Source organism: Sturnus vulgaris, chromosome 3 (genome assembly GCF_052056855.1).
Source record: "Sturnus vulgaris isolate bStuVul1 chromosome 3, bStuVul1.hap1, whole genome shotgun sequence".
In the NCBI taxonomy this organism is placed as follows: domain Eukaryota; kingdom Metazoa; phylum Chordata; class Aves; order Passeriformes; family Sturnidae; genus Sturnus; species Sturnus vulgaris.
This window is the reverse complement of record NC_142245.1, coordinates 66,002,254-66,290,611: the sequence shown is the minus strand read 5'-3', so window position 1 is coordinate 66,290,611 and position 288,358 is coordinate 66,002,254. Positions and strand designations below refer to the sequence as shown.

Sequence of the window (288,358 nt, the reverse complement as noted above, 5' to 3'; positions counted from 1 at the left end):
GGGGAAGAAAAAATCCGTTATTTCTCCACCTGTTTTGGCATTTTTTTCTTTGTTCAGTATTGCTGCCCCGAAAAAGCTTTGCAAAATGCATCACATCTTACACTAGAGAGAGCTGCAGCACTGTTGTCAGGATCATCTCTGTCAATTTTGAAGAGACGAGAGTCTAAATGTGACAAAAAGAGCTTTCATTCTGATAATACTAGACTGCTTGACAAACTCTTTAATGGAGTACGTGCCTCTTTGAATCAACTATACTGTAGTGGTCACAAAAAAGCTATTAGAAAATATCAGAAGCAGCCTGGCCTTCAGTAACAGACCCAGTGGTGCTCAGGCTAATGATAAGTAAGGAAAAATAATTTCATGGATTTGAAGCAAAAAGTAGAAGCTATACAATCAAATTCCTACAATGCTGAAATTCATACACAGAACTTCATCTTCTACTTTCTTCAGGGAACTCAGGCCAATCATCCATTATTAATTACTGCATACTCACACTCCTTCAATCCTTTTCTCAACTCCTAGATGCCCTGTCTATATTGGTAGAAAGTGTTGAGATTGTTTCTTACACCTGATGTATGCAAAATCACTTTTCCTCACTTAATTCCAAGCCTGACACAGATGCCATCACCCACACTCCTGGTAGTTGCCTGCTGCACCCACCAAGAATAGTGCACCACCTTCTCATTCCCTCCTTATCTGACATGGGAATGGGAAGTGGCACTCCAAGATGAGAATCCTGAAGGTAATCAGAACTCGGCAACCACTTAAAAGTTAACAGTATAATGGGAAAATTTGGGTGGCAAAAAGGCTATAGAAATTTTAGGTTATTTCTTCTGCAGCAAGCCTTTTGGTGGTATAGAACATTAACCAAATTCCGTGGACAGATGTTATTTTGATCCAGCTGAACCTCTCAAGGTTAACTCCCCCTGTTCTTCGCCAAGTTCTCTCCAGTTTAGGGATGGAATTATCTGAGTCTGTTGACTGAATTCTTCTATCAGTGATCAGCCAGGCTTGCTTTTATCAGTTATTAAAACTATTTGATCAAAGGGGCTAATTTTGCTGGAGGTTGATATGGGAATATTTAGACAAAACATCATTGATTGATCAGCTCCAGCAAGAGGCTGGTAAGAGGAAAATGAATGTCTTAAAGACACCACTACTCATGCAGAGATTCTCTCTCCTTGCTGTATTCCTTCTAACACTTCCTGGCAGCTTTTCAAATAATCATACTTGGAGTATTTTTTCATGCTGAAGCCCTGAATGATGTAAATGCATCTCACAACACTAGGAGGAATGTTTTACCTCATTCCTGCTTTCATAGGTACAGGAAGGTGTGCAAGGTCAAATAGCAATAAAGCACAGAGGTCATCTTTTTACCTCACATAATCAGCAGCTGTGCACAAGCTCCTCAGCTCCTGAATACCACAGGCTAAATATATTTTTGTGTATACATTGTCATTACAACATTTTTATGGAAACTCACTGGAATGAAACACAGGCCTATTTAACAACTGAGATGTATCCAAATTCAAGCTGCCAAAAGACTCAATGATCATAAGCCACGCCACAACAGGGCAGAGGAGGGAAACACAGGCTGCCAGCTCTTGGTTTTGCAGAGTACTGCTCCAAACTGTTACGATCAGAAATGACCAGAAGGGACAGTGCCACTGCTAACCTAGTTTCCCACAACAGGCTAAAAAGACATTTCAACCCCAGAACCTGCAATCCACATTTACCAAACCTCAATGCTACTAAAATTTTCCCAATAAGGAATAACGATATAGCATCTTGCAGTGAAAAAATTACTGAATCCGCCATTAATGATCACGCCTTCAAACAGTTCGTTCCAATTTTATAACAGTTAAGCATAAAATTCAACAGTTTCGGATGAAATTGTTACAAGAGAACTCAAAATTTAAACTCTGCCTCTTCTAGAAGATGGCTGGGGCCGATAAGGACTGAGAGCCAACTGGCACATAGGGAAGTCAACCTGCAGTAAAACTTAGGAACTACTATCTTCCCCTAAAACTTTTTTCCAGGACTTTTTTTCCTCTTTTTTCTTTTTCTTCTCTCTACAGCTTCTGTTTAAAAGACATAATGTAAGATCAGCTGCTGCTTTGAGGAGTCGTTGCCTTGGAAAGACTTTAGTGACCCAGCGAGAGACACCAAGCACTGCACGCAGGCCAGTGGGGATGGCCACAGCTTTCTTTTGGGAGTTGATCTACACACATCCACGTGTTTGCACGTGTCCTTTGCTGCTTAACAAATACTGAGGATTCCCTGCTGCTTCAAACACTGGAACGGCAAGAATTAAACGTGCTCATTCCATGGCGCCCCGATAGTTTGTTACAGAGTACGGAAATCTTGGCAGTTTCCCTGCAGAGTCAGGCCATGGTGGCAGTCCTGGCTGGGAGGTGCAGCTGGCTGCAGCCCCCGCCCCGGCACTCACCCGAGACCCTGGCGTGGAGGTTCTGCTTGAGGCTGAGCTGTGCCGGGTCCGCGCTCTCCTGCAGCGCTGCCAGCGCAGCCCGCCGCAGCGCGCTGTCGAAAACCGGGAGCACCTCGCTGGGGAAGGCGTTGAAATACTCCCCGATCTCCATGTTGGTCTCAAAGAGCGTCAAGGCGTCGACGACGACGGGGTAGTGCGCCTGGTCGTCCGCTTCCCTCAGGATGGCCAGGATTTCGTCCCTGTGGTGCTCCAGCACGTAGGACTCGAACACCTGCCCGATGAGGCTCACCTGGTCCGCGCTCAGCTTCATGGTGTCCCTGCGGGGACAAGGCGCGGGGAGGCGGTCACACAGCGGCGCTTCCCAGTACGGCCACGCGCCGGGCGGGAAACTTTGTCTTTCTCTGGGAAAAGCCCATCACAGAGCCAGGCGGGGCGGGGCGCGGCTCAGGAGCTCGGGCAGGGAAACCTAGCCAGGGCGGCACCTCCGCCCCGCCGCTGCCAGCACCGGGACCGCGTCAGGCAGCAGGGCCGGGCTGGGCCGAGTCCCCGGCCCCTCAGTGACGGCTCCCGCCAAGCCGGCCCGGCCCGCCCGGGCCGCCCTCCCGCCGGGGTGGGCGGGGAGTGGGCGGGGCGCTCCTCCCCGGTAGTGGGAGAAGCGAACGCGGGCGGCTCTCCCTTCCCTCGCTGTGCAGGCGATGAAGGCAGGCGGCTGCTGCAGCGCCTTGCCCGGCCCCCCACTCCCGCTCCGGCCGCCTCCAGCACGGCAAGTTTTGAAGGCGGCCAGGCGAGCGCGTCCCATTCCGCCTCAGCGCCGGGCAGCGTGGGATGAGCTGCGCTCCCTGCGCTCCGCCCGCCCGGCGAGCCGAGCCCCGGCCCCGCTCCCTCTCGGTACCTGCGGCGAGGCCGCCCGGCTCCCGCCGCTTCCCGCCGCGCCGAGGCAGCGGCCGCAGCTCCCTCACCCGGCGGGAGGAGCAGCTCCGTCCCCGCCCCTCCGCGCCGCTCCACGCCCGGGCCCGGCGGGCCCTCAGCGGGGCGGGGCGGGGCGGGAATGCCGAGGCGCTCCCGCGGGAGAGCCGGCCCTCCCGGGAGTAGCCCAGGGGCCGCAAGCCCGGCACGGGGGACGCTCCAGCTGCTCGGGCTCTCCGTGCAGTGGCGCCGCTCTCTGCTCCGGCACAGCATGGAGGATTGGCAGGCGGAGGAAAGGGGCTGTGGGCAGGGGGAGCCCCGAGGCAGCTGAAGCTGCTTCCCACAAGTTCTCTCTCTACCCTCACGGGTTACACCTCGAAGTCTAAATTTGGATTCTATAGAGAGAGCTGCACGACAAACCAGCCACTTCACCCTTCTTAATGAGGGTATTACAGAGTCTGAGGAGTTTGGGGATTTTATTCTTGATGTAGCCAAAACCCAGTGTTTGCTGCAGGCTCTAAAGCTTTCGCTTTTGTCTAGAATTTACAGTATGGTATTTTGAATAGTTTCTTATCTGTATTTTTTCCCTGTGTATAACAACCCAGTGACATGCTCTACAATTATTTGAAAAAAGGAGAAAATAAACAGAAAAAAGTGTGCGTAGGGGGCGGGGGGGACAGGGAGAGAGTAACAGAGAAAAGCTAGAAATATATTGCCTTTCTGAGGGTCCCAGCAATTGTCTTCTGTTTTATTTGTGTATTTTCTTGGTACCTCTGGAAAGGTATTTGAATCTTTTTCATACATCCATTCAAGTCTTGCAATATGACAAAGCACTGCTTAATGTCTTCCTAACTTCAAAGTGTTCACGATCTTAAAACTTTTCTCCATTGAGCTTCTCCCTCCCAGGACCTCCCATTGTTAGCCTGTATTAATGATGAATTCTTGACAGACAATCAAAACAAAAATCACTGTCCATGTAAGATCTTAACCAAAACGTGTACTACAATAACACCAGTAGTTCTATAATCAAAACGTATCAAAAGAAATGTACACAGTTCGTATTTTAATACAGATTTTTACAGTTGGTGGAAGGGTCAATCAACACTTTTCAAACAAAAATAATATCCTTTAGATGCCTTATTATCAAGTTATGATGTATGGCTTTAATACACAAAATAACTACTGCCTTAATAAAACTAAGATAAGTCATTTTAATGCATAGCATGCTGGGTTTTTTTCATCCCAGTTCTATTTAAATGGGATTTTAATGAATAAGAAAGCTGCAGTGGTTACTTCACCTCTTGACTATATTATCTTACTATCTGTGGGTTCTCTGAAGAATGTCTGGCCAGCAAAGAAGGGAATGGTCTTGGAATGTTTGGGGGAAAGGTTGTGTGGAACTTCACAGGTGCTTTAAATTACAAATCTGATTTCTCTGAATTGCTACTCCTCATGCTATCAGAAGAAAATTTCTGCATAGGAATGCAGTAGATGGAAATTCAGTTACCTCTCCTGCATAGTTTGCCAACACAAACTTCAGGGTACTTGTAGATGTTGCCTAAATCCTCACCCGAAGGAAACAGTGCTTCTAGCAAAAGATTGCTTCATGGGGATTATAAAGAGGAAGTGTTTTAACCCTTAGATACGTCTCTAGAAGAAAAATACATTTTGTTTTATAAAATTTTAACCAATTTAACAGATACGGCTGCAAAGGCACTGCTGAGATCTGCACTTAAAATATAAATTGATCACTATGCAAATTCAAAACAAGCCTTTTCTCTGGCATATGCTTTTAGTGTCAACTTTAATCAGTTTATAGTGCTGGTTTTGCAAGGTACAAAACCAGGCTACTATTTTCTAATGATGGGACACAGTTGTAGCTACATATTTGTTAGCAGAGTTACCTGGCTTCTGGTATGGCAGAGCTGTCATCTCTGAAAATTCCTGGAGGTGCCTATGTGTGCTTCCTCAGTCTGTGTTTGTAGCCTAAACATCCAGTGCAGCAGAATGAAAAACAGAGCAGCTGCCTGCAACTGGGGCACCTGATTTTTCAACTACAGAGCAAATAGCAGATGTTGATATGTAAAAGCTGTGATCAGGTAGTGGTTCCTACAAGAAAAAACTCAAATTATTTATCAACTTACTGTTATCTAATAGTAACCAGTAACTGTTACGTGCTTAGCTGAGTAATGAAGAAATGTTTACTCAACAAGAAATTATCAAAAAATGTATTAGGTCCTTTTGAAAATCCATGAGATAGACTTTTGAAATCATGGTGCAAAATGGGACAGGAAAAAGTAATTGTTTCAAACGAGTGGATGGAGACAGTGCTGGCAGATACCAGCCTGAAAAGCTCTCTTGTCCTGGGCTTGGAACACTTGCCTGGTCTGGCTCTGCTTTCCACTTGGAATAACGGCTCTTTTACATAAACCAGTATTACTATTTTTGCTTTCAGGTCTCTCCTGATTGTCATGTGTGGTAGTGAAGACAAAGACTGAAAGCTGCTCTATTTTTCAGTTTTACAGAATACAGAATGTGCCCTCAGTCTGGGTTTGTTCCAGGATAGTACAAGAACTCCCATTAATACTGTGGTCAGGGTGGTGGTACAGTATGCAATTTGCACACTGCCAGCAAGGCTGCACAAGAGCTGAGAAGGGCTCACAGATCCCACAGGTTAGGGAAAGGTTTAGACCAGGCAGCATGGATGGCCATGTGGCTGTAAAACTTGGGCTCCAGACTATACCCTAAATTGTGTCTCTTTGCAGCTGAGGCTGCCTATGAACTCATGAATCCATGCACCTTTAGCATTTTCCAGAATACTAGATACTGCAAAGATCAGGAACACAACGGCATAGTCATCATGCAAGTTCCTTAATCCCAAAAGCCAGATACTGTCTTCTTTTGCAAATACAATTTGCAGAGTTCCTAATGCTATTTGGTAGAAAATAGATTTTTTTTCCTAGTTTCCTCTGAATTTTTGTGCATTTTATTTTTGGTTGGTTTTGGGACTTTTTTTGGCTGTTTTTTGGTTTGAGGAGACTGATAAGGCAGTGGGTACAACTGCTGACTGTGGCAGGCATGGTAACTGAGTGCTTCTTAACATTCAGATGCCTACTAGTAAAAAACCAATGGGTACACCTTTCACTGAATAGGTAAATGTAGGGATCATTATCTTCCTATTCCTGATCAGTTATTCATTCCATATGTGAAAAATGCACAAATCAAGTTGAGGACGGGAGAAGGCAGCTGATCCCTTGCAAAGCACGCAAGAAAAAATACGCAACACTCACTTCAGAACATTGTAACAAAATGATCTAGTGAATTTTATTTTGGGTAACAGCCAAGAAATCTGACATTTTGCCCAATATGGCTTTCTTCTAAAATTAAAAAGTTGCATATTCCTACAGTTGAGTCCACCAGCTACAGAAAATCTGATGTATACATTTTTAATCCATGGCAGCATCACCAGAATACAGCTTTCAGTGGTGTTTTCAAGGTGAATTATACGATAGAAGTTTTTAAATGTGCATTTAGAAGATTTTTATATTGTTTATATGAAAACATACAAATTTTTCATTTATACATATAGTACATATAAAACTCATTGTAATTAGCAAGTATCTTAATCTGGGTATTTACCTTTGTGCATATAGCAAAAAAAGAATGCAGTTAGGGCTTTAGATGAAATATTAAAGTTCAAGACCTTTGTATATGCTAACTAGAACCTTATTCAAATAACTCAGACATATTTTTTCCTGCTTTTAAAAGATAAGAGATTCAGCTTAAAAATACATTCATAAAACAAAGACAATATTCTCCCTGAGACTACCAGTGTGAGTTAATTTGTGGTAATCTTTGAATGAAAAATATAAAAAAGACAGTAAGCTCTGGTTTTCTCTATGCTGCAACAAATTTCTTGAGCAACACTGACATCATAAAAGGTATAGACTGGGGAATCATGCTCACTAGCTGAAAAATAGTTTCATATATCAGTTCAAGAAGAAAAAAATTTAATACAGACAAGGGAAGGTAACTAAGTTTTAATGAAAGATCTGTATCTGCAGCATGTATTAAGGGGGGAAAAGCTGTGTAGTTGGTTTTTGTTTGTGGCTTAGTTTTCTTTTTAAGATAAGAATTTTATCCAAAGCAAGACTATATGCTCAAAATGTAGATTCTTGATTTACACAGAGATACCTAGAACAGTTTTCTAAATATTTCAAGCATTTGTTTTTTTAATATTCATAAAAGAAATATAGAACCTGTGGGAACAGTTTCTGCTTAATTTCAATGATAGAATTTTTGATTATAACTAGATGGTGAAGTCTCATAAGCAATAGGTGAGGAGTCAACCCCCCTCCCCAAAGAACAGCCCTGGTTTGTGGCTTTTTTCATCTTCTACCAGAATCCATCTGCTCTGAAAGCCAGCAGATACACTAGTTTTACACAGCATTCTTGATTTTAAATGTTAGCCAGAGAAGGTTTTTAAACTGCTACAAAGTAACAGAACAGGGATGCATTAAACATATCCCACCCAAATTGGACAGAGTTAGAGATATATATTTTTCCTTTTACAATTCAAGTTGTATTTATAGTAACCATGCAATTATGTTATTTGGGGGTAAAGCCTTACCTGAAATCAAAGAAAACACATTTATAGGAAAAAGGGGGAAAGCATTATGTTTGTTCTACCAAAATTTATTATGTAGTAATTACAAAGTTTAAAGATTCTTCAATTTAAAATAAAAATAATAGTTATAATTACACATATTGTATAGTACCATGTCAGGTGATTCCAACAAATAACATGAAATACAGTGCAGTTTCAAATCAGAAAGACAAATACTTTCTCATTCACAGTGTTTGACAAATTACAGGAAAGCTTGTTCACATGAGGGTTTATTTAAGGTCATGCTCTTATAAACAGTCCACATCACGCTGTGCCACAAAAACAAATCATCTCTCAGAACGTAAAGTATCGGGCAAACCACTCCTGGCGTTGTGGGTCTGGTGAAGCCACTGGTGAGGCATCAGTCTGAGGAGGGCTAAATTCACAGAAAAAAGAAAAAAACAAAACAATTATACTACAACTATGTGAAAAGTACAACTGTTAGGAGAAGAAAAATAAATCACAGAGAATATTCAGTAAGGAACACAGTCTGTTTTTCCATGGATTATCAGTGTGCCTTAGGATGTGATTTAATGTCTCCCTATAGAATCTGTGATCATCCACTCCATTGGAGAGCATCAGCAGCACAAATCAGTTCATAAGCCACGTTACAGGGTGGGCAAATAATATTTTAGAAAACACAGTTTTAAATTTCATAAATAGCTGTAGTTTTCAGGAAGAATAAAAAGAATTTTCTCTTGGAAAAGCATGACTGTAGAAGGTCCTCTTTTAGCATCCTTTTCCTGTGGTATAGTTAATTGTGAAAAATATGATGTGAACATCATATTTGTAGACATGTGCTCACAAAGACTGGCTCGCAACTGAACAGAAATACACACTTTTCTAATAATTACTAACCATCACAAATACCACTTGCAATTGTTCATGCACACACTGAAAATACACCAAGATACTAGAAAAAACAAACTGCTGTGTTGCAAACAGCATTTGGCTCCTCTTTGAACACTTAACATTCTCACAAAGTGAGCAGGAAAGAATAATTTAATTACACAAATTCCTTTATCAATTAAAATTGGTAATAAAATAATCTCTGCTATAGGATAATACAGACCACAAAACATTTTGGAGTGAAAACTCCAGCATCACAGTCCATGGGGTCATGCACATGCATGTTTATAGATACCTGAGCATATTCATGCACATAACATGCAGAGGAAAAAACATTGCAACAGTACTTTTGTTTAAGGTTTACTTGAAAAATATTGTTTTCCCTTATCTATTTTAGATTCTATGATTTGTTTACCATTATAATTAGCAGTTGCTAGGCATGTGAACTTTTGCATTAAACCAAAGGAAAGAGCAAACAACTAGCTGTGGAACCAGTAATTACATTTTCCTTTAAGCTGGCAACTTAAAGGTAGGAGATCAGCACCTACTAGATACCAAGTACAGCACTTCAGTGCATTTAATATGTGGACATATCAAGATAAAAGATGTCCTGCCTCTAAAATGCCATTTTTAAGTTATTCAATTCAGTAGATTATTTTGTGAAATAATTACTTGAGACTTTAATGCTGATTTTGATTACTGGAAGCTCAGCATTAAGCACCCAAGCCTGCACATTTCCTGTTGCTTTCTTAAGGTTACTCCTACGAAACAGTTTCATATAGGTGAGGAAAGAGGAAACATAAAACATTCACCTAGCACGGAAAATAATTTTCTTACATAAAAATCTTTATCACATAATACTAAATAAAAACCTCCGTGCTAGTATCAATTCCTAAATTAAAATCAGTAAATAACACAAACATCTAAAACAATTGTTCATATATGTAAACAATTGGAAGCACATGAATTCTGTTAAGGCATTTATAAAGGTTTTTAAAGTTCGAGGCTTAGGAAAAAGTGAGATAATACTTCACATTTCAACAAGGTCTACAATAAAAAGGAATACTATAAAGAGGTTAAAATTATAATGTAAAAATTAAAAATGCCATAAGAGTACTTGTACCTCTGAAAGGCTGATAAAGCAAGTGGGAATCAGCTCAATAAGAATGCAGAATTTTCCAAAGTTAAGCAAAAAAAAAAAAAGAAAAAAGAAAAAAAAGGATTGGTGAGGCAGTGCTCACCTCAAAAACGTCTTGGGCTCTTTGGGTGGCATTGGCTGTGGTAGTGGTTTGCTGCTGTTGAACTCAATATCGTGGATGGGTGAGTTAGGAATGGGGTCCAGGCGGTTTGGATGTCCATTGCCCACCACTCCGCCAGATTCCAGAGCACTTAGATTGGGGACACTCACAAACCTGTTTGTTGATTTATCGTTCTTCTTCTTTTGCTGCATTAAAAATAACAAACGTAAGGAAGGCTTCTTGCACCAGGACAGATGAGGACATTGGCTAATTTAGAAGTTTTATTGATGATTGGTTTGGAGGTTTTTTTGAAGGAGAAGAATTGGGACAGATTAGGCTCTTCTTACAGTTGTTGTTTTCTGTTTGCTTTGACCTGAACTCCACAAATTTTCACAGAAAAATCGAATTTCTAATCAAAATGATTAAGTTACTATGATTTAGTGTAATAATCAATGAGTATATCACGTGAGTGTATGATCTTTCAATATAACGTTTTGGTTATATTGAAACATTGGCTCTATTTAAACATGTATTGGTCTATTTAAACATTGGAGATTGACAATCTTGTGGAAAATTTCCTTTCAGTCTGTTAAATCTTTCATGTTTACTTAAATATTTTCTTCATATCTGTGAAACAGCTTTGCTATCAAATGCAATTACAGCAAATTTAAATGATAAAAAATTTGGTCCCTCCAACACATTTCACTCCATCACTGAGGCACATATTAGTAACTGGACCATGAAACCTAGAAAAGCACCTACACTTCTTTCACAGCAATTTATATACCCTCTCAGTCAGCAAAACATTATAGCAATACAGCTAAAGATAAAAATATTACTGTACAGGAGTCCAGTTTCTTGCACAAAGAAAAGGCCTGGCTTTGATGTTAATCCAGCTGCCACTTCTAGACACCAGATGGCACAATTGAACAAGTTTTGTTTTGTTTTTGTTGGTTTTTTTTTTTTTTTTTTTTTAGAATACCCTCTGTAGTTCTTTTGATAGCATTGCAAGGGATTAAAAATATTTAGGAAATCTATTTTTATATAGCTATTTTACAGAACAGATCATACAAGGGAGCCAGTGATCCTCTCTGTTTTTATAGATATTTTAATGCAGAAGGATGTTTCAAATAATTCTATCACTTTTCTTTCAAATGGCTGTCTGACAGGACATGGTCTGTTTTTCTGACTTCTATCACATTTTTCATGTCCACAATAAAATACTAAAATTGAAAGTGCCTTATTTCCAAAAACAGGAGTTTCGACATACCCAGAGCAATAAAAAAAAACCCCTTCCTCAAAAATACAATGACATTATTTGAATATATAATAAATAATTCCTATTACTTATATGCAACCCTAACAAAGTAGCTAGGAGAAAAACCCCTTCAGGGCTTATTAACTATATATATTTGAACTAAATATAGTGAAAGACAAGTGTAATCTCACGTTGTTTCTATATAATCTTTTCCAGCAGAATTCCACCTGAAACAGGAGAGCTGCTCTATTCGAAGGTGGGCATGAGTTCAGCTGGAGACAGAGGGTCCTATTGTTTGTTTGTACTTTCTTCTCTTAGGCTCTCTGCTAGCTTTGATTCCAGTGCCTGACCTCTCCAGGGTTATGCATATGCCTCTCCAGGCATATGCAAATGATACTAATTGCAGACACATACTCTTGGGTGTGTTTGTCAATACACAGCTAAAATACCCCAGCAATTTAACAGAAAGCTGTAATAGAAAAAAGTGGGGTCTAAACTTCACAGTGAATGATCATCAGCTACAAAGGATTAAACTAAGATTGCTCCATACATGTCTGCTGTAGTAGTGAAGAAACAAGAAATAAGAAGAAATAGTTTGATGAAAGTAACCAACTGTATGTAAAATACACTTGCAAGACAATACATGCTGTTACTAAAACAGTGTGGTAAACAAACTGTAGTTAAATCTATGTGCTCCACAGGTGGCTCATTTCTGGAAAATTTATGTTATCCACATAAGTGCTTAGAAAAATACTATGATTTATATAATAGTAGCTATAAAAAAATCTTTGCTTCTGAAGCAGTCAAATCTGGAGACAAAACTGTATGTATTGTTCCCATGAAATTCATGCAAAGTATTAAGAAACTTTAGATATAAGAATGTAATACTACACTAAACAGATCAATTGCAGAAATTAGAGAAGCTCTAACACATACTGCAATTATTTTGCATTAATATGCAAAGCCTGTAGTAACTCATAACTTCTGGGGTTTTTTTACAAAAAAAGAAATGAGAATGAGATTTTCAGTTTCTTTGTAATTCATTCTCTGATATCACAGTATGTGTTTTGACAAAACAAAGTAACATAGTCCACAACTCATGAAATGAAAGATCAGAATGTTCTGGCATACAAGACACTTTTAAAGTCTAAACATTTTAAGTGATAGACGCACATTATAAAATATGTGAATTATCACTATGGAAATATGATGCTGAAGTACTTTTCCCAAACACTTCAGATTTCACACAAAACATAACATTATATACTAAATGGTTACATTTTACATCTTTGTAAATGGGTGATTCAGACAGACTTCCAACATTTTCAAACAACCATTAAAATTATATCTGGAAGTCCTGCTATTGTCTCTAATGGGCCCAAACTAATTTCTTTTATGCAGTTAGCATAAAAAATAGGCATCCAGAAAAGCTTAGGAGATCTGCTGGGCTCATGAAAATCATAGGAAAATATTGCCATTTTGCAGCAGAGTTTGTGCAGAAGATCGAAATACACTGATCTAATGTGAAACTGCAGTAAGGCTGGCTAAAAAAGCACAGCCTGATTTCAAATAATGGAACTAGACCTCCTTTTAAATAACCTGAGCCTGAACCTTGACCACGGAAGCTCTTGAGCATCTGAGCTGCTCAGGCTGTGCCCCTTAGGTTTTTAGCCTCTGCTTCAGAACCTTCCCAACTTCTTCTGTCTCTACAAATCTCTTCCCCCTCCATGCAAGTGAAATAACCTGTGGGTTATCACAAGGAGGAAGGAAATGTCAGAGAACTCACCCCTGAAGTGGTGAAAAGGAATAGTATTTATGTACTCTACAACAGTCTATTCACATTCCTCAAGAAGGAATGCTGCTGGCTTTTGAAGTCACAGGAAGGCTACTATGCCAGTGTGTACAGTAGCCTTCCCTGGCTGCTACTCAGCAGGATGGAGAGAACTGGCTAATGTCGCTACTGACGTTCTTTCATTTGTATAGGTGGTGACAATAACTGAGAAGGCTCGAGACTGACTTCAGTCTCTTGCAGCCTCCACTGTCCACACTGGTTTGCCACCACTTCTCTAATATTAGTCTTGTCTTTCCCCCTTCAGACTCATATAACACCCTTCACACATGCTTCCCCCTTCCCCTTTTACCCTAATTCCCCTTTTACTGTCTCCTCTCCCTCTCTTTCTAACGCTCTTCCACCCTCAGTGCTTCCCAAAAAGTGCAAAGTGGCCTTGCACTTTCCATAATACCCAAGAAAAATTACAAAACTAAAACCAGTTAGGGATGTCACTGCTCTCTGTTGCATGATACAGTTCTACCCTTTATTGCCTTTCTGTCACTTTTCCATTTTAAATTTGCAGTTTTGTGATAAAGAACTGTGTTTTATGTCACACACGTCAAGCAAAGCAGGGCAACAGCATCAGTGGATCTCTCAACAACACAGAAGAAACAAACCTACACAAAAATAAGTAGACAAATGGAAAACTATGTTCCTTGTTTTGAACATGTCTGTTAAGAGTGATTTATGTATAGATGCAGGCACACATATATCTCTTCTTTTTACTATATCTTTAGATTTCTTTTTCTTTACTTTAGCAATGAAGTCCATGGAACATACCTTCACCAATGGATTAATAACACCAACATTAGGGCTTGCATTAAACATTTTGTTGTAGTTAGTCTCCCTGTTTACTAGTTCCAGCTGATAGAACTTTTTGTCCTCCTAAAAAGAATAACAGATAGAAACTCCTTTTTATGCATTTTCAATCAGTTAGTGGCCAAATCTGCCTGTAAAATGTTCTCAAATAAATTTATGCTTACATTTAAAAATAAACTGGTAATTCTAAAAATTGCATTTCATTTTTATATATTGTTATATGGAATAATTAAATAATTTCTATTTATGCAGGTCCATGGTCCTGAGAGTGAGCACAGCCTAATGGATTATGCCTAATGCAAAAGACTCAGTATAGTTAAATTCTGATCTTCAATCAATTTTGATTTCCTCATTCCTTCTTGCTTCTTAATTGGGATCTAATTAGTCTAACGCAAGTCAGAGTGTTGTGCTCTGAATTTGGGAAGCTCAGTGGGTCAGGATGTTGGTCTTAGGAACTCCACAGAAGAAACTATTTCTTATATGGCTTGTCCCAGGATTGGAGGCAGGAGACATCTGATAAAGAACATACCAAAATACTTCCTGTAATAATGTATTATGCTTGATTTTGGAAAACACTCTGTATCTAATTAGTTTTACTATTATGAGTCATTGAAACCAGAGGAATAACGTGTCAAAGAATATGATTAACATGCTAGCAGGATTGGTTCTTTAAATATATTTCAAACACTTTGAATCAGATTAACTTTTGTACTTGTCAAGACATTGCACCAAGACAGCATAGAAGTCTTACAATCAATTTCTTTATGAGTTGGTCCCGCTCTGCAATTAGGTCTTTCAGTTCTGAGATAAGCTGCAAGTCTTCTGGTCTTGATTCTCTGTTTTTGTATTTTTCTTCCATTTCTTCTAAACTTTATAGAAAAGAAGAATATCCCCTTTAGCCTGTTTCAGTGTTAAATGATGAGTGAATAGTCACATTTTTGATAAGTACAAAAGAGAGTTCAGGGAATAAAAACAGAGAATGATTTTCTTACCACCTTGAAGGAAATTAATTTCTATGTTCTCCTTCCACTTTAGATAGTTAAAAACCAAAACAAACAAATAAACCCCAATAACCTTAACTTTTGCTCCAGCAACCAATAATCGAGGGAACATTCTAAAAACTTAACATCCTTCTCGTGCATGCACTACTGCATTTTTTAAAAGGGCCACTTTTAAGTCAGGCTAAAAATAAGGCATTCAAAATCACAGCATCTTGCTCAGTTCACGTGGAACACACTGGAACAGAAGACACCCAAGAACACTGAAGACTAATAGGTAACTAACTCCTCTCCACAAAAGCTACTTAGTACCATCAGAGATGAAATAAAGGAACGAGCTGCAAAACAAAAGGAATAACACTTGGATATTAGGATATCTAATGTAACAACTGATAAACATTTAAAAAAAAAACTAAGAGGAAATCTGAAATGCTTGGTGGGAAAGCATTAAAGGAGAGAAGTGAAATAAGCCAACTGAGAGAGGAATTGTACAAATAACTACATAAATATCCCTTTTTCTTAAAGAACAAGTTTTGAAGATATGACAGTTTCAAATTATTGCGTCTCCTTTAAACTAATAACATGCTCATGATGCTAAACATAGTTTCAAAAGAAAGTACTAAAATATGTCTCTCACATATTCAGCCCCCATGTAGATTAGTGAACCAAGTATCAGTATCAGAACAGATTCAGGAAATTTAACAAACTTAGTGAAAAAAGAAAAGAAATCCCAATCAAATGCTGAGAAAAATCTATGAATTATATTGAATCTAAATCAGGTCAAGCTTGATTCCACAAGAATTAAATGAACTGTAGGCACCTGGAAGTAGACACAGTTTTTCACTTTAGATAAGTATTTTCCATTCAAAAGCAACTATGAGATTTTTACTTTGATTTGCAGCTGAAAAAGCAGTTAATATTATTTTGATAATTTAATAACCTTCAAATAACCTGTACATATTCTGAGGAGATTATGTAATGTATTTACATAAAACAATATGAATAAGAACAACATGATTGTTTTTACTTGCAGAGAAGGCATTTGACTCAGCAGAACAAAAATAGCCTCAGCTGGCTTAATTTTTGTGCATACTTTTTATGCTGGGTTAAGCTATTGTACATAGACCCCCAGAGTACAGTAGATAGTTACACACAGCTGTCATTTTATTTTCAGATACTTCAGAGAACTGGACATTTTTTTTCTGTTTCAGATAGATAATTTGTAATGTAAAGACTTTAGCTGTAGAGCCTAATTAAGGACACCCATTCTCAATTATTCCAAGACACACTCTCCATTTCACAAACATTCATGAGGCCACGCTTTAGGTGAGGCTGAACCTGTGAACAGTTACTTGAGAAGCAGCTGCATAAAACTTCTCTGGGTTGGTGGGGTGTATGTGTGCATTTCTGGGTTTGTTTTTTCTTTTTTTTCTTTTTTTTTTCTTTTTTTTTTTGTTTTGTTTTGTTTTGTTTGGTTGGTTTGGTTTTCAAAATTTATTTGCCTTTCTACATAGTTTCCTCTTTGGACAGCTTCTTGCTTCACTGTAAACAGAAAAATAATACTGAAAGCCAGGTCAGGACACCCTGGATGATGCTTGCTGATTTTAGGCCAGTGGCTGCTTCCTCAAAGCTCTAAATTGAGCAAGAGTGAGGAGTAGAAAGCCAGCTAAATTCAGAATATTCCCTGACACTGAGAAGCAAACAACTTAATGAGGGAAACACTTAAGGTAAACAGTTCCAAAACAGTTCAGGTGGCTGCTCATAGGCCTGTTTCTCATACAAGATAAATGCAGCAAAATGGAAGTAGTTTACACCTAATTTACTGAACGGCAAGGTACCACATTTATCAGGGCATAAGAGCATGCATGTTGACAGCTACAAGGAGGTGAAAACTAGAATTTTATAACCATTTTATTTGAAGGCAATTTCTGAGGGCTCATTATCCAGAAAAAGCTAGATGCATTTTGGCTTTACTGTCCATTTGGAACTGATACTTACTTAGAAAAGCTTTCTATCAAAAACTTAGAACCAATTTCTTATCTCTGCCATATATCTTTCGTGCTGCAAATACAAATCCCTTAGTGACAACTTTGTGGCAGGAAGCCTTCAACATGCTATGAAACCTGAGCCAGAAGCTGTGACCAAATGGGTGACACCACAGAGACAGCGAATGAAGGATGTGGAAGACAGGAAAACACTGGTTGGTGACACACTATTACATCACTTCTGCCACCATTAGGTGGTCTAATCCCTGGTGGCATTTTTATTCAGACTAAATCTTAAGCCTTTTGTTACTGTTATGTTCATACAACCAATTTCAGACACTACAATCAATTTCAGACACTACAATCAATTTCAGACACTAATTTTCCTTATGCTACCAAACCTGAAATGTTTGCATCACTCATGCTACAATCTCACTTCTTAGTAGTAAATACTGTACTGTTTAAAAACTTTCTGAAGAAATTCTTGTATTCTCAAAAGAGATGTTTTCTCCACTTTTCCAGGAACTGCACAGATTTAATCTTTCCTACCTGAAATTTTTTGGTCTCAAACCCTTAACAATTTACCTCACTACATTCCCCTAAAGATTATAGAATAGTGTTGCCTAAAGAATGCAAGATTTGCCCCCATTCTTTATTGAGGTATCTGTACATCTGCATCTCTGCAGTATCTTCAGGAACTTACGGACACCAGAATAAACTATTCACTCAAATGCAGCTACATACAATTTTTTTTAACGCAACAAAACTTACGAAATTTGTAAGGCTGAATTAATTTCCTTGAGCAGCTCTTGGGTCTTATTAAAATCTGCCAGCATGCTTTGTTTCTCTCTGATGTGATCTGCTGTCAAGACATCCAGCTCTTTCTCATGTTTCTTGCTTAAATCTTGCTCATGCATCCTGTTTAATTTAGTTTTTGTTAAAAAAAGAGTTATTCTAAAATCAGACTTTTTTGTTCATCATGATTTTCTGCCATGCTTCTAATGGCTTTTACATAATATCAGACAACACAGAAGGAATTACTGATTCATCAAAGCCTACTACTTACTGTTCTCCAATCTTCTAGCTTATTTCATGGAAAATGCATCTCCTTTAATGCTTTTTGAAATAAACAAACATAATGAATTTGAAAAAATCCCACCAAAAACAACACTTGAGTGAACTGCTACTAAGATATGCCAAAATGTGTCGCTGAAATACCACTTAACTGCACAGCATAGTCACTAACTTTACCAGTAAAGAGCATAGCTTTACTAAAGAAGACTAAATGATAAGTAACATGATTTGATTAAGAGGATAATTTTAAATCTGCAAATGGTAATTTTTTTAAAGTAAAACAGTAAGTAAAACAATACAGATTTGAATTTAGAGTGGAAAACTTCGTACCTGATCTGTTGATTAGATTCACTGTGTATTCTTAGAATTTCTTTCCCTTTAAACTCTAATTCCTTTGTCAATGCACTTATATTTTCATGAAGATGCAGAATCTCTTTGTCCAGTTCAGCTATATGATGGTCTCGGTGTCTCAGTTCATCTTGTAGATCTGATATTCGGCATAAAAATTCTTTTTCCTACGATATAAATAGCAGCAGCAAAAAAAAATTTAAATATACTTGTTTCTCAGAGGTGATGCCTACAATACTTGCTTTTGGAGGACAACAGCTGAGCAGAATTTTCCATCCAACAGACAATTTTTTTCAGTTTTTGAAGTTGACTCAAATCATAATCAAAGGAAAGGGCTTTTTATTGTGTAAAAGTACAAAGAAGGAAGAAATCAAAGTTATGTAATAAATGATTTCTACTTGCAAGAAAACTTAAAACCCATGATTATCACCACCTGTTAAAACTGGTGCAGCTCATCACATTTTCTTTTTGCCCACACATACAAGAGAAAAAAAAACAGGTATTCCTAAGATCCAGGGAATGGACATTTCACTTTCTTTGTCTTGTCTGCATACGATCCAGAGAAACATATTTTTCCCTTAGAGCCCCGTTCAATGGGAGAAAATTGCTCAGGATGTTATGCCCTGCACAAACGAAAACTGATTCAGAACTCTCCTATCTTGCAAATATATACAAAGATCATAAATATCTTACAGCAGAATATGTGGCTGTAGATATGTGTTAAACAGTTTATGTTATATTTATATTGTGTCCAACCAATCAAGAATTTTTTTTTATTTTTTGCATAAGAAATTCCAGTGAAGTTAGTACCTGGGAAACTCAGCTGAAGCCTGTTCCAATGGCTTTGATAATAAGCCTCCTTGTTTTAGAAATGTCTGTAATGAAAACCTTTTCAGAGTTTTCTATTTCCATCAATTCCACTTCTTACAGTTTCACAATAATTAATGACCATATAGTTTGCACAGAGAAAATCAGCAGATATTCCAAAGTAGTTTTGTGTATAATTGTGTTTTGTGCCTTCATGCCTCCAGGAAATACAAATATTTCCTTGTGCACAGATTTCACTGGGCATCTTTAAGAGCAGACAATTAAAAATAACTATGAATCTCCCTATATAAAGACAATGTTAAAGTTTTAAGAAAAAGTAGAGGAAAAATTTACATCCACACATATAAATATTTCAAAAAGTAGCAAATATAATCATTCTGATCAGACCACTCTCCATCTCATTCAACCCTGATCTTGTGAACTGATGAGTGTTCTAACACAGGAAACCTCAGTAACTGCTTTGCCCTCAGTATAATCAAAGCTCACTTAGCAGATCATTATACTGAGGCAAAAAGTACACCCTGTTTGGCTAGATCCAACACCAGTTCTTGTAATTTAAACTTTTCTTTCTGGCATCTCATTTAGGTGTCAGATTCTGGGCTTAAACAACACATGACTGAAACTATATCCTCCTAAATCGTGCATGACAGCACTATGTTTTTGCCTCTGGTGCCCACACTGTTAAACCAGCAAGGAATAGCTAAAAAAGGGCTCATCTTCAACTGTCTCTGTTTTTGTGTATGGGCTATGTCCAACAAATCCTGTTTCCTCTGTTAATATATTTCTAAACCAGCTCCTCTTCCTTGGTGCTGGAGTATTAGTAAATCAATCTTGAAAAGCCTACTATATAGGCAAATAAAGAGGTAATTTTCCAGTCCTCTAATTTACAGGAGTATGGCTTTCAATAGAGCTTAAACTTTGAATTTTTAGCTTCTAGGAGAAAAACTGATTGTGTATAAAATGAAAAATGAAAGACAAAAGGTGAATTAATCAGTTTGCTACAGAAAGCAAAGGTAGTTCATACTGGTTTTGGGGATTTGGTTTTCGTAGGGGTTTTTTTGTGTACTTTTTTCTTCAGTTTGAAGCAATCATTTGATTATAAGCAACCACTTCTTTTGCCATATCTCTTAGGCTTCAAAGAGACACAGCTTTTTCCTTCCTGCTAGCAGCTGAGTACAATTTTGCAAGAATATCACTTGCCTCCCATGGCACTGCTCCCAGATGGCTGCACAGCTCTGAGAGGAAACTACATGGATATGGGAGCCTTTTCTAGGCTTTGAACAAGGTTTGTAGAAAGCAGAAAAAGCTAAGCAAGGAAGTTTATAAAACTGGTAAGAACACATTAGTTGCTGGTGCTGGATGATTTTGAAGGATTACATGTTTGTTGTTTGTTCACACCAGTTCTTGCCTCCAGCAAAGGGAAAAATGAATATCGATCATGCCATATATTACAGGCAGTTGCCAGCCATGCCTCCTACCTGTCGCCTGCTGAGTTCTATGCTTCTTTCAAGCTCCATTTTGGCAGCTACCAGTTCTTGTTGATGGTTGTGCCTCAGCTGGTCAATTGCTGCTGCATGTTGGTGGTTGAGCTCTGAGCGCAAGGAAGCTGGTTACCACGAACAAAGAGAAAAGTTTATTTTGGATGTGTTTATGTTAACAGTAACAGTCCAGCTTCATCTAGTATTGCTGCTGACCTAAAGTACACTTTACATCAGCTAAGTAACTGTCCTGTATTTTATTCCTATTGCTTTTTGAAAATATCAGTTCTCCATCAGGAATTTTGGTCACTTACTCCTTCCAAAAGAGCCTTAACAGTGAGATATTTTGAAAGTGAAGAGTCTAGGCTTACCTGTTAAAGCTTATAGTGATTTTAAGAGGAACACTTAGGTCAACACTGAAAGACTCAGAGAGATACTAAAGTGTTATAATACAATAAGGCACACACACAATAACACGCATATACATATATATATATATATATATATATATACATGAGTAGAAATAATGGTTTTGGACCCATTTGCAAATTTGAAAATAGTATACCTAACATAGCTTTTCCTTCATCCTCCAGCTCAAATCGAAGAGTTTGAAGTTCCTGTTCCATCTCCAATTTAAAACCTTCCATGGCTTGTTTATGTGTTTCTTTCAGTGCATGAAGTTCTTCTGAGTGCTTCTGTTGTAAACGTTCTTCTAATTCCTATGAAATCAAAATTGAAATAATTTGTTCTACACCAACTTGGAGAATTTATAAAACATTACACAATAAACAACTGGAAACAAAAAGTAGGCACTGACATACTCTAAGAAGAAAACACACCAGTATTACTCATATTTTCTTATCCTCCCAACATACTTTTTCTTTTCAGTGGTTGATAGTTACCAAGATTACCTGTGCACAAAACCATTAGGCTCATAGCTGGAAAAGAGAAAAAAATCAATCCCTGGATATATCTACAAAAGCAAGCAATGTAATAAGGTGCAGATTCATAGATGGGTTTAGTGTGCACACATCTGGGGACTCTGGTTTCCTAAGGACACCCATGTTTACTCCCTATGGAATTGTATGAAGCATAATGTTCCTGCTACCCATCTTCTGTGCACACCGTGGGAAAACTGGCTGCAAAGGCACACTGGAACTGAACTTAAAAAACCTTAAGATACTCCCTCATTACATACCATGCACTACCAAAATTCCAATTTTAAAGCTGGTTTTGTCAAGATTTTAAAAAAGTGTCTTGAGTGGGTATGAAAATTATCTCACAACTCACACCATTTTTAACATAAGGAAAATATAAAATACATTTAAAAATCTATTGACAGAAAAAACACGCAAAATTAACTACCATGGAAAATTCCTAGTCAAAATCGAAACAAGAATATAATATTAGGGATAACAATGTCAATCTACCATAAAGAAATGCATGTATTGACAATAATTTTACATATATATACACACACAACTATATATGTGCATATAAAGCAAGACACGAAACAATGCCAGTATTAGAAAATATTTTCAATATGTCGTGTTCAGATTTAACTGGATAGCAGTATTACTGTAATACATCAGCTGAAAAGGAAATTTAGTAGTTGCGCAGATTCTTTCTTTACTAAATTCCAACTGTGCACGCAAAATGCTAAAATGGCAACATTCTCTACAGAATCTGGAATAACCGTATGAACATGCCTTTTGTTCTTGCTCTTTTGTTTCTTCCATGTTTTGAAAGGCAAGGATATGGGCTTCCTGAAGTGACTTATGCCTTTGCTGATGCTCTTCTTCTAGCTCCTGGATCTCCTGAGTCAGCCTCTGTCGCTCCTGACTGAACTGAGCTTGTAGCTGTTGCAAAGAGCTCTGTGACTGGGAAAGCTGCATCTCCAGATTCTGCTTCAGTAAGGAGATCTAACCCACAATAGAACAGCAAATATTCATTAGTCATTAATACTAACATCAGCTGTAAAGAAGACATTCAGAAGAAGAAAACATTTGAAATTTTAGAGCCAGAGCATTAGCTAAAAGACAGACAAGCAATGTCATCCATCTACTGAATCTGTTGTTAATATTATATGATATATAATCAAAGATACAAAAATCACATTTTAGTGGTTTTGTAAGAATTATCACATTCGTTAGTTCATACTGCAGCACTGCCTGTAACACAATTTTAATGGCCAAATTATCAAATATTATTTAGATTTTATATGAAAGACCAATAAAAATGACACTATCAAAGTCTGAAATCAAACACTAGATTGTTAAACTATTCTTCAGGGGAACACCCATTCTGCAAGGATAATCTTGCACTTGGAATAGGGGAGGACAGCCTGTGACATCTACATTGGATTTTATATTTTTTTGTATGCTATGGTCCTACCTTACTAGTGGTCTTCTCATTTAGAAAGAAATGGTACCACTCAACATCACAAATGAAAAGTAACACTTGATGGATTTCCCATCACACAATTTTTTGTTAGTTCAGTAAGACTATGAGAGTGATTTTTATGCTTGTTTCCAAGGTCTAAACAATCTGAGTCACAAATAACTAATTTTCTTAGAAATACCTGATTTTACAAACTATGCATTTCATCCAAAAGTATAATAGTACACTATATTTCTTTTTAGTCCTGTTTTATTTTTATAATAATATTATACTTTGTACTCCACATCAGATAGCATCTTTTCAGACTGAAAGTATTAAACCTGTATTCCCTTTATAGCCAAACATGAGAGATACCCTCCAGTTCTGGATACATTTTGCTACAATGACTCCAAGGAAGGAAAATAAAATTGCCAAGTGACAAAGCATGTGAATCAGTAAGGATACTTTCCAAGCCTCAGAGCATTGCTTAATATGGAATTATAAATGAAAGTATGATAGTGTCATTTGATTCAGCATATCTTAAAATTAATTATGTCAAGTTCATAACGACATTGCACATCAAGTTATGGAGTTAGAGAACATCAAATCCACCAGTTAGCAAAAACTTAATAGCAGCATAACAAGTACTTCTAGCATGAACACTGCTGCCAAACACGTGGGTTGTTTTTTTTCAGAAGGACATAGCTTAAGCAGAGTTGAAATAAAAAGCTACAGAAACAAAAATTAGCAGTAAAACAACAGAAACGAAAATAGATCTAATTAAAATGAAATAAGCATAGCTCGTTGTATTTCAAATTCACCAGGTCTTTGTGTCTGGGAATATACACTCTACCTTTAACATACACTATATAAATAGTATTGTACTTCAGATACCTTTGAAAGAGATTAGCTACAATTAAAGGAGTGTAGAAAAGGCTTACACTACATTCTGCAAAACCTTCTACTAAATACATTAAATGTAAATTTCACATTAAAATTGCACAGTGTCAGACCAAAGTTTTGTCTGATCTCTGGTTCTGCCTCCAGAAAGTGCCAACCAGATTTACCCTAGAAAAAAAAGGCCAGGCATAAGTCCAGAGAACTTGACTCTGCAGTCTACCTGGAGCTAGCAATCTTTCATAAACCAGAAGAGGTCTTTTGGAGCAGATTTATAGAAGAAATAATAACAACCATTATCTGAGCCCATAAAAACTTTTAGTATCCACAATATCCTGTGTCAAATGCAATGCAGACATGTCAATTTGACATGATAGTCTTCAATGCTTGTAATGGAAGAGAGTCAAAAGAAGTTCCCTTTTCATTTGCTGTATTCTACTCATGCTTCTATAGCTCTCCATCATTTCCCTCCTCACACCCTTTGCCATACTGAATTGGTTTGGCATAGCAAGCTGCTCCTTGTATGAAAGTTATTTCATATCCATGATCACATTTCTTCCACTTTTACCCCTTTTCTACTATTTAAGATTAGGGAGCTAAAACAGCACAAGTTATCTGAAATGAGAGTAAACTCTGTTTTTATGTAGTGATTTATATGGTTTTACATGTTATGTTCTCTGTTTCTCTCCTATATTCCTAAAGTTTTATTTGCTTTTGAGACTCCCACTGAGCACTGTGGTGATGTTTTCATAGAATTATGTATCACAGTCCCCAAACCTACTTTCTAGTTGTAACAGATCAAGATAAGGTTCATTATTTTACAGAAGGAGTTACAATTCTTTCCTTGCGTATAATTTTGCATTTATCTACATTGGATTTCATTAGCCATTTTATTGTCAAGTCCCTTGGCTTTTGACAGCTATTCTATTCTGAATAAGCTTTTATAAGCTGCAAAGCTTCCTACTTCACTCACGTCTCAACAATCTGTAAAAGAAAATATTTTGAGCATTAGTGTAACTCTACTGATAAGCTACCTTCACTGTGGTAACAATTTATTTAAATTTTTTTTTTTCTCTTCATCCCTAGAAACTCACTCCACTGAAGTGGTGAGTTTGCACCATGCACTTGCCAGCATGGCCAGCTCTGAATTTTCATATATGTATCATTTTCTTGTACTGCAATGTGCTATTGTCTTCCATATCCAGGAAAAAAATAAGCTATTTTACCCAAACTTCCCTTTGGTCTACTCACATCCCCATCTACTCTGATTCTTCCTGTGTTCACTACTGGGCCCTTTTCTCCTTCCCACTTTTCTGTAACCTCGTATCTACCTGGTCCTTCTCTTCATCTGTAAGCCCACTCTTACTTGTCCCTTAGACCATGTTTCTGTCACTCAGGTTTCTCACCACTGTCCTCTTGGCCAGCAGGAGGTACAATTCTAGGGGAAGTCCTGCCCAATCCTGCAGAACCTCAGGCAATTTACTGATCACACTCTAGCAAGCCTTTCATGATAATAGTCAAATGGAGTCAACCACGGTAACTTAGGCAATTTTTTATTAAAATAACATGAAAAAATGTATTTTTGGCTTGAAGTTTAATCTACCTCTCACTTAAGTTCCTGCTCCAAATTCTGACAATTATCAGTATATAATTTATAAATATGTTGAGCATGGGCCAAGGACAACAACGATTTTGTTTTCATTTCTGTCTTGGAAATGCAGAAAACATTTTAACTGAGATGACCAAGAGAAGTCTGACATCTGGGCAGGAAGCCATCTTCGAAGAGATCAGGAATAAGCAAGAGCAGTTCATCTTTCCACCAGATTAAAGTGACTGCAAAACAACAGCCTGAAATGAGTCAATGTCTGGATATGTCTATTTGCATCAATAGACTACAGAGAAAATAAAGGACAATGAGGATTAAATGATTCTAGCAAGCAAGTCAGATTAGTCTACTCTTCTAATAATTTGTTTTGATGTTGGAAAGTACAAAAAAAAGTTAAAAAATCAGTCTTTTTAGAGGAGCATGTGATTTTAAATATTATTTTGATTATCCAGTGCACAGACTGATATCTTTAAGAGCATGTTTTGAGAATATTAGTGCATCTTTTTGTATGTCTTTGGACTACCTTTTCTGTGCATCTCTGTATTGAGAATTCAAAAGAAAACAGCTCTAAACACTATTCTCTGAACTTCCAGTAGTTTTATCCCAAGTTTTAAGCACATCAAAAACATCAGTGAGAATAAAAAAAAAAAATGAAAGAACAGTTTGGCTACAATTATGAGTTACACTGCAAAACTGCAAATTATAATAGAGCATCAATCCCATGCTTTGTAGAAAGCTCTGCAATACACATCTTCACTGCCCACAAGCTTGCTTGCATTAACAATGACATAAAAATGCTGCTCATGTTATGACCACGTACACAGTGTCTGATGCCAGTGATACAAACACAGTCACACAGATGAGGGGATGCACTACACAAGCTTTTGATAGCAGCACATGTTCTCGTCTCAAATAGTACCATGTCTCCCATTTCACGGGCTTAAGCTGTAAAGCAGCACTGCAGGATATGCAGGTTGATTGGTGCAAGCATGCCCTGTTCACAAGCTGTAAGTGCAAATCACTTACATTGCTGATAGATTTATGCAAAGCTTCACCGAGACAGTGCCGCTATGAGGGAAAGATCACAGGAATAAAGGGAAACATTCAGAAATCAACTAAGTAAAAGAAAAAGGGATAAGGAAGGAAGGGTAAACATAGAACATTAATTATAATTTGATCAGAGAAAAATAAGTTGAAAGCCATCTGGAAAAAATATGAATATGTTGCTTTGACTTAGTCTGTAAGCTAGTGAACACAGAACAGAATGACATGGTTTACCATGTTATGTTTCTGACATACAGGATAGCATTATCTCTTAACATAATGTTACTATATAGACATATATTTCACAGCTGAACACTTTTGAAATTATCTGCTTGTTTTCTCTTCTCCTTTATGGCAAAATAATTTTGGGAAGAAATCATTAAGTATGTGAACAGATGCTATATAAGGACACAATCAACAATCAGCTGTGTATCTTAGATATCACAAGCATATTAAATACATCATATTATAAATCATCTGCTAAAGGGCCGAAAATGAGTTTAGTCTTTAATGAAGACGTTTCTATTAAAATACTTCTTTTCTCTTTCTTAAAATTCAGAACCAAATGGGTACATAGAAGACTATTCCTGAAAGTCTCCAGCAACAAAATAACTTAATGTACCACTTATACTAGTGGTGATTACTAATGAAAAGCAAAAAATCCCAACATATTGCCAAGTAAATGCTCTATTAAATATTATTGATCACAGAAATAATATACATAATTCACATGTATATAAACATCCCTGTGTGCTTACAGATATGAATCATGTAGATAAGCACACACACATGCCCAGAACAGAGTCATCAGAAATCAAGTGAGAGCAATTTCAAATCCAGCATGACCACTTTCCCCTTTTGTCACAAGCTGGTCAAGAAGTTGGCTTTCTCCAGGAAAGAGCAGGTATTTTGACACCAGCCTGAAAGCCTATAGGTGGGAAATATTAGATAACACTTTGCCAAAATACAAAAAACAAATCGTTATTCGGTCTCAAGAATCATAAAAAAGGTATAACATACATTATTGTGAAATATCCAGAATGAGCTTATTAAAATTTTAAGAGTTATAAGCATTAATTTTCTATGCTGGAGTGGAACACTAGAAGGCATCATACTCCAGCAGACAGAGCAAAAGACCAGCATCTAACAGCTCTGATTCCAACACAGGATTTTGACAACCAGTTCTTCTGTGCTTCCCATCTGTTTGGTTTGTTTAGGGGGGAAGCTGTTACAAGCAGGAATGATCTCCTGCTAAATCAATGTTCACTTTTTAGAACACTTGGGATTTTATATTGATTGACGTATCTATGCAGCACTGTGGTACAATGAAGAAACACTTAGATTTTACACCTGAAGCAGAAAAGTTTTCACTGCACTTCACTGAAGAGAAGTTCCAAATAAAAATAGAAATATATGCTAGTCAATTGGAATGGGAGCTCATTACAGCAAAACGTGCAGCAATTTAAGCAGATTCAGCTCCATATTCAAAAGTATGCAGAACACATTCAGAATGCAGAACTCCAAAATAACAATGGTTTAAGTATTTTTAAGAAATTTCATAAAAATTCCAGACATCCTTATGAGTACTTCCATAGCAAAGTCCATCCATGTTCTGGAGAAAAAAAAAAAAGAACCAAAAAGAATGCAGGCATAATTATTAATGTCTGTATATCTATGATTGGGGAAAGTGATAATTAAAAAACAAGGGAGAAGGTGGGTTTAACTATCACTATTTCTACAGGTTGGCATTCAAGATTTCATTTGTGATATTACTCTGGTATAAGAAACCTTTGCACAATTCTCTCTGAAACCTATAGGGTGTGCAAGTGAATTAATTTACTTCTTGAAAGTACAGAAACTTCTGAAAACACTGATTTCACTTGATTTTGCTGTCTCATTTTTCAGTAGTATTATCTTCTCCACTCTCAGCCTATGCAAAGTTAACCCTCAGATGCAACCAAGAGAGCTTCATTATGATCCAGAGGAAGAGCAGAGATGCAGCACAGAATGGAATCTGCATCTTTATATGCAGCATCTTTCGAATCCACTGATCATTGTAGGCTACTCAGCAGGAGCGAAACACTTTGCAAGCAATACATGGAACAAGATTGGAATTCCCAGCTCTCTTTCAACACCTCTCCTAGAAGAGCTGAGTTTTCAGTTTAATTGGGCAAATGTGTGTTGCAGTAAAGAACAGATTTAGTGCTTTGAAATGACTCAAGGTTTATGCTTGCTTATTGTAATGAACAGTTGTTTGTGTTCCCATCACAGCTGTAACAAGGGCCATTCTTGGTGATGAAATGGTGTCATTTTCCTCATGAAGGACATTTACTGCACCAGTGACATCTTCACATTTTCATGCAGTTACCTTGTTTCCTGCAGGACATTAATTTATTGAATGCATGGAAGGTCTCCTGTTTTATGGTTTATCTGAATTAAAGATTACTTTCAAACAGATTAGAGAGACTTGACACTTAATTTCAGCATCAGTCTTCACTTTTCACCCAAAGATCAGTTATGTAACACTTTCCCCTCACTGTCACTTCAATGTCACATTGTGTCACAATCTGACTTAGCTATATGGTTTACTGAACTTTCAAAACACTGCCGGAAAACAGGAATTCTTGTGTAAAACCTGAAACCTTAACTGGGAGAGCTCCTACTTTATCTATTTCATCAAAGCAGATCTAGATTGCTGCATACTCTTTGCTTCATTTTAAGAATGACCTCCCAGAGTTGCTGAAGAACAAATCCTATGTGCACCCATCAGACTTTAGTGAAGGAAATGAGTTTCTGAAGTGCCCGGCACAAAAGCCAGAGGGGACCTTTGGCATAAGCCCATTTTATCCAGCTAATAATGGCAACAGTAACAACCCTAAAACTCTCCCTTGAGCTAGGTCTTTGAAGAGAAGGACGGATTTATCAGCAGAAGTGCAGTCTCTGGCTGTGCAGTGCTTACACAGCAGATGACTCCGCAGAGATTTGGAAAGCAGCTGTTTGCTACTACAACGTTTTGCACTTGGCTCGAGGCTTGTGACGTGCTAGGAACTGGAGAGCTGCATCAAACTTTGCCCTCCGTGACTGGCAAGAAAAAGCAGCATTTCGAGTCCTTTCCCTATCTCAAAACTCAACAGTTTTCTGATGAGGAAAATGAAGTGTATATATAAATGTATATTATTATATGTAATAATCTCTGGGATCTAATTGGTCCTGATTTCCTCCTGGTTTTGGACCAACCCCAAAGGGAAGGTGCTATCTCCAGGATGCCAGAGAGTAGGAAACTTACCATGTTGCTTTAAAAAGATAGAGTTTTTCTCTTTTCCGGTTCTAGGAATCTGTCAAACTTCTAGGCAAAAATCATAGAATGGCATGGGTTGGCTTAGGTATTTTGCAGATTTGTATCTGTTTGGATTTTAGAATATACTTTTTTAATCCAACAAACTGCAGGTTCAACGGTCAGGGGAAAAACAAGTGCATTTGAATGTCCTGGTAAAGGTTTTGGAAAATGACTAGAGCTTCATTCATTTATTTGTCATAATGCTGTCAGGATTATAAAGATTATATACACACCTTAACTAATTTTTTCTGGAGTACAGAAGTATCACTGCCTTTAATCTAAAATTTTAATCATCTGCTGAATCTCAAACAAATTTTGCCCCACCTGGTAAGTTCTCTTTCATTCCTTCCAAGGTCCACTTTCTTCGTTGTTTTTGAACCAAAGCAAAAGCTACTTGAGCAAGTACAGAGCAAAGAGGATAAGGAAAGTGTTTTAAAACTAGATGCTTGCTGAAGCCTTTATCTTACATTTAAGGGAAAAACATATATAAATATAGGATTAAAATTTTGGATTCGAGATAGTAGTACTGTTGGATTTGGCTTAGATTTCTATTTACCAGTTTTGGAAGTGTGAACTTCCAAATCTCATATTAAACTTTTTACTCATGCACAATACTAAGAATCTAATGTTCTTTTCATCCATTGACAAATAGAGTTAAAAGTCTTTCCATCTCCTCCAGATTTACTGCCAAGCAAAAACTCATAACATTAAATTTCAATTAGAAGCTTAGGATCAGGTAGGTTTCTTTGAATATGAAAATATCAACCTCAAACATTAGCCTAGATATATTTTTAAACTGAATTAAACTCGGCACCATGGGAGAAAAAAAAATTAAGGAACCAAAAGAGAGATGAACAAGTCCAGCAAGACATTTATTATCAAACAGAGAACAAATTCACACGTGTTAGTATTTCTACTATGTCCTGCTGAAAATACTTTCAAAACACTGAATTGTTCTGTTGCTTTTATTTGCTTGTTTTGCTGAGTAGCTCTTAAATGCAAATGGTCTTTAACTAATTTCCTCTGTTATATTCAGAATACTTTAACAAAGAGTAAAATAATGATGAAGGCAAGGTCTGGGGTGGGCTCATCAAAACCAAAGGCTTGTAACAAACAGCTGAATGTTAGGCATTTGTTTTCATGTCCAGGCTTCTGACAACACTACAATGACCAATGTAGAACAAATGCACCAACTCATCATCAGGATCACATCTCTTCAGAGAATAGGGAGCCCAGAACAAGAGAGACTCCTTATTGAGAAGCAGAAAGTCATGAAGCCAGAGGAAGCACGCTCAGTAGTTGGCCCTCTGAGGGCTGCAGTGAGTCCAGACTATCCACATGCTCATGTGAAGCAGTTTAAAGCATGTGGCCTGTTTAAAGCACAGGTTTGCCACTTGGAATACAGGAGCACCAACTCTTCCAAACCAGTGGTGAGCGGCAGGATGCACACAGACAATCTAGGATCTAGGCAGAAACTCCCAAATCTCCCCTAATTCTGTGAGGCCTGCATGAGTTACAACACAGTCCCACTAAGACCACAGTTTTGACAGCTGTATTAACCTGTCAAAGTTTTCAACAGTCAAAGAAAGCATGCTCCTTTGGAAAGACAAGTATCTACAGATTGAGGAAGAGGCATAACATTACCCTAAACTGCATTCCAGGATGCACTCTGTTCTATTCTCCTTCCTTGGTACGATTTTTCTCTTTATTCTTTTGGATTTCCACGTTTTAGATTTTTCAGCGTTTTTTAAACCTTGCCCAACATCTCTTACCATCCACTAGATGTCATAGTAGCCTTACTAGTACTACTGAACACAAGAATTGCCAAAGCAAATTAGGAGGGAGTTATTTGAAATTTACCTCCACTCTGTTTCTGACAGACGAGCCTTTAGTCAGGGTGCTCAGGACAATATCAAGTGACAAGGAGCCGAGTAAAACGATTCTGTGCTGAAAGTTTATCTCCCTTCTTTCTGGAAACTGATACAAGGTATGTGCAGGTTACTTCCTGTAGAAATTTCCAGCATCCATTTGACAGCAAATCTGCTAATGCAAGGATTACCCAGACTATGGAACAGGCCAGTAATCCTTGTGCTGGGGAAAGAAAGTAGCATTTCCTGATTTTGCTAATGTGGATGCACATCAGTTCGGCGATAAGCACCTCTACACGGACAAGTAAAGATGGAGCAGTAACTGCCTCTGGATGAAGCCTGATCAAAAGCCATTTACAGACGTGCACAGGAGCTCAGGAACTTTTCTCAGGACTTCATCAACAGCAGAATACTCAGGATTTTTAGACCAGTATGTTGAGACTGACTCTGTCATTTCCTGAAAATTACAACTTGAATAGTAACTACATCAGATGGAAATATTTACATTTGATACGAGTCAAAGTTTCTTCTATTTACTTTGACAGTTTAAAAAGGAGCACACCATCACAGAAACAAACTCTGAAGAGGAAATCTCAACATATTTTTCAAATAAGGAGTCTTTGCAGTACGAAAAACAAGTAACAGCTACTGAAATGTATGCAGTATACTTTCGTCCATTCTTGCTGTGCTACTCTGGTATTTCCATTAATAGAAGACATATCTTTGGTGTGAAAAGTTGATAAAGAAAGAAGAATGTCACACATGCTTGGGCATGTATGAAGCTACTTAAGAATGAGAAAGCTACATATAGGAAAAAATAATGACAGAAACATTTACTTTACTGAAACATGTTACTGAAAAGTAAGGAAGATGAGAGAACCAGTATTTGCTCAAATATAGAAAAGCCCATCCACACTGAGAACTCTTGGTTCAGTTTACTAAAAAAACATATCACAAGAAGAAACAGGTAAGAAGAATACAAATCTTAACCTCTGTGTTTCAGTGCCCGGAACTGATGGTGGTCAAGACAGACAGGCAAAAGAGAGAACATGCTCACGCTTAAAAAAAAAAAAAAAAAAAAAAGAAAATTCCAGCTATTTTGGTCCTGGCTGAAGCTTTCTCAGCAGTAAAATGTTTTTAAGAAAAGCGTTAAAACCCCATCATAGAGCTAAGTGGAATGGAAAGGAGCTAGCATATCTGAATTCACTGCATATTTCATACTGAAACTCTCGAACGGATTGACGTAGAAGTACTTGGTGCAATTTACAGGGAAAAAAGGGAAAATGCACTTTCTTTGTCTTCTAGAATAATTTCTCATATTAGAGATAAAAACCACACACTTGGTCTCAAGACACTGATCTGGTTAAATCATGAATCATATTTAAGTGTAGATGGTGCTTTGCAACCAGCAAGAATGTGTTTAAGAGCTTAATCAGCTGAGTAGCATTTTATCTCAAGAAAATTATTTTATTCACAACAAAGCTATAGTGCTAGAATAACAATAATCCTAAACGCATTCTGTGAGGGGCTGCTTAGCATTACTGGTATGAAAGCACAACCATTGCCTAGCTTTATGCAAGAGCTAGATTCCACCTATCAAATGTGCAACAAATAGAAGCAGCAGAAATTTGTAGATCAGAATAACATAACTTTAAAAACGCAAATCAGCTTAGTACACTTTGCGGGCATAATTTTTTTGCTTGAAACTGTTTGTTTTGTTTTTTAATTAACATTTATATCTGTGTCTGTTCATTCGGTTTTCCAGCACCAGTCAGCAGCATTCCCGGGTGGGCATACTCTATGTTGTATTTTTCTACAGTGTAGGTAACTATATTTAAACTTGTTTTTTCAGCCCTTCAGCCCTGTATGATTACATAACCATTCCTATACTTCAAGTTAGGCAACACACTTCTTTGTAGCTTGTTTTTAAATCAAATCAGAGATGCATCTCTATTGTGAGCATTTAATTTAATGAATTCAACCATTATGAACAGAAATTTTACAACTAAGTGGTGAACCTCTAGACACCTTCTCAATAAAGAAGACACATAAGCCACATTTGTTGTAAATTTACAAATTATTTTTCAGAGACCCTGCTCTTGTATTGTTTTGATAAATAATACTACTGGTATAGACCAGACCACTATTTTAGGTGTAACAATCTGAAGTGTAGAAAGAGAAGCTGGATTCCCTCTCTTCCTAATTTTATACAGATTTCATACCTTTCAAATGGGTTTTAAATACATCTTCCCACAAATTAAAACCAGGGTGTAACAAATCCACAATTTCACAGCCCTACTGCAATATCTCAGGCACTTCCAATTCAGGGTAGAATGTCTAAGGCATTCCAGGACCTGCTCATTTCAGTACCTTATCAGTTCTGGAGGAGGAGACAGAGGAGCATCCTTATGGAGTTTGTGGCTGACACCGAGCTGGGAAGAATAAAAGGTGGAGGGCAACCCAGTCAAATGGTCACCATACACTGCAACACAGAGCTGCCATCCAGAGGGAGCTATCTAGGTTATAACTGTGGGCTGGCAGGAACCACACAAAATTCATCAAAGACAAATGCAAAGTCCTTGACACAGGAAGGACCAAACCCTCACACTGGTCCATACTGGGTCACAGATCTGCTTTGCACAACCTCGTTGACAGCAGGCTGAACATGAAGCAGCAGCATGGTGTGGCAGCACAGAGTGCCAGCAGCACACTAGGCTGTAGCAGCAACCAGTAGTTTGAGGCGAGGGATCAGTGCCTTCAACTTGGCCCTTACTGCACATCACCTGGAGGGCTTATTCTGTCTCCTCCTCCAGCTCATTCAGCTGTGGTACAAGACACATGTTGATAAACTTGATCATATTCAGTGGAGAGCTACCACCAAGAAGGCTGGGACTGGAACAGATATCCTTCTGAGATAACTCTGCTCAGGCTAAAGAAGAAATAGCTTTGTGGGACTTAAGACTTTTCCAGTACCAGTATGAGGGGGTCACAGAGAAAGTGGACCCAGTCTTGTTACAATGGTGTACAGCAGAACAATGAGAAGCTGCAATCAAACTGAAACAGAGAAGGTTCTGTCTAAATATAAAGAAAAAACTTTCTATGAGGATAATTAAGCAATAAATGAGATTATTCAGAGACACTGTGGAATCTTCATCCTTAGAGGTTATTCAAGAGCTGACTGGATAGAGCCCTAAGCAACCTGGTTCTAATTCAGTGCTGACTGATTTGAGCAGCCTCCTGCGGCCTCTTCCAGCCTAAGCAAGTCTGATTCTGTGATCCAGGTCACTACAAGTCTCAGAAACCACCTTTTGTGTACTGCAGTCAGGAGGAACTTACTACAAATGCATTTCTCCAAGAGTTAAGTTACCCATCTTTTACACTATGGTTTGGAATTCTCTCTCTTGCAGCTGTAATAGATAAAATACAGACTCTTACAGAGTGAAAGCTTAATTCCCTACTACTAACACTAACTTTTCAACCTTTATAAAATACCTATCCAATTCAAACAGTGGTATGGAAAAGTCACATCTGGATTGAAAAAAAGTAGTCCTCACATGCTATTAATCTCTTTGCATACAGTTCTTTGATGCAGTAAAAGAAATGAAGAAAAAAGAAAAATACAACCATTTTTCATATGGAGACCATTTACTATGCCTGAAAATTCTCTAGTAAATTCTCCTTACTACAGTTAGCTTTCTGATGCCAAACTTTCTTGCACAGTCAGGAAAAAAAAGTGAATTTGCAACATAGTAATTTTCCATTCTGAAACTGTTGGTTAGATTTAACATGGTATTTTTGAAAGGCAGAGATAAAAGTATGTTAAAACTATGGAAAGTTTAATATATCCCTTTTAAGACAAAATGCTATTTACAGGAAGAAGAAAGTAAATGAAACTCGGGCAATGTGAAACTTAAAATCAAATGAGTCTAATGCTTATTATGTTCATGTTGTAAAAAGTAACAGACCAAAAACTTTGAAAACCTCCAGCTTTTATGAGTCTAAACCACAAGACTTCACAAGCTTAAATTCCCTCGTCAGCAAAATGTATTGTGACGTGCTCCTGTGAAAGGCTGTATAATCAAATGCATGTTCAGTTATTAGACTTCACAAATTAGCCAGCAAATTAAAAGCCATCCCACAATAGCACCCTGGAATCATAATCATTTAATGAGTCACAAAATCTATTACTCTTACTTTAAAGTGTGTCTGTTCATTATCAGCTATTTCTTCAAAATGGAGTCAATAAAACCAATTCTATAGCATTTATGGTTTGGAAAAAGTACAAAGCAAGTATTTTCTTTGAGTTATCTAACAAAACTGAGATTATAAATACGAGTTACCATTAAAAAACCTCAGTATTTACACAAAATTATCCCAAAATAATGTCCAAAATCACTTAAGACACAGCAGTAATAAATGTGTCATAGAAACCAAGAGACATTTTGACTTCTCAGAGACTTGTAGAGTGTTATTCTTGTACACATAGGGGATTATTATTTTTGTAAAGATAGGGAATACCTCTAAGTCCAAACAATTAGCACTGGTAGACATGTAACAGCACAACAAGTGAGCACACAAAATCAAAACAATCTGGTAGCGAAGAAGTGAGAATGCCAATAACCTCTCCCTCCTCCCCTCAAAACTGTAAAAAGTTCTATTCACATTGAATGTAAAGAACAACATTCATATAATTAAAGCCACATATTATTTAAAATATTTGATCGTGATTAGGTTAAAAAAGCCTTATGCCAACAAACTTCAATTCAAAGCCAGATATTACAATTGATTTTATTTACTTAGTTGGTAATAAGCCACCAGCAATTAAATTGTAATGGCTTTCCAACTCTCAAAGACACCATAGTTACCTGGTCTAAAAGATCTTCAACTTTTTTTTGCCATCCATCCCTTGCTGCATTTTTTTCACGTTCTTTCAGCTGCAACAGCTGAGTCATGGCTGCCTTCTTGTCCTCTTCATGCTGCAGCCTCAGCTCTTCACGAAGCTTATTACACTCCTGTCTAAAAACAAAGGTCAAATAACTAAAATGCAGTAGGACACTGTGCAAGAAGTAGGAAAGAATTACAACCTCAGAAATAACTGGAAAACCTTAAATAACAGAAACCTTTGCTTTGCATTTCATTTGACAGTACATTTGCATATAATATATATTACACTTCTCATTAAAGAATTAAAAAAAATACTTGCCGAAGATTTTCTGTCCATTTTATTTCCAAGTCACGTGCCATTCTGTCAACTTTGAACTTTTCCTCCTCTCTCATGGCAGCAATCATTGCCTCATGCTGTTGTCTCTCCTGATCTAGTTCCCCCTGCAAATACAAACTTTACAATAGAGACTGATCAGCAGCAAAAGTGTATTTCAAACATGGAGTGTATTTACAATAAAAATATAAATTACAATTGGCTCATAAATATGAACTACAACTTCTTCAGTGTGAAATTCCTAGTTAAGCATAATTAATGCTTATACATCTCCTGGTATTTCTTACTTGTGAAACAGAAGTCTGTTTCCAGTAAGTCATTCTGCAATCTTTTCAAATATCATTACATTGAATCACGAAATAATTTATGTTGTAAAGAACCTCAAAAGGTCAACAAGTCCTATTCACTGAAGGACGTACTTCAGAATTATAGCAGGTGGTTTAGGTGTCAAGAATTTGTCAAGAATGCTTTTTTTAAGCATCAAATATCCAGTATTTGAATTTCAAAGCCTGAGCCATCTGTATGAGATACAAAGTTCAAAGTTAATTTCTGTTTCTTGATGGGACAAGCCTGCTAGAAACAAGGCTTCACAGTCTGAACATAGAGAACATCACTTAAAATTCTCATCAATTTCTGCTGAAATTTTACCATACTAGAATAGTATTAGGTACCACCTAGAAATCCTACTTACATGAATGTTGTTCAGCAGTGCTTGCTTCATTCACGAGAAGCAAACACAACCCCCTAAACTGAATTAATACTTTTTAAAATGAAACCTTTTCTGCAGCATTTTGATAATTTTTAAAATCTTTTAAGATAAATGTTATTACCAGTAATCTATTATAGATGAATATTTAAATGTTTTAGTAGATGAAGAGAGCAATACTACTTCATAAGAACATTTAGAAACTTCATAAAAAATACAGAGGAAGTTATAAACTAAAATATTGTGCACTTCTAATGACTGTAGCTGAAAGAAATAAAAAATATACCAATAACCTGTTTCAGGCTGTTTTTGTTAAGAAAATGTGAAAACATGTTCAGTGAAAAAAATTTTTTATAATATTTGCTGCTCTATGTCAAATACTTCTGAGATCTTGTAAATGTCCATTCTTTACTGAGGAAACAAAAAGGAAATGTTTATCCAGTATTGCAGTCAATAAGCTATTGACAGACTAACTGACAGTTCTATTTGCATCTAAGCCAATTAAAATGACAATATATTTGTGCCCAGGCAAATTAATTTCTTGATGGTATAAAGTGGTCACATTTTCTAGGTGACAGTCTGCTATCTTTAAAGATATCCTAGCATATATCTAAAAATTATTCTCAAGTCTTTACTGAAATTCCAAATTCGAGCCTGAAATGAAGACTGTGTCCATTATCCAAGGAAAACATGACATATATGGATTCAAAAAACTCATTGAAAAGATTTCTGTGAATTCTAGAGCTAGTAAGCTCTGGACCTTGCTTTGCATCATGACATGAACTGTCTAGAATTGCAAGTGCTAACTCACATTAAAGCTCTGAACATATTTTGTATGGACATATTTTGGCAGCCACAGCTTCCATTAACCACACAAAGATATGCCTGCAGCACTACCTGTTAAACAGTAAAAATATTCTGAAAACAAAAAAATACCCACCCCAAAACAACCAACCAATAAAATAAAAATTTTAAAAAACCAAAGCACAACCTATCCTAGTTTCCATTATTAAAATTTTATGCTCAAAATAGAAATCTCTCCTTTAATGAAGCCATATGAGGCTACTTCTATCATGTGTACCCCATAACAATTTTAGCCATTTTAAAAATAAGACCAAAATCACCGTGACTGTGCTTTGCACGATTTATTCTCCAACAGCATGGTTACCTCAACACTATACAGTGAATCTGTGGTCTCTCGCAGTCTTGCTCTAGTTAATTCTAATTCTTTCTGGAGTATTTCCTGAGCTTCTTGGAGACTGGAGATGTGTCCTTCTGCAGTCCCGAGGCCTTGCTCACTTTTTCGTACTAGGTCTTGCAGACGACACACCTGTGACATTACAAAAAACCCTGTAATTTCCATAATTATTACTAATGGCAGCCAAGCCATCCTCGTGTTTTTCAGTGTTTCCTAATTCTGACCTAGGCAAATTTTTAGTTGCACTGCCTGTTCTCCTTTAATATCACTCAATGCTTCTATATTTAAAAACAAATTCCTGTAATATTACAAAAGCAAAGACTCAATTAAAGGATTTTTACAAGCAAAAAAATATACCAAATGTGTGTTTGATGCACATTGTAAGGAAAGGGGCTACATAAAAGATGTGAAATTGCCTGTAAATTTACTGTGAGAAAAAGCATGTTTTAAGCAAGTTAACAAGAAACATTTCAAAATACATAAACGTTAATTTAACATATAAATTAACTTGTGCTAGGGTGGAAGTTTCTCTGTTTTTAGATTGCTACCTGTCCAGCCTGTTTAAAACTCAACCTAGCAACTGTAGAGTATAATGTAATAATTTCCTTAACTGCTATGTAACAATACTCTTTTTTTCTGCCTGCTTGTGCTTCAGCGTAACAACCCATCTGTAAAATGATGATACTAAACTCCTTTGCTCCAAATAAAAATATGAGAGACTGAACACTGTTCACCAGCTACAGGAAAGAAAAAGCTTTTTAAGTATGGAAAAACAGAAAAATTGGAGGCAAGGAAGAACAAAGAACAGCAGCTAATTGGAAGTGTGTTTTTTGCCAAAGCAATGGTCTGTGCTATTGCCTTTGAATGTTGAGATAAATCCATTCACAGTGGGACAAGTGTCAGAGGAAAAGACAAGCCTTTGGTTTACAGACATGAACAGGTAAGAATTATAACCACTCTTCCTGTTTGTTAGAATAATTACACACAAATACAGTTTATAATACACACAGAGACACCAATCCTCTATCCCAGAACTCTCTCCCTCTGTCGACAACCTGTGAAGTGTTTAAAAAGAGGAACTCCTCCTTTCCTCACAGAAAAGAATCCAAAATTTCTTTGGCATGAGAGATCTCAGTGAAAAACTCATATAAACTTGAGCACTTGTCTCTGTGCTCCTCTGAGTTATATTCAAACAACCAGTTTGAATTCCCTACAAAGCACTGCTACCTGAAAAAGAATCCCTACAAGAAAAACTGTCCCCAAACTGTATTGGTATCCTGGTAGAACACTCCTGTCTTTGTCTCTGATGGTAGCAAACCACTTGCATCATATGATTAGAAGTCCTGTAGATCTAAAGGATATGGGAACAGGCAGGAATGCCACTCATAGGGCTTAAGATACACCCTGCTGTGGACAAAGCAGCGATGAAGGCTGTTTAAAATGATCTTTAATAACATCATCAGAAATCCTTTGCATGGAGACAACAAATCCTTAGATGACTGTGGCAAGTGATACAAACATGTCAACATTCTAAAAGGCCTTGGCTGGTCTACAGTGAAAGGAAACAAATCTACAGAGTTAACAGCCAAGTCTCATCCTGAGACACATGTGAGAAAGCCACTATCTTGACTTAACCCGAACAACCAAAAAAACCTCTGGCAAGTATTTAAGATTATACTGCTTTAAAATAGCTTAGTACTAGAAGCAAGCCTAATGAGGCTTCAATCTTCCCTCATCCTTTAGCTAAGATAACTGCCACCAGAAAGTCTGTCAAAAAGAAAAGAAGATGGCATGGGTTCAAAAGGAGCTTTCTCAGCAGGGAAAACAGAACTAAGCTAGCATCCATACAAAGTAATGAATACAAGCCTACTGTTAAATGTCTTCTGTAACTTAAAGCAAACAAAAAAAATAAAGAAGCAACAGTAGCAATGTAAGAGCTAAGCTAATGATGTGTCAGAGGCATCACAGGGATGCTTTTTATAGGTCAGTGAAGGCATTGAGAAACTGCTGTTAGTTGCAAATACAGGTCTAAGGCCAAGCTGTGGTTGCAACTGAAGCACTTCTTTCATGTGTTAAAGATAAACATAGCAATGAAATAAAACAAATCTGTGTACTATAGGAGTGCATTTACAGTTTAACCCAAATTTATGACCTGCATATTTTCTCTTATTCTTTCACTATGCAAAATATATGGCATTATAGTTATCCTGGCAAACGATTGTATATAAACTCGAACACTGGACAGCAGCTGGACCTAGCTCCCTATTTTAGTCTTCTGTTCCTTAGCTTTGCTTCTGGTTAACTCAGTACGCTGATGAATTTTCCAAGGCTGAATTTGATAGCAGCTGGATATCAGAAACTCATTCTTAAAACATTCGAAGTTATTTCCTTCAAAGAAGGAGAAAGTTTATTGCTCATGAACCCAAGAGAAATTGATAAAGAACAGCTAAATTTAAGCCTACAGTGTTAGATGACAATAGAATGACAACAGTGTCCTACTTAGATCTAATCCAATAAAAATGAAAGCATACAACAGAAAAATTAAAGCTAAAAAGAAATAACTAAAATTCCTGCAATTTTGAACTGAAAAATAAAGGGGTGTATGATTGTGTTAAGATACATAACTGTCACAAATACATCATTTTCATCAATTTGAATGCAGGTGAGCACACTCTTAAAAGAGCAGTTCCAGGTTAAACTTGCACCTTCTCTAAGCTGTGAAACAAAGACACTGGCAACCCTCAGGATGAAGAACTCTCCTGTTTAAACTGCTACTCACAACTGACTGATCAGCAGAGCTGCTGAACTCTAAAGGTGGGAGGTCCAGCTACTCTGGTAGTGTACAATCTCTGGCATATCCATCTATCTGGTAGTCCTACTCTGAAAATATATGTTAATAACCATTTTCAGAATATATATCTTAATACATAATAATAAAATCCATTATAATGTTATTTATATAGTCATGCATCAATATATTATTAATACACTAATACATATTAACAAAAAATCTACACTTTAATAAGTTTATCTATACTTCTGGAAGGGCAAACTTCCCCACTTAGTATATTATAAACAGGCAGGTTTTTTCTTAAGCTAGTTTAGCATTTGTGCAATTTTCAAGTCACCAGAATGAGATACCTGCTCTCTCCAGATGTTGTACAGGGTAGAAAGCAGTAATGAAAAATGTTGCTTATGAAAGTGAATTAAATTCATGTTTAAGTCTCTCTTAAAGCACACACTGAAATCATGCATAGGGCTTGCTGAAAAAAAAAAACTGGTGAAATATTTTCTTGAAATAAGGCAAAAGTTCCAGAGAAAAATGCTTTGATGTTTTTGATACCAGCAGAATGTACTTCTAGTTTCAAAACACTGTATAATGAAAAGGTGGTGATTTCCAACTAAAAAAATTAAAACTGTCTTGAGATATGATACATTTAACATCGATTGCATATATCAAGACATAGTGAATAATTTAGGCCTTACTAAAAGTACTTCATATCATGTTTTGATGAAAATACATGAAGACGATTTGCAAGTCAGGAAACTGACCAGAATTTATGATATGTTTGCCATAACTAAATATGGGTTTACTTGCAGTTATATTTCCCTCTCTCCTGACATATTTTGTGCAGAGGTCTGTGTACCTAATGAGAAGATAAAAAGAATTAAAAATAAAGAGCTGTTTACATCTCTCTGGCTTTGTTAATTTTGTAAAGGACAATAAAATCATTGCTCAAAGTCAACTAACTTGCCATGTTTTAAGAATATTCCACTCTAAACAGAAGTAAGGCATTAAACATTCAACAGCATAGTCCTAGACCTGTCCTGGAGTCTGAGACACTATTGATGAAATGTAGTAGCTGAAATACGCAAGTTAGTCCTTGCCTCCTGATTGGCAGAAGTCAGCTTCGTTGTCAGCTCTTCCTTCATATTTTCCAGCTGCTGTCGGAGCTGATTCTTATCATCCTCCAAATGCAGTTTCTCCTTCTCAAACTGCTGCTCCAACTCCTTCAGAAACAGGAAGGATGGAAGAAATATTAAATACTTGCCGTACAGTAATTGCAAAGTACTGGTCTACCACATGGGAATCATTCTAACTGGCATAAATACTTGTGATCTCAACCCTTTCCTTAAACTGTTAAAGCATGAATATTTATTTCCTTTTACAACAGACCCTAATTTTTCACTTTATTTTGTTATTTAACATCCTTGATTAATCACGAAATAAAGACAAACAGGACCTTCCTCTCAACTGCTTCTTAATTATCAAAAGCTTTAAAACTGTATCTACAGTTTTTCAGTCTAAGTTGAAAGAACAATTTTTCATTTTTTTATAAAATTACACCGATAAATCTGCATGTCATTCAGCCTTTATCCGTTTATTTCCTACAAATAATCCCCATAGGAAAGAGTAAATCTTAAAATCCAGATTCAACTGAAGTTTTTCAGAATGTTACAATGAATGAAAAAAAATGCCTCACACCATATATCTATAAAATTTATGTAGAACCAAAAGAGATCAAGAATTAGTTTTCAAGTTTAACTATATGGAAAGAATCAAGTAACACCCCTGTTTTCATTCAATCTTTATGGTGTAATAGCCAAATTCTCAAAATAACTGATGGATGAATTATATTTCTCTTACATGAGCCTATGTTTTGTGTGTATACATATACACATAAATGTTAGAAACTATATTTTTAAAGGAAAATTATAAATTTATACTTCAGCTTTATTAATATTCAGAATACATTTTCAGAAGAACAATTTCTTTCACAAAATACTTTAAAGGAAACATGTTAAAATTGAGAATTTTATTACATATTTCAGTGACTTATACTATATAACCCATAATACTGCAAAGGTTTAGTGAAGAAAATTAAGGTTGCCAAGCAAGGTCCTCCAGATTCATACCATACAAGGCTTTAAGGTTTTCTATGGAGCTAGAGGCTCTTTTATTAACTCCTTCCTAGAGGCTCAGTTGAAATGCAAGGCTTAGCATCGATTCAGTGCCTCTATACAGACCTGGGCTCAGGTTTCTGAAAAATCAGTATTATCTCAGAAACAGCCATGAAAACACATAGACCAGAGCCAGCCTGAAACAAAAAGCACAACTGGAAGTATTGGCAAAATTGGGGAAATAGGGAGAAATAACTAAGGTACTAAAGAGGAAAAACAGTTACTAAAAGATAAAAAAGTCTAAGGACACACAGCGTTTCCTGCTGCAAGACAGCAATGTAGGGTCACCCACCCAACTCCAAGAAGCAACAAAGCCCAAGCTTTCCTCTTCCAAACCCAAAGATGCCTCAAGTGTTTTTCAGGGCATGGTAAGCACATTAAGCAGCTTGTTAGTTCTAACACTGCTCTAGGGTATGTGGTAGGCAATACATAATTTCTGTGTACACTGTTTACACAACTTCTTCATTCATAGTAGAAGTTGGACAGAGAGACAAAACAGAGGGTTACACTGTCACGGACACGTTACCAAACAACATAACAAGTGCCCGCCTTCTTCACTGAGTCCACGAGTCAACACATGGCATAAATGCACCTTGCTCAGTGAAACTTGATCAATTTGTCTTGTTCATGCTGAAATCTGCTGTCTGCAAAATTCCACTGGTGTATTTAGACCCTATTCTGATAACAGAGTAATTATTTCTCTGATGATACTTGTCAGTACAGCTGTGCGGTGCTGCAAAATTATTAGCAACTCTATTTTCATGATCCTCCTGATGCCATTTTTACAGCTCATTTTATAGATGGAAATACTGAAGCAAAAATAAATAATTTTTGAGTCCTACTCTAATTCTAATGAATTCTCTTCTGTTCCCCAGATGCATTTCCCAAGCTTCCATTCCCAATGAATCCTCATGTCCTCTATCCCAAGGCTCCTGGTACCACGCTTCTTCATCATACAAAATTCGACTCTGCTCTGCATTTAAGCTTGACTGTTTTCTTCCTTGGATTACATGATCACCATAACATGTGCTTAGTGAGATAGGTTTGACAGAGGAGACAGTGAAATCTGATTAGATTTACAGTCAGTGAAATCTGATTCAGATTGACTGAGATCTTGATCCTAACATCCCTTCATAGCTAGTTGTTCCTTGCTAAAATCATTTCACATTTCTCACACTTAGAAAGGTGTTCCCTATTTAAACTAGTTTACTGATTTAAGAAAAAAAGTTTGCGATCTCTTTTTTTTTTTATTCTCCACATTATTTTAGTAGCAAACGAAACAAAAGAGAAAGAACCCCACATCTTACTGAAATAAAAGAAAAATATACCCAGAAGCCCTAAGACACACTGTCTTAATAACAGGCATGTTTAAAGTTTTGAAGAAAGTAAACCTGAAAGATAGATGCATATCTATCTCTGAGAACTGGTTCAATTACTAGGTGACAAAAAATATGTTGGATTTACTAAAAATTGAACTCAGAAGCAACATACCAGCAGAAAAATTCACAAAAACAAACCAAATCTGTCTGAGATGCACATCACTAACTATGACCATGTTCCTTGGTTGTAGTTAGTGATGTGCTCCAACAGGTATGTTTCCTGTGAATATACGAAAAGAAATATAACAAAGCCTTGAATTAGACATTTAATCCTCTCCCATGTAAGGCAAAATTTGTGCATAACACACATACTATCAGGGAAGGAAATAATAATTAAAAAATGGGCCTCACATCCTGAGAAAGAAAAAGCCAGATTTGTGAAACAGAAAAAGCCTTTCAGTTTCAGGATTCCAGTCAAAGGTAAATGTATAGTTGCTGGAGAGTGAGTTGCTGTACAGTACATAATTTTATGATGCAAGCTCAGAACAGTTGTTGTCGTCTTCTGAGCACACATATAGCCAAGTCCTAATAAAATATCTTTCTGTACTTCTAGACTGTCAATGAAATGACAAATAAATTTCAAATAAATGTTATAATAATATGAACATTCATCTCCTTCAGAAGAACTGATCTTGATATACCAACCCTTCTAAACACGGGTCACAAATCCCAGGAAAACAAAACTATTACACTTGAAAATACATTTGTATAAATGGGGAATTACTCTTATGTATGCAGACAAATGACAGTACAAGTGCTTTTTTTTTTTTCCCCAAGATATTTGTTGTTTTTCTAAAGGTTAGGCAGTTTCTTTAGAAGCCTGCAGGTAATCCCAAATTAAACTTGCCATAAAACAAAACCATGCAGTACAAGATGTAAACTGTAACAGTTGCTTTTTGCTTGATTACTAAGAAAATAAGAACATACCATCTGCAGTTTCTTCTTATCCTTATTAGCATTACTGTGTGCAGCCTCAATTGCAGTATGGTGTTTCCACGCCAATTCTTCTAAGGTCTTGGAATGAGCCTCCTTTAACTGTGCAGCCTCTCCTTCTAATCTTGCTTGTAATTTTACCAGCTCCTTCTCATAATATTCACGTTGCGTTTCCCGTGCTTCATTTACTTTCTATAAAGTATAGGAAAAGAAATCTATTCAATGGTAAAAAAAATATGAACAGTAGGAATAAAAAAAAAATACAAAAAATTACTGATGACAAAAATCTGCAAAAAGTTAACTTCCATATAAAACAAATTGCACAAATGCTAAGCACCAACTACATGATTCAGTAACCAAAGAGGTAATTTTAAAAGATCCATGCAAAACAATACATACTTACTAAAAATCTAAATTTTCCTCTCTTTAATCTGAGAAAACAACAATCAGGTATCAAGACTATAGAGAAATTTCGATTTAGTATTTTCAAACATGTTCAATGCATTTTCAGCAAATGGCTTTTTAAACTGTTCTTTAATCATTACACATTTGTCCTTCCTCAAACAATTTAGATATTAGGCATATACACACAAGGTCATAAATCAAATTATACTATTAAAAGATTGTCCAAAGCAGTCTGAACATTTCATCTGACTTCTCTCTAATCTCACTTTACACTTGACAGTAGTCATTCTTTTTTTGCTACAAGAAATATACTTCAAACATACTGTTCCTAGTCTGGTCATATCAAACAAAAATTAGAGTATAATTTTTTTTCTGAGAATCCTCGTTTTTCTTTGTTTTATTTAACTAAAGCAAATAAGCTGTTTAACCTTCTCCAATGCCAGAATTTGCTGCCTTTGACGCTCATCCAGACTCTGCGTTTTGCTTTGTAATAAATTTCTTTCCTCTTCCAGCTGGGACAATTTTTCCTTTAATCTAGACTTTTCTGATTCCAAGTCTCTGATTGTAACTTCTTGAGTCATTTGAGTAGCTTGAAGCATTCCAATGTGACCTAAAAACAAAACAGATCTTTAGAACCTCATAGCATTGTTTTCATGCAATTGAAGTGCACATTCATATTCCAGTGATAGTATAAATCTAATGGAAGCTTGCATATGGATCTCCCTTGCAAGCTCTATCTTCACTGCAATACCTATCTTCCTCTCCACTTCTCACTTGTTTAGTTTTATTGTAAAATGCCCAACAACAGTAGAGCACGTTGTGCTGGGGCTCCTTTTGTTTCAATTTTCCTTGTTCAAAGCTTCATGTTGATTCCCAGAGGAAAGCAGAAGTAGGCAATTCTAACAACACTGAAGAACTGATCCCACCTAAACCTGCATATTTCTATCATAGAATAGATAGACAACAGAAAGCAAACCACTGATATCTAAAGACAAACATGTCCTTGTTTTATCAAACTCATAATTTAGCATACGAGATACATAGCTTTATCTGCTGTAAAATGTATAGAATCACACTTTATTTTGCTAAAGGGATATGACTAAAAGATATAAAAAACTCTCTCTACAGTAAAGTATGACGTAAATCCTTGCAGGTTGGAAACCTCCTTTTAATTTATTTCTATATTTAAAAAACCAACAAACCAAAGAAGTAAAGTTTCAAATTACACAATGTAAGTATCTGTCCTTCACATAACCAGCTGACAAAGGTTTATGACTTCAGAAATTTGTGTGTTCCTCTTGATGTATATATTATTTTAGATAACTGACTAAAGCAGAGACATTTCTGCTATTTTGGGAGAGGCTTTGGATGCTTCTAGTTTGATCCAACTGAAAGATGAGAGATACCATTTACTCAGAATAATTTTCTGCTGTTTTTTGTAGTCTCAATTTCTAGGAAAGATTGTTGTTTCCCTTCTCATTTTATTACACCCTTCAAAAATGACAGATTTAATGAAAGTTCAGTTTTATAACAGAGCATTGCTTTTAAATTTAAATCACTAAGGAATAGCTATGAAAGTGGAGTATGTGCTGTTTCTCACATGACAAAATCACTGAGCTTCATGATTCATTTCCATTTATTGTTAAAAGCAAGATGTGCCAAAAAGGTAACTGTTTTAGCCTTTGTTGCCTGGGGACACAGATGTGAAGGGAAAAGCCATGAGATATATAACGAAATTTGGAAATTAAAAATGCCTCAAGCTTAATAGCAATTTCATTTAAAATGCACACCTCTAATTGTACTAAGCCCTTAAGAATTCTAAAACTTATTTCCACAGTTTTGTTTGTAAAACTGAAGAGGAAGACTTAGGACAATGGGTATGCTTAGGTTCTGTAACATTTTTTAAAAATCCTTATTTCAAAAGTTCAGCCATTTAAGAAAGGTATTTTCAAACCCCAAATTTTATAATCTAACAAGAATAATAAGAATACAATGATTTTTAGTTTGTCATACAAATATGTCATATACACACACACACTGATCTAGAACTTTTGTTCTAGCAATACCAACACACAAGACAGGTTTCCCACTTCTCATGCTCTACAAAAAAAGTATGAAATGCAGCACTTTCCTTACAAGTTGGGAATCTCAGGATAAACAGAAGAAGAATATTTTAAATGCCCCAAAGAGACTCAATAGTGTTCAAAAATAGCAATACGATGGGTAAACATTCTTTATGGTAATTAAGTATGAGAATTCAGTTTCTTTGAGGAAGAGCTTCTGACAGTGTGAGCTGACAAATCAAGGAGATGGCAGTGGGCCAGTGTCAGAAACCATTTCCAAACAGGCTGGCAACCAACTACACCACATGGCAATGGCTTGGTGGCACCACTGGAAACAGGGATCCTGGTTCTTGATGCACAGCAATAACTCTGTAAAACAAAGATGCACTGCTGACAGCACCACTGAGCTTGGCAACAGCACGGACTCACTGGGACTGCTGGTAAAGCTGAAAACCACAGTGCCAGAGGATGCCAGGCCTGGCCTCAATCACAGGCTAGCTGACTCCATGCCATCAGTAATAAAGAAAATCTGCCTGGGTGTTTATTTCCACTACATTTAGGGTGGCCTGGTGAAAACCCCCATGCTTCTGCCTAAGGAATGAAACAGCAGAGGCTTTAGAGTGTATGAGAACAGGGCTTTCATACATTCATGAATTTTTCTATGGCTGCTTAACAAAACACCTTTTGGAGGGTCAGATTCCCATTTTACATACTCTCAGCAGCAAGCCTATTCCCTTTAGCTGTTTGATCTAATAGGACCTTGCAGTCTTGGGCTCCTGCTGGTCACTATATTGTTCCAACATATGGCCTAGACTACTCATGGGCTTGTGCTAATTTGTGTAGAAAACAATCAAGAGTTGCTATAATTGGTCTAGTTCAACAAGACCAAAGATAGGCATGGGGCCCCTTTTCAAGCCCAAGACCCTACCTATTGTATAGTTCTCTAAGTTCAAGTACTGAGGCCCATGCCTACTACTGAGCACACTAGGGAGACAATGCCAAAGAGGGAAAAGAAACCTGCATGTGTACAGCCAGGTCTTAAGCTATTCTTTGAGCCTTTCCACATGCCACCAACTAAAAAGGAGCAAAGAAAGCAGCTATAGAGAAAACTTTAAATGATTTATTATTCAATAAGCTGTAAATCTTCCGACAGTAGGTATAAAGCAAAGTACCACAGCATTAGCAAAAAGAAAAGAACTGAAGAAAGGTGGAAGAAAAGGAAGCATGGCTCAGTTACTATGCAGAGAACAGATACAGAGCAGAATTGTTCTGTGTAAGTGCAGTTCCAAGGCCTGGAAGATACATACATACCATACAAAGTACAGCATTTGGACAAATGAGTACACAAAAAAGGAAATTTAAGTACAATGCGTGCAATAGCAAAAAAAGTTTTAAAACCCTCCAAACTTGTTGGAAAATTCTACTGAAAGCATTAAACGGTCTTCAGGCATTCTAAACCTGCATGAGGCTGACAGGAAAAGGAAAGGCTAGAATAAAAGGATGAAGTTCGTTTTCAGATTAAGTTACTGACATACATACTGGCTTTGAGAACAAGATCAGTGGCCTGCTGCTGTAAGCGCTCTCTAGCAGCTGCAAGCTCGCTTTCCACTTCTTTGTGTTTGCTTAACAATGACATCTCCTCCTCCTTCACATCATCTAGCTGTTTTTGAAGAACCTAGAGGAAACACAGAATATCTGTTACCATCATATACAATCATGTCAATTTAAATGAGCATTAGGTTAAAAGGTACAGAAGAGACCTTTCAGCAAACAAGTTTTATTCATACAAAAGTTGAAATAGTGCAATATTATTGCCATATTCATTGTGTATTATATGTAATGCTTCAAAAATACTTTTTGAAGAACAAGATAGTGGGGTACATGGCCTGACAGTAATGCATAACAGAAATATGACAATATTCAAAAAGATGTATGAAAAAATAAAAACTATAAAATGGTCCACAGAGTTTGGGGGTCAACTTTAGAAACGTGGTTTCTGGTATCTGAGAGTTTTTCACATTAAAGAATACATTATGTGTTCACAGCAGTTTAGTGTCCTTCATTGCAACTCTGAGTGTTTACTACTGACTCAAACTAAGCTACCTGTGGAGATATATAAAATGAGAGCTGGGCAATTCCTTATATCAAACACTCCCGGGGGTCACTATTGGGACCAGCAGTTTTTAGCATGTTTCTCAGCCACACGGGCAGTGGTATCGGGTGCACCCTCAGCACGTTTGTGATGACACCAAGCTGTGTGGTACAGTGGACTCGCTGGAGGGAAGGGATGCCATCCAGAGGGACCTTGGCTGGTGGGACTGTGCAAACCTCATAGAGTTCAACAAGGCCAAGAGCAAGGTCTTGCACCTGGCTCAGGACAATCCCAAGCACAAATACAGGCTGGGTGGAGACTAGTCCTGGGGAGAAGGACTCTGGGACAAAAAGCTCCATACGACTTAGCAATATGCACTCACAGGCCAGAAAGCCAATCATGTCAGGATGCATCAAAAGCAGCATGGCCAGCAGATCACAGGAAGTGATTCTGTCCCTCTACTCAGCTCTTTTTAGACTCCATCTGCACTACTGTGTGTGTGGGGGCCCCAACACAAAAAAGACAAGGAGCTATCAGAAAAAGTCCAGAGGAGGCCATTAAATCAATGACAGGGCTGGATCCCTTCTTCTATCAAGACAGGATGAAAGAATGTTCAGCCTGGAGAAGAAAAAGAGAGAGCTGGAAAACAACTTTTGACAAAGACATGTAGTGATAAGACAGAGGGCAGCTGCCTTAAGTTGAAGGAGCATAGGTTAAGATTAGATATTATGAAGAAATTCTTTCCTGTGAGGGTGGTGAGGCACTGGAACAGATTGCCCACAAAGGTTGTGGACTCCCCATCCCTGTAGGTGTCCAAGGCTGGATGAGACTCTAAGCAAGCTGGTCGAGTGAAAGATACATCAGCCCATGGCAGAGGGTTTGGAGCTAGATGATCTTTACTGTCCCTTCCAACCCAAACTATTCTACAGTTCTATGATTCTAAACTTTTATTACGCCTTAAATCAGATGTACTGATTCACAACAGTATATCTTGGATAGCGTAATGTATTCTAGCCATGCAGGAAGGAAAAGAAAGTATTGTTCTGGTTCAAAAGGAAATATAGATTTCTTATAATTCAAGTTACTGACTTTACTAGTAAAGAGTCATTTCAGAAACAAAAGCAGAAGAGAGAACTGAGGAAAACACTGTACAGGATGTGTAATGAAACAGACATCAGATGTGGTGATATTATGCATTTGACCACCTCATCCACAATGATCAGAGCAGGAGTTGACTTTAAAATCTACTGCAGATACTGTACTAGACTCTTCCTCTTCTTTGGGAACAGAATTCCTTTACTGCAGGAATGATCAATATACAACTGGTTTCACCTTCATCGCAGCTTTCCATAAATCCACGTCTGAAGCCCCTTGCAGAAGAGGCAAGAAGAGACGTGTGAAGAACTGACTGCAGGCCCCCTTTACTATCCCCCTGCATCAATGCAGGGGAAGAGATTAGAGAATTGAGAATAAAGTTAAGCCCAGGAAGGATGAAGGGGTTGGGAGAAAGTGCTCTTTTAAGATTCGGTTTTACTTCTCATTATCCTCCTTTGATTTGATTGGTAATAAATTAAATTCCCTTTTTCCAAGTCAAGTCTGTTTAGCCCATGATGGTAACTGATGAGTGATCCCTCCCTCTTCTTATCTCAACTCAGAAGCCTTTCATTATAGTCTCGCTTCTCTGTTCAACTGAGGAGAAGGGTGATAGAGCACTTGGCATGCAGCCAGGGTCAACCCAACACGCTAAATAACTCTGTTATTTAGTGTGTTATAATAACTCTGTTTGAGTTTAACCCGGTAAGCAGCTAAGTATGACACTACCACCTGCTCACTCCTGACAAAGTGGGACAGGGAAGGGAGGGTAAAAGCAGGAAAACTCGTGGACTGAGATGAAGACTGTTTGACAGATAAAACAAAAGCCACACACAAACAAGCAAAGTAAAACAAGGAATTCATTCACCACTTCCCATGGGCAGGCAGATGCTCAGCCACCCCCAGGAAAGCAGCACCCCATCAGGCATAACAGTGACTTGGGAAGGCAAACACCATCACTCCTTCCTCCTTCCCCCAGGTTTATATGCTGAGTATTATGTCATATGATATAGAATATCCCTGTGGTCAGCTGGGGTCAGCTGTCCTGGCTGTGATTCATTCCAGCTCCTTGTACACTCCCATCCTCCTCAATGGAAGAGTGGGGTGAAAAGCCAAAAAGACCTCGACTCTGTGTAAGCACAGCTCAGCAATAACTAAACCATTTCTGAATGACCAACACTGTTTCCAACACAAATCCAAAACATGGCACCCCACAAGCTGCTATGGAGAAAATTAATTCTACCCGAATTAACTCCACTGAGTCAAACCTAGTAACATATTGAAAGAGTGTGTAGTACTTCAGTTGCTGCTGGTGAATATATTGTTAATTAAACAATTAAGTTTAAAGTAGAAATATATGAAAAAAATTTGGAGAAGATGACAAGTAAGTATGAGGGATAGAAAATAAATTTTCGCAATCCAATTACCTCCTCAACGTAACAGCCACATGGAAAAACTGCTTCTATAGGAAAAGAAAATTCACAGTCTTGGGAACAGCATATCATCAGTCTCACCTGCACATTGTTTTCTGCAGTACCAAGAGCCACCTGAAGTTTTTGGCATTTTTCCCGTAGACTGGCAGCTTCATCCTGGACCATTTGCAATTCAGTTTTAAGCTTCCCCAGATTCTTCCGTAACATACTTTCCTGGTTCTGAAATTCTTTTCTTAGCTCCACTTCTTTCTCTTTGCAAGCATGTAGACTTTCTGCTGTAAAAAGCTGAGATCTTTTCAAAGAGTCAAGTTCATGTTCATAGAAGGACTGTGCTTTGCTGAGTTTGCCTTCATAGTCCTCAATAAGCTTTTTTCTTTCCAGCCTTAACTCTTCAACTTTATTGTTCAAGTCCTCCAGCTCCAGTCTATGCAATTCCTCCATCTTTTCTTGCCCCTTACTTAAAGTAGCATTCTGACTCTGATGAGTCTTCAGAAGTTCTTGAATTTCAAGCCTGTGGGCAGCTTTTAAGTCTTCCAGAGCTGTACGCTTGTCCTTCTCATACTGTACTTGCAACTGCATGAAACTTCGTAGCCTTTCCTCGAATTTCTTTCTGATCTCTTCTACTTCCCTTGACATGGTCACTACACGTTGGACATGCTGAGCTTCTGCACAAAGCTGCATATCTTCAACTCTATCTTTGTATGCTTCAAATTCTGTCAAGGCCTGATGTTTCATCTTTTTGTGATCTTCCAGTGACTCTTCCAAAACCTGAATCTTTCTCTTGAGATCCATTTCTTCTGCCATTTTACTTTTATACTGCAAGATCTTCTCTCTGGTCTCTGCAAGAATTTGTTGGATTTCTTCTTCATGAGCATCCTTAAGGGCTTGGATAGCTGCTTCATGTTCATCATTTTTAGTGTTCAAAGCATATATTACCTGCAAACATGAAATAATTTTATATTAACAGAAAAGGCATCCTGGTTATCTGTTAAATCCCAAGAAAAACATCTTTATACCCATGTTGTTGCTGTAAATACACTGGGGGGAAAAGCACATTTAAAAATCCTGGATTTATTTAAAATAGTTCAAAGCATAAAAAAAAATTGACAAGGTCTTCTATTGGAAAATAACAGAGTATATATCACAACAAGAAATTAACCTGGGGAAAAAAATGATATATCTCAGATCTCTCCTTTCCAAATGTTAAGAGTTCTTAAATATTTCATTTCAGAAACATCTAAAATGCAAACACTAGTTATTTTGGATTATAATCTTGATGGTTGCCCAGATACAATTTCACTTTTGACAGCTTTTCTAGTAAACATTCTGTGTATCCTAAGGTCTAAGGTCCCTCACAAGATAAATTCACCGACTTCCCAGCTAGTAAGTCAGCAGAACAGAAAAGTTCAGGGCAGGGCAGGCAGCAATCTGGGGAGCCCAGGGAGCTAAGCAATTCAAGAAGGCTGTGAAAGCAGCAAAACCACCAGCATTCAATGAAAGTTTTAAGATAACCAGATATATCCTAAGGGATGTTTCAACTGCACCACAACATAGTAGATCATCATCTTGGTTTTTAACTAGGAAGTACAGATAAGTATGTGTGTCTGTATCTGTATAAATCAGATAATAAACTATTCAATAGGTGAGGTTAATGCAATCTTTTGCTTCAAGAACTCCAGCAATTCCCCCATACTTCCTAGATATAAAGGCAGCAGAGCTATAGAACACATCTGAACAAAAAAAATTCTGAGTAGCATAACTTCTGTGTCTTAAAAATTAACAAGATGCTACCAAAAAAAAAAAAAAAAAAGAAGCAGCACAGGATTTTCTTTTTTCACTGAGGACAGAACCTAGACCAGGCCTCCATCAGCACTGAACCAGGCAACAGAGAAGGGTTGCACTGACTTGCTCTCAAGGCTGGCAAATATGAAGAAGGCACAGAATTGCTCACCTGACACCAAGCAAAAGCCTCTATGCACTAGAGAAAGTGTCTACAGACAAGTGCTCAGATGAGCTACAAAGCTCAAAAGAGTTCTCACAAGTGAAAGAGCAGATTCAAGACTTTGGCCATGGTGTTCTTTTGTTTGTTTGTTTGAACAAAGGTCCAGACACTTTATTCTAAATTTTATGCCGGAAATAACATACCCCATTCTATTACCTTAGCACAAAATGCCAACAGGACAGGCTTTAGATTACAATTGAAAAGAAAAAAAGAAAAAGAAAAAAGTTCTGAAACAGCATCAGATGTAAAAAAACCCAATGCTCCCCAGACTCACTTATCTTTATGCAAGGATATAAATTCCTTTATAATAAGGAATTAACTTCAAAATATCACAAAACACCACTTTAACTTATTCTAACTCAATTTTTAAAAAATAAGTATGTGCTATTTAATGAAAGAGGGGGAAAAACATAAGCTTTCCATAGTTTTGGCAACTTGTTTTTAGTACTTCTTACATATCTGTAGGTATCAAGGACGCTTTTGGCTTTCTTCCTGCCCAGATAAAAAAAAATAAAATTAAATTTCCTATTTTGAAGGAGTTTCATGGTACAGAGACTCACAAAACTCTACCAAAACATTGCAGAAATTGACAACTCAATCACATGCAATTTCATTAGCAAAATCACAACTATCACTTAAATGCCCTTCACTCAAGGTTTCAACCGTTTATATTCTTATTGTCTTTGGTGGTGCCAACAGTAACTTCTGATCACAAAGTTTTCACCTCCCTCCTGTTACAAAGAGTCTCAGCTATTGGATCCCAAAGGTTTGTTTTCCTGTTGGTTTAATGGCATGTAGTATTCAACTTCTTCATTAATATCAAAAATTACTTGAAAACAGAGGGTCTGGGATTTTTCTAAATGTTATGTGTGCTATCTTGCATGAATAGGCCTTAGTTTTGGTTAGAGCTGGACAATGTAATTTAAAACATACTATAAAAAAATAAATCTCACACTTAGGATCAGGTCATTATAATGAGCAATTGCAGAAGACCAGGTCAAAACCCACACTCAAAACAGCCTTTGACTCTTGTCCTTGTGCACAGAAGTGCCATAATGTTCTTAACTTCAGGCAGTGTTCCAGTCTCAAGTTATGCACTACTATGATCTGCAGAAAGTATAAATCAAAAAGCATTTTCAAGGGTATTATGATTTAGCAGTGGAAACCTCACTGAAAACTCCCAAGTGAAAAATAAATCCATGTGCAATGCCACATTCAGAAGATATCTTTAAATTCTCATCATTTACTTGCTCCCTGCTAAAAGCACTGAACAGCAACAAATTCAGTTCAAATTCAAGCACGACTTGTTCCCTAAATGGAGAGCATTCATATCTTACGGGAAATGTAAAAATAAAATGCATGCAACTGAATGTTGCATCATAATATATGCCTTATAGCAGCCTGAATTCCGGCGTCACCAAATTACTATAAACCTCAGTATTTTTAATGGAATGGAATAGTTGTATCAGATTTTATCTTTGAGAATTTGATGCACTGTATTAATACATGAACACAGGGAAAAAAATTGTGCGAACTGAAGCAAAAGAAACTTAATAGCACTTCAATGAAATGCAAGCAGAAATTGAAGTACCTTGGAGCAAATGAATACATTTAAAGTTCTTGCTAAAATAAATAACTCCTTCTCAAGTAGGTTTCTGAAAATTAACAAACAGTAAGGTTGCAAATGTTGGAGGTAGATAAAATAAATTTTGCACTCTCTATTTTTAAATGAGAATGTGAACTCCTGCTAAACATGCTTGTAAATGCGTTTTAAAATGCTTTAAAAAACATCAGCAGCTTTTTTAGTATAACTGCATAATACTAAGAACCATAAATTGCTTATTTGAGTAATTCATATTTTTCCAGCTCTACTCTAACTGTACATACCAATTATTATCACATGACAGTAAAAAAAAAAATCATGCTTTACTGTACAGTCAGCATATCATTTTAGAGGGCCGGACAGAACTATACTCTCTATAGGGATACCGAGATTGCCAGCTAATACTTTTTACACAAACCAGTAACATAATTATTAAGAAGAATCTACTGAAACACTGTATGCGTTGGTCTGAAGAACTACAACAGAGTAAGTAAGTACCAATAACAGCAATAATCTTGGTTATGCCAGTAATTAATTATCTGATTGTTTAATTATGTTCTATGTGGTAAGGTGAAGCAAGTCAGTCTCTGTGCTAACTTTGGTGTTTTGAGCTACGTGGAATACAAACACTTCCTGTTCCACACTGTTTGTGGCTCAAAGATGAACATTTGGCTGACGAATATTTTTTACCCCAAACCAGATGTTATGTTTTGGAAAGCTAACCAACGCTTGCATGGTCAGCTGTACCTTGGTCATCTGCTCCCCTGTCAGCAATTTAGTCACGATAGAATGCTTTTCTAATTACAAATGTGTAATTCACCTTAATACTAGAATTGAGTGCAAATTATTTTGCAGCATAGAAAACCATAATCTATGATTTTATAAAAATATCCCCAAAAAAATGTTTATGGTTCATTTTCTCTAATTTTACACATAAACAAGAGCTGATACCTGTGAGAGAAAAATATCACTACACATCTTACACAAACATCAATCTTATGACTTTGGTAAACCTCGTTCTCAGACTTGATGTGTGGGTCCCTGGGTCAGAGCACCATGTTCAGCCTTGTTCAGGTGAACTCTTATGTTCCCAGTGCTCCCAGGATGCTGCTGCTGCTGCCAGAGGCATCCCTAGATTTTGTCAGTGCTACCTGTCTCCTGCTACCACACAAGTACAGTGCCAACAAAAACGCTTGTGCATAACCTGCTAACGTTTTAGATGTGGACCAGTGAGCCTGACCTACCCTTGCTCTCTGTGGGTAGGTAAGAATTACTTCACATAGGAAGTAGTAACATATACTGAGAAACAGTAAAAAGTGCAGCAGACTGCAAACAGAAAAGTTCAGTCTACAAAATCAGTAAGAAGCACTAAAAAATTGCAAGCATTATCATTAATTAATTTTATGTAGAAATGTTTCCTCTATGATAGTCCAAATCAATTATATGATTTTTGGTACAATGGGTATTGACTACAATCACAGAGTACAGTCTTACAAACATGTTACTACACACAAAAGTAGACTGACAGTTATAATATGTATAGAAAAAAAAATCTTCTTTCTTCTTTTTTTTAAATTCCAGTTTTAAAAAACATCCATTTAGCTAGAAAGATCTTTTGCTTCCTTATGGAAAATCTCATAAATAAAAGATGCTTTGTCAGTCAAGATCTTTGTATTGCTGACAAATGCAGAAACAAGCCTAGAACTTTAGGCCAGGATTTCTTAGACATCACAGAAAAGGTGGAAGGAAGACACTTGTTCTTCAGCTCCGTGGTTCATTACAAGTCTTTTTAAATACCTGGCATTAGAGGCACAGTACAATGAGCACGGAAGGGACAAATATGGTCTACAGCTGTAAAAGGAGTGTCCCCTGCCAATAGCAACTCTCCCCAAAAGCTGGTCTAACTAGACCAGTCCTTCTTGAGATGAAATCCACAGAGGACAAGAACTTGAAATTTTTTTCGTAAAAAACCACTTTCACATGAAATTAATTATTAAAATATCCTTTATGCTATTCAACATTCTTCATATGTTAGCTCAATTTATGCCTAAGTAAAATTCAGTATTTTATTCCTTTACAAACTCTGAACAAAAATACTGGATTCTTTTTACTACAGCAACTAGCTTTCCAAAGCAATCTCTAATGATTTTTGTTTACAATTAATTATTTAGAGAATGTCACTATGATGCTCAACATAATTTCTAAGTATCGAGCATTAACAGATATTCACTACTAGCTAGGGCTCTACCTTTGGATAAGAAGAAATTTTTCATTTTCTCACTTATTGATAAACACTCATACTTAATTTTCTGTAAAAGAGGGTAAGTCCAAGGTCATGCACTGCTTACCAACATCTACACTGAGAAGAAAACACAGGGAAAAAAATAATTTTTTCTTTTCAGGTTTCCTGATGTTTATTACTATATACAGTAGATATAATACCTCACAGGGGCCCATACACCTAGAGGAGCTTTCTTCATGCTCCTAAATACTTGCTCCTCAAGTAACCTGATGTGCTGATAATCCATTTCTACTTTCAGAACTGCCAAGTACAGATCAGTATCACATTTAACAACTTGACTAACAACCCCTCCTGTGTTTTGTTTATTTGTATATGTCCCACACTGAAATATTAACTCTTGAATTCCCTGAAAATCCTACTGGTTTAAAAGATCTGCTTGCATTTACAGCTCAGCATGTTTATAAATTATTACAGTGCCTGTACCTTAATATTTAATTATTAGAAAAAGTCATGCCACAGTCCAATTAATCGTGGGGCAGGAGATGTCCTCACTCAAAGAAGAGGTGCAGAGCATTTCTCGACACAGGGACAGAGTGGTCAGCATGGCCGAATACGTCATTCATTTACTGCGGCCCCTCTCCTTTCCCTAGAGTCGTATGAGACAGCAAATGAGAGGCTTTCTTGGAGCTCATCAGGACCACAGCCTTTCTTGGAAATATGCACTTTGTCCAAACTCAGGAATAGGGATAGCCTTTATCAATCAGGTAGCACAAATCAAAAGCATGGCAGCAGGTAAAGCTACAGCTGCAGAGCACTCTGTAATCAAATTCAACAAGAGGAGCCCATTACCTGCACCTCTTTTGATAGCCCAGCACACTGAGCAGCAACATGAGAATGAAATTCACAAGTTCAGAAGCCAGGCAGTCAAGAGTGGTTTAAACCTAAGGCCTGAGGGCCAGGACACAACAATTTGTGATCCTACAAGTGATTTTAGTAATCAGTAGTGAAGAACTGAGAAGGAGCTCACCCATAATTAGAGGTCAAGTGGGCAATCAGGACCTGCTGCTCCTTCTGCTCTAGCAGCTGGGTGCTTCCGAGACTGGGTCTCATCAGTGAAATACAACCATAGGGGGACAAAAGGGGATTTGACAGAGGCATCAGCACATATGTGAGAGTGACAGAAAGAGATTTGAGAGCAAACCCATTCCATTAAGCAGAGTAAATATAATACCAGATAGAGGAATAGATGACATCCTGGTATGGTTAGATGAAAATTCCTTTTTTTACTTATTTGGTTATTTTGGATATGCTGCAGAAAAGGGAAAAGTGGGGAATTTTCCTCATCACAACAAATTATAATGGAACAAAGGAATTTAATTACTGTACCCTGTTTTCTGAGGAAGAAAAAGAGCAGATATCTCTTACAAATATGTATCAAAATAAAATAAAAAATAGGAGGGAAAAGGAAGAAAAATACAGTTCTCTTTAAAAAGGTTTTTAAAAGAATCATGACCTGGCTATGGTGTGACAGACAGATATAATGCTGCATCACCCAAATCAGGAGGAATTTCTCACTGAGAGGGTTGTCAAGAATGGAAATGGGCTGCTCAGGAAAGTGGCAGAGTCACCATCCCCAGAGGTGCTCAAGAAACAACTGGGCACAGCTCTTAGTGCTGTGGTCTAGTTGATATGATGGTGTTTGGTCATAGGCTGGACTCAATCTTGGATGCCTTTCCCCACAGTAATGACTTTATGCCTTTATGAAATATGATACAACCTTCTGAAAATCTTCAGCTGAGGCAAAAATTCAGGTGCAAAACAAGCAATTGTGATGTCAAACAAACTGGAAATACCAACTAAACGGGAAGGGCTATATCAAGATAATATCGCAGGTCTGTGAGAGATGGGTTGGGTACGCAGTTCAGTAACACCAAACATCTCCACTCAGTGGCCAAGATGGCCATTAAAGAATGCTGCAGATGGACAGGCAAGTGGTCAGATAGAATTCAACTAATTTTCAGGAGTAGAATACCTTAGAATTGTATGCACAAGTCAGAACATTGGTAATTTTTTCCAGGAGGAAAGAAGTAGACTTGAAGATCTTGACAGAAAGACAAGAAGCAGCTGGCTAGAAGCGAAGTGCAACTCTTTACTAAAAACGAAATTAGGGGAGACATCACCATTAGTGCTTTGTAAGACCTGGCACTTAATCCCCCACTTGGCTACTACAAGACATCTATTTCTGAAACGCTCAGCTGTTCTACACTGGCATTGCTGTCTCTAATGGAGTTACGTAAGTTTACAGGGCTCAGTTCTGTACATTTATGTTGCACTGCTCTCAAACATAGCCATTTCTAAGCAACACATTTATTACCTGTCTGACTGAGACATTTAGTTTTGCTAGCTGCACCTAAGTTTGCTTTCTGTGCCAAACTGTAAAACCAGCTTGCAGAATAAGCTAAAACAGAGTTCAATGTAAGTTTTAATCTCATTACGACATCAAAAATATTTTCATCATGGCAGGTTCCAATATAACACAAGAATACATTGAAGAAAGACTGTTATGAAAGAGGGAAAATTGTTTAGAAACAGCTTCAAAAGTTAGTCAGAATGGGAAAAAATTCTAGCAGAAAACAGATTAAATGTTTTGTAATGGCTCCTAGAAAATCAACCCTTATTTTTAAACTTGACTAGCACTTGCAAATCAAGTTGAGAGGTACTAAACCTCACACTTGCTTAACTGATAAGGAGAGCTCTACTATACAAATATTATCAAAATAAAACAGTTATTTACAATGCTTCCAAGACTACTTCAGCACTATGACTTAAAAATTATTTGTTCATCCTGAATCATCAGCATTGTTTCAGACCTACATTACAGAGATGTCATTAATGCTTTAATCACCTGTTAGCTACAATAAGTTCATCCTTTCCCTTTCCAATTTCTGTATTTAGTATCATCAAATTACATCCTAATAGGCAGTCAAGCCACAGTTAATGAAGCTGGAATTTTTTCCCAATGTTATTCGGAAATTTCTCTCACACTATTCATTTCTAGAAGGAAAACACACTTTCTAGTTCACCAATTATTCCTTTTCTTAACAAAAAGCAAAGTAATATTACTCCTTGAAAAAGCATCCACAGAAGAAAAACAGCCTTTTGGTGCAAAATATGAGAGATGGCACTGAGGAAGTGAGTTGTCTTCAGTAGGATCAAATGCCTTAAAAGATGACATGCACTGACATTAAAGCAATCAGAGTCTAAAAGGATGAACAGAAGTTGAAATTTTCTGCAAAGTATATTTCAATAACAATTCCATCACATTCAGAGAATCTCAATTTGGAGAGAAAAAAACCAATCATATAAAAGGGCTAAGATTAGTCAGCTGATTCCATTTATTGTCTGAAAGCAAAGCTTAAGTTTTTCCATTTTGTTCTAAAATCAATCGTTTTTTGAAAAGGCCACTATAAGTAATGTCTAATTCAGTCTTAAGCTATTATATTGATCTAAATTACAATTTAAGTCTCCCTTTTTTACTAAACTGAGCTAAATTATCCTCCATACAATCACAATCTATACTTTCATCTACTTTATTTTCATCAGAAAGAAACATTTAAGTCATCTGTACTATATAGAGTAAGTCATAACACTCAAAATAATCCAAATTCTAAAAAATTACTGTCCTATTTCCTTCTAAATCTATTTCCTTGCTTCATCATTCAAGCTAACTTTCATTACAGTTCAAGACTAAAAACTTGCTCTTAAATTTTAATCTATTTCACCTTCTAATCTAACCCCCTATTAATTTTTATGATCTGAAGTGTCATGTTTTTAAACAATTATTTTTCACTAGATGTTTATGATGAAAACATGTCTGATCATTGCCTAGTTTTAGATTTTTCAATATATGGCTTAGAAACACATAGCTTTTTAATAACTAAGGGTATGCAAGCTGAGTTGTCCTGCTTTTTAGGAAAATATAATTTTTGTACAAATACCCACTAATATTGGGAACTGACTTCAAATATTTAGAATGAAAGGGATTTGTTTTTTCTTTTATTTGGCAAGGGGGGAAGAAATTAAAGCAGGGTTGATAGATACAGAACAACAGAACAACTGCAGAAATGTAAAGTAAAATGACGCATCTCCATTTCGTAATCTGCTCTAGAGGAGATCCAAAGCAATATTTTTGAGAGCCATCACCTGAAAATGTCACAAGTACTTTTGGATAATTGTAAATGAAGTTGACACTAAAGGAAGATGATCTCTCTTGCTCTTAGTTTGCTTGTAAACCTGAAAGGAAGGCCTAGTCAGCATTATTATCACCCACACACGCTATTCATTCCTACTGAAGAGTCCTCAAGTGTTGAGCTGATGAAAGGATTTTTTTGTATTCAGTTTTCCCAAAAAAACATCAGTACAATATAAGCCAGAGAAAAGGTCTTCCCAGTTTCATCTTCCCCACCAAAACAAAGTTCATTCTTCCACTCTCTCGGTCTGCAAGTCTTTTCCTCTCAATGCCTGATATATTTTGAGTTTAATTTCCTCAATAATTTCTGTAGACTCTATGTAATTCGAGTATCTAGTGGATCCTCACAGCAGATGAGACCATGCAGATAATATACCACTCAGCCCCTAATGGATCAAAAAAGAAATCTTCGCTACTGTTCTGAAAAGCAGACTGGAAAACAAACACATTGCTTGCTCATAATTGATTTTCTACTTTTCAGACTTGTTCAAGGAAGGAAAGGCATGGAGCCTTCCAAGCAAGTCCACAGTTATGCAGGAAAGAAATGTTAGTGAAAAACATATACTGCAAGACTCCCAACACAGTACTTTTATCTACAGCATCTTTCCATTTTCTAGAAGGCATTAACTACAAATCACTTCTGGAAGTTTTAATGCTATATTTTCAGAATAAATAAAGGAAATTCCAACCAGAATAATGGAATTTTTAATAACTGCAAAAGAATTTGAGTTACTTTCCCAGAAAGAAACTACCTTGAAGTAATTTCTCTTCCCTTCCTCTGGGAAAAAAAAAAGTCTCAATTTTTAAACAAAAAAATAAAATCCATGTTCATGCTAAGACTTATCACTAATTCCACTGTTTTTTAAAAAAATTAGATTATAGAAGCAAAATCATAAAGTAAGCAGAAGGTGGCAGAGTTACCAGTTTAGAGTCCAGGTTTATTTTCAAAGCCAAGCTCAAGATGAATCTAGGGCAAGTCTGTAGTGGCCTACTGGGATACTTTCCAGTAACCTACAGGTACTAATCATGCAATGAAAAAAAATAGTAGCTCCTAGCTACATCTCAGTATTTACACAATAATGACTATTAGTCTTGACATTTGACACTTACAGCTTACAGGTTCGACACAGTAGCTACTGTAGAAACACTATGTATCACAGAAAGGCTGAGGTCAAAACACCCATCTGGAGGTTACCTAGTCTAACCCAGACCCTGAGCAAAGCTAGGACAGACTATTCTGGGCCTCGCTCAGGTGGGTTTTCAATGTCTTCAAGGAAGACAAGGACTCAACATCCCTGGGTAGCCTGTGCCAGAATTTAACCATCTTCACAGTATTTAAAAAAAAAAAAAAAAAAAAAAAGTGTTTTCTTCTGTTTTTGTTTGTGCCTATTACCTTCTGTTTTCATGAGACACCACTAAGAATATGCCTGCTCAGTCCTCTTTACTCCTCACCATCTGGTGTACACACACATTGATAAGATCCCCCTGAGCCTTCCCTTCTCCAGGCTAAACAGTCGCAGCTCTCAGCCTCTCCCAGTATGACAGATGGTCCAGTCCCCTCAACACAGCGGCCTTTTGCTGGACTTGCTCCAGTACATCCATGACTCTCACACGGGGAGCCTTAGAACCAGACCCGGCACTCCAGGTGTGTTTCACCAGCACAGAGCAGAGGGGAGGGACTTCCCTTGCACTGCTGTGACACTCATTCCAGCACACTCCAGAGTGCCATTGACCTTCTTTGCCAAAGGCATGCTGCTGGCCCAGGTTCAGCTCGTGTCTGTCAGGACCCCGGGGCCTTTAGTGCCCAGCTCTTTCCAGCCAGTCGATTCCAACCACGTCCTTGCTGTGCTGCCCCAGATAGGCCTTTGCATGAGTTTTGTGTGGTGCATTCCTCCAGCCTGTCCAGCTCTGAATACCCATCTGTTTTATCAGCCCCTTGTCACACTTCTGTATTGGCTACGAACTTGCTGAGTGTGTGTTCTGTCTCATCACCCAAGTCACGACAAAGATGTTAAACAGATTGACCTCTAGGGCACACTGTTAGTGACCAGCTTTCATCTGAGCTTCACGCAACTGACCACAACACAAAGACCAGAGGTTCAGCCACCTTTCAATCTACTTTAATGTCTACTTGTCTAGCACACGATTGGAGAAAACTCACAGGCACATGACAAAGAACAGCGGAGATGTAACCAAACTTAAATTTCCTTAAAAAACAGTCTTACCCAAAACAAACAAACAAAAGCTAAATACATTTTTTCTCATAGTATCTAGTCTATCTACTTAAAGTTTGTGCAGTTCCTTCCACCACAAGTTTTCTAAACCATTCAATAAAGTGGAAAAAAAATGTATACATAAGCAGGAAAACTGTAGTGTCTCCATCAGAGACCTACAAGAAAACTGATGCTCTGATGAAACCATACAATTATACTGCTTTGTCCTAAAGCAGCTCTTTTTTCTATTCGTCCCATTAAATACAGTAAAAGTAGAATTCTCAACACTCACTTCAACAAGTATACATTATTATTATGGCTATCCTGTTGAATCCAAACTTCATCAGTGAGATAATCTTCTGGAGAGCCACCCTAGTGAATGTTTTTAAAGACTCGTCTCATGCATTTGCAATGAAGGCTTCTACTATTGCTTCTCTTTGGCAGCAAGAACACAAGGAGCTTATTTTAAGAGTACTTACCATGTAAATGATTTGCCAGATTTGCCTCTTTTACAATACTTACTTTATTCCACATGAAATGGGAGACATTAACTCCTATTCTTCAAGCAATTAATCATACAGAATTCTGTAGGTAAGATTGTTCAGAATTCTTCACTTTCAAAAAAAATTCCCCACACTTGATGGGTCAGTCAAATAAGAATCTTCATCAAGACCTCAAGTTTTGGCTGTGATTAGCTATAGTAAGAAGAAAATCTGTGATAGCAAATATGATAAAGATGATTAAAGGGAAACCAAGAAGTCTTCTTTCTTCAGCATCTATTAATTCCTTTTTTTTTAATTCAACAAATGAGAAAACACTGGCAATCTTAAATCAAGGAATACATATTAACCAAACAAGTAGATTTCTGAGAAAGAAAAAAAAATCACCAAGCACTTGTGTGCAACTTCACATTAAATAATTAGCTCAAGGCCTACGGTGGGTACAGGTCTGTACCACGCACCTGTCAGTTTATATATATTCAGTCTCTCATACAAACATGCTTAGCTCTGACTACTACTGCAAAAACATTCCATTTTTTACACAAAAAGGGAAATAGAAAAAAAGCTAAGTTGGTGGCATACTGCAAGAGAGATAATTAGTTAAGAGAAAAATTTAAGAATTATCTACGCAACTCATATACAAAGAACACACTGAGATATCATTCCAAGCCCATTTTAAGACTATTCTATGTACAATGCAGCTGTCAATACACCAGCTGTAATTCCATACAAAAAGCTGTAACTCACATCTTAACTTGTTAAGAGACAGCATGGAACAATTTGGTTTTCAGACTTATACATTTATCAGTCAACAGCAAATTTACTTAAGTTTTCCGATACTTTTTTGAAGTTAAATTTCAAACAAGCTAGCAAATACCATTTAAACTTTGGTTTGTTGGTGGGTTTTTAACATAACTTTTACACACCAAGCACAAGAGTCTTCAGCTACTGATCCACCACTGCTCCCATTACAGTCAGGAAAGGTTCTAATAAAGATGAAAGTTTTTGATATTTAGCTCTGTTCTGTTTCCAGCAGATCCTGTTCCTAATTTTAATCCTTAAAAGAATTTCCATTGCTTTCTACCTATATTTTAAAGGTTAAAGAGACTGCAAACAATATAATTTCCAAAGCAAAATCTCTTCCATGAAAGTATAAGGTTTTTTATGGTAAGCTCATTAAAAATTAACAAGCTTGATGCATAAAAACAGAGCTATGTACATTTCGGAAATATCTCATTTTACAGATAAAAAGTTAAACATGTGCTTGTACTTGTTGGTTTTCTAGTTTTCATTAAGTTCTCAGTATACTGCCTATATTTTGGGCAGTCTTCAATCACAGAACCAGACATAAAATACACTAGAACTCAGCGCAGAGTATCCAACTAATTCACTACGTATCCCAATTCATTATTCATTCAACTGGAAACAACTATTTCCTCCTGTTACAGGCTCACTTGGGAAGGATGTACTTGCAACCACAAATCAATACGCTTGTGCTGGGATAGGTGAGGCAGTACCAACACCAAATCAAAACCCGTTTTCAGTTCTGGCAACATCTATCAATCAGGTTATGCAAAAAAAACCCCAAAAAACAAAACATTACAAATCTGTAGCAGAGTAGCTTCAGGCAATTTATCGAGACAGTTAAATCTTGAGAAACATACTGAAGAAAAAAAATAAAAATAAAAAAGATTTAGTGACAGATGTACAAATTCCCCAATCTGCCTCCCTTTGAGAAAGAATCCCATTTACCCTCTAATCATATAGCTGACACATCTGCTATATGACTAGACCTTAAACTGCTGCAAGGAATATAGGATAGGCCAAGGGGCTATTCTCAAGCTGTGTTTGTCTCAGAGCTGCATTTCTTCTCAGATTTATTTCTTGAATATTTGCATATCTGATTTTAGCCTTTCAGGTATATAGATCCCTAGAGAACCTCATTCTACAAAATTATTCAACATGCAAACAAATGAATTTTCTGTCAGAGAAGAGTAACATTAAGTTCAGAACTTCCCAAAGTAAATAGTAGTAGTGCCTAAGTGGAAGAAAAGGGTGAAAATGGTACTCATCCTACAAACTTGGATCACTGTTTTTTATTAATCACCAAAGTAAGGGGTTTTAGTAGTATGATGTTTCAAGAAGCATTTTCCTCTTATTTTAAGGACTTGTGAACCTAAGATATGCTGGACAACATCCAGAAATAAAAAAATATATCTTTAGTACATTTTATGACAAGACAACTGTATTTCCAGCTTCTTAAGACACTTAAAGCTAAAATTGCAGTTATTTCAGAACAGAGTAAGACCAAATAATTAATCTTTTTTTGTTGTTGTATATTCTGTAAGTCAGCTTTTGAAAATCAAACATAGACCCCACTTTCAGAGTCCTGACAAAATTAAGAAAATGCTGCTGTTCATTCAAATATTCTCAAACATTTCCTAATTTACTAACTGACAGAACTCTGAAAACCACCAGTGCCTATTTTTAATTTTCACTTTGTCCTTATTTTTTTATTCTCCCAAGTTTCTGGGAAGACACTACAAAACAGCATGGCACACTATTTCTATTTCATAGAAATAATTCACTGCACTGATCTCCACAGTGTTCAGCCGAATCAATGTTATAGCTCGCCACACCAACTACATAAAACATTTGGGAAATTGTAGTTATATAAACTGGGTCTCTAACGGGGTCTTGCCAACAGGGAAATGTACTGGTTTGCATAAACCAAGTCAAACTTGGTTGCTGCTGACACCAGTGCCGGTGAGGATAAGACGTGGAGGCAGCCCCACACTCAGTACCATGGAGAGCTGTGGCTGCTGCCCGCCCCTGCAGCCAGGGGGACACAGGTCAAGAGAAAAATTCAACACAGACCCAACAAAGCCCACGGGCAAAGCATCCAACAAGGCTCCTCTTCCGAAGAGGAGAGCCTCACAAGTCTCCCAAGAAAAGCACCTATAGCCTCACACTTCACCAAATATATATAGATTGTATTCTGTGATACAATTAGTTCTTATAGGTAAACTTAAGGCTACACTCAATTGTTCGACAAAGCAACTGGGTTTTTATGCTTCCAAGACCATAGGATTTTCTTCATTTCTTTCTTTTCTTATAAGAATTCCTTTTCTATACATGAGAACAGATGAAGCTCAAGATTAGTAGTGAATGTAGAGTTGAATACAGCTTGTGAGTCAAGACTTTAATTAAGGGAGCACCTTTATCAAAATTTCATATAGGCCTATACAGAAGCTAGAGTTTACGATCAGTATGTAATTCTCCTAGAGTGAGAAGCTATGTTACTTCTGTCTACAACTTTGCCAAGCTAAGAGTTTTTTGAAAGCAGGAAATTTCATTTCCCTCAAGACCACAGAGTATAGATGCATAAGGAAAAAAAACCAAACCAAACCAAAAAACAAAACAGAGAGACAAAAAAACAGACAAAAAAAGAACCACAACAAAACCCCAACCTAAAACATTTTAAAATTTCCATTAGAGGAAAACAGTCTATTACACAAACAGCTTTGTCAAGAACAAAACCAAACAAAACAAAAAACTCCAGCAACAAACAACAGCCTCACCCTCCCAACAATCTGGTATTTGAAATCTAGTTTATTCTAGAGTATCAACTGACAGCTATGGAAAAGAACCAAACCAAACCTGCTTTGGGCTCTTCACTTGTTCAGAATGTACCTCCTAAAGCAGTGTCTGCCCAAAGTGATAAGAATTACAAACTCATGCATTAGATATTTGGAGACAAGACAGAATATACCTAATAAATCAAATTGCCATATATACCTTTTCAATGCACAGTGTGGACCATTCACAAGGTGTGAAGCAGAGTATGGAAATAAAGGAAGACAAGAATCACAGGAATAGAAAGAATGGCCACCAGGTAAGATGAAGAATATGTAAACTGAGCTTTGTGCCGAAGTCCAGACTCAGCATAAAGCAAATGGACATATGCTCTTAAAAGAAAAAAATGAGAAGGGGGGGTTGGGGAAAGGACTGGTTGAATTATATGACATATAACTCTAAGTTAACACTATAATGTTAGACAATATATGGAAAGCTAGTGAACAACACAGACAAAATAATGGACCCAAAACTTCAAATAAATTTCTACCACTCTGTGACACAACACAAAGTATTTTCTTCAATAAATGAGCTATAAAGACAGGTTGATGTTGAGAAGAAAGACATATAGGTTTTCAAGGTGTTTTGTTTTCTTTTTATATAAACATATAACTGATTACTTATTACAACAAGCAACAATGAACTATATTTTAAGTGTAAAACCTAAACTTACAATCACACAAAGCAGTTAAATAAAAAAACAAGCCCTTTTCCTTAATCTTTATTAAAGAAATAATTTCCCATTATCTTAATTTGTCAAATTTTAAAAGGACAAAGACAATCACAGACGATTACTACAATGCATTTTAGTACAACCTATCCAAATACATCAGCATCCATACTGCAAAATACTAGATCTGAGAAGGCAGTGTCAGACACCCTTTACTAAAAGTTACAGCTTTCAGTCACACTGTGAGCAAAAACACTGTTCAAATAAAAATCTTTGGATTAGAGCACACCTGTTTTCTGAACTCATTACAGTTCAGGTTTCTAGAAATTGTATTTTAGGAAATTTGCTGAAAAGATTAGTTTAATCGCATAAAAATTAAACTAGAAAACCAGTACTTCTCATATTCATCTCATGCTACTTCTTGTAGCTAAAAGGTCGTCTTTCATTTAATGGCAGCATCTTGAAGGACTTCATGAACTTTTTAACATGAGCTATTTTTAAAAGCTGTCATTTTGATCCTAGTCAAGTGACAACCTCAGCAAAAGATTCTTCTTCCTCCTAGCCTTCTAGATTCAGTTAGAAGAGCCTGACTGAGGAAACAGAACCAGGTAATATGCATTAAGTAGGACAAGATGGGGAATAGCTTTAGACTGTTTTGTTTCTTCTGGTTATTTTTGGAACGCAATGCCTTTGGTTACTGGTATGACATCAGTCATTAGAAGAATACCCAGATGCCTGGCTTACTACTGCCAAACTTTTATCAGCCAAGAGACATATACATCTGATTTCATAACGTTATGTGGAGATTTGCTGGGTTTATTTACTAGTAAGCCTGCAAACAGTTAGAAAAATTTACTGACTATTTTAAGATCATATTCTCCTCCTCAGTAGAGTTCAAAGGAGAATGAAGCTTCAATGGAGAACTGGAAGGGTAGAAAATAGTATTATCACTGAAAAAATTACTGGTTTTATTAAAGCCAAAGCCTGAGTTAAGAGAATGAGATATTGAAATAATTTAAATGCTTAGAAGCTTCTCAAGGCTAGAAGTTGCGGTACCAAAAGAATGGCTTATGACAATTAACACTTCTATGCATGCATTAGATGCAGTACACCTCCAACTGTACTTCTATACATTAAAAAATCAAGTATGTGTAAGCAAGAGGTTGCATGACAATACAGAAATATCCAAAGCAAAGCAATATTGTTGCCAAATACAATTTTACTGTGTTTGAAGAAAGCAGAGAATCTCAATGTTTAATATTAATTTGCAATCTGACTTCTTCTAAAGAAGTGCTAAGTCTGTCAATTTGAAAGAAATTCTTTGCACATTGATAATACTGCAACACCTACAACACCAAAAAAACACCAGACTGTCTTCTGCTGACACATTTTTGTAAGACTTGTCAAATCAAAACTCCTTACAGGACTGAGTACTTCAGAGTGTTGTTCCTATACTAATTTACAAGTGTATGAAATAATTAATCTATAAATACCTTGTACAGTTACAGAGTTCAACTACTCGTTTCCCTTTTCAAATATACATAAAAGACTCTCCAGCTTACAACTTTTACATCTGAAGGAAAGCATTTCAGTATTGCATTAACTCTGAACTGGCACTTCCACCTAAAAAGAAAATTGCAACAGCCTTCTTTCATAATGCAGTACTTCACTGAAAACAATAACAGCAACAAAACCCCAAATTAATATATATTCAAAATATTTCTTAATTTTTTTCGTAACGTTTATATTGTCCTATATAAAAGCAGCTGAAGGTTGCCAGATTTTAAACTTCATAGGTGTTGCAGTATTAGGTTTCATTTATGTCCCAAATGTTCTTTCTGCTTCAGTTTTTAAATGTTGACATGTTGTTAACATTGAAGTTTGTAGTAAAATCCATGCCATTCCAGTTTTTCTGTAAATATCCTTACAGTGTTGATGTATTGGATTTAACAGCTGAAGTCCAGACCAGAGCCATAACATCTAGTAGTCCTCCAGCTCCTTGTAACTCTGTATTATTTAATTTTAGCAGTGAATAATAAGCAAGAGGTTGCATATAGAATCTTAAAGAGTCATTAGGTTTGAAATGATCCTAAAGATCATCAATTCCAACTGTAAACCTCATACTTGCAAGTCTACCACTAAACTATGTCCCCAGCTGCCATGTCATATTATTTATCCTTTCCCCCAATTTATTTATTTATCTCTTCATTTTATTATTCTTTTGGATGTTCATAAAATGAGGAGAAAAAAAAAACCCATACCAAAATAATGCACAAGTGTATTAAAGAGGCATTTTAGACTAGTAACATATGTGAATGTGTGATCAGACAGTTTTCAACATCACACTTTCAACTACACACACATACAGGAAATATCTTTAAAACTGTAAGTTATCAGCAGCCCCTGAAGAACTTTGAGTTACCAGTCAACCATTAAAACTATGTGGGTGGAGAGCAAAGGAATTCATTTGAGTATATTTCTTTTTTATATTAAAAATATTTCATTCTTGTCCTCCTTCTTTCTTCTTGATGTCTTGTGATAAAAGACTGTAAAGTCATTGACCTAATTCACACATCTCAACACTGAGCTCTAAAATATACCCATATCAGGTCAACATAGAACCCCTGCAGTTGCAAACCCTATAGGTTTGCAATGATAATGAAGGGAAGAACCATTTGAGAGATATGTGGTCCTTATTAACTAAGCCACCAATTCTGTAATTTTTGTCCTACAAAGCGTGGAAGGTAAGAAAGGCTTCTTCAGGTCTAAATTAGAAGTCACAGCTGCTTTAAAGCAATTCACAGTGCATCAACTAGGAAGTATTCACATAAAGACAATAACTCATGATTTTACTGAAGTTCTGAAGAAGATATTGAGAGCCTGAAAGCTCTACTTACTTCTTCTGTACTATACCAGATGTTATTAAAGACATGACATTTTTAGCCAGATCCATCCTTCTCTTTATACTATCATGAGTACAGAAAACTTCTCTTCTGTGAATATCCCTTGCTAAGACCATAATTACTGCAGAATAAGAACACAGTTGGAACACCGCATGGAAAGAGTCTGACAGGGAAGATGGAGAGGCTATACTAGCATGATTTTAAAAAGAAAAATCTTAAGGTAGACACAATATTTCTGGAGCAAGTTTCTCATTTCCTACCTGAGAAATCTCTCCCTTCTTAGAGGACTTACTTCAGCTATCTTTGGAATAATTAACACAAAACAAAGTTAAATATCTCCAGAGAAATGTAAATTAATGAATATCTAATATTACATTTTTAGATCTTTTAGTCCTTGCTACTATTTTTAATGTAGTAACATAATATTTATTCACACATTACCAGTAGGAATAATGTAGAAAATACTGACATTTAAATATGTACTTAAATCACACCCGCCTCAAAATTTCAGCTCTTTTCATGCAATCCTAGAACTGTTACAAATACTGGCCTACTGCCAGTGTTAACACACATTGGAGAGATGACATAAGGCTGCTTAAAAAGCTAAATCCCAAGTTTTTAGAAAACTGTTAATGGCATCAACTACAACATGATGACAGCTAACATCAAAACAGTTCCACAGGGATTTTTAGATTCTCATGTTTTCCCTGGTTTTAAGGGCTCTTCTTTTTAAGTTTTCTTATAATTTTATGCACAAGGAACCTTCTGCAAGAGGTTTAGTTGTTTTGTTTCCCGAGGCAGAATACTTCCAAATAAAAACTGACCAAGTTTCACTGGAAACATTTTGTTAAGAATCATTTATATAAGTTAAACCTTACAGCTCCTACTTCCATAAAACTGCATTCTGTGATTGTTGAGGGAGACCTTTAACCATCCCAGAAAAAGAGTCCATACAATAAACAACATAAGCATCTGAATTAAAGATCATTAAATTTGCTCTTCAGTTTTTGAAATAAATTTACTATCTACATCCCCTAGAAACTGACTGGATTAACAACAACATTAATGCCTATTGTCTAAGTACTTCGCTCTAACACAGGAAGACAGAAGGAAAATCAAACATTTTGTTTCCCAAATATAGGCAAGAAGCTGTTGGAAGAATTGAGAACCGAAGTCGGGTCTCAGGAGTCTTGGATTCTAGTTTCTTGTTTACTCAAGAATGATGTACCTTGGTTAACTTTGTTACCATCCTCTTTGAACTGTGTTTTCTGGAACCTTTCCAGAACTGAACCATCAACCTCTAAGTATGTACCAAGGGAAAACATAAGTGTTTTATACAGTTTATTTTCATTAAATAGACAAAAATGCTAACTGTAGGGTAGAGATCATCTTCACGGCACTTACAGACTCTTCTTCCAGAATCATAAAATAATTTGGGTTGGAAAGGACCAGAAAGGTCACCAATTCCACCCTCGCTCTCATGGCAGGGACACCTTCCACTAAACCACTTTTTTTCAAAATCCCATCCAGCCTGGCCTGGAACATTTTCAGGGATGGGGCATCCACAGCTTCTCTAGGCAATCTGTTCTAGTGTCTGATCACCCCTTCAGTAAAGAATTTCTTCCCAGTATTTAATATAAATCCATCCTCTTGCAGTTTAAAGCCAATCTCCCTTGCCTTATCATTACAGGACATTATCAAAAGTCCTTCTCCAGCTCTCTTGCAGGCTCCCTTTAGGTACTGGAATGTGCTCTAAGCTGGCCCCAGTGGCTTCTCTTCTCCAGGCTGAACAACCCCAGCTCTGTCAGCCTGTCTTTATAGGAGTGATATGTGCCAGCCCTCTGAGCATTTTTGTGGCCTCCTCTGGATTTTTTCCACAGCCCTCTGATCATCTTCTGAGCCCTTCTCTGGACTTGCTCCAGCAGGTCCATGTCTTTTGTGTGCTGAGGACCCCAGAGCTGGGCACAGCACCCAGGTGAGGTCTCAAGAGAATAAAGTAGAGGGGGGGAGAATCAGTTCTCTTGACCTCTTGCAGCCCTGCACACTGGATTGGTTTTCTGGGCTGCAAGACCACATTGCCAGGTTATATTTTCTCATCAATCAAGAATGCCAGGTGTTTCTTTCTCATCAGAGCTGCTCCAGTTAATGTAAAATTTCTGCAACAAATATCACACAACCAAACCAATACTAAAGATTCTCTTTTTATAGTCCCAGCACAAATCATGCAGCTATTCTGTAGAAGTCAAAGATTTATGTTGATGTCACAAAACTTGCGCAACAGACTTCACAGAAACTCCTAGGATATGGATTTCTCAATCACAAATGCTCAAGCTACAAACTACATCACAAAGACAGAAGGAAAGAAGAAACAAAACAAAAAAAAAGCAACACCCCAACAAATCCAAGAGAAACGAGCCAGCTGAACTCTTGTGGGAAACGTGAATACTAATGCCATTCTCTCCTATTCATGCAAGCATGGCAGCACCTTGCTTTTTGTTTCTAATCCAGTTGTCTTATGCAAACTAATTAAATATATATGTATATTTTCATTTGCAGCAGGCATAATTCAACACTGCATTAGCACTCCTGCATGCAGTAGTACAAATACATATATGCAATCTCATAATCGCAGTTTACTTCTTGTTGGCTTTAATCTTTGTGTCAGATGCTACTTTATCCCAAACTGGTACACAGATCTTCCGAAATGCCAGAAAATAAGGAGCTTATACTGAAGAGGAAGACCTAAAACTGCTTCAGTTACAATCTACTGCAGTCTTTGAAACGACATGAAGTATCATCTTGGTCCTTTTAGACCTGCATTTCTAACCACTTGTTTCACCTTCCCCTGTGAATTAAGCATATTAAAGTTAAATCTGTTCCACCCGAAAGTAAAAATTTAGTTAAGCACTTCAGAAGTGTTTTGCTTAGTGAAATGGATTCATACCTTATTTTGCCTCACTCCAAATTACCGATTATATCTGGTTATTAAGCAAATTTCACCTTTTACTTTGTGTTCCTGTATTGTTTTGACTAAAACATCAGATTCCCTTTACGTAATGCGAAAACATAACTCAGGAATCCTAATTATGGAATTTTACATTTAATTCATGCGTGACCCTCATCTTCTGTGGGGAAAGCATTTTCTTCTGCTCCTTCTCACAGTTCATAATACAAACTGCACAAGGAGAGGCAAAAGTAACCTATGGAGTCACATTGCTTTTGTCAGAAGAAAAAGGCTGTCTGGATAACTTAACTGTGTGTACTCCTTGGACATTGAATACTTAGATTTTCCTTTATCACACTATATTGGTGGGTTTGTTTTAACCTGGTAAAGTGCCTTCTGCTCTAAATCCACAGGGGGAATTATTATATCTTCAAGACACTCTTAGGGAAAAGTTAGAACAAAAATTAAATAAATGGGTAAAACAGTTAAAAGACATGCAAGAAGTACCTTATATAGAAGACATTAAACAACTTGAGAAGCACAATTAAGAAGCGGTACTCCTAAAAAATTCCTGGATTGCTGAAGAGGAATTTTATGCATACACGCTGGTAAACATTTCACAAAGCTAGAACAACAGAATTTGGTCAAAAGACCTAAACAGACATATCCTAAAATCTTTTTTGCAACACCTTAATTCAAGGATTCTTCTGCAAAGTGAAGTTAATTCTTCTCTGCCAGTTAAATCTCACTTAGGGAAATTAAGTCCATTATGTTTATATTTTTCCCCTTTAACTTGAGTCCTTTCCCAAGCATTAATTTCTGTAGCCAGCTATCAAATCAGTCTTCAGTTTCTAGAGGAGATTAGAAAGTTTAGATCATACTTCATCCAGAAGTTTCTATAATTCTTTCAAGTCTCCCTTCCTGAAAGGTCAAGTAGGTGAACAGAAATGTAGGACCTGAGCCCTCTAGCTACAAAACCGTCAAAATGTGCACTGTGCACCTCTACCTTAATGAAATACATTTTACACAGTACCTGTAATCTTAATCCTAATCTTTAAAGTCTTAATTTCATTTTTGCAATAGGTGCAATAGAAGTATTTTTATATACACCTTAGTTTACATTTAAAAGTACTATAATTCATTCCAGACCTTCATTCAATAGAAAGATCAGTTGATTTCCCAAGCTTTCTCTCTAAAATTTGAAAACAGAACACAACATTCAAACTAAAACAGTGCCAGAGTCTGCAAGTCACCGGGAAATATACAAGACTCTAGCCCTGCAAAAGCCTAATTCACTTCTAAACTCCCTGCATGAGCACATAGTTTGCAATTATTTGAAATACACAGCAGAAAACAACTCATAGGTTTTATTTACACTAATCTGAAATCAGGACAGACTTGCATACAATATATAGAATCTTAAATGAACTCTACCGTGGATCATAAGAAAAATGAAAAAGAAGTATTTACTGTCAGTCTCTTTGCACTTTCTAACACAGCAGTTCAAAATATTTCAGCACCATGCATTTAAATCCACAATTAACTCACATCCACCTCAAGATATCTGATGCATAACAAGTGAGAGTGCACAGGGCACATGCCCAGTGATGTGGAATTCATGGGTAACACACAAATGACTTCACATCAGAAGTGGAATGCTGTCTCAGAAATGAACTATAAACTGCTGGGTAATTTCCTAGAGAAAGTAAGGGAAATATATTGAAGGCGCACACACACAGATATAAATTCTTCTTTGAAAGTATTACTTTACATATGCACCTAGGCCTTAAGGTAAACCTAAAGCACATTTAGGGGCTCCAGGTCCTTTTTACACTTTTTAGGGAGCACAAAGCTGTAGTAATATCTTTAATGTTTTACTCATTATTTGTATGCACATGGAACAAGACCAAGGAGATCCTTTAGCTTATTTTAATTCAACTTTTCTTTTTATTCAATTAGAGTTCCACTGATATTACCATCAAAAGAAATTGGACTTTCAATTTAAGGACAAGATACCCCTCAGTTATCAGCTTTCCAACACATTAAGGTGCACAGTGTGCCATGACAAATACTATTTTAAACTGGTCAATGGTGCATCAACTGTAAATAAATGTGAACTGTCTCCATTGTGAGGCTGCCAGCAGTCTTCATTCTCTTCACTCTTAGTCCAATGAAATGTCACCTTCATCCGTTTTAGTATACATGTAAAGAACACTGGCAGTTCCCACAGTACTTTAAAATTACCTTTAAGCGTTCTAGCTATTAAATTCCTGACAAATATTACTTCTTCTGCTTTCTCTTTAATAAAGAGAATCTGCCTCTCATTTCCTAAAAAATGCCATTTGCTTACAGCTTGAGCATCACACAAGAGAGATTACAGCACCAAAGCATTGTTTTAAGTTATTCCAACTAAATCACAGCTACAGTCACATCTGAAACACTGCCTTAGCAATAGGCTTTGAAAACACCTCCTAGCTTGACTACAGCCTCTCACAAAGAAACGATGTCTTCTCTAGGCTGGGGATGACATAATGAAAACTGTTCAATCAGCAAGAGCAGACCAGAAATTTTCTCACACTTCACCCTCACTATCTAACGCATTTAAGCTATTACCAGACACCTTAAATAACAACACTTCAGCAAAGGGAAGGCAAGCATCACTTGAATTTCTCCATTTAAACAGACTCGCAGAAGGGCTTATTACAGCGCTGGAAGAGCAGCTACAATTTCCACAGAATAAATAACCAGTACCAGCCCAGCAGTCGGGGATCCGCACACCGGGATACCTGGCTGTGCCAGGCGGGGTTCGGACGCCGCTAGCGGGGGCCGGCACTGCGGCAGCTCCCGTGGCGGCTCCCGGACCGCCGGAGCTCTCCCTGCGGGACCGCGGCGTGACCGCTCCCGCCCGCCGCCACCGGGCCATGCTCCCGGGGACCGAGGGCGCTCCAGCTCGGCCTCCGGGCTACAAATCCGGCCGCATCCCACCCATCAGCAGATGGCTGATTTGCCATCAGCCCCGACAGTCCGTCGCTCTCCAGGCCCATCGCTGTCCCCACGAGGGAAAGGAGCAAAGGAAAACAGAGCGGAGGAGGAAGACACCCGAGATGGCTGCGGACCCGGCGCGCCTCCCTCACCTTCGTCAGCTGGGCGATCTTCTTGCTCATTTTGAAGTGCAGGTCCGGGCTGTGCTCGGCGCCCAGCCCCGCCTGTGCCGAGCCCGAGCCGAGTTTTCCCGCTCCGGGCGCGGAGCCGCCGCCGTAGCTGTGCTGCGGCTGCTGCCAGCCCATGCCCGGGGTCGCCATCTTCACCGCCCGGCTGCCGCCGCTGCCGCCGCTCGGGCTCCGCCGCCGCCTGCTTCACCGGGGACCGAGCCCGGCGCCCCGGCCGCGATCCGCTGCGCCAGGCGGCTCCTCCCGCCCCGGGCGCTTCCCTCGGCCGCCGCCCCCACCGGGCTGCGGCGTCAAAGCTCTCGGGGACGCTGCGAGAAGGGGCGCCAGCCTCTCCTCCCCTTCCCTCCCCTGGCCGCCCGTCCGTCCCCGGGCGGGGGGGTTCGCTCGGTGGGCCGCGGTGGCCGCGCTCTTCCCGGGGCCGCCGCCGCGCTGTTTACGCCGCGCGCCCCGCGTCACTCGCCCGCCCCGCCCGCGCGCTCCCCGCCCGCGGCCGCGCGCGCCGCCCACCGAGCGGGCCGCGCGCCGTGTCCCCCCCCCCCGGCCGCCCCCCGTGCCAGGAGCCGGGAGCCGGGAGCCGGGAGCCGGGAGCCGGGATCGGCCCTCCAGCGGGACGGGGCGGAGAGAGCCCCTTGGCCCCGGGGGCCTGGGCACGGCGCGGGGAGGGTCGGGGTTCAGTCAGCGCTGCCCCTCTGCGTTCGCCGAACGCCCAAGGCTTCTCGTGGGAAAGGAGCCCTGAGCGTGTGGCGGGGGATGCCCAGGGCACGGCGCTACGGTGTGGGGTTAGCAAGTGGACCGAGCTGGTCCCCGGGTTCCTAGCGGTGTGAGCGTAGGACGTGCCAGCAGCAGGAGGTGGCACAGGCAAGGAGCCGCTGGAATTTGGAGCAGGTAGCAGGTTAGCAGGTAGCGTGTAGCAGGTAGCTCGGGTTTTGAGGGAAGTGGGGGACTGGCCTCTTCTCCCAGGCAGTTAGCGACAGTATGAGAGTCTTAAGCTGCTCCAGGGGAGGTTTAGGATGGGCATTAGGAGGAATTCCTTCAGAAAAAGGGTGATAGATGTTGGAATGGACTGTGCAGGGAGGCGGAGGAGTCACCGCCCCTGGAGGTGTTAAAGAAAAGACTGGATGTGGCACTGAGAGCCATGGTCGGGTTGACAAGGCGATGTTCGCCCGTAGGCTGGACCTGGTGATCTCCAAGGTCTGTTCCAACTAATCATTCAGTGATGAAACGCTCACAAATGCTGGGGTGACCCGGCCAGGGAGTGGAGAGGCATCCAGCTGAGCCGGCCGGTCTCTCCTGGGTCACAGCGCTGCTCCCGCAACACACAGCTGCTGATGGGCATGGAACAAAGGTCCCCGCCAGAGGGGTTTACAGCTGGATTTAGCACGACCTTTAGGTTGGGCTTGGCTGCTCTCTTTTTCAGTTCCCATCCTGTGCATCTCCTGGGAACTGCCACCCTCTTTAAGAATTTAACATCTCCTTGCTAGGCTCTGGCCTTGTGAGAATATATGTATTAATGTGGTTTGACACATCTGATTCCCAGGTTAACAGGCTTTACAGTGTCCTTGGTACTCTCTGTTGAGTAGTTTATCTTTTTACGGCTTTTTTTCCTACTCTAAAAATTTCCTCTTTGCCTGCATTCTCTGTAGACAGGCAAAGGTATCAAAGAGGCAAGCCACAAAAATACACAGCTAAGTCTGTGGTTCTCACCAACGTTATGGAGAAAAGTATCTCTTAGAATTTGCAAATCATAGATGGAATAGTAACGTATAAGAAGAGCTCCATATTACAGAGCAATGTGCCTCACTTTACTAGTAGAGATTCGTGCTTATGTTCCATGATAAATAACCAACTAAGCCTGAACTGCCAGTGCGAACCTGAGGTCATGGGGTAAATAAGGTTCTTTGATGCATAAACTAGTCACTGTCCAGAAGGCACAATTAGATGTTGCTACTTCTGTGCAGGTTGATTGTGAGAGTGCAAGAGAAATACCTGCATTGAGTTCTTCAATTTCCATGCATCAACACACTAGGAAGATGTTCAAAAAGGTCAGAGGTTCTAGGAAAAGTCTCTTATAATGAAAGAAGTAATTAACCCAAACTATTTTGGATAACAAGGATAATAAGAAATTATTTAATCACAGTCTGAAGTAGCTGTGTTGTCTTAACTCAGAATTTGCATTGTCCAGGAAATTCTAACACCTATTTTTTTTTTCCTTCTGAAGTGTCCCATTCTGGCAACAGAGAACAAAGGACAGATGGTGCCTACCCAGGCAGTGATTCATACAGATGAAATACAAGAGGAATAAAGAATATTAGGAGCATCTGTTTCAAATCTGTGTCCATAGATTACATCCATGAATAGCACATACTGTTAATTCAGTTTTATCAAATTAAAAAATAATTCAGTGGCAGGAGAGACTGATTTTTCATGTCTAGGAAGGTCAAACTACTAATTAAAGCAGTAGACTGTTTGTGGAGGCCTGGTTACAGATAGTGGTTATGTCTGGCTGCATGTATGACATTGGGCAAACTTCTAAAATCTCATGTAAAAAGAAAGGCTCTTTAATGTACCTAATAATGCCTCAATATGAAGGAATGGCTGGCTCAATTTATTAGTGCTCCTAGAAATCTCAAGAGTTACAGAATATTTTAATTTTAATCTACACATTTAAAATATTTTGGATAGATTTATTTTTAAAATAAATTAAAGCCGTTTGGATTTACTAACATTTCCCCTGAGACAAAAAGACTGGATTTTTTTCAGTATCTTTTAAGCAACCACTTTTCCTGTGGTTCATATTGGCCCTAAATCATTGTTTTGAAGCATTTGGAAGTGACTTATATGGCCATGCTTAAATATATTTGACAAAACAGTCAAATTCATTCGATTTTTGTCTCCTCCTTCTACTGAGATGCCAAATACTAAGTTTTGTCTAGGTGATTTTAAATTTTTTTAAAAAGTGATTAAATATTCTTTGTCAGTATTTCATGTGCCATTTAGTAGTTAACTTATTCAGATTTTTTTCAAGCTCCTCTTTATACATTTTGTGCCTTTAGAGCTCCGATGGTGGTGACTGCTAAGCTCTTTTCCTTTCAGCTCTGCACGTGTAGGATAGAGCCTGTTTTGTTTAAGGTTGCTGATGAGAAGGAAGGCAATGCAGCAGAGCAGTCAGGATCCTAGTGGGTTTTTTCCTTGGTGGGATTTAATGTCTCATCAGTGCAGTGGGATCTGTAGCAATGAAGGTGTCCCCCAGGGCTTGGGCTGAGGCCATGCAGAGGCAGATGAGGAGATGGTGCTCAGGGTTTGCTGAAGGGCGTGCAGAGCATTGGAACAAGGCAGGGCTCCTGACACAGATCACTGCTCCCAGGGCTGCACAGTGAAACCTTTGGTGTCCCTGTCACCATGGGCTTACATAAGTGAGATACAGTTTGTATCTCTCCCGTGTCTTCATGGGATTATGGACACTGTGTAGGAGTGCTCTTGGTGTAGGTATGCAGAACATTTTTTATGTATTTGAAAATATGGTCAGTGAATATATGCTTTAAGATTGCAGGGGTTTTTTTACATTTGCTATGGATATATAGTGGCATGTGGGAAGGACTTTGTACTTTTGCTTTCTCTGATGGAAAATCACCAACACTGCCTGTGGGGAAATATACCTGTGCCTTTTTTTGTATCCTACTGCCTATCTGCATATTTGCAGTTCAAATATTCTGGTGTGTGTGTAATGTTTTCTAAAATTATGAAATGCCATCACTGAGGTTTGAAAAACCAGGGAAAAATTTCATTTACACTCAATCTTCTGGGATATTGTGGATTACAGATTTCTGTGTGCACTAACCCTCCTTTATTTACCTCATCACAGCTGTGACTAAGATAAATGTGTGCAATCACAGTATGCCTTATTTTCAAGCCATAGGCATAAAACTCCTTCTCTGATTCTTTATAGACAGAAAGTGTTACAAGGGCTAAGCTTGCTTTGTGCTAATGTCTTTTGACAACTCTGAAGATGTCAGGAAGTCGGCAGCTTTTTCTGAAAGGACAGTTAACGAGAAATTTGACCCACTGGTCTTTGCAGGTTTGTGCTATTTAATTTGTAAGCCTGCAGCTACAACTCCGAACAGAATTTTCAAAATTTTTTTGCATATGTGTATTAACTAAATACTTAAAAATACTAAATATAGAAACTAGTCACTTAAAATACGGAGATTCTTAAAAAACCCTCTTTATTTCTACCAGAATTCTAACTAATAATTTATCATATACATACCTTCAGTTTTTATGCAAGTTTAATTATTTTCATAAATTAAGAATTCACCATTTAAAACAATAGTATAAGATATTCAAAATAACAACACAGCTTAAACATATCTGTCATTCGTGCTTTAATTTTCTGGTCCAAACAAACCTGGTGGAATATAATAACTGAATAAGCCCATGGTGTCCTACTTTAACATAAAGACCTCATTGCTAAGGCTGAGGTTAATCTAGGATGCTGAGGTTTCTGTGTAAGAAATCATGCAAAACCATTTTGTTTTGAAAGTGTACAAGTAACAAAGGCTTCTTCTGTTAGCTGTAGATAATTATATACAGGGGCATATTTCCACATCTATAAAGGATGAGAGTGCCCAAAATTGTCTCGCTATGATTACACATACAATCATGAAGAATATGTGAGGGGAGGAGAAGAATCAAACAAAAAAAAATTAAATATCCTAATGTCTTTGAACTAATCTCATGACCTTTTAATTTGTGAGTTAGCAAGATTGATTTATGGAAGGTGAACAATCAGATCAACATTTCAGGATACTCCATCTGAGTAGTTCAGTCATTACCTTCTTGCCTCTGTGTATGCAAGTAAGAATTCAGTCAATATGACTCAGTAGCACAGGGTGACAGACACAGGTTTATGACTCTACCTGGTAGATCTTTGGTTTTTGCATCTTTTTTGGTTTTATAATTTTATGGCTCTACACTGCTTTGGCCTTCAAAGCTTGGAAGACTCGACCTCTGCAAATCTTGAATATGTATATTAAACCTGGCATAATTTTAATTTTTCGAATAAGAAAGCAGAGAATGGTGAACACATATTTGAGACAGATAAAGTTGTTGTCTTTATTATGTCTTTTTGCCCATCTAGGAAACTGTTAGTGTGAGGAAAATAAATTAGGTCACCAAATCCTAAAAGGAATGATGCCATCTCATGCATGTGTCCTAACTGGAACTACTGTCAAGATATGATGAAGGAGAGAATATTTTTGCCTGCAACTTGCGAACAAGCATATTTGAAAGACTGGGGGGTTTTGCTGATTCTTTGGAAAAGAATTTCCAGATACTGTAAAGATGTGCAGTGGCACACAGAAAGATTCCCATGAGCAACTATCTCCAGATATTTCTCTCTTTCTTTAAATCCACTTATACCTTGTCTTGCACAATATTTTTATCCTCACATGGAGGATATATCACGTGCAGTTGGAGGCATATGGGTTTTTATTAGAAAAATTAACAATAATCTACTCTTTTACATCAATTTGTTTTAATCAGTAATAATCAGTAAAGACATTTATATTATTTTAATTTCAAGCTCAAAAAGAGTAGTTAAGGATGGAAAAGCTGAAGAAGATTAATAAGAAAAGTGTAAGGGTCTTTTTTCTGATATAGCTCTCTTTAAGTACTTCACTTGTCTGTTTATTAAGCTTGTACCTACATTTTTTTCAGCAAAGAAGTTTTATTTTAAAGAAAATAAAAATTACAGAGAAAGCACAGATCTGTTTTACAGACAAAGCAAAAAAAGAAACCCCAAAGCAGCAGAAGAAGTGGGAACAAAACTAATGCTTTGGGAAAAACACCTCACTGCTTACACCTGACTGTCCTTTACAGAGAGAAGTCACACAGAGGAAGTGTTGGTTGAATCCCTCAATGCTTTTCTGAAAGTTGCTGAGATACAGCTGGGGAAAAATGCTTCAAGAGCATGCCTAGTGTAAAATGGTTTTTCTCTTGTTTCAAAAAAGATCTCATACATTTGTGTTCTCTTGAGCTGCACAGATGGGGAAGACTGGATGAATCCTCAGTTAAGTATGAATCTTACTACTACTACTACTGTTTCTGTTAGTTCTCATAACATTTTCTTTGTCAAGTACTATTTCAGTCTGTTCCCTTTCTATTTTATCAGGGCAGGAAAGCTTTTGACAACATCAAGAAAGCATCCACATACATAAAAACAACTCTATTTCTTTTCCCATCAAATTAGAGAACTAAACCTATCAGTGCTCACCACTGCACAGAAAATTAATAAGACAACTGGTCATTATAAAGCCATAAAATTAATTTAAATGGTAATAGTACCTGTACAGAATGTTTTGTGCCATTCATCTGCACCAAGATGCAGCATGTGGAACCTCTCAGTAACAGGCTTTTAGAAATGAGTCACTTCATTTCCAGCTTAGAGACAGTATTTTGGATAGCAAAATATGCTTCTTGAAGTAAACCTTCTGACTCTAAATAATGTTTCATTTTGCTTTTTTGCGAGGTTTCTGGGTTTGTTTTTTTAATACATGGTGCACATTTGGTTTAAGTTGTCAATAAAGTCCTTCAACAGGATATGACAGTCCTTGTAGTCTCTCGTTTAACCTGCAAAGATTTAACATATAAGCTACTGCTTCAATCTTCTTCTAAACAAATGTTCTCATTTTATGTTGCTCTTTTTCAACTTATGAATGTTTTTTCCAGGTATTAAAAATTAGACCTAAAACTGGGAAGCTGGAAGCTCAGCCAAAGACAAGTACATCAGAAGAATGGTAGATGGACAAGAGGAAAGGAACAGAAGGGTCTTGTCTCAGTTTAGGCCCTCTGGGGCAGGGTTGGCCTTTATGATAAGGAATAAGAGGCCAAAGAACGTGATTTTCAAATCAGGCCTGCCCAGCAAGACTCTCACAGTGAATTTAGCAGACTTTTAAAGAATTGTCATCCTTTCCTGCACAACTTGTGTAAATCAACCTGGTTGATTTCACTCCCTACAATACGTCAAACAAAATTCTGACTTTCATGTTTCAATTCAATTTTTCTAGATTAATACTACAAATAAATTTAGGGATGCAGAGAAAGCTTCATTTAATTTCTCCGTTAAAACTCAAGTTGTAGGCACATTTCTGCACATGAAAATGCAAATTTATCAACATATGTTAAATCTAGCATACTTTCTATTATGTGGAATTATCTACTGCAGAGGAGATGTCCAGTCTTGCATTCCATATTGGAATATAAATCTAATCTGCCTAAGACAGTTTTATTCAAGTGGGTTAGAAAGCATTTTTGGTTTTGCTCATGGACAAAATAGCAGATAGAACAAAATTTTATGTATTAAGTAAGTTGAATTTGAAAGTCTTAATCATAGACTGTTAGTCTTTTACATTCTTATGCTCCTCTGATAATAACTCATTAAGGAGACTGTTCAGATTAGAAAATGAATACATTTCACTTAATTCAATTAATACAGTCATATTAATCTTCGTTACAATGAAAGCATTCCTATTGAAAGGAGCAGTGACCTTTAGTAGACTATTGGAGTTTCTCCCAGGGATGCATTAAGTAATCTTGCTAACTTCTGCAATGTTCCTCTAAAGACTTAATTAAATGGAAGGGAGTGCCATGAGTGAGGCTGTCTTGTTTCTGATGCAAGTGCTATGGTGAGCTCAGAAAGGAGGCAAATACAAAGAAATCTGTGTGGCCTTTTAGTACCAACTGATAAAGATTACTTTGGTATATTAATGTGACTTGCTCAGCTCAATCTTGACATTCCTTTAATATGGTGGATTTGTTGTATAGAAATGTAATGCACTTATTCTCTTTTTAGAGGAAAAGCAACTTTATAGGTTAAAATATAAAAATCATTCTGACCAATAAAAATATTATTCAGATTAAAAATATGTGATAAAAAATTCTAAACAACAGTGATTGAGAATAAGACACTGATCTTCCTGGGAAAATCTGGCTGGCTGATGATGTTTGGTTGGTTTTGGCATCATTATTGCCAGTTGGTGTTTATTACATCTATTGTGCATTTTGAAGAAAAAATCTTCAGTAGGAAAAAGCAGCTAGAGAGACTATCCCCAGTTTCTGAATTATGCTGCTCTCAGCACCTTGATCTAATATCTTATATCTGTCCATGGTGCTGGACACGACCCAGAAATGGGCATTCCCAGCCTAGAGAGCCGGTTGTATCCTGGGCTGCATCCTAAGCAGTGTGGTCAGCAAACATAAGTAGAGGATGAAGCACCTCTCCTATGAGGAAAGGCTGAGAGAATTGGGTTTCTTCAGCCTGGAGAAGAGATGGCATAGGGGTGGCCTAACTGTGGCCTTCCACTACCTAGAGGGAGCCTAAAATAAAAATGAGAGGGACTTTATGCAAGAGCATGTAGAGACAGACAAGAGGGAATGGCTTCAAACTGACAGTAGGTTTGGATTAGATGTCAGGAAGAAATTCTTTACTGTGTGGGTGGTGTGGCACTTGAAACTGGCTGTCCTGAGAAACTCTGGATGCCCTGCATCTGACAGTGTTCAAGACCAGTGATCTGAGCAGCCTGCTTTAGTGGCAAGTGTCCCTGGCCATGGCAGGAGGGCTGGAACTAGGTGATCTTTAACGTCTTTTTCAACCCAGGCCATTCTATGTTTATAGGAGCACAGGTACAGAGTGAAGCAGGGCAAGGATTTAGTTCACTATTTTTTATGCTGGCATTCATATTGTCCTATACATGTACTCATTCAGATTTCAGGATGCCTATAAAATTCATGTGGTCTTGCAACAGGCATATTGGATGAAATGTAAAATTTTTTTATTCATTACATTATCAGTGGAAAGTTGGATAGGACAGCTGAAAGCCACAGAGTGGCATAGTTTAACTACAGTGCATGTAAAGGCACCAAAAGCACCAGGACTCTTCAGGTTTTTGTTTTCCCTCAATACCAATGGGATCACTTGGAAGCAGCCATAGAAATGCTCCAGTAGGGAAGTTCAAACAGATGGTAGTGGAGCTCTGATCCTGCCCTCAGGGTTATTCTGCAGAGCAACACAGACAACATTTGTCATCTGTATTTCTCACGATGCTATTGGAAATGGAGATGGGTTGCTTGAAGGGTTTTACTTTGAATGTGGCTAATTAATCTCCAACATTGGTTCAGGATTTTCTGTTCCACATACTTATCTCTGGTCTATTCCTTGACATATATGAATTCAAATTGCTGTATCTTGCCAATGTATTTTGGGGGATTTGAGCATACAGACTTGGAGACTAGAGAGGATTTTGGTTATGCTTCAAGAGGGAAGAAAGATAAACTGGCACATTCCCAGAAAATTGACAGTTGTACTAAAACTGTGTTGAAGTCCCAAAAGCTGTGCACAAGTGTGAATGTTTAAGTAAAAAGGCTTTTGTCAAGGTTTTGTTACTGTCAAATAAGCAAAGGCTTCTTTTGAAATTAAATCTATTGAAAATGGCAATATTCTAAGATTTATTTGCATATGCAGGTTGCTGACTGAAAGTCCCATTTTACAGAAGTGTTCCATAGAAATTGTGGTTAAGGAAGGATAAAGAAGAGTACTTATAGATTATTACTGGTCTCCAATTGGGCTGTCAAAATCAAGAAGCATAGTTCTTGATTGTAGTGTAGTCTAATGAAACTGATACAGTAACTAAAACTATTAGGGGTAGGGGAAACAGAACAGTTTTCTGTCCCAAATCAGAAAAACTGCAATTATTCTAGGTTCCTGTGCCTATGCTTATTGTCTGGTGACTGTTCCATTGTTATTCACAGTGGTGGTGATTTGAGACCTGCTTGCCAGACATCCAGATTTGAAATGAAGTGTGAAGAATTTTCATGTATCTGGATTAAAGTGCAGCAGGCTTGAAAATGTCCTATTATGCTCTACCTCAAATCAGCAGCAACACAGCTTGCATTCAGCAGAATGTAGGGTTCCCTGTTCTTGACAGGGAGCCAAACTCCCTCAATAATACTTAAAATTTTGGAAGGGATCAGGATTAGCGTTGCATATGCTTGGTTGTGTAAGAGATTTACTTTGGGAAAGGGCTTCCCTTGAAGGCTAAAATACATTCTACCCCAAATCAGCATAAACTTGTGTTTCAGTATATCATGCATATTCATTCCATAAAGTGTGTCATATCCTGTTTGGTGCATAATCAAGCTAGTTTATAAGCACCAAAATGTCAGTATTTTTTATTATTATGGGAAAAGGTTGTAAATTTATTGAAAAATATTCTTAGGAATAAAAGGTACAGATAATTTCCATGAGAGAATAGTACTTAAAAACAAATAAGAACTATGTTCTTTCTCACAAAGCATATAAAATGCTCATGAGCATCTTTTGAAATTTATAAACACTAGGGCAAAATTGTAAAAATTATATATCACTGATAGTATTATTTTTATATAATTATTCATTTTTACTTTACATTTTAGTTACAAGTCCCCCTAATTATGATAACGAAATCTAGTTTACTTGCTTGTAAACATATCCTGTTAGATATTAAGAAAATAATTCTGAAATAATTATTACAACTCTTTGTATGCTGAGCTAGTTACAACAGTTTATCAATTTTCACATAAATCCATGTTTTGAACTTTAAAAGTTTCAGGATTTTTAGGACTAGAACTACATAAAGCTAAATAAAAATGTACAATGCTTAGAAAGGAAAGTCATAAAACAAAGCATTTGAATATCAAGAGTTACTCCACAAAGAATTTTTTAGCATCAAAGAATATGACAGAGCACTGTGGTGTCTCTGAGGTAGAAAACCTGAAGGGCAAGAAAAGGAATTCACTTCAAGTCTTCATCCACTTAGATTGAGTTTGGTGATTAGAGCCTCAATCCAGCAGGAACATTCTTGGCTTTGAAAATTCAATCCTGGTATTTAAGATCAGCTTTCACTTGATCAGTCTTGCCACACACTACCAGCCAAATACAGAAACACATTCCCATGAGGAATTTTTTGCTATCTAGTTTTTTGAGCCTACCATTACTTTTAGAGAATTTTGGAAAGGAAATCAGTCAGAAAAGTAAAAAAGAATTACATCTTTTAGTAGCCCACTTCCTAGCTGATTTTTAGTCAAAGTTTGTCAACACTTCACAGGATAAAAGTATTTTGATTTTGTTTTAATCAGGAGTATCATTTCTCCACAGTTAAGTTGTCCATAGCATTCTCAAACATCATTCAGATATGACATTCATAGATCTTAATATTAATCCAAAGTTATTTGGTTTTGGATTGTTTTCTTGCCAAGCTTATCAGAACCAGTTAATTACTTGAGACTGAAAATCCAAAAAACATAATAAACTTTTTAGGAATAATAACACTTTAATCTTTTGAAATCTAAAAATCTGTGAGCCTTTGAAACGCATTCAAAACAAACTGAAGAAAATATGGTAATTCTAATATTTATGAAAAGTCCAATCTATCTTTAAAACACCCTCATTTCTTCTAAAGTACTTTAGGAAGTGTACCTGCATGACTTCTAGTGCCAGGTTTCTGCATAGTTGCTTGAGGACAAACTTTCATTTTCTAAAACCAGAGCACTGTTCTAAAGATCTCCTGTAATTAATAACCCCATGTCTATGGAGAGCTCTGTCTTCCCATGCACTGTGCAGCTGGTTTCTGCACTGTTTGCCACAGAGGCTTTTTGATGCTGGACTACACTTAACTACTTAATGACTACCTACTATTTTGGGAAATTTCCCAGGGAAAAAGGTCATATGCTAGTTCCACACTATTATATTCTAAATCATATCAGCCTTCATAAAGATATCTTAAATCTTGAACGCTTGGTTTATTTCAGGATAAAATAATTTGCCTTTCTGAACCTTTTTTTTCTAAGCCAGAGCTTCTGCTGCAGCACAAATGGGTCCAGCATAATTGCAAGCAGCTCTCAATTTGGAGTGCACCCAAGCCAGAGTGCAAGGCCAACTAGGTATTGAGAAGCAAGTGACTGATTCTACCCCATGTAGCTGTCATACAGTGTGTTCTCTGGAGAGATGTCAAATTTGCCAGAGCAGGAATTGTTAATAATAGAAATAGGCTCAGATCATGTCCTGCAGATACAGTGGAAAAAGCCTTGATGCTAAAAGATAAATCTCTGTAATATACTAGTGTTACAGAGCACCTTCAGGGTCACATGTAACCCATATATCTAAGGGGGAGAGATACTAACTTGTGCTTGCCTAGGTGGAAAGCTGCTCTAGTGAAACAGTGATTTCTATTATTGCTCATAACCACGCTATTTAAATTCACAGATAAATGCAGGCTTCCAGTTTAAATTATAACCTACTTGACATGCACAAGAATATGATACTTGTGCTCTAAAATAAAATTCTCAAAGTAAAAAGACTGTGGCACAATTCTTACTCTATTTTTGAGGAACTGGAACATCTAAGTCTAGTAAAAGATGTAAGTGATATTTAGGGGAAGAATATAGAGACTTTGTTGTCATCTGATAGATATGCAAAGTTTGAAAACTACTGGAAAATCTATACACAACTGTTTGTTCATTAAAAGGGTATTTTAATTCTTCATGCAAGAAATTAATATTTATTTGATAATAATACATAATTCAGCTGCTCCACTCTCATCTAACATCACTCAGGGATAAAAGTGTCTGATCCAGAAATACTGCCCACCGCTCAAACTCACTTTTCATCACAAACTAGTTCTTTCAGAATTATCAGTCAACCTTACACGATTATCATGCTCTTATCTTTGTGTTTGGCTTGTAAATTGCCTTCCATTTATTTTCCTTTTCAGTCATGAAGAATTAAGGAAACTATACTACTGCCTATATTTGATTCTAGTCCTCAATACTTTAGCTAGTCCATAAATATTTAGTTAAATTGATTATATATTTCTTGGGGTTTTTTTGTAAATATTTTGGTGTCAACAGCTGAGAGAGTCCAGGTTAGTGTGCAGGTTAATGTCCTCTGTGTTGGAAAAATAAAAATTTGTTTGAATAGGGATACATCATGGTATTTACTTCCATGCTAGACTTCCCCTTGGAGAAAGAAAAACATAATTCCCAATTGCACCTTAGAGCACTTGCTTAGCATTGCCAGATAGCAGTATTTAGGAAAAAAAAAATCAATGAACAGACACTAAAAAGAATATTAAGATGCTTATTTTCAATTGCTTTTCTTATAAAAATATGAGGAACTTTCTAAATATTACGCCGTCAGAAAGCTACCAATACCTTCAATTATAAACTCTATTAAATGCATTTTTTGTATTAATAAGGTTTATAGGTGATTATACCTTTGTACCTGTGTATAAATAAAAACTCAATTCTATGCATTTATCTTAGAATTTCTATACTGTGCTATGTATCCCACTTCTGTCTTCATCATTATCAGGTACCCATGCTAAGGAAACAAATGCCATGCCAAACACCAAATAATTTTTAAGTCATTTCATAATGAATTACTTGAAATATTTCATGGAATCTGCCATTGAAAACATGTTCTTCTCTCACACCATTTTTATAAAAATAAAAGATAGAGGAGAAAGCCATTATGCAAAAAAAGATTCCTGTTTTACTCAAGAGAAATTAGTTCTGCAGCTCCAAGTATTTCCATATTTGAGAAACTAAGTATGAAAAATGAAATGGGTTTGACATGGCTGAAGAGAAAAATACTAACCTCTGTTTGAATTCCTGCAGCTTCTGCATTTTATTCCTCCTCGGTGAGCGCAGTTCTGAAGTTGACTTCACCAGATACTAGTCCCGGACTAGAGGAATAAGCCAAACATAATTTCATCCTAGGAAAGGATCAAAATAAACTACCAGCATTGTGTTTGATAGAGAGATGATACAGAATACTACTGAAAAACCTCTTTAACTGACATCCAGCACTTCAAAGAATCAGTCATTCTAATAGTATAGATCTAATTTAGAATATAGATGACATGGTTATTTTTTGGTTTGGCATGATATAAGAGCATCTAGTGAGACTGAACATCCTTCTTTTTCAAAGGCAGTTTCAGATCTCCAGTTCAACCTGCATCACCTAGAGAAAACTGTTTTTACAATGCTTTACAAGTTCTTACTGATACCAGTTTCGTGTTATGATCCCGAGGCAAGTGTACAGAAGAACATAATTCTGTATGAGTACTGTATACTGAGTAATTACATAATACTAATGTAATCAAGATTTGACATTCTAACAAGTGAAAAATCCATCTTAATAATTTGTCCACCAAGTATTGCTGCCTCACTATTATATAATGAAGCAAAGATTTCTCTCTTTTCCTGGATCCTTTCCAATTAGTTGTGATATTTTCTGTATCTCCCAAACCCTTCAGGTAGGAAGAGTGCCTCAGTACAGCAGTGCCTTTGGACTGCAGAATGTTACTTTTCAGTCTTTCATACATTTATAAAAAAATAAAAACTAAACCAAACCACAGTGGTAATGAACCTGTCATCTCTGATATCCTTCTAAGATATTTCTTTAATTAATTTTTCCTTTCATTTTTCTCCTCTGCAGTATTTCTACTTTGGTGCCTCTGTCCCCACTTGAAAACTAACATATTTTCACAAAAAAATACAAATTTAAACTTAAAATTCATGGATCTGCTTTAAAGAAATGCACAGAAGGTTATATTTCAAATCATTGGGGAAATTATACTTGTAATGTTTTCTGGTAAAATGACTGCTAAAAGCAGGATTACATATCATAGAAATAATTTATATATGTCTATGTTAATCCATTTTAGCATGACTTACTCCTCCATAGTTCTAAGGCAATAGATGTGTCTAAGAAGGAAAGGAATTTCATGCATTATTATATGCAAAACTTATTTCATGCATTTTGCTTCTCCATGCCAGTTGCAAGGAAAAGACAGGGTTGCACACGGAAGGCCAGGTGTTAGAGCAAACCATTTTTTACTGATGACAATTCCATTCTCTAATAGCTCTTACAATGTCTTATGGAATCTTAATATTAGACATGAAGTCAATAGACCACGTCAGCTAAAAATCTCTTTATTAAGCCAAAAGACAATTTACTTGAAATATTTTTCAGCTAAGTAGTTACAACAAAAAGTATTCATACTCAGACAGGTTTGTAATTCAAAGCATTGCTAGAGTAATTCAGGTTAGGTGAGACCTTAGGGGGCCTCTGGACCAACCTTCTGCCTCAAACAGGCTCAGCTGTGAGGCCAGGTTGTGTCTGGTTAGGGCTGGAAAAGCTCCAGTGATGGAGGCAGCACAGCTTCCCCTGGCAGCCTGCTGCTTCTCTGCCCGACTGTCCTCATGGAGAAAGGTTTTCCTTACATGCGGATTGAACCTCCCTTGTTTCCATCTATGCCACTGTCATAAATCCTTCTGCCGTGCACTGCTACAAGGCTCCATCTTCTTGATAACCCCCTTGTAGGTATCAGCACATTGCTGTTGGATCCCCCCCTAAGCCCTCTCTTCTCCAGGTTGAACACACTCCAACAATGCATTTGCAAATCCATTCTGACTAGCTTCAAAAGAAAGCATTATGAACAGGCACTAGCTTGCATTATTTATGGTTTTGGCTTTAGTTTTATTTAAGGGTTATCTGACATGTCTCTCCCTCTGGTTCCTTGTTTTTTCTAGGACTGGCTGAACTCTACTTTTGGCATGTGGCTATTGCTGGTTAAACCAGCATTATATCCTTCTGCAGCATTTATCCTGCAACCTTTATCACATCTCATACTAGCTGGCTCATCATCCTATGTGATAAGCATTCCCTCTTCCTAGTAAAGGACAATGTCCAAAACAAAAGATGATAGTCTTAAAATAATAAAATTAATAAAATAATAATTTAACAAAACACAGCTATTGTCTGTGACTTTGCTTCTCTTAATTTAAGAACTGAGTCAATTCCATCACCAGGGTTTGACAAACAAGAGGAAAAGGAGAGCAAAAATCAAAAGATGGATTGCTTTTATTTGCATCAAGTCTTATGCAAAGCTTTTTCCTTTAATTCTGTCTGTGTGGGAGGTGGAAAGATGATGGGAAGAGTTCTTTCTCAGACAGATATCCTGCATGTATAACACAGAAAAATGTTATGCAAACAAAAGAATTGCTTCCTTCCCAGATGTGCAGGGTGATACCAAAGTGGAGCTTGACCAGGACAGCAGAAAAGCTTTCATATAAAGCCATCATATGAGGTGCAAGATGCTACTTCCTGTAGAGCTGTTGCTTCTTAGCCCTATATAATATTTGCTAGATAGCCCACAATCCACAGGATTAAATTAGGGCTCTAAAATAAGGTTACCAAAATAAAAGATTTCTCATCAAAAAAATACTGTCATAAACAATCCTTCACAACTTAAGTACCGTGAGAGTCACCTGCTCTCTCTCAGCAACAGAAAAGTGCAGGAAAAAAACTAATAGTGTTTTTCTAACATATTGAACACTGTATTGTTGCACTACAAAATCAGTTACAGCTTGATGTAAACTTTCTCCCTTAGTTTTGTAAGGTTTTGGCAGAGGAAATTGATAATAGAAATACCAATATAAAGTAGCTGGTAACTTTGGTTGAGACACCCTGTCAGCCTCATGTGCCTAATTCCCATACAAGCAAGAATTAATTCATTCAGGGATGTGAACAACTATTGTTGATTAACGAAGTGTCCACTGTAAATACTTGCAGTGAAGAACCCGTCAAGTTTTTTTCAAGGTAGTAAAATATTTTTAAAAAGTAATTTTGTCATTTGGCTGTCTCTTCCTGCTATAAAACTTCTTGTTTACCACTTTCAAATTTCAGTCTTTCTTATGACTTGTCAGAGAATTTTTACTGCTGCTCTGTGGTGAATATATAGAATGAAACTAGGTCACTTCAGTAACCTGGGGCTGTCTTTGCTCTGTCTCAGTGAACACTGTTGGTCCATGGTGAATGAATTATTTCTTTCCTTGACTGACAAGAGAAGAAATTATTTTAGGAAATTTTATGCCCATTTTAGACTGATTATATATTAATATGTAGACCACTGAGGCTTTGAAGACCGGAGTAGAATACAGTGGGCATTGCTCAGTAAAGACTACCTGGGAGAGCCCCAGAAAGGTCAATCTTTACTCTACATTTGCATAATTTTTATGTGAGCAAAAGTAGACAGATCTCGAACCCAGGTTATCACAGAGGTGGAGACAGCACTTGGGTTCATCTCTCCTGACAATGAGCAGCGATATGACAGCCATTAGGAAGGCAAGAGGAAGCAAATGGAATAAATTTTTATCTACAATGAGCTCTTTGCCCATGACACCCATGAATAATAATTTATATTCTGCATAGAAGAAATGATGGCACTCTGGGTCACAGAACTGACTTAATCTAGAAAACAATTATATTGTGTTCCCACAGGACTTCAGCATTGGACTGTAGCTGAAGTCAGCAGTTTAGGAAACAGCCTAATGTGAAAGGTGTATCGGTGACAGTGACTGCTATGAGCAAAGGTAGTCTTTTGCTATTCCTGACACTGGTTTCCTTCATGAAGTCCCACACTGGGGCTTCAGTCCTTATTTTCAAAGTGCTTACATTCATAAGATGAATATGAAAGGTCTCAGCCAGACTTAAAATAAAATGTTCAGAGGGACTTTTTTTAGCACTTAGGCAAAACGTTAGTGCTCCCTCCAGTCTCCCATGGGAGATCTGTGCTGGAGCAGGCTCCTGGCAGAGACCTGCAGACCTGTGGAGAGAGGAGCCCACTCTGGAGCAGGTTTCCTGGTAGGACTTGTGACCCCAAAGGGGACCCACACTGGAGCAGGTGTCCTTGAAGGACTGCACCCCATGGAAGTGTGACCCACATTACAGCAGATTGAGGAGGACTGTGCCTGTGGGATGGGCTCACACTGGAGTAATTCATGGAGAACTGTCTTCTATGGGAGGGACCCCACAGTGGAGCAAGGAGAGGACTCCTCTCCCTGAGCAGTGAGAGTAACAAGGTGTGATGAACTGACCATGATCCCCATTCCCTGTCTCCCTGTGCCAATGGGAGGGCGGTAGAGCTGGGAAGGAAGGAGGGGTGGGGGGCAGGTGGTGTTTCTACGGTCCTGTTTTACTTCTCATTATCCTGCTCTGATTTTATTAGTAATACATTCAGTTCTTATCTCTACTTCAAGTCTGTTTTGCCTATGACAGTATTCAGTTAGTGATCTCTCTCTGTCCTTATCTGAACTCATGAACCCTTTGTTATACCTTCTCTCCCCTAGTCAGCTGTGGAGGGGATGAGATAGGGTGGCTTTGGTGGGTACCTGGCATCCAGACAGCATCATCCCACTACAATGGGCATCCTGCAAACACCGTGTGCTATGGATAACCCTTCCCAAATGTGACAGCTGTAAGGGCTGAAATGAGGCCCCTGTCTGGTCACAACTTGCTTACTCCAGTGGAGTTGTCACCAGTCCTTTCCAGCACCTTTTGTTTCTAAACAGTAACCACCAGGTCCATCTGAAATCAGAAAGAAATGGCCAGAGAGTGAAAAGAAGAGAATGGAAATTTTTATAAATTCAGGACTGTATCTCTCGCTGAGCTGAGACATCCCACACAGTTTTAGCACAAACAATTGAAGGCTTCCAAAATTTTTTCTTTGATTGCTCATTGCTGTAGTACACTACAATTTAGTTTGTTCAGTCATTACTAAAGCCATCCACCCACTTGCAGCTATTCTTATAGAAAATAGCATCCTTTCCCACTGATGCACATAATTTGTATCTTCTGATAATTGTACTTCTGATGTATGGAGAGAAGACAATAATAGACAAGGGATTCAACTTGATTTCTGACATACTGCTGAAAAAAAAGGCAATGGCTTTAGTTAATGTGTGCATACATTTTGCCTGAATTATAAAAAAGCAAATGGAAAGCTTCAATTGCATTATTCAGTAGTGTCAGTAGTGTTCTGAGTTCGTGAGTGACTGAAATGCCATTGAATGGACATGGATATGCAGTCACAGGCATAATGATTTTGCCTGTAAGTAACTTGCATCTTCTAAAAACTAAAATATCATGTCAGACTGTATAGATGCAGTTAAGAAGCCCAAACTGCAAAATAAAATGTGCTGTGAAATAATCTTAACAAATGTATTTTCTTGTTAAAGGGAACATTAGTTTCTGTTTGGTAATACTATAAGATTTCAAAAATTATGTGTTACTTACGCAGTTTAATCTGTTTATCAAAATAATGAAGCACAAATTAAAAAGAAAAAAAGACTTGTACAAGAATTTGGAATTCAGATGCTTAGAGAGAGAATGGGGAAACAAACATAGAGCTATAAATCACAGGAGCTGGGAGGCTTGGAAGAATTTTCTGTGAACTTCAGGAAATACCAGTGACTTTCACAAAGCAAATTAAAAATCTGAGGAGCTGAGATAAAGACCTTCAAAATGAAGCTCTAGAATTATGGAATTATGTATTTTAATATCTACCAATATCAACATAGAGTTCTTCTGTGTTCCATATTCAGCTGACACGGCTGATGATACAGGGAGCTGTGCCTCCCACCTCTCCACACAGCTGCCTGACCACCAGCTTGTGCCTTACTTGGATGCTGCTTCTGGCAGAATGAGGAGGTGTGCCTGACACTGTGCTCACGTGTCAGCTGCATTGGAGTGACTCCAATTCCTGCAAGCAGCAGGTAGCTCCAGCCAGCCTGACTTCGTGTGTTTAAGTTTGAAGTGTACAGACCTCCTCCTCAGACCTGCCTTTGGCAACAGGGAAAAAAAGTTTCTCTAGAAAATCCTTTGCATCTGTACGTAGAAGGATATGTGTTTACACAGATATCAAGAAAAACGTATCCTGTTGTCAGTACATATGATCGCATACCCTTTCATTTATGCACATTCCATTAAGTAACATCATACACATCTTTTCTGTATCTGATATTGTCTTGTGATACTATGAGGGACTTTTCCTATGGAGTCCTCATGGAAGTCACATAGGTGGAAAGTACCAAATATGTTAAAATTCTATGTAAAAAAAGAAGAAGGAAAGAAAAAATTTTGGTCACCTATTTGCATAAGTTAGTTTCTCTGCCTACCTTTACTATTTTACCTAAAGGGTGTTGTATGGCTAACCCAAAATGAATATGTGGTACTTAGGCTGTGTTAATGTTATTTAAACGTATTCTTGTGAAATGAAATTGAGTGTAATATAGCTAAGTAGTAAGAAATACACTGGATTATTAACACAATGAAGTTAATATAAGTATATAGGATTAAGTAATCAGTATAAAATGCCTCAGGTATGCTTACAGTCATAACAAATGCATAGTTGCATTATTATACAAATGCCATGTGGCCATATCCTCTAAAACTGCATTTTAACGTAGAAGCCAAAATGGACTTTTTGATGCTGTTTAGGCAATGGATATTAAAAAATATTCAAACTATATTGCTTGCACATGACAGTAGGGTACTACTTCTATATGTAGCTTTTTGATTGACTCTAATCACAGAGTTCTTGCTGTGGAGGCCATTTAAATGTACTTATTTCAAAGACATAGGGCAAAATTAGAAAAGTGCCAGAAATTCTACAACTTAACACTGAATTTGCACTTTGTTATGAAAAAAATATAACACCATCTCTAACAGAACTGAAAAGCCATCTTGGAAAATATATCTTTTTTAACCTGGATCAGTTCTTTGGTAAGACTCGCTGAAGAGCAGCACAGAAGCTGTGTCAGCCCCAGGTTGGGGGCTCAGAGGTGACAGGGATGCTGCTTTGGTAGCACTGCCCATCTCTTCTGCCTTAAGGTGTTCATTTACCCACAGCTTGGGTGTGCAACTCCTTCGTGACCGGGGTCAGGCTAAGTTGGTGCTGGTCCAGTCCTACAGCATCTCCCTCCTGCCCTCAGCTGTGGGCTCTCACCTTTCTTTCCTTTAGCACAGGAATTTTACTCATCCCTTTTGCGAGCTAGTTGGGGTAGTAAAAGGAGCAGAGAACTGTACATTTCTCTTACTGATTTAATTTTCTGTGAAGAGCGCCTTCCAAACTGACATATCAAAAGGTCGATATGAACACTATGGGTGGCAGCATGAGAGCAACACAAAGCTGTGGGTAGGATTGCAGCATCTGATCTGAGTTGTCTTAAATTGTCTTGGAAGTCGAACTGTTTCGTGGAAGTCAAGGCTTACAAAGATCAAGCTGCTGCAGTCTTGTGTTCGTTTTCCTGGCTGCATGTTCCTGCATTTTCTTCCTGGAGGCATTGGCATACATGGAAATTGCATTGGTCCAGGGATCAGCTAAAAACTAGCTACTCTTTTTTGCTAAGTAAGGTTAATTTGCAAAAGGTCCAGCTCCTGAGCCAGCTTCTTTTCTGGTCCCATACACATCCAACTAGGCTTGTTTAAACTACCATGGAATTACATTTCAGGGTGATGTGGTTTATTCACTGAAAGATGATCTCTGTTGCATGAAAGAGCCTAGAAGTGAAAGCAGCCAGAGACAAGAGCTCTGCAATGTGTGAATTGCTCTATCCATCCTGCTGGGTGCTTTCTCTTCCCAGAGGCGATGCCTGTGGGCCCCCGATAGTGTCCACTGAGCCTGAAGGATAACCCAGGAGAAGCTGTTCCCTGGTTTCCTGCTGAAACACGTGGAAGAGCACAAGTCAGCGTTCACAGCAGCACCTCCCAGCCCGTCCCTGCCTTTCCAGGCTCTCACCCCAGTCTCTGGCACATCCGTGCTGTCATCCACCCAGCAACGTGACAGGAAAAGGGGAGGTTTTGTTGTCCTGGGAGGGAAAGTGTTCTGTGACCTGTGTACCTTCTTACAGACTGCAGGCACGGCTGTGTTTCTGACTCACTGTCCCTAGGCAAAAAAATTAGACGCACTCTTGAGCATACAAGTGCTGACAGCTACAAATAAGGCAGATTTTTCTAAAAAATCTGTCATGTGAGCAATGTGGCTTCCAGGTACCGTGAGGCTTCCTTTTAAAAAGTGCCAATGGATATGCATAAACATGCTTATGCTAAACATACATAAATAAATTGCATATACAGTGAGTTAACGGTAAATAAGCACAAAACAGAAAGGAAAGAAAAGGAAAGGGAAATGTGTATTGCTGGTACAAAATAATGGTGTGAAGTGAATCTGATATCTTTGTGTGTTTCTAAGGGATCTAAGCATTTTGCTGGAAAAGCATATAAGATATACTGAATTTTAAGGGAAAATATTTTCTTTGTATTTACTGCTTCATGCATACTAAACCAGTTTCCCCTCAGGTGGTTTTATTTGTAAATTCATAGTTATAATTTCCATAGAGTTACTCTGAAAAAAAGTACAAGACACAGTAAGAATAATTAAATTAAAACACAGTAATTTTTACAGGAAATACAGTGAAATAATACCTGCAATTGCCTTATAAGCTACCCAGTCTCACAGACTGTATTTAGAATATAAATAACACTGAAATTACAAATGTGGGAGTATCAGACTTTATCTTTTTTCAAAACATATTCCCCGGGGAAGGCATGTGCTGCTCTTCTGCTGCTCTTCACAGCCAGGGATGCCTGTACTTAAACCCATTAATTGGTGCTGTAATGAGACTCTGATGAAGAGCCTGGGGGCTTCAGAAGGAAGCACTTGTTTTGTTTTCAGGGAAATTTTCTCAGAAGTCTGTGTCGACCCAGAAAAAAAAGGTAATTGCATATTTGCATTTTTACATCTGCAAATATGTAAGTAGGAACCTGTTTTGTCTACCCATACTGTGTTATGCGTGACAGCTGTGACATAGGTGTGTATGTATCCTGTGTGTGCCATGATCTCTTTCACCAATTCTAGGCTGGCAGTTGAGAAATGCCCGGTGACTGAGGTGACTGAGGGCCAAAGACGAAAAGGGATAGAGGACTGACCCAGTAAGAACAAGACTGTAGTTTTTAACAGGTATTTAACACGCTTGTTATTATTTTTGAGGCATACTTTTTTTTCTTTGTTGTTAATTCCAGTTAGGGTGCCCACTGCTTAGGTTTGTGCTAATAGCTTAGGCTCTTCGTCAAGGCACTACAAACACAGACAAACATTCTCTTTTCCAACTGCTGCTGCTGGAGCAGCATTCCCTGGCACAGGGACAGTGCAGTGCAGAGCAGAGGCTTTGGATCTCCCTGCAAGATTTGCCAGAGGGCAGCTGTCAGAGCCCAAAGAGGTAACAGCTGCACAGGGCAGGGTGGAAAATTTTGAAAGAGCGAGTACTGATAAGGAAAGAAGACAACAATTTTTATTTGCCTAGGGCAGCAAAAAACCTTGCATCAGCTCTACTCAGTTTTGTTACAGATTTTATTCTGGTTTTGTTCAGTTTTCCTAGGCAATGTTGTGATGTGCATTTGCATTGCATCTGCTCACTTTATTCAGTTTATTGAAAGTATTCTAAGCAGAATATATTTTAGAGTTGCTTTTCAGAATGTAAATTACATCAACCTCATGAATAGCCTCTGGAAGAGTTCTGCACCCAAAAGGCCACATAAACTGGTGCTTAGCAGTTTGCAGGCAATATTTAGAGAAATGAAAAAGGTCACTGGTGTTAAAACATGTACTAGGAAAGAGAATGAAACAGATTTTTAAAAAGTTGCCATTGTGTACTGAGGGAAAGGTACATATCTGAAGATTGTCATCATTCAGTGGGAAGGTTTGACAAAAGCTGTGCTTTTCCTTCCTTACAAGAACCTTGTGTTTACTGAGTAAGTTCAAGATTGTGACTTTCAGAATTATTATAGGATGTAAAACAAGATGGTGCAAGTTCAGTGTAGAGACATTAGTGTTATGATCCTCAGGAAACTGCAGTCTCACAGTACTGTCCAGTAAGTAAAAAGAGTTGTCACTTTTGTTGTTCTATCAATTTGTTCAACTCCATGCAGAGTCCTCCACGCAGATGGAAATAATATCACGTTTCCCCAAGTGAAACTTAAAGATGTTCAAGATGCAGATTGGGCTTTTCCTTGAGTGTGCTGTATCAAGCGGCAATGACAGAAGTCTACATTACCTGCAAAGATGCTAATGAAACTTCAAGCATTCTTAGTTGTCATTATCCACTCACCATGAGTCTTTCCTACAGCAGTCCCACAAGTCTAATGTGAGGAGTGAGATCTCCTTGCCTTTCCTTGGAAAGCTCATAAGGATGCAACAATGCTAGCTCTTCATAATCAAATATAAAGACTTTTCCTGTTTTTTTTTTCTTGTCTAGGCTCAATGAGAGCTGCTTGTTCCCTATGGGAGGATTTGCTGGGTCCTGAGTGTTACCCCAGTACTAGCCATGCCCCCATGGGTGGGTTTGTTTGTAGTAGGCAGAGCTGGGGGGCTTCACAGGGTTCAATTACAGCCCCTGAGATGGATAGTGAAGAATCAGGGCCAGGGACAATCCAGGAACTCCCATCAGGAACTAAAGCAGAATGGGCTGGGGGCAGGACCTGAGACAATGCTGTGATCAAGGGTTTGAAGTTCGTACAAGGAACAGGGACAGAGACTGGAAACAAGGTGCAACATATAACCACAGGGCCATCCAGGACGAAATAGGTCCAAGGACATCCAGGTGGCAGGGCCAGAGGCAGAGGTGGGAGATTGGCACTGCTTCTTCACAGTCCAGGCAAGAATTGCCATGGGCAGGAGTGGAGGAAGGTCCCAGGTGTAGCTGCTCAGGTCCATTTTAGCCTATGGGTTCCCACGGTACCCTGATATTTATTTCCAAAGGAAACCTTCTTGAATTGTTCTTCCCATCACTCCCAATAGACACTAAAAAGATGTGGCTTACTCTTGCATCCTCTTCCTGTGAAAGAAGCAGCACTGACATGGTCAGACAGAGCTCCCAAGTCTCAGTTCCTGCTGAACTCTGTCCTCAGGAATCACTCTGAGGCAAGATACCAAGAAAAGGTGGATTAAAACAGAAAGATTTTTTGGGAAGCAGCAACTCCAAAGCCCTGTTGAGTTTCTACCATCATGGTTTCTTTACATTTGGGAAGCAAAACATAAGCTGTTGCACCAATTGTCAGAGTGTCACTGGGTTTCAGATATAGTATGAAATCCTCACTGCACTAACTTCAGCAGCAATTCTGGGATTGACTTCAATTTTTTTTCCACCTGTTATCTTCTTATACTTAACTGGATGCATTTGGTGCTGAGGAAGCTACAAAGAAATCATGCATAAGTGCTGAGAATCAGCCCATAGGCCTGTTTCTCAGCTGATGGGTTTAAAGCTCTGTTATATGATTTCTGAAATCAAACTGGATTTTCAATGCACAAATTGCATTTTGATAATGCTTTGCATCATGGGTAAGGCACATTAAGGCTCCTGTGATCTCCTGGCCGTCAAGAAAGAAAAGGAAATAAACCAAAAGGAAGTTTAAATAGAAATAGCCACTGTGTTAGGGGAAAATGATAGAAGTGTACATAAGAGGGAAAAGGAGCAGAGGTAAAAGGGAATGGAAAAGACAATAAAGAAACGTGATCTATTATCCTACAACAATTAATTTGGCTAATAGTTACCTATAACTAGTACCTAATGGTTTAGGAGAGAGTGGATATATGTCTCAAATATGTATAGGCCTGTCTGAATATGACAAGAACTATATTCAACAGTGTGGACAAATAGAAGTTGTAGGCTTGCCTTTCAGTGATGCATGAACCCAGGGCTCCCCCTGTATGAGAGGATAATAAAAATGAGTCTTAAGTTCTCCTCATGTGGGTTAAAATATGAGGCCTGATTTGATTAATATTTACAGCTACATTGTCTCACTGCTGTTTTGTTTCAGTGATGGACTGAATGTTGCATCTCTACTACTGTAAGCTGTCTCAGAAAAGTACAGAAACACAAAGGCAGATGTTGAACTGATGAGACAAGCATGTCCTCATAGCCCAAGGCCATGAAACAATTTCATATACACACTCAAATATACTCTAGGAAAGCACCAGTTGGGCTGTATCCTGGAGTGAAACTTTTCCATGTTCTTCAAGACCACCTTTTCACCAATGTACCCACTTAGCTGCTACGTTTAGGCACATTCAGATTATCGTCCTGCTCTGCTCCAAGGGTCCTGCCAGTGGCAAATGTAGCACCTCCCCAACACAGTGATTTCCATACCAGCCCATCCCTCACTGTGATCCATGCACTGTGTCACACCATCTGTTTCCCCTGTGAAACCAGATGTGGATTGTCTCCCAGTGAACAGATGTTGAGGCCAGTCTTCTGGCAAAAATTTTGCTGGCTCCATTTTGATTATTATTTATCTTAATAACAATGTCCTCAGTAGGTGTCCCCCAACCGTTTTGAGTTAAATAATCATGCAAGGACACATAAGTATCCTGTTCTACCAGACTTTCTTCCTCCTGCTGCTGACTGCAGAGCTTCAGGGACTGCTAGAGGGCCTGACAGAAGGCAGGCAGAATCTACAGCCCCTGCTCTCTGTCATTTTTTTCTGTGACTTTATGCAAGTGATTGGCACCTTCACTGGGAGAGCTGTCACCTCTCATCATCCTCTGGCATTTGGATGTTTCTAAACAATTCTGCATATTTCTGTGAGCTGTGTCACCTTCTAATTTAGTAAATGTGCTCTTCTCTTAAAATAGTTTTGTTTATTTTTAATATGCTAGAAAATGTTTTTTCCTTCTTTGTATATGCATCAAAGATTACCAGGGTGAGACTACAGATATATCTGGGGGTTTGCTGCCATCTGCAGTTGAAACTTAATATTAATCCCAGTTTTCATGAGTGAATCTTCCCTGTCTTCAAAGACCTTCAAATCTCAGCAAGCAACAAAACATACAGTGGTGATCTATCATTCTGTTTTGACTACTGAGTTCCTGCTCCAGCAGAAGGAAGGAGAAGTTAAATTTATTTAACTCCTCCTGGCTGTAAAGTTCACTGACCATCTGGATAGATAATAAACTCTTGTACTCATCCTTTCAGCTGTCCTTTTGGTCAATTTGTTCAGTTTCTAGTCTATACACTCTGAATACACAATCCCACTTTTTGAACTTTGAGTGGGAACTTTTCAGAAACTTTACAGCCTTAACAGAGAACTTGACTGGTTTGGCAGGGAGAGTTAACCATCTGCATTTCTGAACTGGACTATCCTTGTTTCATCTCTAAAAAAAAGACAGCTGCTGATGTAAGATATCTCTTCCCCCACGACTGTATTGGATTTTCTCATTGAGATATATGGTGGACCCTAGTATAGAAGAGAAAGACATTAAAGCTTGCTGTGTAAAATCAACTAAGAAAAGTAACTTTAATAAAATTTACCTCTACAATACTAGGCACCAAAATATCCAGAAAAATTTACATGCATCATAGGATGCTTGAGATAATTAAAAACACCTGAACAAACACCCCCCAAAACTCAAACAAACCAACCACAAAGCAACAAAAAACCTACCAAAAAATCCTAAAATGACTTAATATTTCTAAATATTTAATGATTTGTTAAATAATGTATATAAAATAGTAGGAGAGTAATTCATGCAGTTCTTCACACGTCCTGCAAGTAATTACAAAAACATGCAAATAATTACATTAAAGAACAGGAATGGCACAAGAAGAGTGAGTAAATGTATTAAATTGTTGGTCATGAAAGGTTTTGTATTTTTTTAAATTAATCTACTCAAGCAACTTTACTGAGGTCTCAGTGTAAGAAATTATTTTTGACTGTCTGCATAAGAAAGCTAAGTAATAATTTCTATGATATTTAAAAGTCCTTAAGTCCTTCCTGCACTTCAATAAGAGAACTGCATCCCATTTCACAGGTATTGGTTTTAACTTCTCTATTAAAGCACATTTACCAGCTAAAAATCTCTGTACTCATGAGGATGTAGTATGACAATATCTTCTGATTTTCCTATCTCCACAAATCATAGCAAAATTAAGAGGTATTATGCCTGATCCTCAAGGACCATAAATCACTCTATCTCCTTGAAGCCAATGGAGCAGCACCAATCTGCAGAAAGAGAAGATTTACCCCTAGATTTTAAGTGTTTCATAAACACTTCATTGAAACGGAGAGATGTAAATGATGATTCAAATGATAGTTTGCCTTCTGCATATTATAGTTTACGTTCTTTTGCCCAATTTGCAGTACTTAAAGTATCAACAAATATAATAAAGTACAATATAACAGTGATCAGCATGAAGTACATCAAATTACTATAGTTAAATCATGAACTGCCAGCTTGTTTTTGCAGTCACACAAAAGCAATGTCTTAATCTCTTCTGACAAATGGAGATTGTTACTTATGCAGATGGTGTGTATATGAAACATGAGTGCTTAAATTTTGCCAGCATCTTTTCCAAAAGAATGCTTAACAGAGCAATCCTAAAGTTCACATAATAAAAAAATTATTTCTTTGCTGAGATCTAGGTCAGAAATCGTAACCACTGTCAATCAAGTTGTAATAAATTGTCTGTATGGTTGAGATTTATAGTAAGGCCTTTCAGGGAATCTGGGAGAGTTTCTGTTCACCAGGGAAATGGACTTCATCTTGTTTATATTTATTTTCTCCACTTCCTGCTCATGGGAAGACTTCACAATCCTCAGATGTGCAGAGGTGCTCAGGTTTCTTATTCCGTGTCTGGGAATCATGGGATCAAGTCTGGGCTATCCTATTATCTACTGCTCAACTTGAACCATGTTACTCATCTACTTTTTAGTGTTTAACTTTAGGTGTCAATTTTTTAACTAGAAAGTCAGTGATACCCAGGTGACAAATGTATTACCAGCTTGATAATTCTGTTGATAAAATATTTTAAGATCTTTTGCTTAGTGTACCTTAAAAGCTCTTACTATATATTATGTAATTTTTCTATTGATGAAGACATTCAGAATTCATAGATATAAATTAATCTGTAAAACTAGGCTAATAAATTAAAGTTCTTATTGTAATGCATTCAGATTATATATTGAAAAAGGGGTAGATCAAAATATTTTGCCAGATTGCGTTAGTGAAGAGTATAACCTAAACAAATAGTGAAAGTAACTTTAGCTTTTCTGTTTCTTAAATTATTGGTGCACTTCAGAGTGCCCTGCAACAATCTAGCAATGAAAGAAAAATGGGAGACAATACCTTGCATTCTGTATTACACTTCTTGGTGAATAAAACTGGTGTAGTTTCATCTAGTTCAGTACTACAAAGTTTAAGTTACAAACTTTCTGAGAGACTGTAAAGGTTTAGTTTACTGCCATAAGCTCAGTATGTGCATTTTAGAACTTCAGGTTCCCTTAGATTTAAGCTTTAGGTTTAGACCATGTGTTCTTTTGAATGGAAAAAAAATCCTATCTTAAAGAGAGATCTATGACTCTAATTTTACATAAATCAAACAAAATTGTCCTTTACTTCTTTTATGATCAGGTGCAGTTGACGATGTACATGACAAGGGAGAGAAAGGGAATAAAATATTACCAGCTCCTTTGAGAAAGAGGTGAGGTTGCTCCCATTCCTCCAACACTTAACCAAGATAAAGAAGGGAGGAGAGGAAGGAAATAAAAAGTCCTAAAGTGTCATCTAAATTGCGAGATTAGAAGGGGAAAGTAGCATGAGCTCTTAAAATTGTCTGGGTGGTCTGGAGAGAAAACATAAATTTGAGTAAGCAGTTAGAAGTAGGAGTTAGGAAAAGTATTAGAGAATGGTGGAGCTAAAAGGCAGCTGTGAAATTCTGTAACATAAGTAGTGGTGAGACCTTTATATTGAGAGTCAAGGCACTTGGTTTAATGTCCTTGGAAATATAAATAGACTTTGTCATGGAGTTAGAGAGCAAGGGGAGTTCACAAAGCCAAAATGTACCAATTTGGTTTTACAGTCCTAGGTTTTCAGGGGCTAGGAAGAAGAAAATGGATAGAAATTCACTAGAAACTTCATGTGTCCACATGAAGACTGAAGACTCTAGGTGTAGCCCAGGCCTCTCGGGAACTGGCAGCTCTCTGGAACAGCAGTTCTGACTGTCTGATGGGATAACTGGCAGCATTTCTTGGGCAGGTAGCTCTGCAGCATGTGCTCGCTTAGTCTGACACCCCGGGAGGCAGTGCACCTTCTGTACATGTACTGCAGGCAATAGAATACTCTGCAGTGCATGGTCAACATGTCCACCTGCTTTTGGAAGCATTAGTCCTGCTATGAATTTGATGGGTGTAACTGTGCAGAGATACATCAACAAGAATTACAGGCATGCTGTTGTGAAGTGGTGGGTACTGTTGGTGCCTGCAGGCCTGCACTGAGCACCCACGTGGTGAAAGCAGGACACTGGGTCCCTCTCTCTGGGTACACTCTGCATAGGCAGGGAGAGCATCCTCAGCATTCCTGACCACTGCCCTGGAACCAGCACAGGATGTTTTGTTCTTTGTCCTGCTCCAGCTGTGATGATCAAGTATAGGGATGCATGGCAGGTTCCCCCATACAGCAGCAGGCTCATGATCACGACATTGCATCGTCCTCTTCCCTGGTCCCCTGTCCTCTGCTGTGTTTCTGGGTGAAGAAAATTTGCTGGTGTGTTGTATGGTGGTGGGTTTGATACAGATTTAGTTCCCTTTTGGGAGTTATGTGTTATGAATAAACAAATAACCTTGATGGGACTCCCTGCTTTTGCTGATAGAGCTAGATGCTGAGGGTAAATGGGGCAGAGCAGCTGAGGGAAAAGCTTTAGAAAGCCAAATAGCTGGCAATTACTGAGATGACTGAGGAATAGAAAGCAGTAAGTAAAGACGAGTAGATGAAATTAGTTCTTGCTGAAGAGGTAATAATCTTTTCTGAGGGTACAGTGTTTTATCTGTGGGTTTTTTTGCTTGGTTTGGTGATAATTCACACACTGTTTGAGAGCTGGATGCTGATGTAAAGGTGGAGCCTTTGTAGCTGAGGCATGTAGAAGTATTTTATATTTGGTAATTGTTGCGAGACCTGATGAACAAAAAGAAAGGGAAGAGCTGAACTAGGTAAAAGTAATTAAACCTAAAGTTTAATTAACTAATGTGGCCTATTAAGTGGACTGACAATTGGACAAAAGTTGCTGTAGCTGGCGTGCTTTGAAGGAACAGTAAATAAAGAGAAGGAAGGGTGGTGCACTGGTACTGGGCAGCAGAAACAGGCTGGCAATTGGTGTTTGCATGGCAGCAGAACAGAGGGAGCAATTTGCCTTAGTTTTTAGTTAAGTAATGCTATAAAGTACAGTTAGAACACAGTTAAATGAGGCTAAAAATCAAAATTTTCTATGAGAATGTTTGAAAATAAATGTTAATATGATTTAAAAATCTTAGAATCTGTTCTAAAATAATAGGAAAATAGTACATATGCTACTAATCAGAGAAATGCGATCCATATTGCTACAGGCCTGTTTAACTGCCAAAATATAAAAGCCTTTATAACCAGCTTTGAAATAAGAATATGTGGGAACTTGAACATAAATAGAAAAGGACATGAAATGTGATGTATGTGTTTACTAACAGTACATTGTGTCAGGCTGACATGCTGTTTTTATTAGTCGTCTGTATCACTTGATACAATTCTAGGATGTAAATAATTACCTGAGAAGACACAAATTAGTAGAAAAATGTGGAACTGGTGGAAGACAGACCACGCCTACAAGGTCACAGTGGTAGGAGGGGAGGTGAAGGAAAAACACTGCAAAAAGGGAAAGTCTAATTAGATATTATTAAGCGTTTTTTTGGTTTTGTTTGGGGTTTTTTTGTTTGTTAGTTTTTGGGTTTTTTTCCTCCAAAGTGAGCAGTGTCAAACACTGGTTCAAGTTGTCTGGAGATAAAATTCCACCCTTGAAGAAGGTCAGAATTCTGCTGGAGATGAGCCTGAGTCGTCAGATCTAATGTCCATGCTGATCCTGCTCTGAGTGAGAGATGGGATCAAATGATGTCCAGAGATCCCTTTTAAATTCAATTATTCTATAATTCTTTGAAATATTCTTTTCCAAGGTAAAATTTATGCATGAAAGGGTGCTATCAGTGTATTATTGCTAGCATGGATTTTTTGGACTCTTCAAAGTGTTTTCATTTATTCTAGCAGTAGAATTCTGAGAAAATTTGGGAAATGCTGCCTAGTGTAGGAAGATTAGTGTATAGATCAGAAACAATTTAGACTGTAGTTATAGCAGTGAAACTATTTTGTGCATTGCTACATAAAAAGATGGGAACAATAAGAATATTTAAGGGATGGAACAGATTAAATGAGGATGTATTAGCTTATTTTCACCCAACTAGTGTGCCAGTGCTGATGCAGTCATGGGAACGGTAGATATGGTTCTAAGATGACAGACAGGCACTTCCAGTGGCCATTATCAGGAAATAAGAGTTCAAACCTAAATAAATTAATCAGGCATTGAGGGATTGGAGAGCTTTTCTTGAAAGGACTTGACTTAGTTTAGGAAGATTAGACTGAAAACCAAAATGTTTAACAATTTGAAATACATCAAAGTACATCAGAGCTTCGTGATGGAAGAAAGCCTGTTTTAAGATACAGGATAAGATATTGGGCTCAAATCTGCTAGGTATAAGATTAGTAAACATTGAATAAAGTTACAAACCACCACATTCAACATTCAACTTCTGAAATAGCTTTCCAGAAGAAGCAATAGGGCCTTGACTGATGCTTCATCTGCTGTTAAAATAAATTATTTGATATGGCTGTGAGGACAGCAAAGGACAAGAGCTGATGACTTTGAAGCATAAGACTGGAAAGGACATAGTCTTTCTAAAAATATAAACAGAGCAGTTTGATGAAAAGCTACAGTAAATCACTCTGATTCTTAAATGCTATTAGTATTAAAGGGTTGTTATTTCTCCAAAGGATCTAGGACATCTTGAGCCACTGAAAATGCAAGAGATATTTATTATCAAGGAGACTTAGACTCAAGAGCTGCCTGCCCCAGCATCCATACAGCTGTCATGTCCCTCCACTGCGAGGAGCTGCATGGTAAATGGTTCTGTTCTGCCTTGGCCCAGGGGTAAGGTCCCTTCAGCTGAAGAATTGCTCTGCTTGCTGGTGTTGACAGAAGGCCGATTGTGCACAGGAATCCCTTTGTCTGAAGGACAGACTGAATCTGAACCAGACCTGTTTTAATAGTTGGCTCAGCCTTGTCCATTTAAAGCCATTACAAGGGTCCTGTCCTGCCAGGGAGATAGTGAGACCTGCTGAGTGCATCTAAGGAAAGCAAAGCCGTTTCTGAATACAACAAAAAAATAATCTGCATTTTGATTGTTTTCATTTAGTCTAAGGTCTGGGCACTTGTCAGAGATTATTCTAAATATATAGTGCATTGAAAGTTTCCTAAATTTCACTGCTCTGCAGTGCTCATATTCTTATAAACATCTCTTGTTTGCAAGGATTGACTTGATATTTCCTGAAGGAAAATTTCACTTTTCTGTCTGACCACACAACATTTTTTTTTTAAATATAAAATAAACTGAATTACCACCACGACTGACTGAAATATGTAACTGTACTGTTTTCAAAGCAGCAGAAATCAAAAATCCTGCTTTTTGAAATGATTTCACTAGAAGTCCTTAAATAAGAATTTGCAATGGCTCTGCTTAAGAGCTTGTAGACACTGTTATGAAATACTGTAATTTATTTCATATAAATATGTGTTATTTGTATGTGGTAGTACTGAAGCCACCTTTAAACAGACAAGCATAAAATACAAGTATGTACAAAGTGTAAACCTGATATGTTTGCTGTGTTGTCTGAATGAAACAGTGCAAGACGAGATTTTGGTGAGGGGTGCAGTGATGTTTTCAAGAGGATTATATTGTATTTCTTTTTATTTCAGAATAAATTATAAATGTCACAGTTCTTCACAGCTGAAAACACTGAATTAATTAGTGTGTCACCTGAGAGCTTTCGCCCTTTCTGGGAAGGAATGAAGTGATTTGAAAGAGCACTGGAAAAGGCCCTCATCCTACTTGACCTTTCCAGAGATGTGGCAGACAGATCGATAGGGAAGTGACTGCAGTGAGCTGGCACCTTGCAGAGAGGGTGTACTTCAGAAGTGCCAAAACAGGTTATAAAAACATGGAGGTTGACTGTTCTGTTTTGTGAAGAGGCTTCTCTTTCTTTTGGTTAAGGCTGAGGTAGCATCCAACCATTTTGTCTGTACCCTGGCTTTATTTTATTTTGATTGTTTGCATCTTCATCAAAATCAAACCTTTCCTCCTTCTAAAAGATTGGTGGTGGGAATTTGTGATAGCTAGCTGGGAGGCTGAATGACCCGAGAAACTGGAAAATGTCTCTCTGAGGTAGCAGTTCTAAAGATAAATTGGACTTTCTATTATTGTTTTCCTCATATATATATAATTTTTTTGGCTCAAAATCAAAGCTAAATGTAGAAAGTCCAAATGTGCCTCTCTGGTGTTGGTAAGAACTGGTGATAACTACAAGCACATACACACACTGCTGCAAGGCTCATGCTCCCCATGGGGTATTGATGCAGAGGTTTGATCCTGTGATCCTTGGCCAGCTGTTTCCTTGAGGGGAAATCATTATGGTTCAAAGTGTGCATGCTAGATTTTTGGACTGAGGGTGCATTCCACCACATCACTCTTCTCTCCCAGATATTTGTCTTTCAGTGTTGAAGCCCACTTGTGAGGAGTGATGCAAAATAGCAAATATCATGTGAGTTGAGAGTGTGCCACCAGAGATGCTGCTTCTGAATCCTCTTTGATGATCTTTCATGTAGTGAGGGTTTTAAAATATTTAGTTACCAGTATGAGGGAATCTGCCCTGCCTTCTTCACTTGTTTCCTAACAAGCACATTTATATATTTAATGTTTGGCTTTAATCTTCTTCTTGTATCAGTAGGTTCAGAACAACTAACTGACCAGGGGGTAAGAGAAGCATCAAGAGATGTAAAGCAAAACTAAGTGATTATATTGATGATAGTAGACAAATCAGGTGTATTTCTCCTAATCACTCCAAAAGGAGACAAGAATATCAGAAATGAGTTAATAAGGAACCTTTAAAATACCAGCACCTTTCTAAAATTCAGTCTTCCAGCAGCTCAGAACTGTGTGTCTGCTACACTGCTCTGTATTGATGTGTGTATGACTGGCAGAGAAATGAGTGAACAGGAATCATAAATTGTGCCCATACAAGCAGTAGCAAAATAGCTGACAGAAGGTTCTTGGCCAGGCACAAGAAGTAGGGCACAGTGATTGAGGATGATTAAGATTAGATTTATAGATAATACAGTATTCAAATATTGCTGATGTATCTCAATAACAGCTCTGTTGTCTCTTACATGGATTTTAATATAATCCATTCGTGGTCCTTCCTGTTGAGTCATGAGCTTCAGTGAGATACCCTCACTTCCTCAGCTTTTCAGAGAAGTGTAAGTGTGGTTCAGTCCACTTAGTCAGAGATTTGTTCAACAGTCTGTGACTAAAGAGCTATAATATAAAAAGGTTGAGCTAGAAATTTATAGATTTACAGGTTTTGGCTGTAATCTTTTGCTGTAGATGTGGCTGGTCTGAAACAGCTAATATCATAGAGAATAGGCTCTGGCATTATATATCTTTATGTGTAGGAGTAGCCATGATCTCTTGTAGAAAACAGGAGACAAGCTGAATCTGATTGAAATAACAAACTCAGCTGCTGTGTAGTGTGTGGTGTGTGTAGTGATGAGGTCACTCCCTTGGCAAGGTGATGCTGTAAGCTCTGGACTTTGCTTTGAGGATTTTCTGTATTGAAATTAAACAATTAATGGAGAAGGTGAAGAGAATGAATCCTTTTCACCAGTAGACTGGAACTGTAACTTACAGTCAATGTAGAGTTGCAGCCTTTTATGCTCTTCTTCTGGCTCATTTAATCTTGATTTCCACTTATTTTACGCTGAGTGACTTGACCAGGAATAATGGACTGAGTCTTTACTTACAGACATCCTTCTACACTGATGATTAGGGCATTTGTGTGAAACAAGGATTTATAATTTATTCATATTGTGCATCTAACTCTGACAAATTGTCTAAAGGGGTAAAACGAAGGATGAGGCTGAAATTACTGGATTTTTAGGCCATGATTATATTGGTCAGTTTAAAAGTTCAGTATTCTGTGATTCAATGTAGGACAGAAAGCTGGATACAGGAGGCCTACAGAAAGACCCATGAGTTATTTGTATAAGCCAGCATACTGTGAATCTCACTGGTTATGGCAAATCCCACGTCTGGTGTGGCACTGGCAGAAGTTTTCAGTCTTATCTATTGAGAAATGATGATTAATGGGTACTGCCTTTCCAGGCATGAAACACTCCAAGATAAACAGTTCTCATACTCAGAATAATATGGGTACCAAGGGAGAAGGTTTCCCTGCATGTTCCATCTGTGTACCCTCCCTGAGCATTCCATGTACAAAGCTGTGACACTGTGTTGCTGTGATTTTTCATCCGTCCTGTCTTCTAAATAATCACTCTAACTTTGAAACCTGCTGAAGGAGGTTTTATGGGTGCTGCTGCTGCCTTGGAACTTGTCCAACTTATTCAGTGTTGTGCTTTGTTTTGTGCTCTTGCCCTCTTCTGGATGTGGGGAGGGCAGTGCTGAATGCCTTTAATCTTGAATTCCTCCTTTAAAAAATAAAAAGAAAGACGAAAACATTTCTTAGAATTTGTGCCTTTCTTATCAGTCTTTCTCTTAGAATAGAACATGTCTATTTCCGGAGACACTGTTTGTTTTCTTTTGCATTGAAACAGAATCTTTCAGTTTTAATTTTCAACTTGTTCCTGCTGTTCTGTCACTGACAGAGATAATCTTCAGTGATCTGTGGAAATTCTGCAGAAACCAGAGAGGCTATTAATGCCTCTAAAGTCCAAGTTATTGCCTGAAAGGGATCTTGGCAGAGAAGAGCACTTGGTCTTCAGTGTGAAGACTATTAACTTACTGCATAGAAATTGCAAAAGTACCTGAAAATTCTTGTTTTAGAGACTCTTTCCCTACCTAATCAGGCAAAATGAGAAATAAATGTAGAACAGCTCTTGAAGTTCTGTTTAAAAGATAGAGTGAAGAAGCCATGATACTTTCTGACCTGCTGGAGAGGAAAATATTTTATTTTCATTTTTCTGTTAGAACTTGACACATGGTCCAGTAAAATGTTGATAACTCCTCCAGGGTGAAATGTAACCTACCTAAAAGTCTAACACTGCTGCATGGGTACTGTGCAGGTCAATCACTGTGCCTCACATGGATTAATTTTTAACAGGATCTTCTGTGTGTGGTGTTCCAGCTTAGTTTGCTAACTCACCTGGTTTCAATTTTTCTCCAGGAGTAAAAAAAACCCTCTTGGTAAACTATCAGACTGTTGTTGGTATGCTAATAAGACTGGCTGAAATAATCCAACATGTCCAACATGCTGTTGCATTGGTGACCTTCTGGCAAAAAAAGAGAAGGGAATATTCAACTTTGACCTAGGCTCCTAGGTCATTGCATGGTGCTTAAGAAAGGGATTGTTGGGCACCAGTGGGAGAAGCAAGGTATCTAGAAATGAAAAAAAAAAAAAAAAATTTGGTTCCTAACTAAGGCAAATAGGTACCTAATTCCTCATGTAACTCACAGTTGTACACTGTCTTGGAAAGAAGGCTGGCTTGTCTCTCTCAGAGTGTGACAGAAGAAAACTGGATTCTTTGCAATGAATTGGTCCATGGTCAAGCCTTTACTCAGTGGTATAGGAAACCTGCCAGAGGAATTTTCTAAATACTATCTAAATACTATGAAATCTCACACCAGATGACTGCTCTGTCTTCAGGATTTATGGATTTGTGTAAATAAAGTGACCCTCTTTCTTCCCTTCCTGCTCCCGTTTTTGTTTTTTTTTTTTAAGTTACATGTTTTGGGTTTGGTTTTTTTTGCCTTGTCAGACATGTCAGAAATGCTGGACAATAGAAACAAATATATGGCTCAGTCCATATAAATTAGAAAATGAGACTGAAGTTTGTATCTCCACTGAAGAGAGAAACTCTGATCTCAGACTTTTAGATTACATGCGAGGAAACACGACTGGCTTGGAGAGAAAATACTGCAATACTAGAAAGCCCACACTGACTTATGATGGCTGTGCTGGGTTCCCGTGTGATAAAGTTGATTTTCTTCATGGTAGCTGGCATGCTGCTGTGTTTTGGATTTGTGCTGGAAACAGTGTTGATAATTCAGGGATGTTTTAATTTCTGCTGAGCAGTGTTTGCACAGTGTCAGGGCCTTTTCTGCCTCTCAGCAGAATAGGTTGGAGGTGCACAAGGAGCTGGGAGGGGACACAGCCAGGACATCTGGCCCTGACAAATTCGAGGGATTTTTCCCTACCATATGGCATCATATCCAGCATATAAAGCTGAGGAAAGAAAGAGGAAGAGGGGTTGTTCAGAGTGATGGCATTTGTTTTCCCAAATCACTGTTAGTGTGGTGGAACCGTCCTTTCCTGGGGATAGCTGAACAGCTGCCAGCCCATGGGGAGTGGTGAATGAATTCCTTGTCTGGCTTTGATTGTGTGTGAGGCTTTTGCTTTAACAATTAAACTGCCTTTATCCCAACACGTGAGTTTTCTCACTTTTCCTCTGCCAACTCTGTCCCCCACCCACTAAGGGTGAGTGGCTGTGTGTGGCTGAGTTGCTGCTGGCTGTGGTTAAACCATGGCAATGTTTCCTGCACTGGTCTAAATTGCAGTCCCTCATAGTCTTGCTGTTGTTTAGTGGTTGGGAGTGTTTTAGGTGCTGCCTGTTATTTCCAGCTTGAGTCTGCCTTGTCTGTTCTATCACACAGGTTCCTGAAGTGGCACTTCCCATGGAGCAGGCAATGACTGTGAGAAAACAGAGGTCTTGAGAGATGCCTGAAACAACATTTCATAGTCCTTGAAATGCTTTCCTTAATTTGCTAAATTTTGCCATAGACAACTTACTGGAGACATATATTTGGCCATGGGACTTACAGAAACAGAGGGATATCTGGCCACATGCTTGTTTACAAATGGTTAACAAACCCATCAAAATGTTTAAATTCAATGCACAGCTTTTTTTCTGGTTTATGTATCTGAAGTGAATATCTGGTACTAAGACAGCTTCAGCAATCCAATAGGCAAGTGTGGATTGAGTGTTCTTAATTTTTCTCTGAGAATAATCTGATTTTAAAAAACTGTTCTACAAATCAAGGTACTAATAAAACTAGAAGAGTCTCCAGCTACATTTCTGGATCTTGGATCTTCTGTGTTCATGAACTGGACTTTAGCAGCCTGCAGTGCCAGTTGTATTAAATATTTGATAACAAAGTAGACAGTGCTTGCTGTGCAAAAACAGTTCTCCCAGACAGATGGGTTACTAGGCTAAAGTGCAAGTACGATTATTCTGACAATGGATTCAAATTATTTCCTCTAAGAATGGTGCATCTGTCCAAACCTGTGAAACATAGACTTTTAAAATTTGTTTTGTTTGTTTATTTTTGGTTTTGGTTTTTGGGGTTATTTTGCAAATATTCATGGTCAAAATAAACCGCGTGTAACTGTAGTATTACCTTAATCTATCTTGGTTTGCTAATTTTTGCACGATTCCACTAGAAATCACAGAAAGTTCTTTGGCTTCATTTTAGCAGCAGAAAAGAAAAATATTTAAGCCCTCTAGATATTTAACCTCCTTTAGGGGCTAGAAAGAAGGATAAGCTCTTGGGCAAAGCACTAGGCAGAGAATTTTTCACTTGGCTGTAGCATTCCTGAGTTACTGTGGGCAAATGAAATACTTTTTTTTTTTTTCTTTTTTTTTTTTCCGTTGGGATTTCTGTAATATTGTTACCTTTCTATCTTCCCCTAGTAGGCTGTAAGTGGTGTGAGACAGAGACCATCTCTTATAGGGTCTATATAAGATACACCAATGCCAGCTTCTGAGCAGGGAACAAACTAGCTTGTTTCTGATGCTGTTCTTTTTCTAGCATGTTTATAACTGCTCAGGATTTGAAATTCTTTTAGGTAAAATCTTTTGAACATATGAATGTGTTATAGCCTGCTGGAAGTTTGTTCCCTTTTTAGTGAAGAGTTGCTTTACTCAACCCTGAGGAATGTAAGTGTGTAAACTGCGAAAAAAACTTGTGGGTTTTTTTCCCCTTTTTTCTTTTCTATAAGGTATGGCCTTTGCCTCTAGGAAAAGTTGTATTTACTAACTCAACTCTTTTCAGTTATCTGCACCATGACATTTGTATGGAAATTGGTATTCTATTCCATTTTTTAATCCTTTTTCATCTCTCTACTTTAGAAAGACATTTTCCAGCCTACGCATGTAATTCAGAGTAAAGGAAAGAGAAGTTTCTATGACATTCTCAAACTTTTTAGTAGTAAACCTTTTGAGAATGTAAACTTAAAAATATAAATGATTAATGAATTGAAAATGATGGCATACTACGGAACTCTCTATCTCTTGAAGTGCAGTGTATAGAATCTTCCTTCTTGTTTTGTGTGAAACTGAAACTTTTTTGTCAGCCAAACTTTGGGGGCTCACAAACAATCTCTTAGAAGTTTGATAGCCTTGGAGAAAACCTGATTTCTTGGGAAACAGAAGAATCAGGAAAGACTTTGCTTATAATTGAAATCCCTCTCTACCACAGAAGACTTTGCACAAAGTTTTTGTTACACTTTAAGGTCAAAGTATTGGGTACCTAGATTTTATTTATTTTTCTGCTATATTTCTCCTAGTTTTCCTCCTTCCAAAAATCCAGATAGACCCTTGTTCCAAACTATTCACATGAGAATTACTGACATGGCAATGGCAGAGCTACCTTTAGATCTCTTAAGAGAAGAGCAACTGTGATGTCTGTGAATTGTTGCCCAATCTACAGCAGCCTTAAATTTTCCTTCAGTCCTTCTGTTAGAAGGGTCTGACCTCAACTATGCCTTTCCATATCTTGCTCTGTTACTAAAGCCTGTCTACACCGATTTCACTGGGAGTTTCTTTAGAAACACAAAGAATCTTTAAGAGTATCAGCAGTAGTAATTTGCTTCTACCCATTCACATTTGGGGCCCTTCTGGGGTTTCCATAGGCTTAAGGGAAAATACTGTTACCCTGCTCTGATTCAGATTAGCAGCGTGAAACCTTCACTCCACTTACACACTGCACACATTGCATTTTACAGCCATTGTCTTGATTACTGAGCTGCAATTGATTTACTGGAGAGCAAATTGAAAAATTATCTCTAGGCTTCTCTGTAAAATTACCTCTGATAGCAGGAGCATTAGACAGTGCCTTAGTACTAACAGGAGGCTGTCAGCCTGTCACCTTCCCTGCCAGCTAACATTGCTGGAAGAAAATTTAAGCCCAGCCTTAGAAGCTACAGCCACTGACAGATTGCCTCCTAACAATGGCAAACTATAGGATGGCAGACTGGGAGGGAGGGAGACACTCACCTTGCTATATTTGAGCAATTGAGGTGCTTGGTTGGCCCTTTAAATAATGGTGATGAAAGAGCTCTCATGCCAAAGTGGGTAGGAAAGAGCAATGCCCTTTTTATTTCAGCATCTGTGGGTTGCACACATATCTCCTGTAGTGAACTGCTACTCATGTGCCTTTTTTGTCCCGCTCATCAGGAGTAAGAGACACACCACAAAACTCAGACAGCAGCTTTAGAGTAGTCTTTCACACAGTATTCAGTGGAGATGGAGACCTCATTGTTGCAGGTGTTGTAGAAGCTCAAAGTACAAATAACTTTGGACATGCGAATTTTTGTTTCCTTTTTTCAATATGTTCGTGGAAGATAGAAGGTTGAGAAAAGATTTTTGACCCACAGGGAGTACTCAATTGTGATGACCAAGTCTGCACACATTTATGAATAAGGATGTAGTAGAACTAACAAATTGAGACAAAGTAAAATAAGTTAAACCAGACCAATACAGACTTCACCTAGGAAGATACCATCTGGAATTTCAGAAGGGATTTTGTTTCTGAGAAGTATGAAAGCTGAACTGGAAAGAATTAGATAACAAATATGATAGAGAAATGTTATTGAGATAGTTGTTGCAGACAAGACCAGTGGAGCCTTAGGTTTGTGTTGAGGGCCAGAGGGAAAGGAGTATAAAATCAAGACACTGACTTCATGCTGGTGGTGCACTTTGTGGTTTGATTTGGAAAACCGATATATTTTCAAGGAGAAAAATGAAGGAGCTATTGTGTGTCAGAGGGCCAGGAGAGTTCTGCCTTCTAAGAGCTATTCTGAAGTTGCTGTTGAGCAACAGGAGGAGAAAAGCAATGTTTGCTTCTTCCTTAGTGTTGATGAATACAAGCTATTTTTGTACAAGGCTGTTTTTTTTCCTCTAGGAGAGAGGCTGTCATTGGTGTAAGTGAAAATGTTGATTCTCTTTTGCAGAAAATTTTATATACTAGTGGGGATGCAAGTGAACACATGCATTACTCTCATCTCCTGGGGCTTTCTGAGGGCTGTGATTTTAAGGTCTCCAAGTGGAGTCACACTTATTAAAGTTTTTACAAGGTGTCTTTAGCCTCACAAGTCCATGCACAGCTAGGATGTCTTTAGATCTCACCTTTTACCTGTATATGTGGGTGTATGCACACAACTGTCCACTCTTGGTATGGCCCTCACAGCTTGTGATAAAGCCACAAGCACCCACAAAGCTGACCTTCCTAACTGTAAGATGACGGTGGTTTTGTCATTCTGCTTGGTATAACTGGGAGCTGCAGGTGTGAAAGGGGAATGTCTGCTTTTCTGCCCTTCCCTTCCACTTCCCACCCAAACAGAGCTCAGCAGCCTGCTAATGGGAGGCTGGCTTTAGCAATGTATAGTGACCTGTGGCCCATTTATGAACTCTCCCCTGCCCAGGAAGGAGAGGCTGTCTCCCTTGTGTTTTCCTTGAATTCCTTCCACAATTTCTGCTTTCTTTTCTTGCCAGATGCTTTGACACCATGACTTATTTTTACACTTACATCGACTTTCTGCTGAGAGCCTAATGAGTGCAAAAGGGCACTTATGACTTCCAAACATTGCAAGGTATAATAGTGCTGTGGGGGAGACAATCTAAAAATGAGCAGAAACAGCAAAACACTGAAGGGCAAACAGGATGCTGCAAAGCCATCTAGAAATAACTACATATCCTGGAATGACTTTGTCCCACCCTGAAGGTCTTCCCCACCCCTTCCCTGTAGTTTGCAAAGCTCTGCCTAGGTGTTTCAAATGTGCCTAAAGTTAGGCTTTACAAAGCATTGGTGCACTGCTAACATCATGTAAAATCATCTCCAAGCTTGTTGCTGTATAGTAGAACATTTTTAATGCTTGACAACCTTTTGAGAAACAGTCAGCTTTCTCTGGACTCCAGCTTATTGTTGTAGGTTACAGTCTGTATTTTCCCCTTCCTGTGGAAAGAGAACACAAAAGGGAAAGTTTTATTGGCATTTATCCTTCTTTTCAGCTTAATGATCTGCTTTATGCACTCCTTTCAGAGCACACAGAATCCCTCAAGAGGCATTGGCAGTTCTTATGGAAAAGTGAGTTTAACAGACTGAGGCTGCTATTGGGATGTTTATATTCTGCTCAGGTCTCCCATGTCACCAGCCACAGCGCTCCTTCTCTTGCTGTTATATAGCTAGGCTAGAAAGTTGTGTATTTAACCTAGTTACCACTCAGAGTTTATTAATCTGGTCTTTCTTGTCAAGGTTCTTGATTTCTTGATGAAACCTGGTTAAACGTGAAACTAGAAGAGTTATTTGGCATTGAGTTGAAGGGTTGGAGCCAGGCACTATCTAGGCAGGAAGGTGGAAGTTGCTTTGCCATTCCTCTTGATTAAGATATGGCTTCATTCCTTTATGGTTTAGGGTCTGTGTTGTTTTTCAAATCTCCATCTACATTAAGAACTCCACCCTCCCTCACAAAGTCACAAATGTGCATTTGAAATCCTCCTAAAAGTCCAGTCTGGGAGAGGATCCTGTGGACAAAATAGCCTATCTCTCAATTTCATAGAAAATACCCAGTGCCAGTCAGTGTGGCTGGGAAGATCCTGAGCCTCTCTTTGCAGTTACAAGACTTGCAAGGCAGTGGTCCTTCGGGACATTTTGGGGCATGCAAGAGAAAGTGCCTTTCTCCACTTGTTTCAAACATGAGTCATACTGAATAAATACACCCTGAAATTAAGGAAACATACGGATGTAACAATGTCAAACTTTATTTGTTTCTAAAGGCTATCACGAAGTAAATGTGGACTAATAAAGCAGACCTGGTGACCTTAAAGACCTAAACAATATCACCAGAGCAGAATTGGTTCGGTCCTTATGAGTGTGGGGTCAACTTTGCGTTTTTGCTCTGTTTTTGACATGCTGAGTGCAGCTGCAGGTACTCATAAGCTGCTTCATCAAGGCTTTTCCTCTGAGCTAAGACTTTTTACCACTGGCCTCCAAATGGTCCTGTAACCACAGTGTTATGGATAGCATAGGATGCTCAGCAGGCCTTAATATGTTTGGGAAGTGAGACAAGATCCCTCATGCTCTGATAGCTCATCAGCTGCTTGTACGATGTAGATTTTAACCTTCCCAGATTCCCAGGCTGAAGAGAAGTTGATATCACCCCAATATTAGCTGCTGATACTTGGAGGGCTGAGGACAGAGGGTGGCAGCACAGCCCTGTCAGAGCTCACCCACGCACGCTGTAGAGGCTGTGGCAGTGCTGAGTGGGTGTAAAACATTTCACACACAATTGCCTCTAATTAAATGTACTTCTTTTTTTTTTTTGTTTTGCTTCACAACAGGGCAAAAGTAACTTCTGTTTGCTTAGTGTGTTTTGGTATGTTTAAAGCTGTGTGTTATTGTTTGATTTAAGCTTATGTGGTGAAGTTTAGAGCCACAAGTTGTGTGTATAGTGCATGTGTGCAGGGAAATCATTGCCTCAGAGATAATCCACTGATCTTTAACTTATTAAGTGCTCTAACTGATGCTCTTGCTGATTGTCCTGACAGCAACTAACAGGCCATTTCTTAGCGTAAGGCAGAGAAGCAAGAAACTGTGATACTGAGGATATAACCAGATCTAGTTTGGGGGCAAAGTGAAGAATTTTGGTACAAATCATAACAGTGAGGAACGAACAACATTTGTAGAGGGAGGCATGCTTCCAAGAGCCCTAAAATGCTTCCTTCTGCATTTTGTCTCGTCGGAAAAACTGAGATAACAAAGTGCTTAATGTCCTACTGGACCAGGTTGGAATCTTACAGTGCTGAGTGCAGGGTTAAACCAACCCCAAACCCACAGCTCCTAAACCTCCTAAAACTAGATCTATGTACCTCATTGAAAAGCTGGTACAATCTTCGTTCCTCTCTCACTTTCCCAGTTAAGTGCAATGAAGATGCTGAGCTCTTGATGAAAATATAGACCATGCTATAAGAATATGCATATGTTGAAAACATTATTCCTGAATCCTCTTCGTTCTTTGATGAAAACTGAAGTAGGATCATTCAGCGTTCTCAGTACTAATAAAAGGTTTCCTGAATGAGTGTCAAAAATTCTCTTTTCTTAAGAGGAGTTAGGAGAGCATTGAAAGGAAACCTTGCCCATTTCCTTCATTAACAGGAATAGTCTTTGTTTTGCATACTTTGAATGAGAGGTCAACTTTGAAACAGCAGAACAAAGTTTCTGGGGCACACTGGTCAAAGCTCAAACACGAAGTTTTGTATTGTTGAAAATTGGTGGTGTGATTGTATTGTTTTTAGTGCTTATATTGTGCTTATTTATATTGTTATGAATTGAAGTGATTTGGACCTGTGTAATACATTAATGTTGTAGCTTGAAATCCCTGTAAATCTGAGATAACAGACCTAACTACCAAATGATGGTTACTGGAACTCGATGAAAGCAGAATAGAATTTATTTATGGCTTGTGCTGTAATAAGAGCTTTGAAAATGAAGAAGCATACAGACAAACACCGGGCTACTTTTACAAATACCTTTGTCCTCATTCATTTTGTTTAGCACTTCAACATTTCACTTAGATACTATGTCTTGCTTTTACATCTGTTGGTTTACTTAATCTTGTCTTGCTGGGCTCTTCTGGCTAATCAGGAAATGCATTACAATCTGTTTATTTGTGCAGATGAAATAGTTTTATGTCTGCTAATTTCAGGAGAGGCAATTTCAATTCTGAATTGTCTCCAGAAGTCTTGAGTTGCCTACTGGGAAACAGAACCAATGTTTATACCTATTTTCTACTGGTCATCATTTTAGATCAGAGTAATGTAAAAGACTATTCCTCAGCTGAAGATATACTGTGCCTTTTTTCAGCCGACAGATCATCTGAGTTTAAAACACCAGAGAAGAACATCTTCCACCTCAACTCTTTTTGGATGTCAGCTCTCTATATCTATTTAAAAAGACATTAAAAATCCTTGAAAGGACAAAGATCAGATCTGAGCAGGCTAATTTATATATAAAAGAGAAAATGGTATTAGACAAGTCAAGACCTGATTGATAGAAGTCACTGAAGGTATTTTCATTGGAACTTTTTTGTGAAAAGAATCTGACATATTACTGAGAGATCATTTCTACTTATGCCTTTAAACAGCAATTTGATAATCTCATGCAGCTGTGCTAACATTCTTGCCAGAACCCTATGCAGTTTTTTTGCTGACCTCCCATCTCTTAAAAGGTACACTCTGATCCTCACAAATCAGACAAGACGTTGAAAGGAATATTTGCAATGAGTCATTTTCTGCAAATAAAGTATTGTCCATATTGTCTTCCCTATGAGCCATTGTTTTAGGAAAGCTTTGTCTGCCAGAAGCTGGAGGAGGGGTGTATGAGAGGTTTCTCCAAAACATACATAAGTTGTAAATTGTATATGATGACTCATATTCCATTGCCCTTCCATTCCTGCAGGGAAGGGTCAAAGAAAGTCGGAAAGCTCCTGATTTTGGGCGGGTTTGCTTTTTAACTGTTTGGTAGCAGTAACATTGTCCTGACTTGAAAGGTGGATCCTTCATCCGGGGAAATACATTTTTGGGATGGAAAGGGATGTGAGGGACACAGCCACAGGCTGTGATGTGATGGTGGGGGCCAGGCAGGTAGGTGAATGTATCAAGCAGCTGTCTGTGTTTCTCTGCTGCAAATAAGATTAGTTCTTAGGTAGGTTCACTTGGCGCTGGGAGCCAGTGCAGCTCCCTAGAATTTAGAGAAGTCATTTGAGCCAAGTTCAGGAAGACTCAATAATTGTGCCCTTAGGTTCTGAAGAGCAAGAAATGTTTTGAAATAATTATTCCCAGCGGAAGCTGTAATGAGGTTAGGTTAGACACGATGAATAATTCTAATTCCTTACTGTGTAATGACACAATTTAAAATAGCATTTCAGACGTGGGCCTCCTAGGTAACTGGGTTAGATCAGTAATCTCCTACTCTGATAGAAACTCTTCTACTCATTCCTCAGTGTCGTCTCTTTTTGTGACTGACTGAACAAAGGCTTTCTGGGTTCCAGTATAGCAATCTGATTATCTTATTTATTCATAATATTGAAATCATATTAATTGATCAATAATATACTCCAGACAGCTTGTTGTTAGGATTATTTACATACCATGTGTGTTAAAGGGGGCAGAGGAAGAAGTAGTGGCTCCACCCTGAGAGGTGACTAAATGCTAGACAAAACAATTCCAGGCTTTTTGTAGCCTGGAATATATTACCTATATATTCTCCTTGTGACTGTACATATAGACAAGATGCTTGTTTGAGGGCAAGGTAGAGTACAGTTTTCAATATAAATATTTTTGATGGGGAGAGAAACAACATCCTTGAAAGTGATTCAGGGGAGAAGATCCTTTTGAGCAGCTGTTAGGCAGAATAACTGCTGCACCCTACCACATTGTCACCCTGCTGGCTGAAAATTTTTTTTCTTACCAATGAAGTCTCCTTCCTCCAAGTAGTCTCTGAAGGGAAATCGATAAAATAGAATTCTCTTGCAAGAGAAAAGATGTGTATAAAACTTACGACAGAGAAAATAACAGTTTATCCACAGCAGAGATGAAGTCTATTTTCTTAACTACTATAATATATGTGTAAGGCTCCCAACATGATTGAGTCTTCCTCATACAAACTGTTTTTATCTGTCTTCTGCCCTGTCAAGCACCATTATGCTGCTGCTGGTCATAGCCACTCAGCCCAGGCCATGAGAGACTTTAGGTTCCAGCTTCCTCTCTCAGCTGTACCTACTCAGGCATCAGTTCCTCACTGCTCTGCAAGGACTGACTGTACTTGGGATTAGGAAGCCTAAAACCATGAAGAAAAGTTCAAGTGGCAACGGTTCATCCTTCTCCAAAGGAAAACAATTAGGAAGTAGTGAAGACACCTGGAGCACAGGTGTCTCAGTAAATTACCTGGATGCAGCTGTCTCAGTAAATTACACAGGCATGAGGGCCTGACCATGTTTGTTAAGCACTTAGGAGATCAGCCATGTCCCTTAAATGTGAATCCAGCTTCAACAGAAGCAGAGCTTCTTTCTTTATTTCTAAAAGAGATTGTGGAACTATCTCTGCTAAACTCGAAGGCAGTGCAAGGGCTGTAAAGTGAGCTGCTTTTGTGTGGAGGAAAAAAATGACTTTCACGTTGCCTCTGTTGCCCCATGTATTCAGGCAAGTATCTGTTGATGAACTCCCTCCTCTTTTCCTACTCTTTATTTCTGTCTGTCAAGTTTGTTTGTATAGACAAAATTCATCTGTGTCCTGTATTACACCACAGCTGTGTAATAGCAGGGAGGCCTGTCCAGCTGAGGAGGTTCAGTGATGTGAGCTCTGCTGTTCCACCTCGGAGACAAACCCAATGCCTTGGATTCTGTGGTTTGCTGCCCAAGGTCACACATCAGTTCTATGGCAGTGTGAAGAGTGGCACATCTTCTGCTTGGGAAGGCACCCTGTTCCTGGGCAGGCTCCCCAGAAGGCTCATCCAGATTTGTACCTGCTTGTCCTCGCTGTGCCAATCACCTCGTGGTTAGTGCAGATGCCTGGCTTAGCCTCCTTAGCAGGGTCAGAGATGCTTCAGATCCCCTTATTCCTCTGTTTGCCTTGGTTTCCTCAGCTTCACACGGGAGATAGCAGCACTGAGACAGCCAAATATTTGCTTGTATGAGTACATATCTTAATTAGCAGAGTCCTTTGAAAAACTGGCTGTGGCAAGTGCTCTAACAGCGAAGAGGAATCCTTCATGCTATAAAAAGCCTGGAATTGTTTCCTCTGGTGTTTAGTCACCTCTCAGGATGAAGATGCTAGTTGTTCCTCCTCCCCCTTTAACACACACAGTATGTAAATAACACTAACAACAAGCTGTCTGGAGTATTTTATTGCTTAATTAATATGGTTTCAATATTATGAATAAATAAGATCACATTCAGATTGTGAGTATAGAAAAGTTAAGGGCATACGATCCAAGAAGGAGTTTCAAATCCCTTCGCATCTGTTCCTCTATTTTGTTGGATTAATTTTATGTTCTAAATTAAATTATTCTTATGAATTTGTTTCCTCTGATGTTCTGCCCTCCTCCCCCCATCTTTTCATCATCTGTCTGCTCAACACCTTTCCTGCTCTCTCGCACAGGGAAATAAAAGCCACTTGACAGCCCAGCTGGCTGAGCAGGTCTGTGCTGTTCTTCTCCATCCCTTGTGGGGCTGCTGAATGTGATGGGTTTGGAAAGCTCTGGACTTATTAGTCTCTGTTTTCAGATGAATGCAGGCTTTCCAACTGGCATTCATTGTTACTTAGATCCAGGTTTTAATTGAAAACTTGGGAATTCTAAATCCATTGAACTGTAGTAGACTTACTTTTTAGTAAAGGTCCTTTTCTTCCTCTCTTACCTGCCCTTAAATAAAACTAAAAAAAAAAAAAAAAAAAAAAAAAGCCAAACAACTCCCAGGGCCTTGCTTATTTCTGTTTAGCGAAGGAGAAAAAATTGTTAAGTATTCATCTTCTTTATAGGGTTCTTACAAGGATTTTTTTTAAACTTTTGGCTACAGAAATGCTGATGTGACTATAGTTTCCAAGTTGTCAAATAAGGTAAAAAAAAAAAGTCCAAAAGACAGGAGAGCAAACAAAAAATCCACCTCATAGGCATATGAAATGCTTACTTGGTAATTAAGGCTTCATTTTCATTTTGTTAAATTATAAACTGCCAATGGAGGGAGTTTCCTCAGGCTAGGAGAAGGACTTGGCACATTTTGGGCATTCACACAAGAGAAAAAATAACTGAGTTGCAGGTATAGATGCTAAGGAGCTACTTGTTCTCTTTGGCTAAGGAAGAGTTTTTTGCTCAAAGGTTTTTTCTTACAGACCTGACCTTGCACAGCACAAACTGCTGAGTTCCCTCTCTGATGCCTCCAAAATGCTGCAGCTCCTGCTGGGGTGCAGCTGCCTCCCCAGCCCTCCCTGATGTCCCTCTTGCTGAGAGAAGCCAGCAATGCTGCCGTGAGTTACTGATGTCTGATTGTGGGGCTCCTGTTTTTCCTAAAATGAGCAGCACCATATTCCCAATTGATTTATCACCACCACTACCACATTTGATGGGATCAAAAGCTGTCATAAATCCCCTCTCTTTTTTTCTTAATGTTGTATTTTTATGGTGTACAATTGTTAGTGGAACTGGAGCTCTTTATCTCTGGTAAAGAATTGTCTGAAATCAACTCGAAAGGTTAGAGAGCCCTTGGAGAGGTACAAACCAACACAGCCAGACTAAGTCACCATTTAGAAATGGATTATGGTTAGGAATCTAATGTTTTTCCAGAAGTCTTGTCAGGCCATGATGATTTACCTGCTGCCCTGTCTCTTTGTGCATAGTGGAAGATGAAGACTGGTATGTCTTGGTACCCTTTTGATTATATCTTTGCACCAATTTATTTATGGTTATTCTTGCACTCTTTTGTTGCAGACTCCTGTTTGCACCCAGCTGCTCGTGGAGCATGTGAATGGTGTGTGCCTTTTCCTCTTTCCCTCACAGGGAATGCAAAGAAAGGATGCAGGTGGTGTCCTAAGTCAGCTCCCACATGTTGAGAGACGTGTTCTGTGCTTGTTGCTTCATGGTGTTATCTCTGAGTCGACTCCTGAAACCTTTTCCCATTTAAGGCATATTAGCCATAGTCTAATTTCTTTTTTAAAAAATTGCTTGCTTTTACTACTGACACTTGTTTCTTCTCTAGAAGTAAAAGAAGCAGCAACTTAATGCAAAGTAAATCACACCTGATTTATGCTTGTATAAATAGTGTGTATCTCTTCACGTACAGGTAAACAGAATTATAAAGACATTTGTGAATAAAATTTTGAGAAATGAGAGAGTTCACTAGTAACTCATTTACCGTGACAGGAGATGAATAGAGGTAATTTAGTCTCATAAAAGTAAAATTGGCTCATGTCTTACATGCGGATGGGAAAAAGATTATTGTTTAGCAGCTGGAAAGCTGAGTGGAGTTGAGAATTGGCAGCTGTGCTGGGGGGGTTTGACTGCCTGGCTCTGTAACCTCGGGTGAGTCATTTAGTGTGCATGGTGTACATGCTGCCTCCTGTAAATACAGATCTAATTCCTGGCTAGTTTGTAGAGGGATTTGTTTTCCCCTAGTGAAGCACCAAAAAATAGGACTCTGGTGTAGTGCTGCTCTATTGCTGTGTTGGAATAAGAGCATTTCCTCCCCTCCTTCTCCTGTGGCTGATATATTTACTCCAAGTGTATTTCAGTCTTCATGTCTTTCCTGCGGACAGAGTGGAAAGTAATCTTGAAAGAAAAGCAAATATCCTTTGGTTTTAAAGTTATATAAGAAGAAGATAAAAAGATTAGGGCCAGTGGGACTAGGCATTATGAGACTCAGATGAAGTGCATCATCTTCTAAGGTACCTGCCTTGTTGGACAAATAAGCTGGATTGAAGTCACAAATGAATTGTACCTGGGAACTTCCTTTCAGGACTGTTACTAGTGAAAATGTTGAGAAAATCCCTGCGTTAAAGGATGGTCAGGGCTCTGCTCTGTGGTGTGGGCTGAACTGCAGCTCCCTCTCAAGGTTTAGAGATTGCTTGAAATTTGGGCAAGGATGAGGTGAATGTAAAAAGAAAAACAAAAAGGGATGAAAAGAGGTAAAGATTCTACACTGCTGACTTTGGAGAACCTTGTAATCTTTTTCTGCCACTGTGGGGGACAGCAGTAGTGGTGTGTGTTTTATTTTTGAAGGCAGAGCAAGAGAGGAGTTCTGGATTGGCTCTGAGATGGCCTCTGGCTTTCAAAGGTTCAAGTAGGTGCTTTATAAAAATCTATGGGACTAGCAAAAATGCATTGTTCTGTACTGCAGGTAATTTTTTTTATTGGTGCAAATGGATTAAACCCCACAAAATCTCCATTTTTGCCTAACCTGGTCACTTTCAGCATTTTTAGGCTCGTAAAAAAGCTAAGCAAGGAGGCTGGTTCATTTCTACTCGTGTTTTGTTTCCTAAGAAGTGTTTGCATCAGTCTTTTTGAATCTGGGTTATTATCATATGAAATGGAGTTGCTAAACCTTACATTATCAGTAATTAATATAATGATTGTTTCTCTTTTCATTTTTGTGGGCTTTCTAGTTCCTCTGAGTGGTGATGATGTGCAGGCTGCCCTTTCTTAATGAATTATTTACACATTATGGCTGGTAACTAGAGAGAGAAAGATACTTTGTGCCTCGTTATAACATTCCCCTAAATTACTGCGAAGATGCTGCTGTGTCAGTACTACCACAATGCTACTTCTGGGCTTTTAATCAGCTCACCATGCTGCAGATCTGCAAATAGTGTTGTTCACAACAATTTAAGGCTCTTGGCTAAACACTACAAAGAGCTTCAGCCTGGGACTTGCTGAAGTCCCCAGTGGTTGCTCGAGCCTGAGTGCTAATCCTTATGCTTTGCAGCCTGGGCTGAGATTTGTCAATAGGTTTTAAAAAAAAAAGCCGATTCAAATTTAGGAAGATGTACAAATGCTTGAGGTAGGCAGGGAAGAGCTGTGTGAGTTCAGGGAAATCTTCATCTCTCCTAACCTTTAAAGGTCTGTGTGCATCTCTTGGTGATTTACTTAAAGAATGCCTCTGGATTCCTACATCCAAGTGAAAGGATAAATCCAGCGAGAGGTTCAAGTGAATGTGAAACTAAGGAGGGAGAGTTAATAACCCAGGAAAGGAAAGCTATGCACAAATAATTGCAACTCTTCCTGGTGTTGTTTAACCCCAGGCAGCTGCTCCCTCATTCCCCCACCAGCAGAATCAGGGAGAAAACTGGAAAAGTGAAAGCCAGAAAACTCGTGGATTGAGATAAAGACGCTTTAATGGGGAAAGCAAAAGCTGTGCACACAAGCAAAGGAAAACAAGGAATTAATTCACTGCTTCCCGTGGGCAGGCAGGTGTTCAGCCATCCAGCAGCCTCCTGTGCCATGGGGAAGCACAGAGATGCACAGATACACCATGATGAGGAAGGGGAATTTTGGAGTTGCGAGAGGACAGGAGACCACCTTGCAGTGCAGGGTAATATCTGGGGAATGTTGTTTTAATTTTTTTATTTCTGGTTGTAGCAAATGTTTTCAATGCTGATTTCAAGGTGTGGTTTTCAAAGTTGGTGCCCCTGCAGATTCAGAACAGGCACACTACAGCTTCCCTCTGTAGCATGTCTGCTCTGTGGTCCTCAGTCCTTAAAAGGGAGAGCCATTTTTCAATTCTTGGCCTGTCTAAAGATGATGTTTTTGAAGTGCCCAGTTTGTGGTTCATACCCATCATCTCTGATGCCTTCTCCTCCTCCATTCTGAAGTACCTTACCATTCTCACAGATCATCTTACATGATGGAGCAGATCCTGTTTATAAGTTATGTTTTATAAGTTTGCCATCTTCCTTTCAATCCAATACTTTCAGTGTCCCATTTTGCCTTACTCTTTTCACTGCTGATCTCCCTATGCCCTTTTCATCTTTGAATAATTGCCCAGTGACTTAGATTTACCTTATCTCCTATTGTAAAAATTTTCAGGAGGAGAACGTGTCTACATAACTTGCTTTACCTTTATGGCACTATAGAATATAAATGGTTGTTATTAATAATGCATACAAAAATGGCCTCTTATTTGACAAGTCTACTTCTATTTTAACATATAATATTTATGTCATACTTGTAAGTAGTCGTCAGCATATTTCATAAAATTAATGGAGTCCCACAAAATGGGAACTCGCTACTGTGGCTGGCTGTAAAATTTTTGCTGAGAAATGGAAAGAGGCTGCAGGATTTTGTATGCAAATTATGAAAGCTGAAGATTTGTCTTTGTGTGTATTTGGCAGCCAGTGTTGGAAACAGACTGATATATGTGATATATTAAAACATTTTAGAATGATAGAGAAAAGAAAGCTTCAAATTTTGTTGAAGCTATTCAAGTTAAGACATGCAAACTTTAATTAAAGAAGCCAAGCACCAGCTGAATCGAAGCCACTGATTTGTTTTCACTGAGAAAAACAGCTCTGAATGATAAGAAGATGGAGAGTTTGCTTAGTGAGAATAAATTCATACATGATGTTGATTGTCTAAACCATATTTGAGAAATAGATAATCTGAAGGATATTAAAAAATAAAGAGAAGCATAGCATGTCTGCTGCCTTTTCCTCAAGCATTCCTTAAGCTGTATCCACTCCATAAGTCTCAATGTAAAATTCCATGGAATTGTTTACTCTGAGTGTAAAATTGACTTCACTAAAATGAACAATTTTGCCACTGACTCAAATGGAGCTGGTTTTCTTGCTGTACAAGTTATTATTAGAAAGAAAAATGTTGATTGATGCAAGAAATTTATCCCTGTTAGCCCAGTTTTGGTGATACCATGGATATAAAGATGGAAGATTGCCCAAGCAGGTTTCAATTGTGACCAGTCAATTAATGCTCTATTGGAAAACATCACTATGCTTCAGTGTTACACTGTTGCCTCCTAATTTTTTGCTTTGGAACAGAAAGAAGTGAGAATTTGATAATTAGATACTGAGAACTATATTACAGTCTATCAAATCCTATGGCAGATGTGAATAGTTGTAAGGTTTGCTTAGATCTGTAAATATATCTTAGTATAAAACACAAATAGAATCTGCATGTTGTCTCACTTTTTTAGTGAGAAATGTCCAGGTTTGGGATTGCAGTAAGATGTGGACAATAGTATTTTTTTCTGGACCAGATTGTTATAGCACATTAAAATCACACTGCCAGTTTGTTGTTTTTTTTTTTTCTTTAACTTGAGATGCTCAAGACTAATAATAGCTCTGAGCTAATTTGACTGATGATAAGAAAGCAACACATAACTGGAATGAAGGCATAAAATATTAGGAATGAGAAGGAATGTAAAATATCAGCATGGGAATGGTAAAAGGCAAACAGTTATCCACAACTTGGCCACAAAGTGTGCACAGAGTTTGGAGAGCATGTGAAAGTTTTAGAGGGGCTTCCAGTGGGAAGGTTTATTATGGTGAATTTACAGGGTGAGTGAGAGCTGGTGCAGACAGAGGAACTCATACCTGAGACATGAGGGTCAAAGTGCTGACTTTGGAATAATGCTGAATGCTAACAGCCTGCTGGGATCTAGCTGGATTCTGCAGATATGAGACTCGTTCCATCCACCACTCTGTGCGTGTATCAATGCATAAATCTAGGAGAGAGCAAAACCCTGTGGTTTACCTCTTCTTGCAGTATTCAGAGTAGAACTCCTGAGCCTCAGTGACCATTTCCTGGGTTTGGCAGTTTGCTTTTTGATGTGTAATCTCTCCTCCTGCATTTGAGATCAACTAGACAGACAGAGTAATCCCAAGATTAAGGTGGATCATATGAAGGGCTGTTTCCATAGCAGATGCTGCAAGGCCATAAGGCAATGCAGGTGGGTCAAATCCTGTTTGTCTAGACTAATTGTCAACTCAGTCCTAGTTCCCTTTTCCCCTGCAGGAAACTAGCCACACCAAACATCCAGTTAAGGAGACTGAATTGGTTGAGATTCTAATCCAGGCTTGCGTTTACATCTCTTCTGAATCACAGTCTGCAGGAAGGTTTGCATTAGTTCATGCCTGCCTTGTTGAGTAGCAGTTTGTCTAGTCCTGGAGCCAGCTGCAGGAGGGCACTGTCTGCTGACTGCTGCGAGGACTTCACTGTGTAACTGAAACTGCTGCAAAAAAATCTCAGAGCTACCCTCAAAAATGATTTAAGCAGGACTAGTAAGTCTTTTGACAGAAATTGATACTACTAAGACTGTTCTGCAAAACCACAGCAGTTTATTTCAGTATCATCTTGGGAGGAGGCTTTCTACTAAACAGAGAAAACAAGGTTATCCAGGAGGTGTAGCTGTTATTTCAATATTTAGATTGGAAATCTTAATGTCCTTCTGAAACAAAATATAGTTACAGTTCCTATGACAACTGTTTCCCTCTCCTCTGGAGCATGGGATAACGACAGGATTTCATTACATGGTCATGTAACACTGGGCATTGTGACAGCCTTGTCATCTCCACTGTGCTGTTTGCTCCTAAATGGCATTTAGCTTTGCCCACTTGTGTTGTGCAGAGCATGAATTGTAGTGACCGACCTTCACTGTGCTTATTGCCTGCAACCTCCCACTTCCCAGCTTCCCTCTTTTCATTAGCAGGCTCATTTTCTACCAAAATTCATTTGGTATGCTGAATTTTATTGACAAAAATTCCTAGAAACTTATTTCAGTGGTAGAAATTCTATGTACTGATGTTAATTAAGAACAGCATCTTAACAAGTACACAGAGTACTGACAAAAATTTGTGAGTATGGCAGCTAAACCAGAATTTGCAGCAGATTACTGTAGTTACTTCTGCAACACACACAAGAAAAACTATAACCAGTTGAACAGATATATTAAAAGACTTTATTCACAATAGAGAAATTTTTACAAATATAAGTTCTTAAAAATTAAGCATCTTGATCTATTATGTATTCCATAACTTCAGTTTATATAAAGATGAAAAGACTAAATGGAATATGTACAAATCAAAACCAATTTAAATACATGATAGAAATGGATATGCATGAAGTTACCATAGAAACAGTGAGCCACTGGGCATTGCAAAAATCTGTGTATAACCAACACATATGAATACTTATCTCACAAACAATTAATTTTTTTCTTTTTCCCTGTGAAATAATGTTGGTGCCACTTAAAGGGATCTACCTCTTGGGACTCAACATATGCAGATTCAAATGCATTATTATGCTACAAAGAAATGGAAGAAGTGTGGGCAGTGTGTTTATGCTAAGATAATGTGTCCATGTCACTTTCTTCTCCCCTCTGCACAGCCTCCCCTCAACAATAAGCAATTTCTTTTGCTCTTACAAATGACTGGGAACACAAAGTCACCATCACTAGCCACTTTCATGAAGTTAGTTAAGTGAATGGGAATTAAAATGCATGTTATCTTACTAATCCAACAAACAGTGGTATTTATGGACTGTTTAAAAATGATTGCTTTAACTTTGGTGTTCTGGGGTTATTTAAAAAAGAAAAATTGATATACTCTCAGTTTATGAAAAGTTTTTTTTCTTACAGTTGGCAGATCTACACGTTGTACAATCTTCTCGTCTACTTACATTAGTTTACAAAAAGTACAGTATAGTGCAGTTTGTACATACAACCTGAATACCAATACCACATCAAATTTGTGCTCTTTCAAATCATCCTAACTCCCACGCTAAGAAAAATTCATACGAAATGTCTGTATTACAAGGAAACAGCCACGATGCTTATATTTAAGTACATAAGACCCAATGCACACAGAGCTGTGTGACTGGAGCCTGCTTTTGAAACATGGAGGAGACCTGTCTGGTTCTCTACTCTTCAGCTCGCTAAGTACCAGCAAGATCACTACAGACAGCTGGGGGACGCAAACCTTGGTTAAGAAAACCATGTAGAAAGTGGCTTAAATAACTACAAAAGCTCAGACAGAAACAGTCTTTGAGAAGTTGTGTTTTCTAACTCAAATGAGGTCTAAAGCAGCACATGCGTGTGGGAGGCAGTAGCAGCAGGTGACACAATAAACATAACTAAGAAAAAAGTAATTATTGTTACATATTAGAAAGAGAGGAAATATTTTGGTTTTATTCCACAGCTATGGTGGTTCAGGGGGTGGAAAAAAATCTCCCTTATAAATACTGTTTATAAAGAAAAACAATGAAGTATGCTCCTCCAACAGTACAAATTTTTGGCTTCTACCTAAGGAAACCTCCACTGCAGACCTCTATCAGCATAGAAAAAATGTACTCTAAAGCCTAAACAAATGTGTTTCCTCAGCTATGATTAGTAATGCTGGACATGTGAGCTATCTTGCTAAATACCACTCAAGAACATTGTTATTCAGAACCAGATTTGTTTCACTGCAGTCCAGTCAATGAATAATGGTCTTTCTCAGAATGGGAAGCCAGGTGTTTCCTATCTGAAATGTATGGAAGTCATCCATGAAATGAAAACACAGGTAGACTTAAAAATCATGTAAACCACTTCAAACCAAGTAGAAACAGGAATTATTCATGCCTCATTTCTTTTTCCCTTTGGTGATGCCACAGAGCAAAATATTTTTGGCAAAGCTGTTGCCTTTCTTAGTAAGCCAGGCCTCTACTCTAAGGAATATTTTTAAGCACATTGCATTTCTGTTACTTAAGACATGACAGTGTTGTCAGAAAGTTTTAGCTCAATGCAGGATAACTTCCTCTCTGAATGACTTATCTTCTTTTGAGGAGGCAGGTTTTCTTCAAGGCATATGAAAGTCTATATTCATATACATTAAATTGCTTTGTGACAATTATCCATCAAGTCTGGTGTCAAGTCTGAACCTACCTAAATCTTTGTGAATGTAACAGAAAAGCAAACAAATTGTATCTGATATAATTCTATGCTTCCAGGAAAATGTCATTGAGTGTTTTTTGTTGTTTTTTTTTTTTGCCAAACAACCAAATGAAAGCTACTGGACTAAATATATAAAGAAGGTTAATAGTCCCTTTCTTAATATGAAATTACTACCTTATTTTACTCCATAATAGCTTGACTAAAGACGTAAGAATAACACCACTTAGAAAAGGGAGGAAACAATTTATTCTATTACAATATTCTAACCAAAACCTGAAAAACTAAGGTCTGCTAACTAATGTGCTAACTCCATAGAAACTAGTTTAATCTAACTTATACTGCAATTTCACAGTTGTGTCTGCATGAGATGAAAATACCCCTATGTAGACTTCATTGACAATGAAATACATCAGATACTTTAGCAAGTAATGATAGACCCGCATAAGAAGAGGCTGTCACAGTCACAAGATTTGTCCTGGATGACACACAAACTAACATAGAAAAAAACAAATAAAGGAAAAAGCTCTTTATACTTAATTCAATATGGCTTTTTGCAACATGGCAAAATATTACAGCTTAAAGCATACATCTCCTCACAGAGGAGAGTAGAATTTTGCAGTCAAATTAAAAGCATAACAGGAAACAAGTAACATGCAGACCTTCTGCTTTTTTGGCCAAAATGACACTGTAGCCTAACAAAATCTGGGAAGATATCCTATTTCACTTCTAAGAAGCTATTCATCTGAATTAGAAGACTGAGGTTTCATCATAATTTAATTGGGTACATTCATAAAAATTTACTGTTAAAGAAAACAGACTGCAAAACACTTGATTAAAAAATTTAACTTGGGAATTTAAAACCAAATCATGTGCCCAAGTCCTGGAAATGTAAGGAATGAAACAAAGTATAAATTAATCTTCATCTATTTCTGATTTTCTTCTTTATTCCCATCATCTTTGCGAAGGACAGGGAGAGGATGAGCCTCTGTGTTGAAGACCCAGTGTTCAAATGGAAGAAGATCATCTTCAGAAAACAGCAAATACAGGTACCTGGCAAGAAAAAAAAGCAGGAAATGAGACAACATGAGGGAAGTGATTTTCAGGAAAACACATAATAATTCATTTTTCATTTACTTGAGTATTAAATTCCCTGTTGAGATGACATGAGTGATTTTTTTTCTTGCACAGAAAAATAGCCTCCAGAACTGAAGAGATCAAGACAAAACTTTAATCTCATTAAAAATATAGGTGATGATGATAGATAATGAAAGCTTTTAGTTTTCTTTCTTAACAGGTCCTGCAAGCTTTCCATGGAAGTTGTTTTTTTTTTCTTCTTTTTCTAAAGTTTTAAAATGAAAAGTTCTCAATATAAGCCTGATAAGTTCTCTGTCTAGTCAATTTGTTTCATTAGTGCTGGCATATATAAAAAGATAGGAGATGCAATGTCTCAAAAACTATCAAGTACCTTTATCAGAAGTAAAGATAATTTGCAGAAGTCAGGGAATTTAGTTTACTGACATAGATTGGAAAAAAAAAGACAATTTGGCTTCCTGCAACCTAAGAAAAGCTCTGCTATTTCACTCAGATTCTGTTATGTGAGTGTCAGGGGTACTAATGATAAATACTTATCTGTAAAGACGATACATAGAACTATTTCACATTAATGAAAGTCAACTTTCTTTACTTACTTGAGTGTCTCTGAAAGGAAGAAACTTTGCTGCACATCGTCATGGCTTTCATGATGGTTATAAACATCTCTAATGCCAGAATAGCCACCATCTACTCTGCAGTGTTTTTCCAGTGCCTGAAGCAGGGAAGAAAACACCCAAATCAGTGGGATTAACAAAATTAATAATATGTCAGTTTTTCTGTTTGACAATGAAACTAGCAAAAAACAGTTGCCACAATTTTTTGATAAAGAGAAGAAAACTTGGTAAAGCTCTAGATAGAAGACTCTTTAAAAAAAGACATAGGCATACCTGTCTAATTTTATACAGGAAGAGAAGGAAAGTAATAAATGAATACAAAGTGAACACAATGCAGCTTTCAGAAGGAAAGACGTATGGGTATAAGGATTTGAAGACATATGGATTTTTTACTTATGCTCTTTTTCCTCTTTTAAATAGGAGTAATAATAGCCTTTCTCTCCCAGTCTTTCAGCTTTTGGAAACTGTGTTACCTATACCTTTCCTGGTCATATTTTGGTACTTAAAATGATAGTGACATAATTGAACACCATACTAAAGATCAGTCTTTTCTCCTGCAAGTCCCTGCAAAAAAAGGAAAGGCAACTCTCCATTTTCTGAGTAAGTTGTATGGCTTCTCTTTGCAATTACTTAATTTTTCAATGGGAAATCACTGATATTGGGCTCTAACCGAATTTCTTTTGTGCAGTAGTCATATTTTTCTTTGCTACCTCTCTGAAAAAGCTTTGTCTGTAACACAGGAGTAGACAGAAAGCCAGGACTTAACACCACATAATTTAGCTGTAACAACAGCAATGTGTTTTTCTCTAGCTAGTTTCCAAACTCTTTATTCAGTTAAAAGGTGTAAAACAAATGACTGATTCCTATTTCCCAATAAAAAGGAGTACATGGCCGCCTAAAAATACAATTTATTTTCTGCCCACAGGAATGTCCTATATTTCGAAGAAGACATATTTTTAAAGGAGTAAAAGGATCAGATGAAGAGTATATATAAAAGGGCAAAAAAGATGCTGGAACTGTAGAAGGTATATACAGTGAGACTATTTAATATACTTTGTTGCTTTTCTTTATCAGGTGTTTGCATTAGAAAGGTGGTACCTATATGCCTATGTATAAGCCATAACTTCTTTAAATATACTGTTATCCAATACTTTATTTAAATATTGGTTATCTTATCACTACTATATTTTAAAATAGTTATTCATCCCTTTTTTCTTTATAATTTACCCATTTAACAGGGCCACAAGTATTCTTACTGTATTCTACTCTTATTCTCTTTTACAGTAACTCTCTGGTATCACACAGTATAAGGAAGGAGGAAAGAGAATTTAAGATGATGATATTTGAAACAACTCATTATTCAAAAACAAATTAATAAAATGCTAGTTAATCCTAAACAACTTCTCATAATGAGAATGACAGCAAGGATGGTGGATGACTGCATTCACTCAGGACAACGCTATTGTGAAACAGGATGTTTGCTGTGGAGATGGTATTGGAACAACAAATTTCAGGCAGAAGCACCTGAGGCTTTATTCCCCGCTAAGCAGAGAGCCAGGAGATAACTAGTCCCTCCCTTTCTGAAATTACTACAAATATCACTGAAGTGAGTACAGGATGTGTAGATTTTATTTAGGGAAAGATGCTGCACTTCAAAACACATAAGCTAAAAAGCAAGGCAGAGGATATATCTAAACCCGGCAGAATAAGTACTTTCTGATAGCAGATGGGACTAAGAGTCACTAATAATCAGTGAGGTATTCATCACGTTCCCCTGCTCTAAAGAGTCTTTAAGATGTGTGTTTTGCTGTGAGTAGATATCCTAAATGTCCTTGATTTTGCTGGAGTCCCTGTAGCTGTCTGCACACATTTGGCTTGCACGTCAGGCTCTCCTTAGTTTTCACTGGAGAGTAAGCTGTCTATCATATATTTAAAAGGGATTTTTCTCCAGAAGAGATCCTTTAAAATATAACAGCCTATTTGTCTTTTCTTATGTGTCTTTAGGTTCTTTAATTTTCCTGGACACTTTTACTAAATGACAAATATACTTAAGTTCAAATAAGTCATTTCCTCTGCCTGGCATTCTTTCCTTCTTGTCTACTCCAACCTGCAACGAATTTAAAATGCTGCATCTGTGTCTGGACTTTCAATGTCAAACAAAAGATTATGTTTTTCAAGGCACAGCAGAAACAGAACTTGAAGGATAAGGCTACTATGCAAGGAAATACCTGCATTCTAAACAGGGCAAGGTAAAATAAAAAGAAATTGGATTTACCATTTATATGCTCTAACATACTTAGAGCCTTCTTTGAGTTCAGAGGCATCATAAAGGTACCTGGAGGCACAGCTATGATGTAAACCAAGGGGTTAATTTGCCCCATGTTTGCCTTCTGGTGATATTACTTAATGCAAATATGAAGCGTCTCATCCCTCAAAGCTACTTTCCCCCTTACTAAAGGAACAGGACATCCACCTGCAGGATTAGTAGGATAAAAAGGCTCTAGGTTGTCAACCATCCTGGCACTGATGGGCTTCTGTGCCCTTTCCTGCAGCTTGAGAGCACAGTGATGTTCACAGTGATAGAGGCAGTGGTGGGCAGAAAGAAACAATCAAACACATTTTGAATAAATAGTGTTCTGAAAATGAGGGTGGCTAGGATCAGTTATGATACAGTAATGGAAAACATCAAGCACAGTGAAAACTGGCTGACAGTCTCAAACTACCATAAAGGGAAAAACAAAGGAAGTGCTACAAATTTAAAATATGTGCCACATTTATAATGCAGAAAGGGAGGCTTTTATGAGCTAAGCTGATAAAACCTTTCTGACTCAGTAACAGTGGATATTGCTGGTGGTCATAACTGCATTTTCTCCAGCTGCTGAAGTACATACAAAATTATCTTGGACTCAAAGCAGCAAAGCAAATTCACAAAGAAAAAAAGGAGGGGCTATAGCATATTTTTAGTCTATAAAATTAGACAAAGACTTAAGAGACTTGTTAGAGAGTTTAGAAGTCCTGACTCTAAAACAGTCTCCATTTCTAATACAAGGACACTGGGAAGAAAACCCTAATGAGTTCTTATTGCCAGAGTAATGAGTTGAAAATGGATATGAAACACCTGAAGAACAGCTTTTTTGGACAAAATCCAAATGGTCTGATTGTTTGTTTCCTCTTTTTTCGTTTCAATTTCAGGTTCCCATTTGTGCAACAGATACTGGTAATTAAACCAACGACCTTCAGTGGTTGAGGGCTTCCCCAAGGACACAAAGGGTGTCCTGGGGTACAATGCAAAAATGTGTATTCTATCACCATCTATTGAAATGTGGGAGGGGAGGTGATCCTTATCTCTGTGGGAGATATCCTCTGCTGATGTGCCATCTGATAAAATCAGTGGGATGATCATCGTTATCTATTCACAACCCATCCCTCCTCCAGAAGATATATTCTGTTAATGGGCCATTCAGTCCTATTGTGTGACTGATAAGATCACACCATCCCATTGGGAGATGCCCCAACCAGGGGCAGGAGCCAAGCCTTTCCTACCTAGATAAAAACCTGGGGTTTGGGACCCGAGGGCAGACCTTTCTACTGGATCCCAGAGGAAAGTCGGACCTTTTTCCACATCATCGCTGGATCTTCGGAGGAAAACTGCACCTTCTACAGGAGCACTGCTTCAACAGAACCACATCTGTCATCCAGGAGGACTGCAGCCACCATTTATAGGGACTGCTACCAACACCCTGACTGACAGGGTGTCAGGTTGTATTTTCTGACTTTGTCGGTGGTTTTTCTTTTGTATTATTGCATGTATTTTATTTTTTCTCTTTTTTCCTATTAAATTGTATTACTGACTTGGAGTCTCGCACTGGTTTTGCTTTCAAACCAATACAAAGGATCAGGTGCTCTTTGGGGCAACATTAAGGAGCAAGAAAGAACAGAATTTATGAAATAGATATGTTAAGCTAAGAGAGAACAGGCAGAAAAAATATTTTAAACCTACAACTGACTGCATAACTTCTGGAATGCTGCAAGGTTTGTTTTTGTAAAACACTCAGCCGCACATTAGGACAATGGAAGATGGGCCCCGGGCAGAATGGACCAGCTGCATCTCCCACACACAGCCTGTGTTAGAGCCAGATTGAGGATAACCACAAGAATGTTAAACAAGGAACACGTGGGGAGCAAGAAGAAGGTAAACAAGTGTACCAACTCGAAAGAAACACAAACAAACTGAACCAAATGGGTAAAGAATAATAATAAGGAAAACATTTCAATTGTTTATTACAATGTTATCAGTGTGGGCAGTAACAATGAGTCAGGAAAAACATCTCCTGGAGAAGGAACAGTTGGCATTGCTGAAGCCTGATGGGATGACTTCCACAAACAGTCATTGTAAATATGCCAATTAGAATCTGCCTGGGAAGATTCCAGTAGTAAAATGTATGCCTATGGGTGATGTTAGCAAAGCAGAAAGTAAGGGAACAGCCCTCTAAATTAGAGGTTTTAAAACCCCAATTGCTTTGGAATAAGTAACTCAGAGGCATATTGTTTCAGGATCCCAGAGCCAACACCTGAGGGAGGCAAATACAATGCCCTAAATTCAGCCTAGCTGAATACAGTGCTCAGTGCAGGTATGGAACAATCGTGAATATTCAGGCAAGAAGTTTGAGAGTATAAGCATAGTTAATACTACTATTCTTTTTTGTAAAGCAGATTTTGGCTTAAATTTAATTCCTGGAGGGTATCTAATTACCAGACATGAAATACCCTTTTTTTTTCCACAATGCTCAATAGCATTTGCACAACATTTCTGATATGATCGGTATCTACACACTGAATACTGAATACATTTACAGAACTTGGTTGCTGTGGAGGGAGTTGGGTTTATGGGGTCATAACCCAGTTACAGCTCTCTAGTAGGGTCCCTTGAGGATGAGAAATTTTAGGACACAAGTCTACACATTCTACCCTCAGAGTAGAGCAACTTTCTACAAGTAGTGGTATAAGCCTCTCCAAGAAGGTTGTAATCATATACTTCTAGAAGCAAGAGAGTAAACCGACAAACAAGACAGGCAATACCTGTGCACAAGAGAGGTCACTGTAAACAAAATACTGCAGAGAGGTTTTTTCTGTTTGTTTTTTTTTTTTTTTTTTTGTATTTCATTTTTCTTAAGTACACAGAGCCAGAAAAATAATTTTCTTCAGCTTGCTGTATTTCCTGTCAGATGCCAGATAATTTAGCAAGGGTGGCACCAGTGTGAAGAGGACAGAAGTGAACTCCAGAAAAGTGTAATAAGGACCCATACCTGGAAGATGGAACATGGCAAATCTAAAGGCTCTCAGCCTTAAGAGTAAGATTGATTAATTGCTGAAGTAAAGGAAACATTGGATTTGGCAAGCCCATTTTTTGCAGTGCAGACTAGCTGCCCTTTTGGAAGGCTTGTGCTAGACAAGCACAAATAGCTAGGTTCAACTTGACTGGTCAAAGCTCAAAGGCCAGTGGGACAAAAAAAAATCAAATCTAGAAGGAATTGCTATCATTTAGGGAGTTTTGTCCAAATAACTTATGCTTCTTGAAAGTGACATGGTTTTATGTTTGGTACTACCTAGTCCTTCATCCTGGCCTTTGTCACTTTAATTAAAATTACCTTCACACAATTACTGAAAATATATTTCATAAAACTTATTCCCATATCCAAGGCTCAAATCTGACACATGTATGTACCTTCCATTCACATGCAGCAACACTCAACATCTTGGACAGTACATCCAAATGTGACCCCTAATCCTAGAAGTATTTAAGAAGGAGAAATCACAAGGGACTTTTCTATTATACAATATCAGCAATATTTGGTTTTGTCAAAATGCCTGGAAATCTGAATTGATATCACTGATTTAAAATAAATATTCAGTCTCCAACTGCTGAACAGTCTCCAGTGCTGAACAAAATTAGTAGGATTTAAGAACAAGAAAGTCCAATAGAACATTACCTCAACAGCTTCCCATCCCCACTCCCTGTACTTTGGATCGTGAGTGAGCCGCCACATGTACATGTAGGTCTCTATAACTTCTGGTCGTAGGATGTAGTACTTTTCATTTTGTCTTGTGGCAATGGCCTCAACACCACCATCAAATCTGAAGGCTTCTGGTCCCAGTTTCATTCCTAGCCGACAAAAAAAGCACAGACTAAAACAAAGGCATTAAAAAAGGTTTCAAATTATGTAACCAAATCAAACTCCTCAAATTACCAAATCAAATTAGGCTTTTATGTGGCATGAAGCCAGGTTGTCCAAAACAATATAATTTGTGAAAGATACTGCAGTTCCTCCTGTTTTCAATATTTTATAAATAATTTGGAGTAGGAGAGAGCTGTTCTTCACCAATGCCCTAAATGGCAGTTACAGTTTAAACAGCAATGCTAACGTTTGCATTCTGGAGGAATTCATGTAACTAGCAACAAGTGAAATTTTGCCTAAAAGATGAGGATATTTACTTTTCTATATCAAACTGGAAAATATACTGTGGGACCTGAAATGCTGCCAGGATTATTTCTATAAGAAGACGATAAAATCCAAATAAATTTCCTGCAGAGAAATCCACTTTCTTTGTGCAATTCTATTGTTTGCAGCATTGTATCAACAGAACTGAGTGTAAAATATTCTTTTGTGCATAAAACATGATGAATACCTATATTGATGCATAAATGAACAGAGTCCCTCTCTTGTATTCAGCTATACAGAAACTGGCATAGTGAAAAAAGCTTGTTAATTACTGTTATGCAACTGTCATGTCAATTACTACAGCGAGGAGATACGCTTCAAGTGCACAGAAATTATTTATAAAACAGAGCAGCCATTTTAAAAGTTACTCTTGAAGCAAGGCAGCGTTTGCTCAGAAGGGATGAACAGTTCTCACTGTGCTACAATTTTCATTCAGCTTTATGCAAAACCAGCAGTGGTGCCTTGAGGAAGGCAAGCTGTGCAGCCAGGCTCTGCAATACGCTACTCACGTGTACGGTCATAGGATTCATGGCACGTCCTGGCAATTTCAGCACCCAGCTCGATGTGATGGCCTGTCTTGTCACTGGGTGCTCCATCTGCTCCCAGAGCAAACATGCCTCCAGCAAAACACGTGAGGTGTCCCATCTTGTGTTCCAGCAATCCGCCCTTCCACTCGGCGATGTACGTCAGGCCCCCGCTTGACTTTCGGATGAGGTGGGTCTCGATGGCCTGCAGAAGGACGTGATCTCAAACCAAAGGCCCATTGGGTAAAGTGCAAAGGGCAAAGCTGTCTTGTACGTTGGTTGTTTTTGCTCTGCATTGCCTTTGCTCATAAAATGCAATGGATAATATGAGCCAGCATAACTTCAAAGTGCAGCCAAACCAAGGCAGATTAACGTACGTCAGTAATGACGACTAATTGTGCTTCAACTTCGAGCAATTTACAGGGTACGTTTTATAAAAATGTTGGAAAGACCTACAAAACCCACTTCAAATTTTGAATAATTTTATTTTTTTCTCCCTTTCTACATTGAGCAGTTTCAGGTAATTTAGCTTTCAATAGTAATTTAACTTTCAATAATTATTAGCCATCACATCAGCTTTTGTATTTCCTATTTTAATTCTGACTTACAGGAGGTGGTTATTGATATAATTTCATGTAAATTATATGCAGTAATGACTCATATTCAAAACACTTGACTCAGTGTGTGCAGTGAATGATATTAGTCTAGATTCCCAAAGTCCAGTGGGTTTCCCCTCCCAAACGGAAATCCTTTACCCAAACTCTATCAAGAGCAGGGTCTCACTGAGATCTCTGGAAAAAAAGCCAAACAAACCCTAAGCAGAATAAAAATACACAAACCTAGAGGGAACTGGAAGTTGGTAATAATAGCAATGTGTGGTCACTAATTACAAAATCCAGAAAGGCAACCTTCCATTGTGGGAGGAACAGAATTAAAACAACAGAGATGCAGAAGAGCACATTAATTAGAAGCCCACAAAGAAAGTAAAGTATTACTCTTCAAAAGGTTATGGAGAGGAGATAATTCTGTTGTGCATTCAGTTATCCATTAGTGCTCTGGTTCTTCTGTTGAAATCATAAGATTGAGAAACAGTACTCAACATGTATAATACAAGAGAAAAACCATTAACAAAAAAGCTAGGATTTTAAAAAAAGTTTTATAAAGAGAAAGTAATGATTGTAGTTACTTCTCCCCATTTAAGCATTTGTAAAGGTTGTTCCTATAAAAAAAATGAAAAATCCTCTCTAAATTAGAAGCTTCAGCAGAATAATGGTACACTTTTTATTTACTGGTTTTTTTTTCTGCCAACAACATTCACATTGAAAACTATACTTTGTTTTCCATTAATATTAGTGCAAAGCACTTAGTAAGGATGTTTTCTGCCCAGATCCAGAGCCACTATTGGCTCAGAAATCTCTTCCACCCCTTGTTTCCACGTTGATTACATGCTTTTACCACTAGGTACCTACTGGAAAACATGCCTAAATTTTAAAGCAGAAGTAAATAATGATAATTCCTGTGCTTTAAACAAATTATCTTTTTTTTAAAATCCTGCATAATTTAACCTATAAAAAGAGGAATTAGATGTAAAAGGGGAAAGGTGAGAAAACACACAACAATTTTGTGGGAAATAGCTTTCAGACCAATTTGGGCATTCTAACAGCAAGCTACCTAAAGCCAAGTTGAGACAGGAAAAACTTTAATGACATTTCATTTAACCTTTCAGTATGGTATCTCCCATCTCATCAAAACAACAGTTCTAAAAATAGGCAATAACTTTACTGGTCACTTAGGTGTTGGGTCAGAATTCATTTAAAAAGTAAGCAACTATAAAAATAGATTGATAACTAAATCTACCTATGTTGCAAATTTATTTTTTTTAAACCAATGACTGAAAAACAGAATAAAGTATTACTGTATCTGACCAACATAACAGCGATGATGCACTTTTGAACTATGTTAACTAGACTAGAGTTGATCCTTGTAGTATAAAAATGAATTTTCTGATACCAACTAGGGTTGATGAGTTTTTCCTCTCTTTTGGTTCAAGATTAAAGTTCAGGCTGAAAAAGGATGACTTCCAAGAGTTTTAAAATGATTCAAACAAACTGGTGTTAAGAAACTAACAAACTCACGTTGATTGATAACCAAGAATGTCTCAAAATAAAAATATATTTCCAATTTAAGTATTCATGTTCAGTAAAGCAAATCATCTTTGTTTTATAAATGGGGCCTATTAAGAACTAGTACATATGTCTATTAAGTTAATTTATTATGCAACCATCTTATTTAAAGCTATTTTTATGAGGTAGTTATTAGATATATTACAGACTCTCAGACTGCCTTGTCATGGTTTGTACAAGCCTGAGTCCCTAAGTGCTAGATAATACCTATACCAGTGTGTATTTCTTTATTAATGGCATGCTGGGTCACTACACATTTTTACCTAGACATGAAATCTGAAGTTTAAGAGCAGGATAGGAAGGAAGGGTTACATTCCCATAGGGGAATGCTATTTGCTATCTGCAGTGCTTTGGGTGCAGTTCTGGCAGGGAAATCAAGAAGTAAACAAGTTATCATAAAAGGAGAATATGTAGTGTTTTGACAAAGATCCCCCCAAGTAAAAAGCTCTGTCTGGTACAATTGATTCTAAATTTCATACTTAAAATAAACTTACTTTTATTTTGATATAATTATGCATTCACTTCAAGGAACACATTTATTTGAATTGCAGTTCTATTTCAACTTGCTCCCCAACTACAAATAATTCCTTCCTGCACTGTTAGCAGATCAGGTGGAGGGATGTAGCACCTCTCCTGTGAGGAAAGGCTGACAGAATTGGGATTGCTCAGCCTGGAGAAGAGGCAGCTTCAGGGTGACCTAATGGTAGCCTACAGGAAAGATGGACAGGAACTTTTTACAAGGGCATGTAGTGACAGGACAAGGGGGAATGGCTTTAAACTGAGACCATGTGTTTAGATTAGATATTAGAAAAAACTTCTTTCCTGTGAGGGTGGTAAGGCACTGGAACTCATAGCCTAGAGAAGTTGGGGATGCCTCATCTCTGGAAGCTTTCAAAGTCAGACTGGATGGAGCTCTGAGCAAGTGAAAGGTTTCCCTGTCCATGGCAGGGGGTTAGAATGGTCTTTAAGATCCCTTCCAATCAAAATCATTCTATAACTCTGTGATATTTATCACTATAGAGATTATTATTTCTTCTTACTGTAATTAATATTCTGAATATAAACCAATATACAGTATCTGAAAACGATAAAAACATAAGAAGAATGTGGTCTTTGATTAGCTGAAAATACATTACTGATGGATTGTTTGGAGCTGGTACAGTTTTTCTTTTAATTAAATGGAAATTGCATTTAATTCTAGAATATATTTCTGCAATTCAAATAATAATTTATTTATTTCCATGAAGGTAGGGCAGAGAGACAGTGTAACAGAAAAGACTGGAAAGAGAAAAAGTAGCTACAAATATATGTTACCAAAGGGAGCGATAGCAGATGCTACCTGGAAGTGGAAAAAAAAAATTGAAACAAAAAAATTTGAGACAACCTGATTTGAGGCTGTAGTGGACAAAAAAGGAGAGGGAAACGAAAGGTAAATAACACTTTACAGATATTTAAAGAAATAAATTTACTGCATGTAAAGCTGCTATGGCATACAATATGTCATGTAGCCATAAGCTCTTAGAGCCAGAATAACTTCTTACAGCTGATACAGTTCCTGGCAATTTTTCTTTTTAAGCTTTTACCTAAGGCTCTGCTTACAGACCTCACTGCAGTAAAGCCTTCAGCCAAATTACTTTTTTCTCCATCTTGTGAGAAATGATTCCTTCAGTGCAACAACTGTATAAATGCTTTTGCACTCAATTAGAAACACTAACAGCCCTTTCTACAGTTTGAATGGTGACTGAAGTGCTCCTTGCATTACTACTTGCATCTTTCTCAGGAGTTTGCATGTTAAAATTATGCCCTTGCCTATCTGTCACAGTGAATGAGACATCAGGAATTGTTCCAACTACAGGATTGCAAATTGTACATTTGTGTAATCTCTGTTATTGCCAGCATAAAGGAGAAATTTCAATTTTTCCCAACCTGATTTCCTCCCCTTCCTGCCCTCATTGTTAAGGCAATATATTTTGTGTTCTCTGCTTATCAGCCTGTTCCTTAACCTATACGTTATACTGCCAGCTCTTACCATTGCAAAATTTAGTAGAATTGGACCCTCCTAATAAATAACCATTCCTCATTCAGTTCCTCACTTTTTCAAGCTTTTCACACATTTTAAATTATGTCTTCATCACCCTCTTCAGTCTATCCCTGACTTGATTTTGTGGTTGCAAAGTCCTTCATTTACCCTTTGAGTTGTTTAAAATGTATTGTTCATAGGAAACACAGAAGACCCAGAACTGAATCATCTCACTGTTCAAATGAGGTAAAAACTAATCAATAAGCTTATTTTTACAGGTGTTTTCTTGGTGGATTACACTGACAGGTAACAAAAACACTAACTGAGATGCCTGCAGAGCACAGGTGGAGGTTTCTCAGGAAAAATGATCTGCTCCTCAAGGCTGCTCAAATTCTAAATAAACATGTGCCACAGAAGTGTTAACTCTGCTGAAGGAGCCGAGATAACAAATTACAAACCTCAAACGGCAATGTGACCCCACAGTTCTGTTACCTCCAGCTCTTAGGCATTTTACCTCTCCTTTTGCAGTATCTTCTCTTTTGTGATTAGTGAATTTCAGTGATTACGGCTGTTTTAACAAAACCCAGATGGTTTCATTTCCTGCCTCAAGATGTCACTGTAGCTGGAGATAAAACTGCCCAGCAAGACAGTTCCATATTTTCCATACCTTAATAAATTTGAAACTTCTAAAATATGATTCTATTTCTACATTTCAAGGGTTTATAATGTCTGTTTTGGGGATAATTACAACTCTGCAGGCATCTTCATAACAAAGCACCATAAATTATCTCTCTTCAAACTTTTAATATATTTTTCTTCCCCTAGGAATTTTCATAAACAGTTTTTTGATGATTTGAAGCAACAGTGAAGATAAAAGAGAATTCTACCATGTGTTATTTCCAATGATTCAAATATGTATAATGTCAATTGCCTACTTATTGACTTTAATATTTACAGCTTGCACCAGTACATTTTATTGCTTTGAAACAGCACACAGCAGCAGGTCAGGATTACTGTGGGTTTACGTTCTGTGAATTTCTAAGTAAATTGTCGGCTTTCTTGTTACTTCCCTTATATTTTCTCTGTTTAGTTGATCTAATGCAATAGATACTTTTCTTTCTCAACCTTCGCAATTAATCAAATTTATCCTTTACTGAAAATTCAGGTGAGTTCATTACAAAAAGTTTATTGCTGGATTAGGAAGTTGAAGGCCTTGCTACAAACAATTTAAATACTTCTGCCAAAGGAAAGTAATGTCTTATACTGAGGTCCTCACTGCTTATGAGCTTTAAAATTAATGAAAATGAGCTTTAAAAATGAGCTTTAAAAATTAAAATTGAAATCTGAACATAGAACAACTTTCATTTGTTTAAACACAACATATAAGAAACATTTTGAAAGCACTAAAGCACTTACTTCTTTTGGACTTTAGACATATTATGTAGACAAGCTTACATGTGCAATGAAATATAAGTGCTTATAATGAAGGCACCTAATTTTTAAAAGGGAATCATTGGCAAACATTTAACTACTGTGATATCTATTAATCTGATCACTAAAAAGATGAATAAGTTCTAGGGGAAAGCTGACTATTTACTTGTGTTTGAAAATCACTAATTTTTTCCCTCTATAGATCTATTAGTGTCTCTCAGAGCACCAATGCCCTAGCTCTAAACGCACTAAATGTAGAGAAGCGTGAGTTTATTAATATTTTAAAACAGTATTAATGGTCCGGAGTGAATCAAATCAAGTCACTCTCAAAATGTTACATTGTGTATGTTCTGGATACTTTAGGATATCTGTTGATTCTGACAAGTTTTTTGTTTTTTTTTTTAATCAGAAAAGGGAAGGGAAAATAACATGACTAGTAAGGACATGGCTACTCTGAAAAGAACAAAGCCGTGAGCAAAACCCATACAATTTCTATTTAGACTTTTCTAGTTAAAATCCTCCTTAAAGACTTCTAACAACATGAAAGCTTGCTTCTTCTCCTGACAGTCCATAAATAAGCAAAAATTTGAATAAATACTTTAGCTGGTCTGAAACTTAAGACACCGTGTGGTTATCAGTAAATTATTAACAATTTAAAAATCTGCAGAAGCCTGTCTTTAGCCTTGATGCTTTCTGTAAGCACTTGGAGAGTCTCAAAACTCTTGCTGAGAGGGGAAACGCAGTGAAGAGAATAACAAGGAGCAGCGAGTCCTCTGGATGTTCTCATCTGCTCAGTGCAATGAATCTTGTGTTCCTACATAATGCAGCCATACTATCACTATGTGCAGAACACCAGTGCAGCTGGGTGATAAATATTTTACACATGACAGCTGACAAAACTGCCTGCTTATTGATTTTAACACATTTAAGTTACATTCAGTTAAGTTGCCTCCCACCTCCTACACCATAAAAAAAAAAACCCAAACAAAGTATGCAGTGGGAATGCTGGGTACCAACTGCTTCATTCCAAGATGGGCTGCTATTGCAGCATCCTGCCTGCCTCGTTTATGTATTTTCTTCAATGCCAAGAAGTGCTCAAGTATTGAATGTTCAAGTCATTAATCACTTTTAGCTTTACCTAGTATGACAATATTTGAGTTGCTGCAGTTCTCTCATTGTCCACATCAGTTATGCAGTCTTTAAGACCACTAAAATCCCAAAGCAAACCACTTCAAGCATTTAATGGAGACTGCAGCCAGCACAAACCAGCCAACAGACTGTCACCTCAGTTAAACAGATCCTCACAAAGCTCCAGAGATGAAAAAGGCCTATCTGCCAATATCATGTTTTCAGTTTGCTATCAACACTTCATTTTCCCTCTCCTTTCAAGGAGAAAGGAGTCTCCATGGGTTTGTTTTATTTATCTGAAAGGCTGAAATCAACAGCTCTGAAAAATATTCACTACTTAATGCTGACAGTTAAATATACCCAAAATCCCCCAATCAAAATCAAACCTTTCGGCAGTGTGCAAACTGAGTACATATCAAAGCTAGATTCCAAAGTTAGCAATGTGCCAAAAAAAAAATTAACCCCCCCGAAAAAGTAATTCTATATATTTTCTGTCTGAATACTCAAAATCCTGACGCCAAAAATTACTCTTTCCTCTTTTTATATCCACAGAAGTTTACTGCATTCACAGCATTGCTTAATTGTGCAACCCAGCCTAGCAGCAATTTCTGAAATGGTGTTGAAATCTGGCAGAGTGGCCGTGGCACTGCTTCACAACATGTGTTCCTCTTCTGGCCATTTCCATTGTTTCCACTTCCATGGGTTATGCTCTGCAGAAATCACTTGTTTTCTTGTTAGGATGGTCTGAGCAGTTGTTACCCATTAAGAAAGAATAAACAACCTAAATTTCTAAAAAGTGAACTAGCTACCCTGACTCAAGACAACACTGCAGAAAGCAGCTGCTTTACCTCACTGAAACCACAGGGCCACCAAGGGCTGCACAGAACTGAGCTGCTTGGGAAGTGCTGGTGAGGGATTTTCCGTTTTCCTGTGAAGTTCTTCTGGGGTGAGTTACCATTCTCTTTATAGCCTCTGGATATGCCACTTCTCTAGAACTACACTGAGAAGCAGATGAAGGCAGAGTCGGAGAGAGATAATAAATATATATGTAAGATGCAGAAAGATTGCAGAAATGGCCATAAATAAATGTAATGGGAGAACTTGGAAAAGATACCTGACCATCAGATATCAAGTGTGAGACAACCTATTTACAGGAAGAGAGGTAAAATTGTCCTTCAGCTTAGAAAATGAGGGCTGACATATTTAAGAGGGGAGGATTTGATGCAGTTGCTTGTGACACTGGTGTTGCTAGACTAGATAGAAGTGAACCCACAAGGTCCATTTCTGCTCTAAATTATTGTGTCCTCTTATAAACCTACTCAATTGTGTCTCAGAGATCAGCCTTTTAACTGAGAAGAGTGAGATGATTCCTGTCCCGGATGCTTGCAAAGACTGATGGATTATTCTATTGGCAGTCATTTCCTCAAAATATAGCTGAAAGCTGAATACACATTTGTTCTGTAACTAAATGTTACATGCTATCCATTGAAACCAGCTTAGGAAGATCTCTTACTTCATGTATTATGTGAAGCAGGACATTATTTGTATTACTTTTCAAAAGAGAAAAAATAACTTACATTAAAAATACATTCACTTGTCTTTTTGTGTGAATTCTACAATTTATGAATCCCTCTGATGGCCTTATACATTCCTACTACGCTCTGGTATTCAAAACAAGACTATCTTGGTCCCTTTTCCCACTAGAAATAACTCTTTAAATGGCTTCAGCCATATATGCATTTTTGTGGCAAGCAGAAGCAGGTTTTAAATCCAGTCTGACAACTTAGTTATTGCTTTTAACTTAAGCCATTATATAATCTATAGGTGATACAAAAATTCTAATGGACAGCATTCCTTTTTTAAAAATATTATTTACAGAACAATGTGAAAAATAACCCCTAAGCTCTATCTAAATAGATTTCAGCTTTTCACAGTGAACTATATAACTCACCATATATTTTCATTTGTGGTTTCTGGATAGCAGAAGATATTGAATTAAGCATCAAACCTTCACATCACTCTTTCAGAATCTGGTGGGTATGTGCTGGACTGAATGGCCAGGAATAATCATGCTGTTCCCTTTGGCATAGTCTTAAAAAGATTCTGGGAGCGCTGGGGGAAATTTCTCTAAGCAAATACCAAGCAGACTCAGAATGCCCAAACCCTGCAGCTTTAGTCATAAAGAAATACTGCAGTTTGAGCACTTAAATCAGCTTTAATTTAGATAAGTATTGGATCGATAGCAATGAAGGCAGTATCAGGATGGATTTCAAATCAGGATAGTTACTCCAATGAAGAACCTGGAATCTCAGTGGGGCCCAATCATCCTGCAGTTTCTGTGAGGCTGAAACTTTGCTGCTGCTTTCTGAACAAGCTACTTTACAACATCAAGCTGCAACTCCTAATGCTGCATGTGCACCCCTAGCTATGGTACAGCTGCACCTCAGTACAAAAAACAGACAACGGGAATGCCATCGACCAGAAAATACTGGAATAGCAACAGCCAGCAGCATAAGGAAATCTGTTTTTAGTCAGGTCCTCTCAAACACTAGCAGTGGTCAGACTGCTTCTGAGCTAGTACTACTGAAAAATATTAAGAAAATAGGTACTTTAAATACCTAAATACTCATATGCAGTAGAGCTGAGAGCCTGTCATTGATACTGTCACATTCAGTGATGCTGCTGAACGGGTGATTCTGCTCCTGCAGCTGAAATCCGAGCAGGGAGAACTGGTCTTGTAAAGTGGGGGGCTGTCACCACCTCTGCTCCCTGCACCTCAGTAAAATCCTGATGTTTTTAAACGAGTGGAAGAAGATGGCTAGAAGCAGCTTTGTGGTGCTTCAAAATGTTTTCCATGGTAAGATGAATTGATAATTTCACACACTTTGTTCTCTCTGTTTGGCTGCCGACCCAATGGCTGAGCTATTAAAACAGCACTGTTCTTATGTTATAGCCTCAAATGCACTCAAACCTAATTTAAGATCCACCTTTTGCTCTGAAGTTGAAACCACACTAGCAGTGAAAATGAGGCAGACTGCATCCAAATCAGCACTTACACAATTAAAGGCAGGATTTCCTTAGCAGAGGATACTTGGTCGTCAAATTTACAACCACCAGAGATCACACCCTCCCTCAGATCTTCACACTTGACTTTCCTCTCTAATGAAAAAAACCATGGTTGCAATAAGCAACCATGGTTGTTATTCTTTTTTATGCCACCACTTTTTGTGTATGGGAAGTAAAAGGAGACTTATGACTTCCCTAGGGACAGTGTGTTTCCAGATATATGAAAGAATAAGCAGATATTGCTTAGCATCTCAAAGCCTTGTCTATAGAGGCACTGTAGATACACACAGTTAATAAGAGATAAAAGTTCTGGCCCTAGACAGCTTCCAGTCAAAACAGATGAAAGGATGGGGAAAAAAAAGAAGTAATATTACCTCTTTTTTAATATATATCTATACATATGAAAGCAAAGAGTTGAGAAAATAGGTCATTTGCCCAGGACTGGAAGGAAAGCCTGTAAATATGAATCGAAACAGAATACTTCCCAAGTCTCAATCTGGTGTCACAAACCCAGTATTTCTCCCAAAACAGCATATTAAGGAAATATAATAAATAACAAGGCAAAGTTCAGACCAGCAGGATCATAAATAGAATATCGTACAGAAATGTAAATATGAACAGTCCTGATTTTATAAAACTTTCTCTTGTGTCCAGTTGTGCTGTTTCACAGAAGCTGACAAATGCATGCTCTTATACCAAAACGTAATTGTGAAACAACAGCTCTATTTTTGTTTCTAATTATCTACCATAACACATTGATCCATGTATGGACCACAGTCAAACACTTTTTATGGCTGAAACACATGAGAAAATTGCACACAAGAGAGGAATTCCATTCTGGACATAAAGGAAAAGGACAAAACTAATATATATCTAGAAAAGACTCAGGAAAAAGAGTTGAACGTCTATCTCAGAGCTACTTATAGATGCATTTTTTGTTGCTTATTTTGTACTTTTCTCCTCCAGAGACAATTGACTATATTGCAGTAAAAGAAAAAAATACTTCAAAATACTCCCCTTTCCTGCAGTATCTGTATTCCTCTATCACTTCTATTTGAAGAAGTCTTTTTTAAAACAGAAACTAATTCTTTAAAAAAACACCCTGTGGTAGCAAATACATAAATCTCTCATATTGTCCTCAGAGTCTGTCTCTTTAGGATTATTATAGATTAGATTATTATGGAAAGGAAGATTTAAATGTCTTATTTACCTGAACAGCATCATAATACATTTTCTTGCCGTCTTCATCTGTCTTGTCTGACATCAGCCATGCCTTGAGCAGATATTCATAAAAGCTATCCCCAAGCCCTCCAATGGAGACATGATCTTAATAGGGAAGAAAGAGATTGAACAGCAATTTCATCTTCAGCCAGGACAATAAGATACAATTACAGTTTGAAGCAGTGTATTTAATTATTTATTTCTACAACATCTTTAATAAACATAAGCCTGGAACCTCAGGAAAAACTTTACTGGTATGTACAGTGAATTATTTCTTTTATTGCTATATTTTTAATCTAGCTAAAACGCCATAGTTATTTAATATCCACAATGTGCTGCAGGACATCATGGCAAAGAAAAAACAATTTATATGTGTCCATTCTAATTCATGAAGTCTATTCTATACAAAACCGTGTCAAACTAACTTTTTTTATTCTAAAAAGGAAAAAAAGTAGAAAGTGTTCTCTGATTTGATAAAGGATTTCCCTTAATGTGCAGGCATTGCTCTTTTAGTCACTAACTTTCCATTTAAGTCACTTCATAAAAAAGGCTTTTAGCTCCTTACTGCAGAGTTGAATTTCAGGTTATTTAGTGGTATTTCAAAATGCTGAGCAATATGTTTAAAAATAATACTACATTTTGGAACATCTGACTGGTCTCAAAACTCAGCAGTGGTTTGGAAGGTAAAAAAAGGACTTTACCACATCTACAGTTGCTGAATTCTGCCCTATGCTTACTATGTGAAACAATCTGATACTATAGATGCTGTGATTATTTAACTGCACAATTTAGAACGTGACTCTGGAAACACCAATACCACACAAGCCAGACATTCAACATCAGTTGCACCAGTGATGGGAAATTTAGTGATGCTCTCAGCAGCTTGTACAAGATTGCACCCACTTACTGTCCAGGAACCTAAAAGATTCTTAGCAAAAGTTTGATGGGTTATCATGATTTCAGCATAGATCCCCTAAATACATGAAATACTACAAGTATATATGCATGTAAAGTGTATTTCTAAGCTCCATTAAGTTGTGTAGCTAGAGGTTTGCTTTTGAAACCTGTTGCTGCCTGGTATAATTAAGTGATTTGGCATTTATCGAGTCTTCAGTGAAAAATTTCAAAGTGCTTTACCAGGACTACTCATCTATAACTGTCAATTTTACAGCAAAGGAGGGATCTGCTAATTCCACTCAAGAAATCTAGGATGGAGATGTCATTACACAGATCACACAACAAGTCCCTGAGTCATACCGCAAAATTCTGGCCATGAGAAAACAAAAAATAAACCTGCATGGGATGATCCAGACTCATAAAGTGAGATGCAGAAGGATTAGTGATACTGAGCTCACACTTTCCAACACCTGACTCTGATCTTAGCTTCAAAGTTATGCCCTTGTTGGTAAAATTCAAAGGAACAGAGAGAATTTATTTTTACACCCCTTCGTATCTTCTCTCCATGGGAAGCCTCCTTTCACCTTCCAGACAGGTTGCAAAGACATGCAAATGTAGAAGACAGATACTTGTCTATTCAAACTATATCAACAGTGTCCTTTTCCTCCACTACCCTGTGACATGCAAAAGCAAATTTAGTTTTCTGAATGCATCCTGTCCCTTTGCCTGCCAAATATATTGTACCATCAAACCTGGGTTTGAAATGGCTTTTTTTTTCCTCTCCAACCTCTTTTGAATGAGATATATTGAAATTCTGGAAAGACTATACCATTTTTAAAATTAAATGTTCATGATCCAAAAGGAGAAGAGGTTTCTTAAAACAATGGGAACATTTCCTGTGATCAAAGGCTGATCTTTGAACAGCAGCATTTAAATGACCTTTACAGTTTCCTAAATAAATTACCATAGAAACCTCTGACATTTGCAAACTAAATAGCACAAGCAGAGTTTCATCAATAATAAGCCCTGTTATTATATACATTATTGCAGTAGACAAATCCAATTGACGCATGCTGCAGCAAATCACTGTCAGTTTACTGTCAAAATAACAAGGCTAAATGAATTTACAGGAACAATGGCAGAGATCCATCAGTGGCCTTCACAGCAACAGCACTGCTAGTGTAGAAACATTCAGAAACCATTGTTCCCTCTCCACTTTATGTTTAAGAGAAAATATTTCTATCTTGTACCAGTTAAGGGTCTTGGTTGTTTGGTTTTTCCCTTCTCTTGTAATCACCTGAAAACAGCCTAGAAAAGCAATCTCAAATAATATATTTTTCAAGTCTCACATTCTGATCTTCTCTGTGGGGAAAAAATTAGTTAATCAGTGTTGGTGAATGGAGGCGACTGCTATGAAAGAGATATAACAAGATGGAACTTGTCTTTGCTGCTTCAGCATGCCAGGGACAGACCTGCATCAACATCTGCACCCATCATTCACAGGCACGGGAAGCTATTTATTTGTCAACACTATTGCCTGCTATTGGAAAACAAAGCTCGTGTAAGCTATAAATTTTTCTGTGCGCACCAACAAAAACTGGCATTTCGTGTGAATGAGGAGTGCTTAAGACACAATTATATTAAAAATATGGAAATAACAAAGGCATAAGACAGAATAAGTGTTTTGACTGCTTGAAAATATGTAAGGCAGAGCCACTAACTGCCTCAGCCACTAGAAAGATCTGCTCTCATGAAGCATGAAAAATCTGCTTCTGTGGCTAACAAGCCAAGAAAGGAGTTAACTGGATCTGTCTCACAGGTGCTGAGATTGCCTCTAATTAAATCCAGCACCTGCAGCTGTAGGAACAACCCTTCCAGGGGAGATTTTTATGTCTTGCAAAGCTGTGCTGAACCAACATGTGTTACAATTGGGCACACCTGTCAGATGTGTAAAGGGATGTCAGGGTTTATACCAACATGCAACCACAGTCCATGGTCATGCATGCTGAGCTGCCACAGGCCGTGTGGCACAGTGACCTGCAGGAAGCCTCACAGCATAGCAGACTAAGAAATGACAGGTGTACTTCTAATAAAGGGAAATGGGATGGGAAAATACAGCTGAGCAGCACAGCCTTTTTGGACACCATTTTAACTCAGAGTGACACAAAGCTTTCAAAAATAGATTTTAATCAATAAAATCACAGAAATCACAGAATGGGGCAGGTTGGAAGGAGTCACCATGGATCATCCAGTCCAACCTCCCTGCGCCAGCAGGGTTATCCTAGAGCACAGGATACTATCTGTGTCCAGATAGTTCTTGAATATCTCCAGTGAAGGACACTCCATGACCTCTCCCAGACAGAGGAGATTTGTTCCAGTGCTCTGCCACCTGCACAGAAGAGTTCTTCCTCATATTCAGGTAGAATTTTCTTTGCATCAGTTTCTTCCCGCTACATCTTGTCCTATTGCTTGGCAACCTGGAGAAGAGCCTGGTGCATCCTCTGACATCCTCTCTTCATATACTTAAGAGACATTGATAAGGCTCCCTCTCAGTTGTCTCTTCTCAATGCTGAACCAGCTCTCTCAGCCTTTCCTCAAAGGAGAGATGCTCCAGTCCCTAATCATCTTTGTCACCCTCTGATAGACCTGCTCCATCTGACAGACCTGTCTCTTGTACTGAGGAGCCCAGAACCCCAGAACTGGACACAGCACTTCAGTTGTGGCCTCAATAGGGCTTAGTAAAGAGGCAGGATCACCTCACTTGACATGCTGGGAATGCTCTTCCTAATGCAGCCCAGGATGCCATTGGCCTTCTTGGCCAAAAGGGTTCATGGCCACCTTGTTGTCCACTGGGATCACCAGGTCCTTCTCTGCAGAGCTGCTTTCAGCAGGCTGGCCTCCTGCATGTACAGGAGCCTGAGGTTATTATTCCTCAGGTACAGGACCCTGCATTTGTCTTTGTTGAGTTTCAGACAGTTCCTCTCTGCCCATCTCTCCAACCTGTTGAGGTCCTGCTGAAGGGCTGCACAGCACCCTGGAATATTGGCCATTCCAGGTTTGTGTCTTCAGATAACTTGCAGGGGAGGCATCTCCATCTGAGGAATTGATGGATAAGTTAAACAACACTGGGCCCAGTATTGACCTGTGGGGGCACCAGCAGTGACAGGCTTCCAACCAGACCTGTGCCACTGACTGTGACCCTCTGGGATCTGCTGGGATCAGCCAGGTCTCAATCCACCTCACTGTCCACTCATCCAGGCCACACTTCCTGGGTTTGCCTACGAGAATGTTGTGACAGTGTCAAAAGCCTTGCTAAACACAAGGTACACAATATTCACTGCTCTCCCCTCATCCATCCAGGTAGCTGCCACATCACAGAAGGCAATCAGGTTGGTCAAGCAGGATTTACCTTTAGTAAACCAATGCTGATTACTCTTGATCAACTTTCTGTCCTCCATATGGATAGAGATGGGCTTTAGAATGAGATTCTCCATCACCTTTCCAGGGACTGAGGTGAGAATGATGGGTCAGTAGTTCCCTGGGTCATCCTCCTTGCCCTTTTTGAAGACTGGGGTGACGTTTTGTTTTTTCCAGTCCTCAGGCACCTCTCCTGAACTCCACAACCTTTCAAAGATGATTGTGAGCAGCCTCACTAGGGTGCCTGTGAGCTCTCTCAGCATTTGTGGATGCATCCCATCAGGTCCCATGGACTTGTGGATACAAAGTTTGCCTAGATGTTCTCTAACCCAATCCTTTTTAACCAAGGGAAAGTCTTCCTTCCAACATTCCCTAACCCTGGGTGACCCCTCCAACCTGACGGGCCTTTGTGCACATTCTCATTTTTCTGGTCCTCAGATTCCAGGGCTTCATAACTAATGTATGAAGACACCCGGGAAGATGAGGTGTATTGGGAGGGAATTCTCCTGCCAGCCTGAGCAGAAACCTGTTTCTGCTCCCCTTCATCTTTAAGGTCCCTTACTTCTGCCTGGTGGAGAGTGGGTAGGGGACCCACCACTTCTCGTGAAGTGGATCGTGGGTGCATTTGTCTGAGGCATGGTAGAGAGCAGACACTTGCCTTTGCCTTTGTGAAAATTATCTATTCAGACTGTGGCCAGTCCCATAAGGAGTGCATAACCTCACTTCCCCCTTAACTACATCCTAAACAAACCCTTATATTAACAAACCTCTCCAGTCCTTTCCCTCTGTTGCACTGCCCAACCAGCTCACACACTGATAATCTACAGGACCAGCTAATCTGTCCATACCTTTTCAGACCATGACAGCACATCTTGCTTGTTTTGATTCAACAATATAAGGAAGAAAAAATAGAAAGACACTGAGTTGCATGAATAGGATGGTGGCAAGACTGAACCTAAGTAAGAAAAGTGGAAAAAACAGTAAGGTCCCTAGAATCATGATCATGCACACTGTGCAGACTTCAACATGTTGTGGAGATCAGGGTAGCAATGAACAACAAGAAAAGGCTCAGTCATCAGGAAGGGGCTAAGGAATTCAAGTAATTCAAGTATTTTACAGTCTTTCCCTTCTAATTTTGGTATCTTCAGTAATGGTTCCAAGTGCATTAATGCCATGACACATTCCTGTTCAGTGTGCTTCCTCAGTTGGTGGCATTACATTTCAACAGAAATCACAGCTGGCATTAACTGGAAAGACTTGTCTTATTACTTTTTTTTCCTTCAGTGGAGCCATACAACTCTGAAAACGTGGAATTTGATTCAGACAAGCTGATAATGTTTCCTTATACAGCTACTTCAGAGAGCACTTTAGATTTTCGAATAAGAGACTTCTGTAGTCCACAAATTCCTTTCCAAAGTCATACATATTCATACATTTCCCTGCTTCCACAAGTCATAGTGAAAGCTCAGAAAAAGCATATTAAAATACAGGAAGATTTTTACTTTTATATTCATAGTATTTTTTACATTCTATGGAAGCTCAGATATAAAGTGAGTTTCTATACATTATAAAAGTTCTTTTTATATAAAAAACACTCAACAGTGACTGAAAGAAGTTATCGACTGCAATGAGAACACTGATAGACAGGTCATAGTACCAAAGACTTCAGCTACTTACGCTGGCCCCACTGGCCACTGCTGGGATTCAGGTAGTTGGGGTAAAGGCCGTCTGGTTTATCCAGTCGATTTAGAACTTTTCGGATATTCATGACCTAGTGGAAGGTACAAAACACTGAGCACTTATCCATTTTCCCCACAAAATACAGGAGTGTAAATATGCCTAAAAATAACCCCCCTGATCGTATTCAACACACATATCCAAACACCTCTGTGCAATCATATGACTTTTGAACAAGCTGATATTATCATGCAAACAAGTTCCTGAAAACCTCTGGAGTTTCTGTGTCAATTGCCAGCCATGAAACAACACAACAGGAGCAAGCTCTGAAGTTCAGGACTTGCCATGCAGAGTATCCTCCTTCTCCACAGGATACTGAAATTCACTGAGGCTCTTTGCCTTAACTAAGCTCTGCTACACCAGCATTTGTATTCCTTGTATACCTAAATCGGAAACACTATTAAATATTAAGGTTATCACCCAGTTCAGACGTGGAAGTGAACTGTAAAGGAGTTTTGCCTGGGAAGGAGAGCATGGCTGGAACTGACTGAGCTTTACACAACCAGCTTGCCCAGCAGCAGGGACCCAGGCAGCCCTGAGCGCTCTGCCAGCACTGCTAAGGAGCTCACTACAAATGAGATGCCCGGGGAAACAATTACAGCCCAGATGCTCAGCAGCTGGAGCCATCCAGCAGCACAATCCACTGCAGAGCACATGAAATGAGTTACACTGAATTTTAGGATTCGCAGAAAAAGCAAATGTAGCAGCTTGGAAGAATGAGGATCCTGAGCACTGCAGGCCAGAAACTGTAACAAAAAGGTACTGACAGCTTCATTATAAACTCCTGAGTGCCTAGAGACCCAGTGAAGTAGCTACTGAAAAAGAAGATAAATTAACTTATACCAAGCTGCAGAAGGATTTCTGTTGTGGTATGCAAACTGCCTCCTGCATCTTGACACTACTCATTGCCCAAATGCAGGCTGCAATGAGTGCTAGACCTCAGTTAATGAGTTCTTCTATGAATACGTCCATGCAAAGCTTATTCCTGTGTTTCTTCTTCTTTATCAAGTGTACCAGCCCTGGAATGGTTTGCCTCTGAGGGCTTTGGAATTGCAATCTCTAAAGGGTTTTAAGAACAGCTTACATAAACAGATTTCCAGCATTTTGCAGCTAGAGCATGATGCCACTGTGTAGGAAAACCATGGGCTAGGATTTTTAAGATACACGCTTTCATTGTCTCTTAGTAGAACAGATGTTATGCATTAAATTACCATAAATGCCACAAGATAATTAACTTACGTTGTCAATTTGTTTCTGGCTATTCCTCAGTGCTGCCACTCCCTACCCATCCGCTCCCCCTCCTCAGTTCAAATTTAAGAGAAGCTGTCCTTAAATCTACCCCTAAATACAGGAAAATTGCTAGGAGTTTGCTCTACAAAATTTGTTCCAATGCAGACAATGGTACTGGAGCAAAGCCACTCAGTCCTTACCCAATAATAATTTTAGATTTGACTATTGCTTTTAGACTTACTGCTAAACATTTGGAGTCTCATCAATAATTAGATTATTAAGTCAATAATATCAGCTTTAGGTAACATGGGGCAGCTGCAGTAAGAATACAAAATCTAAACAAGTGTACATTTTAATTAGGAGATAAAATAAATGATAAAGTGTATTATAAAGAACAGGACTTGCTGGCTATTAGTATGTCAAAAAGCAAAGCAAAATTGTTCAGGTGGGAATTGAGGGAAGGAGGAGTTCTTTCTATGGCTCATGTAGATAAAAAAGTATCCAGAAATTATCAAATTTTGGAAGAATTATTATGCAGAACAACTATTTTGTCTAAGGATGTGACTTTTTTTCCTTCCCCAGAGATAGTTCAAAGTATATTTCTTAGAGGTCAGTGCAATGGAAGGGCTTTCTGACTTCACTGACAGCAGTGATATTATACAACATTTTGAAGAGTAAACTTGTGGAAATCACCATGGTGCTTTTCTTTCTCTAGACATCAGTTATTATCCCGAATATAATGTCAGGTTTTGTTTACACCCCATTAAGTAAGGAACTGAAGAAAGCTGTACAGTCTGATTGCTTAATGCGATACTAATTTAGAAGATAAACAGAAATTAAATGTTTTATGGGGCCATATACAAGAACATACATCAGAATAATTTTGGAAGAGACTTTTGACTTTTTAATACAAAAGCATGCCTAGGTGATTAGGGAAAATGTGACAAATTCTTACAGCTGAGGTAAATCCAAATTTCTCCCCATTCATATTAGTCTCTGAATATGTGATTTATCTTTTATAACATGATTTTGATAGAGCAGTCTAACCTTTTCAGCAAAGACAGGGTTTCCAGACAGGTGGCTCAAATGTACAAACTCCAGATGCAAAGTCCCAAATTCTGCCAAAATGCTGCTTCCACCAGAGGCCCATGGCCAATTTCGACCGATTCCACTAAGATGGGGTGAAGAGAAAGACAGAAAATAATCATGAGCATCTATAAGACAATGCTAATAAAATTAAATAGGCAGTAGCTATACCATTATCATGAGAAAATAATTAATCTGAAATGTACTTAATATGTATGTAAGGAGCCATGCTTCAGCAGCCTTCCACGATTTCACCACAGGACCTTGAATTACTTCAGTCCAGCTCTGCTTAGGCTTTACAGTTACTTCTTGCAACAACCCAATGCTTTAGCTCACAAATAGCTCCATTACACTTACCACTGCAAGAGTGTTTCATTGCAGCATATCATGTTTGAAGACATGACAAAAAAAAAGAGTATAAGAAAGCATTCTCATACTCCACCTGTTTTCCATGTACTTAACACAACACTCTCCAATTCTAACTCTAATTTCTACAGCGGAATTGTTTATTAGCTTAAATTAATGCACATATACAGAATAGGCTTTAAGTTACAAGTATTGCATACAGCATATCCTTCTTAATATATGAAACTTTAATAGTAAGTAATAGGATAAGTATGTATTTTCTGTCTAGGAACTCCTACCAAGATGAGTAACTGCAGTTTTAATTACGACCTAAAGATACTTCACACCAAAATTAATCTTAGGATTTGTGTTGAGAATAGAGAAAAGCACATTTATTGCTAAATCCCCACTAGAAACTAATGCTGGTTGAGAATCAGGATGTCAAGTCTACTAAAGTTTCATTACAAAAAGGTGCTGGTTTTTTTCCCCTTGAGATTTCCAGCAGCAATATTCAGAAAAAAAACCTTCAAATTAAAGTTAGCCAGTGTTCCAGAGCATCTAGGTGAATAATGACATATTAGATTGGCATATTATTAGGATGAATGTTACAAATAAATACATTTATTAGGTACTGGAACATCTTCCACATTTCTGAGCTGTAAACAGCATTAAACACAAACACATCCATATATAAATAAAATTTTAATTTTACTTTTACACATAAGCAGTCACTACCGTCATCAATTAGCAGTTGCATCACCATGAAAATATAATATTCTTCCTGAGTTAAAATGTGACTTAAAACACCCCAAACCAGCAAAAAAATCCAATAAATCATGATGGAAGTTCCCAGATACATTAAAATATTCTCTTCAAAAGATCATATGTAACTGAAGCTTAACCAATACATGGAAATTAAGACTCCATTAAGTCAATCTCCCTGCTAGCTATATTAGCATGGTATTTTGAGACTTCTGCCAGACACACAAAATAAAACCAAGCCATTAAACTTAAAAAGCAGAGAAAAGGACAGAGAGCACAAAGGAAAGACATCTGATGAGGCTCCCCTGATTGACCATGAAGGTGCAAGAGGCTGGGACACATGTAAGTCCTCTGATGTAAATATTTGCCCAGAAAGTGTTTCTAATCCTCATAGCTGCAGACCAAAATCAGTGACACAATGAAATCAGGGTACTGCAAAGATGCACACAATCCCAGTTTGATGGTATTTGTGCGACTGAAATAGAACACAAGTTTTAGGGTATCTTAATATCTCATTTTAAGATCTATCTTACAAAGATTAGAGTACTTTTTACAGAGTGAAGAGACCACACCACAAGCTGTCCACACTTCAATCTACAGTGGCTTGGAATTTTTTTTTAATGTTAACATAAAAGCATCAGATATTACAGAAAATAGGATCAAGGTGAGTACTGCAGACAACATGTCTGGAAACCTCTTCTCTGCAGTCTGAAGAACTTACAGACTGGTTATTCACCCAAGAACAGACCCCATCTCTGGAACACACTATCTCAAGTGCTAACTGTGACTTCGACATGGAAATATTTTATCCAAATTATTTTTTCCAAATCACACAGATTAAAAGAGCTGACATAAAGTTCACAGGAAGAAAAAAAAATACCCTCAGAATTTCGAAAAGTTACCATGTTGTGGGACAAATGGAAAAAGTGCACATGCTTTTTTCTACCAAGTTGCTCAATCAATCTCCAAGTGAAAACATCAAGCTGTTCCTGCAGCAAGGCATCAACCAAAATTGACAGAAAATGTAATAGAGTTCCTACTTGCACTCTACTCCAGTGTCTGCCGATATCAACACAACCTGCCAGAACATTTTGATGTAGTGTGTTTTGTTAACAAGGAAAATTTCCAAACACAGCTGTCAAAAGGTTTTCTGCATGCAGCAATGTGTTTTGCCATGAGTGGAAGATTCTTCTTGTTTAAGATGGTTTGAAAAGTACAAAGTTGGATTCTTTGCTCTTAATGCAAAAAATAAGTAGAAATAAACATCTATGTTACATATTATGTATTATTTAATGTAGCTTTCATTTTTTTCAGTTGGCTCAGGTGGTTAGGAAAAAAGGCATCAACATATTTCTGGTAAATCTGCAAAATAACAAGGCTATGTGTTGGTTTAGCCTCAGATGTGAGCTCTGTCACTGAAAAGCTCATTTCAGTAAGTGGTAGGAACCAAGATTTGCACTTCAGACACTCAACTATTTTTCATGCAAGCTTCAGCTATGGTTGTCTGGGATTTTCTCATATTATACAGTGGTCTGGATTGAAAGGAAAGGGACAGTAAAAATCATCTGGTTCCAACCCCCCTGCCAGGGGCAGGGGCACCTTTCACAGGTTGCTCAAAGCCCTGTCCCACCTGGCCTTGAGCATTTAATGCCACAGCTTCTCTGGGCAGCCAATTCCAGTGTCTCCTCACCCCTACATAAAAAAAATTCTTCCTGTAATCTAAACCTAATCTCTTTTGGTTTGAAGCCATTCCTCCTTGTCCTATCGTGACCTGCCCTTGTCAAAAGTCCCTCTCAGCTCTCTTGCAGACCCCTTTAGGTACTGGAAGGCTGCTGTGAGTTCTCTCCAAACACTTCTCCAGGTTGAACAGCCCAATTCTCTCAGCCTGTCTTCATAGGAAGGGTGCTCCAGCCCTCTGATCATCTTCATAGGATATATTTCATCTTTGGGAGCAATGGAACAGGTAGGTTTTCTATATTCCCTCACACTAATTGGAACAGCCACAGTACTGCTTCTGATTCCATTTAATTCCATCCTTATTCTAAGGTGACAGTCCAGTGTGCATCATGTAGACAGTCTGCTCCTGAAGAGAGAGACCAGGAAATACTCATCAAAGCTTTCAGCTTAAAGAATGTGAGAGATTTCACACTCTGATCATTTTTGATTGGGAAAGTAGACTTTGACTTTTGTTTAACAGTATCTTGGCTTAAAAAAAAAAAAAGGAAATTAAGAGGATGCTCTTTTTTCAGCCCTGCCCTCCCCACTCTCCAAATCCTAAATATTGTATACTTTTAAACAAAACAGAACTTTGGAAAGAGAGAACCTGAACAGAGCAAAGTAAACGGAAAAAGACATCTGTGTCAGGGATTATAAACAACAAGCACATTTATAAATTATTTGAGGTGCCCTAGAAAATAACATGCAATAAATAAATCTAACAGCTCATTAAATTTTAATAACTACGCATAGTAAAAGACTGATTTCTGCCCATGCATGAGATAACATAACCAATGCTCCCAACTCAGATATTTTTCAAGCTCTTCACCATTATCATTATCAGGGTAAACAAACATTTCTGTAAAGTTAAAAAAAGAGCAATGTAAAGTATCTATTTACTCTTCAGCCATAAAGTCAATGCTGGCTATCGCATTACTCTTCAGATATAAAGTTATGCACTGGCTTCCTGAAGTCTTGAGATGCAAACCTGAGTTTCTGGTGAAAGGTTTTATTTCTACTCCCAAGTTTTAGCAAACCTACATATTGTTGCAAGTTCCTACAAGTTTTTTTGTTTTTTTTGTCTGGGGGTGCCCATTACTGAAAGCAAGAAACAACAGCAGCAATCTGAACCCAAAGAATGATATGGGCATTTGGGGGATTCTCAAAAGGTGGTTTATGAATCTGTCAAACTTAAGTGCAGATCATTCCTCTCAGTCAAAGCAAAATCTGTAAAGCACTGAAAACCTTTTTGCATCTCATTTTCACTCAGTTTAATAGTTTAATGTCACAAATATTTTGTAAGCTGACAAATGCAGGTTTCAGAAAGAGACGGAGGACAGCAAAGGGGTCCAGGTATGATACTTTTTATATTGTTGCATTCCTTTGTCTTGCTTTCTTTTTGTAATTTACTTTGCCACTGAATTCTTCAGTTTCTCTTATGTATCAACATAAGAAATTACTCACTACAACTTTATTAAGTGTCAGTCGTACTGACATCAGATTTAGAAACAAGACTCCTACTATAAACTTTAAGAAGGAAAGAGGGAAGGAAATGCACTACTCAAACTACTTCGAAGATTCAGAAGAGAACTAAAATAATTTCAGTTTAGAGGGCACTATTTTAACTTAAATCATTGTGTCTAAAATTCTGTATTTTACACTGCATAAAACACGCAAAAAATTTCTGTAACATATTCATAGAACTTTAGGACTTATTAAAACTTTCATTATGTAAATAAGACAAATTTGAAGTAAGGAACTAATCAGGGAAGTATAATATTTTGGTTTATAATATTTCTCACTGATTTTATAAATTTTGTTTCTGAACACTGAGTGCCACAGAATCTGAAAATTAGTGCTTTTGTAATTCTACAGTCATTAAACGTGATCCTGATTGACCTGGGCTGCTGGTAACTCAATTCAGTATTTTTCCAGCAGACCATTGTTGGTCCATCTGTACATAAGAACAGAAAGTATGAGATCACTAAGTCTTCTGAAATGTACAGAGTGTACCAGGAGAGAACCACAGAGGAAATATAAATATTCAAAGGTTGCTTTTTTTAAAATCACTGAAATTCAGAAGCACAACCATATTTAAAAGAGTTTTCAAAAATTATACCACATCCCCAACATATATAAAGCAGCAGCTAATTTTCTACTGAAAGGAAAAGCAAATCCTCAGGGAAACTGCACAAATACTTCAAAGGGTCAAAACACTTATCAAAATTCTTGTCATCAGTGAGCAGAACTGTTTGTCTCCACAGACAACTTGTTTATTATACCCCAACCTTTCCTGGAGGATGCCAGGACAACTCCACAAGCTGGAGGCAGAGCAAGAAGTTGGAATTACAATATTTAATGCAAAATGCACCAGCACAACAGGACAGTCAGTATCCTCCTGCAGACTTAAGCCAGTAAAAAGGTGAAAGGCCAGAATAAAAGAGACACAGCAGCAACAATGTGAAGTGTCCAAGTACTGCTGTTGAGAAATGTTTTAGAATTAAATACGAAAATAAGTCCCAACAGTCTCTTTGGACTTTACTAATGCTGATTTTTTTCTGTAAGAAACTACCCTGTGATTGTGGGTGAAAATGTAAAATGAAAACCCTGAGAAGGGTCCACTGAAATTCACCAGACCTGGAGCATGCAGCTTGTGCCTGGTACTTCCAAGGATGCTGAAGGGCCAAGGAAGATCTGCCTGGAAAATACAGCTTGTAACTGGAATTGGTTAGGTTTAATCCTGTTTTAAGAGGATTTCTGCAGGAGCAGAATGCTGCCCAGCCCAGTCCTCAGAACTGGCTTATGTTCCTGCACACCACCAGCTCAGACACCCAGGAGAGAGAGGGACCTTCCCAAATGGAGGTCGAGAGACAGGCAGAGGGTGTTGCAATGGGCACACAAACTTCTCTGCAGCTTTCCCCTCCCAGCAGCCCAGGATGCACTTTATGTTTCTCCTTGAGTCTCAACCCCCAAGCAGACATGCCTTGAAAACAGAAGTAATGTAGAATTATAAGTTTTTTTTTTTGTCAAAGAAAACCACAAATCATCCCCCACTTTTTTTCCCGAAAGGAAGCCCGTGGTCCCCAGACAATTTTGAAAGCATAATATGATTGCTTTTCCATGTTTTAGTCTTCAAATTATGACCACATGCCATTTGGCTGCACAGCTGAAACCCCACACTGTAATTCAGCAGACACACTGTGTGCCAGCTACAGGTCTGACCACGGGAGAAGGTGGGGAAATGTGAGAGCACTGCAACTCCAGCAAGGGTACTCATAGAAATTAATCTCTTTGGGGCTCCCCTGATAATAAGTACAGGGAGATAACAGAATTAAATCACTTCACAGAGGAGATTAAACTGAAGATGGAGTCTTTCTTGTTACAGAGTAAACCCATGGAGACCAGTCTCCTACAGTTACCCCATGCCAGGTGCCCAAATCTCAAAATTTCAATTAGCTTCACAGGTACCAGATGGGTTTTTTAACTCTCTACAGGCTAATACACATAAGAAAAGGTAGGACTGGAGATAAACACTCTGTAATGTTATATTTTAAAGTCTTTAATTACATAAAAAGTATTTTCCTAGCTCACAATTTATCTTTAATGATTTTTTTAGGAACTAGATGATTTTTAAGGTCTGTTCCAATACAAACCATTCTACAATTTTATATTTCAATCAAATTAGAACAATCTCCAAGGGCACAGTCCATTTTGGCAGAATTGCTCATTATTTAATTAATATCCCTTCCAACCTTACCCATACTGTGATCCCCTGCAAAAGGGAGACAAATGGCAGCAAAAAGGATGATTCTCAGAGGCCACTTTCACAGAGTATCTAATGTTTCATGCATTATTTAGGATTGCCACATCTGAAAATACTTTCATAAGAGTAATTTTTTGGATTGTCCTGAATGGAACCATTTGTCAGTGTGTCACAAAAAAAAAAAAAAAAAAAAAAAAAAAAAAAAAAAAAAAAAAAAAAAAGAAGAATGGCTTCTTTTCCCAGAAACCAATGCTGATCATTAGACACACATTTCTTCCTAACAACTTGCTGAGAGGCTAAATCCAATACCACAGACCACACTGGGGGAGTTAAAGGATAATCTGCTGTTCATACTTCTTAGAAGAGGTTCCCTTCAAACTCCTGTGCTACATCTTTCTTCTTTTAGTAGTGCAGCTAACTAAGAATGCTAATAAATTATGCTGTATGATTTGAGTTTTAATTAGAGATTCATATTTTAAAGCAAAATTAAAAACAAACTCAACTATGAGCACACAGGAGACGCTTGCTTAAAGATTCAATAACTCTATTTGATAAATTAAATGCTAAAAAGATTTTTTTAAAAAATTACCTCTTTCTCCCCCACCCCCAAAAGTACAATGTCTTCACAAGCACTGAAACTGATGATTTATTTGTTAATACTTCAGAAATATTTAATGTGTTTTTGTTCTCCCCCTAACCGGCAAATTATCTGTACCCATGTTTGAGAGTATAAAGAAAGGTGCAGAAATCCCAAGTTTGCACACGCCACTGGCCCTCACTCAACTTTTCCACCCAAATCTTGTGGCAGGAGCTGCCAAGGCAGGGTCAAACCAGGGAACTTGTGACAGGACTAGCACAGTAATTGTGTATTTCTAGCCCCAGCAGCAAGTGTGAATATCTTCCCATCCAACCTCCAGTAAATGACAGTTAGCTTTTTGCAAGCCTAAGCGGTCCCAGAATCACCCAAGGCATCTGGACTCCTGCTGGACCTCTGACTTCTCCACAGTATCCCTTCTCTGAGACAGGGAAATGATGATAATCTGGTCAAGCACCTCTCATTCACTGTCTTGACAGCTGGAGACAGCTGAAAAAGAAACTGAAAATCAGCTAGCTAGCCTGCAGGCTAGTTTTTGATGTCTGTTTCGTTCCTCTTTGTAAGGAGGACCATGTAGGCAAATTCTAACAGCTGGTTAGTTTTTCAGCTGTGACAGTAAATGTGTTAACTACTGCCCTTGCCTAACCACTGCCCAGCTGGCAGCTTCCTGCTCAGCCCAGCTGCCCTCTCTGCATCTGACTGATATCAGCTCTTACCTGGAAACATGATCTTTAGGGATGATGACTTAGCAGGAGGAGGCAGACAGTGAATTAGCACCATCAGCAACCTCAGGAGAAAGACCAGCACAAGTGGTTACTCAATTTTATGGGACGGTAGGGAATAAAAAAGATTTTTACATATATCTGCAATGTCAGACAAACAAAACATGAATGTTTTTTACTGCAACAAGTGAGATAATGAAGAGGTATAACCTCAGGAGCTATTAGTTTGAGAACATTAATTTTGTCTATTTGCCCATTCACATGCAGTGACAGCATTAATATATGCTGATCTCCCGGCCACTTCAGTGATGCCAGTGCAGGGGATGGATCCATTTATATTGGACGCACATGCACATCATCATCAGATTGGTGTGGCTAACTCTTCTTCATTTGAGAAACTACCAGCACAGCCCCCAAAAGATGCTAATATGAAACAGACTTTAAAACAAGATCCCTGCTTTTCTCCATGAAGTTCATCAGGTCCTTCAAAAGCAATGTTTACAGTTACTTTTTCCAAGAAGAAAAGTTACCCTTCTCCCAGCATTTTTGCCTTTTATCTTTATAAGGAAACATACCCAGAGACCTCTAAAGCTGCCCTAGAATGGTCACTGGCTCTTTGTTGTACTTTCAGGCAAAAGGGTTAAAATGTTCAAATGTTATCCAGTGGACTGATCTTCACCAAGCTGACTGGCCAACAGGCAATTTCTCTTGAAAACTGAAAAGAACAGCAACAGAGACTGAAAAGCACTATTAATGTAAAAACAGAAAGTGAGCAGCAGGTACATGAAGTACAGAATTTCCAGTAGCAATCTGTGCTATGGCCTCTGCCAGGATAATTCCCCACCTCCCTAAAGGATCAGTCAGCAGTGGCAGACACAGGGAAGGCAAGAAAGTTCTGTCTGCTCTGAGTCCAAGTCATTCTTCATGAAATATTCTCTGTGGTGAAAGGTATGCTCATGATTAGGTCAGAGTAGTGATAGCTCCTGGGGAACACTTATGTGAGAGGGTACTACAGTGAATGGAAACAGCAGACATGGAGCAGGAGGAGCCAAGACCCAGGTGGAGACCAAAATGCCAGAGAGAACCAAGGCAAAGAGGAAAGAATCTCATCTGCCTCTGGAGAGCAGCAGAGAATAAGCAAAGGCCAGGGAAATTGCCTTTGGGAAGACCATGCTTTACTGCATGCATTGAAGTCTGACAGTTGCTGAGAATAAAAATAAATCACCTCCTCCAAGGGCTCCAAAAATGACCAGATACCATCGTGTATTCCTTTTGTGGTCTGATACATGGTTTTTGGACATTTGGATCTAGTTATACTGTGTCTATTGATGCTTAAAATAATCAGAGTATCTTATTTTTACAAAACAGTCCATCCAGACTGTTGGGCTGCTTTGTTTACATAAAATTCCTGTAACATTTCTCTGTGGAAAAAGACTGAATTTCTTTAGGATTTTACAGGCAGGGTTTGTACAACCCTTTCCTTATGGCTGTCTGCCCTGTGACACTTCTCACATTACTGGTGCTCTAAAGGGGCATCAAAGCTTGTGCAATTGGCACTCCGTGGCAAACCAAGAGACCACTAAGCTCACGTTTACATGCCCACATGGAGAAAGGGAGAGACAATTAGTAGTCAGTCATTACATGATCTGAAATATCAGTGACACATGTCAAGTGTTTAAAGGTAATTTTCAGTGTCACCATCTAAAACTGTACTTGTTACCATAATAATTTCTGATAAAAGTTATCTGAGCACAGCACAGACCTACATGTCTCCCACAACACACTAATGAATAAACTAAACAATTCGTGCTTCCTATTACTTGATATACTGAGGTTTAATTAATCAATTCCAAAGGCTAAAAAAGCAAGAGGGAATAGAACACAACGGAGCAACGCCAGAGATAATAAGTACTAGCATGGACTACTTTTAATCAGGTCCCCAAAGAGAAGTGAAAATAACAGGAAATGAAAGTAATGAATGGAATTTCACAGTTCTGCCATCCATGTGATAAGTTAAGACAGAATAAAAGAAGGTGGTATTAGAATGAAATTCCCTACTGTAGCAAGTGGTGTACTGACAGTCAAAAACCTTACAAAACTAAACCCAAAGAAAAATCATACTAAACAAAGCAAGAAAAATTAACTCCTGCTTCTGAGAAGCAGATTGACTGGGCAGGAAAATAATTAAGAATTTTGGTAGACTCTATGAGAAACAGCATTTATCTCTGTTCTTGTCCTCTCTACCATGCCTTTTAATACTAAAAGAAAAACTAACTGTGTAAGTTTGAAGCTTATTTTAGAACTTCACATTTCACATTAAGATTGCTTGGTGCCTTAAAACCACTGTAGCCATGGCATTTGGCACTTTTGGTATACTTTAATCAGTACATCCCTCTCTAAGACTCTGCTCCCAGTTCTACATCACTTTTCCAACATTTAGCTTTCAGGTTTCCTTTTTTTTTTTCTCCTGAGGATTTGCTATCAATCCCCCCTCCACCCTGATTAGTTCATTAACTTCTTCAGTTAGTTTCTATCCCACATCAGATTTCCTTTACTAGTAACTGATGTTCAAGTTTCATTAAATTGTTCTTTTTGCTATATCAGTTGCATTGTCCAAGTGCAAAGAAATATTATTAACTTCCTCTGTCTGTAAAATTCATTATGAGGATGAGTGTTGAGCAGTTTGCATTTTCAGGTAAGTAACATAGAAATAGGGTGGAGAATTGGTGCTAAACCCAGAACTTCCCTATTTCTTATTTTTCTTCTTGATGTGTTTGTTGGACCCTTTTTTTTGGCTGCTCTGTTCTTTTCTGGTTCCACAACTCTGCTCTTGCTCTCCCAGTCAAACTCCTTGTGATGAGACATTCTTGCTTTTACTGCCAGTCACTGGAGATCAAGTTGTCTCCACACATCCTCAAGTGAAAGCAGCAAGATGTGTTTGTCTGGTGGAGATCCTGCAACAGCAGTCCCCTCTAATTCAAGCTAAGGACACTCACAGCACAATCAAGAATATTAATGTACTAAAACATTGTGAAAACAATGTTTTGTCTATCAGAAGGGCTGTATCAGTTTTTCAAGAAAAGCCACTACTGATGATCTGGACAGGACAAACTCCCAGTACTTGGTCTTTTCAGTCTGATGAGGAAGCACTAAAGCATGGATGGCAAGTGACAGTTATATGTAATTTTTCTGCCTCTAATTTCCACCTTCCCACTTCCTAGCACTAATTTTTCAATACCCTAAATAATCCTAATCTCAGTCTCAGTCACTTAAAATATATCTGTTATCACTCTTGTCTATACATAGATATATTCATAGCTCATATTCATTCCTTATCATTAAATGGTAAATCTAAAAAGTGGATTTCATCTTTTTCTTCTCTGAACTCAATTAGCTCGTATTAGCTTCTTGTGTCACAAAAATATTTTATGTGGGTTCACAGTCATTCAGGTTAAAAAGTCTTTCAAAGCACCTAGTCACATTTATTGTGCTGGATGCCGCATGTGGTGCCATTAAATGCTTGAAACATAGAATCAAAATCATTACACTAACGGCATGGCACCGTTATTAAAAATAATGGGCTGACAAGCTGCAAAGGTCTGCTTCAAGCCGTTTTGTAGTTACCAGTCATTGCAAGGAGCCTGCGTCAAAGCCTTGCTGACTGACAGTCAATTATTTCTCCTTCTAATACAGCTGCTGGATCAACAGTGGTTTCAGATACTGGACAGCTTGTCACAGGACTTGCAGCTGTGATATTCATCAGATATTAACATTAACTTAACAAATGCAGTAAATTACACTTGCATATGCAGGTATGTGTATCAATCTAAACATGTACAATACAGAGACACCACTGTTGTTGAGGGAAACCTCTCTTCAATATCTGCTGTCACAGATGCTGTGACAGCTGTATGAAACTCTACTGAAATGGCATTCTGGTTCACTGAAAGGGACAGCTTCCCTAGATTAAAAAATCTAAGTAGTCTTTTTCAGACTAGTATTGTGAAAGACATAATCTGTTTTGACAAATGCTTTAAGAAAAGTATAAATGTCCTCTTCTTCCAGTCCGGTTCAATCTTCTTGTTTCTTTTTGCCCACACATTGCTGTGTCATAAAAATCCATTTGCTCTGGGATCAGATAAACATTTGTTTTGCTCAGTGCCAGTCACTAAGGCCTTGATCCTTACTCACAGCCAATGGAAAGACTTGTGGTTGTTTCAACAGGGACTGCTCGAGCATTAAAGCCCTGTCATTAAAACTGTTGCAGAGACAATAAGTTAATAGGAATGCAGGGAATCCCTGCAGCCAGACTGAAACACCAATATCACTGTATAAATCCTTTCCCTTAACACCATTCAGATTCAGGAACTGAGAGTTGGTTCTTTCTAAAAATCAGTGATAAAACATAAAAAAAATTTCCCAGCAAATGACATATTTGCTTAAGCACAGTTTTATCCTTCAATGCCTACTAACCACATAAAAATAAAATTGAAATCAATACTTTAAAGAAGTACTTACATGCAATTTACATCCTTTCCCCCCCATCTTTATACATTTATAGAAAATACATTTATTCAGTATAATGCAGGCAATTTAACAATAAAGGGCCATCCCTATTTTTCTCAAATGACATTAGTTTCAGGCACATCACTGGGCTACAGGAAATTATATATTGTGTTTATCAGATTCTGACTCTGAATGTTATGCTTTTGCTCCATGCTTAATAAACACTGAATTTTATTTTATTGTCTCACATCTTCGTAAGTGAATCAAGCTCACTGCTGTTTGCATCATCACAGAAAATCAACCAACGGCTAAAATATGATCAAATCCATTAATTAAGGTAAGATCAAGAAAATTTTCTACAGTATATGAGGTAGATGAAAAAAGAACAACCCACAAACAAACCAAAAAATGACACATAATCTAATACACATCTGATTTTCACCCGAGAAAATAACAGTATTCCATATTTCCTGTGATAAGAATTTCTATTATCAGTTATTCAACTGTGTTCTACCTAACCCTGAACTTCACCAATAATCTCCTTATTATTACTTCAAGCAACAAATACCTTTACATAGCTGCTGTTCATCTTACAGATGAGCAATTTACAAAAAACCAATGATGCTGACTATCTCAGTTGACAAGGCACAGCACAATACAGCTTAATTCCCACATATGCACTAAAAATTCTGATCCAGGACAATCTGAATGCACCATAGAGAAAAGTCAAAGAAGAAAAAAAAAGGACAAACATTACCTCAAAGATTCAGGAAAGCCAGATTAGTCAAGACTTGTATTTTTAAAGTAAAAATAATTTTGTTCCGTAATATTTTTTCAGTATTAAATTACAATACCTCACTAGACTAAATATCCTGAAGAAGGAAAGGAGTTTTCCGCCCAATTACTTAACAATCCAATAGAGCTGAAAAAGGCTGAAAGACATTTGTTACCTTGGTAGAGCAGAAAATGAGACCCACCAAACATTTCTTCTAAAAGTACTTAAAATACATAATCACAATCCATGCACTAATACTCATGGCCACGTTTAAGATATTCCTTGGAGTATTTTGTGAACCAGATTATCAGATAATAAAAGACCTGGCATCAAGTAGTCAAATAAACTTTTCTTAACAGTAATGGGATTTTAATCAATACAATGAAAATAATATAATAAAGGATGAAGTGAAATAAGCATGAAGAGATTACTATTTAAAGTAATAGAACAAAAAGGCTCAGAAAAAAACCCCCACACTTCTGGAACCCTGCTGGAGACAATATGTGTACTTTTTGTTCCTGTACCAGCACACAGTGTTTCACTAATCACCTTGAAAAACCTTCTGCATATTAACTACATACAGAGGGAAAGTACATTGCTATTTTTCTTTTATAAATTATCAATGAAAACAATGATATAGTTTTATAAAGCATTTAAGAAAATTGGGTTTCTGTTCCAATTCCAGCAAAACATTTGGTCAAAGGTTTTAAATGTTTTTTGTAATTCCTCGCTGCTCTTGATGGCTTTAGTGAAAGAATCAGCATTTTAAGCTTTTTTTTTAATTCCTGCCCTTCCTCCCCCCCACCCCCCCACCTCCATTCTTTTTTTCTGTATTCCCAGCCGTAGACTGGAATAATGTAGCAAATAATATAGCATGGAATATCTTGAAAGAATTGTCACATCAGAAGTAGCATACTTGTTTTTTCAAGTGCAACGAAGATCATGTCTGCAATGCAGTATGTTCTGGATAGATATGGCATACTGGTTTGTTTTTTTGACACTTCTGAAAGATAATGTCAGTCAAAATAAGTACTTTTGGGTAACGTGAACAATTTTCTTTTCAGTACCAGAGAGACCTTGAACTCAAAAGCCACCAAAAATACCTATCTTTAGGTCTATTATGAGTAACTTCTTGACACATTACATTGTATATTTGGGAATATGAGAGCAACACACTGGCCCAAGTGAAAGCCATCATAGTAAATAAATAAATTGAGATGACTCCCCTTTTCCACTCCTGCCTCTTTCAGGAAGGCAGATTTCCAAAGGGTATCTTCAAGGGCCAGCAGAGTCCAAATTTTCTTTGATGTGTGGGTGAATGCAGGGATAGACTATAGATGGCCAGGCTCCCTTCTCCTCCTTAAAAGGCAAGCATGAAGGACCACCTCTGCAACAGCTACGGTCTCTGTAGACAGCAAAAGATCTTTTTCTAATCATCTGAAGTACCTAAGACATGTTTAGTCAATTCATGACCAATTAACAACAAATCAATCTGTCCCACAAATAAAATTTACTCAAAAGTGGACGTTTGTGAACTTGTACTACTCATGAAAATCTCAGATGCCTGTAAACCTTAACCATACAACAGGCTGAACATTCAAAAGACATATTTAAGCCTTTAAAGAAAAGCCCAAAAGCTATTAGCCATTAAAACAATGCTGATAAAGTTAGTTAAGCAAAACTCAATTAATTTACAAAGGGAATTCTGGGTAAAAGATAGAGAAAACAGTTCATTTATGGCCTCAGTAGAACACTGTGACATGATGTGAAACAACATTGCTGAAAGACTGGATGTTCTAATGCCTATTAGAAAACGTTCATTTGAAAAGAATTAAATTCAAAATTATGCATTTTAAAAATCTTTGTTCCAGTAGATTTCATTACCTAGAGAGGTTGCTGTATGACATGAAATGGGTAACCTGAAAGGTCAACCGGAAAGACTGACAAGAGTTGCTGCACCAACCTCAATTTGCTGGGATGTATCTAAAAACATGAGCCTCTCCATAGCTAAGAATTGAATCAAGACATTTACATTAATGGGCTTTTGACAGACTAATACTCAATTTTCTTACACTACACAGAAAGTGCACAACATGAGCACCATTACAAGATATATAGCATATGGATACCATTAAAGCTCAATTATAAGGAATACTTGCTCATTTATTTCTCTAAGCACTACTCCAAGGGATGTAGCAGCAGTTTCACAGATGTCAAGTGGAAATAGTAGCCTTCCATTTAATTTGCTGAAAGATTGTACCTCCTATTAACTAATTTCCTCCTAAAGATGTGTCAGTGTTATAACAATAAAAACATCATTTTAACATGAAGTTTAAACCAGTGAAGGCAAATTGCTGGAACAAACTACTTAGCTGTCTTGCTAACCTCTTTTTATTTCCTTCTCAATAGGTCTCAAACTAGCCCATTATTGTCCAAGTCTCATTTTGTCTTTACCCTCTGCTATATGGATTCCTACAGTGACATGCATGTATCCACGATATTTACTGCTGGGGTTTTATTACTGCTTGGTTAATATAAAACAACAGACTAGTCTGGTAAGTCTTTTAAAATTATATTCAGTCATATCACATCCTTTAAGCCAGTTCTACTCAGTGAGGTTATGGTGTACTACAGTGTCATGGTCTGCTCATTAAAAAGAAGGAAACACAAGGACACTCAGTTTTTTGTGTGAGATTAGAGTGAGAACACCACATATTTTGGATGTTGGCTAGGTGCATCCACCCAATTCAACACTTAGAAGAGAGTCCACATCTGCCCATTGGATAAGAAGTCAGGCTGAATGTTTTCCCCAACATAAAGATGTTAGTGAGGTCCTACTCTCCCCTGTCCTTACAAAGGTCAGTCTGTAGTGAGCTAGGAGTCAGTCAAGGCAGAACACAATCACCAAAGTGTTGCTCATTGGCTTATTCACTCTTAAGTCTGACTTTCCAGGTTGACTTTCCAGGCTGACTTTCTCTACTCTCTTTACTACTTACTCTCTACTATAAAAATTCCAAAATTATATGAAAATATTAGGGAAAAAAACCCAGCAGAGTCAGCCTACACAGCATCAAATTGGCCCTGTGATCTTCAACATCTTCATAAATGACTTGGACAGAGGTCTGGAAGGGATACTAAGCAAGTTTGCAGATGATACAAAACTGAGAGGAGCTGTTGCCTCCCTTGAGGGGAGGGAGACCCAGCAGAGACACCTCAACAAACTAGAGGGCTGTGCAATCACCAACCATACAAAGTTCAAGAAGGGAAAGTGCTGGAATCTGTACCTGGGATGGGGCAACACTGGATGTATGGACAGACGGGAGAATGCTGTCCTGGAAAACAGCACAGTGGAAAGGGACATGGAGTCCTGGTCAATGGCAAGCTGAACATGAGCCAGCAGTGCCCTGGCAGCCAGGAGGGACAACCCTGTCCTGGGGACATCAGGCACAGCATCACAGCCGGGCAAGGGATGGGATTGTCCTGCTCTGCTCTGAGCTGGGGAAGCCTCACCTCCAGTGCTGGGGGCATTTTTGGGTGTCACAATGTAAAAAAGACATTGAGAGTGTCCAAAGGAGAGTAACGAGGATGGTGTGGGGTCCTGAGGGGAAGGACATGAGGGGTGGCAGAGGTCACTTGGTCTGTCCAGCTTGGACAAAAGGAGACTGAGGGGACACCTCACTACAGTCTACAGCTTCCTTGTGAAGGGCAGAGGAGAGGCAGACACTGATCTCTTCTTTGTGATGACTAGTGACAGGACCCAAGGGAATAGCTGGACAGAAAAATTGAAGTTTTGCAGTTAAGATACCATACCTTTTAATACTGTGAGGAAAAACCTCAGATAGCTACAAAAAGCCTTGAGGCATTCATACACGACTGAATTCGGAAGAACTTTTGGGCATTAGTACCCATGCCAGTTCTGCAGCCACCCATTTTCTCAGCACAGCTGAACGAGTTACAGCACTGGATATAATTTAAGGTTATATTTTAACCTATATATCTATAAACTAATTCTTTGATGTATACTCTTTGTCAGTTGTAATATCTTGTAGTACATGTAAGCACAAAAAAAAGGTGCAGCTGATCTAACTGAAAGTTACAAACTGGTTTACAGTGCTGGAATGCCTAATCCACACAGAATGACTTCAAAGAATACATAAGACTCTTAAAAATATCTCTTTCTCCAAACAGCTTCATGTCATGTAACTACTCATGTTTAGCCATGTGCAAACTGAGCTTTATTACTGCAAATGCTCATGAAAATTGTTACATTGGTGACTTCAAAGAAAACAATTAGCAAATTTGAAAATCAAACAATTCAGAAACGTAGGATATTGACAAAATGGTTTGAAGCAGATTCAAACCATTCAATTATTTGAACAATTCAAATATGAATTATTTGCAACTGTGTCTAAAGAGAAAGAAAGCCAAATTCACTATATTCTTTATCCATTTGATTTGTTCCGAAGTGATTTGTTCAATATAACTAATGCAATAAGCTGCAGTGCTGCTCAATTATTAATTTTGAATTTAATTTTTTTTATATGAAGAAAAAAATGGAATATTTCAGTGTCCTAAAACCACTGATATGCCACTGTCTGCGAAACACAAATCAATAGCCAGCATAAGATGGTCACCACCACCATGCATTATTCACAGTCATTAAGGTCAACCACAAACCTCAGACAACTTTCAAATTCCATACTTTAGTTTTTTATTTTTTGTGATTTTTTTTTGTTCATTTGGGTTTTTTTTGTGTATCTGAGAGTTATCTGAGAGTTGAGAGTTTGCATAAAGCAAAACCAATATGAAATCTGCATGAATCTTACTCTCTTCCACTAAACCAACAGAATTTCTAAGTAGGTCCTTTCTAAAATTCCAAGGCTGTTTGATTAGAGCCTCAGTAACTCCCTCCTCCACCTCCCCTAATCCCTTATATATTTTATTGTTATTACAGAGCAGTGAAATCTTTTAATTTCTGCTTAAAATATTTGATTTGGCTAGCTCTCTGCTCAGATTGAGCTGGATCAAATAAAAGATATAGATGGCTTTGCTTTACTTAGTTATCCAAAACCAGGTTTGTGATCCCCACATGGCCTGAGAACAAGCAGGTCAACAGTGCCAAACAAATATACACTTTTAGGCACTTTTTCATTTATCCACAAAACACAGCACAGCAAGTGGGGAAGACTGGGAGAGACACTTTAGAAGTTCAGATCCTGAGCTGAACTAACCTGCTAATGAAGACACCCACCTTGATTCCTTGATCTTGATTTGTCACAAGCCCTTAGGCATAACCTGCCCACCATTCACCTATCAGTAATATCTGATTTGGACTCTCTAACTAATGCTTTCTTTTAAAGGAAGCAATAACCTAGGGAGCAAAGGCACATGCCTGAGAAGTGAAAAACCCAAGTCTGCTGAACTTCTGGACAATGTCTCAAGTACAAGAGAAAAGCTCTTCTGGCAAATGCCATCCATTTTCTATTCAAATTGTGTCACAAAAGAAGAGAAAGGACAAGATCCACTGGACTGAAAACTCCTGGCGTTTTGTTTCCCAGAACACCTTCTCTAATGCATTCCTAATGAAAACTTAACAACAAAATTCCTAAAACAAGACCGTTTTAGACCGTTGTCAGTGTCTGATCTACATAGATGCTTTGTGCTTTTCCCAATCACTTGTTAAAAACAAGACTAAATATAAACCATACTGAGAAGATTACAATTCTTTATAGATTTTAGTAGATCAGGTTTGATAGTAGCAAAACCAGACAATCTGTTTAAGAGCATTTTCTCTTATCAACTTCACTTCTAGTTTCCTAGTTGTAATTTCTGTTCAGTATAATTTAATTTCTTAATAGACAAGAGGCTCTGAGCATGGGGTGACCCACAATAACCTTCACACCTCAAAAAGAAAGCAAGAAGGGCACAAATACTCTCCCCCTCAAGTGAGCTTGTCATGCTGATTCAACACACCTAGGTAATTTCTATTTTCTCCTTGCATTTCTGAAAAACATTTAGGGATAGGTTATGAAAAATGCAGACTAGTATGACCATTACGGTAATTGCATTGGTTACATTTATTAATTTGTCAAAATTAAGTCAATAAGAGTTTTAGTAGCACCATTATATTACTTGATTAGTTTTGAAAGTGATTATCATAAGAACTCTATTTAATTGGAAGCATCTCAATTTACAGGATACATTAAATTCTCAGTAGCATTTTAAGACGATTCAACATATGCAGGTCAATTACCAGTAATCACCGTCTGCTTCAGAAGAAATTTCAGTACAACACTGGAAAAAGCATGATAGATGGTTCTAAAAATTACAAGTGAACCTTAGTTCTGAAAGATAAAGCAGAACTTCAGCTCATGTTATTATGGTAAAAGGCCACATCTAAGATCTAGGCTGTTAAAACCATTCTGGAATGCAAAAGATTATAAAAATCTGAGCAAAGATTAGAGAACAGTTGTCTACCTTAAAACGGATGATGATAATTTGTCAGGACTGCCAAATTACTGAAATGCACCAACTGCACTCATGCCCAGCTGCACATTAATTACTAGATTAGAAAGTTATAATTAATTTTCTTAATATCACTACACCGCTTTTCTTCCTTGAGTTAATAAAAACAGATTGCAATCAATCTTTGTTAATTCATGCTGCAGAACATAACTGCTGTAGCTATTTCCATACATGAAGAACACTGCATGCACAGCTCTTGCAGTAATACCCTGCCTAGAAGCTGAATCTGCTGACATTTTAATGAAGTGTTGTAATAAGGCCAATAAATTATAAATTATAATTTGACTTAGTATAGTTAGTAGAAAAACTACAAAAGCTTAAAAATGGATTCCTAAAGAATCTTCTTAATGACAAAATTTAGAAGTGGATACTGTGTTCCAACATATTTTGAACAGGAAAAGAGGGGTGTACTCATAGTTGCAATGTTGAAAACCTTCACTGCTGAGACTTGTGAATTTTCTTCATCAACTGACCTTGTCATTAGAAATCATCAAAAGTGCTCCAGACCTTTGCACATATTGCAAGAAATTTTGAGAAGCAGTAAAGGAAAACAACTTCATAGAGATACAGGGTAAAGTTCATCAAAGTTCTCATTGAGAGCTTTCAGTTATAAATACAGCACAGATAATTAAAACAGCATTCAAAGAGCATCTATTCCCGTGTCCATATCTGCATTAGTAACAAAAGGTGTTTTTGTAAGATGGAAAGGATTATTTATATAAAGTCAATGCACCCTTTTTTCATTTTACATTAAGCCCAAAAGTTGGTTAATTTCTCCAACCTCATTACTGCTTAAAATGTATATTTTTTTTCTCCCCTCCCTCTCCTTCCTTTGTAAAAGATGAGTATAGAAATATGAGAATTGTGACATTGTGGCATCCAAAGCGCGGTAGATATTCTATTTTGGCCTAATAGAAATCTTCACATGGTTGGCTTAAGTGTCAGAAAGGGAAGAGCAAATGCCAGCAACAAATGAAAGCTGACAATATTTTTAATTTGCGAGTTTGTGATTTTTAATGTTTCTAAAGTTTTCTGGGGAATGGTCAAGAGAATGCAATTCTGTATTTGTGAAAGACTATATAGCATTCAGCAGCAAAGGTAAGCACAAACTTTTTATTACGTATTTTTTTCTCCCAAACTTCCCTACAGGAGCCCAATTTGCCTTACACTGCTAAATGTTATAAATATGTTTTTTTATGTATACATGTAAAACATCTATAAGTTTGTGTTGAGGTACACATACACACCCCCTCCACCCCCAATGTATACCAAAATACATAGGCTTGATTATCACTCTTTCCAGAATATTCAAATTTTTCAATATATTTAAGATCTTAAGGAACAATGTATTAGATGATACACTAGGACAAGTAGGACTTATGGATCAACTCTTCCATAAATGATCATACCTTAAAGCAGCAACTTTAATATATGTCCCATTGAGGGGATGCAGAGAGCCAACTAGGTGACCTCAAGTACATCAGGGATTTCAGAAAGCAAGGAGGTAAAGAAGGAGGGATGGAAGACAGGAAGGGGAGGAAATGAATAATGGTCTGCCCAGAAGTTTTGGAAGACATACGTGGGACAATACTAAGTACAATTCTTAAATATTAATTTTCACATGCCATCAAACCGAAACATCTGGAAAATGGCTCAGAGAAGCAACCCCTAGATCAGGAAAACCTGATACATCCAGGATTCCAATTCCTCTTGTGAAGGATGTGTGGGAAAGGACAGAATCACAGTTCAGTAGAAAAAACTATCAGAGCTGAAAATGATCACTGGTGTGTTTCTTCTCCAAAATCAAAACGGATTAGAAGACGGGAGGAAGCATGGAAGAGAAGTAGCAGGGTTAGAAAATACACGAAATAGAGCAGGATCAAAGACAGATTGCAAGAGTTTTGATTTACAGAAAACATACCACAAAAAGGAACTGGATGATCTCAGGACCTTGTACTAAAAAATTGCAACTTAGATTAAGTATCTGGATGTTTAAGAAACACTATGAGAAACAACGTAGCTGTTTTCCAACCAAAAACTGTGCTGTTACATGGATCAACTTCTAGATAACTGAAAGTAGCAATCAAAGCACCACAGGCATCTGTATTTAACGCTGAGATTACTGTTTAAAAACAATTAAGTGTTCTCTATTCAGCTGGTTGTATGAAGCTGGTCATAAAGCTGAGAAAATGCAAGTAATGATCAGTAATTATGCAAGCAGGTAAGAAATTAATACTTACATCATTCCTGAAAAGAAAGAAAACTCTTGAATTCTCATCAAATGTTAAACATATCTGACTATTAACAAATAATAAACTTTTGTTTCTGTTAAAAGGTAAAGCAAGAAATTAATCTCATGAATTCTGAAATAACAGAGTGATTTCTAGGGGAAAAAAGATAACCTATTTAATGCTGATTTGTTGTTTTAATGTCAATCTAAAAGATTAAATTGAAAATTATACTGCAAGAGTATCTGACATATCCATGAAAACACATATGCCATGAATTTCAGAATAACAAAAGGTGTCAGAAGCAGTTATGAATAGTCATCTTAAAATTAAACATGCTTATAAAAATGGCATAACACACACCCCTCAGCACTGGTATAATGAAACAGAAAACCACAAAATTCAAGTTTCACAGTATTAATTAGATTATGAAGTGCTAAAAAGAGAAGCTGAAAATTCAGGTAAGTAAAACTGTTATTTGTGGTATACATGATGCACTGGAACTGTGTCAGTTGCTGCAGGGTTTTGGCTGTCCAGCTGGGAGGCCATGGTTTGGTGGAGGTTAAGGAGAGAGCCTCTTGTATCAGCAGCAGTAAGAAACCAGAAAATGATGAATAAAGATTTACCAATACATACATCTATCTATGTGTTTATCCGAAATGAAATATGTACTTTGAGAAGTATTGAAGGAAATCGCTTTTTCAGAGTGGAAAAAAATCCAGTATTCTTTGAAGATAACCAGCAGAATCGGTTCTCAGCAATGATATCTGAAAAAATACAGTTAGCAACTGTTGTTCATGCTCATCATTTCAGGATGGTAAGAATGCAGAGTAACTACAGACATCAGTCAGCTATTTCCTTGGTTGATCTCAATCCTTACTATCTACCCGTCATACAGATGCCTAAAACACTGTAGGAAAAATAACCAAACAACCCCACATAGCTGAGAATTTAACTAGGTTGAAGTACCAAATTCCAGCTAAAATACACAAGCAAAGCACTTTGCAAATGCCCCTCTCCGCTTCTCATGGTCATTTCAGGATTTCCCTAATGTGAAATGAGTCATGGATTTGGCAGGCAAAATCCTGCAAATGTACATAGATTGTAACAAATACATAAAGTAAAGAACTCATAAGTGGCTTTATAATTTATCCGTTGTAAAATTCTTAGGTGGAACAATCCTAACACAACTATTGTTTTTAGATGATGTGTTTTTCCTGAGGTGACCTGAATTGTGGTGGAAGTGACTGAGAAGTACTTGTGCTCATTTTATGCATTTAATGAAACCTGATGTCTTCAGAAACTGCTTCCCTTCCCTCTGAAGGAAAGCTCTTTTGACAGTCACATTTTGTCTGCTGTAAGATTATAATTTACTATACACAGATGAAAATTAGGTCATACATGATACAAGCGATTAAAAAGGAAATGATCTTTAACCAAGTGCAAGGATTAATGTGCCTACACTCAGGTGTCAGCGTTCCCAGCATAGTCAGTATTGGCCAAGGAAAAGCATCCCAGTGGGCCAGGCCCTGGGCACTTGGTTTCAGGGCAGGATAAATGCTCCTCAAGTTGCTTCACAATGCATTTTGCAGTGTCCCACTCCAACGGGAGCTTGTTCCTGCTGCGCCAGTGAACATGCAAATGTATCTCATCTGGGACTGAGCCTCATCCTGCACATCTTCACAAACAACTCCAGCTCTCAAATATGTCTGGCAATTCAACACTAAGGGCTCCCTTGCAACTCCTAGGCAACGGGAAGGTATGGCACACAAATAACTCCTGATTATCTGCCAATACCGAGGTGATAAGAGTGCTTAGCAAAAGCTAAAGAGTGCTTAGCTAAAGCAAGAGCACGAGCAACACCCTTGGCCATATGCTAATTTATAAAATCCTATTATCAACAAATGCAATTTCAGAAACTTGGAGGGGAGCAAGAATGGAGGAGCTGATGCAACTTGCCCACCCTATGTCACTGCATTTCAGTGAAGCACGTGTTACAACCAGACTGGCAGGAAATTAGAGGTACATGCTTGGTGCATGCTTGGGTGAACTTCATAGTCCCGACTTCTTCTAAGGCAAAACACAACACAGCTCCACCTGCTTATCCTCCCCCTTTCTGGCACAGAAAACCTTTGTATCTTATAAATAGCACAAAAAGCCATTCCCCATTTTTTAAGCCATCAAGACAAAATCTTATAATAGGGAAGGTTTTGCCTCCAGACACTCTGGAGAGTGTGTGCTGATGAAGCAGGCAAGGCTCATGAAGAGGAGCCTCTGGTAACCTGTTGATTTCTGTGGGACTGTCTGGCAGAAGCTTTGTTTGGTTTTGTAAAAGAACATTACCTATTGCTAGCACCACAGAGATCTATAGAGTGTTTGTGATCACACATTTTGTGCTGAGGAGGACCTCAGTATTACTAATACTCACATAGGCTTTTACACAGATAAGTAATATGATAATTATGAACTTGCAAGTATTTATACTCATTTTACATTGCACTAATAAACTGTGGGGAAAGAGTGTTTAAACTTAGAATCTGGGACTTTCTTTTGGCTATAAGAAAGCACTTAAACTGAGAAGGATATTTTGCAGTAATAATAATAGGTCCCAAATTCTTCCTGTGTTATTGCCAGAGGGCAGCCTCCCACACAAATTCTGCATTACAATATTGAATTGAAGCTGTTAGTTGAATAATACAGCCTATCATTATGAGCTATCACCAAAATAATATTTTTCTTGGTTCTTTTTCTTTCTCGACAAAGAGCTACATTCCTTGAACTATCTTATGAAATTTTTCTGATACTATAAATGAGATTTTTTTACATTGCTTAGTGGTAAATCAGACATCACCACAGGTCAAATATACTGAATATTGAATAGAAATCACTAGTTATGCAATGCAGAATTAGCTACTCATTTCAGGTGAGGTTATGACACAGCAAGGAATTTCAGATGAGGCAAAGACACGGCAAGGAATTTGTTTCCTTTGGTGCTCTAACATGCCCTAAAACATGGAAATTTCTAACTTTCTATTATTTAACATGCATAACTATTTTTCCATATTTTCCATATTTTGCATTCAGTACTGACTCAAGAAATGTAAGCTTGTTTATGAATCATGCAATGAACTGAAATGGCTGTGCTGAAAAAATGTACCCTTTGCTGAAATAATCCTTGTCACTAGTTACTAATAAATTAGGATGCAATTAATTTCCTCATCTCAAGATGTTAGTGCTTTCAGTTAATTGTGCAAGGTCTTCTTTAGTCAATGGAAAGAGATTGGTATATGCAGACAGCAGATCATTCTATGCCAAAACATATGTTTAACACAAACCAAATAATTTTTAGAGAGGCAAAGTTCAGCCAGGATTATCTCTTTGCATCCTGTGCTAATACAAATCCACACTGTGATCCAAATGCCTGAAGGCAAGTCTGCTTTCCATTGTTCTGTTTGGCTACAGGGGAAATCTCAGTGTTTAATTCAATATCCTTTTTAATTCAAATCCTTTTTTGTTATTATTACCACTTTATTACATCAGTGGAGTCATTTGCCGAAACTACACATAAAAAGCCTTTATAAAGTACGTCTGCTACTTTTAGTTTTTTTTCTTAGGTAATTTTGATTTCTTCCTCTAAAATTATGCCAAAATTAGACAGAAGGGATATAATTAAAGATTTCATCTAAACATGTAGGATTTCATCCTACAATAACAAACTGTGCAGACAGTATAAGCTTTTAATCTCTAAACTTCCTTTAAAAATAGGTTAATTTTTGCCAAATATAGTTAATTTGAAGAACAACCTTTATTTAAGTCTGCAAATTCTGCAGTCTTTAAAAAAATTTTTTTCTTTTTATACATTACAGTTAACAGTGCAAACCAGAATAATTAAACTATCCATCCTGGTTAAATCTCTGCAAGAATCTGCTTCTGGTGTCACTTGGTCAAATAAAAGCATGAACTGCTAATTCTGTTAAAGAATATAGTATCATACAAAAATTTTGCAAAATAATGCAACAATCAATCTTATTTCAGGCATTTCTGAAAGTGTAAGTGGGAGAATCAAGCTGTCAAAAAGGTTTATGGAATATACATATCTGGATCACTTTTTATATTCTTAGATTTTCTCAATGCATTAAAACTCCTTACAAACTCTAAAGGCATGCACTCTTAAATGCATTGATTATGATGTTTTTGAGATGTCACAGAACTCAAAAAGAACCATTCTGTTATATGCTGAATTCTTTCCTTAAGAATATTGGAGTTCTTCTAATGAGGCACCACACACACAAGACGTTTTGAAGACCATGAGACCTCAAAGATGTTTTGAAATTGGGAATTACTTTGAAATATTTTCAAGCAAATTCCGCTGTCTCAAGACTAGCATTTCATACCTCCAAGGTGGTTGGTTTATTGGCCACATTTCTACCTCTGTGGAAAGGGCTGAGAGAGAAGCTCCTTTAAATGCCTACAACCTAAACCACTGCCACCAGCAGTCTGAAACACCAGAGTGTCCCATAACACAACACCACTGTGTGTGTGTGTGTGTGTGTGTGTGTGTGCCATCCTTCCAAGCACTGTAGCATTTTAGCATACAAGCCCTCTCCAAAGCAGCAGTTCTGCTAGGCAAGCTGCGACAGTGGGGAGAACCATCTTATTTAGCAGAACAGAAATCTTAGCTGGTGGTAAAAAGTTGTTCAAAATAAAAAACAAAAGTATGAGTGAATTTTTTCTTGCTATTTTTTTTTCCAAATGATGTGAGATAAAGAACTATCAAACTAGTTTCAAACTAGTTTGAAACTGTGCTATGGGTGTATCTTCTGGCTCTGAATACACAGTGGCTGCAAGGGCTCAGAAGTGCCAAAAAACTCTTGTTTAAACTAAACACTTTGAGGCCTGAAAAGACCTGTGGCATAACTTCACTGCTGTACAAAATGTAGCAATTTAAAAAATAATAGTAATTTTGAAAGTGAAAAGAAGACCTTGCTTTAAAATCATGCTGACAACATCCCAGTGACATAAATATTGCAGCTCTGTCAATTCCATCCTCAGTTACTTCTGAGTATCTACTTTGTGCAAACAATTTAGCAAGGCCCTCACTACTTCACTTTATAAAATGTTATATTGAATACAACTCAGATCCACTATGTACAATCAATATTAAATTGTAAAGGCAAAGAATCCTGAACTGACACCAGACACAGTAAACATTCTACAATTATGTAGAGTAAATCTTATCACTCCCTGTGGTTTCATTTCAATACAAATTAATCACATGCATTTCAAACTCCTCTTTTTTTGCTTCTGTTAGGCTTTCCCACTCTGACCCACTCCAACTACACTTCACAGCTTTTCCTTCTATACAACACTTCCCATAGTCCCTAGAGCCAGAAATGATTATATAATTTAGGTTTGTCAGTGAGCCAGAGAAACAGGCACAGTATCCCCCTCAGCCACAACACTTGTGAACAGGCTGGACATAAAAAACCCAAAAAACAACATTTCCAGTTTGTTATGCTTCTAGAAATAAAAATATTATTTATTCCAGTTGAAACTTTTTCATTAAGGCAAGGCATAACTATTTTTCAAAGTTTCAGATGCACTTAAAGGTTATATGCTACATTGATTCTTCATAAAAAGGAAGGCCTTTTTATGCCTTAATGCCTAACAGTATTGCTACATCACAGCACATAAGGCACAATAAATAACCTTAAAACTACACAATTGGTCAATGTAAAGAGAGCAAACATTTAACGGAAAATATATTGTTTCATATAGCAATTCTTCTGGGTTGATTACTGGAAAGTAGTAATGTGGTCTTATTGGAAATAGACTTTTGTCCAATTGGAAATTGGACTAAAAACCAGATATAGGTTGCTTTCAAAGGAGGGGCAAATGACATAAAGACAAAATTTCCATCTGGGAGAAAAAAAAAAAAGGCAGAGACTTTTATACTCAGATGTTTATTCCTGACTGATTCAACAGAATAACAACAATCTGGGTTCTTTTCTGTATTTGACAGCTGGGCATCATCCCATAAACACAAGTCCCAAACAGCTACTCCTTTAATAGTTACAGGAGTAAAAATAAATAGATATGTTAAAAAGATTACCTAATCCTGCAAACTTGATGCAAGTCTGGGTATTTGTTAAGATTACTTAACTCACTGAGTTATAATTTCAGATTTTTTTATTTCTATAAATCTGAGAGGTAAATTACAGAAATACACAAGCAATATGATTGATCAGTCATAAAGTACTTAAAGTTTATAGAGAGAAAGAGAAATGACAATTTTAACATGGAGAAGCCAGATTGTCACAGCTTACTAGGAAGAAAAAAAAAGGGATCGTGAACTAGAGGTATTTTAAGAAACTGTTGTAGTTGGCATTTTAGAAGCACTGAAGAGGAAATATCTAAACAAAGGATAAAATAAGACTCAAACCTGTCTGTCAGCTCACCACTGCTTTATATCCTTCTCCCTCTACATATCCTCCCTCCCTGTTTAAGCCAGAAGAACCCACAAGTGCTATACCACACTGTTTACTTAAATAAGCAAGTGAGCCATAGAAGGAACTTCAAATTTTGCAGCACAAGCAGAAGTGAAAAACAGATGCTGAAGATGAACTGAAAGCATCAGAAATATGGAAGTGCAACTGAAACTTTAGAAAGAAAGAAAAGGAAATCCCCCTACAAACCACTGATCTAATTACTTAAATTGTACTTTAGAGATCAAAGGAAGTTTTACAAGCAAACATACTCATAAATTGGCAAGTATTTTAGCTGAAGAATCATACAATGAACTTTTAATCATATTTGATAATAAGAGTTTCATAAGCAAGACAGTAAGTGTCCCATGATCACTAAGTGATGAGGAAAAAGGCAGGATGAACTGAAGCAATGGAAAAGATAAAAAGGATGGTGGGATGCAAGGCGGATGTCTTTGGTATGTAAGGAGACAAAAAGCACTTTTATATGTTTACACACAGAGGCATGCAAAGAGAGAGCAGGTCAGGCCATGATGATACAGGATGAGTAGAGAAAACCAACTATTTTCTGAAGAACATTTGCAAAGTTAAACAAATATCCAGCTCATCTCTTAATCCAGAAAGAATAATTTAAAAATAACCACTGATACTCATAATCTATTGTGAGTGTTTTCCAATTTGAAGCATAAATCAAAATAAAATAAAATAAAATACTAATCAGAAATGAGGCATATTAGATCCACAATGTATGCAGACTTCAGTGGCTTAGCATTTTCTAAGCCTGGATGACAGCTTATTTGTTTACTCACAGTATTATGGAAGAGTCATCTACTGAAGGTCAAAGCTAGGCAGATGTGCAAGGATTCAGAATGAATAACCAAGAACACAGCATTTCATGTCAATTTTTCTGCTCCAGAAAAGGAATTTACCTGGGCAGAAGTTCTGTTTCACTTTTGTACTAGGCAAGAAACTAATCCTTTTTGCATTAACACCTTGCACTGTCTGCAGATGGCATTTGTAGTGCCCCACAGCAGTTGCTGTGAGAAGGTAGGAACAAACCATAAAAATCTACCACATAATTTGAACTATATACAAAAAGAACATTGATATATTAACACTTAAGGACGAATTTAGATAAGGGCTATATAAAAGATATTTTTATCCTGAATACTTTGAGCACGCTTAAATATATACTATGTAGAGAAAAGTATTGTTGTGTTGCAATTACAAACATATGCATTCAGAAGTTTCTCTAACAGCTTAAAATCACATAACCAACATGCCTCAAGCTGCTGTACTACTGAACTTGTGCAAACTTATTAAAGCCTGTAGTGAAAAAATTATTAGCATGCATGTAAGTAACCAGGCAAAGTCCAAGGATCATCACCAGGCAGCAGTTAACCAGTTAACCCTTCAATGATGAGAAAGTTCAGGAGTCACTAACTCTCTCCTGCTCCCACACACATATGTGCTTTTTTTGGCTTTCTACCTCCCTGCTGTTTGAAAAGGAGGTGGAAGATAAGCCTGTCTGAACTGACATGCCAGGGGTTTCTGTAGGACTGGCCCTGAGCAGTTTACTGGGAAGCCAGAAGCAAACACAGCCAATCAAGCAAGATGTCGATGTCCATCCCACTGTGGGGAAAAGGGCACTCAAAAACAAAGAGCAAGCAGGGAACAGCAGAAGATGCTGACTGTCAAGGAGACAGCCACTCAAAAAACCACATCACCAATGCACACACATGTGAAATTCTTTTTTATTCTCTTTCTTGTGATGAGTGATGCTGGAGTTTATTACCAGTATAAAAAAAGCTGGGGTGTCCCTACAAATACAACCCCACAAGTGTAATTTTCAATATTCTTTGCCAAGCAGTGCAAGGAAACCATTTTCTTTACCAGCACAGGTAGCAGTGCTGAGTTGGACCAAGGAACGGCTGACGTGTCTGGAGCCAGATACTGGAGGCAAGAATGACTTCAGGAAAGCCAGCACCTCCTACAGCAAACACAGAGCTGCCTTCAAACCATGACTGCCCAAAGCAAAACCACTCCTTGGCAGAGGGTACAAAACAGTGAGTCTCTTGTAGCAGGGATTCCTCTTGTTTCTTGATATGAAGGACATGCTTATACCACATTTGAGAACAGGTTTTAAAATAAGAGCACAAAGTGGCTAGAAAACTCTCAGAGGAGCGCACGTCCTAATGCTCTTAGCCTACCTAAAACAACACTAAAAGGACTTGAAGAGTGATAAGCAACGTACTAACTGACAAAAACACACAGTTCTGAAATTAATAAATATATTTCTGTATGTATTCTGTGTGCAACATATATCCACTTAAATTTCCCAATTTAAACTGTAGAAGAAGAAGGACAGAAGGACGATGAAAACTCTGCCGCAATTGCAATAGTTTTGTAGCAAAGATGGATTCAACACAATTTTTTATGTGTTCTAGTCACCAAAAAGCAGTAGTTTTACCTCTTGATATTAAGCAATGCCCAAGGTATCCCAGTAGGAGTGTTGAAAGCAGGCAGCAGTTTCTCTCCAAGCTCCACTGCCTTTTTTCGGAAAACCTGAAAGTTAAGAAGAAACCAAGTGTTGGAAAATGCATTGTTGCACCAACTAAATTAACTTAGCTAATATGATTATTGAGCATATGGTACAATCCATCTCAGCACAGTGAAGCATCCCTGCTCGTGTAGAGTGACGTCAAAGGAACGAAGCAGCACAGCCTGTTTTCCATTGCACCTGGTAAGGAGAGAACTCACACAGCAGGATCACACAGTGACAACGCCCAGGTGACCTGCTCCTGGCACGACTGGCACCAAGCCAGGGCCACCAGCACAGCCAGCCCCGATACTGCAAAGCAGGTCACACACTCCTGGCTGCCCCTGCCAGGCACCCTGGGCTCAGGGAAGGGGCCATGAGCCAAGGATGCTGCTGCAGCCTGGCTGGCTGGCCAGCAGCTCCCTGCCCCAAGCACCACATCCTCCTGGAGCATGGGGATACAGCTGCAGGAAACCACCTTTGCTCTCTGTCAGGTTTATTAACAGGAGCTCAGCACACTGCAGGAACCTGGGCTGCATCGCCACGTGGCCGCTGTACTGCCAACCTGCTGGCAGTCTGGAGCAAAAATACCCCCCCCAGATCACCAAAAATATAAACCCCACACAATTTGCAGTCTTTATGGACTCAGCTGGCTTATACCCAGAGAGTGTCAGTGCTACGATTAATCAAAAAATTGGAATATACCTCTGCAGCCAAGTGAGACTTAACTGATATGTAGCATCTAAAGAGTTCCAGCTTGCATTTCAAAAACATGAAGCAGGAAGGCACCAAATGCTTACCATACGCCCACGGTAAATAGTTAAAAAGCTGGAACAAAGAGGATTTTGCTTTCCTTCAACTGCCAGCTCAGCTCAGGTTACATTAACCTTACTGTTTGTGCACTGAGTGCTCTACTAAGAGAGTTTTTAATTAGAAGCAATATTGTTCCAACTTAAATATAGAAACCTATTTAGTGATTTCAATATGTGGATGTTCAAGGCCTATTTGCTTGGAATTACACTGGGATCTTGCACAACACTGAAAGGGATTATCCCAGGTGTAGTAGTCAAAATAGCAAAGTCACCTTCATTGTTCTCTCTTTCTAATAATGGTTCCTTTCAGCTCATTTTTTCTCCTCAGGCATATTTATGATGGAATTATATTTATTTATGTATTAGAAATCAGTTTGTATATCTGATGCATCCTGTGGTGCAGCCATGCATATATGTTTATGAGAAAATATAAAGACATTTGCTGGGCAAAACAAGGTAATGAAAAAATTTCTTTCCACAAAAATAAAATACAATTTGTAAAATACCACTTTCTGAAAGCCACATTGAAGGAAGGTTTTTATTATTGAAAAATATGTGATCAGGAGTGAATATAAAATTCTGGAAGAATCATGTTACCATAAAAAAGCCCAGACTATCTCATCCCACGGTCTCTCCATATGATACAGATCTCAAGATTTCTATGGCAACATTCCAAGATTTAGAATTACAGTAAAAAAATATTTTGAGGGAGGTTAGGTAATTTCAAGCCAAATTATGTCTGGATTCAGAAAACTTTCTTGAGTAGATTGCATCAGAGTGCTGGGAGAAACTTGAGGCAAAGCAGCAGGGAAAACAATTTGCCTGGAAATCCCTTCATAATCCATGATATTTCTGACTTCCCCATTTACCAATTATGTGGATTCTGATGAGAATTAGTTATGGATTTGTGATCTTTATCCAGCACATAATTCAGTCTTCCCAAGGGTTAAAGCCTTGGTGAACACTCAGAAACAGTTGGTGCAGAACATAATCACCTCTTAGCAGATTTCCTTGGGAGGAGCAGGGACAGTCACCTACCTGGAGCACTCAAGCTTTCTCTTACTTCACAGCCACGTTTTTCACTTTGATCTGCTGAAGCCAAACCTACCCTTTTCTCTTTTAAAACAAGACAGGCCTCTCTCAGCCTTTCAAAGCATATGATGTGATCAACTCATCAGCCTCTCTGCCCTGTTGAAGTCCTGACAGGAGAGTGGCTACAATCATCCTCCTAAGCCATGGGCACGCCAGGACCCTGAAGAAGCATCTGCTGCACAGCATAAACCCCCTACCTTTAGCCCTACATGAAGGGGCTAGACAGGTATCTTATGGAATGTTGTTAAAGGTGCCATATATATTCTTTTTAGATGTTTATGTAAGGATAAGAGGAGATCTCCCCTTCAAAACAAACACAACCACAGCAGAGGCAGCAAGGCTCAATACCTGCTGCACCTTGCAGGCTGTATCAATCCTTCATCATTAAAAAGATTACATGCGAACTCAGAATGAGATCTTTTACAATAATTGCTTCTGAACAAAAATGTGGGATTTTAGCATCTTAATTTCATGTAGAGCAATAAGGCCTTACTTTCAAATATTTCTACCAACTCTTACGAATTTTTAAAGTTCTACTGTATTTATTTTATACATAAACAACACCAGTTCTCTCAAAATAAAAATTCCCTACTTTATGGAAATGTCACATACAGTGGCTAAGATGTAAGTAAAGCAGTAAGCATTGTTCCACGTATGGATATTGAAGGAAAAGGTAATTCAGTCCTGACAAAACTAATGCCCTGACCACCAACATTAGATTACACACTGAAGCCAAGCATTCTAACTTCTTTCTTGTCCAAAATGCACCTCTTCCAATGCACTAAACAATTTTCAGAGCAGGCAATTAGGAAAAAGGAATTTAAAAATATTTTTAAACCATCATATAATTTTGAAACAAGTGCTGAGGTGAAGATGCACTTCTTGTTTACATGAGAATTTCAATTTTCATGAGAATTTTGAGGTTATTACTAATGCATGCTGGTTATTTTCCTTCCCCTTCCAAAGTTAAAAATAAAAATCAGCTATGGACGTCGTCTAATTTTATCTCTAGGTCTAATTTACCATGGCTGAACAACTGACTGGTAAATCACTATCTATGAAGAACAACATAGACAAGAATGACACGACTACAACAACACTGAATGATTGAGCACAATAAATTGTAGCCTCATGCAGTAAAATTATACTCTTCCAGCAAGGGTAAAAGGGTGAAGATAAATAAAGGAACCACTTTATTTCTCAATTTTCACCTTTAACAGTTAGTAATAATAATAATAATAATAATAATAATAATAATAGGAAAAGCAGATGGTATTGCACATCATCCACAACGTTCACTGTATTTTTCTTCTGCAGAAACTTACAGTATTGGACAAGAAATAAATACTGTGCTATGTAAGATATTTTTGAGGATAATAAAAGTAAATAAACAGTAGGAACTTCTACTTATTATCTATACTTCTGAATCACATTTCAACTTTTTCCAAGCCCCAATCCTTCTCCACTACCACCCAGGAAAGTAAAATGATTGTTTGGTAAACACGAACTATGACAGCCATTACCGAGAAGCACAAAACAAAGGCAGAAATGACAGAGCACAAAAATGAGAGACATCAAAAATGAGAGACATCGACAGCAAATATCCCATCCCAGTCGTTATATTTAGAGCCTCAAGGACCTTTCCTGGCTTTTCCTCACGAATGCTCACCCAGAAGTAATGAAAGATTACTTACATGAAGTACTCCAACTGGGTAAGACCTGGGAGAAGCTGTCACAGTCCCAGACCTGAACTCATCCTTCACTCCATGCTTAGTTTAAATATTTACCTACAAATACAAGACTCTACAAAGCACTCCTGAGGCCTCCATCACTTTCTCCAACGCTCTATCATATCTGGACAGCATACTTTTTAAGGAAGGGGAACTGTGGAGTTATTTACCTGGCATATTGGCAGTCTCTTTACCAAGAGGTGCACTAAGTAAGCCACACTGCCATCAATCCCTTCTTTTAAATTGAGGATGCACAGCAAAGTACTATGATTACCTTTAAAGAGCAACGAAGCCACTAAAATTTGCAGTGATATTTAACTGAGCTAAACGACATGCTACAACAAAGAAAATCATTCTAAGTGAAGCACTGTGGTTCAGGAAAGAAAATTATAATTGACACTAGTCACAAATACGTGATCAATATTTAAAACTATAAAGTTGGGTAGGATATGAGATGCTTTCTCAAGCATTTCTCTTTAACCTTATTTTTGCTAGTAGACAGACTTTGGATGGGAGATAATTCTCTTTTTAAACCCTCAGATGTTACTAACATTTTTAAAAGTATAATGCTGATTCTTACTGTGTGAAGGTCCTGTGTAAGATGGACTCCTCCATGAAATAAGTAGAGATTCCTTCATACTCCACAGTCCTACTCAAAATTAGCACTAAAGCAAATTAGAAACTTACTATAATCATACAATAGATTATACAGAACACAGAGTTACTATACTTTCTATTTCAATCTCTGTTTATATTAGTAGGTTCTAAATTGCTTAAATAAGCTTGGGGCTAATAAAGAAGCACTTTGATTTACCAATCTTGAGTCCCTTAAAAACACAAAAGTCACGTCAGACCACCACCATTACTCCAAGCCAGCAAGTCTTTGAACAACATTTGAGTAAACACTGGTAAGCAAGAAATCCACCCCACTGCTGCACACAGTCCTATTATAATCTGTTCATTCCATAGGCAACACACAATAAGCCAGGGAACAAGACATTGTTTTCTCACTCATCAGGTAGCCTTAAATATTTCTTAAATACATATAAGTATTTTTGGTCTTCATAAGAGTGAACAAACCAACTAACTGAGAGATCATACATCCAGAACTGCTATGCTCATGTTAGAACTCTCAATGTCACAATCAATCAGATCTTGCAGACTCTTCCATCCATTAACAAATCTTATTAGGGAAAAGAGTGTTCCCACAGAGAAACAAGGCTCTGCCTGCAAAGATGCAACCACAGGGCAAAGACCAGACCTGTCATCTGGTGAGCACTGGCTTTCATTACAGTGCAAGAATGTTATCTCCTCTGGATAAACAAAAATGTTTCCTCTGGCTGGAATGAAAAATCCCTTTTAAAATGTCAGATTACCTCATTGTGGTTTTAATTGCTATTGCTAATCAGGAAGAAAAGAAAGCACAGGAAACAAATATCTTAGAATTGCGTATGTGGCACGTCTAATTTTAAAAAAGGCATAACATGGTACAGCAATCATAAATTAAAGAACAGCCAGAATCCTGCCTTAAGAAGTTGTCCATATAAAGGGAACCAGAAGTTAAAATTTAACACCAAACGAAAGAATAGTATATTTAAATATTTTTTTTTCAATTGACAAAGACATTTTCTCGACATTTATAATTCTATCAAATTAAGCATTTCTCATTTTTGTTTTTATATTTACAGATAAAAGCTGACAAGTCACTAAGTAAGATTTATTGTTTTCTTTCCTGTACCTGACTGCCTTTCCCAGTAGGATAAGGAATGAATATTTCAGTGCAAAAGCAGAAAACGAGAGCAGAAAAATGAACAGGGACAGGCCACTTTCCTGCTCTTCAGAACACTGAATAGAAATCCTCTCAGAATAACAAATGTTGATTTGGGTTCAAAGTGATCTGCTAACAAAAAAGAACTCTCTCAGAACAACTTGTTCCAATAACTTCTTTACTGAAAGACAATCTAGGATTTTTGCTATGTTTACATCTGTTTTATTTTGACAATGAAAGACTAGAAATGCTACGTAAATTCTGGTACCCCACCTGACATAACAGAATACTTGAGATAGTGTAAGCTAAATTCTGCCCCTATCTGCAATACCAAGTGATACCACACTAACTGCCATATTATTTGAAACCATTTCCTATAACACATTTTTAGTGTTTATGACAGCTGGATAAGTTATCCAGATGCTGGTGTTAATTCATCAGCAAGTAGTGCTTTCACAATTACTGCCACCTTGACACTAGCAGGTGGCTGTGATTTTTATTTTATTCAGTCCTCACTTCCAGCTGAGTTCAAGTAATTTATGAATTTTCTGTGCTAATAGGTGAGGAGACAATAACATTTCTGGAAACAAGCATTGTAATGAGTCACATCAGTGTGATCATCAGTGCCAACAAAAGAAGCCAAATGGCTTTCAAAAGAGGACTTTCACTGCTGTAGAAGTATTTTTGTACATCTAGATCCACAAGTATCAAGAGTGTGTTTTGAGCATTTTCCCCAGGAAACAGACTGTGTTCCAGACTGATTTCCTAGTTTCTGATTTCCTGGGCCAGCCCTGGTCCTGCTGGACTTGAGCACATGAAATGTCACATGAACACAAGCCCACCTCCAGCCCAGTACTGCACTCAATCTCAAGTTTTCCTACCAGGATACTGAAGGGGGGGACAGTACATTCAAAACAAGTGGCTCCACTTGAGTCTATACCTACAGTAGACAAAGATCAGTCAGAGCTGAGCAACACAATGGCACATCTGACACCAGTCAGCATCACACTCTTCACCATTCTGAGTTTTGGGAAGGCTTTCCAGTTTGCAAGTGTAACATCAAACCCAAAGCACCTTTGCCCATCTGTACAACTCACCTCAAAGCTGATAAAACAGAGATCACAGAAATATGCAAATGACCTGCTGGAGAGATTCAGGCAGCTTGTGGTATCTGTGAGCAACCACTCACCTGCAAACTGCTAGAATAACACCTGCCTTTTTCAAAACTTGAGGGCATAACAAACACGAGTAAGCTTTTAGATTTGCCCTTTCCAGAATAATCCAGTATGCTGGTCACCAGCTCGTAGAAGAAAGTGCACATAAAAAACCTGCTTATTGCATAAATTAAATCAGATTAAAAACAAACAAACAAACAAACAAAACCAAAAAAGAAAACAATTAATAAAATCCCTTATTTTATTCAAATAGCCTTTTTTTGTTATGGTTTCACTGGCAGCAGGAAAATTAATTTTCTTTTCTAGCTGACTGCTGTACCAAAGAAGTCACATAGCATGATGAAGAGTATCCTCTCTGTGGAAAAGATTGTAGAGAACTTAATCGAATGGAAGTAACTGGATTAGTGAGAGATTTCCAGATTTCATTCAAATGCACACAGCAAAAAGCACAAATCCCCTCAAGTTATCAGCAGCAGCTAATGTATGTAATTACTTGTTATTTTTTAACTAAAGAATTTTTAAGTAGATATACATATGAAAGTCTTATTTTAGAAAGGCCAGAATTAAATGGTACAAACTGTCAAAAACAAGTGCAAGGCATAAACCAAAGAAATAGTAATGTAGAGTAAGTTTTCCATATCTCACTTGCACTTTAAAATGAAGACAGCAATTGCTAGATGACCGTAGAATTAAAAAAATCGTAAAGGAAGACTTTGTTCCTGCTGTATTTAGTTATTTTCTTTTGTACTATTCATGTGTATTTAGGATTGCTTACAAGGACAAACTCCAAGCACTATTTAAGAGGAAGAACTTTCAGACCACAGGAGAAAAAGTAACTGCTCATTTATCTACAAACGTCAAAAAGCATAAGTTTTTTTAAAGGTTATGTATACTTGAACAATTAGAAGCTTAGCTACAGCCCACTAGCACTGAAAGCTTATGAACCAACCATTTAATAATACCCCTGCTGCAATAATTCAAGAAAAGGCGGTGATGAATGCAATAAACAAACTGCACTGATTGCCTGTAATAACAAAAGGAATTTGTTACTTACAAAAGCCTTTGAGAATTCCTCACCCCAGACTCAGGGCAGCTTTAATTTTTCAAGAGGTGTGATAAGCAGCATGCACAGAGAGCAGTGAGTTGAATTTACCACACATGTACGGATTAACTGAGCACTGGCAACTGGCTCCCGAGGCCCCAAATACAGGTAACAAGACTCACACCTGCAAAAACTGTGCTCAAATCTTAAAACTCTGAAATACCACATCACCCCGAAAACATAAATTATGAAACAGCTCAGTGTCAGCAAATCAGTGTCAAAGATTTGGGATGCCAGCTTTGTGTCCTGTCAGCAATAGAAAGCCTGGGACTGCCGGTCTCCAGTCAAAAAAACCCATTTGTTTCAAGCAAGGACAGATGGCAAGCTAGCAGGCATTAAAAGTGTCAGCATGATGGAGGACTGAGCCCACATCCAGTGGAAGTTTTAAACCTCTGTTTTTACATAATATCCACATAAGGGGAACAGGATTTTAACCTGCTCCATATGAATTAACACTGTGGTATGTCCTGCTTTGAACAACAGGCACCATTTTAAGAGACACCATACAACTCTACAACTAAAGTATGAACAGACACTGGTACTAAAATTCTCTTTCCCAAGGTCCCTCTGTCCCAAACAAAATAAGCCCTCTCCAACCTGTGGAAATCCAATATTCATATGTTTGGATGCTGGTGAGAGGCACTGCCAGCCCTAGAGGTAACTTGTACACTAACAACAGGCAAGGATGTCAAGATTACAGAAAATGTCATGTATTTAGTTGTCAGGTCTTTCACAGTCCAGGAAGATGATACATGTATTTGAAAGCACATTGGGTGTAAGCGAATGTGACTGAAATTAAAAATACGGCATACAAAATGGAAACTCATTATATTGTGAAGTGATACAGAAAACATCTGGATGTCATCCTAAGAGGTTGGTGTTTTTCTTGATTAAGGAAACAGCTGCCTTACTAAAATTCTCATACCCAGCAGTAACAAAGAGTATCTTTTAGCTCAATTCTTCTGTTAAGCCACAAGCATCTGCTTCCTAATTTTCTTTTTATTTAATCTTGTGTACCCAGCTCAAGTGCTGTAACAACAAATTTAAATAGCTGCCTCGTTTTATATCTTGCAAGCTATCATGACTAAACAAAGAACAGCACTTTGCATATGAAACTTTCCTTTCAAGCAGGTGACCATTGAGAGGTGATTTGCAACACCATCTGTGTGAAGGCAGGGGGTGGGGTGGAGGAGCCTAATAAACTGCATGGGGAATCAATAATTACATCCTCAGTGCAGCATAAAATGCTTTCAGAAGATTCATTCCTAGGCTTGTAAATTTGAGTGTATATTTTAATTCCAATACCATTAAGTGATTTAGAGTGATGCCTTCACTCTAAACTACACTCCTAGACCACGGTGGCAGGCTCAGAAAAGACTAAAATCACTCTGTGTATATAAAGGGAATTCTATTTTCTTTTTAATGGTAACTCAACAGCAAATGGGGAGCTGTTTGTTTCAGCCAATGTTATGTGACACTTGCAAGTTTCTTCCAGGCATTAATGGCAAGAGTTTTAAAGGATGGTTATCAAATATATGAATATAACAATGTGAACAGGATACCAAGGGTGCCTACTTTATTTGTTCTTCCATTCATTTTTTCCTATCTTCATTTAATCACTTTAATATTTTACTCCAACACCAGAACGACAGCTTAATGAAATTACTCTCATCAGTTTGAATCAAAAAGGTCCTTGGACAAAAGGCCCCCAGACTCAGAGTCTCCCATATTCTGCAATCTCCCTTGAACCAACCACTAGGAAACCTGAGCCTATTGTTTCTTGTCCTTACATCTTCACCATTCTTGCATTTCTCCACCCTAAGATTTGCTTTCCCACAGCTTTCTAAGAGTTTTATACCTTTCCTATATCCCACAACCTGGTCCAACTGTGCTGCTCAAGCAGGGCCACCCTGAGCCTGTTGCCCAGAAACAGAAACAGAAACATGTATGGATAGCTTTGGAATATATCCAAGGACAAGGACTCCCCAGCCTCTCTGGGCAATCACTGCAGTGCCCAGTCATCCTTACAGTAAAAACATGTTTCCTGATGTTCAAAGGGAACCTCTTGGGTTTCAGTTTCTGCTTGATGTTTAATATAAATGTTATATGTATATTTTGGCATTAGGACATGGACAGGGCAGTGTCACAGTATAAGCCAAAGTGACTACAGTCCAAGTTGTATCTTCAGTAGACACTGCAACTCAAGAGTCTTGTCTTGTTAGTAATGGTTTGATTTAGAATGAAGCAAGCAGTAAACTTGTAATACTAGCAACAATAAGGACGATTAATAACTAGTGTACCACATGTAATGCAGGCCATGAAAGGATTAGCACAAGGAACAAAGTACGATGACAATCCAAAGTGACAAATTTGAATACTAAAATTTTAAAAAGAACTCATTATTTTAGGCACAGAATTACATAGTTCCAGGCTTTATACAGTCTTCATTAAACACAAAAAGCCTAAGGAGTTAATTTGCATTACTCCAATGTCCTTTGCCAGAGACCCTATGCTCGTCTTCATGCATAGGCAATTCCACATTCCACTGCCCATTATTTTGATGTGTTCATGGATACAAGGAGAATAAATTAAATTAAACACTACTATTTCAGAGTATCTCTTATACTTTTAAACATATATAAAATATAATGAATATTCACTAGAAATTAGTGTTGCATATTATGGCTGTCCCATGTTTAAACAGTAAAGTGCTTCTTTTAATCCTTACACTAAGATTGAAGTCAACACAGGAATTTCCAGATTTTGTGATCACAGATACTGGAAAAAAGTGGAATGAACACAAGTACAAAGACAGTGCCAACAATCCCTCTGTTAGATCTACAGCATGATCACTTATGAACAAGCCATTGGATCACAGAACTCTCTCATTGAGCTTTCTCTACCATCAGCACCTACAGAGTACTTCCATCCCATTGTACAGACATACAGAAATCAACTGTTTTAGCTGTTTCAGCCCTCAGATTTCAATGGATTGTCAGATTACAAATCAACTTGTTTTGGTAAATTCCATTAAAAACAATGGGATCAAGAACGTGGCATTTAGGTAAGTGCAGCTTGGATTTGCAACCATGTGAACAGCTGAGCCTGACCCCATGACAGGTGAGTTTGGCAACAGCAGCAGTTGTACTGATGCATTCTAACGTTGTTATTTTTCAAGGGGAGGAACAGGTTAAAGTTAGGCGTCCTCTGAAGGCTCCTTTCCCTACAAGACCTCTGACACACCATCTAGATGGCTTTTTCTATAAGTGATGTAACAAGAGAAATTTTCCTCTGTACACTATACTATACACAGCAGTACAAAAAGATGATGGTTTCCTAACTCAGTGCTTGCTTTCTTATTACTGAGGTTTCTCTGACAGACAACAGTCATTGAATTGTCTGATGAATAATGGACAGGATCAAAATGAGCCTGAATAAAGTACTTGTATATTTTCCTTAAATTAAATAAAAGAGATGTGAACTCTTGTAGTTCTTTTTATGTAAGCCAAACAGGAGGCTTCAAGAGAGAAGAACTATGATTTAAGAAGCTGCTTTTATGTTGTAAGTTAAATCATCAGGCAGACTAATTCGATTCCTTTCTGTTTTCTGTAAGACTATTTCTCTTACTGGACAAGCCATAAAACTAAAGTGACTAAAATATAAGAATTTCCAGTTCTTAAAGACTCAGAAACAAGTCCTCTGACTGAGCAGGAGAGCTGCCAGCACGTCGAATTTATGAGCAGTTCAATTGCTTCTCTGAATTTCCGGCAGTTTTTTACGTTTTTAGAGTTAAACCTCAAAACCATTCCTGTAATTAAACAGCCAAAAGTTATACACTCTAAAGATTAACACTATTTTTAAGTGCAGCACATATCTGAAGGAAACAATGGTTGGAAGTATTCATAAAGACTTCAAGTATGCCTCTTAGCATGTGTACATTGTTTCCATGTTCCCACTTGAAGTAAGAGGAAAAAAAGAAAAGGCATGTAAACTCTCTCCATTTTTAACAAAACTCATTATATGGGTGTAGTGTTTTATTTTATTCTTTAACTGAACACTTCATATAGCCACTTCTAGAGAGAAGGCCATTCAGGCTTCACTAAATAATTTATATATTCAACAGCATGTAAGTTAAAACATTAGAGTACCTTAACTATAATTTCAAGTTAGAACTAGATAGAAAAGTCTTGAAAGTATGATATAGAAAAAGGGCATCTTAGTCACCAGCTCCACTCATTAATTCTATTACCAACTGCCACAGTCTATCAAGATAAAAAATATGGCTGAGTAAGTCCTTCTCGTTATCTCAGTAAATCTTTACTTTTGACCTTGGGTCAGTTAATAACAATATTAACTTAGGACAGACCTTTCAAGCAAATCAGAAGAGCTGATGGCATTTAACATTGAACTAATTCTGCTCAGGCATGCTGAGAACCACCACTGTAGTTTCCTGCAGTAGTGTGGCAATGATGGCCCCAAAGCATTACAGCAGTTGTAAATCTTGTCTGGAATCAGGAAGATTATTTATTCTTCCCTCTAGAATATAAATGGAAATAAAAGCAACTCTGGAAAGAAAAGGCTGAGCACAGACTGAGCCATGTTTGTAAGAGATAGCCTGCAAGCAGCAAATGCTGATGAGAAGGTTTCAGTTATTCACTAGTTTTGCATGATAAAGAGAAAAAGATGGAAATTGTCTGTATACTATGAATAGTGTTTTTAAGAACAAGTTGGGGAAAATAGCATCCTTTAAGAAACGGCATTGTAAGCTGCTGACTTTGTTCTGCAGCTGTTAGTTTGAAGAAGACAACAAAAAAAGAGTTTTTAAAGAGAAATGGAAGGGAGTGAAGTTCATAGTATATCCTTTTCACATGATGATCCTTAGGATCTATTGGACTGTAAAATCATCTAGTCATGCTTGCAAAAATTAAGGACAACTTGGCCCCAAGGGACAACACAACTTTAAAGCAGTAGCAAGACTGAACCAGCTTCCAAAAACAACCAGTATGGTTATTTTGCTTAGCCTGGAAAAGCAGATGATTGCCTAAAGACTGAAGAAAAGAAACAAACCAGACGCATGTACTTCTTCAGATGAACTAGTTACAGAGTATTTTTGGTAGTTCAATGCATTTGAAACAACAGAACTGGCCCTTTATGCCAGAAAGAAGACGCTCTGTGTTAATTGAAGGTTGATTCTACTCCAGTAACCCTGCTGCTGGAATGATCTTCTTTGTTTGCTGTAGAGTTATGTCAGTTTACATAAGACTTGGATGTTAAAACAAGCTTTTGAGCCTTCATGAATGACAAGAGTCATACTGTACTGTTTTAATTAGCTACTATTTTAACGAGTTCATCAAGGTTGGGTGGGTTAATGTAAGCAATTAAAGGTGTTGAGTAAAGAATATCAGAGCTTAACACATCAAACAAAATCCAAATTCTTCAGAATATTTTATCACCTCTTGACCTCTCTTGTATCTTTTGCTTTACTACGAAATTAAACAGTCAGATGGCTGACCAGCTAACATCTTTGAGAATACAAAAGCTTGTATACACGTTGACAAAAGATCTGCAATGTAAACAGTGAGCTAAGAAACGGAATCTTCTGTTTAACTACATCTAAATTATTTTTTTCTTGAGGAAACCAAGCAAGATTTGTATGAGATGCTGGCACTCCATGCCACTCCTCCTTTTCAGCTTTCAAATTTTCATGTTCATCCTCTCTTCAGGTTTTGGCTTAAGAAAAGTTTGCAGTTTGCCCAATTCTGTGCACTTAGCCCTGGGCAAAACGAGCCCTTACATTTACTGATTGGAGGAAAACAAAGATTTGTCTTTCAAATGTTTCATGACAGCTCTGTTTAGGGGCAATCACCTGCCAAAACCACAAATTCCCATTGGCATCTATCATGCTGGAAGTGGTACAGGATTTTTCATGTGCACATCTTTTCCAAATTCCTTTTCAATCATTTGCACATAGGGTGGAAGCACGGTCTGCATATGGCAGAGGCAAGCTTTTGGCACAGATGATACAGGAGCTGGACTCATTTATCAACCACAACATTTACCAACATTATTCAACTGATGCATTTTTACAAACAAATGGCAAACAAAGCATGTGGCTTCCTGCAGATTTTGAGAGGTGTGGGAGAAAGCTCCCTACTCATCTTACAAACCTTTCAGATTTCTGTTGCCTGAAAATAACAAACAATTGATTCTGCCAAAAAAAAAATCCGCAGGACAATTAGCACTCACCATAAGTTGATCCCAAGAGCTGGTGCAAACTTAAAGCAAATGAACCTTGTCTGTATTTGTTTCATTTTTGATCTGCTGAGCAAGATGTGTTTTAAGTGCAAAGGGGACTTTTGAAAGAATATCTGTTTCTCCTGCAGCAAGGATGCCATTATCTCTACCTATTGCTGGAGATATGAAGAGCATGCAAGGGCAGCAATGATGTCTGTCTGTTTGATTTCAGGCATTCAATTTTCTCAATGATCTTCAGTTAGCTTGAAGCAGCAGAATTGGTGGGTGGTACAAAGTGTTGTTTGGTAATGAATTTCTAATCCGATCCTTTAAGGAGCTAATTGGATAAGAATCTTCTCAAATTTCATCATGCATTTCTGTTCACTCAAATTATATTTAAAATACTAAAAATTAATTAATGCCTACATATTTTTTACTAGAAGTAATTTAAATTTTTGAAAAGAGATATGAAAGTAGAAAGATTCTTTGCTGAAGTTAGCTTTGGAAATCTGATGGAATGTCTTCATAGCTGCCAACAGAATCAAAAACGTGCTAATCTTCTACAGATGGTTTATGCTTTTATCTTCTCTAAGCTAATAAGAGAAGGATGTTATCACCTACTTAACTCCCAACTTAATGACAAATAACTTAAGACTCAGTCTACACTGAGACAAAGCACAAAATGGAATCTCACATACAGTAGTTATACATTGCAAAATATTTAGATGAAGAAATGAAGAGTTACTCCACACCCAGAGTAAAATAATATTTTCATATATACCTTTTTTTCTAGTAAAAAATCAGTACAATGATTCAATAACATCTATTACTTATCACCTAATTGAACTTTTATACTACATCCACTTAGAGAATATATTTCCCAAATATTTTACATAGCTCAGAATTTAAGCAGTATAAATTAATGCTGGTCTACTCTCACTGTCAACACTGAGATATTTTTATGTTGCTTTCATTTGCAGAAAGAAGGAAAATTCTTCACTGTAGTATTGTACATAAGGATTGTTATTTAGATATGAATAGTATATTTGCAACAATCTAAATGCTGCTTGCAAATGGCTCCACAGAGCCTTGTATCTAACCATATGTTATACATTTTCTATAAAATCTGCAGAGCAACTCCACCACCTCTTCAGACAGCATGTGTTTACCCTCCTTTTACTCTTCTTTATTATTACAACTGCATTTTGTGCTGCAAAGTGACAGAACTGGAAACAGATAAATAAAAGAGTGAAATATCTTGGAAACAATTCTTTGCAGGTGCCTGGTGATTCTGGACAGACTGTTAATAGCATGTAATTTCTTCTGTACAGTATATTAACCCACATGCAAAGAATTCTTCTTTAGGGTCTACCTAGAGCTGCTGCTGCTCAAAAAGAAAGCACTCACACTACCATTTCTCATAGACATTCTCTCTCCAACTGTTCTGTAGAACCAGAATGAAGTGAAACTGCAGGGGCTAGTTGAAAGCCAAATCCTCAGAAGAAACAAACAGCTCCCTCTCAGCTGCTTGAATTCTACTTAATAACATAGCTCATGAGCTCGTGTCAAATATACCAGCTGTTACAATCACAATCCGGTATTTCTTAGGTCTCCTTATCATCCATTCTCCTTCCTAGCAATTTACCATCAGCCTACAGTAGTGTCGAGGTGAGCAGGGATTTTAGTTAAAATTAATGTAATGAGAAGTGAACTATTTGGTTATTTCCAGAGTCAACATATGAATGCAAAAATGAGTTTACCATGGAAAAAAGCAAATATTTTTGTTGCTTGGAGAAAACTCCCCTGACAAAATATTTTCTGCTATGCAAATGGGAAACCACTAAAAGTGAAGAACATAAGTCATGCACAGGTTGGAGTTCTAAATTGGTGTTTCTCAGACCAAAATCAGGGCTCTGATTCCTGGTTTCATAGCAGGCTTAGTTATAGCAGCTGCAGCAGGCTGTCACCACAGCTTCTCAATCCCCTGCTGTGGGTATTCACACTGATAGACAAACAAAATGGTGACAGACAAACAAAAGCAAAACATACCCACTGCTGGACTCCAGCAGACAGCAATTCACTGAATTAAGGCAAATTGCCACTGTTCCCACTTTACATTAGCAGAGTAGCCTGAGGGCCCTCATTCTGAGGCACAAAAATTGCTGGTGATGGCAGCTGATTGTGTGCCTGGTGGTGCCTGATTGCAGTACAGGGCAGAGTCTCCATCAGGCACTTAGACCCCAGAAGCAGTTCCCCGTCAATGTACACGTGGGTGGTATCAGTAACCCCACAGCAGAGAGGGAAGAGAAAGAAAATCTAGAAGCAACATCTTAATTAAGTGCAAGACTGGAAATCCACATCTCTATTGCCATTCTTCCAATTTTCCTCAGAATTAAGTGTGGGGCCAGCTTGAGCAGCACAGTTGCACTGGGAGAAAGGGGACAGAAGTATTAGGAATGAGAAAACTTTTGGAATAAAGGGAACCTATTATTTGAGAGAGATGGGTTTCATCAACAGTGACAGTGTAATTGCACTGCAGGAACTTAAGAGACAGAAATAGAAGACTGAAGGGCAGTCTGCTTGCAACACCAGAACAGTCTACATAAAAGAAAATCTTAGGAGTCAAGGTTATCTCCAGATTGTGAATCCATAGGGATTCTGCAGTACATTTTGATGCAGCTAGCACAGAAAGTGAACAGCATTAGATTTATTAAAGGTGGTGAAGAGGCTGAAATAGTAATGGAGATAACAGACTGTGATTGTGGGAAACAGAGGAGATTTTAAATCTTTCTCTGTCCCTGAGTAGGCTATTAAGTGCTACATCAGACCTGATATAAACCTAGATTTTATACACTGTAATGACAGCTTTCTGCAGAAATTCGGAGTCTATAGGAGAAAAAGTAGCTCTTAACTTAGTTTGACATATTACTGTTAACAGGGGCCACATGCCCAAATTCAATACATTGTTTTAAACAAAAGGCTCACTTTAGTAATGTTTAAGTTTGGAAAGAGAATCAAGATGACCAGATGAAATGAACTTAGAAACATGGTTAAATTGCTTGGAGATGATTTGGAGAGGAAAAGGTGACATTCAGAGTCCAAATATTCTCAAATAGAAAGGTTCAGAAGACTTTAACCTTCTTTTGGTATGACTGTAAAGAAGGTAATTAAAAGTAAAACTAAATTGAGTTCAAGTAAGGAATACAGAAACCAATAATGCTTGACAAGTTAAATGAAAACTTAAATCAGGCTAAATGTAATTTTTTAAGAACAAGCATTTAAAGTTAAAAAAAAAAAAAGAGAAATATGAGGCCTGCTAGAGTGCCAGGAAAAACAATAGGAGATGTCTGTTCAAAAGAGCATAGTGCATGAACCAAAGCCATTGCCAGAAAGATAAACCTGCCCTGTGTTTGGTCTTGAAGAGCCTAGGCATGTTCCCATGCAAGAAGTTTCTTCAAAGAACAAGCCTAATGGACTCTTGCAATATTGAGGCTGGACTGGAAGATCTCTTGAGGTCAATTCCAAGCTGAATGGCTCCAGGATTCAAGAAATACCAAGTTAAAAAATCATAAATCTATAAAAATGAAGAGCTTAAAGATCATCTCAGGGCTGTACAGGAACTAAAACATGACACCACTGAAAAATGGATGTATTGCTTAAAAGTGGCAGCAGATGAATGGTAGGTAGGAAACAGGACCCAAATCTGAAAACAGGGCTGTAGAAAACTACAGGCAATTGGAATCTTCTAGTCTGTACTACACAGAGAATTCTACTGCCAGTCTGCGAAGATGATTAAGGAGGAGTTAAGTGGCATTCACAGAGAAACGATCAAGCTGATACAGTATGCCTGGAGTTTTAAACAGCATTAGAAATCAAGCTTCCAATACATAAAAGGAGAAGTCCTCTTGTTAACTAGTGTCAAGTTAAGTGAGAAGCAGGTGATAAAACTCAGTGCTCACACTTGGTGAGCTGAGATACCCAAGGCACATACACCGGAACTTAATCAAGATTTGCAGAAAAGGCCAATACCTTTGTATAGGTGATAAAAACTTAATTCTCCTACCATTCAAGACTGCTAAATGATGGATTTTTTTTTTTTTGTATTCATGCAATTTAAATATTCTCTCTGAAGAGACACCTCTACAAGAGAGGGAGAGAGAAAGAATTGCTACAGCTAAGTTCTGCAGAATGTCTTAGAAGTATATGAAGTCAGCAATCTTCTGTGGTCAGCCTGTCAAAGGCAGTTCTAGATCAATAGCATCTGCATCATTATTTCATGCCTGCTCCTCATTAGTAAGACACCTCTACAATCACTGAGGGATGGTGGTTTACAGTGAGCAATGATTAGGTCTGTCTGAAGTCAGACAGGAAGCCAAGAACATCAAGTGAGGTTGAATAGTGGCACTGTAATTCCAGCTCTAAATGCAGAGAAACTAATTAGGTATGTCATAATTTTTTCCCCAGGTTTTTTTAAACCTCTAATTGACAGCTGGGAGAGAGTAACAGATGAAACTCTAAGTCCAACACATCATCATGAATAACAGCTTGGGTTTTTTTTTTTGTTTTGTTTTGTTTTGTTTTGTTTTTTGTTTTTGTTTTTGTTTGTTTGTTTGTTTGGGGGTTTTTGTTTTTTTGGGTTTTTTTTGTTGTTTTTTTTTTGTTGTTTTTTTTTGCTTTGGAGTTTTTGAAGATAATTTGTTTGGTTGGTTTGCTTTTGTTATTCTTTCACCCTGATCAGAATAAACTGGTGTTCCTTCAAACGAGTTACCCTACCACAGTAAAAAAGTACAAATCTGTTATATTTCTGCTTCATGTCATGGAGAAGATTGGCAATATGAACATATTATGCAGGAAGAACAGCTGCTGCATCCAAAATATTTTAGCACCAGGGAAAATAAAAAGTTACTTATCCCATTCAGAAAACTGAAAAGCTTCAAAGGAATCTGGGAAATTACCAGCTGAATCTGAAACTTATGTGCTCCTTATTCACTTCAGAGCATTTTGGATTTACTTTTTTGTTGCTCACACAAACAGCAATTTAAAAGCTCCTTTTATTTCTGCCTATGCAATATATTCCCTGACTGTGGAACTAACCTTCAAGTAAAACAGTTCCCTTATTACTTAGCTTGAGCAGTGCCTTAAAGAACCAGCTATGAGTAAATCAGAAGACCTGGGGAATGCACAAACCTGACTGGACTAAGAGCAGGGCCACACATTTACCATGACTTTCAGCACCAGTATCACAGCTATTCCCAGCAGTGGAAATTACAGTGTTCAGAGGTAATGTTTGTAATGTCCATGAATTCTAAGAAAGATTTTACTTGCTCTTTGAGGGTTCAGTGTTGTCCTCCTCCAAAAGTTAACAAATTATCTCCTTATGTGACTACATTTGGAAGTGTATATATCTGGGTCTGCATGATAGATTACATGTAGATATTTACTATTCTGCATGCAGTATTCCTGACCCTTGGTATACCAGAATTTAACATCAAACTAGTAAGTACAGCAAGGCAATTGTAAAACAAATTTCTCTCTTACATTTTACTTTTCATTTCAAAACAAAATAATTACTTACATGAGGGATCTTCTAAGATTCTAAGACATTTCTAGTACTTAATCAAGGTTTAATTTAAACAAAATGATGAAGAAAATTTGAAAAAAAATCTGACCCAGTCCTATGGGATAACTGTATCATATTACAGTTTCCTAAAGATACTTTCATAAAAACAAAGAAATTTAAATACTGACAGTGCTTTTCAGGAATCAGGGTTATTTTTAATAATCCTTTACAGCCAGTGACTTATGCAATATTACTATTAGGGACTTAAAAACCCAAAAGAAACCAAAAAACAAGTAACAAAAAAAAGAGCAGCACTCAAACAGTTTCTCATCTTAAAATCAAGTTTTCTGATACTTGTAGCTATTTTACAAATTATGTTGATATTTGAATGAAACTCTTTCTGGCTTGAGCTTAGACAGTTACCACAGTGAAAAAGAAAGCATATGACATCTCTACACTTTTATGTAGTTCATATTCATTCTTCTAAGGTAGAAATTGTAGGAAGTTCAACAGAAAGCGTCTCGTGGCTCTATTTGCAAGTGAGCAGCACACAGAGTTATCAAGGGGTAAAGTATTCAATTTGTTCATTTTTAGAATGATTCACATTGGTGACTTTATCTAAATGAACTATTATGCGAGCAGGATGTTCTAGGAACTACTCAGTATGATAGCATATTCTTTAATCGTGATTAGTTAGACTTAAAAATGATTATGGAAACATACAATGTGTTGCAGCTTTGGATCATTACCCATGGAAATGTAATTCAGAAGCACAAACAATAATTATTTCCATCACTTCTTCTACTGAAACATAGCTTTCTTTAATTAGAATACTGGTAAGTGAACACAGCAAATATAAGATTTTTTTAATACTTAATCTGATAAAGAATTAATTGAGCTTTTAACGGAGGAAGTTTAATCCTTCAAGCAGTGTGCATACAGATTGTGCCACCTTTTTAGGTGTTCACCCACTAATGTAATGGAGTAACAGATTGTTAGAGATATATTTTCCACAGTGGCAGCCAGCCTCTGGGGCCCTCAGGCCTTTCCACACCTCTCAGCAGCAGCAGGGAAGAAGAGAACCACATAATATGGGAGAACCTCACCTTACTGCATCCCATACTTTCCATTGGCAGAGGCTGGCTATTGCCACATCTCGGAATTTAGAAGACAAATCGTGAAGTTTCCCCAAATCTGATTGAAACAGAGCAAGCTGAATTGCACTCTCTAAGCCACCAGCACAACTGCTTAGGGGCATCATTCTGTCCTGTCCAGCAGATGTCTAACAGAGAGTGTGAGAACCAGTGGCAAGCACGGACGATGCCCTTCCTGGCCTGCAAGAACTTGGCACCCTCCTTAATAATACCCCTCTACTCTCTGTGTAAGAGCTCATCTTACTTTCCTTACTGAGTTCATCAGTTTTAGAATGGGCACTAGCATCCTGTATCACCAATATTCCACTGCAGAGTTCCACTTAATTATCTGTTGTGCGAAACATTTTACTTCAGATGTTTACTCATTTCATTTGTGCCAGTTTTACTGGCACACGAGTGCTGCTTTCAATCTAGCTGAAGAGGTGGTGGTAAAACTGCCTCTCTGAGGATGAAGGAATGTTTGAGAAGCAATGACTAGGTGTTATTTAGGAGAAACTATGCACACTGATTGAAAGTGAGACTGCACATAAACAGACACAGGGAAATAAACCATCAACATACATAGGAAATCACCATCACTGATGGCAAATGATTAGGGCATTTCTTGGCAGACAAACTGCCACTTGATGTAAAGTCCCATGAGCATTCATCTACCAGCTCGTCTGCCAAGAAATATCCTCTGCTTCTTTCAGAACTGGTTAATTAAAGTGTACCAATAGGCTATGCTAGGAAAGTCCACACCTGTTTCCCAAGCAGACCTCCAGTGAAAAGAGAAGAAACATAAGTAAAACAATATTTAGCAAAGATCCAAAAGCCAGCTACCAAGCACCTCTCAGTTTTTTTCATTACTGTTAAGTATCTGAGTGCATTTTTCCGCCCCAAAATTACAAGACAATTCAAATAATAAAACCTGTGCATTTTGAGACGTGAATGTCTTTTCCATACCATCTACACTCAGCACAAGTCCAGATGAAATAAGCCTGTATAAGTCTAGTTAAGACATAAAAGTGTCAGAGGAACATTGTCTCCTTATAACTGCTTTGTCAGGTATGTGACTGAATAGCAGGTGCTAAAGCAGCTTTAACATAATGATACATTTTAACAAAAAATAATCAGGCACAGCCATAGAATTTAAGACATTAAAAGTGACAGGTTCAAAACAGAGCTCTACCTAGTATTTGGGAAATTTACTTATGAAACAAATAAACTTTTTTGGGTTTGTGGAGTTTCTACCAGTAATTGTTTTGGATTTAAGGAACAATAAATTCAACTTATGGTTAAAGAGTATTAACTTGTGTAATCCTGCAACAAAATACTACTATAATACAGAGACAGAAACAAGAACTTAAACTAGTAAGGTTAAAGACTTTTCGACTGCCAAGCTAAAACTTGAAAATATCACAAAACATGTCACTTTATATACCAGTGACTCTTTTGGCCTTCTCCAAATATATTACACAAATAACTGCATTTAGACAAAGCTATAAGATGAAACTGCATCTTCATTCTCTCCAGAAACCATGGTAGGTAATAGAGATTAATGAGTTATTAATGCTTTAAACACATTGTATAGGTTTACAGTTGCATTTTCTTTTTTAACATGTCTTTTCCACATGAGTTGAAGCCTCAGGTTCAGGTAGGCAAACAGAAAGTAAGAGTGTAAATGAGTTCAAGGGTACACTTGAAACCCATTTGGGAAGCAGGAAGCTGATGCACCAAATCTACCACTGCCATAGAGCAGGAACTCCATAATTATATACTCTAGCATTAAGCCCAGTAAGATGTACTGAGTGTGATTCCCACTCAGGAAAAAACCCCCAAGTATCATTTAACACTTAAATGAAGTAATAGCTTTAGGACTTATACAAAGCGGCAGAAATAGAAGCAAGAAGACCCATTGGTCTCCACTGCACAAGTAATTTTCAAAATTTTAAACAATGGAGAAACTAAATTATTTAATTTGGATAAATAAAATTATTAAACTTAAATTGAATGACTTATCTAGATGATGATGTGTCAGATAAACCAACTTACTTCTTCTCCTGACAGATAGTAAGCTGAAAGTAGTCCACCGACGAAACGAATGTTCACTTCAAATACGGAAATTTCAGCATTCTGTTGAAATAAACATTAATTTATTTCTATAGATGCTTGTTTGGTTTGTTACACACACACACGTATATATATACACACATACATGTTTTAAGGCACAACAGGTATAAATAGCAAAACACAGAAGATGTAGGGAAGGACAACACAAGAATTTAAAACATTTCTTTCTCTTCCTCACTTTGACAAAATATTCTCTCTGTTATCCTCATCCTGCTCAACTTTTCACCTCTTCTGTTGGGTTATAAGGCTTTCTCTAAATCCATATAGCTGAGTACTTATCATTCCTTGCAGATGATTTAGCATTTGCCCAAAACATGCTCTGGGATTACATCCCACACTATCTCCCCTCACACCATCTCAGACAGATCAGTATTGATCAAAATGTCCTATCGAGTATTTTCCTACTTCAGTCTAAATGCAGCTTACTGCAAAAAAGAAGGCAACATTAGAATGAGTTAATTACATGCTCAGGAAAAAATGTAATCATTATGTGTATACACAAAGAAGATCTTCTGCTATTACAGTGACAGCCCTTTCCAAGCTGGCGTGGATAAATCTTTTACCAATGATAAAGACTAGGCCAGCAACTATCTCAAAACTCAAAGCACATTCTTCCCTGCCTTTTGAAATTCAAGCATAAACGAGGAATCTGAGTTTCACGTTTTTGTTCTTTATTAAGGCAATTTCGATTTCACCCCAACACATAACATTTAATCCACTCTAGGCATTCAGCTAAAAAAGGTGGTCTAGTGAAGTTTCTTAACTTTTGCTTTTTTATGTAATACTACTTTTTATATTTCTGTATTTCTGCAGAAAAAGGTATCCAACAGTGTCCCAGAATTTTGAGCACATAAAAAAGACGTTTGACTTTCCCATGTTCTAGGTTGTTCTTGCTTCTACTAAGTCACTTTTCCATTTTCTATTTGCCAACATACACTATAGCTATATTTAATATAAACCAATGCATGGTGGAGCTAATGGATTTTCTTCTGAAAGGCTTGCAGGCTTTTTTCATTCATCTAGCTTTTGTGCTTTTCCAGTTTAAACATTCAGATGTCAGTTTAAGTAGGAGGGAAGAAGTTGCTCCCTGTTTTCTATGGATTTTGAATTGTAGTCAAATGGCTTTACAGAAAAACCAACAAACAAACCAGCACTAGGCTACTTAATAAAAACATTACTTCATGCTTTACAGTTTCCAAGGTGCTCTGATTAAGAAAAGGTATCTAGACACATTGCAGAGTTGGTGAGATTTTGTAAATTGTAAAAGTACAGGCTTCAAAACACACTCTCAGACTTGCCACAATGCTAGTGGGTTTACATTCAGGAATTTAACTTTTCTCCTCTAAAATGTATTCTGCACTTCCCCCTTATAGAAGAGGATATAATTCACTCAGAATTACTCTGATTAATATATTATTAATATAGTATATATGTGTGTGCTGTATAATTTTTTTACATGAGTACAATTCAAAGGGACCAACAAAGTAAAGCTATGACATACATCTGTGTCTTGAAAACTCAGACTGGTATCATGGGTTAAGACTGCAAAATTATCTTGCTATCTTGCAATGTTCAGAACATAACACTCTTCCAAATTTATTTTGAGTATTCTAGGAATCTGCAGTTTCTCCTCTGTCACTGCTCTCCTCCACTGGTCCTCTCTTATTCTTTCTAAGAGGAATGACCAAGTTTAATTTCTGCAGCTTAATTTCTGTTTCCAAAATGTCTTTTTTTTTCCCAGAATCTGTTAATTCTCTTTCCAAGTGTTCAGTCATTGCCTCACTGAATGCAGCAATAAGGCAGATGAAAACAGGTATTCATCTCAACTTTAACATTCCTCTGCAGCCTTTTTTATTATGCCATGATCCACATTAAACCAGGGGATATAAAAACATTTAAATCCTCTAGAAATCTGAACTGTCTAGATGATGCATCTGTTCGTCTGCTAAGCAGGCTACCTGTGTAGGAACTACAGCACACGTACATTAAATACAGAAATCTACCTTAAAATCCAACACATAAGACACCTAGTAGAGAACTGATTTGACTAAAGAAAGGCTGATCTGACCTGATCTGATTTAAAAAAGGATGATTAAATGAGTGAAAGAGGCAGCTTCTCTTCCCTGGAGACTGAGCTAGCTGAAGCTCCTATGAATAGTATGAGAATATGAATATGTGAACTTCTTCAGAAGTTCAGGTTCTTTCCATTTCAATCCTGCGCCTTAGCACATGTCAAGTACCTTTCTTTGATGTGGGAAGGTTGAAGCTGTAAAGAGGTAGGTGTCAGATGAGGAAATGAGTTAATCAGATATCCCAGACACTTGTGTTTCCTTTGAGAACTGAATTAAATAACTTTTTGATTTTCAATTGCTTGAAGTAAATTGAGTGGTGTATGACCTGAATATTTTGTCTCCAGAATTTTATATTTTGCCTTTCTGGATTTAAATATGGCCACTTAACTCACAAAACCATTGCTATCTTTCAAGGAGTGCAAAGGAAGGCTCAGTATGTGTGCACTAACATCTGCTTCTGGAAATGAGTTACAGACAAGAAGACTATTTGGAAGTAATGAGAATAAAGGTTTTACTGTTGAGCCACAAAGATTAATTGCACTGCAATATTGAACATGTGTTGAAGGGGTGATCTTTTAGGACATTTCTCGAAGGCAACCATTGTTCTAATGTTATCAGATTCCCAATAGGTCACTTGAACCTTCATGTGAAATACTTGCCTCTTACCAAAATCTTTATGCAAGCCACTGAAGCAGACAAACACTGAAACAGTCATTCCATTAATGGTACTTTGAAAGCTTTATTCCTGATGCATAGTTACTCTTAAACTCATTGTACCAGGTTAGTATTGTTCTCAGCACACAAATAACAGTAAATGGCAAAACAATTAAAGTTTCACAATTTCACGTCAAGAAAATATCTCTAAATGGAAAGTTTGTGTAAAGAAGTAATCTGTTAAGAAAAATGAACTTGTCCTAAAAGTAGAAGGTTTCTGCTACACCAACTTGACCATCCTGGTTTGATTTTTAAATTTTTTGTATGATATGGCACACTGAAGATGCCACACCCTGATCATTACCCTCTTTTCATATATTTAATCATCCACAAACAGTTTGCACAAATAAGTCTGTATATTTCTACTCAGAAATCAAATTCTAAGCAAAACTATTTTTTATTTTGCTCTCAGATTAAGCTGCATATGAATACCTTATGATCCGTTTAACAGTACTAAATATATATCAGAAAAACTTTCATCTGAACTTCCCAAAATTTCTACTTCACCATCTATAGAGGTAAGAATTATTTTTTATTTTAAATTTAGCCGCCTTCTTCAAACAGTTATTGCATCACTTACATAGCAAGTCTGAGAAGTGGTTGAATAAATTCCATATGGAATTTTCATGGAAATTCTGTAAGGCAAAGTAACTGGATGTGTATATTTCAAGATGACTACAATGTTCCCTTTTTAAGGTACCAAATATAAAAGACACTCTGAACAACTGGATAAATATAATTTCCAATTTTATGGTCTTTACATTAGTGCCCCAAATAGACTGTGCTGTGTATGAGAATATCCGAAAATACCTTTGTTAGTACACATCTGTGCTAACATCTAAACATCAGTTTGATCTGATATTTTCAGGCCTACCTTTTAGAAAGGATTCTGAAAGTCTGTAGATACTTGGAAAATGTTATGTGTATTCAGAATAACACGTTTTTGTTTTAAGTCCAGGGCTTCACATTAAGTGCTGAATGTGAGTAATGGGGTTGCTCATCTTATATTTATTCAGTAATTTATCATTCACTATTTGAACTATAAATTGAATAGTCCAAGTACTATACAAGATCCAAAGAAATTGTGACTTCTGATCACTCTACTTGAGAAAAAATAGAAAACAAAAAGCAACGTATGAATCCAATATGCAGTGCAAGAGCAAAGCTGTGACAAATTTCAGGAATTTCATCTAGTTTCCCTGATTAGCTTCTAAAGATGAAATTATTTGGCAAAGACATACAATATCCTTTACATTGCTGGCTAGACACATAACAAAGAAATGTTAAAATTGCTTTTTAAGTAGAAGAAAACCCTTAGCTCAGAAACACTCAAGATGCTGGAGTAAATTACAGATGTAACTAGAAAATCTATTATACTAACTCCTTTAAAAGAAAGGGAGAGTGACAATGCCTTAGCAAGGCCCATCTTCAAAAAGCAACGAATATAACCAAATGGGGAGAGGGTAGACAAAATAAAGTGCCAAAATTTATATTATTTAGCCTGTGTTACTCTGTATTTCCATTTTATTTGCAAATCTATGACAGGGCCAATTTGATCTCAGCTGCATCTCACCACTCAACTTCCCTCATCCTTCCATAAACCAGAGGACTAAGACTACAACTGGTAAACTACTGAGGCTTCAAAGAGCTGCTATATTGAATATTGAAAACATTGTTCAGACAGCAAATTACTGTCAACTGGGCTCTCCTGAACGCCTTTGCCTATTGAACTCCTCCAGCTTCCCAAAAATCAGTATTCATATCCTTCTGGATCATTTCCTTAATGCATCTCATTTCTCATAATCTTCCTCTCCACTATTCACAGACCAAGGGCAAAATTATTTCCATCTGTATTTTCTCATGGGAAGTCACCCTCCCTTACAAAGAGAACATTTGAAACACAACATTATTTTATTTATGCAGTGTTAGGTTCCACCTGGCACTCACCAGCAGCACTGGTTATGTGTTCTGCCATTCAAAATTCAACTGGAGAAAATACTGTGTGCTCTTTGCACAGATTAATGTATTCCCAACAATCAAGTCATCTTAATTTATATTTGATAAAGAGCTTACTCTCTTAGTTTTTATAAAGATAACAAAAAATAACGCCACAAATCCTAACATACTATTTGTTTCAGTCTTCTCTATTGCAAAGATTCCTTCCAAAACTTTCTTTACTTTGGCTCTCCTGTTCTTGTAGCATCAAGAGTGTATAGAACTCCAATCACTTAATCTACATTTCCATCTATTGCTCCTCTGTACAAGGAATATAGCAACTCCCCCCACGCACAGACACCGTGGCAAGCAGCCCATATCCTGCAGTTTAACAAGCTGTGCAAGAGAACACCAGGGACCCTATACTGAACAATGCTGAATAATGTATATAATTCTAGACTAAAAAGTGGACACGAAGGGCCCACATTTCCTGTGAAATGAGATGAACTTGTAATTATTATTACTATTAAATAATAATATTCCCCTGTCGAAGAACAAAGGTTAGGAACAGCAACAAATGTTACCATTTTCAAGCAGCCCAGGAGTTACCATAGAATAGAATTACTACAATAGCTCACTTTCTACTATTGTAATTAAACAAGATTTTAATTACTTGCAATTGTGGGGAAAAAAAATTTCCCTCATATTCCACAAATGAAAGTTACTGGCAGCTTGCTAAAATATTCTGTTCCCAAAGACATGGGAAACAATCTTAGCAACCTTTTTATCACAAGTGCTAAAGCCTGGTTATTGCATAACATGTTATTTAACCTTGCTGAAGTCCCTGCATGGCAAACTGCAAGATCTTCAACAGGCACAAAATTAAAGTGCTACTGAAGGCATTAATAAACTCTAGCAGCAAAAGAACTGCGTTTAGTAATGAATTTGCAGGATCTCCTTTTAGCCCATCAAAATAGGGCTAAAATTACACATAATCAAAACAAAATCAAGTCACTTTGAAGTCTGGCATTTAGAGTGTACTAATAGGTTATGTGGCAAACTAGTAATCAAATAGTTCCACAAACTAAAGAACCATTTTCAACTGCTGGCTTTCTTAAGATTTCTCTCCGACCCATTATGCATTTTCTCACACCTCCCACATGACTTTTTTTTTTTTTTTTTTTATAATGGAAAAGCTGTTCCAAATTGTTGTATTAGGAAACTTTCTGATATTCTCACTTGAAGAGGAAGAACAGGAAAAATAAAGAGCCAAAAAACCATAATGTTCCATGTCAGAACACTAGGCTGTGGATTGTTAAATACAATTACAAATCAATCCTAATACATACAGTTTGGGAATAATAGGATTTAGATTGGTAAATGCTGAAGTTTGAAATAAGCAAACTGAAGTCTGGAAGTCTGTCCTGTTATTGATTGCCACAACAGATACAGCCAAGTCAATGATAACTGCTGGAAGCCTTACTTATTACAGATTCAAATAATATTTCCTATTCTGGGATCTTGGAAAGGGGGTATACTATTCTATACATGACAGTAGAGAAAAAAACATTATTTCAAGTTTCTTCACTTTTACCAGTTCTTTTCCAGTTCACTCACAAAACTTCTAGATTGCATGAAGCTCCTGAGAAAACCTCTTTAAAAGATACTCATATTTGCTAAGCTAAGCACAAAAATGAGAATCAGAACTGGTAAGTTAGCCTTCAAGCTTCAAAAGTGGTATGTAAAATCCTTTACTTAAGAGCATTGGTAGGACACAAGACTGAGGGTACCCTCACCTTCTTACTTATTCCCCTCTCTTTATGCAGTTCTTCAATTCATTAGTACATGTCTTTGAGAGCAAATAATGAAATGCCCTTCATACTTTCCCAATTTCCCTCTTATCTGAACAAGTGGCTTTCTGCTCTGTGCCTCGTTCCCATTCTGATCCTGTCTGGCTACACTTCCATCAGACGTCCAGTCAGCTGGTCATGTTATGAATTCAAGCCCTGTCCCATGTACAGTTTGATTGCTAGCACCTTCTGGTCTTGGTGTGGGCCCCTATTGCTCCAGTCGATGTCCAGACATGCTTTAGGACACCATGTAGACCACGGACTGCTCCCAGTAGGCAGCACAAGCAAGACTGCCCTTTTGCACAGAACGAGTTTAGCAGGGATGAAGAAGAGGGGAATGGATCACTTAGTCACTCATCCTAAAGACACTGGGGTGTGTTTGGGTGTAGATGCAGAGCACCATCAATTCCAGTACTTATAAACTCCCAAACCTTCACTGCTGTGCCATGTGGCTCAGCTCCTGCACCACACTACTCCCTGACACCTAACCCCTTCATTTGCCTTGTTAAGATGCCTTTTCCTCTCTCTCTCTTTCCAAGCATATACTCAATGTCATTTGTCTCTTGCACTGCAGAGACTGATAGCTTTTTCCTCCCCAGTATGAAGCAGAAGTGGGCTGGTGGTACAGAAATTCTTTCAGAAAGCTCTGTGTGTGTGTGCAGCTCCTGAAATAAATAAGGAAAAATAAGAGCAGAGGAGCAGGCAGCAGTGTGTAGTTGTAGCTAGGAAACAGCCAAGCTCCCCAAAGATCCCATGAAAGACTGGTTCCCTTTTCCTCCCTTGTAACCTGCTGACACACAGCCCAGCCCAGCTGTTGCAGCCTTGGGCTGTGCACTGTGTGGGGAGGGTCAGAACAAAGCCTTGGCTTTATTAATTAGAAGAGCAAAGATGAATCCCCCAGAGAGAGGAAGTGATTTAACAAGAGAACAGAGCATATATCCATGATGCTACTCAAAGCAAAGACCATGTATTCAGCCACTGCAAATGTCATCTCTTTCCAAAGGTACAAGTATGTCTACATCTGTTGTAATATTGACAGAATCAGAAAATGCAACTTAATTCCTGAAGGAATGGCTCAGTTGAGCTCAAACTTCTGCAAGGTTTCAAATGAAAAAAAATGTCAGCAGTTGTGACATAAAAAAGCTCCAAGCATTGTAATGTGGATATCTCAGTTAAAAAATTACAGGGTTACTAGCTACAGCTGTAATGAAATAGCCTGTTATTCTCCAAAAGGGAAAGCTTCTGAACATATCCACTGACAAGCTTACTAAAATACACAAGTTTGCCAAGAAAGGTGCTGCTGGCTCAACTAGAATTTTCCTTCAAAATCAAAACCTATCTTCGGAAAGGTAAAGAAGAGCAATCCTGACATCTAATTCATTGAACTGCGACATTGAAATCTAACGCATAAAGAGACGTTGCCATTTCCCATTAAGTCACCATTATTCCATAAATCCTTTCATGTGGATAAACTAGTCCTTATTTTACAAAGTGACATTAGGAAACTTTTATGATCAGGTGTTGAGAGAGGTGTGAGTTCTGGCCAAATAGTTTGATGAGTATCTTTTAGAGTTTATAAAATTTTCCTATATCCAGCTGCACTGACATAGAACATAAGGAGAAAAAATTCTGCTACAGAATACAGTCACAGTAATCTTTGTAAAGAGCATCTTAAAGAAAATTAAAGATTTGAATGACACGGTTCTAAGAATAAATGAAGAGAAAAACTTAACCTATTTATGCAAATAAAGACCAAATATGCTGATTAAGCAGTTGCTGCCCAGGAAATGACCAGAAACATCAAACACAAGTTTATACTACTCGGAAGAAATAACTCTTAAGGATATGTCAGTGTGTCAGTTATTCCAAACAAATCATGGGACAAAGGTTTCTAAAACAGAAGCAAGTAATAGTGTACATAACATTTTTGCAGAGTATGTCACATAAGGCCTGATACATCATAAATGCTGAAACACAAAAGAGAACATCAGTTCTTTAAACTGTAAGATATAAATACAAAATGGCATTTGAATCTGAAACCTATACTTAAAGTGGGAAAAAAAAGTGCTTGCAACAATCCAGCCACTAAACAAATGGATATCTATTATTAAGTTTGGCGCTGCAATTATTTATTTTAATTTCCTTGTTCCAGTTTGTGAAAATTTATCTACTTGCTGCTGATGCCAATGTAAAATTCAATTACACATGATTATGAAGCATTAGGAAAATAATTTTGTGAGGTGTTGAACTCCAGGCTGCTATTTACAGGAATATCAGTAACAAGATACTGCTAGTGATGCATGTCAGTGTTATCTGTGAAGTTGTTTTGGTAAATCTGCTTGACTCCTGCATTGACCAACTAATAGAATACAAAATTTCTGACATTTTCTTAGCTTATAAGCATTACTGAGAAAAAAATAGGTGCATTAAAAAGAGGAAATTTAGGCAATATCATCTTCAAGTTTCTGGCATCGAATATAGCAAGAATTATGTAAATCCAAAGATTTTCATGTAAATAATATAAATCACTTTACAATACTTTACAGTGTTCCTTCAAGCAGAGCTCAGCTCATCGTTTTAAGAGGAGTTTGTTATTCTCTGTTGTCTTATCGTGTTTTTTAAACATCTTGATTATACCAAGCTAATAAGACAGTAATTTAGTATTACAAAAATACCTTTAGTAAAAAAAAATCTTACGCACAAAATAAAGTTAGTATGTCATTCAGGCTTCTGACACTACACAAGAGCACTGTTTAATACCCTCTATTTACATTACAAATGTAAATATAAATGCTAAATCACTGCTTATATAAACTAGGAAATATCCACTCTTATTAACTCCTTCTAAAAAGGATAATTAATTCTCAAGCTTGGAAGAGAACCTAATTAAACATGACTTTTGCATAACTTATTAGAAAGAGTACTTTGTTTTCAGAAAGCGTTTCTAACATGAAGTATGTCAACTACAAGAGTTTTTAAGTGCTCAGTGTACTGTGCCTACCTTACTGATCAGAGGTGCTTCAGCAGCCCTCTGTACCCAACAATAAATCCTCTGGCCCAAAAAAAAAAAGGAAAAAAAAAAAAAACAAACTCAGGACTTCTCAATTTAATTGAAGAGGTTCCTGCTTGTTCAAGGTCTTCCTAGAATAAAAGCTTCAATAATGAACTTTGCCCTCAGCTGCATATTTGCCACTTAATAGGGTGATTTGTGATTTTGATGCAGCTGTGAAGACCTAATGCTTCGTAAGGCTAAAGCAGTTCAGTTGTGCCAATAGTTCAGCCTAACTCATGATATTCAACTTAACTGGAGTAGACAAAGGAACCTAAGTAGTGTGTATCTATGGCATGTACCTTTATCTAAACACAAGTAAAATCTGTGGAAGATTTCATACAGGGAAATGTAAAAGGTTTACATAATGAAAAAATTTATGCTTGGAGGGTCCCTATTCTGCTATCCAGAAAAGCTGGAAAGGCTGTTTTTTACTTTACAATGGCAAATACTCTATTTCCTTTTTTCCTTCCTTCAGTCCAGCTCATTATCTTCCATCTACCTACAGCTCTCTGATTGAAAAAGAGCATATAAGCAGAGCAGTAAATTTCCTATCTTCCAGCTTCCGGCTTTGTTCCATCTATCAATGAACTAGATTCTTTAGCCTTGCATCATGCTTGTAATACTAGAACCCAGTCCTCAGTTGGCCCCTGGAGACTAAACAGAGCATTAAATGTTAATCAGCAATGCTCCTTACCACATTGAAATCCAAGTTTTTTTCAACCCACTCCTTGGCTTCCTTGAACTCTTCTTTCATTTCCATGATGTATAGTGTATCAAGAGCATCCACGATTGTTGCTCCTTGGATGTTACCTGAAATACATGAAGAGACAGTGATTTACTTTCCAACAGAAGACTTTTCAGTTAGATATAATTAATTTAAATTAATTCCAATTTTAAAATTCAATTTCAATTAATCCAATTAAAAACTGGGTGCATAAGCATTCAAGTGGTAACTAGTAATTCACAGCCCTTACTTTGATTCCCATGCCACAACACAACATCATAATATTTAAGTATTTCTTCCACTAATGAACTTCTGAAGAGCTGTTCTAATGCACTGTATTACTTCAGCCATAATTTTGCTTTTTAAACCACTGATAGAACAGCTCACCGTAAAATGACATAAAACCCAGTAGATCTCAGTAATTCAGAAATTCCTGTTTCTTCCAGTTTGGAATGAAAACGATCAGTTTCTTTTTTGTTTTTTTACACAATAATATACATAAAGCTTTAAGAAGCTGGTGAGTACTGATCTCATTTCAGTTAGGAAAGCCCTTTAAGAAGTATAGTCTGTGGAAAACAATTTTTCTGATATTGTGCACCACCATGTAACCTGCACAAGATAGCAGTGGGGGAGGCAAAGGCAAACTTGCACACGTGGCTTTGTCAGCTCAGGAGGGGCTGCAAGGCACTGGTTTTCAGAGTAAGGCACTGGTGGTCTGCAAAAGTGGCACCCTTCTACCTCTGTTACAGAGATGGCTAAGAGCTAGCCTTGACCTAACTGCAAGATGAAGTATCATCAGTATGTTGGCTTTGGAATGGATTAAATGTTTATCATCCTGTACTGAAAGGTTAAAGCGGATGGTGGGGTTCAAGAAAACACAGTCACTCAAAATACTTTCCCAAGCTTACTTCAAATTTACCTTGACCTTTTCAAAATACCATTTTTGTCTGGGAGGAGTTTCAATTCCTATTTATGGGAAAATGTCCAAAATTCAATTTTGACCACTCTACTAAAATTTGTATTTCCTAACTTGGCTCCCACAGCTTTCATAATGAATGGAAAACTGATGTTGTATTTTAGAGAAGACTGTGATACAGTAGTAAACATTTAGAATTACAAAATAATTTAGGCTACAATCAACAGAGAAAGTCATTAGATCCAATCCCTGTTTCCCTCAGCAGGGCTAATGAGTCAGGTGAATAGCTGTCTACTCATTCCGGAATTGATTGTACCAGGGGAGTAACAAGACAGTAGCTACAACTAATTAAGGAACTTGATTATCATCTTGTCTCTAAAATACCTGACAAAAAAGTAAACTTAATTATGTAAACTTAGCAAATATCAGAATTCAATTTTTCATATTTAATAAAGAAAGCTACTATATCAGTCAATTCTTGTGTTCACTGCCATCATGGGTTTCTGCTTCCACATGAAACAGAGAGGTGATTGGAGAGCTCTATATAGCAGGATTGACATCACTTTCTTAAATTAAGCTTCCAGGTAGAAAATAATTTTCCACTTCCACCATCTTAAACAAAATAATATTTGAGGTTATTACAACAGTTACTCACTGGGTATATTTAACAGAATCAGATACTTTCTCTATTTTAGCAGCTGCTTATACCACCCATTTTTGAAATGTCACTTTCCTACTCTGAAGGAAGTAATCCCTACATTTTCCCCCAGATATTCCACTAATAAAACTGCAGCATACTTCAGTAAGAACAACATAATATCCTTCAAGAGCTTATTTGGAACTTGGCTGCCCTTCTCTAATATTACAGGAAAAGTATTCCTTTAAAGTTGGCTAAGCAACTTATATTTTTCCTGAGCTTATGACAAAGTGAGAGTGGAAAACTGCTGGAGGACATCTGCTCAAGAACACTACTGCAAAAGCTCTGGAGATGTCTGTTAACTCCATACAACAAAAGCAGTTCCTAGTGAACCTTTAGAACTGAGCTCTACTTACAGAAAAATCATCTATAACCTGATTTGCTTCAGTGGATTGTGATAGGCTCACCATGCAAAGACATTCTTTGTGATAATCCTCTTGTAATACAACTAACACCACCACTAAACAGTTGAGCTTTCAATTGTAAGGATTAGTACTTGAGCTGCAACTCACTACTAAGTCAGAAGAAAAAGAGGAGAAAACTTAATGAGAAATCGCCCTTGGAGTCACCTACTTACTATGATTTTTTTTCCTGAGTCTGGCCTATATGGCCTGCTTAAAGCAGAGACAGAAAAAAAATTCCTAGAATCTAAAGTAGATCTTACTTTATTTACTTCTTCTATTATTCTGAAGGCTCAAAAATATGGAATAAAACCATTAATGGGACCATTAGTCAAGTTTGTCTCAAACAGCTGTACTTCCGAGTTCTTGATGAAAGATAAAAGAACGGAGAAAGGGTCAGTTTAGAGGCCAGAATCATGACTTGTGAACAACTGCAGTTTATGCTAAGTGAGCCAACAGGATAACTTAAACTTGAGAGTAGTATGGAAATTGTGATGCTGAACAGTTCATTAATAACCAGTCAGACAAACCAGTGGTGGGGGTAGGGGAAGGAGTGCAAAGAAATTAAATGAACATTTCTTATTATTGGAGAAGACCAAATATTTCATAAGCCTATATAAACTATGCTTCTCAAGCACAGCACATAAATTATTAAATAGTTATCACTGTTGTTTGTTCCTACACAATATTCCCAAGGAATTACACAGCAGTCATGGTCTACAAGAAGCAAAGATTATTGCTAGGCAATTACAGTACACACTCACGACACAGAATATTTGGACAAGAGGACTGTTTTCCTATACACCTACAGTACTGCTATAAATTTGACTAACAGTGAGCACCATGTTACAGAGTGCCAGCAAAGTTGCAGCCACCATGGTAGAGTTTCATAGCTGCCCTAGGTAGGAGGAAGATATCACAATATTTGGATAAAATTCATAGACCTCAGGTAAATACAGATATATTTTGCAGATAATTTAAAGAAATATATATATATATACACTTGAGGTAGAGAAAATGAACTTGAAACTCATAAAACATATGCTCAGAGGGAGTAATTTTGATGATAAAAGAGATAACCAGATGTACAAGCCTACCAAAATGAAGAATTATTAATCTCTACCAAAACCTCCAGACCAAGTATTCATGTATGCTCCATTTTACTTCTACTGTTAACCTTTTACTTTTATCTCTCCTCTTTACTGACAGCATAATTTACTCCAAGGGAGTAATAGAAAAAAAAATAAAATATAAAAACATAGACATGATATGATTAACATATTTTGCACATAAAATAGCCTACTATTAACTGAAAAGAATGCAAAATATATCAGTCAACATTAAATTTCCAGTAGACTATCGAGAAACATCTACACAACTTCCTTAAAATCTTAAGAACACTTCAGAACATCTACAGAACACTTAAAATCTTAAGCAATGATCTGGAAGAAAACAAAAAAGAACATATTGCTAACAAGATTTGTGGACTATTAACCACAATGGCTTATTACCCAGCATTTCAGAATAGTATGATGTAAAACACAGGTAGCCTACATCTCCTCTGGATAATGCAAAGTCGGCCCATTTAAACTGCATGCTTTTTAATATGTGCCAGTGTATGTGCATGCAAATAAAAAAAAAGAAGAGATTTAATTAGAGAATGGAGTACCATCTCAGGATTAGGCAGCAAGAGCAGAATAAGAGTGATCAGAGGATGAATAACTTTGTAGGAGTTTCCAGAATGCCACTGCAGGGGAACTGCTCTGGATGTGAATGACAACCTTATTAGCACAGCTCTGTGACTGAGCTTATATGGCCATATGGTTTAAGAACCACAGCTGGCTCATGGCCAAACCCTTTGGAGCATGTGCCAAAATAAGTTCTCACTTGTCTAGCCCAGGCTTTTAGACATGGCCAAAAGAGTCTGAAATAGAATACTTCAGAATCAATGCAGGTTGGTGCACTTAATTAATAGTTTACAATTTCCTCCCATCCCTTGCACACTGAGCCGGGCATTCAAGAATACATATAGGTTTGACTAAAGTAACATTTTGATTTGAGCTGTAGGTTTCTCAGAGCATTGCTTCAAAAGCTGACTCATATCTTAGAACAGTGTTTTCCTTTATTTAAAGTTCACTGAAAAGGTTCCTATGCAATATCATTAGCAATTTAAAGTGTCAAGAGTGATTAATTATTAAAGTGTGCTATGCCAAAACATGAAACTCTTGACTCAAGTACTGGCAAACCCTCAGCAATATTAACACTTTTAATTTCAGTGACTATTAGCACCTGGTAAGAGTGGGGAAAGAAAAATCCATTCAATTTTTAACAAATCTAGCTTTTCGTACGTGTAACATGAAACAATATAGCGATATTTCTAGAATGCTCTTCTAAATCTCCGGTATTTTATACATCTGTGCATTTCAGAGTCAGCTCTGGTCTTTGAATTTGATAAAGCTCAAATAATTTTTCCTTCACTGCTTATCTCTGTGCTTCCTGCAGAAGCCTTTGGCATCCACCACACCTCTGGCACTGTGCAGCTCAGCTATATGTTTTGTTATGAACCACCTCCTTTTGTTTGAACATGCTGCCTAGTAATTTGCTATCTCCACCCTTCCTTACAAAGGATATCACTCCCCACAAGGAACAATAAATCCTTGTTCATTGCATATGCCACTATGCCACTTTTTACCTCCACATATTTTTCTGGAAAGTTGTCAAGCTTTACTACTTGCTATGAACTCAAGTCTGCCCGTTCTGTGTATTAATTCAGAATTATACCTCCCGTTTCACTAAGTGCCAGTTTAAATTAGGAACCTTTTCTATTTCTAAGTGCAATTATTGCCTGTTGGGAAATTCTTCTGGGTTTGTGGAAGTGTTTGCAGCTTGCAATTGTCAAAGATACCCCAGGTAACTTATTTGCACTGTCAAATTTCACTCTGGTCATTTGATTTTCCAGCATTGGGATGAGTAATTTGAGAGTGTGGCTTCAGCAGCAACCGATTCTGGTGAGACGCCAGTAATAAGCCTGAAAAATGCTTTTTGGAAATCTAAAAAGACAATACACTTGTCTTTGTCATGCAACATGACCTCTTCTCAAAAATGCTGTGTTGAGTAATTCATCCACGTATCTGTTAATGTTATTCTTTATACAACTTCATTTAGCTGAGATAGATGTCAGGCTTGCTTCCAAAATTAAAACCACATACTAAAACACAAAATTTCAAGGAATACAGCAGGAACAGTGAAGACGAACAAGATTGGGGTGGGGGAAAGATTTTGAATCCTTTTAATTTAAATTAATATACTGTTTAAACACATGCAGAATTAATTGCCTAGGCTATAGTAATAAACTTAGAGTTTGAAAAGACACATTGCTATACACTGCCAAGACAGTTTTGGATATAAATTTTGGCAGGCTTTAAAAATATTCACACACCTCAACACTCCATAAAAGAAATGACAAAAAACAGTTCAAAGTGGGAGGATCAGGATCTTACTAAATTATAGGACTTTGAGGTTTGCTGATTGTGAGTATTTATTAAATGCCTCCCTTTTTGCCTCCAGAAATGGTCCTTTTTCACTTGCAGAGATTAATTATACTATGCCCACAAGTTACAATATAAAACTGGCAATACTGCACATGAAACACAGCTTCAGATAATTAAAAAAGCCCTTTAGTTACAGTCACTTAAGTGCAGAAAACACTTCTAGAAAGAGCTCTCTGCTAGTGCAGCAACACTCATTAGTTTTAAAACTAGTTCAGAAGGCTTAGAGAGGAATAGCTCCTAGCTTGAGGGGTTGGTGGTGGAGTGCTATGAAAACAAGGCAAAATTGTGATTTTGCCACTTTCGCAGTAAGAAGGTAGATTAATAAATCTCTGCTTTAGCTAACATTGTTAACAGTAAACTGAAACACACAGGTTAAAGGGCCTACTTTCTACTAGTAATACTAGGAATACTACTACTAGGAATACTTAGAGAAGAATTAGTACTCATGGAAGAAGTCATGCTAGGAGATATGCCCTCTTTTGCTAATGGACAGATATGGTGCAAACAGATGCTGAGCTATCCTAATTTATTCAATTAATCTAGAAACAATTGTACACCTCATGGAATTAAACCAATAAGAATATTTCTGTCTTTTCAAATAGCTGCCACAACATGGCAAATGCAAAGGAAATAAAAACATTGCAGGGATGTGCTGAAAAGACATTGCCAATCGTCAGAGGCATGTATGTGGCACCAGCTTCAAGGAGAAATGTTTCAGTTCACACATGTTTCAGTGCTTCTCTAAAGGTATGTTATTCTTGGTGTGCACATGTGAGAGAAAGCAACTTCTGCTCATAACATTAATATATCTACAGTCTGCCAGTCTAAAGACTTTCTCAACTTATTACACACACCCTTCCACACACACTGCCTGCAGAATACCAGCAAGATCAAGGCAGTTCCTTGACTTCACAATTTGTTTTCATGGCCTGAGTTTGGGACAAAAAAATGTCATTTCCAAGTTCAGCAAGAAGTCCTCAGCCTATAGAATAGCCCTACTACTAGTGAGTAGTACAAGGTGCTAAAGCAAGGTTCTTTTCCTTCCCCCAAAATTAGAACCACCAGTTGTCCCTACCCTTTCTCCCAACAACACCCCACTGGCCATTTTCCTCTTCTCTTAGCCTAGCTATAGTGTCTGTATTTCATGATGATATTTCCTAAGCCACATCTATGTGTAATTACACCTCTCAAAAGCCATCTTGTTTTTGTCCTTCTGAGGAATGGAGCATGACAGTTATGACTTGCCTTCAAGACACAACAGTCATTATAATCTACCTGCAAAATGGAGATAGAAAGGAACCATGCATTTATACTTTCAAAATAAGTTTAGAAGCAGTATCACTTGAAAACAACTCTCCTCTTCTGTGCCAGGAGAGTTGTATTGTAACTTATATAACATAAAGCACCACACAGCACTGGACTCTGCTGTTCCTCACAGTGAGAAAGTAAAAAGTCTTTATCCCAGAGCAGACACTCCCTGTCCATGCAAAGCAACGTAAATGCAACAATTAATTCAAAGGAGGAGAAGTGTTTAAAATCAAACAGTGCCTAACAAAATACGCTGTATTTTACCGATACTAAGACAACACAAAACTTGTATTTTTAGAACAATTGAGACCTGGCAGCAAGAAGAGAGTCTTGGCAAATTGGAGATAGTTATGGATGATAGTGAACAGAAGGTCTTGATTTCTGAAGGATGGGAGGAAATTCACAGGACACAGAGCTGAAGGTAACCTATTCTCCACTGATCCAATTCAGAATTACTTTGAATTAGTCAAACATTTGCAATTTTTACAAATTTTTTTTAAAATAAGAAACAAGGAAGATAAGGAAACTTTTCCATCCTTTCGTGAAGGAAAGAAACCCAACATACAAACAGGTCACCCTTTCATTGTTTTATGAAAAAAGCATAAAACATTTGTTGAATTCAAACGTGAAGGTACAAATCAGATCTAATCATCTGAGGACACTTACAGAAGCAAGATTTTGTTCATAGCTCTCAGAGAACCATGAAAAGAACAAAAGGCAATTATGGGCTCAGGCAAGGGTAACTTATGAGGCAGACCTGCTTGCAGATATGCTGCTCTTCAGTATTCTGTAAAGCAATTCAGCAGAAATAAACCTAATGTTTATTTTGATTTGCACCAAGATCAATAAGATTGAAGATGTTTTTAAGGAGAACTCCTCAGCAATAAGATCTTATACCAGATGATCAGGATGAGAAACTGATCTGCATTTAGACTGACTCTGGCTCTTACTCCTTTAAATGCAGTATTATTTTTCAATTCAACACTTGTCCTGTTTCACAGAGAATTGTACCTGAAGTGACTTTAACTTATGCAACATCCACAGAACTCCTGCTTAAGATTTTCACAATACATCTACAGCTTGTTCTGCGTTGCAAATTCATGAAATATTTTTATTAAATAAAACATTAGAAATTTTTATACTACTTCTGATTTCAAATGAAACTACTTTAAGCGTTTTTATTTTCGAGATTCATGCCATTTTGTTGTACTGCAAGAAAACAGAATTCCATTACATAGTTCCTCAAATAGATTAAATTGCACAACTATCATTCTCCTGAAGACAATAAATAATTTTTATTTTTAGAGAAGAGAAGGAAATAGAAACATGACAACTCAACCTTGAAGTTAATTCAAACTACTCTGCTTCCAAGAACTCAAAAATAATTCCAATAACTAACTAGATAATAATTACTTATTAACATTTTTGATGTTACCTTGGGGTAGCCAAGCAGTGCAGCAAGATCAATGTAGATGTTGTATTTTGCAAATTATTTTTGTAATCACAACTGCTGTCTCTAAGCAACCTCCAAATATAGTTGGGGATTTGATAAGTGCTCTATTTAGGCTGTTTTAGGAAATGTTTCCACTTCAAGTTATCTTTTGCAAACATTCAACAAAGTAACTTCCTCTTAAAATCAAAATAATGTATTGATTTTGTATCAGCTATAGAAATTAGTAATTTTTCATGTTTCTGTTTAGAAAACAAGCTATTTTTTGGAAAACAAGCTATTTGAATAGAAAAGTTGGTGTCAAACAGTTTAATTCTTCATTTTTCTGCAAAACTGAAGATGATGACAGTTCACAGGGACTGTTTTCTTATGCTTCCTCGGAATGCTGTTTCTCTTCAGCTACTATTTAACCAGCTACAAGTCCTACTTGGACACTGAGGAAGTCTTGCTTCATTACACTGGATTTCTACAGTGTGCCTCTCCTACTAGAACTTTTCAGTCCCATATTTGTTCTACACTGATAACAACTTGTCCTTTATTTAACATCTCCTGTGCAGTTTTTAGAGGTACAAACAACAGTTCTATTAATGAAAAAGAAAGCCTGATAAGGGAGTCTGTTACAAAGTTATAAGAAATGGAAATAAATTCCTAAGAACTGCACACAGCTTCAGCTACCTTTGTGACTGTAGAGAGAATTGCTTGTTCCTTGTAAAGGATTTCTCCTCTTCTCCACCCTATTCCCCTTACTTCCCTGCTTACTGAATGTGGCATCAATGATTTCCATAGTAAATGTTTAAGACAGGACAGTATTTATTGGAGCAAAACTATATTTTTATCATGCAGCAATGCCATGCTCCATTTATTCTCATTCAGACACTAATCTATAAAAGTCACAGAAAGCACCTTCATTTACTGTTACTTTTTATACATAACAGAAGCAAGAAATATCATGCTGCATGACAGGGACAAGAAAGAAAACATGTTTATCACTTATAAGCTTTTCAGCTGATTTACTGTTTTATGCTAACGTCACTAAGCACAAAAATACACTCTACTCACCAAATAAATTGCTTGAATGTCCTTGCTTAGATATGGGTTTCAGTTCATTTAATCCCCATGCGTAACGCTTATAATTATCCCAGGCATGCTTCATCATCTGTAGGGAAACGAAAGCAGGATTATAATGTTGATTTAGCAAGAAGCCACAGCAAACACCAACTTGAGAATATTCTCAATATTAAAAACATTTAACTCAATTCTTAACCAAATTCCTGCTGTATGCACTAGAGCTATGAAATATTCAATAAAGAATAACAGTGGCACTGTTTTCCAGGTGGCAGTGGGACCATTGCTCTAAAAATTACATTATTGTTCTCTCCACTTCTGTTACCTGCAAACCTATGGTCAAGACACACTCAAAAATAAGTAATTTTTAGGAAGGGAATTCACTGTGTCATATATCAATTCGATTGAGATTTTATTTCCCTTCAGCATATACCTCAGAAACTGAGGGAAATAACATTTTTAAAGGAGGTTTTTTCCCTAAAACCTTTAGATTCTTTGAGGTGAAAATAAAGCTTACAGTAGTTTTCAGATTCTGGCAGAGACCTGCTTGCATAAAACTAGTTGGTTCAAGCTTAGCACAGCTAGTAACAGTACAAGCATGGTAAAGTGGGCAGGCAGAACACCTAGAAAATGTTTTGAGGTTTTTACAATACAATCTTTTACGACTATAAATGCACCTGTAAATGCTTTCACATGTCATTTTGCAGAAAGAGACGAAAACCTTTACAACTAAACATATCACCACCAAATCATATTTTGCATGAGAAGAGGTGCACCACAAATAAATATCGCTTTAGGAAACTGCCTTGCAGAGCCCAGCACAGCAGTGCTGTGGTAGGAGAAGGGGGCATCCACACCAGAAGCCAGGGGGGTGGGTTGACTCAAGAATAGCTCACACTCTCCACCATCATCACCAGACATATGTAGCCTGGACTGTCCTTTTCCAGGGTGCTCCAGGTGCATGTCCAGGAGCCCACCTGCCCCTCCCCATACATGCAGAGAGAATGCATACAGCTCTGCAGGCCTGGTGACAAACCACTGCCACTCCAGCAGGTCCAACACCTCCTCTTACCAACCACCACTTTTAACACCTGCTCAGCAAGAGTCTTCTTTAAAGGCCACCACAAGCAGCATGGCTTTATATAACAGAAAGAAAGATTTTGCTTCCTTGCTGTCCTTCCTCCCCTCTTCCACAAGGCAGAGTAGTGCTGGAAATGCCAGAGGTCATCTTCTAGACAAAAAGTGACAATTTCAGACCTTTTCAAAGATACTGCTTCAGGCTGTCAAATGACAACACTGCTCTGTCCTTGCTTTCAGACCTCTTCTTGAGGCCACATGTGTCAAGGATAATTCTGTTAAATAACAGTTACAATCCTAAATTTAAAAGAAGCAGCCTTGGGACATGCTGATAATAGCAATCCTGCACTTTCTCCCTTCCTCTTTCCTTTGCTCAAACCTCAGAGAAATTATGTCAATTAAAAATCTGCATTAAGCCATACTACAAAAAATGACAACAGATTTCCTAGAATACTGCTATACTTGCGAGAATAAACATTTCTCCACCATTAATGGGAGAAAAAATGCACTCCTATCCAGCAGGAAAATTTATGGATGTTAATCTACACTACAGGTCCAGCTTTAAAAATACAAAAATTGGCAATGGCAGTTAATATGTGAGCATTTTCAACCAAAAGATTAGCCTGGTGTCAGATCTCAGCTGAAAGGCAGCAGTTCAGAGGTCCTGTGGCAATGGTCTCAGGCCATGGATGGCAGTGATATGCCAAATGGCAGGAGTGTGTCCATTGCTTGACTTCATTGCAGAATGGCTTAGGAGCTCTCCCACGATGGGGCTTTTTGTCTCAAAGCAGAACTGGCAATAGCAGTCAACTGGCAGACTTTCTGACTATGGGGCTTTCCCAATCCCTGACTACAAAGATCAAGACTACATGAAACCAATCATTGGTCCACAGCGTATTTTCTAATTTACCAATTGAATTTTTCTGGTAATTTTGTCATTATACAAGAAATACTTATTCTGCCCCGACATCATATCCCAGATCTGCAAGCTCAGCTTTAGATATTAACGTACAAATTCTCAGAGATTTCAGGAGGTTAAATCCTATGCTTTGTCAAAGCTTATTTTCTCAAGCAATCACATCAGAATCTTTTCATTTGTTTAATCTTAATCAGGGCACACCACACAAAAGGCCCCTTTTTAAAATTTTTTTTTAATAAACTAAACTTGTAATTAGATGGCCTGACTCAAAGGGCCTAAAGATGTAGTATTATAACACCATTATAATTGCTCAAGTCACTATCAGCATTGTCCTTCCCTTTTTCCATCCTTTTTCTCCTAGCACATCTATGCTTCTCTTGCACGAGAAATGCAGTGGTCATCAATTCCCAAACTAAGTCAGTTCAGGAAACACAAACTTTTTCAAGTGACACTGTTGTTCTGAGGATCATTTTTGTCTTGTCTGATTCCCCAAGTCAGATTGTCATGAGTGTCAGAGCTACCAAGAGGGAAAGGCAGGAAGAGCTCCAGACTGGATCAGTCCAGCCACAACAGTCACAAAGTGTGTGATGCTACAAGATGTTCTAGATGCAATCATTTGCCTTTAGTTTTTCCCCATGGATTGACACCTCATTCATATTGTATCATAAATGTATGTGTGATTTGGTAGCAGAAACCACTCTGATTACCCTCTTGCTTATCAACCCCTAGCTAGTAAGAGAGGAAGATAACCCAGACATCTTCTAATAATATTTATTATTGTGGGACAATGAACATCAGATGGGTTGTTGGGTTGGTTTTTTTTACAAAAATTTCCTCCCATTCTGCTAACTACTCAGGTACATTTATCTAATTGCTTTCTAGGAAATTACAACGTGTGGATTCCACAAGCCAGCCAGACAAAAAAAAAACCAAAACACCACAACAAAACTCACAAACAAACAAACAATAAACCAAAAAGCACTGCTCCACCTAAACTTAAGGAAATGGTCCAGTAGGAAAAACCCTACCAGAATTTACTGAGCAGGAGATCAAATTAATCTCTTTTGGCTAATCAAAACATTCTTTAGAACTCTTCCAGAAAGCCTCGATTTAGACAAAACCCCTGAGGATAGTGAGTAAATTTACTCCTAAGAAAACGCACCTTTAGGACACCCTTGCTTAGGCATTTGGAGATTTATGGACATACTTGTAAGCAAAAGGCAGCTTCAAAAGCAGTCAGTGAGCCCTCTAGTGTTTCAAAAGAAATGAGTCATTCCAACTAGACACAACCGTGAATGGCTCTTTAGGAAAAAAAGTTATTAGCACTCAGTGTTACTGGGCAAAGAGCCTACAGATCTAGCAGCCAAAGAATCCTGCCTTAATCAACACTGCCTTGCTACACAAGAGACTTTGGACATCTAACCTATCAAGAAGTCTCAATTTCCAGGATTCCATACATCAGAAATACTCTACATTCTTTCCCCGCTGTGGAAATTACAAAACCGTATTAAGTTTCCCAGTACATGAACTTCCTATCTGTAAATAGCTTCATTTTCTGTGTAAGAATGAAAAGGTTTTAAAATATTGAGAAGCAATAGACCCAGCTCACCCAGGTAATTCTTTGCTTAGGCAAAACTCCGAGCACTGGTACTTTGGGAATTAATTTTAACAGGGTTGTTTTTTTTTTGAGAAATCCATCTATCTTTGCAGTTTTCACCTTTTTGTTTGCATGGGATACCACCAAATCATTATCGCCTGATTTTTTTTGTTTTGTTTAGTTTGTTTGTTTGGTTTTTGGTAATTCACAACGAGTCCTTTGATAATTTTGATCACAACTCTGACTACTTGTGCAAGTGCTATTGATCACTTGAAATTTCTAAAGATCACAGTTCCTGAGAACATCCGGTATATCAACACAACATTACTGATGTTAAAAAGAGAAATTCCCAAGGAGGGATACTCCAACAGCTTTTGACCAGATGATTCCTGATACTCTCAAAGTTCTCTACAGTATGACTAGTAAAATTATTTTAAATAATTCCATATTAGACTTCCAGGATGTTAATAGGCACAGTTACATTTGCATAGAAAAATTCCTCAGTCCTTCTAGTTTTATTGCATGCTAAAAAAATATATCACAGAATGGTTGGGATTGGAAAGGAGAGATAATCTGGAGATCAACCACTTCCAGCCCCCATGCTAAAGCAGGTTCACCTAAGTAGGTTGCACAAGATTCTGTCCAGGCGGGTTTTGAGTACCTCTAGAGAAGGAGAATCCACACCCAGCAGCTTGTTGCAGTGCTCTGACACTCTCACAGTAGAGATGTTTATTCCTCCCATTTAGGTGGAACTTCCTGTGTTTTAGTTTGTGCCCATTGCCACTTATCTTGTCGCTGAGAACCACTGAAAAGTCTGACCCCATCCTGACCTCAAGATATTTGTATGCACTGATAAAATCTCATCTCAGTTCTCTCTTCTTCAGGTTCAACAGGTCCTTAGCCTTTCCTCATACCAGAGAGATGCTCCAGTCTCCTCATCATTTTCATAGCCCTTTGCAAGACACTCTCCAGTAACTCCTTGTCTTTCTTGAACTGGGGAGCCCAGAAAGGTTCACTGAATCTCAAACACTACAAGAAGCTGACAGCTCCTTGTTCTATGAAAGCAGAAGGAAAAACCTTTCCTACAGCCATAAGATTGACCATGTAAAAGATGATAACGCACTCCTACTTGTTGGTATTTTAGTTACTGTCATCCTTCAAAGCACTCTAACACAACACCTAGAGAGGACATAAAACTCACCTGAAATTTGCAAAATACAGTTCTGTTGAAATGTTGACAGAAAACAAGAGTGATGCTGAATCAGCACAGTAATAGTGGTGTTTAGATGGAAACTACTGCAGTACCAGGTGGAGTGAAAATAATAACTTAATAAGGTTTATTTTTAGCAGTTACATGTAAGTGGGGGAGACGCCAAAGAGTATGTCAGGAAAAGAATTAAAGCACCTTTTAGAACTGAGATCTTAAGGGAGAAAAAGGATTAATTGCATGAAATAGTACCACCCTGACCTTCAACAGAGCCATTTAAATCTTGCCAAGACAGAGGAGGAAGGCAGAAAACTAAGGTACTGAAAGTTCAAGAAATGCAAAGACAAAAAATTCCCTCCCAAATCAAACCTAACCCCACAACAAAGCTCTGAAGAAAATGTAGCAGTTTATCTAGTTTCTATTAACTCCTACCCCTAGCTTAATTTTTTTCTTTCTCACTTTATACTGATCTTTCTACACATTTAAGTTATTCTCACCTTTTAAACTCACCAGAACTACATGTTCACTCAGACTAATCTCCCTGCACCTTCTCTCTTTGCTGCTGGAACTAAAATATCATTTTTCCACAGTATCAGCAAGGGTAAGGAAGTCCCTAGAATCAGTAAGAAACCTCAACAGGCATTCCACTTGAACTTTCCTCCTGTACAAATCAACTTGCATGGCTGAGAACTGTTCTGGGTCTGGTTGGGATGGAGTTAGCATCCATCACTGTGGCCCATATGGCATTTTGAATTGGTGCCTGAAATAATGCTGATAATACAACAGTGTTTTGGCTGCTGCTGAACAGCACTTGTAAAACAGCAAGGCTTTCTCTTTTTCCAGCTCCTGCCCCTTTTCCACTCTCCCTGAGAGGGAAAATGGAAGAGGTGGCTATAAGGTTGAGAGGGGGGACAGCTGGAAGAGCTGACTCCAGTAGGTCAAAGGGTTATTTCCTACCATGTAAACATCATGTTCAGCAACAAAAACTGGGGCAGAGGAAGAAAGAGCTGTTTTCCAAGGTGGCTGCTGTTCAGCAACTGGGCATCAGTCTGATAGCAGAAGGATATGCCTTTGCATCATTTGTCCCTCCCTGTTCCCTTCTTCTTTCACCTAATAAATGGTATTTATCTTGACCCACCAGGTCGCTTTCATTCTTCCTGTTCCCTCCTGCAGCTCACTTGGGCCAACAGCTGGGTGGATGCTTGGCTGCTGGCCCTGGTGAACCCACCACAGTGCAGGAAGTTTGTGACCACAACTGAACCTTCTGGTTTCTTTGCTCTGATGAAATATTACATCAACATGAGCAAAAATTCAAGTTTTAGAAAGCCTTATATTCTTTCTGTTCCCATTACTGTTAACCAACAAGCTAACCAAGAGTCAGTGAATCAGAATCATAGAAGGGTTAAGGTTGGAAGGGACTCGCTTAAGTAATCTTGCCCAAAGCCCATTGAAAGACCTGTTCTCAACTGTTTTCACAGTCACTGAGTAACTGAGTAACAACCAAATTGCAGCATAGCTGAAAAAATCATTATAAGAATTTATTATTAGCAAATGCAATACTACCTTTGATATTATTACCACCAATTAGGATTTCTCTGTGAAAAACTGTATGATCCACCCTCAGCTGATTCACTATCACTTTCCAAAAGCTATGCTGTATATATGAAAGCTTTGTTTAATACACTCTTACTGAATCTACTGATTACCACAGTGAGCAATTTTTGGAAATTGCACACAGCCTTTCTTTCTTTAGTTATCAAAAGTGTTGCATTTGTGTTTCATCATCTTCACAACGGTATTTAGTGTAACATTGCATTTTAAAGAAATACAAGTTATTAACCAAGTTTATTGAGCTTCTCTCAAATAATATGCATCTAGAAAACATGAAGTAATAGACGAATTTTCTCTTTATCTCAATGCATAACACTTTTTCTAGGATTAATAAGCACAACTACATTGCAAATTCATTTGACACTTTCCCTTGTTTCTGAGCATGATCTTTGTTATCTTTGTCAATATTCACTATTATTGCTTTGGTAGTGCTTTAAACCTTTTATTTCAGTATTTTGTTGCAGTTTTGCATGCAATCCTAACACATTCCAATGTCTTTTCCATCTGGAAATGTTTTGATCACTAATAAGTACCTTGACCTTTTTATTTATTTTTTTAGTAATTTTTATCAGTATTCACAGTGTGTTCAGGCTTGCTCTACAGTGGAAATCTAGGCAAAGATGTAAGGTGTTCTGTCGTAGTTACTCCTTTGCTGATTAACTCATGACCTTATCCAAGCAGACATGCAGATCTGACTAACAGTGATACACGTCTGCTTTAGGCTCTTTCAGTTACTCTGTCTACTGTTATGCTGGACTGCTGACAGAATTCACTGTCTGCAACTTTTCATAAGACAAAAACCAGAAGTTAACTTTTTCAGTGAACACCAAGATTCACTAGAAAACTAGTAAAAACTGCTTTATATCCAGATCCTTGTTTTCTGTAGGTAGAATTCTATCTCTGGTTTATTTTCAAACAAAAATTAGCAATTATAGCTGTCTGAATTTTATTTTAAGCTCTTTGTTTTCTGGTACTATTTCTTATTTCAGAAACAGAGCTGAAGAAATAAACTCAAATGTATAAAGGTTCATCTCAGTAGATACTGTTTATTTATTTTCTCTTGAATCTGACAGAAGAAGATACAAATGACAGACTCCCTTTCTCTATTGGCACCAGAAATCTGTTTTTCTCCTCCAAGACATGTAAAATAAATCCTGTCACTATGAACCTTCATGTAAATAATCACTTCTTATCTGTCAGCAGGAAGATTATTGCAAATCAGAGTTTGACAGATTTTTGGTGTTTATAACCTCATTTCCTAATGGCATTATCCTGAGTTAAAAGCAAACCACACAGTGTCAGTGTTTGTGTAGTAGTCACTGCCAAGGTGTCACCATTTCTAATTTAGCAGGTGGATGCTCTGAAGCCCTGGCAGGCTGGAGGAGTTCCTGTGAGTGCTTCCTGATGGGACTTCCACCCAGCCAAGAAGAGCCACAAAGGAGATTTTAGTATTAGTTAATGGGCCAGCAACAAGGATTCCCAGTCGCTGTTTTCCACTAAGCAGCAGACAAGGGTTTGGGGAACATTTAGGTGCTCTCAGCTTCCTTGTGCATTGTGATAGCAATGAAGGACTCCTAACAACTCACAGGTTCATCCAGCAGTGTTGCCCACAGTGTAGGGCACTGCCAGACACAGAGTGGGGGAAATACGTGTACCTCTTACCATGACAATTGAACTAAGGTAGGCAAACTGATTCACAGAATTTTCCAATAATATTAAACGTGCATATCATATCATGGAATACTTTATTTGGTTCTTTATTTAATGATCTGCATTAAAGGGGTATGCAAGCAAAATCCTACTACTTCTCAGCATTTACGTATCTTCCAAATAATTCATTTCTTGCCCACAAAGACAAATTAAAATAAAAAAATCTAGCATTTGCATAGAAAAAAGGAAGTAAGACAAAATAAAAATCTTAAGGCCTATTCTGAGAATTAATTCATCATTTGTATTGTAAAGAACTTCAAACTCCTCAAATGGAAAGCCTGACAGAAATGCTAAGTATTATTCCCTCATGTGTTAAGTTACAGATAAGCTTCTATTCTTATATTTCCTATTCCTCACAGTAGCTTGTAAGCCTCCTTAGGACTGCATTAAACTATCCAACTAATATTCATCATATGCTGCTCTGGGCATCATTTATTAACCAGGGACAGACTTTGCACAGCTCTTCATTCTGTTACTCATTTTAAAAGGAATCAATTATCCTATTAATTCTGTAACAAGAATTCTAATTAAAAGGTAACTAAAGAGAACAGGAAATTTGCAGGTAAGGTATTTTCTACACTTATTCTATTACTGCATATTTTATTTAATGCACAAGTACACAAGAAAAAAAGAGACAATTTCTTGAAAGAAATAACTAATAAGAAGAGCAGCCCTTATGCTTTGATGTCTACATAAAAAAAAATAATTTGAAAATGATGGCATGACATATGAAACTAGTCCATGATAACAAGGCACGTTTTACTCATTTGTCAAGCGTACCTCTCTTTGTTAAGAGTAATGTACTGCTAAAATTATGAATTTACTGGAAAAGCAGGAGATACCAGAGTGTTTTACTATTAGTTGCTGAGAGCTGGGCTACAGGGCATTAACTATTGAATTTTTCATTTTAGTAGAAGACACAAGAGTGGTAAGGCAGAGAAACCTGAAGGAAGATCTAAAGGAAGGAAGAGTTTACCTGCATACTTCATATATTAATATCATTCAGTCAGTATATTATATTAGGCAGTATCTACACCCTGCTTCTTACCTAGCCATCTGAGCAGTACAGCTACAAGAAACACAAACTATTTGGCATAGCACAGAAACATCCTATCTGAGACCTTGTCCTTGACTAATCAAAAACTAAGGCAAGAAAAATGTACGGCCCTTCCCACCAAGAGCACTGTCCTTGAACTTTCTGTAACCAAAAGTCTGTCTAATTTCAGCCAAATGAAATCATCTATTTCAGGGAAATAGAAAAAAAGTGTGGTTCAAAAATCTTACCCGTACAGTTACCCAAATAACATAACAACATTCATCCTACATTGAACTAGCCAGGGTAGATCAGTTTTAGCTCCGTTTTAGATTCATTCACTCAACTCCAGCTGTCTTCCACCAAAAGTATAGAAAATGAAATAGACATGCAAGAAAATGCTCTTTCCTTATCAAATAGAAGGCTTTGAACAATCTTTTTAATTTTTTTTTTGTTTCACCTCACAGGTAACCTAGGATTTGAGTATGTTCCATTGGCATTTAAATAGTTTTTCCTGAAAATATCTGCCGTGAAAGTATCAATTATGATATTGTTGAACTCCTTCTTCCTCCAACTCCTAGTTACTAGTGGGTGAACCAATCACACATTCCCACTAGCTACAAGACTAAGTGGAAAAAGAAAAGAAATTATAGTACTAAGGTGCAGTATTATGAAATTAAGCACAATTTAATAACTGAAAATGCTCTTTTTCAACTTATGCCACTTGTCATTTATGTATGTATACATAAACAAGATGAAAATCTTGAACTGTCCAAGCCACCCAGTTCCAAACAAAAGAGCAGTCTAAAGAAAAAGCCACACAGCCTCTACCTTACAACTTAGCAACTGTTACCAAGATTGGCTTTTCAGAAAAAAATGAAGCCTACAGCCTGTCACTCAAAACCACTACATTTCTCCAAGGCTGTCTTCTTCAACACTTAAACATAAAAAGTCAGATGGGCTCTTTAACAGACACACAGAAGTATTTCCTTATCACTAGCACAAGAGATAGATTATGTTTCTTCAGGCAACCTATTATTTCAGCAGTTTGCATACTTATTTTTTTCTTAAATCTCTGTGGTGGATAAATCAGTGATGCTCTATTGTTCTGTTTTTTTGTCTAAGGAGAGTCACTGTTGGCTATTTTTTTTAAGAACCAGATCACACAGATGTTTTGTGTTAATGAAACAGCTGTTAAAAGAGAAACATATCACATCATAAGGTAATGCGGACAAACTCAGATCATTGTTCATTACTGACAATAACCTGAAAGCAAGCTCAAATATTTTCACTTAAAACAGAAAAGCATTGGAGAGTTGCATAAAAAATTGCAGAATTAGTAGCAGCCTCTGAAGTTCATGCACAATTTGAATAATGTCTTTAAAGGGAAGGAAAAAAAAAGGCAATTTTTTGAAATACTACTATTATGAAGAACAGTGGTATACATAGACTCATCCCACTCAGTGTCATTTTTTTTTCTTGGTCTACTTATGACTTGCTACGGTTTCCAAGAACTCCCAAGCTGAACAAGCATGAACAGTTCAGCTCCTGCACCTGCATGATACAATCATGCTTTTGTTCTCTCTTTCCTACTATTCTTTAAGAAATTATTTGGTAAGGTTTGCTTCTAATTAGATTATAAATTATTCATGGCATGGACTGTATGTCTTACTTGTTTTAAGGTACCTGGCCCTCCATAACCACGCTGCTAGTGAAGTTCCCAATCTCAGTAGGGGCAATGCAAATAAAAAAATAAGCAGTACAATAATAAGCAGTGTTATGCAATACAACACAGTCACAGGAAGTGATTAACATCAAGGTGATTCAAGTGGCTGTTTCAGAGCATGATTAGCATACATGATTAACAAAAATGAAGTAAGATACCATCACGTATTTTGAACCTCAATCTCCCCTTATATGTTTCTATGTTTTATTCTGCTGCTAAAGTCAGTAACAAAGTTTTGGACACCTCATTATACGGAAATTGTGAGTATATCCAGGTCTATCCAGCATGACTTTTAAGACAGGAACAACAACTAAAAAAGCAACAGCAACCTTCCTGAAGTTTCTCCCCCTTGCAAAATTAGTCTACTTTCATCCCACAATCCTGCTTCCCTACCAGAGAATTGGTAGTGACAAGACAATATCATTGATGGTAAGAAGTTTTAGTGGTGAGACAAATGCCAGACTGTCATTGAAAGGCAAATTTTCAGATGTATTTTCTAAGAGCAATGTTTATTTAATCGTAATTTCCTTTATTCACTTATATTTGATTGAAGCAAGTATTTTAATTTTTTTTTAATTGTAATTTTTTTCTTAAGAAAAAAATGAAACAGTGATCTATGCATGATTAGTATATTTGGGGCCATTACCAACTTAAGGTAAATGGCTAATAACAGTAAGTAAAAACACAAACAAGCTACAAAAGCTACTAGTGTTTCCCAGTTAATGAGAAACTTAGAGAGCTTGATGCTGCCCCTGAATTCATGAGGTGCAGGGCACTTGAGTTTTCAAAAATGCTGATACTGACAGCATTTCACCCATCCTCATGCCATCAGCTTTGAAAAAAGCCAGCTCTTCCTTTCCCCTCCCTCTCCTCTCTCCAGTATCCAGTTAGAGAAGCTGAAGTACTTCACTACTAAAGCTCATTATTGTGGCCACGGTGAAGCTGCACTTTCCAAAGTCAGAGAGCCTGTTCACTGAGGAGGATTTCCATAGATTGATCAGGTATGCAGTTGCTGCATGGATCAAGGGCTAAGTCTGCATCATTTCCACTGCCATCAGAGAAGTCTCTTCAGCCTGATATCCCAGAATTAAGGAAAAAGGATGGGACTGTTTCCCAGCAGCTGAAAACCAGTTACACGTGGGTCAAAAGCAGGTGCTACCTGAAGAATATGATGCAGTGCAACCTTACCAAGCTTGCAAGCAACCACTTTGGGGAAGGAAATCCAATCTGGGAGCCAGAGGCAGAGGTCAAAACAGGCTGGAGAACAGGCCAACAAGAAGTTCATGCAATTTAGCAGGGCTCAGATGGTGCACAAGGACAAGGAGCCAGGGAGGCAGAGGTGTGGGCTGCCCACGGTGACTGTGCCAGCTCCGCTCTGGGGGTTTCCAGCACTGTAGAAGCACAGACCTAAGCAGCCCTGTCTGACCTTGGATCAAGGACCTCCTCATACCTCCAAGTTATCCTGCAATCTCACCAAATTCAGTATGGATTGCACATATTTATGCACATTTTATAGGGCAATTCACTTGCTTTTCCCGATCAACAAGGACACAAGTCAAATTTCAGCCCAAGACTGTGGTTGTTTAAAATATTCCAGATGAAAATCATGAATTGTTAAAGCCTTTTCCCAGCCTTCAGAAATATTTCAAGGTATTTTCTATATTGAAAAAATATGTCAGCTATGCAAAACACTGCCAGCTCATTTCTGACAGAAAGTAAGAGCTATCTACTTATGGCACTGGTATAGAAAGATCTAAGAACAGTTAAAATAGTCAGACTCTGGCAAAATGTAATGAAGATCCAGTGTCATCTACAAATTCATGATTTCTGCCCATTTAACTTTTACATCTACTTATCTTGGTCAGAATTGATCAAACAGCTTTTCTAGGGCTGCATTTGATTTTAGAAAAAATATTGTTTATAGAAATATTTCTTTCTGCAGCCCTCAAACTATCTCCAGGAAATATGGGTTGCATGGTAGCAACTTTTCTAAGGTGAACATTTCTTGCTGTAAATTAATCATCACATCTAGCTGTGAGAACAATGCAATAACCACCAAAACAGGAAATGTGTATCAGCTATTTTCCTTTAGCACTTTTATCACAGTATTCAAAATGGATATTGTAAGCTGCCTAAGCATCACCATTCTTTGTGTGGCTTTTTTTTTCCTCTTGAAACATTTATTTGATTAGGTGGCCTGTGGATCCTAGTAAATCATAGGATGGTTAATAGTTCATCAGCTCCATGTGAATTTGGGAAGAACTGTCACAGGCTTATGCAGAATGCCTGTGATCATGTTTTCATGACAGTCAAAAGAAATCAGGTGCTCAGTTGTACAAGAAAAACCATAAAGCCATTATGAGATAAAAACAGTTGTGAAGGATACTAGTGGTCTGTTCCAAACACCTCCTGGCAGTAGAGGATACAGAAGAAAAAGAAAAGATTCAATTAAGAGACACAAAGATATTTTCCTCAATGGAAAGGCTGAAAAATGGGCAACAAGATAAAAATCAAGACACGGAAAAAGTAAGGATTGTTCCTGAATGACTTTGTTAAAGACAAAAGGAAGAAATGAAACACACAAACAATTAGGTTTGGTACTGAAAAGGCAAACACTCATGAATCATTGCCAGGAGATACAGTGACAACCTAACAGGATACTGAAGGATTTGAGAGAGCAGATGGTCAGAGAGGCCCAAACTTCATACTGCATTTCCTAAGCTGTTAACAAAAAGTGTGTCAAATGGAGTTTTCATAGCACAAATGGAACATAATTTTAGTTTGCACTATCTATAACGCAGATAATGGCATGATGACTTTCATGCACTGTAGTGTTATTAGGAGATACCTTCCACCCCACACACCCAGTAGAGACTTATTATAGAGTCATAGAATCATTAAGGTTGGAAAAGACCTCTAAGGCCACCAAATCCAACCATTAACCCAGATCTGCTAAGGCCACCAATAAATGTCCCTAAGCATCACAACCACATATCTTTTAAGTACCTCCAGGGACACAGCTTCCCTGGGAAGCCTGTTTCAATGCCTGACAATCTTTTTGTGACAAAGCTTTTCTTAATATTAACCTAAACCTCCACTGGTGCAACTTGAGGCCATTCCCCCTTGTCCTACTGCTTGTTACCTCGGGAAGAGTAACCTCACCTTGCTACAGCCTCCTTTCAGGAAGTTGTAGAGAGTGATAACATCCCCTTTGAGGATCCCCTCTTTTCTCCAGGCTAAACAACTCCATCTCCCACAATGGGCAAAAATTTTCACTGCCATCTAAACTTACAGTTTCTCAGCACATACAGTGCCTCACACAGATACATAAACTATCATAAAAAAATATAGAAAGTGTGATGTTTCTCCATAATAGAATGCACTCAACAACTACCTGTAGTTTCTGGCCCTTCCTAAGAAGGAACAGGAAAGCCAGCTACTGAGAGAAAGGAAAAATTGTGGATGTGACTTGCTTTCCAGCCACTTCATTTTTTTTTTTAATTCTCTTTCTTTTTTCAGGCAGATATGTAAAACCACACAAGTCTCCCAGAACCTCTGTTGATTCCGCATTTGCATTTCAAGATTCCTTAAGGAGATCAGTCGGAGTACTTAAAGTAAACTACAGTACAGATGAGACAAAGTCCTTGCTCTCCCTCAAACTGTTCTGGACAGTTGAGCTCAAAGTTGAAACTTTAGGGGCTTGAAATTACGTGATCTTTAAGGTTTCTTCCAACCCAAATCATCTTATGAAGATAATCTAGGGACTTTTCTGCAGCTGTTTTCTAAGATATACTTCAAAGATAAGCACAATCATATGCAAAAAGTGAAAAGACAACATTCAAATCATTATAATAATTTTTTAAAATACCATGTCAGGTCAACAAGCTACAAAGTATCTGTTAGAGTAAAGCCAGGGATGAAGTTTGCTGTTGAAAATCCACTACCTGTGTTTATAAACAGCTCTCCCTCAATGCATGGAAAACAATCAACCAACCAAACACATACAAGCAAAAACCACATCAACTTCACTTTCAGCGGATAGAAAGATGAATTTGACAAGCTCCTTCCAGGCAGGCTGATGGCTGAGGAGTAGAGCAGGCAGGGACTGAGCCTCCCCAGCAGCCTACTTGACAGGTCCTGTCAGTTTTCATTTCTGGCTTACCGCCTGCCCACGAGCAAGTCTTGTAAATTCTGAAGAGTCTACTTTTGGGTGAAACATTTTTTGCAAATAAATATATTGTTCTTTAGTCTCACATTTCTTCCCTAAATCTCAAATCTTTCCACCAGGAATGTTCTCTATCCAGCTCTGGGCTTAACCCCTTTTCCAAGTTTATCCTTTTCCAGCTACCAATCTCCAATGCAAACAGCTGTGGTTATCACTATAGAAAGACTTCAGGAAACACCCAGCTGTATCTACAGTTACATAAACATTGAGGTATGTGTGAACTGTATTATTCTGCAGCCTTCTTGGGGGTGCAGGTGCAGAGAATTACAGACTGCCAGACTCTGTGTGTGGCAGGGCAGCCTGAGAAAGGCGCTGCCGGGCTGGAGGAGCCTCTGCCGAGATAACAGCACCTCCGAGTGCAAGATGCTGCAGATAACAGAGGGGGAGCAGCCCAACACAGATGGCTCACCCTGCCCTGTGGCACCGCTGACAAGACAGCAACAGGACAAAGGGCAGGCGGGTGCTGGAGATAACACACGGCTGGCTTTTAACAGGACTGGGGGCAGCGAGAAAAGAGAAACCAGGCTGATTAACTGGGAATCGACGAGGATGATAAATGGGAAGAACTTGGAAAGCAAAGAACAGAAGGGAATGCAAGGAGAGACAAATCGGGTGTTTGAGGTACATTATCAATGCAGTGAGGGGGAACCTGGGTGCTCTCCCTCCTGCAGGTAGAGAGCAGCTAGAGAGAACCTCCTGAGGTCTTAATATATACTGGACAGAGCAGAACTTTCCCCATGTTTATAGCTCATTAACTAAGCATTTAGGTAATACTAATGCAACTCTGTTCATGAAAGTTATGAATTCTGTTTGTGCCATTCTGAAACAATGCAAATAACTTTACTCAGGACCTTCTTTTTCGGTTGTTTTTCCTGTTTCAAAAACAGATTCCTCTCAGGATAAGGCAGGCAACAACCATTCCAGTTCTCAGAAGATATCCAACACCAAAAATTATCAGAGTCTAAAAGGCAGGTCTACTACAGTTTCCTACCCCTAACAAATGCTTATGAATAGTACAAGCAATAAACACTTCCTGTGAGTAATAGGAGTGTTCAGAGCTTGAGTGTAGAAGACTTTTGGAGCCAGATGTGATGCTTGCATGATTAATCACGCCCAGTAGAGTTTTCTTCCACGAAATTATTTAACTGTTTTCTGAACTTGTTTGAATATTTTTATATCCATAACATCCTGCAGAAAGATCTCTACAGCTCTGCAACATAACATGCAAAGAACAGGTTTGTTCTAATTCTATCACCTAGTAGTTCACTTGATGTGCCTTATATTCGACAAGCAGGGATATTTCTCAGAATAAATGTAAATAACACCACTAAGTACTTCATAAGAACTGATGTCTTACTTCTACCTCTTTCTCCCAATTACAGTAGTTTCCTAAAAAAACGTGGACTCTAATCTTAAAATTTTAAAAGAAACTATGTTTTTATTATGCATTTTGGCAAAGATTGTTGTAGTGGAGAATAGACTTGCCTGAAATGTGTGATAAACTTCCGTCTAATTATCTACTACTTTTGAATTAGAAGAAGCTAATGTGCCTGCATTGTAAAATGGGTAAGCAATTCTGATCTTCTCTGAAATATTTCATTAGATCCATCCATAAAAATCTTACATAAAATAGCCATGTGTTATTATAGTATCCAGTTTCCACACCATGTTCATGAGCAGCAATTTTTCACTCAGAGTGATGGGCAGGTTACCTGCCTATGATCTCAGTCTCCATACATTTACTGATTTCAGAATCGAATTACAGAAATCCAGAACTTTTAACTTCTAAGGATTCATGTTAAATTAACATGCTTTAGAAATAACAATTTAGGGCAACAGAGGTTTGAGTCCTTCTAAGAATATAACATTTCACCAGAACTACACAAAGTTCCTTTTTGAGCACAGAAGTTGAACACATGAGCTATTTAGACAGCTTCTTACAATCTTCTCAAAACTGCAATGTTTCATTCCTAGAACTTATTCTTTCACAATATCCCTGTTCAAAAATAAAAGAGGAAGAAATAATTGTTGGTCTGAGACTACATTTTAACAAAAACGTGAAATGTCTGATATCAAAGAATTTGAGATTTTCAGTTCTTCCAGTGCTCTTCTGCTGCTGTGTTTGGGACAAACACAGTAAAACTATATAAACTATATAAGTTTTTCATTCCAAGGTTTCCATCCTGTAATGACCACTTGAAAGAAAACTATCAGAAAAAAAGAAAACCCTCCTGACACATCTGTAAGTCGGTTTTGTCTGCTCACTTTCACAGAATACTGAATCATATTCTCTCTACATGCAAAAGCGATAACTGACCACACACAGAGATCTCATCTGAACATCGTGGCTTGGATCTGGAATTAGCAATGTTTTTAGTTTAAGTTTGTTTTAAAACCAGGACACAGTGGAAGTTTCTGACATCATTTGTTTAGAGTAGGACACAATGTATCCTAGTTGTTTCCCGTTAATCATAACAATTCATCATTCCCTGCGTCCAGTGATTTAGGGCTGCCAAGCACACAGAATAGCAAACCCGCACGTATTGGTGTCCTGATTTTGGCTGGGATGGAGTTAATTTTCTTCTCAGTAGCTGGTACAGTGCTGAGTTTAGGATTCAGTAAGAGACTAACGTCGATAACCCACCAATGTTTTCATTGTTGCTAAGTGGTGCTTATCCAAATCAAGCACTTTTCAAGTTTCCCAAACTCTGACAGCAGGTACACAAGAAGCTGCAAGAGAGTAAAGCCAGGACAGCTGACTCAACTGGGATATTCCATACCATGGAACATATTCTCTGTATATAAACTAGAACAGTCTGTTCCTGAAGGATTGCACCCCTGGAAGGGATCCATACTAGAGTGGTTCATGAAGAACTGCAATCTGTGGGAAGGACTCATATTGGAGGAGTTTGGGAAAGACTGTCTCCTGCTGGAGACCCCAAGCTGAGGAAGAGTTTGAGTAGTCTCCTCCTGAGGAGAAAGAGCAGCAGAGACAATGTGTGATGAACTGGCCACAGACCCCATTCACTGTACACTCCACCGCTGGAGGGGGAGGAGGCAGAGAAAATTATTAGTGAAGCTAATCCCAGGAAGAAAAAAAGGGTGGAAGAAAGGTATTCTAAGATTTGGGTTTATTTTTTGTTACTCTAATCAGATTTGATCTCCCCCTGTTGAATCTGTTTTGCTCATGACAGTGACTGGTGAGTGATCTCCCTATCTCTACCCATGAGCCTTTCATTCTATTTTCTCTCACCTGTTCATCTGAGAGGAGAGATAGAGCAGCTTTGGTAGGCACCTGTCTTCTGCTCAGGGAAGTTAGGTGTCCACCACAATCAGTTAAGCATATTTGCAAACTTTTAACTGACATGGTTAACTGAGAGTTAAAAATTTACCTGCAGTAGCTAAGAAAGGCAATGAAGTGCTGATATGAATATTGAAGTGGAAATCTTATTGTCCCATCTGTCAGTCATAAAAACAAACAATCCAACTCTATCACTGCCTCACCCTGATGAACAGAAGAGACTCATTTCCTTGTATTCTACTTGTATCCATTAATAGCCTATATTCTTTTAAGGCTGTCATTTCTTTGAGGAAAAATCAGCTTTGAGCTTAGTCCTTTAACACGTACTAGTGTAGTAGCTTTGACAAGAGTTACTATGCAGTGTGTTCCATCTGCCTCTAACTCTGAAATAGGTCACTAACCATTGCTCCAGCTACATCAAAGCAGACCCCTCCAGAAGTGTCACACCAGTCAGGGCCCACAGCTGGAGTGCTGAAGCCTGGAGCTTTTCATGTCCCATTCAAGAGCAGTGAGATGTGGCAGGAAAGCCTTTGGGCTGTAGAACACAGGAGAGAAGGCTTTGCTGTGGTGCATGGTGCTACTGGAACTGGTCTCATATGAGGACCTCTGGCCAAAGATGGAAGGCCAGAGAGCTGGTCCCACAACACACCGCTGTACTTAAATTATGCAGCAGCTCAGACTTTCCATTTCTCTACCCTGACTTCATGCCTACCTTATATATGATGCCTCTGCTACTTGCTAATGATAGATAATAACCAGATGCCAGAGCAAGAAACTATCAAGTTTAGATATTGAGCAAGTATTTTACATTTTTTGAGGAAGTTATAAAGTCAGCATCAAAAGTCAATAATGCCTGCTGGTTCAAGTGAGTGCTATAATCAGACTGCAGACTAAACCTAAGGCAGTGTCAAGCAGAATGTAAAATGAAGGGTCTGCAAGACAGGCAGCACATCAGAAACATGTCTGTATTTGAAGTTTTCTGACAGTACTAAATAAACTCAAATTCAAAAATTACAGTCTTCCAAAACACATGCCCTGAAAAACTTTTTAATATTTGCAATCTGGTGCCTTTTTCATTGATTTAAAGAGAAATTGTTTACTGTTTTCTTTTGAAGGAATAGCAGTCTGTGTGGAGCATCATTTGCTATGTTTGAAAGTGATAGATATAGTCATAAAGAAAGGAAACCTATTTTCACTGCAGTGTTCCCTCTAATTCTCTGTCTTCATTCCCAATACTAATGAAGGGACATTAGAATGCTTTAAGAAATCACTGGGAAATGCTGGTTCCATGCCATCACGTCACAGTTACCTTACAAGGTAGACAGTGGGAGAGTTCAATTCCTCATCCCAGATGGAGGGATCTTTCAGTGATTCCATGCTGTACACTAACACTCTTCTGAGAAGCAAACTATTGTAATCATTTGTTCATGGAAGGTATATTTTTTTAGACATCAAAGTGGACTAGAGTTTTAGCTTGGCTTTAGTCCACATAACAAAGTAAACAAAGGAATATATGTGCAGCTTCTGCCCAAATTTCAAGGAAAAGTACAAATATTCCGTGATCTTCATTCACTTTCAGAAACATTTGGCCCCTGTTCTCCCAAAGGCTTGGCACCAAGAGCACATGTTATTCTACATGGTGTTATTCTACAAAAAACACCAGCACACACATTGTGACTTCAGGGAGAAATGACTTTTCAGAGGCAAAGTGTGCCAAAATAGCAGTGGGGTTTTGGTGAATTTGCTTCCAGCTCTGATCTGGCAGAACCATGGCTGGTTAGAATTTTAAGTGTACTGCTGAAGTCCAAGAGAGAATAAAAAGAACATGAGTTTGTGCTGATTTGAGGAAAGTGGTTGACTGTACAGACCTTAAAAGGTCATGAAAATGCAAAAATATTTCTTTTCCTCACAATACATATTTTCACTACTTTTCTGTAGAAACAGAAGCAAGTGGGTTTGAGACAGATACTAAAAGAAATTAGATTCTGCTATAAAATCCCGAATTATTTCTAAATTTACCCAGTGGTATTACAGAGGTCATTGCTACTTCAGTAATAGTAACCATCTCACAAAAGCTGAAGAGCACGATGAAACTGAGTGATGTCCCAAAGTGAGATATTAACTACGTGAATTAACTGTAGAAATTAATTGTTACCAAGTACCTTGTATAATAAGCTGATTGAGAACTGCTGATAAGAATTTTCAGTAAGCAGTAAAGTAGTGAATAAAATTTGTTTTTCAGCACATTCTGACTTGCAAGCAAATACTGCTCTTGCCCAAAGAGGCCTATATTTAGTGAGTAATAGCCCTTCTGAAGACCAAAAATATTCTTTATCCCCAGCAGTCCAAACGGGCAAAAGCAAAATATATTAACAATACAACATTTAATCAAAGTTCATACAACAGTCATCAGTCTACCTTTATACACAGTTATATACTAAGTTTCAAGAACTACCTTTCATCATCTAAGCTGTCAAATACTTCCTCTCTACCCAACAGCCAAAACAAGGGCTTTTCCCAGGCTTCAGTCTCACAAGCAGGAACAGCTGTGAAATACTCATGCTACAGAAAAACATGCTATGTAAAAATTACAATTTGAGTTTACTTCTTTGGCAACAATTCCATGTATCAGGGTATGAGCTTCTTCTTTAGTCTTTTTTCAGTAACACACATACAGGTTTATATATCCAAACACATACAAATCTTTCTCTACTACAAATGCTCTTAAATGACTGTTTCTTTGGTAGAATGTGCCACATTCATGTTTCCAATTTTCAAAGGAAAGATGAGCAAGTTTCCCTCTTTCCATCAGAAAAGTTTCTCTCCTTCTTATATGTAACATCTTTGGGGAATTTAGTCAAGTTCAAGTAAAAGGCTGAAGTTGAAATTTGAGTGGGACTGAGGGGTAGGGAAAAGAAAACATAGCATGTAACAAATTCCCTCTTGTTTTTATTACAGCATGTACACTGCCACCCAGGATGCTTCCTAGAAACAGCATATTTGAAAACAGATATTACAGCATAACAGGAATATCCAAAAGAAATTATGAATAAGTTATTATCTTCCAGATAATAGCACATTCACAGCCTGCAGAAGTTACCCACATAACACAGGATTAAGGGCAACCAAGTTACCAAGCAAAAGAGGTCATTTTTGGTGATGCTGCAGTAAAATCAGCCACAAAGTTCTCAAGGAATGTTTCTGTATGTGGACATAAGGTAGGGTTGGTAAAACAGACACTTGAGCGTGGTTGGCATTCAGGCAGCTGATCACGTCCGCATTTATTTACACTGCACTGCTCACATGAACACAGGGGACTTTTCAAGCTGGTTTTGAGACTTGACTTTGGCATCAGCCACTGGTCTTGTGCCTTCCTTAGAAAAAAATACACATTTTGCAAACAGTGGCAGGAATCTGAAGTGAGAAAAACTCCTCATGAAAAATAAAGAATAAAACTGGCATCACAAAAACATTATGCTCAAAGAAGAGGTAGTTAACGACTCAGCAAAATCCCCCCATCAGAGAACACAGTAACAGGTAATTAGCACACTATGAAGCTACTGCAGAGGTACTCTGAAATGAATGCATGTAATACCTTGCAGTGCACTACTGTGTGTCTAAAATAGCTTCATTGATATTTGTGCCCTCCTAGGTTATGATCAAGACTACAGCTGACAAAAGAAAATGTTCTCTTAGCGCCCACCAGGTTCATCTAAAAGTTTCTTTTCACATGCAAGAGATCAAAATGGTGTGATTGCACTAGCTTAGACAACAGGGTCAGCCTTACAGAGGAAAACCTTGAATTTTTTATTCAAGTTACTGATGAAAAATGTAGTAGTGGACATATGCAGCCACTGGTCATGCTTTGGATTGCTGCACAATACCCAATATAACTTACTTTCTTGATGAAATGAAACCTCCATACTCAGGTACAGTAGAAAATTTAAAGATAAAAAAGTCTAATGAAAGTTAAAAGAAGTTTAACTCTTTTTTAAAACCTCAAAGCCCTTTCCTCAAACTTACTCAGTTCCTACCAAAAGTACTCATTACACATTTTAAACAGTACCTTTTCACACTTATAAGAAAGGACCATAAATTTGGGGCAAAAGGAAGGTTACATAGTCCCTGCTATAGACAGAAGAAGCTCTGCTTCTCACATCACAAAATCAGAATATGTATGTCAAATTGAAAGGATGCTCATGTGTTTCTATAATGCTGGAAACCAACCCTTTTAGAAGTGACTAGTGGATCTGGACACTGAGCATGAGGCAGTGTAAAGAAAGACTTTACTTTCAAAACCAAGCTTCTGTAAGGCCAGACCTCTTTATGATGTCACAAGTGACAGAAAATCAAATGCTTATGAGTTGGAGTCTTCTGAATCAGTGTGTAGTTCAACAGTACAATCTCCTGTAAAAATATCTAAAGTTCATCCTGTAAACCCCATACTAAATCATAAAAAAAAAAACAGATGAAAATTTAATTGAAAAATACATGCTTATAGTGGTTAGACCATTAAAAAGAAATCAGACAGAACTGCTTTAAACCTACTTTAATGGTATCTGTGTAAATGTCAATATGAACTCCAAACCTACCAACTTTGAAATGACATTATGATACCTTTCATGTTCTTAGTTTCATATTTGCAATGTATAAACTTCAGGTGACTGATATTTTGATCAGAGCTATGCAGAAGAAAGGTGCTTCAAAACAGCACACAGACTGTATCAGTGTGCTAGTCACCCATCTACACCCACAAAAGTGGCAAAAGCTGCAACTAAGAGCTTCGTTTTCCAGCAGTAACTTGTATTTCAAAAATTCTAATGGCAATTTCCTGTATTAACCAAATCTCTTTGTCCAGCAAACATTTCCTTATTCTTTTTAAATCAAAAAATATCTGCTGATCTAGCATACAGCTGCCTGCAGGGCTTCCCCAAGGAAACCGAGAGAGGCAGCAAAATAGCCAGGAAAGGCTGCATTGGCATTTTCCCCCCACCCCAATTCCCATGATAAAAGCTTGCTTCAAAGCAACTGATGCATGAATGAGAAACGTCTAAACCCCAAGTCCATTTAAATGCTAGACAGCAGAGATTGCCATCCTGAAAGAACTGCAGAAGGCAATATAAGACCCTGAACTGCAGGGGAATGAGCTCAGTTTCTTCAGGGACCTGATCTGCAGGATCGTACGGGAGAAGCCCTTGTAGGGCTAAGGTGCTCAGGAGACCTCACTGATCTTCAATGTGCCACACAGGAGAGGAGGGTGGCTTCATAAGGAGCTCAGGTGGAGCACAAGCCCTCAGGGAAGAGGGGGGAGGAGGAGATGGGGAAAGATGTCCGACAGCATCTCAGAAACATGGGCTGGGCACCAGGGAAGAGGAAGACAAAACTTATCTGGAAGTTGCCAGAGGACAGGAGGTGCCTTTACATCAACAACAAATGCAGGACCAAACCAAACAGGCATTGGTAACTGAGAAAAAAAAAAAAAAAAAAAAAAAAACAAGAAGGAAATTCTGGGGATTTACAAGACAGCTTTATTCCAAATCTTGGTAAGAAAATGGAGCAGAACTTCCTTGACTCTATTTCCAGGAATATGAAGGACAAAAACACCCTTGCAAAAGGCAAGAAAAATTTCCCAAAGGCAAAATGTGTCATATCGACCCAGTTACTTATGATGAAGCCCCTGGCTCTGTGGATGAGGGCAGTGCAGCAGACAATTTCCCTGACTTTAGCAGGCTTTTTGACACAGTCCTGCTTTAGCACTAAACAGTCAAAAAGGAATGGACAAGACTCATGAAAAACTGACTGGTTTGACACTGTCAAGATAGCAGCAAACAGGTCAAAGTCTAACTAGCAGGCAGCGACGAGTGACGTGTCTCTGGGGTTGAACTGATCAAAAGAGCAAACATACAGTCACCAACTCCACGTGTAACCCAAATTCCAGCAATCAAGGAGTTGGACAAGAGGGCTCCCACCTGAATGACCCCGTGAGCTGACAACCAACTCTTAAAACCACATAAAACCAAATGCAAAAGTCTTATGCCTAAGTATATAACGGGAACTTCCAGGCTAAAAGCAGCTCTGGAACAGATGTCCTGCGGGTCCTGGTGAACAACTGCCTGAGCACAAATAAGCAAGGCACCCTTGCAATGATGAAGGCGAACTATACAGTGGCTGTGTTAGAACGAGTGAGTGCATGCTGGTGATGGGAAGCAATCAGCACTTTCTGTGTGACGTTCCTGATGCCTCAAAGGGAAGCCCTGTTCCTGATTTTCAGCTCCCCTGCAACAATTAGAGATTTTTTTAAAAAATTATGGAGAATACAATGACCTATGAAAAGCGGTAGATGAGGCTGAATATGTTTGGACTAGAAAAGAGAGGCCTCTTAATGACTTAGGGAATACCCATGGAGAAAAGGTAGCCAAGATCATCTCAGTGGGGCACAATGAATGGAGTCAAGGCAGTGTAATCAGTTGAAGCACGAGAAGTTGTATGTAGACACAATAATAATTCAAAAATCCTACAATAAGGGTCTTCAGACACTAGAATATGTTTGTCCAGAGAGGCTGCAGAATCTCCCTCTGCAGAGATCTTCTACACTTGAGTGCACAAGACTGAGCAACTCAATTTTATTTTGAAGTCAGCTCTGCTCTATGCAAGAGTTCAGGCCTCCAGAGGTCCAGTGGCAAGTCTGAATCTCTGTCCACAACAACAAAATTCTATAGTAAACAGAAGGCTGGGGAAAAGAACAAACAGGACTACAGTGTGCATAACCACAGATCAGCCAAGTCTCCATAGCACCTACAAGAGGATAAGGTTGCATATGAAAACTATTTCCGTGAAGTCTGAAAACTTTCTCAGAGAACATCGACTTTCTGCAATATCTAGATTTATGTAATAAAAAAATTACTTGAGCAAAGCTGATTATTGAAACACTAGGATTTCTTTGCTTCATTCTAATGTTCTGGATTATGCTTGTAGCATATGTATAATTATATTTTCAATTTAGATGATGATTTGTAAAACAAAACAAACCCTATGCCTTAAACCTTTTTCAAGGTGTTTTTTCAGACCACACAGAGCTTGTCCCCAACAAACTCCATTCTCAGCTACAGACAACAGAACAGTTGCACAACATATTTCACTCCTTTGTAAAACATACATGTGGAGAGAGATATGAATACATCTCTATCAATATATGAATATATATATTTTTTAAGAAACTGCATTAAGAGATAGATGGGCTTTTCTTCAGCAAGGTAATTTCTTTGAAGTGCCCTTCTTGATCTGTGACGTCACTTCAGCCCTTGACAAGATCACACGCCTTTCTATTTCAGTCAGTTCAGGTTCAGTGCCACGCTTACTCTAGAGACTTACAGAATAAGACATAAAAATATCAGTCAATCTGCAGTTTGTCTTTACATGGCATAGCTCTTCCCATGCTGATTCTTCAGACGATCTCACCACAAAACGGAAAGCAGCATGCAGTTGTGAGGCAGTATAATGTTTTAAATAAGTAACATGTATAACTCTTCTACTCTCTAAATGGCAATTAGGTTTTCTGTTGCATGACGGGGGTGGGGGACAGAAGGCCATCACTGCAAATTATTAACATCTATTTATTTTCTTTAAACTTTAAAAAATTTAGTATTACTACCTAGGTCCAACAAAGAATTTAAAGTGCAGTTCTTAAAATCACAGATGGGTGGAGAGCTACAACCACAGTAGCAAGCAACAGATCTCCCCACAGACATCAGTATGGGCAAAGCTTTATCAGCAGTACCACCACTCACTGCACCAACAGATGTCAGTGCTCAAAGGCAGTGAGAAAAGTGACAGCAGAGTTAAAGACTGGGTCTGCATCTGCATGTGTCTATCACTGAATAGTAAAATTACTATCTCCTTAAGCACTACACTTTGAAAGCAAAATGGGTTTTTTTAGCTTGATATTCTTTTACACTAGCTACTTCCTATTTCCTTGGAAGAAAGCAGTCCCTGAACAAAAGAAATTTCAAAAGGCAGAGATTTATATTAAGCAGAGAACTAAGTGAAATAAAAGTACGCAGATACTTTTAAAATAGTCTCACAGTGGCCTGAATATTAATTAAAGAAGTAAGCCACACTGACCTAATGTAATTTTATTGCAAGTTTTAAAAGTAGATACTGTTTTAAAAGCAGATTCAATAAATAATTTAAAAAGAGGGTTTATGTTGCCAGGCAATATGATCACCCCTACACAAGTGAGATGATGTAAAATTCTGGGAAGAAAGTATCAGACATTTTTTCTTTCTACTTTATTTATATGAAAAATACATAGTACTGCCTCTACCCTAAATGCCAGCATTATATATCTTCACATGAGAAGTGCAAAGCTGCATACTTTCAATTAAATCTGCAACTTCTGTTTCTACTCAGTATCAGAGAAAGAAGTTGATTATTCTGGAAGTATTTTTGAGATGCACACAAAGTCTTATAACAGCCAGATGTTCCACAGTCATCATCAGCTCATTCATTGCACAGAATCATTTCAGTCCTTTGCACAGTATTGCCTACCATCTCTTCTGATTTTCACCTGTTTTCTTACCTGATTAGGGATTTGCCCTTAAAAGAAAGGGCCCAAGTTTCATGTAAGTCAGAGTCCACTCACTCTTTGTATTCCTAAAACAAGTTTAAAATCGAAGTACATACAGCTTCCAAGAAGGAGTGAGAAGACAAACGAAAATAGATTTTATACTTGTAGTTACCCTTGCCTAAGTGACTGCATTTCTCAGTGTTCCCACAAGGACTGTGAATATAACATTCTTATAACTTTAACAGTTATAAGAATGTAACAGCAGGTTATGTGCTCATCCAATCTGTTTGAAAAGCTTTTAAAATCAGAGGCATCAAAAAATGAGCAATACCTGTATCTTCATAAACACCAGCTATAAAATCCAACCAGCTTACCGTGGAGAGTTATAGCAAATTGTCATATTATTTCATGCAAGCCTTTCTTGGTTACAACAGAGTTTAAACTGAAGATTTCAAGGTGCAAGAAAGGCAAACTGGGAGTTTTACTACCCTACATGCCTTCCTTCATAACAGCACTGGAGCACAGCTCTCAAGTGTTGCTTCAAAAGCTTACAAAGCTAGTGACCTAAACACAGAACCAGGGAGTCTCAGGTTTAACCCCCCCTGCAATAAGACAATGCATTTAGCAGTAGTTTAGTGGTAAAGCAAAGCTGCTCGTGCACTCATTGTGAATCACAAAGTGAATCACACTCCAAAACTCAGGTTTAAACTGCCATGCCCATGCTAGAGACCTGCAGCACAGGTGGCAGCAAAGACAGCCCCTGGTTTAGTGGGGAACAACCAAACAGGAGTCAGATATCCAGATTCTGCTCCAAAATTTGGCACACTGAGCTGCCCTGTGCAAGTCAATGGACTGCTCTTAGCCCTAGAAAACCCAGCTGCTTCCCCTCAACAGCAAAGCCTCTGGACTCTGCAGGCAGGGCTGCCAAGCTCTGTGATACAACTGCAGCTTAACCACAAGTCTGTAAAAGGTTTCATTTAATCTGGTTCGGGCTTCATTACTCACCAATTATGTTTTCATAACAGACTTGCAGACGTGATTAAAAAGAGTCATGGAAAACAGAAAAACAGAAGATGCCTCTCAGAAGTGTGCATACACACTTTATATCACATGCTTAAAAAAGCCCAAACAACTCAGCTAAAAAAAAAAAAAAAAAGGAAAAAAGGAAAAAAAAAAAGAAAAAAAAAGAAAAAAAATCCTGAAAAATGTTGCGGATAGAGAAGATTTTCACACAAAAGGAACCAGTATATTCGGCATCCTGTACGTTGCCCATATTGCTTAATTTACAGTCCCTCACCCCCCCGCCCCGGCCACTCCAATTATTTTCCTCACTCGTAAAAATGACAGTTCTATAAATAACTTAGAAAGAGACCACAAAATCCTTCAAAACTGGATGTCTAAAACATGCTTTGCACAGAGACACATATGAATATTTGAGTTTGTTACCAAAAAGACACACAACTAGAGTGTCTCATCATCTCTGTACCACCTCAGGTGGCAATTTATTGCCAGAGTAAGTGCTGCACTGTTAAGACAGAGCCAACACTGGATCAAAGCCACTTTCCTGAAGTATTACTCTTACTGTGCCAAATGAGTTAGGAAGACAAATTCGTTATTTGTAAATAAAGGAAACATTTATCAAGATATTATCTTTAAGATGAGAACCGCAGAAATTTCCTCTCATGCTGGCTCCCCAAGCTAGAAAAATACACCCCAGCCTAACCAAAGAGGAAGTTAACACATTCAGCAATCCTTAGAGCAGTATGCTTCAGACAACTTTAAGAAAAGGTCTCTCCATCCAGCAGTCACACAAATCCTCCTGCAATGACATTAATTATTTTCCACAAGAAGTATCATCTTCTGTCTCTCCATGACTTCCTTTTCATAAATTCTGTGTTTTCATTAACATTCAAAGAAGGTATCAAAGCTTGGCTGTCTACCACTCTTATTTGCTCCCTGAATGAGATAAGACTTTTTTTTTTTGGTCTTAACAGTAGATTTTAATAAACAGGTGGAATTTTTTCTGCTTCAGTTTGCCTGCAGCACAGAACTACAGCCTTAAGCAACTGTACTCACTAACATTATGATTTACTCTATTTTTTTATATTAATTGGCTGCCATAGGCTGCTATACCAGCATTAAACACAAAATCATCACCATGAGAATATAACTTTTGCTGAAGTACAGGAGATATTCCATTTTAAGCTTTACCTCACGTCTTTACATCAGCTTATTTATTTCTCATGAAAAGAGTCCTGTGTGTCTAGAATCTACATTTTGCCTTTACAGAAAGATAAAGAATTAATCATATGCTTGTTTCATGGTTTTTTTTTTTTTGTTTTGTTTTGTTCTTTGTTTTTTTTCATGAAAGCCAGATGTTTTCTACTGAACATTTGAAGCCTTTTCATTTTCCCCACAATTCTGAGGATCCAGTTATAAAGGGCATTCAGTTAGTTTTGATAAATTTACCTGTTGAGAATACAGACTAAGTCTGAGGATAGGAAAATTAAATATTCTTCTTAGCACACAGAAAACAGGTGCAAGGCTGTAAAAACATGAACTAGCAATTGGGAACCTAACACCCTATTCCAATCAGATATGCACACGGTCACACAGTGAAACACTCCTCCAACTCATGATCAAAGTTCAAATCCAAGATCATTTGACTGAAGGGAGACTGTGAGGTTCTCATAACAAAAACCAAACAAACAAACCAAACCAAACCCAAACAAAGCAGCACCTGAAGCAAGTCACCTGAAACAGGGTCCTTCCCTAAAAAGGAAGGTCCCTAAGAACCCAGGGGGTCTTAGCAGGAGGAACATTAATTTGGCAAATATATACACAATATCATATTTTGGAGACATAAAGACACCTCAGAGACCATTCTCTTCCACTTTCGTCTCCATTAAAATGCAGTGGCTCAGTGGGGGTCCACCACATCCCCTGTGCTCAGACCTCCACTAAACCTTTTCAGCTCCCTACCCTGCTAGGCTACAAACCCAACAAAAGCAGGGGTAGCTTCATACCTGGTCGGTAAGTTGAGCTGACTCTCCACAGGTTCTGCCAAGTGCCAGATACAAGATAAATGCTTAGCAGAGTCACTGAATCATGCTCAGTAACACAGCTGAAGCTTCTCTGCACCCTGTAGTACCATTAACCCTAAGCAAGCACTTTAACTTACTGTTTTGTGACATTTTGGATATCATAGGACAACCTCCAGCTTATCATCATCATATGTGATTCCCATTTTTAGGCACTTTGTTCATCTCCTCAGTGACGTTTATAAAAAAAATTAAAAAATAATAATAACCACAACTAACAGTATTTTTCAGGAAGGAAAGCACTACCAAACACTCAAAAAGAAACAGCAAATACAAAAATACTGAAGATTAAAAATAAGTAAACAAAGCTTTGGGTGAGAAAAAAAAAACAAGATTAATTTTAAACTTCAACAAACTTAATGACAACTGTAAGATATCAGCATTAAGGTCACAAGATATTTCAGGAAAACTTTCGAAATGCATTGATTGCATCATCAGCATGTTGGCAGGAATCACCACATTGCTTACTCATTACATGTCAACTCTTTTCCTTTCATTGAATCATGTTCTTAAAGAAATGTACCATCAGGGAACGTGGCTTTTTCTGTTTGAAACCCAAACCATCAATACTTAAACTGCTGTATTTTAACTGTTCCCTCTCCTATGAAGGCCCTCACAACTTTCCTGTCAGTAAAAGCACTCTGAATTTTGGTCTACAGCAGCTGGAGCTTCAGTAATTCCGGCTTCTGTATTTCCTTTCTCTTTGTCTGTTATGAGAAGAGGGGTTGGGAGGTAAACCTCCTGAAGGGAAATGCTCCATTCTGCTAAAGAAGGTTATTACGGAAGACAGAACCTTTGCTCTGCAAAAGTCTCATTGCAGAGATTCGGTTTCAATGGAGAACTAAGGCCAGAAGATCAGACATCAGCTGCTAAGACATAGCTACTCAAAGAGATTTCATACCTTTCATCTGCCTGTTTCTTCACCAAAGCCAAAACTAGCACCAAGTCAACCCTTTCATTAACGCCCTTGACTCACCAGCCTGACAGAAAGTTCAGCAGAAATCCAGCCAGTTTGGTTTTTTTTGCTCTTACAGTTTTCAGATTACTTACTGAGCTGAAGCAGCTTATGGAGGGATGCAGTGGAAATCACAGAAAGTAGATAGTGGAAGAAGGTAGTCAAAACTGGTATGAAGAGACTTCTCCTCCTCTCCCAATAGCAAGATGTATTAGTGACCTCACCTTGTCATGTAAACATTCTCAAAAGGAAACAAAACTCCATCCAGCCTGGCACTGGACCTTCCTGAGCAGCAGCACCAGGATACTAGGCAGTAGGAAAGCAACTGGTAGAAGCATGCAAGAAGACACAAGGGGCCAGCTGCCTTCCTACAGCAGTGAGTGACCATCTGTAATTTTGCCACCACTCCTTGTTAATGAAGAGATCTGATTACGTCCAAGTATTTAATGTCAAGCACATATTAGATCTCTGATTAGTGCCTTATTTCCATGATCACAAGCTTTCTTTTCTCAAGATATTGTTGAACATCCCTGTAACATTACTGAGACTTCCATCTAAACTGCATAAAAGCTCTGGTAGAAAATGAAAACTGAGGACTTAGGAAGCTTCAGAATTCACACTACCAATGCCACCTCAATCCAGTTCTTTACAGAAAGATGGGGAGGGAAGCTGCAGAGTCTGTTTTGTTGACTTGCAACCACTGCTCTGTTGAGCTCAAAGGACTGGTGCTGAAATGCCTCTCTGCAGGACTTGTACTACATGACTGCAACAGCTGAGAACTGTGCAAGCATTTGAAGCACTGCATGACCATGCCCTTCAGACATTGATTCCAGTTTACCAGGGAGGCTTTTATCCTGAAAACATGTCCAAACAGCTCTGATCAATAATGTGAACAGTTTCCAAGCTAGTTACCTTGTACAAGAGCAGCACAGCTGCATTAGTATGGTGCTCCACCAACACCAAGAGCTTGCTGTTCAGCAGGATTAATTAGTCTGGGCAGAGCACTGCACTAATGTGATTATATAGCTTATAGTACCTGAGCTAGCTCATTCATCGTTTCTATTCCTTTGCTCTGAAATAAAAAGAGCTTAGGTTTTGCTGTTTTCTTAGCACCTAAATAATCCCAGCACCTTATTTTCTTGGAAGAGGAATGAGACTTGGAGAAGACTCAAAATCAGATTTTCCTCATTAAAATAATGCATCTCCTGCCTACATAGCTTCTCTCCACTATTATCATCCTCTTCTAATCACTTCTTTTGCTTGTATCAACTACCTGTGCACCTGCAAGTCTTCCCTTGACATCAGGAATAACAATGTCCAGCCATAACCAACGGTGACAAGAGCTGGAAGACATTGCATTTGAGTGGAATGGAATCATCACTATCTTCCACTCCTCCTTTTTTCGTGGGATGCAACAGATACCACAGGAGGTACTTGCTCAAAAGAGGGACCACCTTTCAAAGCAATGAGGGGCAGAGCAAGAATACAAACCACAACCTCCTCATCCACAGTCTGGGGCTTCTGTCAGGACATGGAAACAGAGACCAGAGAGGCATACCAGGGACCCAGACCTTGACCAAGTCATGGGAGCACCGGAGGAACTGACTGAAGAACCTAAGTTCTGGCAAATCAAGTGTGCTGGTATGCTCAAAGTGCTTCTTTGCTCGAGCCTTCCTGAGGCATCCTGCATGAGGACAATGCTCAGGACAGGCAACATTAGGCCATCCAGTAAAAAAATATCAGCAGCCACAAGCAACTGACAGCAGCTGAACAACAGGAAGTACTGGAGAAAGCTCCACTGATGGCAGTACTGCTCTTTCTTCCAAGTTTGCCTGTAGCACATCAACGGAAGAGAAGCAGAGGACTATCACAGCACCCAGTAGTATCTCTGGCCCTTTCCCTGTCCAGACACACATCCAGGACCCAGAGGTATAACACAGCAGGGCAGTTCCCACACACAGACCTTGAGAGCAACCACATCGTTCTGACAGAGTGAAAGGCAGTGATAGAAACAGGATCTCTACTTCTTCACATTTCCACAAGTATTTTCCCTGCTCAATAAGCATCTAGCATTTAATTTTCTTTTTAGTAATATTATATTAGTTTAAATACTAAGAGAGTTTCAAAAACCTATTTCCCTCTTGGTTTAAGTTTCACCCTGTTGTGGTTTTTTTTAGTTTTTTTGGTTTGTTTGTTGTTTTTGGTTTTTTTCGTGTGTGTGTTTTTTGTTTGGTTGGGGTTTTTTTTGTAATATAAAAGAGCAAGCTGTAGAAAAAGTGGTTAAAATTTCTAGAACAAAATTTGGTAAGAAATGCTGTAAAGTCATGGCACTTCGTTGCTTTGTGATTGCAAATGATATTGTACTGCCTGGACTTCTAAACATGCATGTCAACTTAAAATTTAAAACAGTAAATGGACAACACCTCTAAGGCATCTCCCCTCTCAGCTTTATGTCAGCATGTTGATGGGACAGAGCCCTTCCAAAACAGAAATGCAGGGAAGAACAAGCTTATTTTTCAGCAATCTTTTCCTTTAAAGTAACTTGTTTCCTTCTGTAAAAAATACCCCCAAGAGTAGTTTCAAATTTTGAGTTCTAGATATGACAAAGTGGACAATGCAGACGCAAATTCCAGGCTCAAAAGAATATGAAAGTAGAAAGATTCTTTATGTTTGCATATCCAGCATGCAACCACCGGGCACAAAGAAAAGAACTTTAAGGGATAATTCTGGTTTCTGTGCATTTAGAGTGCCAAAGTTCATTCTTTAAAAAGATACAATTTAAAACTGTTTAAAGTTTTAAAACTAAGCTAAAAAGGCTGCAGATTAGAATCCATCTCGATACTAAGGTAACAATATTAAAAAAAAAAGCTTGCAAAAAGACAAAGAGAAAAGTAACAAAAAAGACCAACACATGAAACAATATGAAGCAGGTTACCACAGAACAGAAACACTGTTTTACTGTCAATAGAAAAAAAAAATCATTGAAAAAAACCCAAAAATCAAATGAGGTAAAATACTTCAAAAATGTTAAAGCAAGTAAGGAACCAAGATGTTAAGGTTACATAGTGATTTAAGAGGAAAAGAAACTCCCAGAAACACCACTTAGTATTGAGGACTTAAACTGAGGTACGTAGGAAAACAGAGATCTGGAAACTAAGTGCAGTCTCTGTGTCATCTTCTATGCTTGAACAGCCAAAACTCTGGTTTGGGGAGGCTACTGTGAAACTGATGCTGTGTGGAAGTGGAGGTGAAAGAGGATGGAAAGGAAAGCAAAGAAGAAATTGAAGATATGCTGGCTGTTCATTAGTATGTACACATACACATACATACCCTGAATAAAGGTAATTCAGACTAGCTGGCACACAGTGGGATCAGCAAGACAGCAGTATATTTAAGAGTTATCTCCCTCCTCCTGTTTATTTACTTGTTGCAGTCGTCTGTATCACAGAATCATGTACATCGGGTCTGGAGCCTCATTACTTCTAAATACTTTTACATGGCAATTTCACACAGCTGGAGAAAGAGTTGGCTGGTATTTGTAACTTTCCATATGCCTCAGGGAGGCTGCATGATTAAACCAGAAGACAACACAGTCTCTGCACACTTCAAGATGTGGTCTGTACCGTGTAGTCGTAAGAGTTTCTCCCTTCAAAATACCTTTGCATTAGAACATACTGCTTAAGACTTAAAACTATGCTACACAATTTGCTGAAATAGGTAAAGTGACACAAGGACTCTAGAGCACAGAACATAACTTGATAATTGTGAGAGCTTATTATGTGATGCTCCATGAGATATCACAGCTCACTTTTCAGAGCACTCTGTACACACACACAATAAAAATAAATAAATTTAAATAAGGCTAACCAGGTTCCCCAAACAGTGAAATACTCTGTAGTAAGTCTCACTTCTATCTCATTTCCATCACCACAGAACATGAAAAATATACTACTAATTAATTCATAAACCCTAATCTCTGCAGGCAGCTGAAATTGTCAGTTCGATAAATAAACCAACCAGCACTGATGGGAAGTTGAACCGTATTATCAAGGAAATTCTTCTTCTGCCAGAGGACCCTGTCCAGCTCTGCCCATGAAAGCATTACCTAGACACAGTTTGGAGAATTTCTGTAGGGAAGGATTTAAAGCTGTACCTGAACCAACCGAGCAGCAGGACCGAAAAAAGGTGGTTGAAGGAATTTGTCAAAGCTCGCACAGCTCTGATGCTTTACCACTAAGCCTAAATTGACTATATTTCGCCAAATGCCCTCAACTCTTTAGACAAGACAGCCGGTATATCGCTGAATAGTGAACCGCACGAACACGACACAGACCGAGACACCTCTGGAGCGCTGCACCGCACCTGCATCCCGCACTCGCCCGGCGCCGGACAGCGCTGGGCAGCTCCTCTGCCAAGAGTGCGGCACGGGCAGGGTTCCGTGCCCCGCTGGCTCCCGCAGCCCGCGGAGGCATCCGACGCTCACCGGCCGAGCCCGGGACGTCCCACGGGGAGCGCAGGCGGACCCGCGCCGCTCTTTCTCCCCGGCGCCGCTGTCTCCAGCTCCGGTACCCCGCGAAGCGACCCATAGCCTGCGAACTCTCGCCAGGCTTTGCTTTCTCCCTGGCTTTCGGTGCAACAGCTGGGAGAACCTGGCAATGTCGGGAGGGATGGAGGCGCAGCCGGCACGGAGCCGGCAGCGCGGGCCAGCAAGCGGGAACGCACCGCGGGATGCGAGGATGCAGTCGCGGGCGACGCCGCCGACCTGCGCTGCGGCTACCGAGCGACAGCCGGCCAGAAAGACCCCCTTCCCGCAGGGAGGAGGCGCCAGGAAGGGTCAGGGGTCCCCCAACACCGCCGCCAGACCCGGCAGCGACCTGTTGCCCCGCGCGGGAGTGTGGAGGCGCATCACCCGGAGCGGGACCGACAGCCGCCACCACCCACCTCTTTGATTTTCTCCCTCCTCTGCCGGACGTCGGGGTCGGCGGGCTCCTGCCCCACGGCGCCGACGGGCTGGCGGAAGAGGCGCTGGGGCAACCCGGGGGCGCCCGCCTCCTTCCTGCCGCGGGCGTCCTGCAGAAGTTTCTCCTTGTCCTGGCGGATGTCTCTGCGGATCTCCTCGGGCAGCTTCTGCAGCGTCTCCTTGGCCTCCCGCAGAGCCCGCTCGTGGTCCGCGCGGATCCGCTCCAGGCTGCCCGCCCCGCCCGCGGCCGCCGCCGCCGCCGGACCGCCTCCGGGCTGCGGAGGGGCGCGGGGCTGCCCGCCGGGCGGCGGCGGCGGCGGCTGCAGGGCGGCCGAGTGGAAGAAGACGCCGCTGAGAAGCTTGGAGGAGTCGGGTAGGAAAAAGATGGCCCCGAAGCAGAGGGTGATGAAGGCGCTGAACACCAGCAGCAGCACGAACTTCTCCGTCAGCCGGAACGCGCCGGGGCCCGCTGCCTTCCTGCCCCCGCCGCCCGCGCCGCTGCCCGCGGGGCCGCCCAGCGTCCCCGGCCCCGCCGCGCTACCGAAGAGCGGCAGCAAGCTGGCGGCGGGCATGACCCCCGCGCCGCCTCAGCCTCAGCGCCGCGCTGCGCGCCCCGCCGCCGCCGTGCAGGGACCGCACCGCACCGGACGGCTCGGCTCCGCCGCCCCCGGCCCGCCTCGGCTGCACAAAGTTTCCCCGGGCGGACGCGGCAACTTTTCCCTTCCCCGCGGCCGCGCTCCCTCTGCTCCCCCGCCGGCAGCGCTCGGCAGCGTCTGCGGGGCGGGCGCTGTCAGCTCCAGCCCATGCTGCCGCCGGGCCGCCGCCGCGGGTGCCGCTCCCCGCTCCGCCCGCGCGGAACTGCCGGGCGGCCGGGGGCGGGGCGGGGCGGGGCGGGGCCGGGCCGCCGCCGGCCCAATGGCGGGGGGGGCGGGGCGCGGGCACTGCCGGACCGCGGGTCCCGGGGCTCGGCTGCGGGATGCGCTTCCCCGGGGCTGCCGGACCTCCGCGGCCGGAGGGGCGCGGCGGCGGCGGCGGGGCTCGCCCGCTTCGGCCCCGTGGGCGGCGGCGGCGGCGGCGGCCCGGGGCGGGCGGGCGGATGGATGGATGCGCGGCACGGGCAGATGCCGGCAGCGCGCCCTCGCGCACCCACGTGCGCTCCGGTGTACGCACACGCGCGCGCGTGTACTCCCGCGCGGGCACTCCCGCGCGGGCGCGCGGCGGGGGCCTGCGCGCTCACGGGCGCGCGTGCACAGGCGGGCACACGGTCACTGGGGGCGGTGCGAGGGGAGCAAGGGCACGGCGGGGCCGGGAACAACTCCCGACCCACCGGTCATTATAATCCATTCTTTCTCTGTAAGGAAAACAGGGCTTAATTTTTTTTTTTTTTTTTTTTCCTGTAGGTAAAAGGTGCACCTTTTCCAAGGAAGTAAGGCATATATCTGTGGTAATGTGAGAATCCGACTTTTCACTGACGCTAGTACAAATGAAAAGACCATCGTGTGTTGGCACAAGGAAATACCGTCTTTGATAGTGGATCAAATTGCTGCATCAAGCTCCCTAAGCATTCAGTGAGAGGGAAAGTTTCCAAAAAAAATAAGATACCGATTTATTCTTTTTGCCCTTGTTACAGAGCACTGCAATAAACAGCTGGCATGTGAGAAGAATAAAATGTTATGTCACTTTAATAGAAAAAGGGAACCCAGCCAACACCTAGGGGTTTATCTCCAACTTTTTTTGGAACATACTCAGAGTCTACCTAGAGTTTCACAGCAGTTCAGCACTGTAATCTTCAACATTTCCCCCCAAATGTTAACGACACAGTCAGAAAGAAAACAGTGAGATATTTGTTCCCAGAAGTTAGGATGCTGAGGTTGGTTTGTTTGCGCATTTGCATGGTTTTATTTTGCAAGGGAAAAAAAAAAAAACGACGGTAGAGGGAAGTCTGTGCTTTAAGCAAGGGCTGGGAGAAGGCATTGTGTAAGCCTTACAGACATGATTTTGAAAATGGGCTTGGCATGGATCTAATTCTGCTCCCAGTGGAATTAAGGGGAGTTTTACCATTGACTTAATAGGAATAAAGCAAGGCTGCTGCCCAGTGCTTTTCCAAATCCCTTTCTTTAGAAGTTAGAATATGTAACAGATTAATTAAAAACAGGTTCAGGGAAGACAGTTATATAGAAATCTTGGAGTGAGTCCTACAAAGCTCCCCTAAGTATATAAGCAAATGCTTCTGTAAAATTTCAGGATTATGCATGAAACTGAGGGATCAGGGGCCCAACTTCATACTCAGCAAGATCAGTAATTTAATTTAGTTTTTATTCTGGTTTTCTTTTAAATCTTATTTTTTTTTCCCGAGTTGCATTTTCCCACATTTAGATGTGAAACTATTGCTCAAACTAAACAATGAGCACTCTGACTTTGACACACATTTCCCAGAAATGTTTAACGTAACCCAATAGCTGTGCCAAGACAAAATTGTTTAGGGTTGAAGAAACCAAAGTGCTTGGAAAAGGAGATAAAAATCCATGGTGATATTTTCTTTTTTTTAAGCATCATTTAAGGTAGCAAATATGGGGTTTAGCTGTTGAAAGACAGTTGACTAATGAAAAAGCTTCCTAAATGGTGAAATACCACTCTCAGCTTCAGCGAGCATATTCTGCTTCAATCACTGTGTATGTGGGTGTGCAATATTTTCAACAGATTGCCCTCAAAACTCATCACTACTTATATGATAATATTTGGAGGCAGAAGTTATTGCTGGAAGAAATGCCTTCCTTCAGTATTCTGAAGTAATTCCTTAGGTTGCCATATTTCTATAGCACTTCATGAATGGATGCAGGAGTAGAAAATATCATCACCTGGGGTTCTGCTCCTGTGTCTCCTAAAATGAGGCTCTCAGAACTCATCAGCCTTTTGCCTTCTTTTGGTGTTCATCCTAAGCACTAGGGGCCAAGCGTGGACTCATGCCAGGGGTTTCATTGCCACACCCATCACTGTCTTTGGGACATCCTGAGCATGAGGGAAGCAACAACGAGGATTTTCTATGTGAAGATGGAAATTGTTAAATTCTCAAGCTTTTGTGATGAGATGATCGTTCCTCCTCTGAGCAGGACATAAAATTTTGTATGCAGAGTGTTCCTGTTGTTAGCACTTAATGTTACAGTTACCAGTAAGGTCATGTGGGAACTATTCAGTGGGACTATTGAAGCATGTAGAGTTACTGGCATACAGAGCTGTTCACTATGTGAGGGCAATGGAGACTGAAAGACAAAGAAGCTGCTTCAACCCAACAGTGATATACAAGTTCCTTGGGCTTTTTGTCACTAATTTATGTCAGGCACAAGGTGTTCCAAGGACCATGAAAATACAAGGAGTAGCTCAGAGTAAAATACCTTTGATTCCAAGTACTAAAATGAAGGGCTGTACAGTGCTAATTTTCAACTGGCTGTGTCCAACAGGCAGTTCAGCTATAAAGTTAAATCATGTTCATAGGCACTTAAATAGTGTCCAAAAATCCAAATAAAATACAAACGAGTGAAGCTTGGTGTTTGCATTAATCTGGAGACAGCAGTGGAAAGCCCACCTGCCTGCACTAGGACTTGTACTGGAAGAGCCTCTTTGAATACAACTCTATCAGCATATCCACCTAGTGGGTATTGAACTGCCTGCTACTTTGGGTTGGTTTTTTTTTTTTTTTTTTTTTTTTTTTTTTTTTTGCTAATCTAGCTTCATTACTTCCTGGATCACATCAGCTAAAATGGGGAAAAAAAAGTCTCTGGGCAGTTTTTTTGCCATGCTGGGTAAGGTTAAGTCCTACCCAGTTTGCTTATACCAACAAAACTGGGCTGCATCCCTTCCATGGAAAGAAATACTGCTCCTGTGGATTTAGCTGCAGAATCAGGAATAATTTTCCAGCAATCATGCATAGGTCAAGCATTTATAGAAAGGTAGAACTGATACATGAAAAGTGGTGAGAGGGAGATTTGCATAATAAGAAACACGACTCCTTTCTGTAATAAATGTTCTGAATGGGGAAATTTGTTGCCTATTGACTGAAAGTCCTGGGAAAAAACAACCCTTATCATAGTTGGTTTTTTTGTTTTGTGGGTTTTTTTGTTTGTTTGTTGGTTGGGTTTTGATGGGTTTTTTTTGATGTTGTTGTTGGTTTTTTGGGGGGTTGGGGTCTTGTTTTTTTTGTTTTTTGGGGGGTTTGTTTTTTCGTTTTTGTTTTTGTTGTTGTTGTTGTTTTAATCGACTTATATCTAATTTGTCATGGTTCCAGCCTTAGATCTTTTCTAGTGAGAAGTAATTATCCTGCTTGGTCTGAAAGATACACGCAACAGATAAGACGAGAATTAACAGTTGTCCCACTTTTAGGCCCATCCAGCTGAGGCAGAGATATTGACTGATACATGTTTTTGGATAGTGAGTTTGTAACAATGCCACTCCCTCTCAAGGAGTTCCCAGTGTTACCTTCTAGCTAAGATTACTGTAAAAAAAAATGACAGCTTCTTTTTGAAATGCTATACTTTTACACAGCTTTCAGAGATACTTTTAACATGCTTGCCTTTGGGAATGTGACTCACAAACCCAATTTAGACATCCAGCTCTTCATAGATTAAGCAACATGGCACAGACTTAGGGTTCCCAGGGCACACAAGCTGGATTCATAATGCCGAGTGTGCTGTTTGGAAGGAGGCTTCGACCATTTGAGGACCAGATGTGTATGAAATTGCTCTCTATCTCTCTGATTTTGGCAGTTGGGTGCAGTTCTGAATTCAGTCTGTGAGGAAAGTGTGATTCATAGCCACAAAAACTTTGTTCCATCTCCAGTGTTTTGAGAATGCAGGACTGCCTGATGCTTTTCTTTCAGAGCTCAGAAGAGAGAAGTGTTGACCACTTATTTAGGAGTCTTGTGGGTAGAGCACTTGCTCAAGAGTTGGAGATCTGTGCTTGACATGTTCTGTAGTCTTGGGGGATTCAAATTATCTTCTTTTGCAGTGGAACTTGTACATCCCCCACCACCATTCCTTTTGAAGTAGTGCTGTGACTCAGAGATGAGGCAGGACTTTGAAGACAAAGAGGAGAAAAGTTTTCCACTTAGCATTGCTTAACAACCCTGAAATAAGAATGCTCCACTCCCAGAGAAGCCTACAGCCTAAGAGTTAGGGCACTAGTCTGAGAGATGGAAGACACCAGATTATCTCCTTCCCAGTGATATGGGTGTTGAAAATTGGTCTCCTATTTGAGGATGAAAAAAAGAAGAAAGAAAAAATTTTTCACATCCTTTTACAAATATTTCCTCTAGCCTAACACATGAGATGATTGTGGCTAACAACTAAACTTTATGAATACCTTAGAAATAAATGTATTATCAGGAACATGAAGCTGTAGGCTCACAAACCTTCTTTTCCAGCATGGCTGTCAATACTACAAGAGGTCTCTTTTCTACCAGTATCATTGGAAATATCTTCCATCCCTACCTGAGGGAGAGGATCATTCATTTTTCCAAATGAAATCTCTGTAGTGCAAGCAGCTTTCAGTGTTTATTTGGAGGCTTTGCTAGAAGTACTCAGGTATGCATCCAGCTAATGACAGAAAAGCTTTCCTCTTTCTCTCCTCCCCAAGATTTCAGAAGGCACAGAAAATGAACTGCAAGAAATGCTGTCTGAAGAAAATATTTGACTCTTTCAAAACATGAAAGTTTAAAATCATTGTCTTCAATACTGCAAGAAACCTGAATCTAGAATTTGAACTCTGACTGCTTGAAGTATTGTATTCAGTAGTAGCATGAAGTATATAATACTCAGCCTCAGATGGCATCTTTGAGAATATCTCACTTTGGTTCTGGCTTTTTAAACTTCTGTAATTGTTTTAGACACTTTTGCACTCTCTCAAAGCAAGCAGACATGGTTTGCTTTTCAATGTGCAAAGGAGAGGAAGACAGAGGTAAACATAAAAGTAATAGAAAGAAAAAGAACTACAAACTTTTTTCCTCTTTCTAGAAATTTATTGATATTCACATCCTTGAAGAAAATTTTAGTCATGGAACTAAGAAATGGAAGCTAGCTCTTATGGTATTCTAGCACTTAAGTTTCAGAACCTCATGTAATTATTTGCATAACAATTGAGGATGAAATTGTTTGCAGACATCCCACGAAATTCCATCTGAACCTTAGATCTCTAAGAGATTAAAAGTCATGACAGGTACGTATTCTCTTCTCCCTCAGAAGTGAAGAGACTGCTGTTACCTTGAGTGAGTGCTATTCTTTTCCCTCTTGCCTCCTATTTCATATTCACAATCCTCAGGAAAGGTAAAAGGCCACCAGACTGTTCATATATTTAAGGGACAAATCTCAGTGGATTGTGACTGAAAGTTGTTTACTGCTGTGGTTACCTTTGGACTTAATTATCTCCAATAATGCTAAACTATCTTGTGCCAGAACCCTGACTGTAGCAACTAAAGGAACTCCCAGCAGCTCTTTTTTCACTGCCTTTAAGTTTGTATATCACATTTATAGGTATGGGTTTAGTAGATTCTGACAAGATTACATCAAGACAAGAAGGTAACATTTTTTAAGAGGGTCCTTGGAAGACAGCCTTCCCATCCTTTCCAAGGTGGTTTTGTTTTCCTGAACCAGAGGGGAGATGAGTTGGCAGAAAAGAAGATATGGCCATTGGAGCTGGTGTTTGTAGCCATTTAACAGCAAAACAGATCTGGTGCTGTTTGTGTGTAGCCTCAAGGAAAAGTGGTGAGAGCAGAGATTTCTAATCTGATAAACCTTCTAAGGAGTAAAAATATGGTATAATACATGGCTAAAAGAATCAACAAGAGATCTTACAAGCAAAAGACACTGCGAATTACTAATTTATTTCATTATACTGGCTGTGCTTAATTTGTACAAAATTTTAATTCCCTATTCAATGGGTCCCTGACTATTTCACAAAAAACAATGTTCCAGAGCTTTTTTTCACCCTACATACGTGTAGTGACACATGGATTATGTAAATTGCCCTCATGTAATAGTTGAAGTGGTGCCTCTCTTCCTAATGTATTTCCCTAACTAGATGAGTTAATTCTGCTTTAACAACACATTTTAGTAGAAGAAGTACAGATGTGGTTTACTGACTGTGCCTTATTTGACTGCAACATTACTATGAACATATTTAATTGTTGGGTATGTTTTAAAGGTTCTTTCTCTTTCTGTAAATCTATTACGGATTTGGTGTTATAAGCAATATTTAGATATTTTTAAAATTAATCTTTCCTATTGAAAATATTCCACTGCTTCATCATCTGGAATACAGTGGTGCACTTTTTCCCAGTGGTTGTAATTAAACCACAGTTTTGTTTCACAGACTTTTGCTTAAAAGTGTGGCCAGTTCCATCAGCCCTTGGTGGATTCCCTTACTCCAAGCCACAGAAGCCTTTTGGTGCCAAAGGGTTAATTTTTTTTTGCTTTCCTGTGTGTGCCATGTGTGTTCTGACTCACCTTGACACATACTAATATTGCATCAGAAGTGTCCAGCTACCACCTGATGGGCTGTATGAATTTTTTCTTTGCAAAATCCCTCCCCAAGTAATGGCTGTCATCTGCAAACTGGCAGATGGTGCAAGTGCGCACAACACACACGTGACTGCTCAGATCTTACACAGTTGTGTATTATTTGTCTTCCCTAAATGAAATCCAGGGGTTTCAGCCTCAGTTCAAATCTGATCCTTTATCCTGCTGAAACGCCTTTGTTTGATTTACCGCTTGGGCTAAATGATGCAGGAAAAAAAAATCGGTGTTAATCTGACCTTTGCTCTTGCTGTTTGTCTAGACCAATATCTTACTGAAAACCTTGATAAGAAAAATAGTTTTGCCATTTTTTTTGTCTGTGTGAGTGTGAACCTTAGTTTCCTCAGCTGTAAAGTAAGAGCTAATCTATTTCACAGTGAGACCTAATATATGGAGTTTACTTTGATATCCTTTGGTGAAATATTGTTTTGGGGTGCAAAGTTTAGCTTAGTTTTCCTTAGAAATTCAATTCTTCCTCATTTTCAATGCTCAGTTACTTATCTAAGGACTTATGGTATACCAGGGGTAGTGTATCCTGGGCCAGTTCTGGTTAATTTCACTTTTTTGGCTGTGTTCCTGAACCACAGGTCTCCTTTCTCCCCCACACATGTCCAATTGTCCCTGAGCCTTCTGCTTTATTGACAGCTGTAGTGCTTCAATGTCATCTGATGCTCTGGTTCATTGCTGCAACCCTGAGCTTGAAGTGTATAATGCTTAGCCAAATAGAGGGCATCTTTGAGTGCATTGTATGTCCCTCTAAAGCACTAAAGTGTGAGATCCCAAACACAAGAAGGACAAGACTGAAGTAGCATTCCAACAGGAAGATTTCCATTTAAGATGAGATTCAGGAAAATGTTTAAGGATGAAAAGGGAAGATAATTATTCAGTCAGAAACAAAATGTTTTTTAAGAAAATCCTTCTCTCTCAAAAAACATGCAGAAGACTGAATAATGTATTTTTGACTTTCAGACTTATCTGTGGCATGAAGGTCTCTATGCATGTCTTGAGAAAATGCTTGTATGTGAGTCAAATCTACAAAGTGGGGGACAAGTGGTACAAGGTCCTCTAAGATTTTAGTGGTTTCATGTCTCTGCATGTTTCTCTAGTTCTCTTTTATATGAGCTATTCCTTTAATGTTCCTGCCAGCAGGGTGGGAATCTGCCTTTGGCACAGTTGCAAACGTAGAAAGTAACAGTCTAACAGTGAATGAACAACAATATATTTAGATACTATATCTACCATAAGAGATAATATCTGCTATTTTCTCAAGTTAACCAGTGACTGCCTATATTTGAAAAATGTGCATGGTCTGTTCCTTATTTTTTACTCATCATTGACACTAGCTATTTTGCTCAAATGAAAATAATTTGGCTCTTCGTTCCCCTTATATATTCAAATCAACAGATGAGAGACAGCAAAATTAGTTAATTGTTAACGTATGTACATGAACACAGAGGACAAATTCCAAACAGAACAGCATGAGGCACCTGGTAAGGTTGTCATGCTCCTAGAATCACCCATTTAATACAAGTTTACCTTGTTCCACCTTTCTCCCCCATGGGTTAGACTAGAGGCAAATAATTTTCATGAGCATGCACCTTATTATTTACCTATATTAGGATTTCCAAACTTCCCTGGAAAATAGATCTTTAAAATTAGATTTTTTTCTTTACCAGTGAAGGGTGTTTCCTGATGGACAACAAAATTTACCACACCCCATTTAATCATCTGCGAGTAATTTATCCTTCTCTCTAGTTGCAGTGGAAGAATAAATCCATCCTAGCTAGCAGCAGGGTAAAGTCATGTTTCTCTAATGTTTTGGTTTGTCATGACCTATCCCATGCCTCTGTGAGAGCTGGAACAGACGGCTTTTGAAAAAACACAGAGTGGTCTTTAAAAACCTTTATCAGAAGTGGTTTGGTGTTGTGATGTCTTCTACTACAATCTCGCCATATCTCTTCAAAGATAGATTTTCTGTCTTGTGTTGCCTCACATTTCCTCCTCTCTTTTGGTTCATAGTGACATTTGATAGTGCAGAACTCAGGTGCACAGGAAAAGAAATAGTTAAGTGTTTTCCTCAGAATGACTAGCACTATGCTGTTTTGTTCTGGTTTTTAGAAGAGTGGTTGCAGTGGGGAAGGCCAGTGCTGACTTGTCCTCTCACCAGCCCTGTCCTATTAAGGGTCCAACTGGGGCTGCAGAGGGGCCTCCACAAGGCACTTCAGCAACCACACCTTTGCCATCAAGGTTTTTTTGCACCTCTGGCTGGTCACTCCATCACTGATGTGTTTGCCCATCAGGCAATAGGCTTACATACAGTGTGTCCCTATATCCAGTTGTCCTGAAGGACAATGGGCACTATCCCATCCTTTTGTAACCTCCACAGAAGAAAACATCTTCCCCAGCCTGGAGATGGCTCTATTGGTATATTCTGCAAGGGTCATTGGTCCAGTAATTTTCTTCTGTGAGGGGAAACTAGAGGCCTGACAGACCATAATTCAGGATTGTCAACACAAATGTGGTGATTTGTCCATGGAATATGGACCATGTGGTAAATGGACTGCTGGAAAAATGAAAGTAGAGAGAAGTTCTTATGGATGCGTTTGTGTGGAAGGAAAAGAGGGAATAAATATAAAGCAGGCTTTTGGAAACAAAAATCTTTCCCTGAGGCACCATGTCAGGAAACCAGATGCCGTCACAAGACATTATTTATTGTCAGCTAGAGTCACAAACCATAGTTGGACAGGGTGTCTTTATAGCTGTTGCTTGCACTAGCCAGAGGCAAGAAAGAGACCTTAAACCAGCTCTCCCTCATGCCCTCTGTACACCAGCATTTCATACCCTACTGACTTGTGATCATACAGATTTGACCATGATGGTGCACAGTAATCAGGGAAGATACAGAAATGGTGTAAGCCTTTCAAAGTTACAGATTTGGTCTTTCTTAGACCCAGTTTTGTGACTGTTAATCCTGTTAGACAATGCCTGATTCCATCCTATTTTAGTCAGTGGAATTTCTTACTAGGATGCAGAAATAATCTGTGTGATGGAGTATCGGTTGTGTGTTCTGAACCCTTGACTAACAAATTCTACACAGGAGCAGAGCTGTTCCCTGCAGCTGAATCTGTTTATAAGCATTGCTGGAGGTTAAGCCACTGGGACAGCAGTGTTTCTACCACACTAGTCTGTGGCTTGTGAATGGTTAATGCAGTGAATTAAATACTGAGATGAATGCCTCAAAATATATGTAAAGCAGACATACTACTAAGAACAAGGAAGCATGAATGGGTTGCTTCAGGTTAATGCATTAACATAAAGTGAGTTACTCTACTGTCCTTCCCAAAACAGGATGGGTGGTTATGGAAAGTGGATACATAAATAGAAGTTGCTGAGTTGTGTCCTGTGTCAGGCCTGTCTAGTGCTCCTTATCCTTTGCTCCTTCAATTTTTAGCTGTGGAGATTTAATCTGAGCTGCTTGTCATTGAGATGGAGAAATAGAGCAAAGACAGTCTAAGCATTTGGGAATTTGGGAAGTAACCAGCTTTAAAATTTAAAAAATACCAGCCAGATGCTTTTACAATAGTAATAAAATCATACATTGTGTTGGAGTGACCCTGTCTGGATGCTAGGTATCCACCTAGCTGCTCTATTCCTGTTCTCTTTGGATGGACAGGGTAGAAAGAATATAATGAAAGGCTTCTGAGGTGAGATAAGAATATGCAGAGATCCCTTACCAGTTATCATCACAGGCTAAAGAGACCTGACTTGGAGAAATCAATTGAAATTATTATCAGTCAGATCAGAGTAGGATAATGAGAAATAAAACCAAATTTTAAAAACACCTTCCTCCCACCACTCCTTTCTTCTCAAGCCCAACTTTTCTCCTGGATTCTCTGCCCACTCCCCTACAGTTGTGCAGGAGGAAGGAGAAGGCAGGTTGCAGTCAGTTCATCACACATTTCTCACACCCCTTTCTCCTCAGTGGGAGGACTCCTCACACACTTCACCTGGTCCAGTGTGGTGTCTCCCTCATGGGAGACAGTCTTCCATGAATTTCTCCAATGTGAGTCCTTCCCACAGGCTGCAGTTCCTCACAAATTGCTCCAGCATGTGTCCCTTCCATGGAGTGCAGTCCTTCATGTACAGACTTCTCTGGCCATGGTTCCCCGTGGAGTCACAAATCCTGCCAGAAGCCTTGTCCAGCCCAGGCACTACACAGGCCCATAGCTCCTGCCAAGACTCTCCTGTAGCATGGGCTTCCCATGGGGTTGCAGCCTCCTTGGGGCATTCACCTCTTCTGGGGTGGGGTACTTCCTGGGCTGTGTGTGGATGTCTGCTCCCCATGGATCTCCCTGGGCTCTGGGTGGATCTCTGCTCTCCATGGACCTCCCTGGGCTGCAGGGGCACAGCTGCCTCACCATGGTGTGCACCAGGGGCTGCAGGGGAATCTCTGCTCCAGAGCTTGCAGCACCTCCTCCTTCACCGAGCTTGTCTGCGAGCTCTTCCTGTGTCTGCAGGGCTCTTCCTCTCACACATGCTCACACTTCTCTCCAGCTGCAGTTGTGCCAGGTGGATGGAGCTTTCAACATCCCGATTTACTGCAAGGTGTCCCTGCCCATGGCAGATGGATTGGAACTAGGTGATCTTTTAAGCTCTCTTCCAACACAAACCATTAATTCTATGATTCTATGACTAAAAACTCCACTGTGTGCATTGAAGTGCATAAAACTCCAATGAACCAACGAATGGACAAGCAAAAATGCTTGCTGCTTTTTTTTTTCCCCTAGGTGCTGAACTCAGGTGTTTGTAAACTTAAATCAAATCCTGCGATCAATTATACTCAGGTTGATTATAGTAATCAAAAGGCTTCTTGAGGTCAACCTCGAGTGCTCTGTAGATTGTTAAAATGTGTTTCAGTTTCACTTAGTCTCAAGTACTGAGTCAGAGGGGTGTGGCTCTGCTTGGGTCTTGATGAAGATGAATTTTC

General features: G+C 38.3%; 3 protein-coding genes across 9 annotated transcripts in view; all 3 read right to left on the bottom strand.

Moving 5' to 3' along the window:
* MCM9 (minichromosome maintenance 9 homologous recombination repair factor) overlaps positions 1 to 2,759 on the bottom strand; it is a 47,218-nt gene extending 44,459 nt beyond the window's left edge. The window contains exon 1 of the mRNA XM_014876711.2: positions 2,450 to 2,759. Coding sequence (XP_014732197.2) covers positions 2,450 to 2,759 — 310 coding nt within the window. The remainder of the gene's footprint in view (positions 1 to 2,449) is intronic.
* Positions 2,760 to 6,645: 3,886 nt separating this feature from the next.
* FAM184A (family with sequence similarity 184 member A) lies at positions 6,646 to 79,603 on the bottom strand. Of its 7 annotated transcripts, XM_088161876.1 has the most exons (19): positions 79,436 to 79,603; positions 53,421 to 54,275; positions 50,262 to 50,397; positions 47,088 to 47,269; positions 46,249 to 46,446; positions 42,869 to 42,991; positions 38,951 to 39,112; positions 37,058 to 37,183; positions 36,724 to 36,870; positions 26,636 to 26,677; positions 22,437 to 22,649; positions 21,293 to 21,446; positions 20,728 to 20,855; positions 18,404 to 18,588; positions 17,771 to 17,917; positions 14,768 to 14,885; positions 13,978 to 14,082; positions 10,112 to 10,314; positions 6,646 to 8,397 (listed from the first exon to the last, which is right to left on the bottom strand). In XM_088161876.1, the coding sequence occupies exons 1-19, from the start codon at positions 79,601 to 79,603 to the stop codon at positions 8,316 to 8,318; spliced, it is 3,474 nt and encodes a 1,157-aa protein (XP_088018002.1). In that variant the 3' UTR covers positions 6,646 to 8,315. The 7 variants fall into 7 exon arrangements, with proteins under 7 accessions (XP_088018002.1, XP_088018003.1, XP_088018004.1 ...); XM_088161877.1 differs by lacking the exon at positions 26,636 to 26,677; XM_088161878.1 differs by lacking the exon at positions 13,978 to 14,082 and having other exon boundaries at positions 79,436 to 79,567.
* A 56,643-nt stretch (positions 79,604 to 136,246) lies between these two features.
* Positions 136,247 to 276,411, bottom strand: MAN1A1 (mannosidase alpha class 1A member 1). The gene is made up of 12 exons (XM_014876686.2): positions 275,791 to 276,411; positions 239,816 to 239,912; positions 230,404 to 230,519; positions 220,009 to 220,089; positions 197,279 to 197,373; positions 166,348 to 166,471; positions 164,011 to 164,104; positions 158,009 to 158,124; positions 146,956 to 147,175; positions 145,937 to 146,109; positions 139,929 to 140,044; positions 136,247 to 139,290 (listed from the first exon to the last, which is right to left on the bottom strand). Exons 1-12 carry the CDS (start codon positions 276,379 to 276,381, stop codon positions 139,164 to 139,166), a joined length of 1,950 nt encoding a protein of 649 aa, XP_014732172.1. The 5' UTR covers positions 276,382 to 276,411; the 3' UTR covers positions 136,247 to 139,163.
* Positions 276,412 to 288,358: the final 11,947 nt, after the last annotated feature.

What these genes read in the sequence shown, in the direction of transcription:
- FAM184A (XM_088161876.1), bottom strand. Translation starts at nt 79,603, where the DNA reads ATGGCGACCCCGGGCATGGGCTGGCAGCAGCCGCAGCACAGCTACGGC. An exon ending in GGACAGAAAATCTTCGGCAA is followed by an intron (nt 36,871 to 37,057) that starts GTATTTTTTTTA and finishes GTTTTTAGACAG; the next exon opens with GAGTGTAATAAGCTTCGTGA. An exon ending in TTATTAATCCATTGGTGAAG is followed by an intron (nt 10,315 to 13,977) that starts GTATGTTCCATG and finishes TTTTTAATGCAG; the next exon opens with CAAAAGAAGAAGAACGATAA.
- MAN1A1 (XM_014876686.2), bottom strand. Translation starts at nt 276,381, where the DNA reads ATGCCCGCCGCCAGCTTGCTGCCGCTCTTCGGTAGCGCGGCGGGGCCG. An exon ending in ACTATCTGTCAGGAGAAGAA is followed by an intron (nt 197,374 to 220,008) that starts GTAAGTTGGTTT and finishes CTTAACTTTCAG; the next exon opens with GTTTTCCGAAAAAAGGCAGT. An exon ending in CAGTGGCCAGTGGGGCCAGC is followed by an intron (nt 158,125 to 164,010) that starts GTAAGTAGCTGA and finishes TTCCCTATTAAG; the next exon opens with ATCATGTCTCCATTGGAGGG.